This window comes from Centruroides sculpturatus, unplaced genomic scaffold, assembly GCF_000671375.1.
Source record: "Centruroides sculpturatus isolate CEXI.00-Female unplaced genomic scaffold, Cexi_2.0 scaffold68, whole genome shotgun sequence".
Classification (NCBI taxonomy): domain Eukaryota; kingdom Metazoa; phylum Arthropoda; class Arachnida; order Scorpiones; family Buthidae; genus Centruroides; species Centruroides sculpturatus.
The window spans coordinates 77,074-361,702 of NW_019384331.1; the positions used below are offsets into that span (position 1 = coordinate 77,074).

General features: G+C 29.6%; 3 protein-coding genes and 1 long non-coding RNA gene across 11 annotated transcripts in view; 1 reads left to right on the plus strand and 3 right to left on the minus strand.

Annotated features, from left to right (window-relative positions):
• The window catches only part of LOC111629781 (alpha-1,3-mannosyl-glycoprotein 4-beta-N-acetylglucosaminyltransferase B-like), a 64,921-nt gene extending 55,642 nt beyond the window's left edge, over window positions 1-9,279 (plus strand). Inside the window, exon 11 of the mRNA XM_023373694.1 lies at window positions 7,609-9,279. Coding sequence (XP_023229462.1) covers window positions 7,609-7,656 — 48 coding nt within the window. The 3' untranslated portion in view covers window positions 7,657-9,279. The remainder of the gene's footprint in view (window positions 1-7,608) is intronic.
• A 59,129-nt stretch (window positions 9,280-68,408) lies between these two features.
• LOC111629896 (teneurin-m-like) lies at window positions 68,409-242,564 on the minus strand. 8 transcript variants are annotated; one of them, XM_023373845.1, is made up of 29 exons: window positions 242,306-242,564; window positions 162,360-162,421; window positions 140,075-140,274; window positions 128,394-128,831; window positions 121,843-122,028; window positions 121,521-121,632; window positions 120,390-120,799; window positions 120,193-120,306; window positions 119,838-120,124; window positions 117,604-117,715; window positions 115,825-115,929; window positions 111,980-112,174; window positions 110,383-110,592; window positions 108,462-108,647; window positions 89,019-89,165; window positions 84,623-84,830; window positions 83,581-83,607; window positions 81,909-82,028; window positions 80,304-80,592; window positions 79,659-79,926; window positions 79,122-79,262; window positions 78,792-79,041; window positions 78,481-78,716; window positions 77,720-77,877; window positions 76,242-77,289; window positions 75,896-76,170; window positions 74,087-74,389; window positions 72,412-74,008; window positions 68,409-70,327 (listed from the first exon to the last, which is right to left on the minus strand). In XM_023373845.1, the coding sequence occupies exons 3-29, from the start codon at window positions 140,268-140,270 to the stop codon at window positions 69,459-69,461; spliced, it is 8,487 nt and encodes a 2,828-aa protein (XP_023229613.1). In that variant the 5' UTR covers window positions 140,271-140,274; window positions 162,360-162,421; window positions 242,306-242,564; the 3' UTR covers window positions 68,409-69,458. The 8 variants fall into 8 exon arrangements, with proteins under 8 accessions (XP_023229613.1, XP_023229596.1, XP_023229631.1 ...); XM_023373828.1 differs by having other exon boundaries at window positions 242,302-242,564; XM_023373863.1 differs by having other exon boundaries at window positions 242,514-242,532.
• LOC111629944 lies at window positions 91,158-96,939 on the minus strand. Its single transcript, XR_002757426.1, has 3 exons — window positions 96,801-96,939; window positions 95,022-95,126; window positions 91,158-91,372 (listed from the first exon to the last, which is right to left on the minus strand). It is a non-coding gene; the product is annotated as an uncharacterized LOC111629944 (long non-coding RNA).
• LOC111629935 (teneurin-3-like) lies at window positions 97,247-104,853 on the minus strand. Its single transcript, XM_023373897.1, has 8 exons — window positions 104,638-104,853; window positions 104,332-104,517; window positions 104,010-104,121; window positions 102,879-103,288; window positions 102,682-102,795; window positions 102,327-102,613; window positions 100,093-100,204; window positions 97,247-98,418 (listed from the first exon to the last, which is right to left on the minus strand). Exons 1-8 carry the CDS (start codon window positions 104,639-104,641, stop codon window positions 98,300-98,302), a joined length of 1,344 nt encoding a protein of 447 aa, XP_023229665.1. The 5' UTR covers window positions 104,642-104,853; the 3' UTR covers window positions 97,247-98,299.
• Window positions 242,565-284,629: the final 42,065 nt, after the last annotated feature.

Sequence of the window (284,629 nt, forward strand, 5' to 3'; positions counted from 1 at the left end):
ACATTAATTACAATTACCACCCCCTCCCATCAGTTTGCCCCTGACATTTACTTCGAAGATCCAGTTGATCATCCCATGTTTAGGATTTACACTGATGGTTCCAAGATGGGTGATGATGTGGGTGCTGCTTTTGTAGTTTACTCTGACTTAGGCCGCAAGCTTCACAATGCTTGCTTCCATCTAGGTACACACTGCTCAATAACACAGATGGTAACTTAAGCTTAAGGATATGAGTTTAATTCATATTAGGTGTAGGGAGGATAAAAGACACTACTTACGCTATCGCATTTATTCTGACAGTAGGATAGCTTTACACAGGATTGAACCGCTTAAAACTCATCCATCTCATACACCACATTCTCAGATGCTTAGGAAATCTATTCTAATATTGTTGTCTATGGGTCCCATGCAGGGTTTCTCGGCAACAAGACCGCTGATTTTTTGCCAAACAAGCTGCAAAGTCTTCAGTCACTAGTACTTTCAGTTACATTCCTACCTTGTACATCAACAATCATGTCGAGAAGCAAATCTTCATTCTCTGGCAAGACAGCTGGGTCCAGACACCATTGATAGGCTCACTTACACTTTCATCCCAAGGTTGACACTACTGCAATTCTTTGCCACTTTTATCCTAGGTACACCCTCACTCAGCTACTTACAGGACATGGCAACTTTAAGCAAAATTTGCATAGATTTAACCTTGGGAACAATCCACAATGTGATTGTGGAGGACCAAACACCACTTCACTTAGTATTTTGCTGCATTAGGGATAGTTTAATGAGAGCTGCTATTCTTGAAGGGTACAACATACAACTGGATATACCAACATACAACTGGAACCCATACCAACTCATTCACTTGCATTCATATCCCTTAGCGGGGTTCTTGAGAGCACTCACTTTGAGGGCACAGATGGCAATTAGCTTTTCCTTGCTTTGTTTCAACTGTCAGTATATAGCTGCCTTTCAACTTTGTATTTTAATTCTTATTTTTCATTTTCTTTTCAGTCTAAATTTGGTTAGTTTAAGTTAGTCCTAGTTGTAAGTTAGATTAGAGACTCTTTGCTTGGTTTCCAGTAAGGTAAATGAAACTAGGGTTAGCTTTAGTGGTCAGATTAGATTTGTCCTAGGTTATGGTAGGTTAGTTTAGTTACAGAGTAGGTTAATATTTAAAAATAATAATAAAAAAAGAAAAAAATGGGCTCGTTTGTCTTCTGTTGGTCTGTTCATTTTGTCTAATTTGTTGTTGTGTTCATACTGTCTGTCTATCTGTCAGTACTAATAAAACTGAACACAAGCACAAATCTCAATACTATTAAGTAGATATATGTCTTCCTACTAACAGCTACTTGGCACTAACTTCTTCACTTAGCTATTCGTGGCTGCACTCAATTATTGGTGTTCACTACACTCAAGCTTTCTTTTAGACCCTTCAAGAGACTATGGCCTTGCAGCTAAAAACTGCATGCCAACAACAAACATAGAGGGTACAGTAGCCATATGTATGCCAATCCTATCATTCTACTGTCTATCTCCTCTCTGTCCTTTCCCCTTTTCCCTACCCTCTTTTCTGCTGGCTAAACACCTTGTGTATGGCCGATGTCTTTCATGTATGTATGTATATACATACATACATACATATGTGTATATGTGAGCCATATACACATACATATGTATATGGCTCATTTAAAAGGCATGGTCAGAAGTCATTCAATGACAGTTGAATTCTGCTTGGCAAAAGCTGTCCCCTCCTGCATTCAGGGAGATGATGACCCTGAAATTTTGGATGTAATTGTGACTTGTAAATGTAATTGCTAGCAATCTGAAATTGGAGGGGAATTATGTTGACATTGAAGAGCTCATAATGGAAACTGATCTGATGACAGAACTTCAAGAACTCTTAAAGAGCACAAAGAAACTCAGTGAGATGTGTTTTCTTCTGAAAAAAGGAAGATGAAAGAGGATCAATGCCGACATCTGCTATTAAAGATCTTTTAAAGAAGTTGGAAGATGTCAGAACAATGGTCTTAGAATGGCAGCCTATTAACCTCAACATGGTTTGGATATCACTACAATGTCAATGCTATTAATTACCTCCAAAAAATCCTGAAGAAGAGCAAAAAGTAATTGACATTGGACAGATTCTTTAACATCCCACAAACAGAAAAACAATATGACAATAAAAATACATATATATATACACACAGTCTTGCATTTTTATTTATATGTAATTGATAACATAAATAAAAAATTACAGTAGATTCCCTATAAAACGGGTTCATATAATGCGGATTCATATATAATGGTGAAAAAATTGCAACTGTATTCGTATAAACACGCTAAAAGAAACTCGTAAAATATGGTAAAATGTCATCACCGACTTGTGTCGTGACAGGATTGGTTGAATCTAGACCAATAGCAGATATTGCACAAACTGTTGAGTTTAAACAAGCAGCGGACCTACTAAAAACCATTTATTATTTAACGGCCATAAAAATTATATTTATATTAATGATGTCTCCAAAGTTCAGCAAATTTTTCTCAGAAAAATAATTTATCAGGAAACACGCACCCGCCCTTTGATGTGCCGCTCAACAATGAAAACAAGCTTAAGCAAGGGCATCATCGAACAGTGCACACTCGATAAGTAATCCTACAATTTTTTGTTTATAGCAAAGTTTATATGGATTATTCCCAAAAAATTATACGTTTTGGAAATGTTGAGTCAAATTAGTCTAGAATCGATTAATTTTATGAAAGAAAACCTTTCAAACAGCAATAGTCCATAAACTGCATACATGCCGGGCTGTGATTGGCTCATGTATTTAAGGACTCGTACAACATGAATTTCATAAAAAAGGGAACATATCTACCGTGTTATAGGGGGTCAACTGTATATACTTTCTTACTATTTTTGGGGTCTCCAGAATGATTAATCGAATTCTTATAAAAATCTAGGTAAATCAATAATCAGCTAACAAACACACTCTTGGAATGGATTATGTTCATTAACTGATCACCCACTGTACTTAATGATTTACATTATGAGTATGGTACATTCATTACTTAATAAACATCAAACTTCAGAATGGAAAACAATTGGGAAATCCAGAATCAATCTTTCATAAGAAACATGAAAATTTTCCATTTATATTTGGATACTCGTGCATTTATTGTGTACTACAAAATAAATTTGTAATGTTAATATTGCAACTCTACCCCAAAAAACTACAGTTTATTTCCTTTTACTTAATAAACTATCCCATCATGTCATCTAGGGTCGCCATCTTTGGAAACTGCTTCGTTGACTGATGCAATGACTGGGGGAGGGAAAGGTAAATGAGAAAATGCATTTTTTCATGCTTCTCAGAACAGGCATGTCTTGTAAATGATTTAACTCTATCATATTTAACACTAAATGAGATTTGGCAAATGATGCAGTGAGCCAAACAAATATCATTGTCGTGAGTTAACCATTTTTGAATTCATTTGCTTGAGCCACAAATGTCTAGACCAGGGTTGTCCAACCTTTTTTCTTAATGAGCCAAATTAGAAATTTAGGTATATTCAGTGAGCTACAATGGTACTTTATAAAAATATATGCTTCTAAAAAGTTAAAAATTTGAATATCAAATTTTAATAACAAATATTATATCATTACAAAAAATACTGTATTATTGACAATAAAAAAATTATACTCATACAAAATAAAAATAAATTCAATGCAATATTATAAAAGAAAGGCAATGTCAAAAATTGTCAATATCTGCTTATATGGTACTAGTCTTAAATCTAAGAATGTTAGTTAAATGGAAATCATTCAACCTATTTCTTTCAGCAGTTTTGATGTTTTTCATGGACGAAAAAAATTGTTCACAACGGTATGTACTATGCATAACAGTTTTCTAGATAAATTGACAATTTCATCAAATTCATTGAAAGAATGAACTTCTTTATAAAATTCAAGAAGAGAATGTTCTCTATGATAAGTTTTCAAAGATTCTCTGCTTTGAAGTTCAGTGAGTTCCAGCTGGTATTTGGCTGGTGTTTCCACATAATTAAATGAAAATGGATCACTAAACAATTTTAATTCAGTTTCTATTTTTCTGAAGTCAGAAAATCTGCTTGTTAAATCTTTTAACAAAACTTCACATAATTTACTATATCTTTCAAAATTCACAAAAAATTCTTCTTTTTAGTAAACTCTGAAAGTGCACAATTTCACCAGCTTTTAATTGCATTATCAAAAGTTGTAACTTCTTAGTAAAACCTATTATTTGCTCAAACATTGTGCAACATAATTTGCATTTACAAAGGAAAGACCAGTTAAGTTTAGACAACATTTCAGTGAAATCTACTAAAAAGGCAAGATCATTCAACCACTCTGTTTTCTAAAAAATCTACATTTTACTTCTTGCTTTGCATGAACTCTCATATTTCACATAACAATAATTGAAATCTTTTCAAAGTTGCTGCTTTACTGAGCCATCTGACTTTTGAGAAATAAATAACGTCTTCATATTCACTGCCAACTTCTTCCAAGTATGCTTTGAACTCTCAATGGTTTGAGCTCAGAGATCTTATGAAGTGCACAACTTTCACAAGATCTGTCATCAACTGATTCATATTTAACTTTTGAGCACATAATTGCTGTTGATATATTCAACTACCATTGCTTGATTCATCATGATCAACCAATTCTTTGAATAAAGTAATAAATCCATTATTTTTACCAATTAATGCAGGAGCATTATTGATTATAATCAAATAAATTTTATTTCTATCAATATTGAACTTTTCAATGGCTAAATTAAAGTGTTCAAGTATGCCCTTGCCAGTTGTTGTACCCTTCATATGGCATAAGTTCAACATTTTTTCAATTATATTACAATGGCAGCAATTCCTCTGATGAAAATTCCTCTGATTGGACAAAAGTACCGATCAAAGTGACACTGCACAATTGATTATTTAATTGTGCAGTGTCACTTTGATTGGTACTTTTGTCCAATGCTAAACTGTAATGAACACATTTAGAGAATTGGTCCACAATGTACCTGTAACATCATCAGCTGTGTCATCAATTCTTCTATCAATTGTCTGATGTGAGAGACTCGTTTCATTGAATAAGTTAACTTTCTTGGGACAATATTCATTAAGAGCAATTACAATACATTCTTTTATTAATTCTCCATCTACCAGTGCTTACCCTTCTGAGCCAACTTACACATGACAATTTTATCATGACAAATAAGGCAGATAATATTATTGCATGTTTCAATTACAAAATATTTTTCTGTCCAAAAGATAACAGAAGAGAAAGTTCAATATTTTTAAAGTTGATGAAATAATTATGAATATACAGTAAGACTTTGCTTAATTCTATTTCAGTATTATGCAGAGATTTGCTTTATTCTGATTCCAATTAATTGTCCCATCACTAGTAATGAGGGCCAGATATATATGCATTTAAAATCACAATATATGCACTGCTGTATTCACATTAAAATGCCTGAAATATGCATTATACATGTTAAAAGTGCCAGAAATCTACACTAAAATATGTAGGTTGAAATGCATATGTATTTTACTTCTTTCTGTGAGCAAATCTTACTAATTTCTATTACACCACACTTTTTTGGTGGGAAGGCATAAACGTGATCATAAGTAACACAAAGGATTTGAAAATTATGACATCACAAAAATGTATTTGATTAAATAGAAATAAATTCAATAATGATAGCATAAAACATTATTATATGTGTATGTATGTATATATATATAAGGGCTGCGGAGTTGGTAAAAAACACTCGATTCCGACTCCTGATAATTTTAGTAGGCCAACTCTGACTCAGGCAAAATGAAAATACCGAGTTATTTTATGGGGGGTAGAGGCACTCATAGGGGGTACCCTACTCTGAACTCTGAAAGGAGCCTGGAGCATTTTAAAAATACTAACTATAAAAGTATTTGGGTTTATTTAACTTACATTAATATTTATTTGTATAAAAAAAATTAATTTAACAAATATTTAATAAGAAGAGAAAGGGGGTGATAAAATTCTACATCTACATTTATTTGACAGCATTTGCACTTCAATTTCACCCTTTCAGAAGAGTTAGTCCAACTAAAAAGTGTGCAATCTAGCTACTTCAGTCCCTTATTCAGAAAAGAAAAATATGTACTCTGATCAATTAGTCTGGCTCATTCAGAAANGATAACTGACTTTCGGATAAACGACGCTCTACTGTACATAGTTGTTTAGGATTAATGAACATGCTTATTATACTCCCAACAAATTTAATCAACCTCTCCAAAATGCATTTTGGCCTTATGGTCCTTTTCAATTGGATAACACACAAAAAAGTGTCTGTGATGATAATTGCCAACACTACAATATACCTTAGTAGCAGGGCTATGGAGTTGGAGTCAGAAGGAATTTCTGGCCAGAGGAGTTGGAGTTGGGAAAAATGTGTCGACTCTGACTGGCATTTTAAATTTAGTTTAGTTTTTTTTCTATTTAAGTGAAAGAAAATTTAACTAAATTTAAAATGTCAGAAAAATGTGTCATAGTTGATGCATTTTTTCCGACTCCAACTCCTCTGGCCAGAAATTCCTCCCAGCTCAGACTCCGCAGCCTTGATATATATACCATATTTTCTTGCATATAAGACAATCTCACATATAGGATGAGGTGTGACTTTAAAGATCAAAATAAAGAAAGTTAGATTTATCAATACAATTCTAATTTTATTTTGTTTAATCACAAATAAAATATCAACTGCACGTAATTTGTTCATGTAAAGATGTACAATCAGGAACCTTTTTTGCCAATTCTTAACAGTCGAATTCACTCTCCTTCGATTGCACTTGTGAGTTTCTCTGAATTCTGATTTCATGTGGGAATGGATTAAAACATATATCAGGCTCCCATGTGATTTTGAAATTTCAATTTAAAATTCAATTCAAAAGCTTTGCTTTTGCTTTTCCTATTGCTATTCATCTTTACTTCTGACAATACACAAGAATGATTCAAACAACTCAGATAAAATATTTTGTTTTTAAACACCAGGTGAGCATTCAGTAAAAAAATGCAAATACACGATTCACAAAAATTATTGCAAAAGTGCAAAGAATTCTTTGCTTGTGCATTATATATACAATTATTTACAAGATGTTTGGAAATAACTTAATTAACTTTAAGAATTTTTAAAAATTATATATGGAGAGATTTTAATACTTTTATATTTCAATAATAAAAATAATAGCTTATATTATCATAAAATATAACAAACAAAAAGTAGGCAATGAAAACAATTTGTAGCATGAATGCCCTGGGGTGTACACTTATCATGCCATGGTTATGTGTAATAACTAATTAATTCATAAGTAAGTATATATGTATATAATTTGTATATTTATTTTTCTAGTTATAAATATGTTAATGATTTTTATGGAAGTTGCATATTGTATAATTTCACATTCTTCCTTGTTATTTTGCAGAATAGCTTAGTTTGATATGAAAGTAAATCATATATATATGATTTATAAATTAAGAAAATCTAAAATCTGAAATTTTCTCTTTTTAATGAATTATTGTTAATTTTTCAGATTTTGATAAAGCCATTTGGAAACACATCTGAAACAACAAGCAGATGATAATTATTTGTTATCTAAGAATTTACCTGTTGAAACATTTCAAAATCTTATGTAAAGTTCCTTCCTAGTGCCTTATCTGTAACATAAATATTCACTAATTAACAAGTGAATAATTACATCTTGCATTTTTAAAGGTGCTTCAGGTCTTTCATGTTTTTGTGCAAATCAACAAAACTAGAGTTGAGAAATTTGAAAAATTTATGAAAGTTGTACATTATAAATATGAAAAGTTTCTATTGTTTTTATGTCAACAACATGATTTTCTTTAAAAATATAATAATGAAATTATATGAAATTTTTTGCTCCTGGTGCCAAAATGAATTCTAGCTCAGTATCAATAACATCTGTTTATTGTTTTTATTTATTTAATACATTTAAATGAAATGAAAATTGTTAAAATATTTCTATTTTATAGGAAATATTTGAATAATTTTTAAACTAAAACGTATAATTGCAATATATCATATATTGCAAAGAATGCTCTTTCTTTTCCTAATACAGCGATTTTTATTAAATTTATCTTCCACATTATGTAATACTTATATAATTCTATAATTTAAATATGATCTTCCATTAATATAATATAGATCCATTTAATGAATGTGTGAATTTTGTGAAAAGATTTTAATTTTCATTATCTTTATTTACTGATATAACAAAATAATGGCTTTTGTTACACTGGTATAACATGCTTCCCAAACTTTAAATATAATCACAAATCATGAATTTTCTATTATTATTTTCATTCTGTGAGAAATGTTCTCAAGAAATATAAACTTATAGAACTATAAATGTTTATTGCATTATTCTCATTCATTCATATATTAATTTGTATCCATAATCACCTAACATATAAAAATTGCAACCATTTTTTTTGTCTTAAAAGACCTTAAATTTTGGTTCCATCCTAAATTAATCAAAAATAAGTGACTCATATTTTTAAATATAAAAATTATTTGTTTTAATACAGAATTATGTATTCCATACAGGTAAAGAAAGTTCACTTTGCTTATGCATAAGATCTAATATCAAAAAATAGTATTCATAAAAAAAATAAGTTTTATATATAAATTTTAATTGATGTGTTCAAAGTTAGATATCATAGGATAAATTATTTTATTTTAATATATTCAAAATGACCAACTCTAATTTTGCAAACACTTCCAAGTTGTTTTACACTGTCCAATTTTGTATTTATGATGTTTTGAGACATATATAAGTGTTTCTTTTATAATATTATGACATTCTGATTCTTAAATTATCAATGTTTCTTGCGTATTTCTGATACACAATAGATTATATATGATTCCAAAGGAAAAAATTGTATGGAAAATGACTGAAAAATATAACTTAAAATTGAGAAATCTTGCAACAAACAGAAATAATTATTTTGTAATAAATTATTCCATGATATATGAGTTTTGATTTATTGCATATAGTTAATGATTACTAACATTTATTTTAAATAAATTTAACTTAATTACCTATGAATCATTATTGATTTTATTTATAAGATAATAAATATCAGTTCTAGTAATAAATAGCAATTCTAGTCTGCAGTTCTAAAATTTGACAATTTTAATGTTGATGGAATTTATTAATTGGTATGGTATAATAATTTTATAGGAGAGAAATTATTTAAATTTTAATTTAAATAAATGTACTTTACAATTAAATATTGTATTTTTAATATCAGTAGATTTATATGATGCATTTATTTTAGAAAAATAATAGTATTTACATCAAAATATATACTTTCTTAAAAGAATAATAGAAAAATATTTAGATAGAAAGTAAAAATATCATTTCTTCTAACATTTTTAAGTTTTACTATATTATCAGCAGGAATGACTGAAGTTCAACATTTATTACATTTCAAACAATATTTTATAAAAATAATTTTGATCTATTTAACTTAAGTTTAAAGATTTTATCAAAATAAGTAAAATTAAGTTGAAATGAAAACAAATTTATAAATATGAAATGATATAACTTTTAGATTAATATTTAGAGTTGATTAAATAATTAATCATATAAATATCCAATAATTTGAATATTCAATAGACAGTAGTCCTCATTCTTAAAAACTTCTTTTAATAAGAATATATGTTTATGATTGGATAAATACTTTTGCTCTTATTCAAATATTTGTTTCATTCTCAATTAAATACTTGAATAAGAGCAAAAGTATTTATCCAATCATAAACATGTATTCTTATTAAATCTGAATCAGTGTCATTCTCAAAATTTGAACAGAGCTGAACATTGGACTTCAATTAATTAATCCTCCTATTGATTTCCTTGATTATAATATAGCTTCTAAAATAATAATAAATATTCTAATCTTGTATAATGAAGAATAAATTTTTTTATTAAATTCAAAATGCGTATAAATATAAAATAACATTTTTAATATATTTAAAAGCAATTTGTAATTTTAAAATAGGTTTATTTTTATTAAGAAATAATAAAAAATTAAAGTGTTTATATTTTTGTAACAAAATTTGTTTTTGTTATTCCAGGATTTAAAATATACAGGCATATCTTACTTTAAGACACTTCATTTTATAGTAGTTTGCTGACATGATGGTTTTTGATTATATTTATGTTTCAGCGCTTACTCCTAAGTGAGTTTTTGGGGTTTCTTTTTACAGGAAGTCCTCATTAGTTTGAAATTCAAGGGACAAAATAATCACAACTTCAAAATTATCCAATATTTACAGTATATGTTGCTATACAATATGCCAAATGCCATGTAACTGATATAATTTATTAAGCAAATAGAATACAGCTATGTATACAAAATGCTACATTCGTTAATTAATAATAATATAAATAAAGTACAGGTAAACAGTATGTGTCCAGTGAGAATCTGATAGGTTGCTAGATAGATTTTCCAAAAAAGTAAAGCAGAATTCTCCAAATGTAATCCAAATTATTTTTTAGATTAAAGTAACCCAAAAAGTGATAAGTTTCCCAAATCTAGTAGTGTAAAGCCCTACAAATATCTCAATCTGCTACTTGTAGCCCAATCTTTAACTGTGAAACCCAACTATATTTTATGAGATAAGTGACACACCCAAAAGTATGTTACTGTAAAACCAAAGACACATTGACCAGATTAGTGTTGGTGGTCAATTATTTTCTTATAATAGGGAGGTATGTAAACATGAGTTAACATACACATTGCAGTTTGGACAGAATTTTCACTTTGAATTTCAAAGTACAGTTGCCTTATTTTGAACTAATCAAATTCCTTAACATATAAACTTTATATCCCCAGCCAGGACAAATAGTACAGTTAGATATTTAAAACTTCAAACTAGTGGGATTTTGAACTAACAAGGATTTCCTGTATTTTTTTTACTTTTTTGTTATTCTTTTTAGGATGAGCATTATTACATACTTAATAAATGACAGTGAAAATATGTTTTTAGCATTTTATACAAGTGCATGAAGGCTTGTTTCACATTAAGACGAGATTTGCTTTACAGTGTATGGAATCTAACTCCATATTAGTGAGGTATGCTTGTATATGCAAATATTTTAAGCTTTTACATTTTCTTTTATTTTCAGATTATATTGAACTCTGAAACCTAACATTATCATTAAAAAAAACTAGAAATTATTATTATTATTGATTGACTATGATGATTAATAAGAAAACAAAATGTGCCAAGTAAATTATTTTTTGTTTGTATACAATTTAATATAAAAGGATATTCTTAACTTACTAACTGAATGAAATATAAATAAAATTTATATTAGAATAAGATAGTGTCTTTATGGTACATTTACTAACTTTATCTAACATCTGTATTCACAACCAAAGATCAAGCATTAGGAACTAACTATATAAGCATTCATGTACGTAACAGTAAAGTTAAAGGTAATTGGAATGGTTATAAATATGGCCTTAAATAACCAGCATAAAAAAGATTATTTTTTCTATTTATATATAATATTGATAAAATATTTATAGTGCATATAGGTAATAATAACAAACAAAATACAGTATACAAAAATCTCTTCCAGTGATTGGAATGTTTGACCTGTTTATATATAAAATTCTTTTTGCAAATTATTTCTTCTTTCTTTATGTAATTCATGAAATCTAATTGCTATTCCTATTGTTAAGGTATGTTTTCAATATATTGTCGGTGCATAAGAATAGTGACACAACTCAAAAAAATAGTTCTTCCAGAACAGCCACTTAAAAGTTTTTTGTTTCCTGCAAGGCTTTGTCATGATCTTGGATTTTTAAAATTTTCAAATTTATTTTGGAAATAAATATTAGTGTTCATTCTTTCACATAAAAAATGAGGAGTTTGCTATATATTTCTACTATAAACTCAAAATTGGAAATTTTTGAGTTGTGTCACTATATTTACTTAATCAATATTTACTTAATCTTTTACCAACAATATTTACTTAATCTTTTACAATATTTTAACAGTCAATTTGATGTACAACCATAAAATATAGTATTTTAGTGTTACTGTTTACTTCTATGTGGGATTTTCAAAATTAGTTAACTTCACAACTTAACCCTTGAAAATGGTATGTTTATCTGAATTTTCATTAGACTCATTAGATAATTTTTGTGATCTCTATTAAAATATTTCTTAGCTAATTTCATAATATTCAAATATAAATAATTATATATATAAAATTAGTTTTTTGTATAAATATTTGCTATGAAATACACTTTAGGTAATTTCTTGATATGAAAATAGCAGTTAATTGTTAATAAGATTAACATTTTTCTTTTGAATATGATAATTAGTATTTACTAATTAGTCATATATTTGTATTGGTTTAATTTTTTTAAATACAGAAATGCTTAAAATAATTAATTTAGTTAACACAAAACACTAACTTTTCTTAATTATATTTATTATATTTAACTGAAATTTGGAATTTAAATTGTGAATAATAGCAAAAATATAATTCTTATATAAAAACAAGTATTGAATCAATTAATTAAATTGTTTCATCTTTATTAAAAAAATGATAAGTAAGAATTGGCATAGTATTTACAGTATCTCATATTATTACAAAGTTTATAAATATTTGTGTAGATATATATTTTTCTATTGAGTACTGAAGCATTGGATTTGTCTGAACTTCAAAAAATTAAATAAAATTCTAAAATATTTGCTGACTTTATTGAAATTTAAATGAATAATATATTTTAAAAGTAATTTACTTGATACAAATCTTTAAATAATGCAATTATATAAATTCTCTCCTACTATTGCATTTATGAAGAATTTCTTAACAAGGGATAATTGGAAGATTTCTCTTTTTTACAATTGCTTTTAAATATTTTTAGATTATAATTTTGAAATTTTGTGATTTTTTAATTTAAATTAAATAAAATTTTGAATGGTGATGATAGATCTAACTTTGCTAGACTTTAATGATTAATTATTAATTAATTAATGATCAAGCTAAAAAATAATGTTAATTTTTTAACAGAATTTATTAAAATCAAAATATTTTAATAGTGAAATGTAAAGATAAATGTAAAGTTTATTTAGTTACATATACAAAATTTTAATATTCTTTTAGAAATTTCTCTTTTTCTCTCTCTCTCTAATGAATATTTAAAATGTTAATATAAATCTATAAAGGTAAAGGTTTAAAAAGAATTTTTTTTTATAGATAAAATGATATGAAAAGTGTTTTTAAGTAAATATGTTATAGTTCATATATAAATACATTAACATGTGTTTTCCATGGTAAAAAAATTAAATATTGAAAATATTTCAATTTAAGCAATTTAATGTAAAAAAAATTTATAACATCCCAACTTATTTTTTAAACCAAAATAATAGGAAAAAAATGATTTGTGATTATAGACAAAGTTGTATTTCTGTGATATCAAATTTTTATATGCTTGCTTATTCAAAAAAAGAGAAAAACAAAACAATTAAAAGCACTTAGAAATATTTAGATAAATTATCCAGGAAAATATTTAAACAGGTTTTAAATTAATATATTTTTATGGAGGGGAAAAAATTTTTTTAAAAAATAAATGTCCAATTGAAAAAGTTCTTTCTTAGTTATAGGAGTCCAATCATTTGATTAATTTAGAATATTAATCTAGTCCAAAAATTTGTTTAGACAATTCAGCTAATAATAATCTGGTATGTTAAATGAACTAACAAACTACCAGTAAAAACTGTGCTGATTCCATGATCAAAATTTATTCCCATCTCACTATAGAAATGATTTATTTTTGAAATTGTTCAATACTTAATGAGTGTTAATAATTGAAGATTAAATATTGTATTGTTTAATATTGTAAATATATCAATTCCTAACAGAGAATATACCTTCATATTTTTTAAAGTATTTAGATTGAATGCTTAATTGGAAATTATGTAATCTAAAGATATTTTACTTGAATTTTTTAGTGGATAGTTTTTTGTTTTCATTCCAAAAATTAGCTTTTTTTCTCTTTTATATATTTATTTTTTGAATGACACCATAAATTTATTGCTGTTTTATCTTACAAAAATAATAGTTTCCATTTTGTTGTACATGTATTAAAATTAGGATAAATATAATTTAAATATTTTTGAAGCCTTTTTAGCTTTACTTTTATTGTGGTGCTGGAAAATTTCTTGTATTATATAATGTGCCATGAAAAGAATAACATTTGGGAAAACAATTAAAAATTTATTCGAGAAAAATTTATTGTAAATATTTTTGATTGTGTACTTTATATGTTTATGTAATTGTGTTTCCGTGAAATTTTGTTGTCATATTAGGGTGAAAAAATTTTTTATAAATCACCAAAATACACATGGTGAAGGGAAAACGTGACTATATGTAAAAATCAAATGTATTTATTCATGTTGATGTGATGACGATTGTCATTAAAATTGTTACTAAAACAATGTGTTTTTCTCCGTTTTATTTATGTTAAATAAACATAAATACGTTTTAATTTCATTGCTATCATTTTATTTTATCTTTCTACAAAACATACAAATTTATTATTCTTTTAATATTAAATCAACTGGAATTAAATAGCTGGTTTAATATTAAAATAATGTAATTTGGTTTATAATTTTTTTCTAACATAAAGTTATGATTAAAAGTTCTAAAAATAATATACATTTATATAAAATTTATGAAGAAAAAATTATTGTTTCTCATATTACGTGAAGGAAGTCTTCACTAATTCTTATACTAAATTTTTCAAATATTCCAACGAATTCTGTAAAGAAATCTAATTTTTATTTTGGAAAATAATTTAGAGTTTATTAAGTATTACAGACTGATAATTGGAAAATTGCACAAGAAATGTTTTGGAATGAAATAATAAATATAAAATCTAAAGAACGTCTTTGTTATAAGAAAGTTTATAATATTCTTACGAGAGATATCATCATGTTACATAATACTTATAGTAATATAAAGTAAAAAAATGGGTCAGACATGTGTCATCGTATATATTTTTGGCTGACAAATTTTACTTATCATTAATCTTTGCTTGACACGATTGCTTCTCCCTTCAGTAAATTAATGCGAACTTAATCACATTAAATAAATGAAGATTGATCCCTTCCTAGAGTGTCCGTTGAGATAATTAACTCACGGAAATTCTAAATATTTAAAGTTTGAAGTGATTGTGTATCGAGTATAGCAGAATAAACTGTGACTGGTAATGACAGGATTATATTATGTCAAAATCACAACTGCCGTAATTAATTAATTCTGTTTAGGTAGTAATACATAGTTTGCAAGCAACTGTCATATCCACAGCCTTAAATTCTCTGCAGCTACTAAAATGTGCGTATTTTTGTTCTGTGTCACGTTCATAATTATTCGCTTTTTTTCCAGAAGAAAAAACTAAGTCCAACTAAAATCTACGTAAAGATTATTTCCCAGTGCTTGATTGTGTTTTTTTACAGAATTTTAAATTAGTTTATAATTTGTTTTATGGAAAATATGTCTGCATTTCAGTGTATAACAGGTGATTGGTGCGTCATTTTCACCAGCGAGACGAACAAAACGAGAAGAAAAATATTGCCAACAATGACTTTTTTAGCTATCAAATTACCGGATGCTGGAGATTGACCTTATTTATTGCCATCTAATGATTACGAAGGTGTATTTCCTCCTCGTTATTGACCGAATCCACTAAACAGTACGTAACCTGTTAGAGCAATATCACTTATTGACTCGGAAAAGAAAACGATAGCTGGCATTTTGTTTACATTAATATTTTTTATACAATTTCATATCTATTTAAATAAATCGTAATCAACTAATGATAAAATTTATATTTGATTTCCGACTCATTAAGTTAGATAAAGGGATTGATGCCATTTATTAAAATGACTCCATTACATTATCTGTAAGATATGATAATTCCTGGACAATCACATTGAGGAGTTTCAATTCGCATAAACTTTGCCTAGAAACTTTTTCAGATATAGCTTAATTCTCTTGTAAGTTATAAAATGATATTTCAATTAGTAAAATTTCATTACATCGAAATCTTTAAATTCTCGATTATCATCTTCCGAATGAGCAAACATTTATAAAAACAAAAACTGGTCTGTTTTATGCTAATGTAATGCATTAAAAAGATATTTCAAAATAACATTAAAAACGTTTGCTGATAATTAGATAGGGCAGTTATAAAATGAGAAAATTCAAACGGAAGGTTTGTATATTTATGTAGGTTATATTATTATACAGCTTAAAAACTTTATAATAAGTCGACATTTATATGAGAAAGTATACCTTTCACTCTTATTGTAAATAAATAAAATAGTAATGACATTTGTAATCTAAATTCGTTACAATTTTCCTAAATTTTTAAATAACTTTTATAATATAATCGAGTTAAATGAAACGTATAACTTAAATTTAAGTTTGGCACAAAGGGCGCGTTGCTTGGTAAAGTGTCCAAAGTAACAACTTTTCAAATTATTACAATAAAAAATTCCCGAAATGTCATTGAAAAAATTTTTATCCGACTAATCCTAATCATTTCAAACCTACAAAGTCAAGAACTACACAGACAATATCCAAGAGACATCCCTGTATATTTTCTTCGTAATTCTTAATTTAACGTCCCTCACGAATTTCAGCGAAAATACGCAGATTACGTCCTCTGAAGTCTTATGACCCTCCGTAGGCACTGATCAGTTTTTGTTGGCCATTTCTTTTAATGGGGCTCTCTGTAATTGATGTCACACTAAATCCCTTCCCATGTCATTCATTGTCACATTTTGACAAAGGGGGTATTCAAAATTTCACATCAACTAGCAAGATGTTGTCGGAAGTGACTCAACTGCTGGTGTTTTCTAGAGAACAAACGCTGACTGCCTGGGAATTTCGGGAGAGAAAAACAATAAAAATGGCGAATGATGTGGATTTCCATGTTACGTTAGATTTATTTTTGAACTTATTTAATGAGAACAGCTTAATGAAAAATGAATATTTCATAAAATGAAATAGGATAAAGATTTTTCAAATTTTCATAGGAATTTTAAATAATTAAATCAATCCTAATATTAATCAATTTAACAAAAAAAAAATTATGTGATGTTTTACGTAAATCTACTAGTATATTAAATATTCTATTAATGTACAGTACTAACCGAATATTACTTTATTCAGGGTTTATTCATCAACAAATAAATTCAAAATTGTAAATGAAAAACAGAGCTCTTACGAGCCTCGTGGTGGCTGCCAAATTATGTGATGTTTTACGTAAATCTACTAGTATATTAAATATTCTATTAATGTACAGTACTAACCGAATATTACTTTATTGAGGGTTTATTCATCAACAAATAAATTCAAAATTGTAAATGAAAAACAGAGCTCTTACGAGCCTCGTGGTGGCTGCCATCTTGTTTGCTGGTGTATCGAGCACCGAAAAAGACTTGCAGTTTGCTGGAAGCACACTGGCAGCAACCGGAAGTCATCTGAGATTTTGAACAGAGGTACAGACTGCACGCTGAGATTTTGAATACGCCAAAACCCTCACAAATGATACCTCAGTTGTCATCCTCTGAAAGTCTTTGAATTATTATGATGTAAATACATCGCGTCAATTATGTAATAGATATTAACATAAAATGATTGCTGGCGTGTTATTTCACTCTCAGTAAGGTGTTCTTCAATTGACACAATGGGAATGCTGGAAGTACTGTACGTGTGTTCCTAGGAATACCTCCTCTTGTCATGTCTTTCATCAACATGCATGCATGTATCCATCCACCCCCGCATTACATTACCACTTTCGGTATAATATTATTGTATCTACCTTTTGAAATCATAGTATTTCACTTAAAATTATAGTATTGATACATTCACCTCGATCCGTTACACTTAAGCCCTATAACCGTAGAAATATAACTAGGTTTTCCCTACGTCAGAATATCAAACTTTTTCCGTACGTTTCTATATTCAACGGTTGACTTAACAGTGAATTTTCTGTTGAGTCCCTCCGTTGAACGATCTGACGTCACGTTTTGCAGAAAAAAGAAACGCTTTCGTTGAGAAGTCGTTTTTCAAGATGGCTGACTTAAGTGACGAGGTGGCGATTGTGTCTGTTTTGCTAAATAATTAAAGTAACCATTATTCGAATAAATCCTTTTATTCAAATGAACCCATATCCGCATCATTTTCTTGTATACTGGGTCTTTCTTTAATAATTTTAATTAATTTCTTGAATATATATCATTAGAAAGACTTAGAGGGCCAAATATCGGTCGTAATCAATTTTGGACAAATGAAAAAATCTTAATATTTCAATATTGACCAAATCGTGCAACATAATCGTGCAATCACGTTTTATCATATACTATACTGTACATGTCGTTCATTAATCTGTCCTCTATTACAGCATCCACAGCAGCGAATGGAGAGTTTCTATAAGCGAAATTTACTTTTTCATGGAAGCCGCCATCTCAGTTTGTTGAATACTCAACGGTCTTTCAGGTCGTCGAGAACGTTGAGCTCAACGGTGAAACAACGATGACGTCACTAGTCTCAACGGAGAACTCAACGGTCCATTTAGAAACGTTGTTCTCTCACCGTTGAGTCAACCGTTGAATATAGAAACGTACGGTTTATCTCTGACTCTACAACAAAAAGGTTTTTAGACCCCATTTTACAATGACGTTTTTACGACTGCCCCTTATAATATATGGTAAAAAACAGGCCTTATTCTAAGGTTTCTTCCTACTGCACAAATATCAGTTTTGTTTTGACCAAGTCGTTAAAGCTTAGCGTTAATAAGCTGTTCTAAAAGACATAAATGGAAAATAAGGACAATAACACAAATGTTACATCTGCATAATTATTTATTCATTTCAATCATCGTTCAATCTTAATTGTTAGACATGCTCAGTGTGCACTATGCGCCTACATGTGATATAATTTACTATGCGATAAGTGCGCTTTGGTTGTGGATTATAGTTCAAATGATAATGTTGCGGCTGCTTAAAAAATATCTATTGTATATATTCGATACAACTGGAAGATCTATCAACATTCCTTCCATTGTTTTTTTCTCCTATACTGAATAAAATATACAGGAATCGCGTGGTACCGAATATTTTTCCGGTTTGCCACATTTCCGTTTTGAACAGATTCCTTTTTAGCATAGAAAATCGTTGCGTTCCGAAGAATTTTTTTTTCGTTTAGGCTTCCTGACTTTTTATTCAGGTTCCGTTTTAGACAGGTTTTACCGTAGACTGTGTAATTTAGAAACTTAACTTTAACATAACCAGAAGAATACTTATAAAGTATAGAATCGAACAATTACCTCACAAATATGGAATTCCCTCTGTACAGTTCGAATTTCCATTACACATTTTATGTACAGTTGCACGTTAGAATATGCTCTGGTGCAAAACATACTCTCAATTGGCATAATATAAAATCTGTTTCTTCATACAATTTCAACATATCAAACAAATATGTAACACATTCTTTACAAACCGTACTTGTTTATATGCTTTAAACCTCAGTTTTTCCAAATTTTTTCCACTGTCTAAAATTTTTGGTCCACTCCTCGAATTGTGGAGACCCCTAATTTAAGAAACGCTGCTCTGTGTGAAAAAAGTCTCGGTTCTAGATAGCTCACTAGATGGAAACTACTCTGTAATAAATACATTAATTAATACAGTACTTATATTTTGTACAAGTAGAAGCATGATGGCATTTCGGAAGAATGTTTATTTGTACAAATTCTCATCGCACATCAATTTGAGCGTTTATCAATCGGTCTAAAAGTACAATATAGCAGTTAACAGTCTCGAAAAATATGAAAACAGTTTGCCTTATAATCGAGATTATACAGTAGTAGCAATTGTAAGTAAAAACTTCCGAAAATTTAGTAGCTCACTAACGGAGAAAAAAGACGAAATATCAACGAGAAAGAGATGAGTATAAAAACGGCAATTGCGAATTGGATTTTTTTCAATAATTAACGGTTGTTTCGAGAGTAAGGCGTATTTCTGAAATTATCGTACAGGCATTATCGTACATCGTACGGCGCATGAAATAATCGTACCGATACAATAATTATCATATAGATTGCAATCCTGAATTACTGAATAAAGCATTCAAAAAATGTTGCCAACCTTCTGTCGTGAAAAAAACCCATAAATAGTTTTGCTGTAGGTTCAATGAATATCCAAAAACATATTAGTCTTGACAATTCAGAGAAACAACTTTTCGGAAACTTAAGAGACGGGTGACGTGGGCACAGTTGAGCAAATGCAATCGTGTGATGAAGCAACTTGCACCCGATCTCGCGGAGAGATTCTCGCGCGAAAACAGTCATGAGTCATGTGACTTTTAGAACCATTCGTCGTTGAAACTCCACTAACCAATGTGGGGAGACTTTACATTGTCCTAAATTTTCCCTTAAGTTTAGGGGAACTCCTAAGTTGGCATCACTGCATTTAATGTAATATCAATTGTAATTTTTAATTACTGGGCCATTTTTTCAATTTATACGTAAGCGATTCAAAAATTTTCAAACCCAAGATTTTTAAAGCTGCTAATTTTAATTTTTTTTTACGATAATTTAATATATTTATGAAAACCAGGATTCAATTAATTTAATTATTTTACATTGGTTAATTAACTACGTGTCTACATTGCTAAAATAAATGCTGTAATAATTTAAATTGCAAAGTAATAATTAAAAATCAGTGATGATGGAACAATTAGCAGTGTTAGCAGCCAGAATAGCAGTTTTACACTATTCCTCATTTTCATAAATTAGATTTTCCATTATGGTGAAAGGATACACGGATGTAAAGGTTGGGAATCGCTGATCTAGAACTTGTAGAAATCACTTCTCATTAGCATCATGACAATGCTAGACCACACATTGTCATACAAGCTGCATAATATTGGCAATTTGAGCTGGAGTTCTGCCACGTCTCTCATATTCACGAGATTCGCAGGATTTGTTACTATTTCGCCATCGACGAAAGCTCCGTAAGACAAAGATCAGAATGAACCAAATCGATTGTTTCGTATCCGAGAGAAGGAACATGGAAATGCAACGGCAACCTTGGAATCTGTCCAAAAATGGAGAATATACGATGCGTAGACGTGTCTTGGGGTTTTCGAAATATCATATTGCTGGAATTCATTGAACACGGCTCGATCATTAATCTCCGACCACACAAACACTGTGCAACACATCACTGTTTCTGAGTGGTCAGAGGGGATGCTTATGATGCTGCAGCACCATAAACAGGGTTTATGGTGCTGCAGCATCATAAGCATCCCCTCTGACAACTCACTGACCAAAACTGACTGCTTTGGTATCAAGATACCAATGCAGCCAGTTTTGTTACTTTAAAACAAAAATAAATATAACAACTTATATCACACTACTTCGATGGTAGAAAGTGATCTTACATTGTACAGATAAAAAAGCAGAACAATTTAAACTGCTATTTCTTGGAAACAAATGTCAAAAAGTACGGAACAGATTAAAGAAAATTACACATGAATTCAATACAGAAAATCCTCGTTAGTTCGAAATTCAAGGGACGAAATAATCGCGTCTTTGAATTATCGAGTTTCGAATTATCCGAAATTGGCATATTTCTGTACAATATGCCAAATGCCATGTAACTGATGTAATTTATTAAGGAAACGGACTATGGCTACATATACAAAATGCTATTTTTGTTAATTAATAATAATATAAATAAACTGCAGATAAATAGCACATGTCCAGTGAGAACCTCACAGGTTGCCAGATAAGTTTTATAAAACGTAGGCTAAAGCAGAATTCCTGGAACATAGCTCAAATTATTCTTAAAGTGGCCCAAAAAGTAGTAAGTCGCCCAAATCTGGTAGTCTATAGCCCAAAAATATCTCCGTCTGCTACTCGTAGCCCAATCTTGCAATTCCAAAAAGCAGTCGTATTGTATGAGATAAGAGAAAAAAAGGATAGTCCATGTGTAAGGTGACACCCGGAAATGTGTTACTGTAGAAACAAGGCCAGATTAGGATTGTTGTTGGTCTATTGTTCTCTTAAAGCATGCAGACACTTCAATCTAAACGTACGAGTTATGATACGCATATCACAGTTCGGACAGAATTTTCACTTCGAATTTCGAAGTAGCTGTATTTCGAACTAACCGAATTCCTTAACATGTAAATCTCTATATCCTCGCCCAGGAGAAAAAAGTACAGTTACGAACTAACGGGATTTCGAACTAACGAGAATTTCCTGTATTTCGATAACTTTCAGTGCAAATAAGAAATTTAATAATTTTATACGTTTTCTATTCCTTCTTTCTATTCTCAAGTATAAATCATACTGTAATTTGTATAATTTATAATAAATTCATCAATACAAAATTATTAATTATCCATTTCCATTTAACAATTTTTAAAAGCTAACGTGCAATTATTTTATTGTGACATTGTCACAATGCCCGCTGCAGTTTTTAATCATATTTTTTAATTTATTTAATTTAAAATATATTCTCTCCACCTTCAAATTAGCAGTGTCTTGCCCCTGTACACCATACTTTTCTTTTAGCAATCGAGTCGTTCCTGTCATCTAACTCCTTTCAAGGGTAAATTTTTGAATTGAAATAATGTGATTTCCGGTTTCCATTCGGAAGTTATATAGTTAATCGGTGCCTCCTGCCCCTAAGGTTTCCATATCTGGGTATTCTTAATCTCCGTTCTCGAGATTAAGGAAAGACAAACGGACGGAAGGACGGACGACAGTGGGAATTTATAGGTCTACAATTTTTGCAAATTGCGTCCCAATGAAAAAAAATAATCTAAATTTTTTAGGTAATCCAAAGATAACAATCTCTTAAATCAAAAAAGGGAAATCTGCCTTAGTTCCCCTAATCTACCTCGAGTAGCACCCATGTTCTCAAAATCCGGGCTACGTCTGTGTGGTCATGTGCAGAAAGAAACTTGGACATCTTTCCAAGTTTCTTTCTGCGAAGTGGTTTCGCATTGTTGTGTCGCGTACAGCTGAACAAACGAACGCCTTATGCAGAACCTCGGATGATAAAGTGTGCGGATCATCCATCTTGTATGCCTAGACTCGATGCTAAAGCCAGCCGAAAGCCGGGCCAAAGCGGAGCTAGTTGACTTTCCCATGTTAAGCCGATTTTTGAAAGTGCACTATCTTGCATATTGTGATATTTAAATTATTTCTCTGCTGCAGTATTGAAATGGCAGAGTTTTCAGGTTTTCTCCATATCTAGGGCGTTAATAGTACTTCAAAACCCCAGATGCAGAATTTTCTTCAAGAAATAAGTATATGATAAAGGATGCTGTAAACTGTTACATTTGGCGAGTGCAATAAAATTTGTCGGCGAACATATGGGATTTTCGTTATACAGTACCAAATATGTGTTCGCATCGCTATACAAATGGAAATGAACAGCAACGCGCCACAGAAGTTTCCAGGGCTCTGCATCATCAATCATCATCCGAGCTAAAAATGTCATAGTTGTTATATCACCAGAAACCAATTTTTGACTGGATATGAATAAAATTGCATGATATTTTTACAGAATTTCCACATTATCGTGCATGTCTAGTGGTCTGATATTACACATGCACTACTGCTGAAATGAGAATTTTCCATTCCAACGCGAGTGGACATTTTAGTTGATAACTGCATAGATGATGATGAGCAACATTACCATCAATGATAGTCATTAATTCTGGATTCCAAATTTCATAAAGCATGTTCACTACATTCATCAACTATATGTTTCACCCACTTGTTCCTGCCGTGAAGATGCGCTTTCTGACGTTGCGAAATTATGAACTATATTCTAGACCAGTCACAAGCAACTCGCGACCCGCGGAACGTTTCAGGCCCTCAAAATCCTATTTTATGATTTCCTGGGCTTTGTGAATGTAGTTTTATCTTCCCGTTTTCTGTCTCGTGTCATTAGACAACCCTAATTAATCCGATATCAACGGCAAACAACATTCAAACTAAACTCATCAGTGAAAAAAATAAGAATAAATTATATTATTATTATGCTGTATTTTGTTTAGCCAAAGAATACACCTCACCGGAACACATGACGTTACTCCGAAAGATTCTCATTGCTACTAGATCCCGTCCACCCTATTCGCCAAACAAAACATTTCCGCCTATTTTAACTTTTTAAAAGTTATCTGTAGTTTACAGTATGTTGATAACACCATTAATAAGACATGAAATTTCTTAAAGGCAATGGAAAAGGAATAGATTTGGGAATTCGGATACGAAAAATCCGGAACAATTATCACGCATGCGCAAACTGGATCGCATTGTAAAATAAATTATTGTATTTTAAAAAAATATAAACTTTTGGTAGATACAATGCGTAATAATTGCTACCTATCATTTACAATTACAGGTTTTTTTACAACTGTTTTTGCCTAGTGAGCACTAAGAGGATCTTTTCTTAACAAACCCATTATAGGTTGGCCAGGCCCGCGATGGGGAGACCGGTTGCTGAAGAATAAGGCCCGACATATCCGAACGGACCACCCCCCGAAAAATTCCTGGAGATTTTTCGACCCGTTCGGATTCGAGCCCGGGTCCCCCAGGGCGGTAGGCTGCCACCTTGGCCGCTCGGCCATCCGGCCACCTCCCTGTCGTCTACAATTACTTTTGGTACTTTTGAAAAATTCCTTCCCCTTATCTGTATGTTCCTATATAAAGCTTCAATCGTTGTAATTGTTCATGGACTTCACATCAAGCACAAGACACTAGAAAATTCTATTCTATTCTATTCTAAAAAAAGAATAAACATTCACCAAATACAATTCCAATAACAAACGCGTTAATTTTATTCTTCGGATCGGGCGAAAAAGTTGACGTTGCATATTCGTCACGGTGCGGAAGAAATTGACATTAATGCTCGCCCAGGATCTAGTCTAGACATTTGTATAGAGCACGCTCTTTAGCATAAAAGTTATCCCTGGTGATTAGTGTAAGTTTTAAAATATTTTTGTATGAAAATTTAAAAGTATTTTAATATTTTGCATATTTTTGTATACACAAAAACAATAATTTAATATATATCATACTTTCGAATGTATTTTCGAACGAAATTTTGACGATTATTTTAATATTCGAGTTAAAAGGTTCGAATGCAAAGCTGTTTTAATGCAAGTTATAAATTTAAATTTAAAATATATTTTTCATATAAAAGAATACAGTTATTATGATTTAATTTAAATGAGCGTAATATGTAGGATTATTATAGTAATTAATGGATACATTTAAATATAATTAACACGTAAAAATATATTTTCATGTCTTCTTCGAAGTTCCAAAGTATGAGTAATAAAAAGAAATAAGTTTTGAAATCATAATTAACACGAAGTGGTGTTTTGTAGTCTATTAATAGGCTACGTTATCTACACTTTAGGATGATAAAAGAACCGAAAAATATAAATTCGAATAATAGAATGGAATTCATTTTAAATGTCATTCGAATCTGCCTTTCTGACGGAAGCAAATAATTGATACAGAGATATTAACGATTATCTTAATAATAACTAATAACTTAAATTTTACAAAGTAAAATTTAAAGTTTGTATAACAGATTTATAATTTTATGTAATCTATATACTGTATATATAATCGAGATGGGTTGATAATAATAATAATAATAACTCTCCCGTGGTCACCACCTGGTCGTGGTGGGAGAGCCCAGTAATTTTACCGAACCATAGAGCAATGCAGGCTGGAGCACAAGCTCTTGGTAGGGACACCCATGCCAGTAAGGTCTATGGGGAGAAATGAAGCTAAGAGTACCACACACCCACATTCTGTGGAGATAATTATTATGGTAGTAACCAGATCAAAGTGTGATACCGGCTCGGACGTCGCCCGGGTTAACAAGGTCCGCGTTCGTGGGTTAGGCAGAGGCTCACGTTCGAAAAATAGGCTCCAGTCTTCCTTGGTTACCGGTGGCGAAAGCAGCATCGGCCCAAGCATGGCTACTGCAATGCCCTCAATAGATGTGAGGAATCAATCTAGCCTTGGTGTTTCTGTGGCAATACATCCACAGACCACAAAGGCTGGAAAACCACGCCAACGGATGAAATGGACAACAGAAATGAACGAGTTTATCATCCGTACTTACTATACCATTACAAGACTCGAAACAAACATGACAGCATACAGACAACAACTACACCATAGATTCACACAACAATATCCGCACCTCACTGTCACCGAACAAAGGGTTGTTGATCAAAAGAGAACAATTATACACAACAACCTTATCCCACAAACAACATTTGAACTTATCAAACAACAGGTTGCTGATCAAATACATCAACAGACAGAAACATTTAACATTAATGAAGATCACATAACCTGTCAAGATAATCCAGCAACAAGCATTGATAATAGTACACATACAACAACTACCATTAATGATACTACAGACTCTTCCTCATCCATCACTAATAACGTAGATATAGATTTAGTTAATACACTCTCACTTATGTAAGGTTTGCCGACGTTGAGGGGGAAAAAGTCTATCTCACGTTAGAATGAGCCTAAGGGAAACCGCGTATGTGGGCGGTGGCGAAGGAGGCAAATGATGTACAAGTGTTTTACAAAATAAAACCCGTTTATTTGTTCGAATTCATGCTTACATCGATAATGGACAATTCCAAAATCTCGGTGCTCCTGGGAACGGCGAAAGTTCGTGTGATCGGTCGCAGTTCGGGCGGACGAGAAGNCTTATTGTACCTGTTGTTCTCTCCTGTACAGGTGTGATACCACACACACTACACAAAAGCCTGGGAACATTACAATTGAATAGAAATACCATACATCATACAGAAGGCCACTATATTGAATACATGCCATATTGTTCGGAAATTCCTGAATACAGACACTGACACTTATTTTAGTTTTGTTTTGGTTGCTATGCCTTGACTCTGGTCCGGTATAGTACACAGCCACCGGTGTGTACCGAGTATAAGCCACTAAACCCAACATAATAGTGGCCGGATGGCCGAGCGGTCAAGGTGGCAGTCTACCGCTCTGGGGGACCCGGGTTCGAATTTGAACGGGTGGAAAAATCCCCAAAAAACTGGGTCCGTTTGGATATGTCGGGCCCCGTCCCTCACCACCCGGCAGCCCATTGTGGGCCTGGCCGAACCCATAATGGGCTTGCAAAAAGAGGCCCTCTTAGTGCTCACAGGGCGGAAAGAGTTAAAATTAAAAAGAAACCCCAACATAATAATAATAAGCGCAGAATCCAAACGGCTAGGAGTTGAAAGTTGGTACACGGGATACGCCTTGAGAATGCACACTAAGAAGGAATTTTTGGAAATTCCACCTCCCCGAGGGTAGAGGGGGAGAGTTAGTTTTAGTCAGTACTGTATTCGCATTTTCCACCGGATGCTCGCCCTCTGGTGTTTAAAAAGAAAACCATTCTATCTGGGTCGTTTGATTCATTCAGCAGTGAAGACGAAAAGCGATAGAAAAAGCAACGCTTACTGTTGGTTCCAAATTGCAATTTCAAAGCCTTACGAGAGCCTGATATAAATTTTCGTCTATTCCCACACGGAAAACGGGAAAAACAGATGATTATTCGGAAATTGATCAGAGCTCATAAATTGATATTTATGAGCTCTGAATTCTGAAAGAGTGGATTAGACTATTAAGAATTGACAGTTTCTCGATTGTCCAGCTTTACACGAACAAGTTATACTGTCAATTTTAAAACATATCTTGTTAAAGTTAAAAATGCCAGTAATATTGTGTAGGACACAGGGTCGGATTTAAGCATTTCGAAACCCTAAGCTGAACTCTGTAAGGCCCTTACCAACCCTTCACAATTTTAGAAGTCAATCATAAAATGATAAGAATTAAATCAGACTACGATTCTGATTTAATACGGATATTGGAAGAAAAAGACGTGAGGTTTCACTAGTCTTCTGTTTTATAACTAAATTTAATTAAATTTTTATACCCATTCCATTAAAAATCTTTTTTTAAAATTGGTTTTATCAATTTTTTTAAAAAGATCTTATGTTAATTCTTAGAAAAAAAATTAATGAAATACTACACAAAATAAACAGTAAAGTATATTTTGTTGGTTTGTAAAAAAATGTTTATTACATAATTTGACTTCAATTTTCTTTTTTGTACAAATTTTGAGGCCCTAAGCAACAACTTACATAGCTTTTTGTAAATCTGGCCCTGATAGGATAGATGTCAAAGCTGATGTTTTTTAACACAAAGGGCACAAATATGCATAGAACAATCTCGCTCGTTTGTTTCCATACCACATAATGATGTGTCCCGCTAGCAATAATTGTTCTATAAAATCTCTCGATCAGCTACGAGCAGCATATATCATTTATCGGACAGTAATATATGATTAATTTTACATTACTAGTTACAGGCGACCCAGATAAGATAGCCATTTTGTAAAAATGCAGTGCCCTCTATAGTTCATGAAAAACACGAATATGAGGAGGTATTCCATCTTGCATGAAAGTTATGATGTTTAAAAGTATGATGTCTCTTTTGCAAAGCTAGGATAATGTTGCGAAGAATATTTGTATTACGTTCGCCATTCAGTGTCCAAAGCATGGAGCCTTGTGGCATTACACCTCTTCAATTATGATGTTTGCAGTGAACCCACACCAAACAGTAATATAATCGAAGTGCAAGGTAACTTGGTGCATAGAATGTGGATATGCAAATACTCATAATTGGCAGTTCAACATATTCACAGCTCCAAAGTGAGCCTCATCAGTCCATAAGACATCTGAAGGCCACATATAGTCTAGCTGAATCCTCACTACAAAGTGAAGTCATAGGTTTTTTCTGGGTTACATGGTTCTAACTGTTGCAATCTCTGAATCTGCTACCATTTCAGGATAAATTTTAGGATTTTTCTAATAGTTGCCACTGGAAGTTGCAAATTTTGGGATACATGCCAGACACTGAATAGCTCAGATTACACCTGGGCCTCCACAACAGCTAACTGGAACCACAGCTAACTTACTAGTTTCCTCAAATTTTTGAATCATATTNTCAATTTTTTTTTGTACAAAGGGCACAAATATGTATAGAACTTCAATTTTTTTTTGTACAAAGGGCACAAATATGTATAGAACTTCAATTTTTTTTGTACAAAGGGCACAAATATGTATAGAACTTCAATTTTTTTTTGTACAATTTTTTTTTGTTTTTTGAGGTCCCTTGAAAGTCGAGGCTTTTTACTTTTAAATCCGGCCCTGATGCGACAATGTCAAAGCTGATGTTTTTTAACACAAAGGGCACAAATATGTATAGAACGATCTTACTCATTTGTTTCGATACCACATAATGACGTGTCCCGCTAATAATAATTGTTCTCCTTCTATAAAATTCCTCGATAAACAGCTACAGGCAGCATATGTCATTATATCGGACAGTAATATATGATTAATTTTGCATTACTAGTTACAAGTGACCCAGATAAAGTAGCCATTTTGTAAAAATGCGGCCTCCTCTATAGTTCATAAAATAAATAATAAAGAAGGAAAATAAATAGTGGTACATATAGTATACATTTTGGCAATTAATAGAAATTTTAATCATTTCCACCTTTCAGGTAGCCTAAAAACAATAAATCCAAAATAAATGAATTTGAACGAATATTTGAATTCGTTTTAAATTAGAAATACTGTATAATGTTTCAAACAAGTTTCTTTTTAGATTTTAGAATTTAAAATTAATCATTTTATTCAAGTAAGCTTATCATCAAGTAAGTTAATTATCCATTATAATGAAAAATTGATAAAATAGTCCCTTTAGATAGTTCCTATGGCGGCATTTCCGGTCGCCATCTTGTTTGTCAACGCGACTTCCACAAACAAGATGGCGATCGGAGCAGCTATTTACTATACCAGCATTTAAAGATAAAAATTTTACTCACCTCGACATATTTCTAATTTCTTTTCTCCGATTTCTTCGGTAATTAACATGGTTCAGATGATTCTTTCGTACTTCATCCTTTTCCACCGTAGAAACTTTCATCATTCTTAACACACATGTCTACATTCTTTCTCTTACGATTTTCGGATTTATTGGTACAATATCTGGCTCTATCCAAACAAAAACACGTCCTGCACCTGGATAAAACTTACTCGAAAGGTCGAACCGTTCTCCTAGTTTTTTCCTTTTGCTCACAACAATCTCGTCGAATTCGACAATCTTTCCAGGTCGATCCAAATTTCATTCCGGTAAAATTAGACTATGAAACAATCATAATGTGTCGTGTGAAATGCGCCCAGTCAACAGCTGTTCGACTACTCACGCCCACAGCGAAACGGGTGACGCTCAATGTACCGTACATTCAATGCAAATTAGATGTCAAATAGACGAAAAAGTAGTTCACCAAGAAATTTTCACCAAATCCACGTTTAACAATTACTTCAAATGACGAACTGTTCATCTTGCATTTGTGACATCTAAAAGAAACAGAATCACGATCCTTTCGATAATATAATTTACAAAAACCATCACATTTCGAACAATCTGCATCCGAGGGTTGCATTCCAAACGTATCAACAGATGAAATTCTCTTGAGAAAATTACGTTCAGGATATTCCGATACTAAAAATTGAGAAAAGATCCTTTGAAGTACACTTGCCAAGAAAATTGTCGATGTTTTCAAACGCCGCCATTACAACAATAAACGATAAAATAACAAATGTAAACTACAAAAAAAATTGTTTCACGCAACAATATATAACTTTTTGAACCAGAATAATTAAATTACTCTTAAGAAAGTTATAAAATATTAAGAAATTAATCTAGAATTTGATAGAAATGACGTTAGAAATCATGTAAACAAAAGACCGACACCTAGATTAACTTTCAAAGCATGCATATTATCGAGATTCCAGAAGTGTCTCCATAAGGACTATCTAAATCAGGCCTGATCTAAATAAACTTCTACCGAAATTTAGCATTATTAATTTTTATTTTGTTTGTTTTACGGGCTACTTAAATAAAAAATCTTTATAAATACTAAAGATTTACTCAGTTAAAATTCAATAATGATTTTAATCATTTTTTCTATTAGATATCCGATAAATACAATAGTGAAAACGAAATTTCTCATAAATTTGAACCTAATCTTATAATCGAGATGGGTTGACAATAATAATAATAAGTGCAGAGCCCAATCTGTTACGAGTTGAAAATTGAAATTTAGTACACAGTTAGGATACGTTATGAAAATGCACACTAAGAAGGGATTTTTGGAAATTTCCGCCCCCGCGGAAGAGAGAGAAAGGGTTAAAATTCTAATGTAGGGTAAGATTGCAGATGTAAATAACTCTGTTGTAACCTTAACAGAGATGTTAAACATATTCATAGGAGCAAAAATGTCAAAGGAACCATACTTCTAAATGTAATACATTCGTTTTCCTCTCCCAAACGATAAAATACAAATCTTAGAACGATAGAAAATAGCAAAACTATAGGCAAAAGTATTGTAATATCTAAAAAACTGTTCTGGAACTTAAAAATTAGTAAGTTCTATTAGGTAAGTTGAAAAAATATATCGAATGTTAATAAATGGTCTTGTAAAAAAAAACTTGTAACTTACTTGTTAGTTTTATAAAAACATTTGTAACTACAGTAAATAGTTTTGTAAAAGCTGAACTTATGAGCAAAATATAAAGCGTTGAAAACAAACCATAAAAGTTTTTGCCACATTGAGTCTGAGTAAAATATTTTTATTTTTTATATACCTCCATGTGTAGAATTCTCTGTAACTTAAACTGGCTATATTTTTCGTCCCTTCAAATTCAAATTTGAGATTTACAGGGTTTTAAGAGATATTCTAACACATTAGAATATCTCTTAATTTTTATTAACAATTACAGAACAAGCTTACGGGTAACGATTTCAATTTTATTAATCTATTCAATGCAAATGCCATTTTGTTGGCTTATTTTACTGATTTATTTTACGTTTGACTGATTACACGTATTTTACGATGGTTTCTTCGGAAAATGAAAACAAAAAATTGATTATAAAAAATAACGGATCAAAAAATATGTACAGTATGCTGTGTCCACAAACGAATATGGAGAAAAATACTTTTTAACACATTCTATTTTTATCTCTATTTGTAATTTCTTATTCAGACTTTAATGTCAAACACACAAATTTTTACTTCCCCTCCCCCATTGTCCTAGTTTGTCCAAATTTCCATAACCACCTCCCCTCTTCGTACATCCAAGAAAATGCTCCCTGAACATCTTTATCACTTTATGAATAATAAAATGTATAAACTGTGTAAAATTTAATGAAATAAAATGAACGTCCATTGAAGTTCAACTCCTCCCCTTCCCTTATCCGACTTTGTCCGACTTGTCATAACACACCTCTTTGCCTTTCAGTGTGGACATCATTTATAAATAGCCCCTAATGAAAGTCTTAAATTTAATTTAAAATAATAAATAGTTAATTTATTAAATTAAATTGCTAAATATTATGTTGAATCACTGCTATACAGATGCATAGTGTAAGTTCGCTGACCTGGTGGAGATTGGGGACTTAAAATCCCACTTCTCGGACACCAGTGTAAGTTCGCCGACTTCCAGGAGAATCGTTAATCCCGCGTCAGGATGATCTAGGCCAGTGTTTTTCAACCTTCTTGAATACGCGATCTCTTTATAAGTTAAAAAATTCCGGCGACCCCCCCAGGGCCATGTTAAAACTATATCAGTGATTTTAAAAAGTACATATTTAATTTTCTTTCTTTAAATATCGATCGAAAAACCAATTGTACTGTAAAATAAGCAGGCACAGCCTTCTCACTGAAATTCTAGATTTTTTTATTGTAGTGTAGGATCTACAAACATTTGTCTTTTTCTTTTACCCGCGACCCCCCGTGTAAGGCTTTGCGATCCCCCTGGGGGTCGCGACCCACAGGTTGAAAAACACTGATCTAGGCCTTCTAGGATCGTTCGCGTGTGAGTGTGGCGGAGGAGACACAGATGACAAGAATCTCACAAAAACCCGTTTATTTCAAACATAAAAGTAAACTTACACTAAGGAACAAATATTGTCTAGATATAATCGACTGTTTGGAAGTCGATAGAGTCGATGCTCCTGTAGCTGTTTATTGTATAGGTGGCCCCGGGGCAGTGTTGTTACACGGTTCGTGAGACTCCGTTGGTCGGCGACGGCACTGTTTCGGTATCGGCACCAAGACGAAAAAGATTCGTATCCAATTTTTTTGACACAGCACTTCTGATTTTCACACACTTTTGTCTTGACTCGCCGAGTGTCGTGTCAAGTGCTTCTTGCCGAGTCCCTCGTGTCCTTCCAGATCGGAGATTATATCAATCTCCGTTCTTTGTTTTGTTTTCTTCTGATTGGCTCCACGTTCCTTTTATTTCTTGCTTCCCGATTGGTCCCTCGTCTGTCTCTAAGCGAAAGACGATTCCTGTTCGAGTCACCAGAAAGATCCGCTTCGAAGAATCTACTTGACACCATCCGTTAACTCTGGATGCAAAATGTTGATGGAACTTTGAAACTTGCGCTCATATTTTCCACCATTGTTGTCTAGTCTGTGACGTTTTTGAAATTTAATGACACGACGCGATGTCCCTTTTCATCATTAACCTTTCCCCTTTTCAAAATTTTTATGTTCTAATTACAGTAGAGCATCGATTATCCGACTCAATCGGGGACTCAGGTTGGTCGGATAACTGAAAAAATCGGATAACCGAAAAGAATGAAAAAATACATTATTAGTATTGTATATTAGTATATCGCCATTATCCAACTTCGCGTTGAATTTTCATCGGTGTTAAGCCTAACAAATATTTTTTAAAATAATAATCGTCGTTATTGTATGGTTAAAAATTATTTTTAAATTATGTTATTGCTCACGAAACAAACAACCACTCATAATTAGAAAATTAAGTCTCGTTTAAATACTGGCCTCCTTTCTATGATCGAGCTGTGTTGCCAGCTAAAACACGCAAAAATTTAACAAAAATAATATTAAAGTAGCCAAGACATAGCCAAATATTGTAGCACCACATCACTAGCGGACATTTGAAATTTGCCGACTAGAATGATCGATTAACCGATGTGACGGTTAATCGGGGGTCGGATAATCGATGCTCTACTGTATTTGTATACGAGCGACTTGTCAAAGGTCCATTTCTACTGGAGGTCATTCGTTTACAATTATTAATCATTTATAATTATTGCGTTCTGTTTATATCAATAGCTTTTTTTTTCCTCTCGTCGCAGTTTCATATGACTAGCACAACTAATCCGATCTTTGATCGGTTTTTAACAATGGACGATTTTTTTAGTTTTCGTTTTACCAAATTACTATAATAAATGTTTAATTTCAACCCATTTTTGGAACATCACACAAAGCAAAAATCCAGACATAAAGAGATTGAAAATATTATAATCAATTCGAGATGCAAATCGTTAGAAAAATATTGAAGAATAGAAATTCTCCCGTCAAGCATGACGGAATATATTTTATGAGAAAGTAGAGATTGAGGAATTGAGATCTTCAAGTCGAACTTGACGTTGCGATGCTGTTTCTGCAGCCTTTGACAAAGCCATTCTTACTCGATGTCAATCGGACTTCACGGACCGCAAAGTCCGTGAAGTCCGATTTGGGGGTCTCGGTTGTTCTTATACTTTTAGATCTAGAATTTACCTGATCAATTTTAATCTTACGCTTTCCCCTAGGGATTTTTCGAAAAAAATAGTTTGTCTTTTTAATTCCAAAGTTCATAAAACAAAACTGTATGGGCGTTAGATAGATTAGAGCTAATATTAAATAACGGACTCGTTACATCGTTACTTCGGATTGCATAATAGAACGTCACGTCGTCACCATGGAAAGATTTTTTAAAAAAAATTTGATATAGAAGTGACACGATGAGGCTATATTTTTTAAAATTTAAATTTTAAATTTAATGAAGTAAATTTAAAATACGCTATTTGCCAAAATATTTAAAAATGCAACTTAAGGGAAAGTCATTGTATAACGTCACACACCAATGGTCACTGACGTCACTCCAATGTAAGTGCGATCACTGATCAGAAATCGATAAAACGTTTATTCTATAGCTAATATTTCTGCAAAATAATATATACTTTCCGTGAGAACATAAAACTAGCATAACCAAAATTTTATCTGGATTGGACAAAAATTCCAGGAATTATAAGGAATTCACACACACAGAACACGGCTTTTATATACTAAAGATAAGTTGAGTTTAATAATGCAGGTACAGTACATTAAGTATTAATCATTGGAAGAGAGATGATGAATACAACTGCTAGGAGAAGATTGAACTATTAGTAAATGTACGTGTACTTTAATGTCAGAGCCTCAATGATTGCTATCGCAGGACAAAACACAGGAATGTAAATGTAATAGGCGCCCCTCTCTATCATATTTACTTTCCTTACTCTTGTTTTTTACAGTATAAAGTACAACGGCTTTTAAGATATTGTTTTCCCGTTATTATCTAATTCCTTTCTATCAATATTAAAAATCTTCAACCAAATCCGGTAATGGTACGAGTATTTGTTGGTTTGGCGTGCGGATGGGATACGACTTGAGCGACATGCAAAGAGGGAGGTGCCTCCCGGGAGGACTTCCTATGGGAAACTGGCTCCTATTTAGGTGTTAGACATATGAAGATAACCAGAAATCTCCCACGTGGCAACCCGTTGGGGAATTTTCCCACGACCGATTACCAGTGTTTAGTGATTTTATCCACTAGGCTATTGTGGGCTCATGTTTCTTTATATGACTCATATCTGTAAGATCCTTCTTATATAGATCGCAATAAACTACAACTTTGTTATCGTAATATAATTCTCGGCGTTATCAAAACACAAATTCCGCCGTCACATCAACAAGATATCATTTGCAAAAGATAAGTTTTAATTAATATTTAAATTGTACTTCTTTAAAAACTAAAAGTAAAACATAGACTTTATCACGAGAAATGTAAAAATTTATCGTTTACCTCCTCTGCTTTTTAATATTTTGTTTTTTACTTAGTTAGTTAAATTAATAATAAATTCACAATACAAACTCTCGATTACAAAAGTAAACTGTTTTTTGTTTTGTTCTTTTAACAACCAAGTATTATAGAAGATTAAATGTGACCAAAATTTATTATTATATATTATTCTGCTATCAGTGGCATTCATATTTTAAATAAAGTTAAATTTGATTGACTGATTTTAATTTTTTAATACAATTTTATTAGAATAATTGTAGTTTAAAAGGCAAACCAAATTTATTTTATTTACATGTTAACAATAAATCAATAATATTCAATTTTATATATTTTGATATTTAAACTGTTTATTTAAGTTAGTACTTTAGAAATAAATAACATTATAAAGATTCCATTTTATTATACTCATCTTAAACGTATAAAAGTGTTTTGTCGCAATCTTTAAATTTAAGAATTGAAAATAAAGTGTTACCAGTTATAACAATAAACAATTTTGAAGATTTGAAAATTGAATATTGTATATAAAACAGACGATTGAGTTTAACTATTTTTTTGGACATTTATTCTAAGATCAATTTTAGTGGTCACGTCGTATTTCTTACGTGACTCTATCCAACAGACTCGTCAAACGTTCGATATTTGCTCTTTTGTTTAAAATTTTTTCAATAATATTTTAGAAATTAATTGCAAAATAATTTAATTAAATCAAAAATAGTTTTATATTTAATTCTATACAAAATATTATTTGATTGGCAGCGTGAAAGAGCTTGAGAAATGCTTACATCACATTTGATTTCTTATTGGAAGGAATCCTCCTTACTCCTGGATGATCTCTCAATCGTCCTAAGAATGGATATTCGTTAGCAGTTTTTAATGAAAAATATAGGTGTTCAGAATTCAAGTTTGAAAGAAATATTTTAAATAAAATTTAGTGAGGTTTATTTCGTAGGCTTACATTAATTTTAAAGGGATAAATTAATTTTTGCAGTGTAAATAAAGTAGCATCAGAATTAAATTGTTGCATTTAAAGCTAGTAGACAATCGATATCTTGCCGAAAATATATATAAAAAGTATCTCTTGTCAATAAACGTCACTAATAATGAATGTTTCGAATATATTTTCCAGATTCAATATACGACTGAGAATGTAGAAAGACTGGAAGCCAGCTAATTTCGGATCCATGATTGAAAGGTTTTGTAGAGTCGTCTAGTAGTGCTTTCGAGATTATAGTAATAATTTTAGCAGACGGACGATCACAATTATTTAAGGATTACTTCTTACATAAAGAGCATAAGTTCTTTATTAAGAAGCCGAGTTCCAATTTATTTTTATGGATGGTGATCGTTTGTATAGGTTAAAGAGGCGGTACCTTTAGGTAGGCTATAGAATATCAATGATTTCTTTAAGAATGGGGATATTCGAATATTGGATTAGCCAAGTCAGGATTTGTCGGAACTTATTTGGAAGTCTTGAATAACATAGTATGACAGCATTATAGCTCGTCGGCTTTTTTCAGAATTGTGCACGAACTAAATCTCATTCTCGCTAAGTACTAGAATTATATGCCTGCAGAATTAATCAACTGACTCGTCGGTGTAAGAGTAGTTTTGGCAGAGTGTAGTAATTATATTTTCTTTTGAATCTGCACTCAATAACATTTGGCATCCCAGTTTGAAAACCGCTTTCGGGGTTTATCAAAATTTGTACTTATTTTGTTATTTCTTAGCTTTATGATTGTGTATATAATCACCAAATTCCAATATATTTTGTTAAGTGTATTTTATTTACTTTTTAAAAATGACTTTCGGACACCAGGTGCATTTGATAGAAATTATTCGAATATTTGATTGATTGATTAATCGATCGGTCGATGCCAAGCACCAGGACATTAAGACTAAATGACCGATCCTATAATTGTTATAGAAGCGGCCGATCCAGAATGGGGTCAGCTAACATATGTAAGGGAAGAGAACGGCGCTGTCTCGTACTATTTAGGATATATCTTAGGGATCTGGATGAATTCGTATTTAGTTCATATGAGGATGGGCTAACATCACACAGCATAGCATCTGACCGGCTGTTTATTTGATAATTATTGTATTATTATAAACATTCCGTAATAACTTTGTATTTTATTTAGGGGAGACCGGGGCAAGATCGGCATGTTAAGCTTTACTTAAATTTTGTGTAATAAATACTGCTGTAAACTGAAAAAAAAGCTTTGCATATTGTCTATTGGAATGTTACCTTACTATAGAACTGGTTAAAATCAGTTTGGAAATAAAAATAATTAAAATAATTACAACTTTACAAGAAGAGAGAAATTGACGAAGTTGCCCCGGGTATAGGGGCAAGATCGGCAACTTCTCTCTTTTTGTAAAGTTGTAATTATTTTAATTATTTTTATTAAAGTTGCCCCTGGTATAGGGGCAACAGTAATGGGGCAAGATAGGCACGTATATAAAATTATGTTATTAACAATGTATAAGTTGGAATTCACTATTAAAACAAAGAAATACAAATCCAACACCCATTTAATATTATTACAACGAAATGCAAGTTCAAAGACATATATACATGAATAACAAATGCAAACATGTTTTCATTTATCATCTGTTTGATTTTTATCCTTTGCTTCTAATGTGGCTTTATGTTGCCGATCTTACCCCGCTAGTCATGATTTCGAAACATTAAGTACAACCCTGAGAACAGAATGCCAAGCCACGATCTGGCCACGTGAATAAGTTGAAGTTACATCCTTCTAACAGGAAAAGTAACTTTCGTTATCATGGAATTATAACAAAACCTGCCAATTCAATATAAATGGAAAAAAAATATTATATGGAATTGAACGAAAATGAAAATTTGCTTGATAATTCAACTACGCTTGTTGGAGAACAATAAAAACACTACACTCAACAAGCCACCAATAAAACTCAACTGCCTAACCTATAACCAAAGTCTCCTTTTAATTTGTTTTAAAAAAAAAGCTTGACAAACTTGCCCCGTATGCCGAAGTTGCCCCGGTCTCCCCTATGCCAAAAATTAATAGAATATCCACATCTGAGCATAACCAAAAAATTAATCAAAAGAGTAAAGCTTAGTTCACACTGAACGCGATTCGCTAGCGAAAGCGAAAAACAGAGCGAATAACACGTCAGACACGACGTCGTTTCCGGCGAATTCTACCATTTCGCGAATCGCTTCGAAGTTCGGTACTGTCGAGCTTTTTCGCTAACGAAAAAATTTCGCACCAATCGTATTCCCGCTAGTTGTCACGTGGTTCTTGTTGTTTTCAAGATGGCTACAGAAACTTTCTCACGCAATAGATTACATGTTGTAATTACGGATTTTAATATTTCTCTCACCCAGCATCGTTTTCTTTTCGACTTATTTTTCTTTCTCAATAAATAAACAAATGTGGTTAACGACCGAATATCAGAAGCGCCCATTTTGTTTTTCGAGATGACGTTTTCACTTGCTTGCAAATGATTGGCTGCTTAAAATTCGCAATCGCTTTTCGTTTTTGGTTGTAGGGTCAATTTCGCTATGCGAATAAAAATCGCTTTTCGCTTTTCACATTCGCTTTCGCTATTCTCTCAGTGTGAACTAAGCTTAAGATGTATATTGCAATTCTGAGATCGTGAGTAATTTAAAGAGGAATGCAAATGTTTAAATTATGGAAAAAAGAAATCTCATCTTTTATTAACTTAAATTATACAATTTTTACGTTGTTTTATTTTATATGTAGATAAAAGATGTGAAGTAATGATAAAACTAAATGACTATATTTTATAACTCAACTATAAACCCAATAAGTACTTAGATTCGTAGAGACCGTGCAAATTTATTTATCATTTCAAGAAGTTGCTCTATTGCAAAGATACGACGTGGCGAAAAACGACCCGTTTAGAACAATAAATGTAATTAAAAAGATAATAATGAAGTACAAATGGCATTCACAATTTCAATTATTCCTTAAATTATTTAATTGTTCATTTTTACAAAATTTATTTTGTAAAAATTTGTTGTAAAAAGCTGTTTCATTCTCGTGTATTCAATATTTCAACAAATTAAAAACTACTTCCGCTATATTGTGTGTTTTATAGATGTAGAATTGAAATCCATATATATTAAGCATATACAGGATAAACCTATTAGTTTAATTATAACATACTTTATCTGAATTTATGGAATATTAATTCGAATTTTACCAATAAAGTCTCCAAAAATACCATTGAGATCCAATCAAAATCCTGACAAATCAATATTTGAACATATACGATACAGTCCATAACAAATTTTCAATGCTGTTTTGGTAACTTCTTTCTATTTATTATCGATTTACATTGTTGAAATTTGATATTATTCAATATTTGCATATAATAGAATATACATGTTTTGATAAATTGAATTTTCGATATATTATGATTCATAACTTATAAAAGAAAATACCTCTTACAAATGTAACATCATTTTGAAAAATATATAAAAAAATACTTTATATCATTGTAGAAAAAGAATGAATATGAATGTATAAAATACATCATTAATAATTTATTAAAATTCCTTTTTTAATGCTTAAACTCTTAATTTTGTTTTTGTAATTGATTATAAAGAGCTTTATATTAATAAGACATAATAAAATTAGTTGATTGTCGTAAGTAAAGGACATTAAAACAACGATGTTACTTTATCCCATTTTATTGAAAAATATACATCGAACATCCTTAAGTTACGAAAATATGAAATTTAATATTTCATACAAAGCTTTAAAAAATAGAAATTCAGCGATAAAATATCTTAAACTTTTCTCTTACAAAACATTGATTTATTCTTATAAAAATTCATCTCCTTCGGGATTTACACGTTGGATGTATCAATCTTAAAAAGTAATAATAAATAATGAACGTTCCTCAACAGATGAAAATTTATATCTGACAACTAACTAAATTTAATTAATTAAAATTAGACAATTTAAATAACTTTATCATTCATTTATAATAAATACGTCAGTCACTTATTATTTACAAATGTTTACGTATCAAAAATTTCGTACCAGGAAAATATCAGAATTTCGATCTGTTGGAAATTTGTATCGTATAAGGATATCGATTTACATGATTTTGAACCTGGCCTAACGCGAGTTTATAAATTCGAAAATAATTTTTTATCCATAAAATATGATTTATATAACTTCTCTTATTACTAAATGCTGGTAGGCAAAGTTATCTTTATGGAGATATTCCTCACACTTTGTTACAAAAACACCAATTTGAAAGGATCTACTTTGTATCTTTTACATTATTTTCCAATTTCTTACATCAATATAGAGCTAACCTAATTGAAGAAAACTTTAATTAAATAATAAGTTTTACAGTACAATTGAAAATGCAAAATATTTATGCATTAAGGATTTTCCAAACTAAGCAGCTGTATGAATTGAAGTATATTAAAATTATTAATATAAACATTTTAGATTTGAAAAATAACCTAAGGCTTTATTAACTTTCTAGTTTACGTTTTCTGGATTATAAAGTAAAACGAAGCAATTATTCTAAAGTCGAAATAACTCGATACGTATTACGTTGAAGTTCAACATTAAGAGATTTGGATGGAACCATTTGCATTTTCAAAGGTAGCTTTGGCTATTAGCAAACAGTGAAAAGTTGCAAGTGATTATTCGTTATGACAGTGAAACTAATCTCACCTTAAAATCTGCAGTCAGATTATTTTACTTAAAATTGTAATATATTCAAAAATATTTCATCTCATACAGAAAACAATCGCTATAATAGATCATCTCAATGTTACTTTTCCGGCTGTTATGTATACATAACAAGAGAAAGTATTGGAATCGTGTCAAATTTGACTCCGAGGTTTTTGCAAATCTCCACGTTTTGGGACCTTCTGAACCCAAAAAAGTCAAAAAAGAAGGGGAAAATTCCGTGTGTTTGTGTTGGCGTCTATTTAATTTAATATCTCATGATGGGATGAAGAAACGAAATTTGGCATGGTAGTTTTTGTAAGGGGCATTGATGCTATTAAATTTTTGTGATTAAAGGTAGAGGGGATGAGGAGATAAAGTGGTGTCATGTGTCATATCTCGAGAGGGGTCGGACTTAATGCAGATGTTATTCGTTATTAGCATTTACAAATTTTTTAATGAAACTCATCACTACTCTCAAAATGAAGACTTTTGCCATTTTATAATAATTAAAAATATAAATAGTTTTTATAACAAAATCTCATAACATATGGCGCCATACACAATTTTATTTATTATAATTAAAAATATACTGTAAAACTTATTTTTTTAACAGCCGGGAAAGTTACACAACTGGTTGCTGGATTTTCTGTTGATGATGATGATAATTACATTGAAACGCAGCGCAAGTATTTTGGCTACGAAAATTTTAATTTGGACTGTTGAATCTTTGCTTTTGGTTTTATTAATGATGCTTTTTAGTGATGAATTTTCGTAAAACATTAAATATTTCTTATTATTTAACGAGACTTTTCCTGTTGCATAGAGTACTTCATACTCTTAAATACATTTAAGGATAATATGCAACAGCAAAAGAAAAATATTTTATTTCGTTACGATACTTTCGGTATCATAAAACGAAAGAGATTTTGGAAAGTGGTTTCGGCATTAATCAAATTTTTAAAGTTACTATTAATTTTTAAATAAATATTAAGGAGTTTTAGAGTATATTCGCTGTTTTTTTGAATTTTTTAAATATCAACAATCGATAAAAAGCTATCGTCCGACTTTTGCCGAGTTCAAATTTGATTTTGAGTATTACTAGTCTATATCTATAAATTCTATATAAGTTCAATCGGTTTGACAGGAAAAGCTGAATAGTAAGTGATAAGATATACCTTCCTTCTTCGCGGATGGAAAGAAATTCTTTAAATCTGTTTATACCACGTCTATCCTATGAATTTTATCTTTCTAGCGATGATAATCTTCTCAAAATACGTATTTACGTGTCGAATATATAAATCCAGAATAATAAGTATTTTGTATTAGAATTTTTCAGTCTTCTTGTTAAATAGAGCATTTTATAGAAATATTTTTTCATGTTTTATAAAAAGGAATAATCGATTATTCAATAAAAAATAAGCAATTTTAAATTATTGACGATCTTATTATTTTTGTATAATCGAAGTTAGTTAAAGACTATTTTAAATAAAGACACAAATTTCTGGTTAAATTATAAGACAATATATAAATTACATTTTTCTTGAACAGAATTTAAAAATTTTAATTCAAAATTTAAAAAACGAATGTAAAATATTTATTTATAGAAATAAGTTATGAAAAAATCTAAATAATATCATATCAGATTAACGAGAAAGTATTTTTATTAATCATAAGTAAAACGTACCATAACAACGCCATAAATTCCATAAAATATAATTACGAATACTAAACATGTAGAGCGGCGCTAATAACAATAACAAACAGTTAAATTTGACGTAAATGCAGAAAAAAAAATCGATCGGAAAGTAAAATTGATTTGAAAATCGTGACAGAGAGCAAATTACTGGGTAAAGTATCAAAGTTGGAGAGTTTTTACCATATTCGTTATTGCTTGCAGTATATCATGTTTTCCCATGTGCCGGGATTATCGCTTAACATTGACAAATTTTCAATCATTATGGAGAGAGTAATGGAAAACAGTCCGAACAAAACTCCATTCGCGCATTACTATAGCCGAGAAGTACTTTATTCGGCTTTTCTACACATTCCATTGAATGATGATGCAAATATACATTTCTAATTGTATTATTTTTCATCCGCGTTGTTAAATAAAATGTCGATTTTACTTAAAATATATTACTATTATTTTACTTAATTTATTACGAAATAAAATTAAGATTTAGAGCTTAAAGAGTAATCGAATTTGAAACCTCGTTACTTACTTTTGTTACTACGAAAAGAATAATTTTAATCGTTAGGTAAAGCCATAGATAATTTGCAATTCAAATAATTATAATTGTTAACTATTAAGTCGAATTCCAATGGACATTCCAATGGTTAATGCATGATCGAAAGCCGCATGAATGAGCCAGTGGACTGATTTAATGAAATGGTTTCATTTATAGATCTCATCTCTACTAAAAGCCATACAAAATATGTGCATTCAGCCAGATCGCTTGTAATTTACGAGTTCCTTCTTCCCTACATAAAAATCTCACATACTCCACGGTGAATAAATTAATTAAAATCGAATATTTTTGCTAAATTAGGCATTTAAAAACTTAAATTTTGTAATTTTCGTAGAAAACTACAATATTATACACCAGTAATTTAATTAACATATTTTTAACTTTCTTAATATAAATAATGGAAAAAAATAAGTGAAAAATGCTGATGATAATAATGTACAAAAACGATACACGCAGCTTACGTATGACGATTTTATTAATTTAAAAACATTTGAAATATTAAAAAAATAATAAATTTAATAATATTTAAAATTCTTTATAAATGATAATTAAATTTCGAGGCAGTTCTACATTTATTATTAATCTTTTTCCCCTCTTTTTTTTTATGAGTGTAGAGTAGCTTATATGAAAAGACTTATTCTTTTGTTGCTAAACCTTCTCTGATTAATCTCTTCTTTTTTTGCTATTAGAATCGATATTTTCGTTATTAATAACGTAGAAAATGTTGTTATTAAATATCCGAAAATTAATTAATTATCAAATAATATACTCCAGCCTAGTTCATCTGTCTATTTTAAGCTTTACTCCGATAAAAATTACTTTTTAATCCCTTGAAATCATTTTTCTAGTTTCGTCATATGTCCAAAAAACAAAAAAAAGAAGGAAGGAAGGACGAAAAAATATAAAAATAAGTTGGCTACGCTTATTTTATGCGATTGAATCAAAGACCATCCTTTGATTCTTTGTTCTCGCGACGGTATGGAAATTGTGACGCTAATATTTACAACCCATTCGCGTGAGTAATACCGTATGAGTAATATCTATCAATGGATCACCGAATAGGTGACGTCATAAATTTAAATACATAATTTTCTCGCGCGTGAATCATCTTATTAGAGTTTTGATTCGAGATAATTTATTTCAATGCCGAATTAACCGAATTAAAGTAAATTATTTATCGGTTGTTTCGTCAGATTTTTCTCGAAAACTTAAATAAGCAATGTGTATTGTCTATGTTACGAGTATGAAGTTTCTGGCGGCGTTACACGATTCAAATAAAGGAGAGTGGAATGAGATGCGCTACATTCCTAGCAAATGAAGCGGAGTATAAAAAAAAGAAGGTGAAAAGATTGACGCAGATGGCATTTACACCTTGTACCTTTGATGTATTTGGAGTTTTGTGAAGACATTTGCCAAGTAAACGATCTTCCGTATTGAAAGTGAAGGTTTTTTCGAACATCCAAAAGTTTGCTCGGTTTGACATCGTTTCCATTTGCGGACAAATTACCAAAAATTCGAAAATCTTACGAAGTACGAAATGCGCCGGTTCACAGTCTTTCGTCTACAAATTTAGTCATTTCTTGAACGAATTATTTAGATAGTTTTTAAAAAATTATATTAAAATAAAGTTTATTTTAATTAATAATAAAATTTTGTGACGTGTTAATTTTAATTATTTTAATTAAATGATTATTTCAGTAAATTAACGAGAGAGAAAAATTAAAATTTTAAATATGAAAGAAGAATTACACGTTTGTACGATTTTTTTCTTTTTTTCGTTTCTATTTCGTGATGTCATTCGTCAAGAAAAAATCAGGGAAAAATACACGTAATGCATTTTTTAAAAAATATTTCCAGCAAAAATAATGCACAAATGTGGAAAAACTTTTGCGTATTAAGCTACTTAATTGGCTTAAATTATGCAACCGGAGATCTGCTGATATCAGCTCTCTGCCATCAGAAGATAATTGAATTAATTCTTGCAGAAACAAGTTTTTTCGATTGTTTTTTTTCGGAATTCCGAATGTCTGATTAAGATCTGGAGCTTCCAAAAAAAGGAGGGAAAAAGGATATAAAGAAGAGACAGAGAAACGCGAATTTGTTTCTGGTTTTTAATTTTCTAGGACGTTCACGATTAGAGAGGAACGTGATGCGGGAAACTAATTCCTGCAGGAAAAATGCGTGGAGCGAAGGAAAGGGTTTCGTCGGTATCTGGTCGTGTCCACTTACAATGTCACGGTAATTATTACAGCGTGTCATTTGGACACAAAGGTAATTAGTGAACTATGCAAATAGGAGAGTGTTGCAGATAGGAGGTGTGTCTTTCAAAGCCAGTCATTTGTTATTCGAGCCGAGTCGAGAGTAGTCGACGTAATGAAACCTTATTTCTGTCCCACACGCTGTTATTAAAATAGAATTACGAGCGACTAAAACGGATTCCAGATAGTATTATTGTAGTATCTTTCATTTTCTCGGAACAAAATGCATTAAATTGTCTTCTTTTTGAACGAATCTACATACGGTCCCATTTTCAACCACTACGTTGGCAGTTAATAAAATAATCTTTTATGGCCCAACGTCGAACGTGTACGCATCTTCATCCCGTTCGCAAATGATTCTAAAGCAATCGATGAACAGCGCGATAAGGTAATTTTATTTGCTGCGCTAATTGCCATACAATAATGCTGTCCAGATTTTTGATTTTTCAATTTTTTTTTCAGATGAGGAGATAACTTCTTAATTCATTTTTGAGACGTTGCCCATTGTTTCCGTTTGGATCGATTTTTTTTTAAACGTCGCTGTTTTATATTTTCTTTCGGTTACGCGATTTTTATGCAATTGTTCTATTTTATCGATCCATTTAATAGGGAATAAGTAAACGAAACTCGTCACATTTTTTGAAAAATTGAAGAAAAAACGAGTAAAAATAAATACCCGGAAACATTTAATTTTCGAATATGTCGAAGCTCGAGTAAGAAAGGAATCGGTTCGATGAATCAATAGTTTATATGGGCTACAATGTATACTTTCTCCCACTGTACTCTTCGATCGGTTATTGTAATTTAACAATATTTCCAGTATTTCTTTGTTATTCTATTTTTGCAGCAATTGGAAATCGCTAAAATAACTTAGATCGTTGTAATATTTTTTAAATTAGAAAAAATATAAAAGGATGTAGAATTATATTTTGTAATAATGTTATTAATAAATACAAAGATCGAAAATAATACTATAATTTTAGAAATTTTGATTTATTGAGGTTGTTGACCAGAATACTTTCTATTTTTTTTTTCTTTGATAAATTTCCAGAGAAGCCATTTTTGTAACAAATTTTATTTAACAAAAAGTTAAAAAATAAAATTGTTTATCGCATTAAGAACGTACTTCGAAATGTTTCTATCCGGAAACTTTGCTGTTTTTGTCGACTTTTTTTTACAAGAAATTTGAAATTTCAATTTTAAGGAGTGTTTATAAATCGAGTTAATGTCTGTCCACTTAGCGAAAAAATTTTCTTTTTTATATTTGATACATGCTCGGCGATATCGCGAACGTTCTATTATTTGTTAAATCTTCTCTTAGTTTGGCAGTTAGGAGGCCAGCATCGTATCATCTACGTCATCAAAAAGCTCACCGACAAAAATGCTTCCCCGGAGTGAAACATCTAAAGTATCTACGTGAGATGGAAATTGAAGTCGGATTTTTTCGCGTTTTGAAAATATCGAGTGTAACAGTTTTTGTTTTAATGGATCAGAATGAAGTTTGTCTCTCCTGCTGGAGTTCTTTAAAAAGATCTTTTGTAAAGGAGACAAAAGCACTTCGAGCCATATCAAGGACTTTGTTGTACTCGATAAAAAAATACAAATAAAAAATAAATAAAATTAGAAGTAGGAAAGAATAAATTACATCTAGATCAATATTCATGAATGAAAACGTTCGGTAATTCTAAAAAATTCATTATGTTTATCTCCGAAGATCTCCGATAATCGAGTCACGTGTCGGGCCCAAAATTACGAGACTAAATGAATTTTAAAGTTTTCGATTTATGGAGATTATTCGGAGCGTGAGGAATTATCAAATATTAACAGAAAGCTTCCTTCGATTTTAATAAAATAATTAATATTGATACAGTTTAATAAAGTTTATAGGACGGGAGGGAGAAATGCGGTGGGTGTGTAAATCTCTAATCGAGGCGGAGAGTCTTTGCCAGCAATAAGTATGCTAATGCCGTTTTCTAACGGAACTCCTAAAGAAGACGATGGGTTTCTTTACTAAATTGAGGTTTTACGTCATTAGTAGGCCATGCCATTGGAAGAGGCAGAAAGTCAGCGGTGGAAATTAAAAGTCGTCCTTACTCCGGAGGTTAACTCGGGCAATTGGGCACAACTCGTAAATTTAAATACCCAACGAAGCAATCGGCCTTCTCGTCCGGTCTCATGCATTATACAAGTTACAATCGAGAAGGCCGATGCCGTAGTCGGTGAGTAATGGGAAGCGCCAGCCAATAGCGAAAAGTGTAAAATTGCCGAATTTCCGAAAGTATAAAAAAAGGCGATGGAAGAAGCAAAGAAGCGTGGAAGAAAGCAGAAAAAATATCCGAAATGACGGCAAAGCATCGTTTGTTATCGGCTTGCCAGCTGCCTAGAGACAGGAAGGCAATACGTCTTGTCCCGAGGTATTTACTCGGTCATTCTCGCCATCTGCTCGGCTCTGCCAACGCCGGCCGATTGGTCCTTCTAGTCCACTTGCTGATTATGTAATGAGGAGCGGACGGGTGGAAGAAGAAGCTCGGATAAGACTGCAAAGCGTTGGACTCGCGGTGCAACACCCGACGTTACCCACACGCTTAGGTTTTTGCCATCCGTCGGAAGATGGAAGAGACGTTTTACATCCTCTCGACACCCGATACGCGTAAAGATCGAGGATTGTACAGAAGAGTTGTTAACCGGATCACCAATCGTCTCCTTTTACACAATCGTTTGGAAGTTTGTAAATCGGATGTTTAGCTTTGCTCAGATTATTTCGATGAAAAATGAGATTTCTGCCGAGAGAAATAAATGATCTTTATTTCGCCCGGCCATAAGACATATTTCTATCTTCGCTTATAAAATTACAACAGAAGTGCGAATTTTACAGAAAAATGAACGTCGAGATTAAAGTAAAGATATAGAAAATTTCTCAATATTAATACCAGATGGCGGCACTTTACCAAATGATTTTGAATAACCTTTAGAAATTAAACTTTCATAATCGGAAAATCTTTTATTAATGAAACTTTTCATTAATCTATAATATTCGGAATTAAGTAATGAGTCGGCAAGGAAAAATTTCACACCGTAGCACTGTCAATATTTTGATAACGTTTTATAAATTATAATTAAATTAGACATCATCGAATATTAATTATTATTAATATTATCCCGAGGTTTAAGCTCGGTATTTATTAATTATTAACCGTGCAATTCATTTCTAATCAATTCGATACACGAGCGACGAGGTCAAACTAACAAGTGAGAAGAGTTTTGGGGCATTTTCACTCTTTTGTATTAAAATTAATTAAGTTAGGAAAGACGTTTCCCAGTCCACCTTTACCTAAATGATTGTTATACTTTAAACAGCGCGTTATAGTCGCGTGGAGTGAGTATAAACAAAGTGGCAAATATGTTGATTTAATGGGGAACGGGACGATTTGTAATCAACAACTTTAATAGAGCCATAACGCTCCTTTTACAGACAACCAGATAAACATAAAGCAAAATTTTGACGACCGCATTGTAGCAAAACGTAGTTTAACTGTCAACCTACGATACTTTTGGGAGCTTTTATAATGTTCTACATTAAACGATAAATCCACAAGCACCTGTTTACTGTAGTCGCGGCTCGACTGGAAATTACAACCCGAAACTCGAATTTAAATTAGACTTTAACTTTTTACCGTCTTCCGACGCATAAATATAAAAGATATCGTTCAAATTCCGAACTGTAAGAAAAGTTTATCAACTTTCGACATAATATAAGCCAGCCTTAATATAGATTTACGCTCTCCCATCGTAAAACGTAGGGAATTGCCGAAGATACTTCTCCTGTTTTACTATGAATTAATGCCCCGTCTCGAACGGGAAGCGATTAGAGAGAAGTTAAAATAATTATACAAAAGCCGAAAGAAGGAAAAAAATGCTGAAAACATTATTTAACAAAAACGACTAAAAACATGAATAGAAAGACTTAACTGAAATAATTGGATTAGTTCAAGATTTCGCATGGCTAGACATAGAGCCTGGAGGGAATTTCTTTCGATCTTGTAACTAGAAGTGATTAGCCAGCGATACAAAAAAACGAAGCTGCTATTGTCTCTTGAGAACATAGTTCAGTCTGTTGTATGCACTGCAACCATTATTCACCTTCTTGTCTATTGAACTTTACGTTTGTCTAAGACTATCCGATTCCTAAAGCTTTCTCCACAATGAATCTTCTAACTCTCTCCCACAGGTCGGCTTCTTAACGTTTTCTTCTTTATCCTCGGATTAAAATCATAAAATAGCATCTTCCCTTATATTTTCCGACAAAAAAAAAGCCTCGAATCTAGACATACCGCTTCTGAAAACTTTTCTAATCTCTAACGACATCATTAAACCAAGACGTAATTAAGTCGAGTGGAATTCTAAAATCATATCTTTAGAGAGATTTTTTAAAAAAATAGAATTATTTTATTCTTATAGCTAAGTGTATTGTTATTTTCGGAGTACAGTTTATGAACTAAACAGCCCGAAGGAGGTATTGTTGAATATCTGTGTACACTATACCCGTTGCTAAGGCAACGGCATTGAATTGTTTGGATGCATCGGGAAGACAATCGACCGACTCAAATCATCTACATTAGTAAACAATAGAAGTAGAGTGCGATTTATTCGACGTAAGATGTATCGGTTTTATGTGTCTTAGACGAAATAGGAGAGCCAACAATAATTATTGACGAACGGAATTAATGTTATCTAATGCATCAATCAAATGTTAGTCATTCGTGCAATAATGCAATAATAGTAATTATTATGCGAATGGGGATTATTGTTTAATATTGTATGCTAGTAATTGAATAAGTAAAAGCACTTACTACTAATCAGAAACCGAATGGGGACTACTGCATTGTATTAAGAGGAAGCCATACTCTCCACTTAATATTGCATCCATAAAATAATTGCTTTTAATAGGGATAATTTTTTTATTTTTATCCTTAAATAAAATATATAAAGTATGTACTGTACATTTCTATATTTAGATCTGCCAAATTATTTATGAAAATTATGAATAATGGAGCGATGACACGCCGAATATTTGCACTTTAAATGATAGTTAGGGATGACTCTCTTATAGTTATTGATAGATGCTGTTAATTTCATCATCGTCTAACGTACTGTACAAGCTAGACGCGTGAAAAATGATGTGAAATTATCTCCGCTTGTAAATGTGACAAATAAAACAATAAAACCAGGAAATATTTGTGAATTTATTGTTACTTCCTCACTATTTTTGATTATGCTAAGTGCTCGAGAGAACAATTTCTATACATAGTCTTCAAACTTGACAATTTTTATCGTAAAATATAACAATCTACAATATTGTATACCTTGTTATTTAAAGAAATTGTACGTTTTGAACGTAAAGACACGAGAGAAACTCGTAATTAATTAAATTTTTTTCTATTCGAATCTGGTTTAAAAGATACTTCAACTGGTTAAATTTGAAATAATATTCAATATTGATAAATTAAATACACGTATTTTCTTTTTTTATATATTTCATCCAAATCGGTAAACACTAGTGGCTTTCATTCTGCTCTATAGGCCTATATAGACTTATAATATTATTTTATAAGGTACAAAAGACAGTATATCACTATTTTTAATGGAGTATACTGTATACCGAAAGACTTCATATATGTAGCCCGTTTCACGTACAGACTTTAGAAATAAGTATTCTCGAAACATCTCGTTACACGAGTTTACTGTACTGGTTTCAATTAGAAAGTGTACGCATCTTTATAAATATACAAATCTTTTATAAATGCAACGGCATACCGATGTATAAATTATTTGTACAGCAGAAGTTTATGATTATATTGATGAGAAGATTATGTTTGTTGTCTGTAAGGAAGTGGAGACCTATTGAAAAAGAATAACATGTATAATAAACCGTTTTACTTTAAAATTTATTGTTAATTTATTGGTTAAATATTGCACTTACATCATTTGGAACGATATTTGTTTTTGTGGAAAGCAGTCTGGAATGATTCCCGAACACGTTTATTTGTTTGTTTTCGTGCACACTACCGATAATATAACATATTTGCTTTATAAAAAAAAAAAAATGTCGGACGATGCTAAGAGTCAACCGAAGCAGGCGGCGATAAGCAATTTAAATAAAAAGTTGGGGGAGTCGACGTTCTGTCTCATTTCACCTCACCCAGGTGCACTACTCTTAACAAATATTTTCGATTAATGAATATTTTCTCGATGGATAAACATCCAACAATGATAAAGTAAGAATTTAAGCCTCATTTAAAATTGAAGAAATTTGATTAAAAGTAAAAATCGAGAATATTTAGTTATAAAAATTGAATAAAAGATCAAATTAATTAAAAGTAGTCCAGGATTTTTTTAATAAAATTATTGGAATTTGTTATGCAGAAAATGATTTCCTTTAGTGTGTGAGAATTATTTAAAATGAAACAAATAATTGAATAAAGTCGGATGGAGATAACTTCATCATATTTCTAAGATGTGCAGAGAAAATCAATTCCTTCATCCAACTTGATACTCTAAAGAAATGAATGCAGATAAAAGGAAAGTTAGAATGTTGTGTCTTCTTAAAGGAGACGTGAATTGCTTCCAGACACATTACAACTGAGAAAATACCGTGAAATTCCATTAACAAAATCAAATGTGCAGATACTTTCCATATGTCTGTAGTCCATAAAGATTTTTATTCCAACTTGACATCGTTTCTTCCGAGATATTTTGACGTACGGAATTAAAATTTATTATAGAAACGAAACTAATCAACGTGTTTCTTTCTAATTTACTTTCTGTCATTCGCTGGGTAATGAAGAAATCAAAATAGGATATGCTCTAAAATAAAACGTGTCTATGCTAATTTCGTGTTTGGTTAGTGACTTATCTGACGAGGAATTGTCAAACAGTTGTAAATAGTAGTTAAAAGGAGAAGTCGATAAGAAATCCCTTACAATTAAACGCTTGGAAATGTCGTATTTTTTGACATAATCGGCTTCTAAAAATAGCTGGCGTTAAAATGAAGCCGGACGGAGCTTAATAAAGATTGCTATTTCTAGCAGAAGATAATATTTTCTGGATAAATTTCCGGGCAAGTTGCTTCAAACTGTGTGTGTAATTCAGTCGTGTTGTAGCGATTCTATATAGCTAAAGAAACCGAATTATCCGGCTAATAGAAAATCATTGAATGACCTATATTCTAAACCTTGCGTGGATCGACTATAACCCGCAGCCCGACTTTTTTAAATTATAAATCATCTAAATACCCGTTTGTGTCACTATAAATTTTTCACGAACTCAAAACGGTGAATACATGTAACGTTCATAAATTATATATATTAAAATTATAGATTCGTTACAAATATTTAACAAAATTTAAAACGGTTAAAAATTGATAACAAACAAATAACGAAGTTTAAATGTGTGAAACGAACATCATTCGACAATCTAAATAAACCGAAATCATAACATTGATTATTTCCAGGATGTAAAGCGAAAAGAATTGCAAATGCAGTAAAATACATTGGAGTGAATGGTTAAAGGGGGATATGCAGAGAGTTTACAGAAAGTAAGAGTTTAATAATTTTGGAAAATTACTTGGCGAAGAAAAGCCAACTCGGGATAAAAAGAAAGGATTGAGAAATCTAGTGGAGATAAGACGAGAGAATGAGAGGAAAAGTTTAGTGTAGATAAGAAGGAAGGACTTATCAAGATCTAAAGGATCATTTTCCTGATTGCTGTTTTCTCCTTGCTTTTCCGCAACTATCTAGTACGAGCTTCATTGATTACGAGCCGAGCATTGTAGCTTGGCGCTTTTGCCATTTTCCAGATAAACACAGTCCGCCTTAAGTTTATTATGCTCATTAACACTAATACCGAATCATGTGTTTGCGGTAAGATTATTTTCAATCGAAAATAAAGTTTGTAATTAGCCTGGCAAGGACCCGCGCGTTATGCTCGCAACGGCATAATTATTCCGTTTTGGATCAATTTTCAACCATCGAACATTTATTACAACGTTCATTAATTATTATTAGGTGTAAAAGGCATGTTAAAACCCGGTCGAATAAATGGTTGAAGAATTATCGCTATTGATATTCTTCTGGGTGAGCGCCGAATCCATTTTGCACTTTCTATATTCCGATGGTAGGAAACGATTTCGATATATATATATATTTTCCTAGTGTATCCCTTTCCAGATAAATGTGACATGCATTATTCCATATTTTGTTAAATAGAGCAAGAAAAGATAGTAAATATTCATTGTATATTTAAAGATGTCCTCATTTTGATGTATAATACATGTAAAACACGAAAGGACGTACGCTAACATTTTGTTACTCTAAGGTGCGAATCTTGTAAACCATAAATTTAAAATGACTTTAAATATAAAATCAATACAGAATTTCGAAATATATTTGAATTTTGCGTGGATTTATAACGTCGAACAAATTACCTACAGTATTTAAAAATAGTTCTCTCTTTACAGAAAAACATTCAATAGCAGAAATCAATTAATTTAAATTTTTAATGTGTCATATCCATCTTGAAATATTTACACATCGGCAAAAGAATACACATTAAAGAAACTTTTGCAGTTTAATTATTTGGAATATAAAATTTATTTTAAACTCAAGAGAAATAGAGGAAAAGCATTTGTTTGCATTTCAAATTTTGTTAAAGTGGAAAAATATCCTCAGAAATGTTTTTGGAAAGTTTAAAGTTTTAAAAGTTCTACGTTACAACCGGGTGTAGCCTATATTTGTTCTTTCTGTTCTGAATTAAATAGGTGAAGAGTGCTAGAGAAGAAGAAATCTGGCAGTTATAATGCAGGCATCTATTTTGTTAGTTCACAGCTGTCTTTGTGCAAAAAATTTGAAGGGATAGCTGACACGTGCATTTAAGAACCGAAGAGAAAGAGAAAAAATTCTACTACACGCTATTCATTCCGAATGTTCTTTTGTTACTTACGTAGAAAAGCTTTCTCGAGAAGTACATCTTGTAGTAATTTTTGACTTTGCAGCAGTTGTTGAATGTATCCCATTGTTGGTCAAGCTAAGATTCTTTTCACCGCCTGAAACGGTAAGAGTGGAATTCTCTCATCTGAAAGAATAATTCTTTGGCAACCTCCTCTCCTTTTTCCTGCCCGACTTAATTAATCCGAATGGAGATGGTCCGGATCAATACCATTTTGAATAACGTAAACGAAGTTTGTAGAGCCGATTAGCTACATTAAGTCCGACTATTTTAAACAGAATTAATGGAATGCGTGCTTAAAGAACACAGATTTGCTACCGACATCTAAAAACCACAGAAAATAAATTTTTAAAAAGAAAAAAAAAAACAGTAAATACATCCAAGTTATTATTTTCTATATTTTATTATAACTTTGGATTTTATTTGTCAAAATTTATACCTTTCCTCAATCTTTTATTTGAAAGTTAATAATATAGAAAAAATAAAATAAAATAAAAGAAGTGAAGAAAGCATCTGAACGAACGGAGATTTTCTTTATGTAAAATATCGGGACAAGAAATTGAAAGACGAGAAGTTCTGTAACAAATAACTTATCGAAGTGGACGTGCAGATTTCTAAAATGGAACCATATGAAAAGCGTCATCTCTCACAAAAAATAGAAGAAAAAAAAAGGAAAAAACTGGCTGCAGCTAGAGTTCTTGGATATATTTATATGGGTAATATCCTCCAAGAAGGCGTTTCGAGTGTTAGCTTTCGTTTTCACTCAAGAGTTATCGCTGGAACTGGTTGTATTTTTATTGAGCGATAAGTTTCTCGCTACTACGAAGGAATAGAAGTAAGGTCGGTAAAGTGAAATTCTTTGGTGCAATACATCGTTACATCCGGCAGAAGGGAGTTAGTACGCAGACTCACGTTCGGATGTCGCGTGAATACAACGAATTCTCATCATTGTGTATTACACGAATAGTTGTACAAAACGAACGGCCGAGCTCCATGTATAGAAAACGTCAATTGTGTTACATTTTCCGTATTCCATCCAAAAATGCTTCATCTATCATTCCTAGCCGGTGCTTTATAGTCTGACCTCGCAATGTGCCAGAAACGGCCGAGAAAAAAAAGAAAAGAAAAGGGGAAAAAAAGGAATAAGAAAAGAGCTGTAAAGTCAGTCAGGACCCGGATGTAGAAAGAGTATTGAAGATGGCCAGCGTTTCTAAAAACCAATCACTTTTCCAGCCGGAAAGCAAAACGGTGCCGAAGATTGGACTGTTTTTCGATGCAGAAGGAAAAAACCAGCGGGTCGTTTCGAGCGTACGAAAACTGTCGATTGAAAAGACTCCATTGCTGTTTTGTGCACACTTCTATCCCCTTCTCTATTTCTCGCCAAGTAAGCTGGTTGAAAGAAGGAAACTCGAGCAAAAAATCATCAGACTACGTGTGAAAAAAGATTGTTTGTAAAGGAGATTATTATTATTTGTTAACAATTATAAACAGGCGATGATTTTTTAATAACATTATACTTAAAAATTATTTAATTATCGAATTAATTAAAAAATTATCTTTTTAGCTTCTCGATTATTAAGTATAATTTACAAACAACTTTTAAAATATGTTTTATATCATATAAAGAAAATATAAATTCCAGCCGATGTCTTTCTGGCAAATATAAATCATTGGAATAACTGTTTTACAAATTTCGAATGATTTATGTTAATTGTTGTATTTAAAAATGCAAGAAAAAAAATTTCGACAAGAAACAGTTTGACTTTTTAAATATTCAAAGTTATATTTTTATTTTGATTAGTCGAAAGGAATTTCCCTTTGTCCGGGATTACAAGACGTGGGAATGTTTTGGGTTTTAGTTGATGTCGAATGCATGCATGATTAGATCGAATGTTCCACTTCATAAATATTTGTAGAATTTGAGTTAAAAACGTAACCTGGATCATGTCCAACTTATTTTTGCTTTTTTCTACCCTCGGCTCTGATGCCAACGCTGTCAAGATGTGTTATCTCCGAGTGAAAAACTTTGTTTACTTTGCAAATTTTTTATTCTTTCTCCCAAACTTTATTTTGTATCTTATAATTTCTTCTCCGGAATTTTTTTATACTTTTTCAAATAAACTGAGATAACTTTAAAAGAAATTTTAATCAAATTCTAAACTTTTATGAAAATTTTTATGTCTAATTAAATTTATATAAGTATATTTTTTCTTTTTCTTATTCGGGAAAAAAGTATTTCTATTTTTCAATTTTAAAACCTATAAATTTTAGATTTTTATTACACTTAAATAACTAAAAACAAAGATAATCATTTGGAATTTAATTTTATTTCTTGCGCAAAATTGATTTTTAAAATAAAAAAAAAAAGATTTAGAGTAAATGCAATTAAAGTTATTTCGCGAAGAGAATGTGAAAGCGCTTTCTTTAAAAATGCGACTACCTGTAGAGGAGCGATCAATAAAACGAAACAAAGTCGAATGATGCAAGCGTTGGATGCGATGTGGTTAAATTCCATTAATTTCTAGATAGTTTCGGACACCAATAATATTAAATTGACGTTTGATTACATTATTGTAAAGGCCACACAGTAATTATCCCAGTAATCTGTTATATGAAATTGTGATGAGATATACGATACATAAGTTGGATGATGCGACCGGCTAACTAAGTTAGAACGGGATAACAGTTCATAATCATCCTCTTAATGATTTCTCTTTAATCCAATTTCTCGGTTAAAAGAAAGAAAGGTCAAAATAGTGAAGCTACTTTCGCCTAAATGGTAATTTTATTTGTTAACTTTAGAAAACAATAAGTAATTCGTCAAATCCGTTCAATCAACTATCAACTTTATTCTTGCTACGGGGACAATCGGATTAAAGTCTGTCTTCGTCCTACAAATACGTCCGATAGAATCTTGAAAGGTAAATGTGTCGCTTATACGGCGATAACGAACGGTTTGACAATCTGTGACATCTCACTACACTCTCCGCATCCTCCCTAAATGTGCTTTTAATTGGGTATGTCACAAATCGTTATCTCTTATTTTATACATTATATATGAGTGTCACAGCGCTTTTTGGATTACGACTAACGTCTGTACGCGCAGTACGTACAGCAAATAATATCGAAAATTTCAAACGATAAAGATCCCACGATTCTCTGTAGGGAATCGGCGTCGTTTCTTCAGATTGAGAAGGAAGGAAAACAGAATCGGGAAACCCCAAATGCGAAATTTCTACTTGTTTCTACTCGATGTTCTAGAATAAAGATAGTTGAGATGACAGTTAACTCCCAGGATAGTGATTGCCGCCACCAGTGACGTCATAATCGAGTTACGTCTCACGTTTCGTGTGCCATATAATGAGATCATTAGGACGTCGAAGCCGTGCCATTTTTTACTGTAAAAATCGAGACGAGACAGAGCTGAAAGTTGTTCTTCTTCGAATCAATGTTACTCGCTCGTAAGTGATGTAATATTGTAATAGCTGCGACTTACAAATATATTTCCGTCATTAAAATGGTCGCTCGCCCATTCCATGCTAACTTCGAAATTAGTTCTTGCCTGGCATCTTTATTTATGTTACGAATAACATCGCGTGAAATAATAATTTTATATTAATAGCACGTGATTTGTTACGTGTGATCGTTATGCAAAATAATATAGATCCGAGGCAGAAATTATAAATAATGCATTATTTATTTTTCTAAGTAAAAAATTTAAATATATTTTATAAANGAAAAAAAAACAGTAAATACATCCAAGTTATTATTTTCTATATTTTATTATAACTTTGGATTTTATTTGTCAAAATTTATACCTTTCCTCAATCTTTTATTTGAAAGTTAATAATATAGAAAAAATAAAATAAAATAAAAGAAGTGAAGAAAGCATCTGAACGAACGGAGATTTTCTTTATGTAAAATATCGGGACAAGAAATTGAAAGACGAGAAGTTCTGTAACAAATAACTTATCGAAGTGGACGTGCAGATTTCTAAAATGGAACCATATGAAAAGCGTCATCTCTCACAAAAAATAGAAGAAAAAAAAAGGAAAAAACTGGCTGTAGCTAGAGTTCTTGGATATATTTATATGGGTAATATCCTCCAAGAAGGCGTTTCGAGTGTTAGCTTTCGTTTTCACTCAAGAGTTATCGCTGGAACTGGTTGTATTTTTATTGAGCGATAAGTTTCTCGCTACTACGAAGGAATAGAAGTAAGGTCGGTAAAGTGAAATTCTTTGGTGCAATACATCGTTACATCCGGCAGAAGGGAGTTAGTACGCAGACTCACGTTCGGATGTCGCGTGAATACAACGAATTCTCATCATTGTGTATTACACGAATAGTTGTACAAAACGAACGGCCGAGCTCCATGTATAGAAAACGTCAATTGTGTTACATTTTCCGTATTCCATCCAAAAATGCTTCATCTATCATTCCTAGCCGGTGCTTTATAGTCTGACCTCGCAATGTGCCAGAAACGGCCGAGAAAAAAAAGAAAAGAAAAGGGGAAAAAAAGGAATAAGAAAAGAGCTGTAAAGTCAGTCAGGACCCGGGTGTAGAAAGAGTATTGAAGATGGCCAGCGTTTCTAAAAACCAATCACTTTTCCAGCCGGAAAGCAAAACGGTGCCGAAGATTGGACTGTTTTTCGATGCAGAAGGAAAAAACCAGCGGGTCGTTTCGAGCGTACGAAAACTGTCGATTGAAAAGACTCCATTGCTGTTTTGTGCACACTTCTATCCCCTTCTCTATTTCTCGCCAAGTAAGCTGGTTGAAAGAAGGAAACTCGAGCAAAAAATCATCAGACTACGTGTGAAAAAAGATTGTTTGTAAAGGAGATTATTATTATTTGTTAACAATTATAAACAGGCGATGATTTTTTAATAACATTATACTTAAAAATTATTTAATTATCGAATTAATTAAAAAATTATCTTTTTAGCTTCTCGATTATTAAGTATAATTTACAAACAACTTTTAAAATATGTTTTATATCATATAAAGAAAATATAAATTCCAGCCGATGTCTTTCTGGCAAATATAAATCATTGGAATAACTGTTTTACAAATTTCGAATGATTTATGTTAATTGTTGTATTTAAAAATGCAAGAAAAAAAATTTCGACAAGAAACAGTTTGACTTTTTAAATATTCAAAGTTATATTTTTATTTTGATTAGTCGAAAGGAATTTCCCTTTGTCCGGGATTACAAGACGTGGGAATGTTTTGGGTTTTAGTTGATGTCGAATGCATGCATGATTAGATCGAATGTTCCACTTCATAAATATTTGTAGAATTTGAGTTAAAAACGTAACCTGGATCATGTCCAACTTATTTTTGCTTTTTTCTACCCTCGGCTCTGATGCCAACGCTGTCAAGATGTGTTATCTCCGAGTGAAAAACTTTGTTTACTTTGCAAATTTTTTATTCTTTCTCCCAAACTTTATTTTGTATCTTATAATTTCTTCTCCGGAATTTTTTTATACTTTTTCAAATAAACTGAGATAACTTTAAAAGAAATTTTAATCAAATTCTAAACTTTTATGAAAATTTTTATGTCTAATTAAATTTATATAAGTATATTTTTTCTTTTTCTTATTCGGGAAAAAAGTATTTCTATTTTTCAATTTTAAAACCTATAAATTTTAGATTTTTATTACACTTAAATAACTAAAAACAAAGATAATCATTTGGAATTTAATTTTATTTCTTGCGCAAAATTGATTTTTAAAATAAAAAAAAAAAGATTTAGAGTAAATGCAATTAAAGTTATTTCGCGAAGAGAATGTGAAAGCGCTTTCTTTAAAAATGCGACTACCTGTAGAGGAGCGATCAATAAAACGAAACAAAGTCGAATGATGCAAGCGTTGGATGCGATGTGGTTAAATTCCATTAATTTCTAGATAGTTTCGGACACCAATAATATTAAATTGACGTTTGATTACATTATTGTAAAGGCCACACAGTAATTATCCCAGTAATCTGTTATATGAAATTGTGATGAGATATACGATACATAAGTTGGATGATGCGACCGGCTAACTAAGTTAGAACGGGATAACAGTTCATAATCATCCTCTTAATGATTTCTCTTTAATCCAATTTCTCGGTTAAAAGAAAGAAAGGTCAAAATAGTGAAGCTACTTTCGCCTAAATGGTAATTTTATTTGTTAACTTTAGAAAACAATAAGTAATTCGTCAAATCCGTTCAATCAACTATCAACTTTATTCTTGCTACGGGGACAATCGGATTAAAGTCTGTCTTCGTCCTACAAATACGTCCGATAGAATCTTGAAAGGTAAATGTGTCGCTTATACGGCGATAACGAACGGTTTGACAATCTGTGACATCTCACTACACTCTCCGCATCCTCCCTAAATGTGCTTTTAATTGGGTATGTCACAAATCGTTATCTCTTATTTTATACATTATATATGAGTGTCACAGCGCTTTTTGGATTACGACTAACGTCTGTACGCGCAGTACGTACAGCAAATAATATCGAAAATTTCAAACGATAAAGATCCCACGATTCTCTGTAGGGAATCGGCGTCGTTTCTTCAGATTGAGAAGGAAGGAAAACAGAATCGGGAAACCCCAAATGCGAAATTTCTACTTGTTTCTACTCGATGTTCTAGAATAAAGATAGTTGAGATGACAGTTAACTCCCAGGATAGTGATTGCCGCCACCAGTGACGTCATAATCGAGTTACGTCTCACGTTTCGTGTGCCATATAATGAGATCATTAGGACGTCGAAGCCGTGCCATTTTTTACTGTAAAAATCGAGACGAGACAGAGCTGAAAGTTGTTCTTCTTCGAATCAATGTTACTCGCTCGTAAGTGATGTAATATTGTAATAGCTGCGACTTACAAATATATTTCCGTCATTAAAATGGTCGCTCGCCCATTCCATGCTAACTTCGAAATTAGTTCTTGCCTGGCATCTTTATTTATGTTACGAATAACATCGCGTGAAATAATAATTTTATATTAATAGCACGTGATTTGTTACGTGTGATCGTTATGCAAAATAATATAGATCCGAGGCAGAAATTATAAATAATGCATTATTTATTTTTCTAAGTAAAAAATTTAAATATATTTTATAAATTATCGTAATTTTCGTGTTGTATTTACAAAATATATTTTTATTTTTATTTCATAAAAAAGAATTGTTTATATATTTAAGTTGGAATTCAAAAGTATGTTTTATAAAATGCATATTCGATACAGAAATTTGTTATTCATTAAATTATATATTTTCCTCGTATACTTTTCAAAATATGAAAGTTAGATTTAAGTAGTATTTTTGAGTAATGCCAAGATGATGTTGAAATTTTAAATATTCTTGTTTACACTTTTATAAAATAAAAATATTATGTTTATATTTTTAGAGTACAATTCTTTTGTTTATAGTTTAAATTACAAGTTTTATTTTATATTTTTAAAATGCAAGAAATCTTCATTTATACCCGACTATATAGAATTTTGTTTATTCATTTACGGAAAATTTCTTAAGCTTATATTTTTTATTAAGTACATTTAAAATAGCATAGAAATATTTTATTTCCTTAAAATATAAAATGTTTGCTTAAATCTGAAAAATATTTAAAAATTCTTTTTATTCTCTTCGCATTTTTTCTAATCATTCTGACAGCCAATTTAAAACATAAAAATCTTACTTCTGTTTTAAAATACGAGGGATTATTTGTTTTCTAGAAGATGTATTGTTAATATTTTCATACGAAACACTACATTCGTTCGAATTTTTGCCGTTATTCTCGAAAGCATAAATGATACATTATTGGCATAAAAAACATAAAGTTATGCGATAGAATATTCATATTTACTAGGGGTTTTAATTGAAATACTTTAGAGAATTGTGTTCGTGTCTTCTGGGTAAATTATTACATCGTAAGCTGTGTCTTGAGATTTCGTACCAATTACATGGCATTACACGGAATGAGCTACGGGAGCTTATGTTTCCAATTATCTGTATTCTGTCTATTGAACTGACAACAAATGCCTTATTGGCAATGACAAGAAGGAGTTGGACCGGAAAAACACTTTAATTAACGAAACGAATTTCCGTGGAACAATGACATCCGACCACATAAAACACGTGCTACTTTTTTCCTTCCCTCTCTCTACTTTCTTAATTTCTTATTTTGTTTACCGCCTAAAAATTTCATTAAAATCTTTAGTTTTTTCCGCCAACAATCTACTAATGCTTTCTTTTCGTCTAACTAAATAAATTCGTGCCAGTCGACTATATATACTGTATATATATTGCTTTAACCTGTTTTTTTTTTTACATTATTAAATTAAACGATAGAAGCAAATTTTGAAGTAACAGAACTCGATCGAAATCGAATTTAAATTTTTAACCGACCCTCTTTATATAAAATATTAGTACTTAAATTTATGAAAATTATATTATCCGTAACTCGATAATATATATTTGGTTTCCAATAACTCTAACGTGATTAAAATTTTTCAAAAAATAAAAAAAATAATAGCAATTTCGTCTTTGTTTTTGAGTAGAATAACAAATTATAAGATAAAGTTACTCACTTGGATAGGCAGCGCTATCTAAATAGACCATTCATTATCTTCGCTTCTGTAGTCGGTGGAATTACCACTTATAAAAGAATATGATGGTCATTTTTATGTTTAAATTTTTAAAGAAAAAACAAGAATATTATGCGAAAGAATCGTTATTCGTCTTAAATTTTTGCATATCTTAATTATAGAAGAATATTAATGTTAAATATAGATGCATTTTAACCGCAGACTAACTTTCTTGTGTCTGTTATCGATCCAAAAAACAAGGTTTATGTTGTTGTCGTGGTATGGGAATTGAAACTAATCCTTTCAGAGAAAAGTTACGATTGATATAATGTTGACCAACTTGGTTAGCAATCGATGCAATGATAAACAAGACCAAGTAAAATAAACATACGCCTATATCTTCTTTTAAAAATTAAAATTCCAATTTAAAATTTATAAATATTAGTTTAAAAGTTAGAAGGAAATTTAATGAATATTGCATTCTTTCATGTTATAACTCTGTTTAAATGTAGAATTTTTTATTTTAGATTTTGTTTACACGATATTTTTTTATTTTATTTTTTGTTTTAAAGAAATCAAACGTGATTCATATGGTTTATAATAATAAATAATTTAAATGTATTATAATTAAAGTAGCTTGTCATCAAAAGATTTTCGAAACCTTTTAATTTATAATTCGAAATATTTTATAAATTGATAGGAAAGATTTGAAATAAAATTTTCAAAAACATATTTCAAGAAAAATTTCAATTGATGGATGCAGCTCGAATGTAAATAATTCAAAGGAAAACTCGGAATGTGACATATTTTCGAGTTTTAAATTGATTTTTTCTTCCTTTTCATTTCTTTTTTCCCCTTCATCAATGTAATTTTACTACAATACTTTAATTAATGCATTATATTAAAATCGGAATAGCTCTAAAAAGCGTTTCTGCCGTCGACTCGACCATCTGTCAATCGAAAGCAGAAACAAAACTATTATTAATTCATATATTTTTTCGTTTTTCTTCTGTCATTTTTAGCTTCAGACTTTTATAATCTTCTTACGCATTCACTTATTGTTCGTTAATCTCCGCACTGATTTTTGTAGAGAATTAAAAATTTGTGTAGGACCAAATCTTGGGCTTATATCGATTGAAACATTTTTGACGTCGGAAAAGAAAGGGATTAAATAAATAAATAGGAAAAAAACATGCTGTATAAGCATAAACGTAGTAGAATTTTGTACAATTATCGAACAAAAGCATTCATTTAAAAGTTTGCGAGATTCGTGACTTATTGCCAAAACACTTGCGTAAGTTTCTCTAAAGATTTCACGTTCTTAAAATTTTCCGGTTTCCTAATTTGTGTTGTTCATTCTTTTATAATTCAGAACCTTCCCCGTGAAAATTACTGGAATTGAAGAGTGGAGATATTCATCTTCATTCCTACCAATTAGTAGCTCACAGTAAACTAGTGCATTTAATAAAAAAAAAAATGTATAAAGTTTGTTTAAAATTTATTTTACATTCTAATGGCATACACTCTTTAAAAGTGAATTACTTCAAATGTATAATTTTCATAGGAGATTCGACGTCATAAAAATTTGTTTTGTATTGTACTTTAAATAATAATTACAATATAATCAAACGTTCGAAAGTGTATTGTAATTAATTTCGAAGAGTTTATGCTCATTTTTAAAAGATATATTCTCTTTCTATCAGTTTTATAACATTTGCAAGCTGCTTTCGGTAACCCGGGAAACAAATAATAACAACGGATAACCTTTAAAACTCGGCAATAATAAATTCTTGATGAGAATTTACTGTTCCTTCCAATTTACTAGCCACATTCTTCAAGAAGCAAATGAATTGAAAAATTTTTAAATGTATGTATATATATATATATATAACGATATTTTCTTCTCGAGCTTACATAAATTAAAATATTTACTACCGATATAAAATATTTTATGACAAATTTCAAATATTTTCAATTCTTTCCGCAAATTGACATATTTATCGCGTGCCATTTAAGGTAAAATGCGTTTTTCATTTTGTCGAAATAAACTAAATTTCAAAGCAAGAAACTATTCGTGCATTCAAATTCTTATTCTAGAATATATATTTCACAGCAGTGTGCAAATAACAAGCAGATTTATTCTCAATATTCCAGGAATCTTGTTCTTGTAGGAATTGTTGTCATAGAAGCGGACAGACTTATATGTCTTCTCTGGATGACTCTTGCTATATTGTATTTATAAAGATTCCTACGGGGTGTATGGGCACATATTTATTATGAAGATATTCAATTTGGCCTCGCCACTGTAACGCATTTGATGTTAGATAATGCAGACAGACGTTGACAAATATTACACACTTGATATTGGATAAAGTTACTAAACTCATTATAGCTAACGTAATATAAGACATAAATAGCATTGGTATCTAAAAGTTGTATAAGTTTCCATTTTGAAAGCCATTAACGATTTTCATTTATAACAGATTCGTGATACAGAGTTGTAATACAACTTCGCGGAGATATACACTAATTACACATTACGTAAAATTTATTATTTTCAAAATAATAAACTAATAATCTACACAATATGCTAAAATTATTTACTTTCTTATAATATTGATGGACGTATATAAAAATTAATAATTAGTTATAAATTACAAGTACTTTGTCTTATACAGAACTTATAACGATTTTTTAAAAATTATTTCAGTATTAATTATGGAATTTGTTTCATATCTTAAGATTTTCTTGATATAATTATCTCTATTATCCAATTTTTATCTAAATAAAAGTTATAATCATATAGGAAATGATATATACTTAAGCTATATTCTTCTTTGATGACTGTCACACCTAGTACAAATATGGATGAATATACATAATGTATTGTATCGCAGTTTTTCCGAAAGGAAAATGATAATTTTTTCTTCTAAAAAAATTGTAATTTTTTTTAGTATAAAGAAATTTTATTTATAAATATTTTCCAGAATAAATAAATTCATAATTTTAAACATTTTAATGAAATATTACATAATTTTTGCACAAAACTGGAATACTAATTTTTTTTCCTTAAAAATTATATATATATATTCGTTTATTATTTTTTTTTAAAAATAATTGATTATAAACAATATTGTCTGGAGGATTAGGACTTTATTTCGTTCTGTTTTTTATTGTCAGTTTCAAAAGAAGATAGACATCTTTCCATTAAAGTTTTCTTATTTGCCGTTTGGAATCTTGCCACATAAAAAAAAGAAAAAATTGTTGCGATGTTTGGAGAGTCTTTAAGAAAAAAGGAAAAAAGAGGCAGATGTTTCAGTGACTCTTAATGCTGAAATTTCAAACAGAATCGACACCAATTGTGGGTTGCACCGTGGTCAGTTTTAACGATCAAGAACTGGGTTTTACATATGGTAACAGCTTGCAATAGTAATTAACTAGCTACCACCTGTCGAGAGATTTGTAGACCTATAGAAATCACGAAGAAACAATGAACTTTGTCCGCAATGTTAATCATTGTTTAATTTTGAGAAGTCCAGTCCCAATGACGTATTAAATACTATTTAAGGTCCGGAACATAAATTACAGATGTTGCGACATTAAACAAACATCTGGCTTTTCAAACGACATTGTTCAGCTTTATCCAGCTTCCTTTATCTGTAAAATTAAACTGTATTTAGAAAATATCTTAACTTGTACTAAGTATGATTTTGTACGTCTTCTTTTAATAATAACTTATATAAAAAAGTATTTCGTATTAAATTTATAAAAGAATTATATTTTTTTACGGTTAAGACATATACGTATATAATCAATTTTGGCATTGGAAATGATGACGTTCGTGCTAATTACTTTACGGTAAAAATAAAATTGATATTCATATCCATTAACATTTTTTTTATCGTCGAGAGTAATTAAATAAGCAAATGAGACTTTTTATCAAAATATACAGTTAATAACAATTAGCATTTTTCGTGTCTTTACAGAATACTGATTTTTATGTCATTCTGAATGCTAATATGTTACGCTTCATGCCGAAATGCAGAACTGTTGGGTGGAGTAAGAAGAAAAATCGGAAGGAAGCATGTTAGCAGATTGGCTCGTTAATATCCAACAATTAAGCCGTAAAGAATGATCCGAGTCTTGGCAAGAAACATAATAATTCGGATATCCAGAAATTTAAATTTTTATTAGCGTAAAAAGGGAGAAAAGATTTACGGGATTAACGATAATAGAGGCAATTTTTCACTAGAGATTTTACTTTTTTAACATCTAATCTTTAGCTTCTAATGATACTACCAGCAAAGAATTAAAGTTAAAAATGTGCAAACAGTTTTTCTTGTTTAAACTACGTTAAATTGATAATGATTAACGATATTTACTCGATTTATTTAACTATAAATAACTGGCATGAACAGTGGAAGCAACGTCATCATTTGTCCTTTATTTCATGAACATTTACATACAGCACCAGCGAATGTTCCATGATGATGATAATCATATAATAATAATAATAGTAATAAATGGTAATAATTAATAATAATAAACAGTTTCTAATATTTTTCTTTTTATCGGATTTCAATATTAGATCTTTTTTTTTGTTCCAGTTAATTGACGAACTACGAATCCATACAGTTTTATGTACACTTATGACATTTCTCAATTGTGTATACAAAAAAACAATGTCCAGGACAGAGGGAACAGAGCCCATACAGATTGTATGTATACTGTATATATATATTTATATATTTATATATATACGGCAGGATATAGTGGACAACAGGTTGAAACGGTATATCTGTCCGCTTGTAGAAATACCTTCACGAGACATTTGTCGATAATTTGGTGATCAACACCATTTTTTTTTTCTTTTTAAATTCTCACAGACGTCGGAAATCACAAACAGTTACGCCGATAACGTAACGTGTTGCTCACAACTGGAGCGAAACAGTATGCTATACGTAGGTCACGTACAATTTACACATTCACAAGAGACATCGCGGATAGCCGTCATGCTGGAAATACGAAAAGGAGATGTTTTCACGGAGGACGTGTATATAAATGATTGTAACGAATGGGTTATTCTGACAGTTTTTCTGCTGTCTCGAGGTACATCTGAAACAGTACTCACGGCGAAAAGACTTCACTAGATAGAGTAAGGCTGACGCATGCGTAGAACCACTGCCAGACGAAAAGCAGCCACAGCTAAGGCAAAGTAGTGTTGGCAAGAAACATCAGAGGAGTATGTATATGTGTATATGTTTAAATAAGTTTCCGAACCAGTTGGAAGAGTTGAATATCATCTCTTCCCATATAACTCTTCTTTCGAGTGATTATCGGAAGCTTGTTTGTTTGTTTGTTTGTTTTTCTCGGAAAACTATTGGTTGATTGAAGGCTTCAACATTTACATTGACGTAAATGCAATTTTGATAATGCCACCACGGATTCAGGGGTGTCACCTACGATGTTTTTGAGACGATTTATGAAACAACACGTTAGCAGGGTCGTCCGCTAATTCGGGATACAGTTCCACCGAGTGGTAGTAATCACTACGATATCCTGGCACCGAACTCGAACTTAAAATATGTTCTTTTTCTTTCTCTGTCCATTCTCGCGAACCTCTTTGATTAGTTAATATCATCTCGCGCTCTTGAGCCCATCTCTGACCCACTGCGTGTTTTTTGGCGTGTCTCAATAACCTCTGCCTTTCTTTTTGTAAAGTACTTCCGTAACGAATATTCAGGATCGAGTGATCGGCGTGCACTCTGATATCGACATGTTGATGCCCCGATCGTTGATCTTCTACTTTACTTTCGTGAACCGTAGTATTAATGGCAGTGCCTAATCTCTGTAGTTGATTAAGATCGTCGTTTACTCTCCAAGTGCTATCTTTAACAAAATAAAACACGTCTTGTCCGTGCATCACCAGATGAAGATCTAAAATATATGAATTATTAAAAACTGAAGTAAAAACATCTCGGCGGATAATTTCTGCTTCGTTCGAAGATCTAACTATAGCTCTATTTCCTAATCTAGATACTGTTATGCCAGCTCCGAAAGGAACACTTTGTGTGCTGAGCTTAGGAAGCACAGTTTCGAATAATTGTTCACGTTTGACTTTTGGACGTTCGACACTAGATATTGTGGCAAAGTTCTTCAGTTTCTGTTGAACGGCACAGGCAAAACCGGATACTAAAGGTACCGAAGGCATATCGATAAACAATGGCGGTGGCTTTTTGGGATTGTTTTCTCCAAAGATGCTAGATGCTGCTAAATCTAAGACGCCCATTTCAATTCCCTGACTGCTTATCCATTCGGAAAGATCTGAAATGGAGAAAAATATCTTTCATTAAGTTTACCCGAGTTATAATTATTTATTTTCTTAGAAATTTTAGCTTTAAAACAGAAAGTATTATACTAAGTTTTATGTCTTTAGAAGAATAATATTGAATATGCACTGTAAAATGATAAATCACAAAACAAAACAATAAAGTATGGGCTAAAATGAATTGTTCGGAATGGAGACGAGTTATCCAGTAGATCCAAGCATAAATCACATTTTATAAAGAGAAGTGATGATCCGGAGAAGATAGAGCAGCGACAGATGGAAGAAGATAGACATCTAAATGGAAACCGAATTGCTTTCCAGCCAGACGATGTGTCGGTATAGTACTATTTTAGTACGAATAAGAAACCTTTATTGTTATTAAATTATACAAGTCATTGATTTCGTGCGCTATTCTGTTTATTCAACAGATGTTAAGTCTCACACTTGAGCACTATCCCGTACAAAGCGGTTCTTAATGGGGCACAAACACGCATCTCACTTATCTCTTACCGAGAATTCGTATTTTTATGATAGCTTTACCGAAACACAATCGATTATATTAATCGTTATTGGTATCATCTGGGAGCACATTGAGTTACTTTATCTTTTATCTAAAGTATGCATATATTGAAAGAAACATGTTTATGCCTACACAACACGAACGTATTTGTATCTGTACAGTACATGCTACGTATTTTCCAAGCATAAAATTAAAAGAGAAAAATATGCATTAAATCCTTACATGAAAGACAAATTGAGTGAAAAAATGTTAGAAATCACGCAAATGTCACCATACCATAGCAATTTGTCATCGCATATTAGTTAATGCAGCCAATTTGAACTCGCATTTATATACATAAAATTCCAGTTCACAAAAATTTATTGCAAACACAAGCAATAATTTAATTTTCATTAAACGATGCTTCTTCTACCGTTAAAAAACCCATTAAAATAATTCTATGCTGACTAATAAAGTATTTTGATCTCTTCTAATCGTAAAATTTAATGATATTAGGCCTATATGGAAAAGAAATGGAAGTTTTTTTATTCTTGTCATTGCATTTTAAGCACTGAAAGGCGTGGAAAGTAGAAATTTAGAGAAAGTTAAGAAGATTAAGAACTTCAAAATGAATCACGCTCCTATCGTTCTCTTCTTGCAAGTACTCTTAAATTATATGTGTAAAGCATTGTTAGAGCACAATATTTTCTTGATACTTTGAAGAAATTGAATTACAAACAATAAAAATTTTGAGTTCTAAGACTGTCACAAATTGAATTTTTCATCTTTTCAATCTCTATTAGACGTTATTCAAGTGGAAAAACAGTATTTCCTGTCAATTTTTATTTTTCCAATTACTCGCGAATTGTTCATTACATGATATATAGGTATAATATTAAACTTAGTCATAAAATGGACATATTCTTGTATCTAAGTCTTCCTCTCTCAGAAGCTAAATTTAATTTTTTTACTATAATCCCGACGAGAAGAATTGTAGAAATAAGAAACTGTAACAATGACTTCAATGTCAATGAGATGTGGAATTCATTTTACCCCCTGCGAAGAACTGGCTTGGCAAACCCAACTAACCGCCAGACATAACAATTCAACCAATACCAAGAGAATGTCGAGTTTTACGAGGCTGTTTTCTTCATTTATAGTTGGCTTCAGTTCGCCTTTCTGAGCAGCTGCAAAGCGAAGTCACTTCTCTCGGCAGAAAATAGTTTTTGCTATTTTACGAGTACTGACATATTATCGACATGGAAATTAATGATTTAATTATACTTACGCAATATTAATAGAAAATGGCTATTATTTTCGCCAAATAGCATATATAACACTTTCATTTCGAGATATTTTTGTTTTTGAAATGTTGTTAAAAACATTTCCTTATTAATCAAGTTAACACTGTTTAAATATTTGAACGAGAAAGGAAGAAAGATAAACACGTCCTAATGAAAGTATTAAAATAATTATGCAAACATTTCAATTTCTGAAACCCTTAAATAATGACAGTAAAAAGTTATTTACATTTAAAGGAATCTAATAATTAGTTTGCAGACAAAAGTACGTTGAACCCACCTAGCTTATTATGGAGTTTTCTATCGACGTTGACGGGATCGTTTCTGCTGAATCGATAAAGGTGCAAGTTTCTCGGATCCATTACTTTATAAAGAACGTCATCCCACCTGGGTGTCAGCCATTGTCCCACCAGAGAATCGTAAATTTTGTCTCCAAAATGTACCATGGTGGTTAACGGATCGAAAATTCCTTTTTGGAAATCTACAGGTAAATAAAAACTGGATCTGGAATCGAACAAAACGTGACCGTAAGGACCTCTTTGAATTTCTTTAACCACTTCTCCCGCCTTATCGAATATAAACAGAGGGCTGCCATTGTGATCCGACGCAACATAGTAGCTATCTTTGTTGACGGTGAGATAAATTGGTGCGTCCGTGTCATCGTAAACTATACTCAAAATCCTACCGTCGGCGTTATTATACACGTGTGTTACTAGTTGAGGACGATCGGGAATTGCGTAGAAAAATTGGGTGACGTTGCCGAAATGATCCTTTCTGACAGACAATCGACCTTTAGCGTCGTAATAATACAAAACTTCGTACTTTCCGTTCCTCGAAGCTCTTACTAATTCTCCTCGTGTATTATAGGAGAATCCCTCTTCGCCTCTTTGAATGACGAAACCTTTTCCATCGACGACGTAAGGCGTGTCTCCGAAGCTTACGATTCTGTCTCCGATATCGTGTAAAATGTCTATTCGATTTCCCATGTATTGCATCGTAACCAAGTTGCCGTTTTCGTCGTAGGTGAATTTCCAATGGTCTCCTCCTACCATTTCGATTAGCTGCCCGTCTTCGTCGTAGGAAAAATTCTGAACGGTAGATTTGGTGGGAGCGTGTGAAGTGTACATTTTTGACTGGGTGACCGAGTTCCTGCTGTCATATTGTATTTCCATTCTGAATACTTCCTTATCTCCAATGACAAGGGATGTCTGTCTCAGACGATGAAGTGCGTCTACTTGTTTAGAAATGGAAGCTTTTCCATCTGACAGTACTGTTTCGTTTTGAGTTCTGTCGAACAATTTAAAGTCGCCTATCTGTTCTATTCTACCTGTTTTCGGATTGTGACGGAATTCGATCGATTGCAACTGTAAAGTACCGATTCTCGGCGTGAACATTTTTACTCGAAACATTCGGTCGTATTGATAATGAAAAGCAGCACTGGTCATGTGAAACGGAGAAAAATACTCCTGTTTCCAGCTTGTTAGCAATGCTCCATCGTAAGCGTAATCTGTTTTAACGGTGACGTCGTTTCCGGAACAGAATTCCGATGCCACAAATCCAGAGGATGTGTAATTTCTTTCGACCTTTCCGCCTCCATAAATAATGGCACTGACATAGCTTTGATTGCTGTATCGATATAAGATTCTTCCCTGATCACCGGGAAATATCTTCATGGTGGGTAGTCTGTGATCGTTAAAGTGAACAACGTATGGTCCACTATTACCTGGTGGTATATAAAAAAGTTTGTAAAAACCAATAGATATCAACGATAAAAACGAATGGCGTGTTCCTTTGGGTGTAGTGATGTATTTTAAGCCTCCGTTATCGTCGTAATGAAAGGTATATCTTCTTCCACTGGGCAGCACCACTTTACTCGGCTGAAAAAAAGGAGATTATTATAGCGAAACTATTTATATGATAAAATTAAACGTATGTTTTTCTATCAACAGAATTACCATGGTTTTTCCATCGTAGCTATATCTCATGGCTGCATTATCCGGGTACTTAATCTCGGATAAATGTCCCATTCTGTCGTAACCAAACGTTTCTGCAAGTGGGCCTTGTTGCCATCCCGATAGTCTCCCCAGTCTATCATACATGACGTTCAGAGGGAGTCTGGTGTCAGTAGGTAGCCACTGGATAGGTCGACTAGAGCTATCGTATTGGACCACCAGGAACGGTCTTCTGGAGCTATTGTAGAAGATCTCTCTGGATGCAACCCAATCGTATTCCACTGTTAGAAACTGGAAATCATTCACCTATACAGAGCGAAATGAGGAAATAAACGGTCTCATAAATATTACATGTTTTGAAATCTTGACGTGTTGTATAAATGTCTATTTTATAGATAGATAGGGAATATATACGTATCTGAAAGCTCGCGGCTTCTACCGTTCCTAAAAATTGCACATTTACGGTTTCCAAATTTATACCAGCTTATAAATCAAAAGTTATTGTTAAAATTATGGATTTTAGATTCAAATTACCAATTTAACGATTTCAAAGGCTGTAATTTAACCATATAAAGCCGAATTTTAAAAAGAAAATTGAAATAAAAACTTTGGCTGATTTGAAAGGTAATAAAAAAATTACGCACATCATAACTGTTTCGTTTTTTATAGTTACAAAATTTTTTATTTGCAAATCGTTAAATAAATTCAACTGATAGCTCTTTTCGAAAATTATATCAAAAGTATTTGACGACAAAACTATTATTTTATTATGTGTCTATTCGTTTGGTTCGGATAGTGTACATTTTTACCTCAAATTCTCGTAATTACTTCAGTTTTGTAATGAGAAATTCTAAAGAATGGCGTCAAATTCATGTAAAAATGCGCACTATCCAACCAATCGAATACATTGTGAGCAATTCTGTAATACATATGTATGTATATTGGCTTAAATTTAAAATTAAAATTTTTTGGAATTTGCATTATATATAATTGAACTTATGAGATGACTATTATTGCTATATTTGAAATTTATACATCTGATTTATTCACTTTGTTTGAAAGGAAAGTTACATTTTATGTAGAAAGATATTTTGAGTTAAAACATAAGATTGATTACCTTTAAAAGTATCAAGATATTAATTTAAAAACTATATGATTGATCAAATACTTTCTCTAATAAAATTTTTATATTTGTGGTGTAGTAAACACTAGTATTGTGTTTTATTCCAAAGACACATGGCAAATTTTCCATCAAATTCCTTTATTAGTTGAGCCGATACNATTAAAATTTTTATTAGCTGAATAATTTTATTTATAAATGAGTTTTATTAAACAAAACTACTAATTTTAATAATGTAAAATATTTTAAAATGCTTTAGTATTAGCACATAATATATTTAAAAACAATTGATCACATGGCTAGCTCTCTTATAACAGTTATCATTAGAAAATATAAAGATTATACAGTATACAAATACTATACAGACTGTATAGCATATAAATACATAGAAGTATATATTATCTGTGCAACCTGCATGCAGATTGATAAATAAATACAGTATAAATTTATATATTCGTTTTATTACGAGCTTTTTCTCCTCGTTAATAAATTTACTTTAAATTAATTTTTAAAAAAGTTCAATTATTTAAGTATTACTTTCAAACTCTAAATAAAAAAAGAGTCATGAATAATCGTTCTATTATATTTTTTAACTTTTAAAAAATAAAGTTAAAATCAGAATTTAATGTACAGTACTTGTATTTTAGCCTTTTAACTAAACAATCGAAAACAGTTAGAAGAAAGTTTCTTACAGATAAAACTCTTTCGACAGCCGATATTCCTCGATCTTCCTTATCTTTATCACGTTTGCTGTACTTTAAATCGTAGTTCCATTCAACAACATTAGTTGGCTCTACACCCAAAAATGTAGTTTGTTTAACAGGAAGTGGAAACATTCCCGCTTGGACCGGAAGCATTTCTTGCAGAACGAAATGTGAAGCGGGCTCCCAAACGACTCCCTGCTGCCACGGCGTTTCTATTTCTATGGCCCCATCTTGATGAAGTTTAGCTTCAATCGGAATGCCTCCTGTAGAAACAGAAATCATTTAAATGCTAAAAATGAGAATTTTATCATAAATAAAGAAAAATAGTTCTAACCTTCCCGCGTGATGACACTCGTTCCTTTTACGGTCACCATCAATTGACTGCCTTGTTCTTGATCGACTGATAAAACCGAAGCACCGACGGGGCTAAGATCAAAGGTCAACGAGGTCACCCTTCCACTAGCTCTTACAATGTCGGTGACTCGACCGTTTTCATCGAACAGATAAAAGAACGATCTCCCGGTAGCATCTGATCTACTGACTAATAGTCCCAGGCTATCGTACTCGAACTTTGTCTCTAGATTATCGGGATCGACTATTGTTTCGAGTAGTCCTTGTTTGGTGACTTGGACGCGACATTTCTGTCCTCTAGCAGTTTCTATGGTGTGAAGACTATTTCCCGAATCTCTCAAAAAGGACACTTTATTGCCAGAAGCATCCGTCACTGCGGAAAGCTTTCCAAAACTAGTATTTACATTGTAAAGAAAGGTATAGATTGTCTTACCGGTTAAAATACTTTTAGTACTGGTATGTTGACCGTATTTATTAAAAACATAAATTTCGTGATTTTCGGGATACGCTATCTGAAATTCGAGTTGATCGTCTGGCTGAGGGAGATAAGGAATAGCAGATAAGATTCTGAGGCTGCCTTGATCGGCGAGATGAACTACTCCGTCGCTAGTGACCGTGAGCGAAGATATCGAATAAAGTTTAGTGTCTTTGGCTAAGGCTCCTTCTTCGTCCGCTGCACACGTGCAGTTCTGTTTTTCGCATTCGCAACCACCTTCTTTTCCTGCAAAATGTAGCAGCTCTCCTTCCGGTGTCATCTTGCGTATTCTATGTACATTGTTCTTGTCTACTTCGGCGATGTACAATTCTCCCGTTGGACCGAACGTAAAACTAATTAATGAGCCGAGAGCAGCTTCTCCGATCATTCGCGTCTTTAATGTCTGATTGTGGTTGAGTTTACAATACACGGGTTGTCCCGCCACTACCATAACACGTTTATCCTTCGTTAACTTTAAGACCATGTGATCGTCGATAAAATAAAGGGAACCATCCAAAGGGTTGATTGCCAGATCTGTCGGCCATCGCAGTTTCACCTAGTTAAAAAAATATATACACATATATATAATTTAAATAAAAAATTACATACTTAATTAGAGCAGAAAATCAAAATATTAATGCATATGAATTTTCACGTGTTCCTCGCGAATGGCGGGTGCATAAAATGTGTAGCATTGAATCCGGAAGAAAAATAATTTGTTTTTTGTGTAAATTTATTTAATCGATCATAATAGGAAGTTAAATCTTAATAACCTCCGAGCCACTTTTTCATGATAGAGGCTGTTAGCAACGTCTGCAGAAAATTCGGTTGGCTAAGCGATTGATTTCCTTATTTTTTATTATATTAAAATAAATGGCCGAGCCATTACATAACTCTCGAAAACCTAATGGGGATTTATCTGACAGTAATAACTCGGCAAATAAATCACGTCGCACTCGTTTCTTGAAAAGAAAAAGGGCACAAACCTCCTCCACTTTCAACGTTCCCGAACATGGGATCGGTCTCCATTGCCTTTTGTGATGATGATCTCCTATCAGAGTATGGATGATCCCTCGATTGTCCACCATCCGGATGTTAGCACCGTCGGCGAAGTACAGAGTATTATCGACTGCAACTGCCATGCCTGTGGAATAAATAATATTTAAGTAAAAATTGTATTTTTTTAAAAATTTTTTCCTTAATTATTTAAAAAAATCGCTGATGAATAAGGATTCTTCAATTTAGTAAGTTAATAAATAATTACGTTTGACGTGGAATTACTAGTTCACAATGTAAACTTATTTTCCTCTTTATAAATACAACTTTGAAAGTAAATTAAATGGGTATTAACTCCATCAAATCTCATTTAATTGAAAAGTTTGAGAGTGGGAAGACTGAATCTGTTGCTCCTATATATGGGATTATACTAAATGTTCCCGAAAAGATGTTGGTCTTGTGTGTTCTAATGGAAAAAAAGTTTAAAATATCCAAGACAAACACTTTAGGGCACATTTAGACAACGAATTTGTTTTGTCAAGCTTATTGATAATAGACGAGCATTAGAGAGACGGAGAGTAAACTGGATGGATGAAAGTTCTTCCATACTTTCCCATGTTCTATCAACAAATATTTGAACAGAATTTGGAAAACAGCTTTCAATGACGTTTAAAATTTTCAACAGAACGAAAAAGATGTAAGAGAATAATATCTAAACTGCAATCGTCAAAGGAAAAAAAGTACAGTTTACCTTTGGGATAAGAGAGGCGAGCTTCTAGCGCGGGTCGACCATCTCCGCAGTTATCTTTGTCTCGAGGAAGACACCTTTCTCCACTACCCACAACAACATCGAAATTCGAATCGGGATCTTCCACTTTATCCAAAGAGTGCACTCGAAGGATTTTGTGTCTTTCGGGATCCGAGATATACAGGTGACCATCAGTGGGACTTAGTGTTAAATGATATTGATTCGAAACCTCGCTAGTTCTGTAAATTATTAACGGTTACACCAATAAATATATTTATTATCGCGTCGATTTAAAATTACATTATTATAGTAACCTCATTCGAAATACGGTGTACACTTGTCCGTTGCTGGTTATGCGTCTAACTAGGTTATAGTCTCCAACATACACGCTGCCGTCGGGTCCGCTAGTTAGAGCTACTGGAGCTAGGAGTTTATTATCTCGAGCTAAACCATTACATTCTGGACAGAGGAGAGGACGTTGTTGGCCATTTCCCATTAAAACAGAAATGACTCGAGGTTGTTGACGAAAGTATATGGTGGCACCATCACCCTTTTGAAGAACTCCTGCGAAACGAGAGGAATATTTTACAAAGAGATTAAAATATTTATTGATTTACGAAGACGGATAATTAAATTACACCTACCCTCGTGGAAGTTATATCGGTGATGCACATCCAAATTCCAAGCTCCTAATTCGGATATATCCATGTCAAACCCTCGGAGACTGGTTGCCCTGACTGTCCACACAACCTTTTGACAGCTGATGTACTCGTATCCAACGTACACTGGAACATTAATTAGAAAAGGTCATTGGCATCTATCGATTGGGTTCCGCGTCATGATGAATGATGCAGGTTAAAGTGCAACAAGACGCTCTATGAATATGACTTTAGAACAATAATTTTTATCGCTTCAGTCACGTGCAGGGAATGTCACGTCGACTCTCGACATCATTCATTGTATACCAATTTCCCGTCCAATAAACAGATAATATCGTCTTCTTTTGTGCAGCTCGCTGGTGCATAATAATAACGTTTTAAAATAAGGAGATAAATGTTAGTAATTTGGGGAAATAATTAATTAATTATTAATCATATGCTTCTCTAATTATTAGGTGGTGCGATAACGCGACGCGAAAAATTCTGAAATTGATTAAAAATACAAAATGTTAATCGACTCACCTCTGGCTACGGTTAAACCGTAAACTTTCTGTTTGTAGATATTCCTTTTGTTCCAAGCAAACGTGTACTTTATGTCGGGATCGGCTTCGAATGTTTTTTCTAATAAAATACCTTCCACTACTACTTTAAGATGGACTAATCGAAGTGTTTCGGGAATTACCGAAGGTGTTAATTGAAGATGGATGGTGGATAAATAGCCTTGAGCGTGACTACTTTGATATATTAAATGTAAATCGGAACCGGGAATAGAAATACTTTCTTGAAGAACCTGAAGGCAAAAGAAAAAATTTGCACTTTTACAAGAAAGAAAAAGAAAATTATCGTCTTAAAGAATAGCAAACGGTACAAAAATAACATAAAACCAAATTTTGGCAAATTATTAATTTTCAAGAAGTCCACGATTAACGTCATTAATCGTATCGTTTCTCGTGACATTTAATTATCTCCAATAAATTTCAGAAATGCAGTTAAAGAACCATGACGAAAATGTAGTCAGCGCCGATAGTATCATTTATTTTTTTAATCCGACTTTTTTCTCCCTTGTCTGCAAATAAATTCTGCAGATTTTCCGCCCAATTTCCTCCCTCCTTTTCATAATGACATTCCGTCACCTTCGCTTACTAATTCCGGCAAAATCGATCGTACCTGTGTCTCCACCACCACAGAGCTGGTAGTGGTGCAACCCCCTTGAGATCCTGGCCTCCAAGTTTGGTAGACTATTGGCTTCATCTGATCGTAATCATGATCTATGCAAGGTTCTTGTTCTTCACCAATCTCTCCTTGTTGCTCTTGCTCGATTGTGGCCGACATTGTTACTGGAGACATTACAATGATGGCGTTCCATGGCACCATAACTGTTCTTTTGATTGGGTGGAAAGGGTTCCTTTGGAACTGAAGGGTAATAGCACCACCACCATTAACTAATATGTCAAACCTGCGAAAAATTCAATTTAACATTTTTATTCTTTGCCGAAAAAATTTTATGACGAAATTATAATAAATTAAAATGAATTTTTTTTTTCAATTTAATCATCGAATATTTTTTAAAATATTAACTAGAATATAGCTTAGCTGCGAGTAAAAAGTTTCTAGTTAAATTTGACAATGTAACCATTATAATTGAGTAGATAGAGAGTGGAAGTATTAAAAAATCTCTCAATTCGCTTACAACAGAATGAAAGAAGACTCTATACTCGTATAAAAACAAACTTGTTACGCCGAACTGATGTAATTAGCGCCTTTCTGTAGCCACGGAGGTGAATTACAATGGCAGTAATTAATGAGAAGCAGGAAGAAATTCAAAAAAACCCTTACAATATTTGTTAGAGAAAAGCAAAAGAATGAAAAATTAATTGCGAAAGCGCATGAAAAATTACTCAACAGATGACGATTTGGTCAAGAACCAATTAGAATACCTCGGTTTAATTATTAGTACAGTTTTTTTTAAGACGGTAACAGATTATATACTCTAGGTGTTAAGAATGGTTATTTTTTTTTAAAAGAATGGCAATGTTTTACGAATAATTTTTTCTCTCATAGATAGACCTATCTATAAAAAGTGCTGACGAATAAGTCACATCAATAACAAGATAAAAACCTATAGCCTTTAGAAAATCCTACCTTTCGGCTTACGATAATTTTATCAAATACAATAAGAATTTGTACAAGAAAGAAAAAAATACGTCTAATCCAATAAAAAATTCATTCTTAACTTTTAGATTTGGAGTAAATTTTAAAATTACATAAGAGGAAGAGAAAACGATTGCAAATTTTAATCGATTCGAATGAGTTATCATTAAAATACTTTAGGAGTACTTGTATGGAGAATAATTTGTGTCGGTCTGCAGTCTAGTGATAAAACAGGCATTGTAGGATATCGCTTCAGACAAAGTAGTGAGATATTAGTTCAGTAAGCCATGTTTAGAAGTTTGTGCCGAATTTACAAGGCAGTAATTACAACGATGTGCTCGTGATAAAGTACAGACTGTAACAAGCGTGTGACTGTAATGAAAATGCGTTAGGTAATAAATTAACTTTCACTCGTTTTGCTTCACATACTAAATATTTCAGTACATTTTTACTAAAAAAAGGTGCTAACAATCGCGCCATGTAATATTCCTAAACAATAAATCAAGTGAGTTTTATCTGATGGATGAACAATAATCACTTGTGATTTTTGTTATTTCTAGTTTAATTGTAGCGGATGGAAGTTATTTAGTGTAATATATGTATAAGAAGAGTGCTACTTACCATCCATCGCTCCTGGTTAGAGTGAAGCCGAATTGAGGGTCTGTGGCAACACTGACCCTAAGGCCGGTGAGACCATTGCCCTCACGACTTATAACCCGTCCCCTTACAACGGCTACCCGGCTGAGAAATAGAAGTTTAGGTGAGCAAAAATACAAAAAAATATTCCTTTAAAGAATTAAAATGTAAAAATAAAGTAGTAAAAAGTTGTTAATTTTAAGAAGATAATCGTTAAGAATTTATTTTTAAAAAGATTTGAAAAATAAATAAAAATGAAGTTTAGAAGTACATTTAAAGAAAGGCAGCTGAGTAAAGAAAAGAGGTAACTAAAGATAATTTAAAAGTTGTCGCCTTTAAAAGATTTCGAGATACATATAACAATCCTACCTAGCAGCATGCAGGCAAATACTTTATAGGAAAGTATTCTTTTGAATATGGAAAATCTTTCAAAGGCTTTCCACAAAATTAATATTTTCTAATTTAATTTGATTACATTTAAATTCTTTTATTATTAAACTGTTTATTAAGAATTTTTTAAAACTTCTTAAATCTAGGTTAAAAACTGGAATGAAAGTAAGAGAACAGAATGACGTGCACAGAGCAGGGGTGGTTATGTACAATTGAATATATGATCAGTCCCTGCTTGCAATCCATGCTGCGCCATATCCAGCTAAAACGTGAACGAAAATACCTCTGACGACAGCATGACATGCAGTTTTTGGCAACAAGCCATTTCCTTTCATCAACAACTGTCGGAATGAGGTCAGCATGCCCTTGGAAAAGAGGTTGGGAAAATAAAAGAGTAAGAATTTTAGCTTGGCTTGGCTTTAGTTGACAAGTACAGCTTATTTAGCTTCGCAACAGCTTGTTGGAATAGATAGCAGGTGTAAATAATAGAAACAGTTTGCTCGTACTGAAGGAAAAAAAATCTATCATCACCATCATCATACGACGACTAATGGAGCATGCATCACTCGTAGTTCTATTAAAAAAATCATCTAGTACGATTTAAAAACTTTTATCAAACTCCTACATCAGTCAATAAAGCTTTGATGTGCCAGGAAACTTGTTTGAGCAGACTATAACTGCATGGGATTAATAGGATATCAACCATTCCATTTCTTCTCTATTCTAGGTCATAGGCGAGCATGCATGCTGCTAGAGGTTTTGGTGGTATTATAGCTTTCATACACAAGAGGAAACTGGGATATGGGGTGTTGGTACATACAGGAAACACAGAAACACATCAACACATTTCGTCCCTAAACGGAGCGGGTTAAATATACGCACAGATGCTGGCCCTGCATGTCACCACAGACAACAAACAAGCAACAGCTCGCACACGAGCCTTCGTTACTGAAGATATTTTCACATAGGACCAAAAACACATAAAGGCTATAAGGCATAACCAACACAAAATTGTGTGTCACACGGAGCATATGTAACACCAGGGTACTACCGGGATAATTTGAGGACACAAAGGTGCTCTATATAAATATAGGAGCGGTTGGCTAGGTGAATATCTGGTATCGAAAGCACAGAGTGGGTATCGGAATTAAGAAATTGAGAAAGAGACGAAGAAAGAGATAGAATATGTGTGAAATAGGTTATTAGCAAGCAGCAGTTGCAAGCGTAATAGCAGGATAAGAAAGGTTGGTGGGCCAGTGTTACTCACCTTTTGACGAAGGCACTCCAGAACTGGCTGCGTGGAGGACACGCGGACATAGCAAAGCAGGGACACGGAATATATACAGTCAGCTCTAATGACAGGTTGATAGAAAATCCAATTTCACATACAATCACGCACACATTCATACAACGTCGTTCCATCTTAATTCCGCATATAATGTATATATTCCTCTAATATCCAACGGGGAGATTCGAAAGAAATCGATTAAATTTTAACGAAATGAAGACGGATCGACGCCAACTTTCGAAAAAATGATTCATCTCATACCATATCAAGTAATGTTACAAATGACATTTTCAAACTGACATGTAAATAAATATACATTAATTATAGAAATGTATATAATAATTTAATATTAGATTTGTATTTTAAAAAATCATTTAGGTGCTTAGAATTCCATTAACACAGAACATATAAGGACACATAGGAAGGTATTTCGGCTGCGCTCGAGGCGAGCCACATAGAATTAACAATAATAAACCAAAGAGATACGTCTTATAAATAACACAAACATATAATACATAAAACCCAGAAATACATGTAAGGACTAGACAAACTCCGTGTGATCACTACGAGACAAAAAGACACAGACGAACACATACACATATAGACAACTACGAAAAATGACTTTTCCGTAGATGCCAAACACATAGATGGACGGAAACATGAAACAAAGAGCGAAACACAAACATTAGGGTATGACGTTTCGACAAACATATATAAATTCCCTCTATAATCAATATACATATATAATTATTTAATTTTATCCAAAAATGACATACATATATATATGATTGTTAATGAAAAAATATTGTCATTTCCCCATTAATTATATTTACGTATCTCATTTGGCAATAAAATTAATGTCTTTACTTTTAAAATTATTTAATAAAAATGTAATATTTACTTATTTTTTAAGTAAAAAAGTCTAATAAAATTACGTTAAATAATATTTTTGAAATTTCAATTTAACAAGAATTATTTTTTATAAGACACGATTCATTTAATCGAAAACAAGTGAACGTACCTTTCGGAATATTCATCTCTGTGTGCATAACTCTGCACACTTTGTTCCTCGATGAGGAACTTCATTTTTTGATAAAACGAAGCAGTGACAGCTGGTGGCTGCTTTCTTAATAATATATCTAAAGGATCGGGCGAAGAAAGGCACATGAGACTGTCCTGACATTCTTCTCTGGCACAACACTCGCTGTCTGCACAATCAGTTAAACCGTCTGAAAATAAAAAGCAAACAATCGCCATTTGCCTTCATAACCTATCATCATTTCAATATTTATACTTTAAAGCCTTTTATATAAATAAGCCAATGCTTTTCTCTTCACAAAATGTGCTTACAATTCAATTTAAAGAATTTAATATTTCGAAATTTTATTTTACATGACGTTTCACGTTCTTTTTTTATCATTATATACCAGAGATAGTGCTAGAATAATAATAGAAAAATTATAAATAATCTATTCCTCCAATCATTGTAATCGACTTTTCAAAGATGACACGTATTGAAAATAGTTCGATTATTAACTTCATAAAAACGTCTATCCTTTAAAATTCATCGAATTCTTTAAAACTATTTAATGCTAAACATCAAATATTCATTAAATTATCTCAAATTTGTAATAAAATTTTATGGAATAATTTTTAAATTGGCAAAATCTTTGGTATGTCTCCAATATTTCTCTCTGCATCCATAAACTTAACTTTCATCATCAACTAGAGTTATTTATTTAAAAAAATTCTTTTTAAACAATCTTATAAAAATATGTGTAACATACATTTTAAACAGTTTTTCATTTAATTTTATAAAAAGCAATATTAGAAAAACTTCATTTAATATTACAGGAGCAAACGGTGTCTAGGATACGATTATTGGAAAATTTATCAGCGATTTTCATTCTTAATTAATAAACAACAAAAGCTGGCGATATCAAAACTTCAAGATTATCGAGATATTTATAACTGCTCTCAGATATTCGTTAAAATTTAATCAATTTAGCAAAAAAAAGGAAAAAAAATCTTTATTTTCAAATTAATTTTTGAATAAAATATAACCTCTATAATTTATAATCACAATAAAAAATTTATTTTACTCTTATATAAAACGATAAAAATTGTCTAGTTAAAGTAACGAGCGATTGAATATGATTTTTCTGAACTTATCATTATTCTAAAAATATACTTTAATGATACCCAATCTCGATTTATTGCCCAATTGTATACTTTAAAGACGATTGAATACGGAGATACAAAATTTAACTGTATTTTATGCATCGATAGGAGGTCTTATTAAAGTTTTCTTGCATTCACAAAATATCGTAATTTTAAAAAATGACTACAGACAGGAGAACAGCATTTCAGCTTGTATTCTTGTCAACGATGTTAAAAAAACCGTGTTTTTTCATTAAGAATCTTGTAGCAGATGTTGAACATGCTTAATATGCCGTTACCGGATATTGGGACAGTTTCGGATAACTAATGGACTCTCTTCAGTTACCGATCTATATCAGTCTGAAACTGAAGCATCGCTTAATATGATATCTCTATCATACAAATGCAAGATAATATTATAAGTAAGAAAACCGTGTTAAAACTTCTATAACAAATGTTAAAAACACTACTTTATTTGACTTTTTAACATTATATTTTCTTCTCTAACTTTTACGCCGTTTTAATAATCTCACAAAACAACAAGAAAAAAATGTTTATACCAGATAATTAGGTGCTTTGTTTAAGTAAATTAATTTAAAGAATTTATTTTTCAACGTCTCGTTTGTGTAAAAGGGAAAACGGTATTTTAATTCTAAACTGATTTAACTCGATAAATTAACTTTCCACATTTATAAATTATTAATGTATTTCATCAATCTTTTTATCTTGAAAACTGTTGTAGTGAGTAAAATTAAAAACAGTTTTATCTCAAAGTTAACATGACATCGTTGGTTTTACGATCACGTAAATCCTTTTTACCAATTAAAACGAAACTAACAAAAGGCCATTAATGTTTAACAAAGAGGCATCTATTAAGTTTTTGAATGACACATACTTTAAAAACTCTTTATGGCCTAATCTGATAAGTAAAAGAAAAACCTTATCCTAACATTCTCCTTTATTTTATAACATATACATTAAAGAGAAGTTAAGGAGAAAAAAGGTTATGCTTAACAGCCTTAATAGTTATTAAATTTAATGTAATTAATGCATTTGTTAAGTAAATACAATTTGGATATCGGACCATTAGGGTAAGGATGGTCTAAGCCGTTGCATTTATAACAGCTTATATACTTTGTAATTCAATACGAGGATGGTGTGATGTCGGTTTAACTGCCCGGAATCTTAACAGCCATTTCCAATATTAAGCCAGATTCCAATATATTTTAAGCAGTTAAAGCTGCAACAGTTTAAATTTAATCTAACACAAATTATTATCCTTTTAAGAAGTTAACTATCCGCAGCTATTTTTAACGTGGATCCGGTAGTAGTAATGGTACGTTGTAAAGAAGTATTTATCTAGAGAGCGTTTCGTGCTAGGTGAGTGTCTTTATTAGCATATATTTCGAGTGAAAACCACGTGGGAAATTAAACAACAAAGTTGCTTTTGTATGTTTGTTGCCGTTGAGATAAAAGAGTTGTCAACGCAATCACCGCTTTGCGTGGTGAGATACCGCAAGTACACATTATACAGATTCCTTTAAATAAGTAATGCTCTTAAATTTAAGTTATGTTGGATGAACATGCTAACTTCCACTCGACCACTTCGGAATATTGTAATTTAATAAATCAACGGACGAAATGCGATTATGTGCCGAAATGTTAAGGTTAAATATTCGCTGTAACTCTTTAAACTGTTTATTTATTATATGTAAATGAAGAGAATAGAGTTGTAAAAGTGACGTTTATATATCCAGGACCCATATTTAGTCGCTTATATAAAATTTTAAATGAAGTTACCAGCATCAATTCCATTTTGTTCTTAGCGCTTTCATTTCAATGCGACGTTTCCTTCTACTTTTGCACTAAAACGAAAATCTTGTATCCGATAATTACAGACAATTTTGGGCTTATTCAGCAAACATTGGGCAATGCGCCGTCACTGTCAAAGTACTTCAAAATAAACATTCCATCCGCGACACGGTCATTCGGAAACATGGAAAAATTTCAATTTGTTAAGAACACTTTTAATTTCAAACACAGAGATAGAAACACATTTCCAAAAGTACTTTTGTAATTATAATGTCACATAATTAAATATTACTGATGAGATTTAATGAGCGAGTAATTATATAGCGGACAATCTTTCGTACTCGCACAATAATAAGCTTTGCAAATTAACGTCCGTCTACATTTTTATAGTTTCGAAAATAGTCTCGATCGGGTCCCCGCTTATAACTTTATTAATTAAAATTATCTAAAGCGAAAAAATCTCATTAAATATTGCTTTTATCGGCAAAAAATAGAGTCGAACGAGGTCTTTACCCGAAAAACTTCGATCGAAATTGATCTGTTTAGAAAGCAAACGTTTCTAAAGGTGGATGTGTGTCGGCGAGTAATCACAATATTTCAGAAATGAGCGTCGTGTGTATTGCCTAGCACTTAATACCTTTAGTGCAGTCGATATTGAAAGGAATGATAAAGAAAGACGATGGATCAACCTAGAAAGTATTTATAGTTACGGCATCCAAACGGAGTTATTTCGTGGACATTTATATATTGCCTCTCTTCCGACAGTTCTCGTATCATCGAACCGAGTGATGGATGTATGTGCAGTCTCGGAACTAATACAGCTGCATCGAGAGCCAGTCGAATTTCACCCAGCAAAGTAGATAGAAACCTCCAGAAAATATTTCGCTTTCAAATTCAATTATAAACCTTGATATAATTATATAGAAGCCTTATATAAACGACGAATAGCTTCTGCTTTTGATTTTAAGAAAAGCTACAACGTTTTACTACCGATCCTTGAACAAATAAAATGCATTTGTCATTTGGGCACGTGTTATCTCGTTTTCTAAGGTACCATCATCATCATTTTTATGCTGTTTATTTCACTATAAATCTATTTTGTAGAAAGTTTATAATACGACTTTTATGTTGTCTTATCTGGCATGGTTGCAGTAAAGATGGCAATAAAAATCCTATGTAAAATAGTAAAACTTACGTGGATTTACTACGACGGTGTCTCCCCGTAAGTGGATAATAAATATCAAAAAAGTTCCTGCAAATCTTTACTGTTGTATCGAATTCGATTTTTCGCTTATATCATATTTTAATTTTATTTTAAATAGCGGCACGACCATGTGAGGTTTTTTTATGCTTTTAAAGTAATTCGCAAACTGCGCCAATAAGTAGAACTACCGAAAAATAGAATTTAGAAAAACGATAGTGACGTTTATGTTGGAATAACTTACCTTCGTCGTCGTCCACCTCGTCGTCGCAGTTGGCTTCTTGAGGCACATTGCACTCTCTCCCTCCCCATCCTTCAGCGCAGTGACACGTCCAGGTATCGCCTTCTCTGATGCAATGGCCATGACTATTGCAGCCCTTAGGACATCCATCTGTAAAATATAAACGCTTTCATCACGAAGAAATTTCTGATTTCCCGACTTAGAGACGTTATTGTCCGTGATTTTTCGCGTTCAATCCATGTAAGAAAAGAAGATATAGAGATTGATGCGCTTGCCAAATCGATTAGAGATGGAATAAAAATTTATATTCATCGACATGGAGAGAATGGTAATAAATGCCGAATCAATAGTTAATATTTAGATGGTATCTACAATGGGTATTTTTAATGCTGTTGAACAACAAAAGAGAAAAGAGATATGTGTGTGGGTTTTAGAGATTTATTTGTTAGCAGACTAGTCTATTGTGTTGTTTAATTTGTCGCTGCAGTAGCAGAGGCAAAGTTCCCAGGCGACGATAGCAAGTTAAGTGACGGATAGAAAGTCGATAGGGAGGACAGTGAACTCTGAACGACAATAGACGATGCTTACAGTTTTCCTACTTGCTGTTAAATGTATTTAATCCAAAACTTAAGTTTACCTGAACGTTAAAATTATTCTTGCGTTTGTGAGGATTACTCTTCTCAGTTTGGGGAATTGTTTAAGATGAGTTGTCTTGATAATCCAATTGAGCCATTGTTTATTCTCCTTGCGTTCGATTCACATATTTTGTTACAGTTTTGAACTTTGCATTAGCTTAATCAAAATTTATTATCTTTAGTTTATCGTATTATTTAATAAAGCTATAATCCTCATAAATTGTTTAACACATTTGCACGTATCTGTTTAGTGCAGCTGACAGTTTTAACTTAAAAATTCTTTGGGTCGATACTTCTCCTCCTAAACCTTCAGTAACTTTCATATATTAACGTATTACTTAATGTTTTATTTCTAAATTTTCTGAAATTTAAAAATAAATGTTTTTCGTAAAATGGATTTAATTCATTCATTTTTTATTACTTAAAGATTTTATTTCTTTAGCTATAAACAATTAAAAAATCCAAAAGTAACAAAAAAAAAAACAAAGTCTATCATTAAAAAATATATATTTTTTATTTAAAAAATAANTCGTCGTAAAGTGCTTTATTGCTAGCGTGCGAGGCAGTAACTCAGCACCACAGACAAGTTGGACTGATGCGTGGTTAGCAATAATATTGCCTGGGAGAGTAGAACTTCTTCGTGTCTTCTCGAACGTCTGCGGTGGAAGCCTTTCTGCTTATTACCCATTCGCTCTTGTGAAAAAGATCTCGTCCTTTTATATTACAGGCCATAGCCCAACCACATTCAATCTACACAAACTTATAGAAATAAAACATTTAATTTAAAACAATGGATTTTACGGCAAGAAAAGCTGTTGACCTATTTCCTTTTCTTTTCAAATTTTTTACATTGACTTTGTTGTAATCATTTCAGATGCAAAAGGTTTCCACTAAAAGATTTCCAGTGTATTGTAGCACGGAAACAAATAAATAAAACTACACAGTTCCATTGAAACGTCTACAAAAATATATAAAATAAAAGAAAATTGTTATGCTTCGTGATATGGAAGATAATATATAAATAAAGAATATTGAAAGGCTTCTTCTGCTTTTTTTTATATTATATGGGCCTAAAAATATTTTGAATAATAACAATAATGTTGAATCTAGATGCACATATCCACAGAAATACATATATTTATATAATACATTAAAAATAGGAAAGTAGAAAATATAAAATAATAAATGCTTAATGATGATAAATTTTTTTAAATATACAGGTTAATAAATAATAATTACTGTCGTGTTACCTCGCATGTCAAGCATTTATTTTAAAGAAAATATTCTACTTCATTAATATTATAGTCGAAAATTATTATTAACATTAATATTATAAGAAAAATGAGTATGTATTAATTTAATCATTATAATTTTGACCACCGAAAATTTCACAAAATAATATATAATTTATATATAACAGTAGAACTTATTGTGTAATATTTCATAACTAAGGTAAAAACAACTTTATAGAACACATAACCATTTATTTCTACTATAATTCGGAAAAAAAGCAGTACAAATACTTACCCTCTTCGCAGTGCAATCCTCTGTAACCAGAATTACATTGGCAAGTACCATCCACACATCTTCCCTGACCGTTACAATCAGCAATTTCGCACTCATCAGCCTGGACACTACATTCTGCACCTTTCCAACCGGGTTCACATCTACATCTACCATGAACATACCTACCGTGACCACTACATAAAACCGGACAAACACCTAAAATAAACGATACAAATGGGTTCAATATTTACATTTGTTTAAAAAAGATAAATTTCAAAGGATGAACAATTTTTCATCTAGACAAATGAGTAATGGAACATTTAGAAGATTGGAATCGATTACGGTTTACAACAAATATATATTATATATACATTTATATATATATATATATATAAATGTAATGAAGTTAATATGGAATCAATAAATGACCTAATTTATTATAATAATTTCCATTACTCTTATTAACAAACGTAGTCACTCGAGTCTAATGACAATTTCCGATATGCGACTGATTTGAAGTTCCCTCGAGATAGCGCAACTCCCATATTCTCGATGGTTTATTTACTAGATGTCTAAACTATCTGATTGAAGCTGAAATAGCAATTAAAGCAGAATGCCTTCACCTAAACTGGTATCACTCCCATGGAAGCAGTTACCACTAATTACTCTGACGGTTTGTACTGCCTTTGAACCCGAATGGCCTACATAAAATTAGTGTAGATAAAAGGATAGTTTGTTTTACTAGAGAATTTAACACCGACGAAAAATCAATTGTTAAGAGTTGCCAACATATTTTGGATATTTTTACACGAATACTGATGCTGATTCCGTGTCTGCACCAGCTTCTTATTGGCTATAGCTATCAAATAATGTTTATTCACACCTCTATCCTTTGATCACATCTGCTTTGCACACGACTCTAGTGTTTAGAATGAGTCAACAAACATTGATGGGATAGTCTCAGATAGTCTTTACAGCATCAAGACAAACTCGGATAAATGAGATTCTCGTTTACAGAAACACTATTCAATCGAAAATCTCGATTTCGACTGTCGTTTCACTAAACATCGACTCATTGCACAGACATTACTCATTGAGATATAAATATATTAAAGAATTAACCAGGAATCTGCTTCATTTTTTATATTAAAAATTCCAGAGAAAATTAGATTTATTAAAGGATCACTCTTTGAACTCTTCGGCCACAACATATTAAATTATATATAATTACGGACAATTATTTAATTTATATACAATTATAATAAACTACATGCGAAATTATTACAAGTGTTTTTGATAAATTATATATTTTTAAATCGTGAGTTATATTTCGTACAATGTTATCACGTATTTTTCTTTCGATAATTCCTGGAAAATAAAATTGATACTCTAACAATAAATCATCCTTACAGGATTAGATAACAAGTGATGGGTCACAGAAATATGAGGAATGTACAATAAATTATATATATTTATGGTTTCTTAATTCAAATTAAAGAAAATATCTTTCTTTCATTTATTTCCTTTTTAAATAAATGAATTTCGGTAAACGGTTTTTTGCCTCCCGGTCTCAGTTTGTCATCTTTAAATTCAATACTTTTATAAACTATTTAAGTCTTTTTTTTTTCATTGTTCTCGAGTGGGTTGAAAGTATTTTTTCTCTTTAAATCTACAGACATGTAGACAGTAAAAATCAAATTGGAAATGTCATTTCACATAATACTGAAATGGCAAATTTAAAAACACTCGTTTTTCGAAGGGTTAGATTGATTTCGCAGAGAAACTGATCGAAATTTCCATCGTAATTTCCCGTTTAAATAACTTAAATTGGTAACGATCGTTGAATATTTTAATTATAATTAAATAGTATAAGTGAAAAAAATTATAAATTAGTCGTTTAAATTTTTATAATTTATAATTTTTTTCATGCTGTTTAAATTAGAAACGTAATGATAATGAAATATTTTAAAATTATAATTACGAAATGATTAATGATAAGTTTGTGATAGTAAACTAAATATAATTTAATAGGCTTTAAATATAATCGAGTTTTAAAAACTTGTAAATAGCTTAAAATATCCTGTAAATTTCATATTTCTTACAAAAATTTTTCTATATGTAATGTTTTTTAAAATAAATTTTACTTTAGTTAAATTAATAATGAAAAGAAAAATTCGTAAAACGAAGAAAATAAATGATTTCTCTTTATTTCAATCTCGAAGGACCAATTAATTATTGTTTGTCGTTTCATTTGTAAAATTCAAATTATATAATTCTTTGTTTGAATGAATAATTATTATTTAGCTTTTTAAAAAACTATAGACATAAGTATACCTGCTTTTTTATTTTTTATTTTAAAGAAACTACAATTTATGAATTTTTTTAGAAATTTTAGGAGAAGTTTCAAGAAAGAAATTATCTGTTATGACTTTTCCTCATTTCCTCCAAAAAATATGTAAATTTTACATATAAAAAGGAAAAAACCGACACGCAGCATTAAAATTAATGATAATATTTTTCAATTATAAAACTGAGGTGTCACATAAAAAATATTAAGGAAAAAATCAGAACTTTTATATAAATTTATTATCGAATTTATCAAAATTATCACTTTCCAAATTTAGCTAAAATATTAATAATATATATTACATCATTTCGATTTTTATAACCTACTTTCTATAGGACTAATTTTCTAAACTATAGATTACGACTCCTTATTATTGTATTAATAATTTAACATACTTTATGCATATTTTTATCAATTGTAATCTCTACTGAGATTTCAAAAGGTTGCTTGAGTGTGAAATTTTCGAATTTATTTCCTGTAAAATCTTTCCTGTATCGTTATTTAAGATATTATCCACAAGAAGATTATGTTAATAATGAAATTTTAAACGAGATAAAATATCTCCACTTTTATTTAGAGTAATTCTATATTACACAAAATTAATCATACATTCGAATACTTTAACTATTTAGAGTATAACGTAGCCATTTGCTATTTAGAATGGGTTAATCGACTTTTAGATAGCTTAAGCTAAAGTTTCTAGCGACTGATTCTCAGATGAGCTCGTTCATCAAATGCGATGAAAGATGACTATTTCAAAACTGAACATATGCAACATTTCACATGAATTCAAATTAATTTAACAGTTTCTAAGTCACTGTAAAATGATGATATATCTCCATCCTTTTAATTTTCATACTAATAATTTGCTTTAAAATCGTTTTTCTTCCTCTTTTCTCTACTGGATTTTTAAAACTTTATCGTTAACATTCATTAATTTGCATTATAATAATGACTATTATTAATGCTCATCTTTAATGTATAGATTCTTCTCATAAACATTAATAAAGGAATAATATAATTAGGAATAAAGGTATATTCGTAATTATATTATAGATACTATTAATGCGTTATGCTTGACAGATAATCATACGGGGACCTTCATAAACCATTTATTTATGGTGCATTCGAGCATATTCGTGTATATTTTAGATGTTTGATGAAGCGAGCACTTATCGAAGTAATGTTATTCATTTCACACTCGATGATTATAAATATATAACTTCATTTTCTGCAATTTCCGTTCAAACAAAACTTTTAAACAGGTTTGAAAATTTTATAACATCGCTATTATCGTCTTTTGGGATGGGAACAAATGTTATTAACGGGAATAAATTTCTTTTAAAATTATTATAAATAACTTTGTTTTAATTATAAAATTGTTAGGTAAAATTAAATTTTAAATGAAACTTGGAGTAATTAATTTTTTAAGTTTAGTTACGAAGCGAATATTGCGTGGCTACTTGATTAAGTTGGATGAATTGCACACGAATGAAATGAGATGTTACAAATACTTACTGTCTGCACAATCGGGACCAATGTAGCCTGGGAAACAATGACATTTTCCTAGGTGACAGTTACCGTGTTCATGACAATCATTGGGACACGTCGTTGGAATGTCACCTGCAAATCGAAAACAATAAAAACAATCTCGGATGAGATGTCTTATTATGTATTTACATATTATTATTATTATTAAAAGTGCATCGCTCGTAAAATTACAATTTTCGAAAGTACGTTATCAAGCCGCTGGAAACTGGAGTAATGAAGTTATGATTCGTTTCACATGAAAACATACCAATTTAAGTAGATTCGCATTTATGGTATTTCTAGATTGTAAAGAGAGTTTATTAGACGAATAATAGCCAAGTTTATTGCATTTATTTCATTTTTTCTTGCAGTTTTGCCGTAACGTTCGACCAAAGGATTTCGCTTTTATAGTTTAGATTAACTAACCATTTTTATCTTTTTAAGATTATGGATCCGAGCAAGGTTTATAGCTATATTTCTTTGTATAAAACTTATAAAAGTTCTCAGCTATTTTTTACATTAAAGTTTTAATATTTTTCAAAATAAATTTCGATTTAAAATAAATTTAAATGGCTGTTTAAGGTTTATTTAAACTTTTTGAGATTAAACTCGGACAAAATGTGGTTAGTTATTATAAAAAGCCAGAAGTAAATATAACTCATTTCGAGAAATAAATTTGTTTTGGAGTTAAAAATAAAAATTTATTTTTTAAAGTTACAACTAATTTAAATTCAGCAGATCGATATCACGTAACATCTAAAAGTATTATTTTAGTTACACAATAAGAGCTAGAGTAACAGTAAATTTTCTTATCGTGTTTAAATTTAGTAGAGATAGGAGCATTTCTCCTTCATTTATTTAAGACAATTGATACCCTCATGCTGTCCGAGATACCACATTTCTTGCTTAATTGAAAACTAACCAATTATCTCCAAAAGTTATTTTCTTCAACAAAAACATTAAAGAACACAAGTCAAACCAATAATCATTAATTAGTCTAAGATAACAATAAAAGAATTGATCGAAAAATATATATAAAATTCTTTTTGATATTTTTATCGATTTACTTGGCATTTTTCATTGAGATAGCGACTTTAATAAGTAGGAGACAAATGGATTGGTCTACTTATTAAAGAAGAGAGTTTAGTAAATTACAGTTAAGATGAAAAAAAACATTAATTTTCTCTTCTGGCGATTAATTAAAAATATTAACGAAGGAGGAAAAAAATAAAAAGTATAATCGTTTCTTCACACCAACTTTATTATGTTTGGAAACTTCTTTACTAACAAGAGAATAAAAAAGTTATATTTTTCTCGAGAGGTTTAACTCTAGATTACTTGTACTGATTATTAATTAATATGTTAGACTGCTGATAATTAATTTACACAATTTCTATGCCTTCATAATTAACCAGCCATAAAAGTAATTTGTTCTTTTATCTCCGTGATTGTTTTGACTTGTATTTATCTTGCTATGCTAAGAACATGTTGAATTAGTTCAGTAAATTGTCTCTTCCCGAAATAATTTATTCATTTGCCACTAAGTTTTCGAATGAGACTCTTAAGAGATTAAGTCTCCTATGATTCCCTATTGTTTATTTATTAATGCAATTAACGCCATATTCAAAGCTCGATTCGCCGTGTTTTTTTCATTAATCAAGGTTATTTTAAATTGCTAATTATAATTATTTTGAGAAATAAATTGAATAAAATCCTTTTAATTAAAATTGAAATTTTAATTCTATCAGCTAAATAGAAAATACTTACGAGCAGCTGTTGGGTGAAAATTTACAATAACGGCTTTACTATCGTCATTTATAATGGATATGTACCAAGTACCGGGGTCCAGATGATGTAAAAATTTAACTTCATCGTGTTGCTGAAAGGTTAATCAATTTTGTAAGTTCTTTTTTACTTTCTCTAATCAAAATTCTACAGAAAAATAATTTTCTTATCAAATTCTATTCTTAAACTCTAAAAAAGTATAATAAATGAATAGTTAAAATCCTAATTTACAATTCAAAATTCATTTACAGTATATAAAGGCTTATAAATATTAATTACATCATTTCGATTTTTATAACCTACTTTCTATAGGACTAATTTTCTAAACTATAGATTACGACTCCTTATTATTGTATTAATAATTTAACATACTTTATGCATATTTTTATCAATTGTAATCTCTACTGAGATTTCAAAAGGTTGCTTGAGTGTGAAATTTTCGAATTTATTTCCTGTAAAATCTTTCCTGTATCGTTATTTAAGATATTATCCACAAGAAGATTATGTTAATAATGAAATTTTAAACGAGATAAAATATCTCCACTTTTATTTAGAGTAATTCTATATTACACAAAATTAATCATACATTCGAATACTTTAACTATTTAGAGTATAACGTAGCCATTTGCTATTTAGAATGGGTTAATCGACTTTTAGATAGCTTAAGCTAAAGTTTCTAGCGACTGATTCTCAGATGAGCTCGTTCATCAAATGCGATGAAAGATGACTATTTCAAAACTGAACATATGCAACATTTCACATGAATTCAAATTAATTTAACAGTTTCTAAGTCACTGTAAAATGATGATATATCTCCATCCTTTTAATTTTCATACTAATAATTTGCTTTAAAATCGTTTTTCTTCCTCTTTTCTCTACTGGATTTTTAAAACTTTATCGTTAACATTCATTAATTTGCATTATAATAATGACTATTATTAATGCTCATCTTTAATGTATAGATTCTTCTCATAAACATTAATAAAGGAATAATATAATTAGGAATAAAGGTATATTCGTAATTATATTATAGATACTATTAATGCGTTATGCTTGACAGATAATCATACGGGGACCTTCATAAACCATTTATTTATGGTGCATTCGAGCATATTCGTGTATATTTTAGATGTTTGATGAAGCGAGCACTTATCGAAGTAATGTTATTCATTTCACACTCGATGATTATAAATATATAACTTCATTTTCTGCAATTTCCGTTCAAACAAAACTTTTAAACAGGTTTGAAAATTTTATAACATCGCTATTATCGTCTTTTGGGATGGGAACAAATGTTATTAACGGGAATAAATTTCTTTTAAAATTATTATAAATAACTTTGTTTTAATTATAAAATTGTTAGGTAAAATTAAATTTTAAATGAAACTTGGAGTAATTAATTTTTTAAGTTTAGTTACGAAGCGAATATTGCGTGGCTACTTGATTAAGTTGGATGAATTGCACACGAATGAAATGAGATGTTACAAATACTTACTGTCTGCACAATCGGGACCAATGTAGCCTGGGAAACAATGACATTTTCCTAGGTGACAGTTACCGTGTTCATGACAATCATTGGGACACGTCGTTGGAATGTCACCTGCAAATCGAAAACAATAAAAACAATCTCGGATGAGATGTCTTATTATGTATTTACATATTATTATTATTATTAAAAGTGCATCGCTCGTAAAATTACAATTTTCGAAAGTACGTTATCAAGCCGCTGGAAACTGGAGTAATGAAGTTATGATTCGTTTCACATGAAAACATACCAATTTAAGTAGATTCGCATTTATGGTATTTCTAGATTGTAAAGAGAGTTTATTAGACGAATAATAGCCAAGTTTATTGCATTTATTTCATTTTTTCTTGCAGTTTTGCCGTAACGTTCGACCAAAGGATTTCGCTTTTATAGTTTAGATTAACTAACCATTTTTATCTTTTTAAGATTATGGATCCGAGCAAGGTTTATAGCTATATTTCTTTGTATAAAACTTATAAAAGTTCTCAGCTATTTTTTACATTAAAGTTTTAATATTTTTCAAAATAAATTTCGATTTAAAATAAATTTAAATGGCTGTTTAAGGTTTATTTAAACTTTTTGAGATTAAACTCGGACAAAATGTGGTTAGTTATTATAAAAAGCCAGAAGTAAATATAACTCATTTCGAGAAATAAATTTGTTTTGGAGTTAAAAATAAAAATTTATTTTTTAAAGTTACAACTAATTTAAATTCAGCAGATCGATATCACGTAACATCTAAAAGTATTATTTTAGTTACACAATAAGAGCTAGAGTAACAGTAAATTTTCTTATCGTGTTTAAATTTAGTAGAGATAGGAGCATTTCTCCTTCATTTATTTAAGACAATTGATACCCTCATGCTGTCCGAGATACCACATTTCTTGCTTAATTGAAAACTAACCAATTATCTCCAAAAGTTATTTTCTTCAACAAAAACATTAAAGAACACAAGTCAAACCAATAATCATTAATTAGTCTAAGATAACAATAAAAGAATTGATCGAAAAATATATATAAAATTCTTTTTGATATTTTTATCGATTTACTTGGCATTTTTCATTGAGATAGCGACTTTAATAAGTAGGAGACAAATGGATTGGTCTACTTATTAAAGAAGAGAGTTTAGTAAATTACAGTTAAGATGAAAAAAAACATTAATTTTCTCTTCTGGCGATTAATTAAAAATATTAACGAAGGAGGAAAAAAATAAAAAGTATAATCGTTTCTTCACACCAACTTTATTATGTTTGGAAACTTCTTTACTAACAAGAGAATAAAAAAGTTATATTTTTCTCGAGAGGTTTAACTCTAGATTACTTGTACTGATTATTAATTAATATGTTAGACTGCTGATAATTAATTTACACAATTTCTATGCCTTCATAATTAACCAGCCATAAAAGTAATTTGTTCTTTTATCTCCGTGATTGTTTTGACTTGTATTTATCTTGCTATGCTAAGAACATGTTGAATTAGTTCAGTAAATTGTCTCTTCCCGAAATAATTTATTCATTTGCCACTAAGTTTTCGAATGAGACTCTTAAGAGATTAAGTCTCCTATGATTCCCTATTGTTTATTTATTAATGCAATTAACGCCATATTCAAAGCTCGATTCGCCGTGTTTTTTTCATTAATCAAGGTTATTTTAAATTGCTAATTATAATTATTTTGAGAAATAAATTGAATAAAATCCTTTTAATTAAAATTGAAATTTTAATTCTATCAGCTAAATAGAAAATACTTACGAGCAGCTGTTGGGTGAAAATTTACAATAACGGCTTTACTATCGTCATTTATAATGGATATGTACCAAGTACCGGGGTCCAGATGATGTAAAAATTTAACTTCATCGTGTTGCTGAAAGGTTAATCAATTTTGTAAGTTCTTTTTTACTTTCTCTAATCAAAATTCTACAGAAAAATAATTTTCTTATCAAATTCTATTCTTAAACTCTAAAAAAGTATAATAAATGAATAGTTAAAATCCTAATTTACAATTCAAAATTCATTTACAGTATATAAAGGCTTATAAATATTAATTTCTAATATGATATTTATACTTGTAAAAATAATCAAAATGAACGGAAAATTAAAACAGAGATAATTTTATTTAATTGGAGTTAATTGTGATATCAATGGGTAAATTGAATAATGCATATGATGCAACTATCGTATAATTTAATTATGCTTATGATACGTTAAATAAAAGGCAAATTAAATTTTCATATGTTGACCTATTTTATTAGTTTTCTGCAAATTGGATATGACTGAAGTCAGCATAACAAATACATTAGCTGTGAATTTAAAAGGATCATAATTCTTGATTATAGCAACAAAGTCCGCTTTACTTGTTCAATATATTTGCTACTATACGTCAGAAATGAGCGAAATTTTCAAAGATTCTGTCCATTGACTTTAATTCCTACACCTATCAGACTTCAACAGTTATATTTTCTAACAAATAGCTCTATCTATCAGGATGAAGTAGGAAATTTACTATTGCACTTATAGTTTAAATCAAAAACTGCAGCAACGTATCCGACGTCCGAAACACTTACACACTTTGTAATTGCCTCGATTTTCTTGGATTAACTTATTGATTTTATATTTTTAACTACCATATTCAGAGATCGGCAATTTATCATGCTTTTTTCTCAGTTAAACTGTGTTATTAGAGAATCCTTTTGCAGAAATTATTAAATTAATTCTTTCGATTCATACTCAATCTCAGCTGTCATGCGATATTAAAAATTACTGTTATAAAAGTGAAAGAGAAGTGTCAATGGAATCTCTCAACGAAAAAGAAGAAAAGAATTGCTAAAACCACAGATCTCCCGCCGAACTAATGTTACAACTTCAATTTCTGAAGAAAAAAAACTAACACATCTTTAAAAAAATCTCAAGTAGATATGAAAGAAGTTCAATAATAGATAATAAGTTGGACAAGGTAAAGATTTTTTAAGTTTTGGATGAGATAATTCTTTAGACCGACCGTCGTGGACCTATCAAGTAAGTCGAAATTAGATCAATAATTTAGAAAGAGTTTTGCCTGACTGCTTTTTATCACAACAATCAATACTGGAAGATTTTAACCAAGAATTCTTTGCCTGGCTTGTAGAATGAAGATCTTATGGAAGCTAGACACAAGAACAAGTTTTTTCTTCCATAACTTTTCTAACGACAAAGGAGCAAGATTATTTGATTCGACTTTTCCGATAGTGAAAAAAGAAGTCATAGAAAAGCACCTTTGTATTGACCCAATGGGTAATTTCACCAGATGTAAGGATGCCGAAGAAAATCTTGATTGTTCGTTTTCGCTCCTGTTAACTGTCCTAGCACACATTTATGGTTTCTGCAGGGAACATGTTTCTTAAATAAAAGTTAGCGGAAACAATTGAATTTAATGACTCAATCTTCTCTACTGAAATTAGACATTGCTTACTTTCTTTCGTCAATAGTTTGGTTGAAAAAAAAATCTAAAATGCCAAATAGCAATTTTAATTCGGATATTCGCTATATTAATTAAAACTAGTGATGAACAATTTCTTTTAAAAAGCTACTTCTTAAATTATTTATATAATTTTAATATTTCAAATTCAGTTGATCAAATCTTAAATTAATTTTAAGACGCATTTAATAAAAGTTCAATTTTCTTCTTATCTGAGTTAAATTTACTTATTAAAACTAAAATTTTTCTTATAAGTAATTAAACTCAAATGAAATATTTTGATGTAATTAATATTAGTTAAGTAATGTTTCTCCACATCTAAACATTTCAATATTTTTTAAAACATTTTTAAAACTCTCCCTTTTTTCTATTTTTCAAAATTTTTAATTAACGAAAAATTTGATAACGATTTAATTAATATTTCAATCGTAATTCATGTTTAAATGATGATAAATTGTTAATCATTTCAACGTCTGTGAAGGGATCATTTCTAATCATAAAATTATAACTAAAATATTTAGAAAATACTCACTATCGTGGCTCTTTTGTACAATCGGTGCTCATCGGCTATCACCTCCATAATATCATAAGCAGTAATTGAAGGTGGTTCGTTCTTCCTTGCTAAAAAAGCTAGTCGAGTACCGTGAGAAACCGAAAAGTTGAAACGAACAAAAGTAGATTCTAGTTGACTAAACCAAACATTCCACGATTCGTGTGCTGGCAGAGTTTTCGTTAGAACTGTGCCCAATATAATCTTTTTGTAAATAGCCGTGTCCGTTAACCCCACTAAACAAGCAGATTGGGCTGGAAGTCCTATTCCTGATTTTAAAATATATTTTATACATAAAGATATCCTTAAATAGTATAAAATAAATAAAATTTATAACCTTTAATGTTCGTTGGAAGCTCTGTAGGACCTGTAGTACTTCTAGTGTTTTCTCTATCTGAAACAACAATGCACGGTTTGTTGCTTTCTGGATAAACGCTAAGAGAACTCATAGCTGTAAGAGATAAGTGTACATTTTTATATTAATATAAAGTTATGAATTGCAGATTATGTAATTAATAAGAACTTAATTACAACCTGCAAAATAAGTCATTGTTGCCGTTAGAATGGTAGTTACAAATATAAGAACAATGGTAGACATCTTCCAAGAACATCTATGGCTACAAGACTTCTGGAAATGAAACCTCGATGAAGAGATGGCTGTAGATGAAAATGCCGAAGCTGGAGAGAAAGGTTGCCTGACTCTAGCAGGAGCCGTGGCTGGTTGGATAAGTTGAGGATTCACGCAGTTAGGAACAGGTACCATAGGGCCCGTTGTTGAACTAGGCGTGCTACAGAATACTGGTAAAGGATTGCTGTAAGTAGGCCCTCCCGTATTTGGACTACTTGTAGGAGGCGCACTAGGAGTGGCTGTGGTGGCTGTGCTGGTTGCCGAGGTCGCTCCCTCAGTTTTAGGAATTAAAACCTGTTGCGGTTGACTATATATCCTGCAAGAAAAGATATGGATGAAAATAACCTGCGAAGCTAATTTTGAAATTAAACATACTTTGGCAGAAAGGAATCAAGAATTCAAGTATAAATGACAATAATTCAAATGCAAAGATTAGCTAGCAACAATTAATAAATTGAAATAAAGGGTTTTGTAACTTTATGCAATAAGATTTTATATTAAGTCTTCATTCATATTATTTTGCTTAAAAATTTTTTCAAGAGTTTGCTTTCATAATATGAATATAGAACATGGTTGATTCCTGCCAATAAAATTATTTCTAGGAAATAAATTACAATGGACAAGAATTTAATTAAGAAAATAATAACGTAATTAAATAAAAACCAAAAATAATGTATTCTACATAAATGATAATTTGATTTTAATTTTACCGGTTTTGAAAATGCGACTTGTTATTATGATGAATTTGTAAAAATGTCAAATGGAGCGAGAATTCTGAATATGCAAATATGCCAAGAGGAATAAAGAAATAAAAGGAAACGGTCGAATACCAAATCAAGAGAGAACACGACCAATATATCCCGAACAACAGATTGACTTGGGACAACAAAACACAAAGCGCATTTTCGATGTCTGGTGTCATTCAACCCGCATGCCAATCTTTTATCCATTCTTTTTGTTCGCATCACTTCGTTCTCTAGCTCTTAATACCTTTCCGTCGTCCAAGACATAATTCCGAATTCGCCATCATCTCCTACCTTTCGTTATCCGTCTTATTTAATTTGTTGATATTCGTTCTTCCATCTTCACCGGTGCAAGATGGCGCCGTTGCATCAGGAACCGTCTGAGTTGGATTTAATGTGGAAATGTCTGCCAAAGAAATCCCAAAGTTAGGATTGAATCGATCGAGGCACAAATAATTTTTTCAAAGTGCATATATAATCCAATACGGAAAGTAATTTATTCAAAATGTCCTATGGGTGATCGATTCGATCGAGAATATAAGGTATTTAAAATTTATTCAAATCTCCCTAGAGATGAAGCACACTTGTGCATTCGATTATCCGCTTAAGCTCTTACCTTGTGATTCAAACGAAGATAATCCTCCTGACAGCATGTTAGGTAAATAAGGTGGTTCTGATTCGCATTCGCTTTCTAAATATCCCAATCTGGGCCTTCTTCCCAGTGCTTCGATATGGTAAACTGGAGGAGTGGTTCTAGAAGGGAGTGTACCGGGAGCGGGTTCGGGAGGACTATCACCAAACACTATAAATAAATATAATAAATGTTAAACTTCGACAAAAATAACCCAGAATCACTTTTATTCGACGCAGTTAAGTAATATACGAGTATATAATTTAATTTATTATTTCAGAAAAGGCCTACTCATTTTCAGAGAGATCTGAGAAATACCATATCCAATGACTACTGAGAGAGAATTTACTAATCGTGTTACACATTTATTTAAACAACTCAAATAACGAATAATTATTCCCCAAGGAAAAGAAAACACAACTCCATTTAGCAGCCATTTATCCTATTAAAACGAATGAAACAAAAATAAATTTCTAACTAATTATCATCGTACCATCACTTGGTGAAATGTTGATACTTTCCATTTTCTAAATCATGATATTTATTAAATTATCTTTCGTCTGGAAGAAAAATTTTCATTTCGAATTTTCATTGTCACAAAAAAACATAAAAATTAAATTCGAAAATTTAGTCAAGAAATAAAAAAATCTAAAATAATTTGCCTTAATTGATGCAATATTTTTATTAATATACGAACTTTTATTTCTTTTTTATTAATAAATTTCACTATTAAAAAATTGATATGAATTTTTTAAAGTTAAATAATTTATGTTTCCTTTGTGCTTATGTTCTTTTATTTAATATTCTACAAAACTTTCTCGAGCCAGAACTATTAGCAAAGCTTTCTACTCGGACGGAAGTTTAGCATTTCAGTTCATATTAAGTGAAACAACTTTTTTTTGTAGTCTTTTGGCCGGGACAATATCGACTATCGGTTACTTTTGTCAGATGGACATGACGGATTGCTCTCGAGTGGAAACGTCACTTTAATTGACACTAGAAGGCGTTGACTTTATCCTTGATTTTTTAAGAAAAATATATAACCGTTAATAGTTTATATATATATATATTTACAAACGCGCAGCTATTTAATCCACTAATTACTAAAAGTTAATGTCGAAAGCATTAACTTTTAGTGCTTAATATTCTCAAGAGAATATTTAAGATAAGTATTCAATATTTATCATCGAAATATTCTCTGTAATACTTTTTAAAAATCGAGTGTTATACTTTTGAGCCTGTTTACGTGTGTAGACTTCTGCTAATATCTAGATGAAAATGATAACAATAATTGTATTTCTTTATCTTGGTTTAATTTCCGAACATAAATCCAGCATCTTTTATCAGTTAATGTTCTCTACTTAACGCTTAAGTTACGTCAAATTTAATTTTGTTAAATAATAGTTTATCAAAAAAAGAAAAAAATCTTGTTTAAATGGTTATTTCGTTGCAATTTTTGATGCTATTTTAATTTATTCTTGTTTAGATTTAAATTCAATTTTAAAAGGTTAATGACATCTGTAAACGAAAGAAGAAAAAGAATTAAAAATGAATGATGTGGGATTTAGAACTGTAACAATTTAAAAATTTTAAATCTGCGATACGTTCACACATAAAAATATAGGAAGGGAATTAGTTGCACAAATTTCATCTTAACACCTGCCTAGCTTCTGACTGAGGAAAAATATATTATCTTTTATCTGCGAAAAGAGGAAAAAAAATCGGGTAGGGTTGAGATGGGAAGAGAAAGATGTAGCAGAATAGAGCATCTGAACATTCCCAGACCGTTAGTTTGGTTGCAGGTGCTTCTTCTCAGCCTACTTCGTCAGTTGTGTTTTTATTCTATTGATCCACCTAAGGGGATTCACAGTCTTTCTCCATAAGCATATATCTGACTATTGATCATAACATAATTATTCCACTCTCTTGGTCTCCTTGATCTGCGCTGCTTTCAATGACTATATTAAGATCTGTGTGAAATCTCTTACTAAAAATTTATTGATTCTACGCCTCATTCACCTACATCAATGATTAACATTACCATCTTTTTCGAGTTTAAAAATCTATAATTCAATATACATCATTAATTATTATTAACAGGGAAAGCAGTAAGTTAAGCAATTAATCCTCTTAATGTATTTAATTGTTATTAATTATTTTTATGATGCCAAACAAGGAAAGAAGACTCTAACATTACTTACGACAAGAAAATGACACAAACAAGAATTTTTTCCTTCTGTCTTTGAACATAAAAATATTTCCAGAAAAATGAATTTTTTTTACTTTTTTTCAATTTTATTTTAGAAAGCGTGTACACTTTATTACCAAAATTCTTTATCGCAATGTTCTATTAAGATAATTAAAATGTCACAAAAATGTTAACATCTAGAATTCTTTTTGTTTCAGCTAAAAAAATTTTATAATGTTGAATAAATATGAAAAATACGAATATAACTTTTAGAATTTTGCAGTCAAATTTACTAAATACATGCGATATATATACATATTTTTTTATTGTGTTAATATATGCATTTATATATATATATAAATGCATATATTAACATAATAAAAAATATTTAAATATCTAATTTGTTTTGCGTTATTATGAAGAGCCAAGAGAATTGGCACAAAACTTTAAGTTAGAAAATAAAATAAAACCAGACGAAATTTTTTATAATATTAAAATAAAAACAAAATTATAAAAAAAATTATTAAGAACAAACTACATAGAATACTTAAATTTTTAAAATAATTTATACGAAACATGCTTTGCATGAATATATGAATCTATAAAAATTTCATCACTGAAGGGAGAGAGAGATTCGCATAATCATAATCTTTAGTAAAAAAAAAAAAAAAAGAAGGTAGGAAGCAAAGTTGCTGCTTTCCACTGTAACTGATATTGCTATCCTTTGATATTTATAAAAATGCGAAAGGACTGTTAAAATTTGTGTAAAGATTGCAGAATAAGAAACGAATAAGATGAAATCAATTCATCAATGAAAGAACTTTTATGGAATTTTAAAATATTTCAGTAACTCCTGAACAAAATTTAATATATAATTTCAATTGAGAGGAAACCTTATTAGCGGTTATTCTTATCCAGATCAGGCATTTTATTCAGAAGAAATTTCATCCGTTTCCCGTCTTTTATGCGATTATATCACATATTTTATCATGTCTTATTCTTCCGAACGATATAATAATTGATAGCATTGAGATTAAAATTCGAGTAAAAACATTTCCGACATTATTTTTAAAACATAAAATAATGAAAATTTTATAAACTTTTACATTTAATACTAGGATATATTCAGATGAAGGTATCATTTTTCAGGAGAATGGAGTTTACAGTATTTGGAAATCAATCTTGTATAAGAAGTCTAGCAAAATGCCCAATCGATTTGGATAGCGATCCAACACCATCTACAGTAAAAGTAACAAGAAAATAAAATGAAATTCGAATTTTAACAGAGAATTAAGTATTTTTAATGGGAATTGATATAATACGGTTTGGTTGTTTCATTTATTTTAAATAAGTGCTATTGTAAATATTACAGGTGTAGATGCAAGAAGTCTGTATAATTTTCACACTTTTTAATGTTTAAAGTCTATATATANTAAAAGTTTAATTTTTTTTATAAAAGCACTCTCAGTTAAAAGAATGGATATTAATTTAATTGACAGTTAGATAATGAAATTGGATTGAGATTCAGGTTTAAGTAATTTTACTAATCAATTTTATGTATTATTTACAAATTTTCTGTAATAAAAAGTTTTGATTATTAAGATGATTATATGTAATTCATTTCTGTAGAGTTATAATTAACTGAATACTTTTTCTCATTGATTTTTTCACTAATCAAACATTTTAGTTGATTAAGAAACAATTTTATAAAAGGAAAAAAAATGTCACTTTATTTTGCCAGGCATTTAACAATCAACTAAAGACTTGCCATCGATTTCCTTCATAGAATGAAGCTGTAAAAGGGTTAATAATAATCTGTAATGTCTAAAGTGCATTTCTTTGAACGAAAGTGATTGCTAATTATAACAAAATCTGTATTTAAAAACGAGAAAAATCTTTTCGTTTAGACCCATATTTGAGAACTTACCCAAAGTGCAATGCCTTCCCATCCATCCTTGGATACAGATGCAAGTTCCGTTATTGCACTGGCCATGTTCCAAACATCTAGGATCACATATCCTTTGATCGCATCTCTCTCCCGTCCACCCGTCTTCGCAGTGGCAACGACCTTCCTCGCACTGTCCATATTGACCACAGTCTAGTGTACATTTGGCTAAAGAAGAAATTCCAACTGCTGTAACGACATTCGACTTATAACGTAAAGATCTATAATTTATTCTTATTATATTCCGACAAATAACCGGCTTATCTAATAATTTGAGTTTTAATCTCCAAAATTATAAAATATTTCGGGAGAGTTTTTAAAGAAAAGAATTACAAGATGCGAAATTAATACAAATAAAGTTTGTGAGAAACAATGTATCAAAGTGGAAGTACTGATTAATTTACCTGTGCGTAAACCGAACGAGATTGCATCGAAGGCTAAAATTTTCATTTCTCTTTCCTTAATGAAGTTTCATTAGTCATTTGAATGTCAGTGTTAGCTCACATATCATGCGTAGATAATGTCTTAATAAATTCACGTTGACGTAACGTAAACACAGACTAGGTAGGGACTTCAGTCAAATGCAAAAACCTGGACGTCAATGGTTATTATTCAGCATCCGTGAGTAATGCGTTTCACGGGTGACTGTGGCAAATTCTAATTAATGACGGACTAAGAATGAGTTAGTCTATCGAGTATCTTTTTGTTCCTTCTTTTATCTGACTATTCATCTAGTTAGAAAGGAAAAACTAAACAATTCTTATCTCCGCAAGTGGAGAGTGTAAAAATAATGTACTCGGCGAGATGCTATCTTCGACATATAGTTTGCTGTTTTCACAAACAAACAATACACTCGCTTATTTTCTTATCTTCCTTGCTTACCGATTTAATTTTAAAGTGGCTTTGTCCACACCAAAATAAATTTGCTGAGATATGCTCTCAAACGAAAACTTTAAGACTCGATTCTTTCGTAATCGTAAAATTTATGGCTTTGAGCAGATATTATAAAATAAGAAATTCATTTCGTTATCCGTTTTTCTTATCGATCTAAAAATGCTAGAGATGTTTACAGGAATTAAGTAATTTATAAAATATTAAATAACCAGTTGCGAGAATTAAAATTAAGTAGACTAAAAGATAAGCCCGAAAACAGTATAAATCTAATAAGCAAATTTATGCAGAAATTTCGATATAAATTGAATTATATTAGTGTTTGTTTATGATTAACTAATATGTTTTAGCACTTAAAGCAAATTAATACGGTTAAGTTATTGATAAATGCTTTTTTGATATAATTTATTTATCATTTTTGATAAATAAATTATATTAAAAAGTGTAATCAGAACTTTCGAGAAAATACAATAAAGTTCTGAGCTTTTAAGCTTTAAAAATAGCTTTATTAAATTCTCTGTTCTTAGTATAGAAATTTTATTCTGTAATTTAGTGTTACCAACTCGAATATTTTTCTTTGAAGTTAAGAAAAATGTTTTATTATTATTTTTTTCATTTTCCAGAGAAAAACTAACAGCCTAGAAGTGCTCCGAGTAATATTTTCCATATTCTACAATTCATACGGTCGAGCAGGTACGAAAGAATTTTAGATTTGATTAATTAACTTTGTTGAAGGAAGATTAATCATCCAACTTCGCTCCGGATTAGATGCATAAAAAACTGTGAAGCAACTGTTAAGTACTGGATGCAAAACATTTAGTAGTTAGATTCGAAAAATGAAAATATAAATTCCAAAGGAAAGTATTTTAAAATTTTTCGAAGCGAATTTACATGTAAATTATTTATTAACTTATTCATTTTTTGCCAGATTTTTCAGACATTGTTTCTTAGTAGAAAATAATAAAATTAGATAAGCTTTCGATGGTGTATAAAGAGAGTATAATGAACTAACCTTTAGAACAGTCTTCGCCCGTCCAATGTTCGAAACAAACACATCTTTCTGTTTCTAGATCATATACACCATGCGAGGAACAATCAGGGAAGCACCTGCTCAGGCGACCATCCGCTTCGCTACAGTTGGCTCCTTTCCAACCAATTTTACACCAACATTGACCAACGATACAGGCACCGTGCCCGGAACATACGGGATCCAAACAATCCACTAAAGAAATATAATAAGAATCTTTACAACTCCGAAAAATTATCAATTTATAAAAAACTGAACTGCTCCAAAGCGAGGGTTCATTTTGAAATAGCTTTTACATTGGAAGTATAAGAGCAATTTTAGTAAACGACGTAAAAACTAGTAAATTGGATTAATTTTGTTTTCTTTTTTTGGTAGTAATTGGAAGTCACACTGATCCGCGGCTTACGACAAACTAATCAAAGCAGCGGAGAATTTATCTCCGAGACCATAAAGTACAGGGCAAATTTTCTAAAGATTCCTTTCTGCTCGGTCCATGTTTAAAGTATTCCTGGAAGTTCTATAAGAATGGCCGAAAGTTGTTTTTATAGGACATTGATTCACGCGCATGGAATGGCTTCCACTTTTCGTCGTAAAGTGCTTTATTGCTAGCGTGCGAGGCAGTAACTCAGCACCACAGACAAGTTGGACTGATGCGTGGTTAGCAATAATATTGCCTGGGAGAGTAGAACTTCTTCGTGTCTTCTCGAACGTCTGCGGTGGAAGCCTTTCTGCTTATTACCCATTCGCTCTTGTGAAAAAGATCTCGTCCTTTTATATTACAGGCCATAGCCCAACCACATTCAATCTACACAAACTTATAGAAATAAAACATTTAATTTAAAACAATGGATTTTACGGCAAGAAAAGCTGTTGACCTATTTCCTTTTCTTTTCAAATTTTTTACATTGACTTTGTTGTAATCATTTCAGATGCAAAAGGTTTCCACTAAAAGATTTCCAGTGTATTGTAGCACGGAAACAAATAAATAAAACTACACAGTTCCATTGAAACGTCTACAAAAATATATAAAATAAAAGAAAATTGTTATGCTTCGTGATATGGAAGATAATATATAAATAAAGAATATTGAAAGGCTTCTTCTGCTTTTTTTTATATTATATGGGCCTAAAAATATTTTGAATAATAACAATAATGTTGAATCTAGATGCACATATCCACAGAAATACATATATTTATATAATACATTAAAAATAGGAAAGTAGAAAATATAAAATAATAAATGCTTAATGATGATAAATTTTTTTAAATATACAGGTTAATAAATAATAATTACTGTCGTGTTACCTCGCATGTCAAGCATTTATTTTAAAGAAAATATTCTACTTCATTAATATTATAGTCGAAAATTATTATTAACATTAATATTATAAGAAAAATGAGTATGTATTAATTTAATCATTATAATTTTGACCACCGAAAATTTCACAAAATAATATATAATTTATATATAACAGTAGAACTTATTGTGTAATATTTCATAACTAAGGTAAAAACAACTTTATAGAACACATAACCATTTATTTCTACTATAATTCGGAAAAAAAGCAGTACAAATACTTACCCTCTTCGCAGTGCAATCCTCTGTAACCAGAATTACATTGGCAAGTACCATCCACACATCTTCCCTGACCGTTACAATCAGCAATTTCGCACTCATCAGCCTGGACACTACATTCTGCACCTTTCCAACCGGGTTCACATCTACATCTACCATGAACATACCTACCGTGACCACTACATAAAACCGGACAAACACCTAAAATAAACGATACAAATGGGTTCAATATTTACATTTGTTTAAAAAAGATAAATTTCAAAGGATGAACAATTTTTCATCTAGACAAATGAGTAATGGAACATTTAGAAGATTGGAATCGATTACGGTTTACAACAAATATATATTATATATACATTTATATATATATATATATATATATAAATGTAATGAAGTTAATATGGAATCAATAAATGACCTAATTTATTATAATAATTTCCATTACTCTTATTAACAAACGTAGTCACTCGAGTCTAATGACAATTTCCGATATGCGACTGATTTGAAGTTCCCTCGAGATAGCGCAACTCCCATATTCTCGATGGTTTATTTACTAGATGTCTAAACTATCTGATTGAAGCTGAAATAGCAATTAAAGCAGAATGCCTTCACCTAAACTGGTATCACTCCCATGGAAGCAGTTACCACTAATTACTCTGACGGTTTGTACTGCCTTTGAACCCGAATGGCCTACATAAAATTAGTGTAGATAAAAGGATAGTTTGTTTTACTAGAGAATTTAACACCGACGAAAAATCAATTGTTAAGAGTTGCCAACATATTTTGGATATTTTTACACGAATACTGATGCTGATTCCGTGTCTGCACCAGCTTCTTATTGGCTATAGCTATCAAATAATGTTTATTCACACCTCTATCCTTTGATCACATCTGCTTTGCACACGACTCTAGTGTTTAGAATGAGTCAACAAACATTGATGGGATAGTCTCAGATAGTCTTTACAGCATCAAGACAAACTCGGATAAATGAGATTCTCGTTTACAGAAACACTATTCAATCGAAAATCTCGATTTCGACTGTCGTTTCACTAAACATCGACTCATTGCACAGACATTACTCATTGAGATATAAATATATTAAAGAATTAACCAGGAATCTGCTTCATTTTTTATATTAAAAATTCCAGAGAAAATTAGATTTATTAAAGGATCACTCTTTGAACTCTTCGGCCACAACATATTAAATTATATATAATTACGGACAATTATTTAATTTATATACAATTATAATAAACTACATGCGAAATTATTACAAGTGTTTTTGATAAATTATATATTTTTAAATCGTGAGTTATATTTCGTACAATGTTATCACGTATTTTTCTTTCGATAATTCCTGGAAAATAAAATTGATACTCTAACAATAAATCATCCTTACAGGATTAGATAACAAGTGATGGGTCACAGAAATATGAGGAATGTACAATAAATTATATATATTTATGGTTTCTTAATTCAAATTAAAGAAAATATCTTTCTTTCATTTATTTCCTTTTTAAATAAATGAATTTCGGTAAACGGTTTTTTGCCTCCCGGTCTCAGTTTGTCATCTTTAAATTCAATACTTTTATAAACTATTTAAGTCTTTTTTTTTTCATTGTTCTCGAGTGGGTTGAAAGTATTTTTTCTCTTTAAATCTACAGACATGTAGACAGTAAAAATCAAATTGGAAATGTCATTTCACATAATACTGAAATGGCAAATTTAAAAACACTCGTTTTTCGAAGGGTTAGATTGATTTCGCAGAGAAACTGATCGAAATTTCCATCGTAATTTCCCGTTTAAATAACTTAAATTGGTAACGATCGTTGAATATTTTAATTATAATTAAATAGTATAAGTGAAAAAAATTATAAATTAGTCGTTTAAATTTTTATAATTTATAATTTTTTTCATGCTGTTTAAATTAGAAACGTAATGATAATGAAATATTTTAAAATTATAATTACGAAATGATTAATGATAAGTTTGTGATAGTAAACTAAATATAATTTAATAGGCTTTAAATATAATCGAGTTTTAAAAACTTGTAAATAGCTTAAAATATCCTGTAAATTTCATATTTCTTACAAAAATTTTTCTATATGTAATGTTTTTTAAAATAAATTTTACTTTAGTTAAATTAATAATGAAAAGAAAAATTCGTAAAACGAAGAAAATAAATGATTTCTCTTTATTTCAATCTCGAAGGACCAATTAATTATTGTTTGTCGTTTCATTTGTAAAATTCAAATTATATAATTCTTTGTTTGAATGAATAATTATTATTTAGCTTTTTAAAAAACTATAGACATAAGTATACCTGCTTTTTTATTTTTTATTTTAAAGAAACTACAATTTATGAATTTTTTAAGAAATTTTAGAAGTTTCAAGAAAGAAATTATCTGTTATGACTTTTCCTCATTTCCTCCAAAAAATATGTAAATTTTACATATAAAAAGGAAAAAACCGACACGCAGCATTAAAATTAATGATAATATTTTTCAATTATAAAACTGAGGTGTCACATAAAAAATATTAAGGAAAAAATCAGAACTTTTATATAAATTTATTATCGAATTTATCAAAATTATCACTTTCCAAATTTAGCTAAAATATTAATAATATATATTACATCATTTCGATTTTTATAACCTACTTTCTATAGGACTAATTTTCTAAACTATAGATTACGACTCCTTATTATTGTATTAATAATTTAACATACTTTATGCATATTTTTATCAATTGTAATCTCTACTGAGATTTCAAAAGGTTGCTTGAGTGTGAAATTTTCGAATTTATTTCCTGTAAAATCTTTCCTGTATCGTTATTTAAGATATTATCCACAAGAAGATTATGTTAATAATGAAATTTTAAACGAGATAAAATATCTCCACTTTTATTTAGAGTAATTCTATATTACACAAAATTAATCATACATTCGAATACTTTAACTATTTAGAGTATAACGTAGCCATTTGCTATTTAGAATGGGTTAATCGACTTTTAGATAGCTTAAGCTAAAGTTTCTAGCGACTGATTCTCAGATGAGCTCGTTCATCAAATGCGATGAAAGATGACTATTTCAAAACTGAACATATGCAACATTTCACATGAATTCAAATTAATTTAACAGTTTCTAAGTCACTGTAAAATGATGATATATCTCCATCCTTTTAATTTTCATACTAATAATTTGCTTTAAAATCGTTTTTCTTCCTCTTTTCTCTACTGGATTTTTAAAACTTTATCGTTAACATTCATTAATTTGCATTATAATAATGACTATTATTAATGCTCATCTTTAATGTATAGATTCTTCTCATAAACATTAATAAAGGAATAATATAATTAGGAATAAAGGTATATTCGTAATTATATTATAGATACTATTAATGCGTTATGCTTGACAGATAATCATACGGGGACCTTCATAAACCATTTATTTATGGTGCATTCGAGCATATTCGTGTATATTTTAGATGTTTGATGAAGCGAGCACTTATCGAAGTAATGTTATTCATTTCACACTCGATGATTATAAATATATAACTTCATTTTCTGCAATTTCCGTTCAAACAAAACTTTTAAACAGGTTTGAAAATTTTATAACATCGCTATTATCGTCTTTTGGGATGGGAACAAATGTTATTAACGGGAATAAATTTCTTTTAAAATTATTATAAATAACTTTGTTTTAATTATAAAATTGTTAGGTAAAATTAAATTTTAAATGAAACTTGGAGTAATTAATTTTTTAAGTTTAGTTACGAAGCGAATATTGCGTGGCTACTTGATTAAGTTGGATGAATTGCACACGAATGAAATGAGATGTTACAAATACTTACTGTCTGCACAATCGGGACCAATGTAGCCTGGGAAACAATGACATTTTCCTAGGTGACAGTTACCGTGTTCATGACAATCATTGGGACACGTCGTTGGAATGTCACCTGCAAATCGAAAACAATAAAAACAATCTCGGATGAGATGTCTTATTATGTATTTACATATTATTATTATTATTAAAAGTGCATCGCTCGTAAAATTACAATTTTCGAAAGTACGTTATCAAGCCGCTGGAAACTGGAGTAATGAAGTTATGATTCGTTTCACATGAAAACATACCAATTTAAGTAGATTCGCATTTATGGTATTTCTAGATTGTAAAGAGAGTTTATTAGACGAATAATAGCCAAGTTTATTGCATTTATTTCATTTTTTCTTGCAGTTTTGCCGTAACGTTCGACCAAAGGATTTCGCTTTTATAGTTTAGATTAACTAACCATTTTTATCTTTTTAAGATTATGGATCCGAGCAAGGTTTATAGCTATATTTCTTTGTATAAAACTTATAAAAGTTCTCAGCTATTTTTTACATTAAAGTTTTAATATTTTTCAAAATAAATTTCGATTTAAAATAAATTTAAATGGCTGTTTAAGGTTTATTTAAACTTTTTGAGATTAAACTCGGACAAAATGTGGTTAGTTATTATAAAAAGCCAGAAGTAAATATAACTCATTTCGAGAAATAAATTTGTTTTGGAGTTAAAAATAAAAATTTATTTTTTAAAGTTACAACTAATTTAAATTCAGCAGATCGATATCACGTAACATCTAAAAGTATTATTTTAGTTACACAATAAGAGCTAGAGTAACAGTAAATTTTCTTATCGTGTTTAAATTTAGTAGAGATAGGAGCATTTCTCCTTCATTTATTTAAGACAATTGATACCCTCATGCTGTCCGAGATACCACATTTCTTGCTTAATTGAAAACTAACCAATTATCTCCAAAAGTTATTTTCTTCAACAAAAACATTAAAGAACACAAGTCAAACCAATAATCATTAATTAGTCTAAGATAACAATAAAAGAATTGATCGAAAAATATATATAAAATTCTTTTTGATATTTTTATCGATTTACTTGGCATTTTTCATTGAGATAGCGACTTTAATAAGTAGGAGACAAATGGATTGGTCTACTTATTAAAGAAGAGAGTTTAGTAAATTACAGTTAAGATGAAAAAAAACATTAATTTTCTCTTCTGGCGATTAATTAAAAATATTAACGAAGGAGGAAAAAAATAAAAAGTATAATCGTTTCTTCACACCAACTTTATTATGTTTGGAAACTTCTTTACTAACAAGAGAATAAAAAAGTTATATTTTTCTCGAGAGGTTTAACTCTAGATTACTTGTACTGATTATTAATTAATATGTTAGACTGCTGATAATTAATTTACACAATTTCTATGCCTTCATAATTAACCAGCCATAAAAGTAATTTGTTCTTTTATCTCCGTGATTGTTTTGACTTGTATTTATCTTGCTATGCTAAGAACATGTTGAATTAGTTCAGTAAATTGTCTCTTCCCGAAATAATTTATTCATTTGCCACTAAGTTTTCGAATGAGACTCTTAAGAGATTAAGTCTCCTATGATTCCCTATTGTTTATTTATTAATGCAATTAACGCCATATTCAAAGCTCGATTCGCCGTGTTTTTTTCATTAATCAAGGTTATTTTAAATTGCTAATTATAATTATTTTGAGAAATAAATTGAATAAAATCCTTTTAATTAAAATTGAAATTTTAATTCTATCAGCTAAATAGAAAATACTTACGAGCAGCTGTTGGGTGAAAATTTACAATAACGGCTTTACTATCGTCATTTATAATGGATATGTACCAAGTACCGGGGTCCAGATGATGTAAAAATTTAACTTCATCGTGTTGCTGAAAGGTTAATCAATTTTGTAAGTTCTTTTTTACTTTCTCTAATCAAAATTCTACAGAAAAATAATTTTCTTATCAAATTCTATTCTTAAACTCTAAAAAAGTATAATAAATGAATAGTTAAAATCCTAATTTACAATTCAAAATTCATTTACAGTATATAAAGGCTTATAAATATTAATTTCTAATATGATATTTATACTTGTAAAAATAATCAAAATGAACGGAAAATTAAAACAGAGATAATTTTATTTAATTGGAGTTAATTGTGATATCAATGGGTAAATTGAATAATGCATATGATGCAACTATCGTATAATTTAATTATGCTTATGATACGTTAAATAAAAGGCAAATTAAATTTTCATATGTTGACCTATTTTATTAGTTTTCTGCAAATTGGATATGACTGAAGTCAGCATAACAAATACATTAGCTGTGAATTTAAAAGGATCATAATTCTTGATTATAGCAACAAAGTCCGCTTTACTTGTTCAATATATTTGCTACTATACGTCAGAAATGAGCGAAATTTTCAAAGATTCTGTCCATTGACTTTAATTCCTACACCTATCAGACTTCAACAGTTATATTTTCTAACAAATAGCTCTATCTATCAGGATGAAGTAGGAAATTTACTATTGCACTTATAGTTTAAATCAAAAACTGCAGCAACGTATCCGACGTCCGAAACACTTACACACTTTGTAATTGCCTCGATTTTCTTGGATTAACTTATTGATTTTATATTTTTAACTACCATATTCAGAGATCGGCAATTTATCATGCTTTTTTCTCAGTTAAACTGTGTTATTAGAGAATCCTTTTGCAGAAATTATTAAATTAATTCTTTCGATTCATACTCAATCTCAGCTGTCATGCGATATTAAAAATTACTGTTATAAAAGTGAAAGAGAAGTGTCAATGGAATCTCTCAACGAAAAAGAAGAAAAGAATTGCTAAAACCACAGATCTCCCGCCGAACTAATGTTACAACTTCAATTTCTGAAGAAAAAAAACTAACACATCTTTAAAAAAATCTCAAGTAGATATGAAAGAAGTTCAATAATAGATAATAAGTTGGACAAGGTAAAGATTTTTTAAGTTTTGGATGAGATAATTCTTTAGACCGACCGTCGTGGACCTATCAAGTAAGTCGAAATTAGATCAATAATTTAGAAAGAGTTTTGCCTGACTGCTTTTTATCACAACAATCAATACTGGAAGATTTTAACCAAGAATTCTTTGCCTGGCTTGTAGAATGAAGATCTTATGGAAGCTAGACACAAGAACAAGTTTTTTCTTCCATAACTTTTCTAACGACAAAGGAGCAAGATTATTTGATTCGACTTTTCCGATAGTGAAAAAAGAAGTCATAGAAAAGCACCTTTGTATTGACCCAATGGGTAATTTCACCAGATGTAAGGATGCCGAAGAAAATCTTGATTGTTCGTTTTCGCTCCTGTTAACTGTCCTAGCACACATTTATGGTTTCTGCAGGGAACATGTTTCTTAAATAAAAGTTAGCGGAAACAATTGAATTTAATGACTCAATCTTCTCTACTGAAATTAGACATTGCTTACTTTCTTTCGTCAATAGTTTGGTTGAAAAAAAAATCTAAAATGCCAAATAGCAATTTTAATTCGGATATTCGCTATATTAATTAAAACTAGTGATGAACAATTTCTTTTAAAAAGCTACTTCTTAAATTATTTATATAATTTTAATATTTCAAATTCAGTTGATCAAATCTTAAATTAATTTTAAGACGCATTTAATAAAAGTTCAATTTTCTTCTTATCTGAGTTAAATTTACTTATTAAAACTAAAATTTTTCTTATAAGTAATTAAACTCAAATGAAATATTTTGATGTAATTAATATTAGTTAAGTAATGTTTCTCCACATCTAAACATTTCAATATTTTTTAAAACATTTTTAAAACTCTCCCTTTTTTCTATTTTTCAAAATTTTTAATTAACGAAAAATTTGATAACGATTTAATTAATATTTCAATCGTAATTCATGTTTAAATGATGATAAATTGTTAATCATTTCAACGTCTGTGAAGGGATCATTTCTAATCATAAAATTATAACTAAAATATTTAGAAAATACTCACTATCGTGGCTCTTTTGTACAATCGGTGCTCATCGGCTATCACCTCCATAATATCATAAGCAGTAATTGAAGGTGGTTCGTTCTTCCTTGCTAAAAAAGCTAGTCGAGTACCGTGAGAAACCGAAAAGTTGAAACGAACAAAAGTAGATTCTAGTTGACTAAACCAAACATTCCACGATTCGTGTGCTGGCAGAGTTTTCGTTAGAACTGTGCCCAATATAATCTTTTTGTAAATAGCCGTGTCCGTTAACCCCACTAAACAAGCAGATTGGGCTGGAAGTCCTATTCCTGATTTTAAAATATATTTTATACATAAAGATATCCTTAAATAGTATAAAATAAATAAAATTTATAACCTTTAATGTTCGTTGGAAGCTCTGTAGGACCTGTAGTACTTCTAGTGTTTTCTCTATCTGAAACAACAATGCACGGTTTGTTGCTTTCTGGATAAACGCTAAGAGAACTCATAGCTGTAAGAGATAAGTGTACATTTTTATATTAATATAAAGTTATGAATTGCAGATTATGTAATTAATAAGAACTTAATTACAACCTGCAAAATAAGTCATTGTTGCCGTTAGAATGGTAGTTACAAATATAAGAACAATGGTAGACATCTTCCAAGAACATCTATGGCTACAAGACTTCTGGAAATGAAACCTCGATGAAGAGATGGCTGTAGATGAAAATGCCGAAGCTGGAGAGAAAGGTTGCCTGACTCTAGCAGGAGCCGTGGCTGGTTGGATAAGTTGAGGATTCACGCAGTTAGGAACAGGTACCATAGGGCCCGTTGTTGAACTAGGCGTGCTACAGAATACTGGTAAAGGATTGCTGTAAGTAGGCCCTCCCGTATTTGGACTACTTGTAGGAGGCGCACTAGGAGTGGCTGTGGTGGCTGTGCTGGTTGCCGAGGTCGCTCCCTCAGTTTTAGGAATTAAAACCTGTTGCGGTTGACTATATATCCTGCAAGAAAAGATATGGATGAAAATAACCTGCGAAGCTAATTTTGAAATTAAACATACTTTGGCAGAAAGGAATCAAGAATTCAAGTATAAATGACAATAATTCAAATGCAAAGATTAGCTAGCAACAATTAATAAATTGAAATAAAGGGTTTTGTAACTTTATGCAATAAGATTTTATATTAAGTCTTCATTCATATTATTTTGCTTAAAAATTTTTTCAAGAGTTTGCTTTCATAATATGAATATAGAACATGGTTGATTCCTGCCAATAAAATTATTTCTAGGAAATAAATTACAATGGACAAGAATTTAATTAAGAAAATAATAACGTAATTAAATAAAAACCAAAAATAATGTATTCTACATAAATGATAATTTGATTTTAATTTTACCGGTTTTGAAAATGCGACTTGTTATTATGATGAATTTGTAAAAATGTCAAATGGAGCGAGAATTCTGAATATGCAAATATGCCAAGAGGAATAAAGAAATAAAAGGAAACGGTCGAATACCAAATCAAGAGAGAACACGACCAATATATCCCGAACAACAGATTGACTTGGGACAACAAAACACAAAGCGCATTTTCGATGTCTGGTGTCATTCAACCCGCATGCCAATCTTTTATCCATTCTTTTTGTTCGCATCACTTCGTTCTCTAGCTCTTAATACCTTTCCGTCGTCCAAGACATAATTCCGAATTCGCCATCATCTCCTACCTTTCGTTATCCGTCTTATTTAATTTGTTGATATTCGTTCTTCCATCTTCACCGGTGCAAGATGGCGCCGTTGCATCAGGAACCGTCTGAGTTGGATTTAATGTGGAAATGTCTGCCAAAGAAATCCCAAAGTTAGGATTGAATCGATCGAGGCACAAATAATTTTTTCAAAGTGCATATATAATCCAATACGGAAAGTAATTTATTCAAAATGTCCTATGGGTGATCGATTCGATCGAGAATATAAGGTATTTAAAATTTATTCAAATCTCCCTAGAGATGAAGCACACTTGTGCATTCGATTATCCGCTTAAGCTCTTACCTTGTGATTCAAACGAAGATAATCCTCCTGACAGCATGTTAGGTAAATAAGGTGGTTCTGATTCGCATTCGCTTTCTAAATATCCCAATCTGGGCCTTCTTCCCAGTGCTTCGATATGGTAAACTGGAGGAGTGGTTCTAGAAGGGAGTGTACCGGGAGCGGGTTCGGGAGGACTATCACCAAACACTATAAATAAATATAATAAATGTTAAACTTCGACAAAAATAACCCAGAATCACTTTTATTCGACGCAGTTAAGTAATATACGAGTATATAATTTAATTTATTATTTCAGAAAAGGCCTACTCATTTTCAGAGAGATCTGAGAAATACCATATCCAATGACTACTGAGAGAGAATTTACTAATCGTGTTACACATTTATTTAAACAACTCAAATAACGAATAATTATTCCCCAAGGAAAAGAAAACACAACTCCATTTAGCAGCCATTTATCCTATTAAAACGAATGAAACAAAAATAAATTTCTAACTAATTATCATCGTACCATCACTTGGTGAAATGTTGATACTTTCCATTTTCTAAATCATGATATTTATTAAATTATCTTTCGTCTGGAAGAAAAATTTTCATTTCGAATTTTCATTGTCACAAAAAAAAATAAAAATTAAATTCGAAAATTTAGTCAAGAAATAAAAAAATCTAAAATAATTTGCCTTAATTGATGCAATATTTTTATTAATATACGAACTTTTATTTCTTTTTTATTAATAAATTTCACTATTAAAAAATTGATATGAATTTTTTAAAGTTAAATAATTTATGTTTCCTTTGTGCTTATGTTCTTTTATTTAATATTCTACAAAACTTTCTCGAGCCAGAACTATTAGCAAAGCTTTCTACTCGGACGGAAGTTTAGCATTTCAGTTCATATTAAGTGAAACAACTTTTTTTTGTAGTCTTTTGGCCGGGACAATATCGACTATCGGTTACTTTTGTCAGATGGACATGACGGATTGCTCTCGAGTGGAAACGTCACTTTAATTGACACTAGAAGGCGTTGACTTTATCCTTGATTTTTTAAGAAAAATATATAACCGTTAATCGTTTATATATATATATTTACAAACGCGCAGCTATTTAATCCACTAATTACTAAAAGTTAATGTCGAAAGCATTAACTTTTAGTGCTTAATATTCTCAAGAGAATATTTAAGATAAGTATTCAATATTTATCATCGAAATATTCTCTGTAATACTTTTTAAAAATCGAGTGTTATACTTTTGAGCCTGTTTACGTGTGTAGACTTCTGCTAATATCTAGATGAAAATGATAACAATAATTGTATTTCTTTATCTTGGTTTAATTTCCGAACATAAATCCAGCATCTTTTATCAGTTAATGTTCTCTACTTAACGCTTAAGTTACGTCAAATTTAATTTTGTTAAATAATAGTTTATCAAAAAAAGAAAAAAATCTTGTTTAAATGGTTATTTCGTTGCAATTTTTGATGCTATTTTAATTTATTCTTGTTTAGATTTAAATTCAATTTTAAAAGGTTAATGACATCTGTAAACGAAAGAAGAAAAAGAATTAAAAATGAATGATGTGGGATTTAGAACTGTAACAATTTAAAAATTTTAAATCTGCGATACGTTCACACATAAAAATATAGGAAGGGAATTAGTTGCACAAATTTCATCTTAACACCTGCCTAGCTTCTGACTGAGGAAAAATATATTATCTTTTATCTGCGAAAAGAGGAAAAAAAATCGGGTAGGGTTGAGATGGGAAGAGAAAGATGTAGCAGAATAGAGCATCTGAACATTCCCAGACCGTTAGTTTGGTTGCAGGTGCTTCTTCTCAGCCTACTTCGTCAGTTGTGTTTTTATTCTATTGATCCACCTAAGGGGATTCACAGTCTTTCTCCATAAGCATATATCTGACTATTGATCATAACATAATTATTCCACTCTCTTGGTCTCCTTGATCTGCGCTGCTTTCAATGACTATATTAAGATCTGTGTGAAATCTCTTACTAAAAATTTATTGATTCTACGCCTCATTCACCTACATCAATGATTAACATTACCATCTTTTTCGAGTTTAAAAATCTATAATTCAATATACATCATTAATTATTATTAACAGGGAAAGCAGTAAGTTAAGCAATTAATCCTCTTAATGTATTTAATTGTTATTAATTATTTTTATGATGCCAAACAAGGAAAGAAGACTCTAACATTACTTACGACAAGAAAATGACACAAACAAGAATTTTTTCCTTCTGTCTTTGAACATAAAAATATTTCCAGAAAAATGAATTTTTTTTTACTTTTTTTCAATTTTATTTTAGAAAGCGTGTACACTTTATTACCAAAATTCTTTATCGCAATGTTCTATTAAGATAATTAAAATGTCACAAAAATGTTAACATCTAGAATTCTTTTTGTTTCAGCTAAAAAAATTTTATAATGTTGAATAAATATGAAAAATACGAATATAACTTTTAGAATTTTGCAGTCAAATTTACTAAATACATGCGATATATATACATATTTTTTTATTGTGTTAATATATGCATTTATATATATATATAAATGCATATATTAACATAATAAAAAATATTTAAATATCTAATTTGTTTTGCGTTATTATGAAGAGCCAAGAGAATTGGCACAAAACTTTAAGTTAGAAAATAAAATAAAACCAGACGAAATTTTTTATAATATTAAAATAAAAACAAAATTATAAAAAAAATTATTAAGAACAAACTACATAGAATACTTAAATTTTTAAAATAATTTATACGAAACATGCTTTGCATGAATATATGAATCTATAAAAATTTCATCACTGAAGGGAGAGAGAGATTCGCATAATCATAATCTTTAGTAAAAAAAAAAAAAAAAGAAGGTAGGAAGCAAAGTTGCTGCTTTCCACTGTAACTGATATTGCTATCCTTTGATATTTATAAAAATGCGAAAGGACTGTTAAAATTTGTGTAAAGATTGCAGAATAAGAAACGAATAAGATGAAATCAATTCATCAATGAAAGAACTTTTATGGAATTTTAAAATATTTCAGTAACTCCTGAACAAAATTTAATATATAATTTCAATTGAGAGGAAACCTTATTAGCGGTTATTCTTATCCAGATCAGGCATTTTATTCAGAAGAAATTTCATCCGTTTCCCGTCTTTTATGCGATTATATCACATATTTTATCATGTCTTATTCTTCCGAACGATATAATAATTGATAGCATTGAGATTAAAATTCGAGTAAAAACATTTCCGACATTATTTTTAAAACATAAAATAATGAAAATTTTATAAACTTTTACATTTAATACTAGGATATATTCAGATGAAGGTATCATTTTTCAGGAGAATGGAGTTTACAGTATTTGGAAATCAATCTTGTATAAGAAGTCTAGCAAAATGCCCAATCGATTTGGATAGCGATCCAACACCATCTACAGTAAAAGTAACAAGAAAATAAAATGAAATTCGAATTTTAACAGAGAATTAAGTATTTTTAATGGGAATTGATATAATACGGTTTGGTTGTTTCATTTATTTTAAATAAATAATTAATTAAAAATATAAGAATTTAATTAAGTTAAGTAAATTGAAAAAAATTAATTTCAGATTATTATTTTATTAAAGAAATAGATATTTTTCATAATAAAATTCCCATATTTTCTTTAATTATTTATGAACTTGTTTAAAATTAAATATGCTCGAGATACGTGTAGAAAATAAATATTAACAAATATCTTTCATTTAAAATTTTTCTACGTGAATCAAATAAGTATATTTTTAAATATTTAATATAATAAATATTTTATTATTTCTGATCGTTAAATTGAACTTTTCATTAAGATTGAATTAAATTTAGTAAAAGGAAACAAGATTCAAACTTAGTAAAAGTAATTAAAGTTTTACATATTTTATTTGTATACGTTAAAAATTGAAATTAAATAAATGTCACTAACAGAACTTACTGAAAAATACGATATATCCGGGATGAAATATTATAACATTTGCATAATGACGCATGTTTCGCGATATTCGTTAAGTAGTCTAGTTAAAATCCAGTCGACTTTTTCACTTTTTATGAGACTGTTTTTTTAGTACTTAAGTAGTATATTCTTAATATAAGTTATCCGGACAACTAATGAACGGCGTAAGAAACGTCGATCAAACAATACAAAATTAAATTGAACAAGAACTTAACAGTGTTTGAGAGAAGGCGTTACTGACATCAGTTACTTTGTCCATCGATCTATGGCTTGTGTTTTCTCCCGGTGCTAACTCCATCGAGCTGTGAAAGGGATGCGCTCGAAAATCTATCTCGTGTTTTCTCTTCTCTTCTGTGGGATCGAATACTAAAACCTTCGCTACATTTTCCAATTATGAAAGCGAAGGAAAATTTAGACCCACACCCGTAATGTCAATATTGACCTTAGGGGTCGCTAATCAAAACACACGCGTTACTCTAAGGTTTCCTTACGAAGGACGTATACCTTCTGACAACAAGAGTGCTGAAATGAGATACTTCTCTTTACAAGTTCGTTAGAAACATTTTTGCCTCCTTTTTTCATCTTTTCTTATAGATGCGTCTATGCAGCTCTTGCGATGAGTCGATTTTTTTTTGACTTGAAAATTGTTTTAATGCGAGTAATATTGAAATCCGAACATCATCCAGAATTTATGTATACGTTTATGCATTTATAAATCATATTTATCTATCATTTTTCTTTTTTTGAAAAGGTAAGAAGTAGAGTTGTGGTGGCCTAAACGATAAAAAATTGCAATAAAAGAAGCTTTATCAGCAAAAAGTAAGAAAATGAAACAGTAGTTTGAAAGATCTGAGGATTCTGAAACTCTGATAATGATTATCGGTGTCCTATAGATTTCAATTAGAGTGAAAAGTGAAAATGTAAGGGTTATATTTTAAACACGATACTTAAAATTAACAGAAACTATGGAAACTTTAGTTTTTCTGTTACGCTGCATCGATTACCATTGCATTACACTAGATTCTAATATTATGTATTCTATAATCATTACGATATTTTTACCCAAAATTAATTAAAGTAGAAATTACTTATAAATGATTATCCCGAAATCTCTTCGGATTTATATCAATTAAATAAGAAGCTTTTGTCTATCAACGAGAATAAAAACAGAAAGAAATCTTTTTAGTAAAAACTGAAAAGAGACCGTTTTAATTCTTTTAATTCTCTGAGGTGGATTACTTATGAAATATTGAAATACGTGTGCAAAATGGAGATAATGTATCGTGTGCGTCGAATGAATATTTGTTTGAACGGATGATAATATCTAAGGATAACAGCTTAATGCAGAAGAGATCTAGCTAGAAGCAATAACATTTCTGTTACGTAAACTGGCTTAGAGAAAACGATATCGATCAAAGTGCTGAAGACAAAATCGGCTTAAGAGCGTAAAAAATAAAATACAATCTGAAATATTATATTTTGATATATTTTGTGAGGTAATCTGTAAATAGCATCGAAAATGATGGAATGATAAAAATGCCAGACAAAGTACCTAGTGGTTTGGATGTAACATAAAAGTAAATATAAATAAATCTGATTTACTAATATTTCGATGCATCACTCAACCATAATGGAGTACGAGGTTAGATTTCTCTATTTATCAGAAGGAATTATCGTATGATGTTTACTGCCTGAAATGAATGGAGTGTGGTCAGATTGTACCAAACAACATTCACGCTTAGATTCTGAGCAAACAGTCATTTCCAAGTTGGCTATCTGTGAATGGAACTGCTGTGTCAATAGTTCTGCTGCAATATGAAATTTCATTTTCTATTCTCAGACCCTTCATTCCCCGACATCACAGTCGTGTCAACAAGAATTGAAATTATCGGATTACGTCACTGCACTCGCTTGTATAAGAGTGACGCTACCAATACTTTCTCTTCGAATATATTTATGCAAAATTATAAACCCGTTTAATGTTTTATTTGCAAATTTCTGAAAGATTTTAAACCGTAATTACTTTTCGTCCATGCAACACTTAGGCAAATAGTGTATAATAGCTAATTTTGTGACGTTCATGGTCAGACAAGTAGACTACTTAATGTTACATTTACGTTCGGTAGATAATAGAGTAAATGCCATTATTTTGCAATTTAAAACATTTTTATGAAAGAATTATTTTGAATCTCCAGACAAAAATTGACTCATTTTAATTAGTATTTAGTAATTGAAAGCATCTGCCACGCTCCGGTATAAATTTAATTTAATTAATTTTGAAGACAAATAAGAATTAAATGTAGATGAGGGTTTTGTGAAGTGGATATTAAATTTTCTTACGTATCGGCAATTAATTTGATTTTATAGCGTTTAATTTTAATTAGAATCGAGATGTTTATTGGAATTATTATTATTATTTATTAAATTTTAACACAAGATGATTAATATTAAACGACAAAAGGACAATATTGCTACTGTTCGAATAGGTCAAACGTGCAATTATATTTACGCTGGATCTAGTAATTTGATTAAAGAATGGCTAAAAATAAAGAATAAAATCACCATTTTGACCATCTAAGGCTCTTCTTCTGGCGAACGGTTCCGAATCGGTATAAGTAGCATCGGAATTGTTATCCGACGTGGAAGATGAAGAAGGTCCTCTCCTTAAAGAAAGATAAAGGCGTCCCCTGGAGTTATTATTAATATTGGCAATGTTTCTTTGACTATCCCTGTTTACTTCTTGTTCTCTGGTTTGTTGATTGTGGCTCTGGCGAGGGAGAGAAGCGTACGATGGATACTGCATTTGCTTTCCCGTTAATATTACATTTCCATCTCTCTGTGTTTGCCCGTAACAGTTTTCGGTTTCCATATCATTATCAGCTTCTCTGTATCCTTGAAAATTTCTGGCAGGAAGAAGCTCTACACTACTGTGACTGAATGATCTACCACTACTATTGCTTCCGTTGGCTTTATTTCCGTTACCTCTGCCTTTTCCTCTATCTGAAAAATCAATATTAACAAATGCATGATTTCACATTATAGAATATATTGAAAAATTTTATTTTTTTATTTTTATACCATACATAACATATTTTTATATCAATAGAAGTAAATTTAAATTTGGAAATGTAATAGAAAATATTGGTTGACGGTTATCGAAAAGATGGATATTTCAATGAATATCGATTTTTAGTAATTTCGCTAGTTTAAAGTTAACATTTAGGGAATTGAAGAAGTTTTTATCGTTTAAGAATCGACCGAGATATCGATAGAAAGCTAGTAAAGAACGAGTGGCTACCAAGTCTTATTGAGGGATAACTAAATCTTAAATCGTTATTAGTTTCTGCTACATTACTCCAAGCGTTTTATTGATATTGCCTTCGAAATTCACTTCTTATTACAGTTTACACTCGCTTCTTATGCTAGAATATCATAAATTGATATTTCTATATGAGTAATAATTTTTCTATAAATTGTTCTCAATGAAGAAAGTGCTTTAATAAAAATGAAGGCTTTTTTCGACTAGTGCAATCTTTCATGTATGGCTATTTATTTTTTTATATAGCTCTCAAATCATTTGAGCAAATACAAATGTTTCGTTCCAAATAAAATAGGTCAGCTGAGTAGGAAATTTATAGCAAAATACGTTAGAAACAACGAATTATTTGAAAATGCCATTATCAAATTTTTATCAATCTACAATAGAAAATATCTACTCGCTGTCAGCCGATATATTCTATCAATTCCATCAAAAAAAAATTTGAACGTGACCAAAAAATAAAAATTCTTGTATCAAATCAGATAACAATTTTGAGACTGACATAAGGAAAGATTGAGTAGAAGTATCTCAAATCATTTCTTTTAAATTTAAAACCAATGTTGTCGAGAACTATAAGCATTTGGTATATTGGGCAAAGTTTGAAAATCGATCGAAACAGACCAGAATGATGAGCGTGTCAATGATTTGATTGATTCGATCATCCGAAATACTTTACGTTTCAAAAAGAATAGTACATCTGGCTTGGACTACGATAGACAGGTGAGATATAAAGGTGTTTTATATCAACATGTCTCAGTTTGACAGCTTTCTAACGCGCAACTTGAAAGTAAGCAAAATATATGTGTTTTTCATCGATTCTTGTCGAAACTGTCAGACTTACAGTTTCAACCAAATCGTTATAATATATGCTCAAAATGGCTGGCCGACGTAAAGCAAAAGTATTTAACAAATTTCCAAGCATTGATCCGACAAAAATTACATTTTGCATCACGAATTTCTGTTTGACTATATTTACGACCTAATTTGACTAATCAATTATCAATTAAGCTAAAATTTTCACAAATAATGAATTGAACAAAATTGCCGAAGTAATGATTATAAGTGTTGCCATGACATATAGGCAAACATTAATTAAAAATGGTTGCGAGGCAACTAATACACACAACAATAAGCGAATAAAGCTTAGAAAACATTTACACGAGCCGAAAATTTTCGAGTGTTCGGTTTAAAAATATTTTTCCATTTTATTTGGCGTTTTTAATACAGTATTTTAATAGATTTAAATCGTTCTGGTTATTTTTAATGTAAGAAAAACTCGCAGAATATTTAAAATTCGTCTTTAAGTCATCTCTTTTTAAGGAACGGGTTCGATGGTAAGAAGAAAAGAGCGAGGACTTTTACATTCCTCACTACTCCTTATGACTGCTGTTGCGTGATGCCGTTCACGAGAAACATGAATTAACGAACTTGTCAGAGAGAAAATATTCCATCGTCACGCCTGAAGTATTTACCTTAAGCGTATCCGTAAATGTTTCATTTTGATGCTTAGGAACATTTATAATGAAAGCGGTGTGTGACATTGCATAAAAGACCAAACATCAATTAACGAACTTAATAACTTCATAAAAGAATTTTTAATCCCGAACTTATAATTTAATATTGATTACGTTTAAAACTTATTTTAAAATATTAAGACGTACAAAAGTTTAGTCTTGGCTATTTATCTAAGTAAATATTTTAAAATAATACTTCTTGAGATTAGTTGTAGCCGGCGCAATTGTCGTGTGCCCGATAGAATCTAGATTGAATGAATGCTTTTGGTCTCGGCAGCATTTATTGAATGTCAATTGAATGTCATGCTCAACCAGATGTATAGTGAAATATTGCTGTCTGTGCACGAAACTTTTTCTTAGGTTTACGTTTGTGCCGATGACTTTCCGGTTGGAAAATCTTAAGAGACATTGTAGATGGTTACGATTCCAACTTTCTGGAAAAGTCTTTCATATATCATTGTGGTATCACAACCGTTCTCGGTCGGAAATGCTATTTTGAACAAGAACACGTTTTCTTCCTAGATTTGAATAGTTAATAAATCCGGTTTTTCTTCCGAAAATTTTATTTTCCTGCTTATAAATTATTAAGGAGGTTTTATTTAGTAGCTTAATACAGATGAATGGAAATAAATGAGTATAGCTGCAGCTTGAATGCAATAAGTATTTAGGTCCTAGAAGAAGAATATCTCCGTCACTCGCTAAGTCAAACAGATGAGAATTGGAGACTCTTGGGTGTGAGATATCTCAACTAAAATTGTTAATCCTACTAGTTTCCTATATTTTGCTTTTCATTTCTTTCTTGAAGGTCGATCAATTCTAATATGAAGAGTTTGTATATATGTTACAACTGTAGAAAAAACGACATAAAATACAAATTGGTAATACAATGTGTACCAAATTTGAATAACCTTTTCTTCTAAAACTTAATATTATAAATAAATGACAAAAATTATGTTATACATATTATTTAATAATAATTTCAGCGAAATTTTTTAAAGTTTTCAATAAACTAAGTAATAAATAATTGCAATAAATTATATTTACATTAAAAAAATTATTCATTTAATAATATACGTGACAAATATTTAATGATAAAACTTGAAATCTATGTAATAAATTAGCAGTAAATATATTTAAAAAATTAAAAAAAACCACTTTCTTAATCGAATTTAATTAAATTTCATACATTAAGTTAAATATAGAAGTAATAGCCTATCGCCGAATACATTACTTACTATTAGCAAAATTTTTATTTCATAATGTCAAGATATATTCGATTTTTAAATTATAAATCATGGAATAAAAAAATGTAAATAAAATATTTATAAAAATAACAGTGTTTAATATTTTTATAAAGTTTAAAATTTCAAATATTGAAGAAAATAGCAACATATTCAAAGAAGGAATAGCACATTAATACATACTACGAACAAACTGGTTTCTACAATATGTTGACAGTAATATGACATGTGGTAGGATTACTGACATGAAGCACGCAATGCCCATGTACCTGCCAATTACTTGCTGAAAGACGATGATAGAATTTGGATCCAGCTTAAATCTGACAAACATGAACCATTCTTTGTCTAGAGAACGATGTAACCATAGTAACTTATTGATGCATCAAAATGTCAACTTCGACCTGAATGTCGAAGAATAATGCTCTAGGAACTAAATGCTAAATGACAAATTTTGTTATCTAATGTTATTGATCTTTTTGTTTTCTAATCACGTGTACAGTACAATTAAACGTACAGTTTTGTTTGAATTCGTGATGGCCAAACAAATTCAAAAATAATTGTTATTCTAATGATATTCAAAAATTATAAAAAGTATTTTGTTTTTTTTGTTCATGTAGGCCTAAAGAAGATATAATGGCATTTATTTTTTTATGAATAAATAGAAGAGACCAGTTGTTTTTCTGAAGAGAATTCGTTAATTGACTGTTAGCGTGATTCAAAAAGACTAAAGGAAGATCGACCAATAAATGAGACATCACAAGAAAAAGCAGATATCGGAAAAGAACATGTGGAAGACGGATTGCAAAGGGAAAATAGTCACGTGGATTAAGCATTGATTGTGAATTGATATAGAAATCGAATTGTCTAGAAAACGTACGCTACAGATTACAGTAATTATGATAATTCAAACATTAAAAGCAACAAAGACTATCGAATATCCATTTTGAGAGATGCAATGACATCGGATATTAATCCATAAGAATCTAAAAGATTAGATAAGGGGAAGTTCTTTTATGTATTCTCTATGGTTTCAATTCTTCAATAGTCTAAGAATGATATTAAGCCTATAAAAAGTCTTCGATTCCATGCAATTGAAGCTTTAAATATATGAACATTTTATCGTTTTATTTAAATTATGAAATTTTTCAAATTAACGTGCAATAAAATTCTGATTTAACAGTTTTAAATAATGACATTTAAAAGATATAATCAGTCTTAAAAGATGTTCTTTCTATGAGAAAATGTTCAAAGAATATTTGTTAAAACGAATTCAGATAATTCACATAATTCATTAAGAACGCTATACATATACGCCTTAAACGGAATACGGATTATATATAAGAGAATTAAAGGCATTAGTCACAATTAGACATTTATATCTATATTTTTTCTTCGTAATTATAGGAGAGTAATAATTATCACGTGGCAAAGACAAAGATCATTATTGTCCATATGTATATAAATTTAAAAATAATACATTCATTATCAAATAACTGTAATTATACTCTAATAACAAGAATCGTGTAGGCAAGATTAGCATCATTACTGCTTAAGTGCTAAAGTTAAAAATGAGCTTAGTGATCTGTACCGAATGTCAGCTTTTATAATTATATCTATTTATCACGTAATTTATCGGTAATACAATATTAGTCGAATGGAAAGATTAACATTGTAATAAAAGTACTAAAAATCAGAATATATCATTCTTCGTAATGTAGATGATTACTGCGCTTTTTCCTTCATTTTCCGTCACATTGTAAAACAGAAACGTATACCTGTACTTCGCGGAATCATTACAAAGGATCAAGTTGGAATCATGTAAAGAAACATCGTGTTTTCCTATTCATTTTCTATTTTCTTAAAGCACAAAAGTTATCATAATAATATGAAAGATTATTTTAAAAAAAACTTTAGTGTAATATGGAGATCAAAAGGTAAAAAGTAATTACTTTGCTTTCGACATACAGAATTGCAAGCAAGAGAGATACCACGTTAGATAAGTGTATGGTTGGTTGATCATCTTCATGTCTTACAAGTTACTTCATCGTATCAGAAAGATTACGGAACGAATTACCAGACACCAAATTCTCAAGTGACACATCGTGCGAAGGAAGGAATACTCGAAGCGAAAGAGAAATCAAATCAGTTTGTAATCAGTGGAACGACGCTGTGGTGCCAAACTGCATGACCAGCTTGCACTTTCGTGACTTGTTTACGAAGTATGTTAGGTGAGATTAAACCAGTTATCAAGCATATACACGTGTAAGGTACCGTATTACGAGATAAGAGGAAATTGGCTTTTGGATTGATCGGAATTGGGGTAAAGACGAATTTACCTCCTCTGGGTTTCCTTTCTTTACTAATCTCTAACCACTTCTTCTGCTGATATAAGTCGATAGCCGTTCTCTTCCGATGACTAACAAAACTGTTCATAATTTTTATTAGCAATTATTCATTAATTGCTACATAGTCAAATACGCTTCATTTTGTATAGAAGAAATACATTAAATATATATACTTACAAAAATTATAAGAACATTTTTTTCATTTAAATCTAAAGTTTCTTTACGATCCCTCCTATGTCTCTGGAGATATGAAATTTAACATTATCTTTCCCTGAAGGGAGAATTATCGGAAGTTGAGAAATCGATTCCATATTTTGTCCAGTTAAAACCTTTTTTTCCTGTCTCTTAACCCCTGGAGAATTTTACGCACACATACACATAAAAAAATTTATGGAAGTAATTTAAAGAATAATTCAACCAATTTCCACTCGGAAAATCTGAGAAATGAGAATTCGCAATGCTCTTTAGCACTTTAGATTTTTAGCCGAACTATTTTTGACATAAAAATATAAAAGATGTCAGATAAATCAATAATTGATCAGCCAAGTGTTCACTTGTCTTTTTATGTCGAATTCTTAATCTGCCTAATCGAGGGGGGACATTCTGCGAACATTTTTTGCATAAAATAATCACGAATGCTTTTTTTTATTGCCATGTTTAAAATGGTTATAAACCAAATGGTTTGTAACAATTTACAAGTTTGACAGAAAGTATGACAGGAATCGGCTCCAAAAGAACATCTTAATAAATTATTTATTTGCAGTCAGGCAAAACTCTTCCATTTTTAACAAATGTCATTGTCACACGAAATAAAACGTAAAGTTCGTTTCTAATCGACTCCATTAATATTTTTTTCTGTTTTTACCTAAGTGTATAATTGTGCCTTCATGTAATATTTTTTATTTAAAAATATTCTTTAGAATTATTTGAATAATTTACAAGTTCAATAGTAATTTCAACTAGCTAAAAAAATCTATCAGATTCTTCCTTGTTCTTTATCCTGAAACATATTCAAAATATAGATTAATTCTTTTGTTACCAAATTTTATTTTAAAATTTCGCATCAAAATAAATTTTTGTGAATCTTTACTTTTATGATTCTTTACCTCTACGCGGATCTTACTATTACAATTATTAACTTATTTAATTTTATGAATGTTTTACATTTCATTTCTTAATTCTACAGTAATAATATAGAAAATTTAATCTTTCTTCATTTAAATTTTATATTAATAATAAAATCGAAATAAAAAAGCTACATTTACAAAGTTTATGATGTTAAAGCTGTACGTAAATAGATTAAAATGAAAATTTAAAAAAATGCAAATATTGCATTAAAACTTTATACTGTGCAGTTTTACTTTTTTTCTTCTTTATCTTTTATGCTGGATGTCTTGAATTTTATTTAGTGAAGACGTGATTGCGCAATGCCTTCTATTAACTCGATCGCTTCTTAAAGGGGTGTGCTTTAGCGTCACGGCTTCTTGCGTGATCGTATTCTGTCGTGAGCCAACGGTTGTTAACCACACCTTAGTAAGAACATGGCACATTTGCAATCATCTCGTCTCTTCGCCTATGCTAAAAGTTTTTAAAGACAGTTGTTCCTCTTCTAGAATTTTAATAACAATTGAAATATATTTCGTCATGTAAATACCTTAAGCGTTGTAAATCGATATACATGATGTAAATATGCAGAAAATATACTTAAATAATTAAATAAAATTTTGGAAACTTGTTTGGAACGTGACCGACAGTTTGTCACGTCTGTATTCCCAAAAAGTATTAGCCCTCTAGGTATATTAATCTAAAATATTTTTTGAAATATATATTATTTTATAAAATATATTATAGCGGGAGTTATCGATTAGAGAAATTTAGGTAGAAGCACGTAAACAATAATTTAAACTCGAATAATATTTATGTCTGAAGAATGTTCTGTAATTTAAAATGAGTTTTTATAAAAGATACTTTATTTTAATTGAAAATATTTCTTTTTTAAAAAAAATCTCCCTGTATAAGAAGAATAAAAAGAAGAAGGGAAAATATTTAAAAATTGGAAGAATTGTGCCCTTGTCGAACTCGTAACAAAAGGATCTGGGGTTTTTCCTTGTCTAACTCTTCTCTGTCCACAGAACTGCAGCCTCAGGCATTCATCAGATCCCTAGACATTTTAGACGATGAATGGGATCACTAACAAGCTACACGAACATCCCGGCTCGGAACTCTAATTAGAGACTATACATATAACAGACCAAACATTGATGTAAGTCTGTCTTTGGCAAAGCCAAAGTCCACTCAATAAAACTATTTGATATAGTGTTACAGTTGAGCTTCGGACAATGCCAGCCATCTAACATTTAATCTCTCCATTATTCATCACAAGTTTATTTTTAGTCATTCTTTTTCCCAAATCAAAAACCTATTTACCAAGCTTTTCGTCTGTTTTGAATAAAAATAATTGTCCGAAATTGTTAAAAATCGACATTAATAGCTGTATTAGCGCCTATTTTTGTATAATTTTTGAAATTATCTATTATTGTAATTTGTCATTTCCTTCAAGAAACTCGAAACCGCAGACGTATGTTTTCGAAAATCTATGGCTCGAAAACATTAAATGATTAAGTGTAATAAAGTCGACAAGGCTCTAGAATTAATAACACTGATGCATAATCATTTCAGTTTTTAATATCTATAATGATGAGAGATAATTTACATACATAATACTGTGTAGCCTATGCTAATAAAGTAACTTTTGTTTATAAATGTATCAAATAACTTACAATTTTATCAATATATTTCCTGCCCTTTTTTATTTAAAAAAAGACATAAATTGTAAAATAAATGAAATTTGAAAATAAATTATAGTAAATAATATCAGTTTGTAGCAGAAAAACGTGAAAATTTATAAACTGTTTTGAATTTTGATGAAGCAGAAAAAATTAAAGAAATTTTAATTTATTCTCAAGCTTTATTTTAACATTTTCATAAAAAAAATTTTTTAAAAAAATTTTTGTTCGAGCAGAAAAACTAAAAATGTATTCATACAAATTATAATGTCAGAATAGAAATATTGTCTTATGTTAGTGTTTTATATATTTTTAATATACCGAAGTACCTTCGTTCAAAATATTGGCAAAGGTTTTGATGTTAAACATAAAGAAAAGCCAACAACAAAAACTTTTATAATATAAATGCGGTTGCAGTTTCTTCAACATTTATATTAAATTGATATTGTTTGTTTGTCTTTTTACTTAAGTTATTTTAAAAATTAGATACTCGATATTCATAAAATTACTCTGTTATTTACATATGAAGTTTGATTCATCCATTTTGTAAAATTTTAATTATGTAAATTACATTTTTACGATATAATTTTAATTACTTTCGACTACATTTTTATGAACTTATTATACTTAAAACGCAAAACATTTAAATAAATGAATGAAAAACAATTGCTAAATACATTAATTAATTAAAAATAAATTCTATAACTTAAATATATAAATAAATAAGATTTAATTTTATTATTTTATATGGTTAAAAATTATTAGTCAGAATCTATTGCTTACGGTTCAATGCAATTTAATTATTACTAATATTATTTTACATATTTTTAATTAAAGGTCAAAATCGAGAGCTCTTTTAATAAATGTTTGTAGAAAAATATTTTTTTGGATGTCTAAAAAGGACGATTTAGGTTAACACTTGACACTGCAAGGAATCGGAGGACAAGTCTGTGATTTGTGGAGGGGAGAGACATCCTGTATCCCAGTCTGGTTTATTGGGTGTACCGGATTAATCTCTCACCGACACCACTAGGAGGTATCGTGTCATGGGGGATCGAATTTGTCTTCATTTCCTCCAATCTCCGTTCCCGTGCCTGTATCGAAGCAGTTAATATAAGGTTGTGTCGACTCGTAGGTCGCTTGGGATGTGTCAACGCTGTGGGAGACGATTTACATAGCGTTGTTTTCTGTCTAGACGTTAATTCCCTTTACATTCTTTCCTCGTTTAAGTTATCTCTGTTATGGCAAATTTACATCCATTACTACAAAACGGTACTAATATCAATTCACTTTTTAACCATTTTATTTATACTACTTTTGTTTTGTTTTCTAACTTTATAAATTGAGAGAATGCGTGGTTTCAGTAGACTTGCTACCAATAATTTCCGGATAAAATTGCTGTATTAAAGGAATACTTAAACATTTGCTGAATTTACACAAAAACGAATCTCTATAAAAACACTTCTTCATCTGTCTAGTTTTGTTCCGGTACCAAATTGATTGGAACAGATGAGTTAACTTCAGACATTGGCAGACGAAAGGTTAAGTAAATTTTTCTGCCAGAGGGAAACTCAATTGGACAGAAAAGAATTGAATTTATCTTCACTAACTTTACAGTCAAAATGGCCGAGGCTTTTATTATTGAACGATATTTTTATCTTCTAGATTTTTATTTCGATTTATCCTTTTTTTTTGAAATTTTCTATTATTACCTTCTCCGAATTTCTATTACTTTTCGGAATCTCTCTACAAAACTTTTCTGGTGAAACTTCAGATTAGTTAGAAGGGTTCAGTGAAACGAATTATTTAATTTGACAAAAACTTATTATATTTAATAATATTATAAAACATCATTTTTCAGTGCTTTAATAAATTCTTCACTTAATTCCAATTATTTCTTTTTTTTAACTCTTGGAGCATGTCTTTTTCTAACCACACCCCAAAGTAGAAATATTTGTAGAAATTTATGAGAAGTTCATGTTTTAATGATTTTCTCCTCCGAAAAAATCTAAGATAAATGCGTTTTTCATTTGATTTTAGGTATTGATCAGATTACAATATTTAAACGCTCATTAATTTTTTAAATATTTGTTTTGGATCACCCATGATTTTTAAAAACTGCAGTTCTTGATGTAAGCTGGAATAAATAATTTTTTGTTTTAAGCCAAAATAAATATTTTGAGAATACTGAAATTCGTCAAAATATCTGTATGAAGCTTAGCAAAATTGAGAACTTTAACTACGTAGGTACACAGTCTTAATTTATTATGTTGTGCTGATGCAGCTAACTAATCAACTACTATGAATTTGGCTGGAAGCAATAGTCAACAAATAAACCTTTATTGCAAGACAATCCCTGCGGCAGACTATCTTTATTTTAGCAATGCCAGGAGAGTAATAGAGAGAGAGAGAGAGAGAGAGAGAGAGAGACTCGTTGTAACATTTCTGTAAACGTACAAAGTTGTAGCATTCTGTTGGATAGAATGTTAAGCAGCCCTCCTGATAGTACTCAAACCCGATACAAAGGTTTCCTAGCCATCATTCGATTTCCTGGCTGTAGAGAATAGGATTTCTCAACTTCCTTACAACAGTCTCTTACACCAGTAAAGGTAGAGTATTGTCAATTGGAAACTCTTCTCAGATTTTAGTTTTTCGGAAGTACTAGGGTACTAACATAATTTCGACACGGGTTAACACAGAATTTCAACTATATACCGGCTCGGAATACTGATTATTTTATTTCTGTTTAGAAATTCGAAAGAAAATTGAATTTTTTTGCGACATTGGAAATCGTTAATGAGAATTTATGAAAGGAAATTACGCTTAAATTGAATCAATGTAAGTAAAACTACTGTCGAGCACTTGGAGAAAACAAGACTATCAAAACAGAAGTTACTGGATATCTTAAAGTAAAAGGAATAAGTATAAATGCAGGAAGCGATGCGAATAATTCTAAGAGTTAAAGAAACATGTTTACTCCCAGTGGGATCTCGTTATAATTCGACTGCGGAAGTCGTGCAGCAAATAGGATACCGTACCTCCATCATGTTTCCTGCTGTCAACAACCACTCTGGGATCTTCATATTGATGTCCGTGATCTTCTGAATAGCGATATCCCTGGCGTTCGAGATCTTCGTCGTTATCTGACGAACTATAATCTTGCCATTCTTGGCTTCTTTGTCTTCTTAGCCTAGAACCCGGACGATTCATCCTACCACCTCGTGAAACATCCATAAATCTGTAAAAAGAATTGGAGAAAATAAAAATTTAGCAGAAGAATTAAATAGTTTATTTACTCGTTTAAAAAATTCTCTGCGTTGCGATGTACGGTGACATTTTCAAGAATATGTTATAATTTTTCAAAGGACAATTGTCCAGGAGGGATATAATGTCGGTGGCGGTGTAATTTGTTCTGTAATCTAATACATCGAGACTAATAAATCCGCGTAGGTGTAATTAAAGTCACTTTGCAGCAAATTAGATTTGTGACTCTCTGCGTTGTCTCAGTAAATAATATTATTATCTGCAGAAGAGAGAAACGTGAACAAAAGTAAATGCTGTATTGGTATGGAAGACAAAAATGTAATCGTGGTAGAAAAACCGCTGGGAAATTTTGATACTGATAGAAATAGAAATATAGAAAATACGTGAATTCTTTCTAAATAAGTTGATTTTGACGTCACTAGAAAAACCGACAGATCGCACTTTCCATGATCTATACTGGGTATTTACTTTCATTTTTATGCAACGGCTGATTTTAATGCAGCAGTTAGGATTCTACTCGGATAGAATTATATATTTTTTTGAATAAATAATGCAACAGGACGAAAGGAGAGTAAATTCATACAAAAAAGGCGATTAGATCTATACAGCTAGAGGTATTCGAAAGGAAAAGAAGAACACTGCGTTAGCAATTATATAATACAGTGCGAAACACCAATAAGCAAATAGCCGCTTAAATGAATGGAGAATGCTAAAAATAATAATAAAAAAACATCATTGTTATCTCTGCGAAAGGTCTAGATTCGATGTCACTTATCTAATTTGTTGGCGATTGAGAGCGAACTAAACAAAAAAAGAAAAAAATATAGCTGTTTGGAAATTACATCGATTTGATTTTTTTCATACTCATGAGCATCCCTTACTAGAAATAAAATTATCTGCAGCGATTTTATTGGCTAAAGCTCGCAATCAAGCTTTTTTCCCCCTTTTTATCCGTTTTCAGCCAGCTGTAATTTGTAGGAATATTAGTCTGCCTTTAGGCGGATATTCTCTTCCACTATCGAAACGTTCAGTGGAAAGACCACAAAAAATCTTATTTTTTCCTTACTAAATGTCTCTTCCCCAAAATTGACGAAGTTTTCTCATTTTAACTGATGGGTTTATTTATTGTAATAGCTCGAAGAATGATTCAAAGTTTTATCAAAAATTTGAATTAAGGCAAAAATATATTTATATGAAAAAAAACAGAGTTTAATTTTCTACAGTGTCTTTTGGGTGTCTTTTTGCATAAATGTAATTTAAAGTAAATAAACTTAGCAGAACGAAATTAAAAAGGTAGCTACTAATTTGAAATTTCCATAGAATTTCAGATTAAGGAATCGAGTAGAAATACTTAAAAATATTTATTATTTTGAATTGTTTTGAGAAGATTTTTATATAAAATTCTTAAATATGAATTTAAAAAGATTTATTTTAATAATTTTAAAAGTTAATTCTATTAATGATTGGAAAGTGCAGATGGAGGAAGAAGATATCTGGATAATGTAACTAGAAAAACAATAAAATTATCGAAATGAAGTTCGTGTGAAGCTGGAGTTTAGTCCATTTTAATCATAATTATCTTATTTGGTAGTGACTTAAGACGCTTTAAAAAAGTATCTTTCCTGTACTGCGTTGGAAGAATACTTTTAAATTCTGTTTAACGTCTCATAGTAAAATTCCAAGTTATCTTTTGTTTCCCGAAAGGGGAGGGAAATAGAAAAGTTCTCTTTGCAAAAATCGCTTCGATGGAATGTTTTATTGCTCTAGTTTAATGGTCTTCGGTTGCAGAAAGCAGAATGCTACTTAAGATGTGGAACTAGTCCTCGGATCAGACAGAAGAATGCTAAAAAGAAAATTTTAACACCGGAAAACATAAATTTGCAGTAATTTGACTGGTGATATTTATATCTCGTATTTCTGTATATAACATTTACGGAATGGAATCTTACCTTGAGATATTTATGTAATTTTATAATTAGTCGTAACATAGATTACTTCGTCTGATAAAAAAAAAAGATATACAAAGCAGTGAATTTAATTTAGCAAATGAATAAAATTTTGGATTTTTTTGACGTTAGCGAAACTGTGATTAGAATAAAAAGAATTCAATCGATATTAACCAAAGTATGAACAGGGAATTTAGCAGGAGACTCGAAAGAACGGAAAATATTAGTCTGCATCCTATCATTAAAGCAATTACTAAGGAGTCTAAATCGATTGGGAAATCTCCTAGACAACAGAATCAGATCAAGACCATTTGCATTATTTGTCTATAAAAAGGTAAGAGATAATGAAAGTGGCAAGTAAAATGTTGCAAAAACCTCTTTACAAAAGAGCCTTTTAAGAAACATAACTATGGCCGTTGGTATAATTCTAAGAGTTATTAAATCCTCCAAACCGTTACAAATCGTCGGAGTCCTTTTTAGGTGGTAGAGGCGAAATTTTTCTCACCATTGAAACACTATTGGAAATTCGCGACAGGAGCTACTCGAGTGTGTCTTCTTCATAATATAAAAGCTTTAGGAACCCCGCATTCATTCAGTTGGAACCATTGGTTATACGAGAAAGCCGATATGGCATTTATACACTCTTTCTTCTCCGAGGATTTAAAGTTTAAATTGGTGGAAAGAATTGAAAAGACTTTTCTTTGGTAGTCTTTTCAGACACTGTATTTTTATAAAGAAAGAAAAAATTCGATCGTCTCGGATTTAGAATTTATTTCGCACTAAGGACGATAATGTTAAAATAAGAAAATGAAAATTAGTAAAGAGCTTATTATATATTATTCTACATAAATATAGGTCTATCGTGTGAAACTATCATTTTTACATTTATCGTGCACGTATGTCTGTGAATTTTTCAACTTTACAAATGACGATGATGTGACAGTTACACGACAGCCACAGTTACGGAATGTCAATAGGTTAGATTTTTAAAGATTAATTGATGCTTGGATAATGTCGAATTGATGGAAATTGTTCGAGAAATAATAATACAAAATTAATTCCAAATTACTCTCGGTGATAATTAAAGCGTGCAAAATGATTTTATTGAATTTTTACCAATTAATATTTGTGGTATTAAAATCTCTTTAATAAGTTTCACCATTAATTAATGATTTTAGATCAATTTTTAATTAAAGAAATTCGAATAACTAATTACATATGTTTAATTAAGGAAAATTTAAAAATAAAAGTTGAATTTTAAAAAGTAACCAGTATAAAATCGTATATAAAATTGAAATTTTTCCAATCGATAATTAGCTGTGGAATAAATTATTATTCGAAAAAACTAAAACAGGATAGCAAAGATCTTATCTGGGAATATAAACGCGGGTCATTAAGTTAATTTCTGTTTACCGTGCTCCAACGCGATATAATTGTATAAATTTACTATATCATAATTAATTTATAGTCAAATTACATATATATTATAGAAATTAAAACATTCCTTTACGCACTTAAAACGAAACTTGCACTTTTCAGAAAGTATGCTTTTTTTTATTAATAGAATACAGAAAAGGTTCGGTACACAAGTCTTGATGCAGACTCCCTACACATCATTAATCACACAATCGGCACCCCAGCGGGATTGAAGCTGTTCAATTTAGCCCCAAAGATAAGAAAAAAGGATTCTATTCGTCCCTATACTACAGGAATTTTTGGGAAGTTTTTTAGGGTTTGCTATCATTCTTCTCGTCAGTTCCATCTGGCTGACGTCAAACATCAAGGTTTGGTGACAACTTGATTACTGGCTGAGAAGAAGACATGTAGATTTATGGCTAGTCATGTGACTATGTAAGTACGGAAAGTTTTCCATTTTTGACATCTCTGCAAACATATTCCGGATTTCAATCATTAGCTCTGATTCCCGCTAATGTACTCGCAGCTTTGGTTGTTCCGTGTGAATAGAAAAGGAAACAAAAAATAAAACGCGAAAAACATTCTAAGCATGTGTACTTCACAACATTTCTTTCTCTACATTTTTGAGTGCACAGAGTGAAACTCCTGCAGCTTTTTTCTTATTTATTCTGTCTAAAATCTCTTTAATCAAATTACCTTACAATCAAAGATTTTGTAATAGAAATAAAACTTCTAACTCGTGCGATACAAAACTATTTTCTCCTCATAACTATTAAATAATTATGAAGATCATCGAAGTCTTAATTTCAACTAACGTTGCTATCTTTAGAGTAAACATCATTAATTAGATAGATGATCATCAGCAAAGCAATAAAATATTAATTTAGGAAAAAACTTTCCAAATGGAAATTACTAATTACCAATGATGAAATATTAGCAAAACACATAAAAATCGAGTTATATCATTAATTTTATTAAAAACATTCCTTCACTGTATTAATACAGCCACTAAAAATTTGTCCGAGTAACATTAAGTCTAAATTCCTTCCTTCATCTAATTATTTGGATTATCACCGGATATTCTCAATTAATTTTGCCAAATTAAAACTTCAGCAAAAACTATTTTATATATTTAAGATACGCCATTGAAGTTATTAAAAGATTTTTTTAAACAGAATTAATTATAAAAATAACTGATCATTTAACTGATTACNGACGGTAAATTTACAGTGCATGTATAATTACCATTATCGTTTATTTCAGCCGTTTCGATAACCAGCATGGATGCTGCTGCGTAATTTAATATTTGAATTCTTTTATCTGAATCAATTTCCTTACCGTCCTTATACCATTTATACACTAAATCATCGCCACTATTTGTGGCACAAATCGTAGTAACTCTTTCTCCTAAAGTCACCGTTTTTGGAAAGTTGAATGGTCTTATTTTTTGCCCTATTTGAAAAATCGATTTTATTAAAATATTATAGCAAGCTCATTAAGTTCAAAATTAATTTTATTTAAACTTAAATGATCGGTTATATATGTTTATAGTTAGGTAGACAGATTCTATAATTAAATACAGTATTATATTAGCCTATATAAATTTGATTATTTGGTCATTTAAAGATTAAATGTCGATTTTCAGAAAATATTATAGAGTTAACCAATAAAGAATAAAAAATTCGATCGTCTCATGTAGTTTCAGAAGTGTATAATCCCAGATAGAAGCTACATGTATCTGTGGTTTTAGTTAATCTTATTGATTGATCGAATATCATAAACGTTTCGACTTCACAGAATCTAATCTCAGCCAATCAAACAAAGGAAAGGATTTGTTTTATTTCGGTTTTTAAGTCGAATTAATTATTAATATAACAATTTATAATCGATTGTCTCTCTTAAAAGCTTCATTAGTTTAATTATCATTTTCACATTTATATAGAATCGATATTTAAGATTTCAATCCTTAAAATTATAATTGCAAATTTGGAACTAACTTGATAAGTATCAAAATTATTTACAAATTATCGCGATTAATTTAAGATTTTGCATTGTTTTCGTTTGCAATATTTTAGTTAATATCTGTAATTGGGAAGAGACAAATTCATTTCGGGTAACAGAACGAAAATGTTCAAGTTTTAAAATCCAGATTAGTTTGCATTTTCATTTAATAAGTCAAAATGGCAAGAAATCACAAGTCTTTAATCAACAAGACATTAAATATTAATCTTTCTTTTGGTAAGGTTTTGTCTGGGGACAAAATTTTGCCTGAATTTAAGACAATAATTAATTGCTCCAGATGATTATACATCCCGCTGTGCGAACGAATTACTGCAACATGGAAACAGAAATAAATGAGCTGTCTCGTAGCGACAACGCCCATCTAGACTTCCAACACTTTAATGAATAAGTCAAAGATTATATTTTTTCTGATTACAAATTTGTATTAAGCAAAAATAACGCATTTTATACGATAAAAATAGCTTTATATATTTTAAAAAAATTAATATTTCTCATTCTATTTACAGAGTGAATGTACGGAGGAAAGAAGTTATTTCAAATGTTTATAATTTCACTTTATTGTCACTGTAATATAAAATTTTCGGCAAAAGAAAAAAATTTATGTCAAATTATATAAACGAAACGGTAATTATCCATGAATGGCATCAATTTGAATAATTATATTTCAGTCTATCATGTAAATTGACTTATTTAAAACTTTCTTCCAAGAATGGTTAATAGGATCGATCAATCGAACTCTACGCTTATACTAGATAATTTTTTTTCAAATATATATAAAATAATCGCTTTTTTCTAAGAAATAATCTGCTTTTAAAACGACAATTGCACGTAATGGCTGTCAAACATAATCAGAAGTGTACTGTACTGTACGTACGAATCGGATACAAATTCAAGAATCAGTGTTTTCATTTCTCACAAAACAAATACAAAATTTCGGCAACATACAATTTTCTAGACGGCAAACATTAAGTTAATGATGCTATTAAATGCACAGATCGTGAGAAAATTAGTAAACACTATCAAAACTATAACTTCTGTCGAGCTGCATACTAACTACTGAATATACAAACCGGGTTCCATTTTTGTCCATTCCTCTGTTATCTATCAGTGTCCTAAATTTAGCCAAGTGAAACGAATGTGACTATTACTATAGGGAATAAATGGCTCGAGTCTCTAGTACACGATATGCGATTGTCTATCGAAAAGAAATGTCTCCTTGATAAAAAGATGCTTTACACATCGAACCGCTTTTATAATACTCGAATATAAAATAAATTTGTATTTAAACCATAAATTAAGTGGAAACTTAAACCCCTTACATAATTTTGACATAACTAAATAAAGTAATAATAATTAATTATAAATAAAAGTATTAAAGAGCGGTATTCTTTACTTAATGCTTTTATTTAATCTATCATTATCTAATTCTGCTTAAGAGCCCAAACATCCTGGTTCTCTTGGGAGGAATTTGGAGAATGTATTCGCAACCATGGGATTTTCTCGCCACCAGCAATTATATATAAGAGTATTAAGGACATTATGGTAATGGCACGTCTCTCGTTTTAGACTCCATCAAAAACTATTATATTCAACACCATTTTATAAATTTTGACTTTTAAAATATTTTCCATTTAACATAGATGCAAAAGCTAGTAAACTTATAAGTTTAAGTTTCTCTATAATATTAAAAAATCGTAACTTTATAATCCGAGTTTCTCTATTGAGTTTAGGATGAAATGCAGATGCAGAAATACTCTAAAGAAGATCAGAAATCTTTTTAACTTTCTGCAACCTTACTGGAGGATTTTCCAACGGTACAGTAGGCCTACTCGAATTTGACTTACATATTCCTTTTTCTGAAATATACCTTAGATATATTTTTGGATAAAAGTATGTTTCCGATAAAAGGAAATGTCTTCCTTCGTTAATATGTTAGAATTAAAGGTAAATTGGTTGATTTTTAGAATTTTAAAATGCTAAATTTAAATAAAACTAATCCAGGAACAAAACAGTGAGAAACATTAGCATAATGTGGATAATATTTTGAATGGCTACACCAATTTAAGCAGAAGTAGAAGGTAGATACATTCTCATCTTTTATTTAGAATAACGTCACGTATTCCATTCAAGATAGTTCTTTCCACTTTTAAAGTATGAAATAAAATTCTTTATGATAAATTCACGATAAGATGCAAAGCAAAGAGAGGTATAAAATAGCATCAGGATTAAAATTCTACTGGATTATTTCAACGTTTGAACGGAAAATAATCTTCTTTAGAAAAGATTGTTGTAATCCTCTTTTTTAAGGCCCGAAATTTAGTCTTGTGGATTATACATGTTTAGAGTAGTTCGGGTGGTATAGAATGAATTGATCGCCCGCAAACACTATAGTCGACAGATAAAATATCATGGAAGAGCGCAGTAAGTGAAGCAAGGAAATTATATTTTCCTTCTTTTGTTCTTTTCTTAATATCATCTGTAGAACTTTTTTGACAGGTAATATTACAGCACTTTGTTCAACTAATTTATGAATGTAATATTGTATTAACTATCTCGTTTTTCCCAATTTATCAGTTTATGAATTCGTTCCTCATTCTACTGTAGAAAACCCCACCGCAGAACATTATGAAGCAATTTGGCAAGCCGGACGGAAAATATTTTTTTGACATATTTGAATAATTGAGATATTAAGTCCTCGTTATATATTAAATAAAGATAATATTTCTGGAAAAAAATATATATTTTACAACTAAAATACTTTTAAAAATTTTTAAATTATTATATTCCCATAAAAATTCTATAAAATTTATTTAATATTACTTTTAAAATCATCAGACTTGGGTAATTTATATTAGTTTTTTCTTTAATATTTTATATCGATTCTCCTGAAAGTCACCTCGATACCCTCTACTCTTTTTTTAAATATCATATAGGTAACTTATATATAAATATAACTTAGCAGTCACTTCCTAGAAACTGTTTGGCGCCCAATTCTTCAAAGCTTTTTGGCGCCAGTCAAATTTTGTTTTAACAACTTGTTGACTGCGGAAGTCTGTCATCGATGACAAGCGAAAAGGTCTTCGGAACTTTTCATTCAGCAACGGCTCATGTATGTCGAGAATATCTGGGACAATAAAGTGGACAATTATTTCCTCTTTCTGCTGTCTGGTGGCAGATTGGACATGCTGCACTTCTGCAAGATGTGAAATATGGACATCATTGGATCAGTGTTGGCGCCGATTGCAGACAGACGAGACGTCTCCTAACCCAGGAGACAGGTGTCTTGACTGCTTCTCTCTTTATTAGCCATGATTTACAGTACTTGTTGCTGTACGTTTCTTTGCAACTTGTAGATTTTGGTCTTCACCCAACTTAAATCTCAAATTACAATCTTATCGCCTTTTTTTTGAATTAGAAATACTATTTTGGATCATTTTTATATTTTTTACCTATATATATATATTTACTGTACAATACATATATGTTATCTTTCGCTGCATATTGTATATAAATAGTAAACTTTGAAAGAAATAGATATTATAGAGATGATTTTCTATAGAAAAGTTTAGTTTGAATATCCCCTTTAAAAAATTTATTTTTCTGGAAAAAACCAAGATTTTTTTGAAAAATATATTCAGAAATCATTTTTAAAATTTACTTTAAATATAAAATTTTGTATTTATTATATACATTGCAAATATATTTACCAAATCAAAGAATAAGCAATGATATAAATATCTCTATTTGATTTGATTCGTATTCATTTATTATAAAATTTCGTATTTTCAGATATTTTATAACTTTCTCTCTTCAGAAACAAGAACATTATAAACTTTAAATTAAAATTCTTAATTTATTTATATTTTCACTTTAAAAGTTATTTATTTATATATTTATATTATTAAAAAATATAAATTAAACATTCAAAAAAAATTTTTTTTCAACATTTTAAAAAGAAATAGTGGATCGAACGTAAAAAGTGAAGTGGAATTTCTACAAAACTCCAATATTTATAGTTAAAGAAAAAATATCTTATACTGAATTCCATAAATATTTACAAGCATTTTTATGAGCGTTACCTTGTCTTAGACATGTTTATCATCCATGCATCAAATTAAATAGTAGTATATAAATTTATATGATTAATTCGGCATTTTAAGAAGGAAACAAGATTTAAAGGCATTAATAGAGCATCTTCGAGGATTTCGTAACATAAATTTCATAAGAATTTCGAAATTCTTTAGAAAATATAAAATATGAATTTAATATATTACAATTTTATTCAATAGTAAATTTTTTGCGATCTAACGAAGCTTTTGTCGTAAAAATTAGTTAATAATGAAATAAATAAAGACAAATTTAAAGTGAAAAATCGATAGGGAAATAATTTTTAGTAAAAATAACACAAAAGGAAAAAGTTTTATCAATGCAAGAACAGCTGTGTACACTACTATAAATTCTATTTGGTTCTCTCACATTAGCCTTCAAATCGAAGCCAAGGATTTCCTATTTTCCTTTTCGAACTAAGAAAACTTCGGACATGGTGACTGAAATTCTGATTCTGCTCGACTGAAATAAATAAAAACTAAAGTATACAAAAATCATTCCGAACTTATAAATATTTTCAAACTAGTCTTAATTTAAAAATTTTTTTTTTTTTAATTTTAGAAGATTTTAACCGCTGCATTATTAATAAGTACACGTTTCTTTCATTAAATTAATTAAAAAATTAAGTAATTAATTAAGTATTTTTATGTCAAAAACTAAGAAAGAAATATAAAAAAATAAAGATGACTTTAATTCTATAAAATTTAATTTTAAATAACTGTTATTTTTCTGTTTGTTTTTTTTAATCTAGAACGTCCAATCATATTTTCGTTTCTACGTTGAGACTTCTATGTTTTATATGTTATAAAAAATAATAAACATTTTCTAAAGAGAAGAAAGATCCAAAATTTGATCATGTCAAACAGGATTAGTTCTTTTGTGGGCTGCACCTGACCACAGATAATCCTTAGGTTCGGAAAAAAAGGTAATAGTCTGATGTGCAGAAGGAACAAAGATTATTTTGAATCGAAACTCCAACATCGTCTTCAATCACTTACTTAACGTTAAGATTTGTACCATTTGCTGTCATCTATCAATGACAATGTATATAATCTCTTTATTTCTTTCTTTTTGCATTGCCAACATTTTCTCTTGTCAAAAACAACAAACGGGGATGTAAATAATTTTGTTACTTTACGATACGTATCACATATTAAGTACATTTTAGAAGTTAACAGGGTCGAAACCTCCCTAAATTGACTTTAATGAACCTAATTTACTTCACTCGCAATGGGGAAAGACAAAAGGTAATTAACTGCAGTTAATTTTCCAATAAGGTATAAATCTTATCTGTATGTTGCCGGATTACATTATCTTGCTCAATGTAAATTTATGTAGCGGTATTTTTCTCTTCTCTACAGTTGAAGATTAGCTTATCTAAATCTTAAATAATGAGTCCAGTTACGTTCGAACGACGATAAGCGACACATTATAGTGATATAACTGTTAACACAATAAATATTCAGTTGTTATAATACTTTTTAAGCGTTGGAATAGATTGCATAAGTTGCGGAATGTCGAAGAATTATGGATAGAAAATTGAGCATTTTTATGCAATAACTGCCATTAAGATTTAGTATAAGTAACCGAAAGCCAGTAGCCAATAATAAAATGCATTGATGCGAGAATAACGACGAATATAAACCCTAGTGTCACAGTAGCGGAGGGTTTAGTCGGGACTACCAGGACGTGACTAGATTAAGCAAATAAGTATCCCATTTAATGACCATCGTCCAGAATAATTAAAAGTTCACAGTCCAAATCAGGAATTTTTATCATCAACGTTTTATTCTAGAAAGTATCTACGATAAATATGCACGCACATAATTAAATTAACTACTTATATGAATGATGGTGAGTGTGTACAGGTACAAATTGCTATAACAAATATGAAAGTGGCTCGGCTACCTAACACGTAAGAAGCGTAGGAATTTCAAAATTGCTCTCTGAGGAATGAGGGCAAATAGGAAAAGGAAGAAAAAATGATCAAGAAGAGAGAGGCAAGGAAAAAGAGACTACATGAAAGATTTTAATTTTGCTTTACCATTTCCGCTACGTGGTTATTTTAATAATTTTCTCTTCTGCAGCAAGCAATGCCAATTATTTCGGTTAACCCCCCTATAACGTGACGGTTAAAAATAAGATTCGTTTACTCGTAATAATCTTCAGCTATATTAAAATTGCAAAAGTTGCGATGGTTTGGAAATTCGCCTTTAAATATACTTTCTTTTAAAATATACACTTTTATGTTCTTCAAAACAATGGCTTTAAAAAGAATCTAGATGAATTCGGGGAATTCGGGAATAGGCGGTTTACTTTCTGGTCAAGCCATAAAGTAAAGAAGATTTTATAAATAAATAAATATCAACTAATGTGTTTTTTTCCTAAATTTAAAAAGATGTTTATTTTAAAATATAATACATTTTAATAAAGCGGAAATAACGTCGCCCTTCCACTTCAAATACCTACGTTTATATGATTTAAAACTGCAAATTATATCAATTATTATATAATTTTGAAAAAAAACAACTAAAAATTATAGGTCTATGTTTGTTGCATAATTCGTTTAATCGATTTACTGCAAATAATCACGATGTTTTGCGAGAGGAGAAATCCGCAGGATAGTAATTTTTTCTTACAGCTATAAAATTGTAAGTATCTTCCAATAAAAAACTAAAATTTTTTCTTTTCCAATAAGCACCTTAGCATTTCCAAGAACACAAGAGACCTCGTCAACACTTCAATCGATAACAGTTTTCAGTAAAAGTGTGTAGACGACAAATCCTAGAATTGTCTCTTCTCTTCCAAGATCATTTACATAAACTCTCAAATGCACAGATTACCAAGATAGATTGATTCACATAAAATTATATAGTTAAACACCGTTTTTACAAGAAACAGAATTTGTAAGGAATAAATTGAGTGATAAAATGCAACTATCCAGCAATTCAAGAATTGATATTTTAAATATAAAATTTTATATCTTATAATAATAATATAAAGTTTATATTTTTTCCTGTTTTAATTCATGAAATAAAATTTAAAATATCGATAAGAATTATACCTTAATAGGTCCGTATATTTATATATACGTTATTTATTAATAAATAAATAATTTTGTAATACTATTATATTATAAATATGTAAAAATATATGAGGAAAAAATAGAAAATCGATAAGTAATGATATTCATTTGTTCCGTGATTATTTATAAATGACAACAAAACTAAACATGCCATATTGTTGTATAAACATTTACCGTTAATCGTGCCATTTTTCCTGTCCTACTTGCCGTATTTGTACTTTCAAATCGAGACGAATCGATGACATCTCCCTTTCAAATCCTTTATATCACCTGTACGTGCATGCTCTATCGTTCTGCCCACTCGATGTCTACCTGCCTAGTTCTAATAACAAATAACTGTACGCTTGTCTGTTGATCTCGGTTCTCTTATTTACAATGTCTTTAAGAATAAATGTTATTCACGAATTAAAAAAAAAATCCGGAGAAAGTGCCGCCTTTCACTGTTTTCAATAAGTGCTACAGGAAAAAACAATCTTAAAATCGATACAAAGAAGTTTCCAATTTTTTAATTTTGTGAAAATTATAATTATTTTTATTGAGCGCATTTTAATATTGATAATTTAAACATAGACTTTTGATTTCTAATAGCAATAAGCATTAATATTTTACAAATTTAAATATATATTTCTTCTGTAATCTTACATTTTCATTCTAAAGTTTTCAAAGTTATTAAGATTAATTTTCGAACGTATAAAATTTTACATTTATAATCGTAAATAGGAAAAATTATAATTAAAATGAAAAATGCCGACATGATTTTTTCCAGCAGGTTATAAAAAATTTACATTTTATTTTACTTTTCAAATTTACTTAAAAATATATAATGATTAAATTTTATATATTTTGGAATATATAAATCATATGAAATGATTAAAATTTCTAGCAAGAAAACAAAAAGAAATGTTATAAAATTCGACATTTTATTTCTTCTATAAATTTTATTTTTGTTTAAAAAAATTTAAAAACTCGAAAATAAAAGTTTAACTTGTGGTAAGAATTTTAATAGTTACAGACATTAAAATTAGTTTTTCAATTATTTATTAGTTTAAAATTAAAAGTAAACTTAAAGAAAATTCGCTTGGAAATAATGAAATAAACTAAATAGCATGCTTATTACATTAGTTTCGTTTTATTTATAGAATATTTATTTAACTTCGCAGTATTTTTCAATTTTGATAAACAAAAATTTATAAGACTTTAAATAAAATAATCGTATTCTAAATGAAAAAAACACGGAATTTTCAACTTGTGACGCAGATGCAAATTTAATTTCTTAACTTGAATATTCTTAGGGAATTTGTGAATCGAGTTTGCATAGATTAAACTTATAAAAGCGGTATGGTAGATTTCTTTTTATATTTTTTATATCTATGTAGCTTATTTTATTTATTCTATGTAACTTAAGATATAAATATTAATATTCTTTTATTTTAATAAAAAAAATTTTTCTATTACCTTCTTATTAGCATAAAAAGAGATGCAAAATTATTTGACAGACATAATCCTCGAAAATACTCCCGAGGCTATTCTTGTCACTTAAAACATTCTTTTTGATCTCCAGAGGCGAGTAAAATATCGTTTAGCATATTTCTTTGTTTGTGAGATAAACTTTATACGGTTTTATTCTTTTTATATTTAAAAAAACAAAGCAAATTTTATTTTTCTCATCCTTCACAAGAGTTTAGATGTTTTGTGCCTTTTATCCTTGTAAACAAAAGAATATACAATTTGTCGTCCTTCTTGTGTTTTACTTTATTTTTTTTATATATATATTTTTTTTCGTTTTCTACACCGAACCAATTCCAGGATGTTATCAAGCCAACAATGCTCCCAAGAGACATCCTTATTCCTTAGAGATTCAGTCCATTCTCTTTTCACAGCAAAGTATTTGTGACTTTTTCTTCCAACTTCTTTAATTCTTTATGATAGTCTCTCAGAATCTTTGTGACAATATTTTCTAGAAAAGTTCCATCCGTTATTAATACTTTTTATTCCACGATATAATAATAAAGATCAATAATATATTTCTTTTGGATTATATTCCATTTCTGTTCTCAATCGAATTGTATAAAGAAGAAAATTAACTTATACATCCTGTTTTGGTATGTTTAATAATTCACTTTTAAATGATTTCATTAATAAAGAATTGGGAGGTTAATTAATTGTTTTAATCAAGCCAGTCCTTAATTTTCTTTGTCCCGTAAATGTTTAAGAATTTAAGTATCGGGACTTAATCTCAAGAGCTTCTGCAGACTTTTATTGGATTGTGATACATCTGACGCTGTTTTAATTTTGTGCGGAAAATCTTGTTTTCTCACATACTAAAAGCAAAGGGGAAAAATGCTGTGAATGAATTTTCTAGTAATTAAGATTTGCTGAAGTAGATAAAGAAGAAACTTGTGCTCTTAAGAAAGAGAATATTTCTTTCTGTCTGCCTCGGAAACATTAAGAACTACTACAAGTGCCAGTTAGATATCCAATAATATTATCTCTCCATTTTCACTTTAATTCCGACCTCTATTTGTTAACAATAGTTGATTGTGGTAGTTGTAATGGAAGCTTTGTACTTTGTATGTCCGATTATTTTCCTACTAATCTGTACCTCTTTCTCTCTTTGATTGGATTTTCTGAGCTTTCATTAACGAAGTTGGCAGCCTAACAGTTTTCTTGGTTTCTAATTATCATTCGATCGAATTGAAGTTTCACAAAGATTTTTTGTCTTTAATTTACAAAGCTCTTTTCTGCGTTATTATCGCCTAAGGATCCACTCTTCTGCAATTTTCATTTTGCTTCTATTCAAATAAAACTATCGATATACACTTTCATTTAGTTCAAACAGAATATTGGAAAGACGGAAAATTCTCTTAAAAGTTAAAGTAATCAAAAATTTTTATTTTATATTTCCGTTCAATGAATTAATTTTCTATTAGTTGAATATTACAAAAATACAATTTTCTAAAAAAAAAATTATATAAAGTATTTAATTTTAAAGGTTAAACTATCAAAACGACGATTTTCGCAAACAACTTTACAAACTTGGAAATTATTTAGATTAGTAATAATTTATGTCTTCATGATAAAATTTTATTGCAGATACTTAAACGGTTTATAACGTTTTATATCCATACACCAGTAATATCTCAATCTCAATTATTTCATAAATTATACAACATAAATAAGACAGAGTTTACAGTTAAATGACAAAAGTAGCAGAAATTTCAAATAAATCCTAGTTTTAAAAACATTAAATAATTCGATGTAATAGTTCTATTGCTGTAATAATCACGAATAATGAGCGCGTGTTGAAATAAATTCATTAAAAGTTAAAGTCTATATTATTAAATTTAATGTTATTTTATGAGAAAATTTATATCAGTTTTATTTTTTACGCTCAAAAAATAGTTCAAAGAAATTGTTTTTTGCGAACGTTTAAAATCTTGACTTATAAAAGAAGTTAAATTTCCATTTTAATAATTTTAAATTTAAATTTCCATTTTAATAATTTTAATAGGAAAAAACATTGACATAAAGAAATTTTAACGTTCTTAGATGACAATATATAAAAACAGTGCCGAATTAAAAGAATTTAGGATATAGACAGAAACAAAAGAATATTTTCGAATAAGAACCAAATACGAGAAAATCATAATCTATATTCTATATATTCTTAATCTATAATTTAAGTTAGCGTTCTTAGATGACAATATATAAAAACAGTGCCGAATTAAAAGAATTTAGGATATAGACAGAAACAAAAGAATATTTTCGAATAAGAACCAAATACGAGAAAATCAGACAAAAATAATATAATAAATTTTAAATTTTATTCATTTATATAACATATCTTCATTGAAATTGTAAAAACACTAATAGTTCTATCAGAAAACAGCTATTGCACGATTTTTTTCGGCATTCGTACTTCAGATTAAAAGGACCAACCAGTAAAAGCCATAAAATTGAAAATTATAATTTAAAGTTAGAAAAAAGGTCCCTTTTTTCTAACTTAAATTATAGATTAAGAATATATAGAATATAGATTAAGATAGATAGATTAAGGTCAAAAGCCTTATTTTTTGGAGTAGGGGTAAATGTTTTTAAATTCTTAAATGCAAATAACGAGTAAAATAAATAAAATAAAATAAAATAATAAAGTCTGACCCCATTCGAGATATAACACTGTGCCCCCTCTATCTCCCTCCTTGACTTATAATCTTGAAAATGTAATACTCATATATAGAAATATTCCTGACAAATTTCAAAAGTTTTGGTCCGTAGGGTCTTGAAATATAAAGTTCTACTTTATACCTCAAGATACAGGCCATTACATACATACAGACATACATACATATAGAATCTTGTTTCCATTTCTTTTTTTAAATCAAGGAACCTTAAAAATAACAAGATGTGCAAATAACCAGCAGGTCAAAATTTGACGATTACAATACTTTACCTCTGTTCCATAACATCCAGGAAAGTAAAACTATTAACAAAATAATATAATTTTATATTTTTTACATTTCTTAAGCGTCATTTAAACAGGCACAGTGATGCGCACTAAACATTGAATTATCTCTTTAAATATCCATTAAATAGTTTCCAGTTTTAACCTTTCGAGTGTCATCTACAGAAATTTGAATAAATGCTCATTATTTATTAAGTATCTTTTTATTATTTAGCGAAATAGATTTATTAATTAGTATAAATTGCTACGCAAAACCGAAGAAGTATAAAACTTTAATAAAATAATTATATATTTTTTTATTTTATGAGAAAGTAGTAATAATTTTAAACTTTATTCTGTCGAAATAACAGTTTGATAAATATTTTCTTTTAGCAGCAACACGTAACAATGTCTGTGAATGCCACGTAGGATTTTTAAGAAACCATTACTTGGCACTCTACTTGTAATTGGAGGCTGCAAAATGTCAAGCAAAGCGCAGTTACGGCTTCAATATTTCGATAATGATATTGCAAGACTTAAAAAATAGTGAAAACGTCTGAAATATTTTGTAAAATTTATTTTATATTTTATGTAACAAATGCTAATTTAAGATAGAAATTTTCCAATTTAGTAAAGTTTTATTTTAACGTAGAAAATTTTAATTTCTGTTTAGTCGAATATGTTTCAAGAAATTAAGGAATTAAATTCTAAAACTTAAATTTATTTTTATTGTTTGGTAATTTAATGATATTCATTAAAATTATTGTCGATTTTAATGCTGCAATAGGAAAATATTTTTCTTTATAAATTGAATTGAAAAATTAATTAAATAATATAAATTAATCCTTTCTACGAATGATAAAATAAATAATTTCGATTAAATTTTACTGTTTTCTTTAGAAAATAGATGAAATTTCTAAAGAAAAATAAGTCATTTAACTGCTATTTGGTTAATTATTGAGGCCTTAATAACAATTCGAAGCTTAACGAGATTATTATTTCCGAGATTTGAAAGTAATTTTGAAGTGAAAAATAATAAAGACATTTTCCATCAAAAGATTAAAATATTGTTATCGGGAATAAAGCGATTAATATGAAAAATTGTTGGATGACTTTGGGAAGATCTTTCGGAGGAACAAGTTTGCGATTAATATCGATTTGTTTATCAACGCGGACCAATTGCTTGTCGATAGATTAATTAGAGGTATTTTATGTGATCAACAAGAGCTTACGATATTTAGAAGCATTGAAAGACCCAATCGATTTATATACTGAACATGCAATCTGAGAAAGATAGAAGAGAGAAGGATTTCTGAAGATTAATGATAATTGATTGCAATTTAAAAACAAAGTAAAATGAAATCGTAATTTAAAAATAAAGTATTATGTAAATCACTAAGATATTAGATGTCTTTTGTAGAAATATGATTGAACAGTTATTCTTCAATTTGTAATTATTTTCTTGGACTTTTTTTTATAAAAGTATATTTAATTTTATAAAGAATTATTGAAAGCTAATGCGTGAAAGTAATTATTAACGATTCGAAAATTAATATTAATTTTCTGACATGTAATCTTTTTTTAAATGAGTTAGGGAATTGAATAAGCTAATATAAACAAGTTGGAGCCATAAAAAATAGTTATACTTATTCGTTTTCTCTTATTTTTTACGTTATATATAAAGATTTATATAACTTCTAAGGGAAGAAAATTAATCTAAGCTAACTACAGGAAATTTTCTATAAAAATGAATAAAAAGTATATCACTATTGATCGTCTATGTTATGATTTATTGCGTTATAACAAATTTTCTGATTTAAGTTTTTATGTATTTAATTTTATAGAAACTTGATTATTTTTATCACTTATCTCCTTATAAATATTTATTAAAGGTCAAAAGAAAAGGGATGTTTTAATCAATCTTTCGTTAATTTAAACTCAGTGATTTTAAATCTTATCGTGTGTAAGCTGTTAAATTTTAAATAAATTAATTAAACAATCTTCGACGGAACTCAAACAGTGTAGGGAAGTAAGTGTTATCTGGTGTTAGATAATAGCGATTTAATAGAAGAACCTCGATGAAATTAAAATGTAGCATTACGTTTACCAGAATTGAGCGAATAATACAAGTTTAGATAGATTAACAGTTAAAAGTTAACGATGTCCTAATGGGAATTTTGCATAAACTTTATTTTGGCCATTAAGTATTACGGAAGAATAATACTTTAATAACTTATATTTTTTAATATAGTACCAGTAAAAATCGCTTCTAAACTTTATAACAACAGTTCTCAGATGAGACTAAGTCACGTGTCACGAGTACCCGGTGGAATTCGTGTAATCTTTGCCTGAGGTCGCAGAAAGCAAAGAGAAAGAGAAAAGAGGCTTAGAGATTAGAGACTACGTTCTTTCCCACCCAACTGTTCCATTAATGGATGGAAGGCAGATCTCTGTGGGACAACCCCCAAATGGAAGAAACACAGGCGGCAAGGGAGGGTTAAGTATCCAGGCAGTTACGAAAGAGGTCAGTGACATGTCTCCAGTTGATAAAGTCTCACGTTGGTGCTAGCAACTTTCATTCCTTCGCTAAGAATAACAGGTTGATGCTCCAATCTAAACTTCGATTTAAATTTCTTTTTCAACTTCTTTTTCAATTCAGTTAGAAAAAGTTTTCGTTCTAAACGTTTGAAGCACCGCCAGTTTCTGGTTTGTAGAAATAAAATCACTCGATAAAACGAGTTATATTAATAGTAGAAGGAAGAAATTTTTCGAACAAATTTATAGCACAAATGTTATTTCAATTAAGTTAAGTTCATAGTGTTTCAATATTCGGTGATATATTTGCGAATTCGTTCTAGAGGTGTCAAATACACAACTGAGTCTATGTTTGTTCTCGGGGTGGAGTGTGTGAGTTGGTCAGAGGAAATGATGATCGAGTAGTTCGGTCATCGATCCAAGTACCATCGGTTTACAGAGCCATGAAAAAATATCTTTTTATGGACATGTTTGCTCTTAGAAGCCATTAACTTGATGAAATGCATGATGCGACTTAGTTTTACAGATTGACACGCGACTTCTTTTAAGGGCTAGTTGCCATATAAAGGTAATTCAACTTTCTAGATTGTTCTTGTTCTAATGGCTAAAGTTTAAATTCTGGTTTACGCTATTTATGGATATGGATTTATTTGAAAAAGTGAGAATTGCGAGTTTGAAGTTTTTATGGATTTTGCTAATATATACAGCGAGTGTCGAAAAAGTTTTTCCTTTTTTTTCTGTTTTACTGATACTGTTATCAGCGGAGTAATAATAATTTTATGTTTTTAATCTGCAAGTCAATGGAGTGATTGTAAATCACGCATTTTTTGACGAAAATTTAATCTAAAGTGTAACTATGCTATTTTTGATTTATATGATTAATTTAATAGATAAAATGAATTTTAAAACAAGCATTATCTTTAGTGCCAGCTATCATTTTCCTAGAAAAATTACACAAAAGTTTCCTACGAATTCGAGATCGATAATGGAAATGTCTAATCGAAGATTGAAATTAGATTTTGCCATTTTTTGATCAATTATATAATTTTATTATTATAAATAAATCATAAAATCGATAAAGATTTAACAAATACAAACAAAAATAATAAGAAATTTGTCAGTTTTTAAATAAAAATTTGTTATTATTTGAGTTAATTGTAGCACAGATATGCATTGGATAATAGTTGTAAACATTTTTAAATATCATTAGAAAATTTACTTATTCAAGTTGCTGATATGGCTTAATCGATGTTTCAATTAAATGTGAAAGGAAAACATTATTAGATATTGTAGTCGACGACAAAACATGGCGATAGTTTAAATAATTAATTCGCATCGTTTCGTTAACTGACAATAATTGTTTTCTGTTATAAATTGATTCGTATACATTGATTCGGTTGTGACACGTCAATAAATTGTTTTGTGGGTCTAATATCTTTGGCCATTACCAATTGGTCATTACATTCAAACATCGTTATTCCAATATCTAGTTAATTAGTTAGTTAAACAGAATTGAAAACTTAATGGTTGCTTTACAATTAATTGAAGGGAACTTCCAAATGATGACAAGATATTTTAAATTTTGAAACTTTGCCGATTAATCATAATATAAGCGGTTTATTTAGATGCTGAAATTTAATGAAATTTTTCGAATTTTTATCTTTTTTAACAGTTAAATTTATCTATTATTAAATCTTCTTGTTTATCATTTTATTCATGTAAGCGTAGAAATATTTATATTAGCTCAAGTCGCATGTTAAATGTGATAAAATTAATTTTATTTTCTAATTTTTCACTTTACAAAAATGCTTTTTACTCCGTTTATTGTGATAAATATTAATGATTAAGCTTAATGGTTGTGTTTACTGTAATAATGTACTCGTATAATTACAATGGCATTTAAACAAATAAAGCATCTATTGTCATTTGTGATTGCTATAAATGGCGATTTATTGACACGATATCGAAAATGACACTAAAAGTATAGAATTTATTAGTGGAAACAAAACTTATCCAACTGCATTGTATAAATCCAGTGTTCATAAGAGAACGGTGAAAATATATAAGGCCATTAAAGTAATGCTATAATAACATCATTTGACAAAGACGTTAGTTTTAACCAAACTCCACTAAGTTCCTACTTAATCTACCATAAATTTAAACTTGTTGAAATTACACATAAATTCAGCAGGATTTATATAAACAGAACTTGGCAATCTTTCATAAATAAAAATTATTAAAGGACTATGTGGTGAGATTGATCTTTCCAAGAGGGAACTGTTGTTTATATTCCATCAGATCTTGTCAACACGAATGTTTGCCAGCGGTGAAGAATCCCCTCTTCATACTTCGTATTTCTGTTTACTCAATGTCTACAGACTTCTCCAATATCGGGACAATGTTGTTCAAAAGGAATTTTACTGGTTACTATATATTTTCTTGTAACCATATTGAAAATGAGATTTCCTTAAATTATTTTAAACATAATTAATAAAATAAGTACTTACGAAGAACAGAATTCTTCTAGAATCAAATTAGGTAAAACGTTCTAACTTGCAGACATCGTAATCTAAATTTTAAAAAAATAAATACGTTTTACATATTTTATAGAATGCATTAAAATTAATGAATTAAATATTTATCTTAAAATAATAATAAAAATGCAATGAATTATATACATAAGACGTTTCTTCTTAAGCCGAATTTAATAGATAATTTACAGTTGAAACTTAATAAATCTAGTTGTTAATGTGGAAGAACGGAAGTCTTATCTTTGTTATGTGTAAGTTACTAGAAATAGCTGATAAAACAGTTTTTCGTATCTTTTAACTAACAATATACGATTCTCTTAGCTACACAAATGTGATTACCTGCATGAGAACAAGGGATTTGCAACCAAAACATTCTTTGTATTTTCATTTAATGGAAATTGCGAGAAATAGCGATTAAGTCACTTCTAGATTTTGCTCAAATTGCTTTTATTTTTAATTCCACTTTTTATTTACAATTTTTGTTTTAAACAAACTCGAAACTATTATTCTTTTGAATTAAATTGCCGAGAATTTAATTCAATTTTTTTTAAAAATATTTTAATGTCTAGAACGAAGCAATTTTATTTTAGAAATGATTATTCTTCTTTACTAAAATGAATCATTTAATGTCTATATTAATTTTTTCACCTTTATTACCTGCGAAGTACTTAAACAATTTAACTGGAGAAAATATGCAACAATAAAGAAATAAAATCAAATTATTATTTTATTTACTAAAATACTTTTCCAGTAAAATTACCGTAAAGTTTATTTTTAATTATTATTTTTTCTAGAGAGAAAACTTATTTTTTTTTAATATAACAAAATTATAAATATGATTCAGAGTTATACTTTCCACGATAACGATTCTCTATTAGGAAAATTAATGATTAATATTTAATATTGTTGTCCTTTATAAATAACTAATACAACGTATGTAGGAGCAATAATTTGAACCGAAGCATAACTGACCCTATTATCGAAAAAAGAAACTTTGCTAACGAGTAGCCGTAATAATATTTCTTGGCTACTAATAAGGACAGATGATGTTTATTGCAGCCCTTAATCGATTGAATGCTTCTCTATCCATTGATAATAAACGACTCAAAATTTTCTTAGCAAACATAAATACTATTAAAATGTTAATATTTGAATTCAAATTTAAATAAAATTGTTTTCGAAACTTCGAAACTAATGCAATTCAACTCAGGAAATTGAATTACTTTCGTGCATTTCTGTCCACTAGTTTCTCTTTTTTCTCTTATAGATAGCGGCAAAAAACAATAATAGCTATATATATATATAAAGAAAAATTCTAACTCGGTTGTTTATAAAAATGTAGAAATTCGAGAATTCCTTAGAGTCAAAATAAACTCGAGCTAAGAACAGTTGACCGCTCCAGGGAATTTGGATATAAAATCCAACACTCGAAACTATACCATAAAAAATATATATCCTTCGGAGATTAAGCCGTAACGAAGTTGGTATTAATAGTTGATATTTACATATTCATTATTTTAAACATTTAATAAATTATATAATATTTCTTGACGTTTATAACAGTAATATTGATTATCGAAATGCGTGAGAAGTATAACAACTTATGGTAAGAATTATCTAACATTTACGTAGGTGCCAAAAATTGATTGAACACTACGTGTATTTGGTAATTGCGTTAAATAAATTGATTTTAGTATAATGATAATGATAGACGAAAAAAAAAAATGCGGTAATCGCGGTGTTAGATCGATAAAATAATTTTTGGCAAGATAGCAAATAAAAATTTTTGTTTTTCACCAAAGAATATTGATAATTCGCCCATTTTCTTTAATTTTATGCAATGAGTAATTATGAAATATTGTTGAATATTTAAGTTTTGTATATTTTTGTATATCAATTCTTCTCATTACAACGCAATGATGGTAGTAAATGTTTTACAAATAATAAATGATTCGACTCCTCAAAATCATTCAGTTTTTTTTTTATTCGAATTAAAATAAATTGAATTCGAAATACGAAATACAAAATATTTAAACCGAGGATAAAAAAAAAACAGGTTCAATCAACTTTTGTTATGTTTCTAAGCTTCTGAGGGAGAAAAGAGAAAATGGACAAACTAGAAGCGTGGCTGGCATAAGCTTTCGAGGACTCTTGAGGATCATATTCTTCGCCAACGGAGCCAAAACAATCAATCTGCACAACACGAGTACTATAAAACGAATGGAAAGCATCAACTTCTGTGTCAGTAACTTCGTCGTCGATTGTACAGAATAGGAATTGAAACAAGAATTCTCTGGAAGAAACAATTGTTAACTATTACTGAAAACTAAGCGAAATAACCGAAAGAACACAAAAATTGGACAAGTTAAAACGATAAAACGCAATATTTTCGGGCGAAAACGTATTACTTTCGCCATGGCAATGAGCCAGAATTAAAAAGAAAAAAATATCTGGCCACCATCACGAAACATTATACTTTTTTTCATGATTTGACAGCTTTGCGATAGACAACAGTTTGAAGAATTCTACTTTATGAATAGAAGACGAATCTTAATTTAACATTGAGATTAAATAATATTTTTCTATTTTCATTTTTGTTTTATTTTATTAAAAATCTGTAATATTAAAATTCTATACAGAATGTTATAAACAAACAAACAATTACTTACAAGCACTACATTGTCACAATACAGGTCTGTAATTTTTAATCATATTCTTAATTTATTCAACTTAGGGCTCATTTTCTTTTCACCTAGATAAATTGTTTTTAAAATATAAATTTCAACTGTCTAATTTAAAAAGCTTGTGGTTAGAATGAAGCAGTCTTCTATTAAGTCAAACTTTCGATTGTTCGATTCCTTGATACGTTCAAGTTTGGGATTTATGTTTCCTATTTGGGGATCATCTCTTGTTGATAAACTAGAGAAGATGCAACTGAGATTTATCAGATCGATATTCCATATTAATCGTGCCTGGACCTGTTTTAAGACTTGAATTGGGAAGGGGCCGTCCGCCAATGGTTATACGTTTATATTGACCATTTTTAGATACTGGATTAAAATTTTAGAGTTACCAGAATTTGATCTTAGAAAGCTGGTTTATAATAAATTGAAATTAATAGGTAAAAATTCTTTGGTTGTAACTTGGTTTTCTTCAGTCGAACGTTTATTGTCTGACTTAGGTTATTCTATTGCCTATTATACTCAAATCCCTAATAAAAAAAAAAACTTTTCCTAGCTGAACTTTTTCAGTCATTAAAAGATAAATATTGGGCCCAAGATATTCATTATATTGAGCAAAAGTGTAGTTTTTTTGAAACTTTTTTATCCTCCCCATGGACGCCCCGAAATTATTTGTTATTAAACTTAAGTTACAATATTAAATCTTTAATAATACAACTACGACTTAATGACTATACTATTGTATTAAATGGGCGTATAATGAATGTATCGGCTCATTCAAATTGTCTACTATGTAATAGATTTTGTGAAAACGTTAAGAACCACTTATTTGTATCTTGTGAATTTACCGAGCACTTAAAGGACCTTTTTTGACAACTGATTTTGATATGTTTTGTTTATACGATGATAATTTAAGTTCTGTTATGTTGTATAAAGTTTATAAATTTTTCTGTTATTCATTAAACATGTTAACTTAATTAGTAATGTTATGTAATATTACTATTTTTGTAATTATGTATAACATTGTTTGTATTTGTTAATGTCATTACGATTTTGTAACCCCCTTTGTAAAGGCGAAAGCCATAAGAAATAAATGTTGATTGATTGATTGAATTTATTCAATTTAAAATTTATGTTCTCCATCTCTAATTTGTAGAGATGCCCCTGTATATCACACTTTTCCTGATAACAACAAAGTCATGCCAGTTATATATGTAATGCCATTCAGGAGAAATATTTAATTGCTCATCTAACTTTTCTGTCTATTTCAGACGTTTGTATATAATAAATTGGGACCTTCTGTCTCTATGGTTTATGAATCTGGTCTCAACTTTCATCTGATTAACACCATCCTCGAGATTTAGGAAGGACAGACAGACTGATGGCGGCCACCATGAGAATTTATAGGTCTGTAATTTTTTCGAATTGCAGCCCAATAATTTTAACCTAAAATACATTCTTGATTAACACTGAAATATATTTTTAGAATCAATTTTTAAAATTGATCGCTAATTATTTTCTTATTTTCTATAAATAATAAAATATTGCAAAATTTATTTATTGCATTCAACACGTTAATAACGTTCAATACAAATATTGTTGTGTCCAAGTTCGATTCCCGATTGAATCATATACTTTTATCTCACTATTCAGCATTCCTACGCGGATTAATCGAGAATCCTCCTGCCATTGGTTGTCAATGAAACCAACAATGATTTAGTTTGATAGGCTACACTTACAGGAAATATAATCCCAAATCAAAGACGAATTAAAGGATGCTTCGATAACAATTTTGCATTACATGTTAGACTTTCTCGTCTTTCTAATACTTAAATTTCACAATTTTAAAAATAAATTACGGCGTAATAAAACATTAATTTTGCTTTACACACAATAACAGCATAATCATAAAAACTTTACTAGGACGTTAATGTTTCGTCCACATTTAGGACCACTGCTTGCTCACTAACGTTTCTTTGTAAGCTTTTATTTTCATTGATAATAAATAAGATTTTGAAATGGAGGAAGCCATAACTTTATACTTTATATTACCGTATAAAACATGTTTAAGCATGAAAACGAACGAAACTTAAGAAAAACAATGTTCATATTTCTTTCTTTTTTGTTTTTAAGGAAAGAAACAACCAAGAATAAGGGGATCTTCACAGTTCAAAAGCTAAGAAGAATATCTGAAGTACTAATTTAATAGAATTTTGAAAGACTTTTCAAAATCAATTCCGAAACATTGTTTTTTGTTTTAAAAAATGATCAATAGAACACGAATGAACACAAAAAATAATAATAAAAAAACTTCTTTAAGATATTAAAAAAGAGTTTAAAGATTTCTAGAAATTCCAAATAAAAGCTCAGTTCATTAATTCTGTAATAAAAATATACATTTAATCACAATGTTAAACAGTTTATGAGAATATTTGAAAATTTACTAATAATTTTCAATAAAGCATAGAAACCTTAATCTCATTTAATCATTTTTAATCGGTGTTAATCATTATAATCCTTTAAAACTTTAAATATTAGAGAATTATAATGCTGTGTTTGTGTTCATTAAATATAAAAATATGTAATAAATGGTTGTACACAAGGAAAGTTTAGAGAGGAAAATAAATGTCCGTTATTGAAAATGTAACAATGATTGCATTAATGTATTATATTAGTTGAAAGAGACTAATTTCATTAACAAATATAATTAATTAAGTTAGATCACTTGAATTAAATCATATTCGTTGTACAATAATGCGCACATTTCTCACTTTGTCTAACCTTTAATCATTTTATCGAGTTATTAAATTCCCGGCTTTAATTCAATACAAACAGTTATTAAATTTTTAAAACAAAGTAATTTAATTTAATTATCGCAAAGAATTATTTTATGCGAATTAATATTGAAATAAATTACGTTAACTGCGTGTTAATTTTATTTTGATATTAATATTGGGAAATTTTTTATTATATTGTTAACAGATGGCGCTACAGGTAAAGGTTACTATGACGTCAGAATGCGATAGTACTGTTACGTCATAGCACTTATTTTTTTAACTGGCATAAAAATTATTGTACAAGTCGATCCCCCTATAACACTGTTGATAAATCCGTTTTATATGAATTCCATGTTGTACGAGTCACTTAGATTTTACAAATACGTGTGCCGAGCTGTAAAATCTAAGTGACTCGTACAACATGGAATTCATATAAAACGGATTTATCAACAGTGTTATAGGGGGGGTCGACTGTATTTTTTTATAAGTACGAAGCGAAAGAAATACGTATAAAATTACATTCAACAAATCTTTTCTCCGCTTATTTAAAAATTATAATATTAATTTCCAAGTAAATTCTGTAAAAATGAATTCAAAATAAATTTTTTTTTTATAGTCTAAATGCGAATATGTTAAACGTTTAGAAATTAAGAATAAAATTGGCGTTATTTTCCTATCTAGATCTATATTATCATATAGATCGATTTGGGAAGTGCATCAAGGAGAAGACATAAACAAAATTCTTGGATCCTATTGCATGCCATCTAATACCTGAGTGAAAAGATACACGAATCGCATGCTCGGATATTCCGGAATATAGAAGGGAGAAAATTATTCATATTCTCCCCGAAAGTAGCAGGGGTGAATATGCGAGAGGAAAAATCCGTGAAGATGCGAAATTCGGTAGAAGTCTATCTGTCAGATCTTCTTAGGCAGTAGCTCGAGAGATGTCTTTTGATAGATCGCCTATCATCCATCATCTAAAATGTCACAACATATCTTAGTGTTTCCCCAAAACTGATTCCCTCTAGTCTGGTAAGATTTTACATCCGAGCCATGAATCTTTCATTGGATCACATGACACACATCTTCCAACGAATGAAGAACTATTTTCCAAGTAGTACTTTCATCCAACGTGGTTGCCCATACAAATGTCTTCATTTCAATCAGATCAATGCATGGCGATGTTTTTATGTGCATTCAAAAATCTGTGATAATGGACGTCCGTTTGCTATCAGAATTTATTCTTAGCGGTCAGGTGCCTCTGGTGAATATATATTATACAACAAACGACGCCTGAAAGTATCTACTTTCATGCATAACTTAATCATCTGGAGGAAAAACGTATTTACAAGAGAAATTGTTCGCCGTGTGATAGATGGATCTCAATGGTTTATTTGTAAAGTGTATTGCCTTATGATGAAATTATGGCGTCGGTACGTAGTTGAATGATGACTGTGCAGATCTTATTCTTTATTTTTAATACCTTTCTATTCAAAATTTTTCGCTGATCGGAATACAAAGAGAGTTCTTAATGTTATAAGACAGCTATACGAGAATATTCTCCTGAAATATTGCCACGTTACCCGAGAAATAGAAACTATTGTATAATCTAATTTCACTGGCTAAAATCGAATAGTTAAAAAAATAAATAAAAAAGAAGGAAAGAACTTTCTAAACATAATTTTCTGCGGAAACAATTCGAAATATAAGTTGAACGGGCATGAGAATAACAACAGATGCTATATTTGCCAGAAAGTTATATTCTAAGTAAACTATTTGATGTTTAAGACATTAGATAGAAAGTTAAAAATTAATCTCATAAAATTTTCTTTTTCTCTCCTTTAATAACTGAAAATAGCTGTTTAGATTTAATTCAATTCGGCTTTTTTCAATATAATTCTACTTTTAACATCGTAAAAAGTTTTTCTTGCTTTCTACCTTCCAAATCTGACATTTAATAACTTATTTCTTCGATAAAAATTTGCTTTTAACGATATTTTTATTTGTTTATAAGAAGTGTGAACTCGGAAGAAATCTAAGAGATTTTCGCGAAACAAGTTTTAAAATTACAACTCGATAAATAAGATTAAAATAATTGCATCCGGAATAAAATTAAATTTCATTGCAATGTCGTTAAATATTTATAAATACTTTAGTGAAGGATAAAAGAAAATTTTCTTTACAAAAATTCAGTAAAATTTCCATTGGAATAGACAAACCACACCCAAACAACTAATAAACTGACAGTGCCGCACCCGCCCAAATCCAGTTAAAGCATCAAAATTTGGAGAACACAATGACAATGGCGGAAAAAATTGAAGATGTGTTTTCTTTATTTTATTATTACTCAGATATTCTCGTGGTTTTCGATCGAAAAATTTCTCAGAAGATTCTATGTTTTTTGTAATATTTATAAAAGACGTGATATTTGTCACGCGTCGTACGGGACGAACGTGACATACACAAGATTTTTTTCCTATTCTCTGGACACCTTCTCGTTTTAAAAATTTTTCAACCGGAATAAAAAAAAGCACGAAAAACTTTTAAATTTTGCATAATAATTTTTAGTAATATTTTTTAATACAGACTAAAATTTAAAACATCGTCTAAAATGGAAGATATGTAAAGCGTGTAATGACTTAAAAATAATTATAATCAATGGTAGTTGGTATGCGGAATTTAGCATCGAATAATGGAATATTTTAATAATGGTGAAGTAAAATAAAGACGGATATTGGCTTTGTTTGGCTAGGGAAAAAATTCTTAAACGACAAACTCCCTAAAGTCACTGTTAGTATGCCACGTGATCTCGAAGTGAACAATGGAATTCTTCTACCATATGACGACTGTGAAAGAACTAGATTGGACCGGGGTGTTTTTCTAGCACGTTGTCGACAAAGGAAAAACTTGTCTTTTGTGTGTCTGGTCTCTCTTAACGAGTGATTCACTCTCCTTTTGTTGAGTGGGATTTTTGTTTGTGTTGTTAGTATTTCTTGAGGTAATTTTCGATGTTGCTAGGTTCAATCAGAAATTGGAAGTTTAATGAATACTACGAGCCTTCACTCGACGACTAACGAATTGCAAAAAAGTTACATCAATCTTCCGACTATTAAGCGAGTTTTCTGAAAAATTTCTGAAAATGTTTCAACCGAACATTGAACTTGTTTTCTAGTCACCGATCTTTAAATCCCCTCTGGACGTGGAGAGATGCTTGCATTTAAAATAAAAAGAAATCTAACCGACGTTTCTAATCTATAAACTGAAAACATTTTCATTAAATTGAAAGATAAATTAAAAGTTGGAGGATATTTACAGAGCAGAAACAGTCCGGAGAGATAAAAATACAATTATTGTTGTCTGGCAAGTAAAGGTGGATTACCAAAGCTTTGAGAAACGGGAGATTACATAGGTTGAAGGCGTCAATATAAACGAGATACCTAAGTGTTTGCAGTAGGTGGACCAAGATGCACGCCTTAGGGGTTGTCTCGATAGAAACCCATCATGCGTTATGCAACAGGTCTGTGATCCTGTCACGAGGAGCTTCAAACCGCAACTTTGTCGTCTTTATTGAGTTTCACCGTTTTCGGCTCCACTCATAATACATCACCACCGAAAAATCGGTCATTTCATCGATTTTTGCAAAGAGAAGAAACTTTATACCATATTTACGGTGATGTATATGAAAGTTTAGAGGTATCACGAATGCAACTTTCGCTTGTCGAGTTAGATTTATCCGGTCGCATGAAATGTTGACCTGATAGTGAACGTAGGTAGGTAAAAATACTGAACGATAAATTTATGGCAAAACTATTCCTGGTCTCCTTTATTTTTTCTATGTTTTTTTCCCTCTTTCTAAGCAGAAAGAATTCGTACAAATTTCTATACAATAAAAGAAAAATACATTTTAGATTTTATTCGTAAAATTCTTTTTTGGAATATATATTGTTTCCTTAAACAAATATCATTCCAACATCTGAATAAATTATGCTATTTTTTTATTCACATAATATATTTCAAATTTCATCTCAGATACATAAATTATCCAAATGCGAAAGAACACGTTACTTATTCTTCGGAAAAATAAGCATAACAATTTACAAAAACCATATTATTCGTGAATAACAGTGAATAACGGCATCAAATTATCTAATTAGTAACAATTAATGAAAGTGTAAATAATATTTTATTTCGATAGATATATAAATATATTCGCCTTTATTTACATAAAACACGCGTTTACGTTTTTTAACATTTTTTTTAGCCTTTAAAACTTTAAATATTTATAAGAAAAGTTTAAAAAAAATAAAATTATAACCATTATAAATATAAATTTTTAAAGGAATAATAGGTTTAACAATAAAGCATTTTTCTGATTTAAAAAAAAGTACAAAAGGCAAAGTACAATAGAAACTTTTTCTACTTAATTATTTACAACGTAATAACTAGCTTATTTATTTTTAGAAAGAGTAATAATATTTTATTTATAACGATTTGTTCTTCATAAATGATTATTCATTACAGACCTTAGTAATATTTGTTCTCTTGACTATTTATAAATATAGAGGAATCAAAAAAGAATTAATATAATTTACTGCCACTTCGGGTTGTTACAGTTATTCTTCTAGAAATAAATTATTATTTTTCTACTCATATTCGAAATTCAATATTTATTATTCATTTTCTTTCATAAAAATTAATGAATATCGAAAGAAATAATCAATTAGAAGAACATTTCTCGAGTTTAAAAATCAAATTTAGAAAATAATTTCATCAAATAAAACTAGAAAAGTTATATTATTATTAAGATATATTTACGTTTACATTTTATTCCATTTAATCTAGATATAACTTATCCGAGTTATTTTTCATTTAACTAAGAGGCTTAATTAAATAAAATATTAATTAAATTAATTAATATTATCTTAATTAAATCCGTTAAAATAAATTAAATTGTATAAAATTAGATCGAAAGTAATTCGAAATTATTTATTATACGAATAACATTAAATATGAATTAAATATATTTTTCAAAATCGAAATTATTTGATTTAATTATATTAATGTGATCGATCGAGAATCAAAAGGATTAAATTTAATAGAAGAGAATTCAGCGATTAATTGAAAACATTCTCATAAATTATTCGCCATTTCTAATTTGATCCCCGTTCGATAGAATCGTTAAACATTTAAAAATGAGCATAATTAAAAGTTTTAATTACGGGCTTATCGGATGGAATTTGAATACTTAATGATAACAACGGTTTTATACGGTACGTGTATACATATAAGTAAAGTTAGATGAGAATGGTGAGGATAGAGTAAAGAAAAAGGTAAGGAAGGCATTGATCTTCTAATACCCGCTATATCTTTATGTTGTAGATCACGCTATCCGAACAAGCACCAAGTCGTTTTCATCAGTTTGCGGATCTGAGAAGTGCGTTAATGGCTTTTAACGTTATGGCCGGGACGAAGCAATAAAATGGTATGACTGTCAGGGGACACTCCCTAGTCACTATAATGGTCCAGCCTCTATACTTAAAATCGGTGAAGGTTATCCTTATCTAAATTTTGACCCCTTCCTTACGGGACCCTAACTATCTATCATATAAGAATAAAACCATTTTTACTACTATACCTATTTATCTATGTTGAAAATTCTTAATTATAACGGAATCAAATAATTTTAAACTATTGAAAAAAATTAACGTATAAAAGATTTTTGTGTAGAAATAATCAATTTTTATTTATAATTTTCGTATATTTTAGAAGTTTTAATGGTGTTACGCGAAGTGTGTAATATTTTTTTAACACGATGATAATAATAATAATAATAATAATGCGTTTGTATTTTTTATATATATTTTTTAAAGCAAAGTTTTCATCTTTTCTAAAAAGATAAAATGTAATTTAAAACGCCGGGTTTTTAAATTCATGGCAGGGGAAACTATTCTATTCACGAATATGGGAGGAGGAAAAAAATTTCTAATCGTCTTTAACGTTTAATACCTTTTCGGTAATACAGTCTATCAACATTCCCCAGAAAAGCATTAATCGCCAAACAGAAAATAAGAGAACTATCAGAAATATTTTTTAGTTTATACAATTTCGAATTTGTTTCTTTCTACCTTTTTTCTCCTCTTCTATTTCTTCCTAACTTTGTTGTTTTAATTTCTAGCAGCGAAGCGAAAGACTTTCGTAGCACGAAAGAGAAATTGATTCGGGCTTTAGCAAAGGCACGAACAGAGAAATTCATTACAGACGCAAAGAAAAATACTTTTTTTTCCTCTCAGCAAAAGATCCAGTAAGGCTTGCCAAAAAAGAAAAAAAATGCATTGGCTAAGAATTCTTTTATATAAGGATCGCTTAATCAAACGAAATTGTTAGTTTCTCTAAACTAATTTCAAATTAATACTTATTCTAATTAAAGGAATATTTTAAATATTCTTCCGTAATCTTAAAATGAATAATGAATTTGTTATTATTTATTTATTTTCACCTAAAAGACCTAATTACGGGAAATAAGTCAAAAATGATATAACAATATATAAACGAACCAATAAAAAGGAAAGTAATGTATATTTCCTATATTTCCAGTAATTGTAAGAGCAGACAATAAGAACTCGATTATTGCTATAGGGACATTCGGTTACGACCGTTAGAGTTTTATTTTTCATGCTTCGATTGTAATAATTTAGGGAAAATGGCACAATTGGCTGCGATATATCTACGATTCAGGTCATTGACAGTAAATGTAACTAATTTAGTGGGAGAGATGATGACAGAAAGAAACTAGGAAACCAAACATTTTATAATTCTAAAAAATTTTATAAATCGCTACAGAAAATTAATTTATTTTTTAAAATTTATAAACATATACATTTTTAAAACTTTTGCTATTAACAATTTAATGCATTATAATTTATTATTAAACAATTTCTTTTAAAGTAGTTTCTATAAAAAATAAATTTACTTTATAAAATAAGAATGAAAGAATTCTTTAAAATCCCATTAGAATTCAGTTCGTGTTAGGCCCAGATTATTTTTAATATATATTTTCAGAACCTTGAAAGAAGTTAGACCCTCGCATTTAAAGTTAAATTGATAAATAAAGAATTCTTTAATAAGACTTTCTTTAGAAAATTATAACATGGACTTTCGAACTATCTACTTCCACATTAATTTACATATATATAGAAATCTTCTGTCACGTTAATGAGCAATTTTCGAACGATACAAAACAGTTATTAGTAGAACGTGTTAGCATTGATACAGTTTCAATGTTCTTTTTTCGTTGTCGTGGTAACGGTTCCCCTGTTTATTCTCCTCTCTAAATAGAAGCATTTCAATTTGTACATTCTGATCAAGTACGAGAGATAACGACTTGCTTATCGGTACATTTTTCTCTATCGATGATGTGTACCGTACCTCAGGTGTTTAGAGTCTGCTATAAAGGAATTATTTTGCAAAGAAAATCCAAATATAATTTTCACCTAACAAATGTTTGCGTGATAATAGGATCTAAGAAAGCATCCGATAAGATAATGTAAAAAATATACTTTTCTTATCAGAATTTAAAAAGATAGATTGGTTCTTATTTATTTTTAATAACGCGCCTGTAAATGTGTCTTTCCTGTCAGCCTTTCAGAACTGTAATAAAGCATCAGATATCGCGTCAGTGATATTTAAAAAATTCTTTCTTAGATGACATTTATTCTAATTGAGTTCTCATAATAATCAATTATTTTTCCAGACATTTTTCCAATATCTAATAACAAAATTTTCAATAGAAAGTCAGTTAATGCTACATTTTTCTTTTATTTTTTATTGATATATTTTAGAAGTCACCGAAGACAAGTTTAAAAATTCTACATAAAAATTTATATATGAATTTTGTATGAAATTGTTTAAATTCGTATAATTTTATATGAAATTTATGCTTACAAAACAAGCAACGAAAAATATGATAAAAATATTTTTAAAAAAGAATAAAGAATTTCATTTAGTAGATTTTTATCGCAGAATGCTCATCTTGCTTGCTTAATTACTCTCACCTGGTGGTACATTATTGGTTATACATATCTCACAAGCTAGCGTGTTTCGACCACATTACAACCTCTTACATTATACATCAGCTATGATAGGTTTTTCTCCTACATCCTGCACCTGGCAGACAAAACATTCTTTCAATTGAAACATTAAAACTAAAGAAACCTACAAAATAGTTTTGCCATTTTTTCGAAATATGCAATACGCGGAAGAATATATTTATATATATGCAATGCACTGTATTTTTAGAATGTGCTTTTAGGTTATTAAAACTATTTTTCTACGAAAGGTCATTTTATAATATAAACTCTGTTAAGCGTAACACGTAGAGATTTACTTGATTAGCTTACAATTTGATATTTTCCACATGCGCTTTACAATTTCCATAACCTATACCAACTGATTATTATTATGGAGCATCCTGAGTATAGAGAAAAGCTAACTTCTCCGGGTTGTAAAACGTAATAAACCAGTATACTTGATATATTCCATTCAGCTGTTGGCAATATTAATCTTCAGACTCGTATGATAGAATATGAAGAGAGAAAATTGAATATTAATACATGTAACTCATTATGCAAAACGCAATAAAATTTTCGTTATATTCCGATTTATTTTAACACTTTGACAATTGCGGAAACTTTGCGTGAAAGCCTTAATTCTTCATTAAAATCTCTTAACATTTAATTAAATTATGTTCATTATCAGAAGAAATACTCAAAATTACAATTACTTTAAATAATAATTAATAAAAATTTAATTTAATTTGCATTACGTTAATATGTATTATTCATAAAATAAATTATTTAATGCACATTAGCATAATAATATTAAATAAAAATTAAAACATTTGATATATTCAATTATATATTTAAAATTTAAATTTTTACTTCTATTATCCGAAAAAAAGAAGCATTATTTTTTATTTTTATAAAAATATTGATCCTTATAATATGTTGAAAAGCTGTTATTCAAATATAAACAGTGGAAACGAAGATGAATATAAATTTCTCTAATTTCAATATAAACTGAAATATAGATTTATGTGGGTAGGGAAAAAAAGAAAAGATTGAATTGAAGAATAAAAATAGATGAACATGGTAGGAATATAATCAGTAGAAATTCACTCGATTTATCTAAGAAAAGGAACCTGAACAAGTAAAGATTTTCATTTGATGACGCACAAGACGATAAATTACCAAGTTTAATCAAACCTTACAATATTAAATTCCTTGTTTGAAAGATTTCTACAGACTTCCTTGAAGATAATTACCAATAAAAGGAAATTCTTAAGCTATCTTACTTGAGTGATTGGCCTGTAAAGATTTGTTTTCGAACATACCATTCCTTACCTTTGTTCATTTGTAGCCACTACTTTATAATAGCATCATTTCTTTTCTATTTATATTCATTCCATATGAGAATTTCTACTTCAAAGATTATATTAAGATTGTGTTTTTTGTACAAAGCTACAAAATTAGTTTCACTTATTTTTATTGGTCATTTAAATATTTAAAAAATATATATAGGCTTATGTACGTTAAAAATTTATAAAATCCTGTTTAAATACGAAAATGAAAATCATACAATGCACTTATTACTCGAATAAATGCCCCGAAATTAATTTAACCAAGGAATAAAGACGGTAATTCATTCAGTTTTTGATATGTCTAAAGTTGTCGAAATATTATTGAATTTTATTGGAGCATGCGACATCAATATGGTGATCTGTTCGTGTTCATAGCATGAGAAAATTTCCAACATGCTGTTTAACGTACGTTGTTGACAGTATGGTTGATTGAAGATATAGAATCTATAGAATATCTTCGTATTGAGAATCTCGCATACAGATCTAAATTCATTTCAGATCGAAGGAATTTTAAATGCAATATTTTATTTATATTCGAGAAAAATTTGTTCATTAAAAATATAATTTTGATATCTATCACAAACGGAATAATACAATTAAAAGCAATTGCACATATTTAATGATAATTAAAATATTTATATATAATAATCCGAAATTTTTAAAATCTCCAAAAAGTAAGTGATTTCTTTCTGATACTTTTTATTTATTTATATCATTAGAAAAATCCTTAAGTAGATGAAAATTTTAAATTTAATAAGAGAGGATTTTAAAAAAAATTATGAAATATTTGCTTTAATTTTAGAAAATATTTTTTTACTCTAAATAAAATTTTCATACTAATCATTATCTTGTTTAAAGAGGTTAAGAACTTTCTTTCTAATTAAAAATGCAACTGATAAAAAAATAAACTTTTATAAGTTTCTACATGTAATAAGAAGGATAAGCTAAGTTTATCTAAGTTTATTAATGCCAAAATTATTTTTGATAATTTCTATGTTCGAAGACATCCTGTCACTGGTAAAAGCGGTTGTGCCAATATAATCAACTCTTAACTGTACAGTTACTTTAATTATTCAAGTATCTCGAAGCACTTGCGCTCTTTGATATATTATTAAGAATGTCACGATGTTAGGTTCAAGTACAAACTTTAATCCATATAAACACATACTCGAAATCCTCAAAAATTGATAATTATATTTTACGACGTTAATATTTCATTTTTAATTATCGATTTCAAAGTATTTCCCCCAGAAAAATAAGTTAAAACTAAATTTAAGTATTGTTAAAGAATTGTAATAATGTTTACAATGATGCGTACTTTGTATAAAATAATGGCACGTATTTAAATGCATTTATTATTTATATATTACAACGAATTGTCTTTCTGTATCGCTATCAACATAGTTTAGTTATGAGAGCTGCGTGATTTTATTTATAAATGGGCTGTCATCGATACAGCGTACGGCTGAGAAATATCTTCCAATTATTTATCATAAAACTTAGAACTATATAAAAAATATAAAGATTTATGTACACAAGCATTTTTCCGTGATAAAAATACATAAAAATGGCACCATCTTGTTTTATGAAATGCTTACAGAATTTTTTTTTTCTAACTATTAATCAATGAACCCATAGAATATAATAAAAATAGATATAATATAAAACTTTTCTGTCAATCAAAATTATACGTGGCAGATTACAAATTCAGTAATTATTTTATGGACCTAATAATATCGTCGTTTCGGGCTATTAATTAAGCGGAATAAGAGTTTGATCTATATATCAGCCAACCGTACGAATTCGTGGATGAAATCATTGGAATTGGGCCAAAACTCTAGCTTTTAATTAATAGATGAATTTACTACTTGATTTCTGCTAGAGAATTACTCCTTTTAAGAAAAAAATAGAAATTAAAATAAAGGAGCGCGTGCAGAAAAAGGAGGATGCTGTTTGTCATCGGCAATAAATACTTTGGAAGAAAGTATTGATATTATTTAAGTCGAAGTTTATTTGTACAATGCATTATGCTTGGACGCGACACCAAAAACTTTCTCTTTTAAGACACAAGTGTCATCTTTCCTTAACAATAGATACGTGAAGAGAATACCGTCTCCAACCAATTGGATTTCATGGATGGGATGGAATGGGAGTACGGAAGTGAAAAGATAGACACCCGGATGTTCGCTACAACGCTATTCACTTCCGGTCTATTTCCGCATTTCCTCGTTTTATTGGACGATACCGCGTTTTAAATAATATTCCCGGTCTTTTTTCGTTGCTTAATTATCATCAAAATTAAATTAGAATTAGGAGGAGTAAATCGGCAAATTTAAATATATAAAAAGTGAAAGAAACAAAGGAGGTGGATCCATTGATTTTTACTAGTAATTACTTGGGGGATAGGAAATAGAAGGTCGATTGGAGTCGTGGAAACCATTGGATGGCCGGCTGCCAATTAGCGAATCGTTTAAAGTGATGGTTAGCAATAAACAGTTAAGTATTATTTAAACTTCAATCGAAGAGGAATTGTTGTACGCGTTGCCAATTAAGACGAACGTAAATTTTGCAAATAGTCAGACATTGAAAGTATAGAAGCCAACAAGCTAATTATTTAAGGAGTCGTTTCTATTCCAAAAGCATTTGCCGAAGAGATGAAGTGTAAATGCATTCTAATCTACGGCACAGTTTGCGATTTGCACGTCGAAAATAATTATGTTTAATTAAAGTGAGTGTTTCGTGAGAGACGTTGTACAGCATCGAAACAAAGCGTATGAAAGCGCATGCTCTAAGCACAGATAGCGTAATTAAATGTTTACGTGACTAAGTATTAACTGTAAAATTGATTTGATGTTGGTCTATTTCCTGAATTACTGCAAGAAGTGGCAAAGTTTTACTAAGCAGTAGCGGCTAATAACATTCTTTATTTAAATTATCCCTAGCATTAACGTTCGAGTGTTATTGTGTCTGGTTTGTACACAAATTCACGATTCTTCGCAACCAGACACGGTAATACTTGTCGCACGGAAAATAACCAGACAATTAATTAATAAAAACTGATGATTATGCGAGCCACTTTAACTACGAGTAAACAAATACGTACAACACAAAATGATTAATAAACCTCGGAGAGCAATTATCCTCGTGTCTTCTGCCGGACGTCAGCCATGTTATTTGCCCATAGATACGCTTTGACTTAAAATAATTCTGATGTATCGTGCCTCGACGCGATAATAAATATAAAAATACAACTTTAAATACAAATAGTCGCTTTAAAGAGAGACAATTTGTCATTATGCTTCTATTCACGCTCGGGTTATCTTTCAGTCGTTTAGATGTAAGATAGCGCTGTTAATAGTTAATTACGCCACGTGGCATTTGGGCCATGCTTTTATATAATTTTTTTTTTAAATTAACGAATTTATCGACACGGAAAATGCAGCAAATTGTATGCAATTTATGCAGTATCTGTTAGTTCGAATCAGATAATTTTCGTAGAGATAACTCTATCTTGCTTACATATTTAATCAGGTTGATATATAGAAGAGAATCTATCCTAATGTGACAGTTATTACCATGTTGAGAGATAAGAGAATTGTCCTACTTGTTTATATGGGAGAACGTCCAATAATCAGAGACTGCTTTGCATTAGCCAATGGCACACTTGTCCTTCGTGGCAAATCTCATTTTTATATCTTTTATATCAGACACGAGATAGAACCGTTTATTTAATAAGCACTTAAATGAAACTATAGCCTTAAAAGAATTAAATTATCGGCTTGGAAACTTTCAAATTGCATTTTTTTCGTCTTCTTCTTATAATAAGTGAATTACTTTCACTTTTAATTCCGTCCTTGTAAAAGCTTAAGTATATATTTTACAGATAAGTTATATAAATTTTTATCACTTACAGATAAGATTTAATGCCTGAAGCCGAAGAGAATGTACTTATAGTTTTAATAAATTTATTATATCTCTAGAATCTGAAGAGCTTTAAAAAGATTTTATTCAATAGCTGTAATGTCAAGAACACAAAAACGAAAACTGATATAAATGAAAGGAAATAGTTTGAAAAAAATATCTGAAAGGAGTTATGCTAGAAGCAATCTTTATATAAAAATTACTAGAGTGAAAAATTTTAATTAATTTTTATTGTTTAAAATTATACTTTTTAAAATGAAAATCCTCAATTACTTTTAAAAATTGCAATTTTGTGTTAGATAAACATGTCTTCTAAGTTTAGTTTATTAAATAAATTATAGCAACTTCTTCTCAATTTAAATTTATAATATTTTACCGCAAAAGAAGGCGTACATTTACATATAAAAATTTCATAATATATACGTAGCGTTTGAATAAAATATTATTTATTATGAATAAATGTAATAAAATATTTGTATAACATTTTCACTAAATGTAGAAAGAAGTAATAAAAATCTAACATTTATGAATACTAAAATAGAAGGAAAATATTTATAATTTTTACAATATCCAAAAATTTGCAACTATTAATGAAAGAACCGTTTGAACATTAAAATTACATTTTGTTTCAAATCATTAAACTAATTTAATATTTTCCCATTCTGTTTCTATTTAGTGACGGCAGTAGTTTAAAATTGTATTGTGCTCCCAACTATTAAACTAATTTTAATATTTTCTATTTTTAGACGAATATGGTCTATAAAAGAAGAACTATTAAAAAATTACGCGTGTAAAGTGGAAAAAATTGAACAAAAGATGGTAGAAATCCAAGAGAAACTGAAACATTGGAAGTTAACAAAACAAAGATAATGTTGCGCTTTTCAAAAATCTTTTATAAAGAAATGAAAAGAAAAAGTTGAAGAGAGGATGATATGAAATTTAATTAACTTAACAATGAAGAAAATAACGTAAAAATAATGTCTGCGGTTTACTAATTAATGCGTCTAGAGAGACAAGTTGTCTTTAAAGAAAAGAAGCGAAGACCGACTGACGTGATCTGGATAAATGATGAAATTTAGAATTAAAGTTATTATGATAATGAAAAATACTAAATGAATTATCGAAATAGTTTTATTTAGAAAAAGCCAAGTTTACTTCCTCACTGATCTCAATTAGCTTCGTCATAACTTTTGATGTGTGTGAATAGAATAGCAATGTTCGTGAGTGCGTGAATACAGAAACGAAACGAGGAGAAACGGTGACGTGTTTAAACAGAATTAATCCGTGTTGATATTTTTAAATAAAACATGAATTATTTTTTATCATCTTTACGAGTAATTATTTTAAGTAGCGGTTATCTCTTCTAGGTTAAGCCTTTTAAATAAACTACCCCAAACGATGTTTTCAAACGAGAATTATAATTAAAATAAGTTAAATAGAAATAGCTTATAGTCTGTAATATTTCATTTATTTAATTCGTTAACCTAATAATCCCCGAGCTCATTTATAAGTTGAAAAGGGACGATGAGTTTAGTACATTCATTCAAACCGTAAGGTTAATTATTAAATATCAAAATAATTAATTCGAAGAAGTCGAATACGAGGAATGCTCATTGGAGGAGTTGGAAAATTTATATTGAGAATTAAAAAGGAGAAAACGTTCAAATGTAGGCAATAGTTTTCGATCCGCGTAAAGGAAAAGCGCATTACAAGAAAACAAAATATTTTATATTTAAATTTATATTGAATACCACGTGGGTGTTTCTATTGAGAAAGTTTATATTAGAATAGATGTATCCATCTCCAAAACTCAATTCGGAGGTTTGCATATTGTATGATTTCATTTTCTTCCGTCTCGGTTGTATACCCGATATTGTGAAAAAAGTTGTTTTACTTTCTTTCGAATAGTAAGCAAATTCGTTTAGGTGAGAAGAGACATCGAAACTTCTCAACACAAAATTAAGTTAAACCTTACCCTACTCATTCGTGATGAGTTTTGACGTACAATTCAGACGACTGCCTGTATTAAAATATAACGACTCACTACTTTTCTACCTTGTAAATGTTTTATAATGAAGGAAAGAAGCTAAAGTGCTATTTCGATAGTTGTGAACACGCTTGATTTGTGGTTATAATATGTTAGCAACGGACGTTCGTGTTTTAGGATGCATTCGCTTTAATTAAACACAGGTAACTAATAGTTTTTCAGATTCTCCAGACTAACAAAGCACTATTGAAGATGCCTCACTTTTCCCCGAGGAGTAATTACCACACATCACACTTAACAAATTAATTACAGAAGGAGTTATATTGGATATTCCAAGATACGAAAGAAACCATTCGATGGTGAGAAAGTTAATAGAGTATCCAGGAAATTCTTCATTTGTATCATCCTTAATGCGAACATTTTTTCGCTTGTAAAAATTTAGCAATAAACAATATTTTCTACATGGAAAATCATTTGATCGATTCGGTGAATAGATGCAAAAGATAGAAGTAAGCGTGCGCGCGCACATACGCGTATATATAACATATGTGATTTGAGAATAGAAAATAATACACAATTTTACATACACAGGCAATTCTTGTTCATTTATTCTGTTAAAGGAACGTAACTCAAATTGCAGCTAATCAAATTTTCAAATATAGCAGCTGTATCCGTTCCTATATTTCGAGCATCTCGAATAGAATTGTTGCTCTCGATTGAAAGACTTTATTTATTACAATGCTTAACTTTCCGTCCTCGATACAACGATATCGTAATTGTCTACATATTTATTAAAAGAAACTTTATGTCCAAATAAAATGCGCCTTATATTTATATATACCTTATCTTAAAGATTAGGCGTTCTTTCCTCATCAGCATTTATTTTATCGAAAAACATCATACGGAGGAGATATCGTATCCCTTATAAAAAGTTCAAAGATAGGTTATCATATTGATAGAGACATACCACAAACCGTGTCAGAATATTACGTAGAGTAGTTTGTTCGATGCATGAAGAAAGGTTTTGGAAACTGAAAGAAACTAGGTTAAGTGAAATGGTTTTGTGCCTCAGATGTCTGTGAGATGGAGAACCGTTACGAATTCGATCAATAAAGCAACTGCAGCAACAGTCCCAGTATATACTACACCATACTATTGCTTGATTGGGATCGAAAAAAACACATTTGTAAAAGAAAGTATTAGTAAGCTATATTTGTTATTGATAACTTAAGATAATTATCCCGTCAGGAAGCTTACAAAAAGTACAATCCAATAACAATATCTATAAAAAATTGGTGACGGAACATTCGTGTTTACCCGCATCGAATATTATTAAAATGTACTTTAGGACATAAAATCAAAAATTCATTCGATAATACACGAATGTTATTTAAATATTAATTTAATAAAATTTTTTAAAAATGAAAAATTCTTTAATCATAGTTATTAAATTAGAAACAGAATATTGAAAGCAGATTATTATGACTATCGAGCATAATTATGTATTACAATCTTCTGACTGGTTTGGTTCATTTATTTCCATTTGTTTTAATGACACGAATCGAAAACAGGTGTCGAGAGAAATATAACAAATAGCAGCGTCTCATTTGCATTCAGACTCAGTTGTATTGTCACATCTGTCACATTTATTAACAAGACGAGAGATGAACTGTATTCCAAAAAGAATAGATAACTCCAGTTTAAAATTCTTCGCAGCTGGATATGAAACTTGGGGTAAATATTCTTGGCAGAGCTACCGAAAGAAATGCAGCTTTAGGGGGAAAAATTATTTTTTTTCTCTGTTTCTTGCATATTTTTCTGATTAAAAACTCGAAAAAATTTTTTTCCTCCGTCTGAAAATTGGTCGGCTCAAATCCTATTTTTTAAGGCATTTTATTGTTACTTTGTATTATAATACTCTTTTTAACTATTGTAATAGAAAAAATCCTTTCAAAAGACGTCAGTTTTTGACGAAACAAACGCATGAAGTATAATCCTTTTGTGCTAAGCGTAAAATCAATATTTTTAACTTTTATAATTATATTAAAAATTGAAATATGCAAAAACAAAATTTCGCTTTTATATTTGGCTATTTTTCATCCTGACGTTTTTATCACATGGTAATAAAATTTTCAGATATATTTTCAAAAGTGAAAAATTGAACTGTAATTCCAACAAATGTCGGAATAGAATATATTAAAGAACAATCTTTCCATTACGTACACACACATACACATATATATAGGTTTGTGTATTTTAGGTGTGTGTATTTTAGGTGTGTGCGAGTGTGTTTATACATAAAAATTCGTTACAAAATCGCGTGATTTGGCTGCGGAAGTCACTTTACACCTTTATGACATTTCCATTCTCTTGAAAAATAGGAGCCATCACTCATTTTATTTGATAAATTACACCAAAAAAAAGGCATATACGCAACTCTATTAAATATACAGACAAATAAAATAAAGCCGATTCTTTCCACCAGCGATGCAAATGTTTCCGTTTGCTTCATTTGCGTCATTTTCTGTATCAATAATTTTATTTAAATCTGTATGTAATCCAATATTAAGTTTCAATTTTCTCAATAAATATTCATCTATTCTCGCGTGTAATTTAAAAACAGTTTTTAAAATAATAATATCCGTCTTATATGGTCGTAGCTCCTTATCAAATATATTAAAGATGTTTTAACAACGTGTTATCAGATTTGCCTGTAATAAAAGATAATTTGAGGCTAAATTATAATAGGAGATAGCAATGATTGAGATATTGCTTGGGTCTATGGTTTATTATATTTCTAAATTGCTTTCATATTTCTCGAAAACGTCTTATTTCAACAATAGAAAAAGTGCAATTTATGCTTCATCTTGTACCGACTGGATGATGATGCAAAGAATTTAATATAGAGTTCCCTTTCCAGAGAAATATTTGTCCAGTTCTCAGATACTATAGAGAATTACTCTTCCATTCTAAGAGCGATTCTTCATCAATATGTCGGAATTTCCTATTCTTTTCCGTCCATGTTCTGTGATAAACCGTCCTATTATACAGCAAAGCGATACGTATCCGCAATGTCTCATGTTTCGACGTTCAGTTTGGGAACAGGTGCGGAAAAGATCTGATATATTATATCCAGTAGCTTATAAGATGTCTTCTGCAAAGTACAGAAAATTGCTTTTTATATCTATCTTGTTTTCTCCGCTTGTGACGGCTGATCTGAATGTTCAATCTGCTGAGCAGCGGGATAAAAATTCCGGATAAAGAATTCCCCCAAAAGAGAAACTTGGCAAAAATTTTGCTTTCATGCTACTCATATAATATTTGAAGTGCTTGAAAGATATATTACTCTTTTTAAAATGAAATTTTATTATATTTTCCAAAAAAAATAATATTAGAAATGAATAAACTGTTTCTTATACGAACCAGACTATATATACTACGAGAAAATAAAGCATCATCATCATCATCGATGATGATTTATTCACCAGAAGCGGAGTGTAGTGGAGAATTTTCTAAATAAATTTTTAATGGATTTTTAAAAAATAATTTTCCTATCAAAACTTTGCAACAATGCTTAGTTTTTACGGCTCTCAACCGGTCTATTCTCGGTTAATGTAAACAAAACAAGCTTAATCCAGTAGCGATTTATCCATAATAACGTGTATTTTTGTTTATTTTTACAGCTGTTAACATCCTTTAAATATCGATCTGATCAGTATCATTTGATTTCTATTATGGAGTAGTTCAGTTGGAGAAAATCTTTATGTTGTTCTTCAGAAGCAAAGTCTCCCACATGACAAGTAAATGGAAAACAAACGAATCAGTTTACCAGCCGACTAAGCCGATTTTCTCGACTTAGCCAATAACCGAACACAGTCAGTATCGAAAACTATTCCCGTTAGGACTAAGTGAATGTAGTAAACAAACAACCTTGTAATAAACCTAAAACTTTTGGGGTCATTCGAGATGTCCTTTAGAACAGAAACTATTGAGTTCTTTCTCTCCTCTGCACTCGGATAATCGATCATTTTTCTTTTAGTTTGTTGTGCTGCAACTCTTTTACTTTTCTATCCACTTACAAATTTTGACCTAATTAGAAATATGTCGTTTTTAAGGAAAATGTATCACGCTCAAGTAAATATTAATTTAATATCGAAACGATCGAGTAAACAAAATAAAACGTCATTAAAAATCTTCCTCGCATTTTGATTTTACTCAAAGAAAATATTCAACTTTTTTTATTTGTTTAAGTTCGTTTATATAAATAAAAATGAATAATAATCGAAATTATTTATTACAATAATAAATATCCGTATAAAAAATAAGCAAAAAAATAAATTTATTAATTATTTTCTGATGAAATAGAGTTTATCTTCTTTTTTTACAAGTCTTTTTAATCATTACTAAAAATTTCTAATTATATTTTTATAAAAATCAAGTAATGAAAGAAAGAAATTAAGATTTTAATTTTATATTTAAACAATAAGTTTTTACGTAAACAAAAAATTAATATTTTACATGATTAATATTAAATCTTATTTCATTAAGAACCGAATAGAAATTTGTATTATGTTCAAACTGCAAAAGAACTTTAAAATCATTAATTACTTATAGAAGAACAAATCTAAATGATTATTTTTAGCTCTAATATATTATAAACATGAAAAGATCACTTCATTACGCATCTCTCCAAAGGAATAATTGTAGATTATTTATGACTCCGTAAAGAAAAATTTCCAAAAAATTTCAAATTTTAATTAAAATTTATAAATAATCAGTAATAAGATAAAATTTTTTCTCCCTACTTTAAATTCTTCGTTAAAAATTTGAATAATAATTTTTATATGTATAGTGGACAGTATTGATTTTCAGTATAAAAATTAAAATGATACACTTATTTCTACTTAAAGTTAACATTAAAATTTGAAACAGAAATCAATAGGTAGACGGTTTTCAGAGTGAAAATTTAACTTGCGTGTGACCCAATATCCAATCTCCTCTTATGACAAAAGGTTACACGTGTGACCGTGTAATTTGGCAATTTGCCCTCCGGATTGAAATACGTGATTTTAATTAAGAGCTTGAAAAATACGGCATCCAAGAGATAAAACGAGGAAATTATATTATCTATTCGGATTTTTTTCTGTCCTTTATCTTTAGAAAGTCGATTTAGAAGAATATAAGGAGAGAAATGGAGAGAAAATTTAACACCATAGTTTCGATACACATAAATCTGTTAATTAGAGCAAAATGTTAATTAAATTGACCGTCGAAACTTAATATAGAAGTTTCGATTACTTGTCGTCCCACGAATAATTTAATGTCAAACTATTTAATATTATTAACAAGCATTAAGCTTCAGTACAAATTTAACGAAAACATCAGAATTATCCTAAGAAATAGCTTTTATATAAATTAAAATCTTTATTCGCCAAGTTTTTTTTATAATTTAGAAAGTATTATTCCTTTGTTTGCTTTGTTTAATCCGGAAAGCTTTATTTTTGCTTTGGGTCAAAGTTAAATAAAGAATCATGCAAAATTGAAGCAATTTAGAACCCATCTTCTTTATCTGCAGAAGGTTGACAAACCTTCTCGGAATACCGAAACTATAAGCAATGCATAGCAATGAGCTTTGGCAATCCAATAAATGTTTGGAAAAGAAAGAAATTTCTTTCTTTGTTTCTCTATGACTTTTTTTTAGTAATTCGACATCTTCAATTTAAATCAGTTTTCGTGATGTTTTATCAAAGATACCATTACTATTAAATCGGTAAAAAAGTGATCATGGTCACGTATGGCAGTCATTGAGAGTGCAGATTCCTTGGACATTTAGGTAATACGTGCGTGAACTTGACGTGAGTAGTTTAACAAAGCAATCAGTTCGATCTTCTAAATGAATAAAATAATCTACTCTTTTTATTAGCCATGATAAATATCAGTACATAAGGAGACGGAGCATCTATACTCTTTATCAAATAACCAAATAACTCCGCTTTCCATTTCTAAATATAATTTACTTAATTAAAAACACATTTCATATATACGTAACTTCCCCGAATTATTAAAATAACATTTTCCGCTTGCACAAAAAGCGAAGAAAATATAACTTTTATAAAAATTATGAAAGTTTATTTTTACCGAAAATGATAATAAGATAATTAAAAAATCATTAATAGATAATTTGCGGTTTTAATCGTAACTTTCGAATAGAAATTAACTGGTTACTTTTTCATCGGCAAAAAAATATAATGGACTGTTGAATGTGTAGAAAGCACAATGCGGTGAAGCAACATAACTCTTCACTGAAAAGCCAAACAAAAATACAAGCTTACCTGTCACAGTCAACAACAGTCCTCTCTAAAGTATCGGCGCTGTGCAACATAGACAGGTCCTGTAAATGTCGCTTTCCTGCTGAGCTCTGGAGTTCTGAGGACAAACTACCTTTCACTTCTGTCACAATGCTTTCCTTCAATGCGACTGAGTTTATCTAAACTACTGCGGACAGTCCACCAGAGTTAAAGTCACCGCTTTGACACACGGCTGGCTTTCTCTGTCCGTACGAACTCCCTATCCCTCTCCAGATACACTGAACGCAAAGGATCATGGGAGAACGGGACTGCTCCAATGACGCGAAAGGGGGTGCAATCGATTCTCTTTTAGTGTGGAAGTGCAGCAAAGGGATACGTAAATCACTATAAAAAAATCAATGATACCTTGTCGAAATGTGGAAAAGTTGTACCAAATATCATTCATTATGTCGCTGATGAAAGGAGACTGCTTCGGCAACAAATTTTATTCCCGTAATTAATTGGAATAAATTCGACTACAAACGAAAAGGTCCACTCTTAATATTACTTAATTCTGATTAAAATATTTATGATATATTAAAGATAATATCGATTAGGCCAATGCAAATCTTGTTTACGTAGTTTACAGATTTTCCACAGAGTTTTAAAACCCGAAAAATTAATTTAAAAGGGAATTCAAATAATAAAATAACTATTAAAAATTTATTTCAAAATTAAATATACCAGAAAATTATTCTACTATATTTAAATATATATAATATCTTTANTGTACGATATCTAAAGATTTATTAATTTAAAGAAAAATATATAAAAAATATAATTATATTATAACTTAGATATTCTGCAATTTCGTATTATAGCATATAAATATGAATGACTACAATAAAAATTTAATTATTTTTATAAATATTAAAAGAAAGCGTTATAAATATAGAGAAAGTTATCTCGTTTATCAAATAAAACAAAGCATCAGCAATAACGAATGCAGACTGTCATTAAATACCAATTGTAGTACTCTCTTCATTCTTATGTAGAAGCTATAGGATTTAATTAGAGAAGAAGATTAAGAAAGAGGATGCTGGATAGAATTTTTGCTTTTATGCCTGATAAAATACATGTTTATAAGTTTTTAAAAATACAAATTTTAGTTCTTACGCACTTAAGAAAAACTCGGATATCGTTAAACGATTTCCCATAATCTATTTTTCGCTTGTGAAAATAGTTGAATATTAAAATTTAATAAGGAATTTGGAAAATTCGAATATTTCAAATTCAATTATAAAATATTTGACTCCTGAAATGGAGCTTAAGCTAAATATCAATTATAATATTTTTTACGATAAGAGATTTTATTGTTTGACAACCATACCCAAAAGTAATTAATTAATGCTCATTAAAATATATAAATCTTGCTAACGTAAAGTCTTAAATAATTAAATGTAGAGAAGAGAGTGTGTAATTATTATTAAATGCCATTAATTGAATAGACGGAAAACTTTCTAAACTGTAATATTGTTATTATTAAAGTCTGGTGTAATAAAACTTTTGTATAATACTAAACGATTAATATTTGTCTAGTTGTAGAGGAAGGAAAAATAAAAAACTTCGTTTCTACTTTGGCAATAAATTGAAACGTTTTTAAACTTTATAAGTACGTATTCATTTTAATTTTCGATTCTTAAACTTTTGGATAGTCTATAATTGCGCCGAATGAGTTATATAAATAAACAAAATGTCGTTAAGCGTATTGATAACTTTGTATAGATTTAAAAGATGTTTATTAGCTCTGTAAAGATAAGTTAGATTGCGACCGAAGTGGCAAATATGTTTATCGTCATCCGCAGCCATTTTCTTGAAAGGTCCAATTGAAGAAGGCCCCAGCAGGCATCGTTTACAGTTGAAACATGACAGATGGGTAATGGGCGGCTGCGGGCTTCTTTCTAACGATCACTATTGTTGAAATCTAAGAAAAAATATCTGAGCGAAATTTAGCAATATCTCTGTTTCCAGATACAAAATTTCTATTTGAATTTTTTTTCTTATTGCCTGTTTTCGAATAATCTACTCTTTTGGCCCGAGGAGAGAGGAAAAAAAGCAAGTGGCTAAGGTTAAAGATTGGCGTTATTTTTCTAAAAAAATCAACTCGAATTTAACTTTAAAGTATTATTTTCGCTTTTAAAAAGCCAAATGACATTTCAAAACCGGGTCAAATAATTTAAAAACGAAAATAATTCTATGGTTACACGGATCCAATAAAACCATTACATTATTTAGAAATCTTTTTCTTTCTCTTGAGTTTTGAAAAATTACTTTCGCTATTTAAATTTTACAAGAATAAATAATATAATTCGTAATTTTTTATAATAAAAATTGATTTTTTTAAATTAAGTTTTTTTATTACTAAACGATCTACTTAAGCATAAAAATTATATAAAATTAAGGTTCAATGATAATTAATTTTTTAAAAAATTGATGTAACATAAACATATTATATTTATTAATTTACTGGACTGCAACGTCAGTGTGTGTTTGACATGGTAATAATATTAAATAATAAATTTAATAATGGCTAAATTTATTACGTACATTTTACGATAATAGTATCATATTTTCTATTTTAAATAAACGTAACTAATTTTATTATCGATCTCATTGATGACTATTGTTCAGATAAATAATATGTAGTTATCTACTCGCTCATCCAATGTTTTAAACATGTTGGCGTGACAAATTTCAATAATTCACGCGGTATCTGTGACTGTATCGTTTGGAGTTGACTCCATTCTATGTACTTCCTGTTAGACAAGGACTTTTTGGGTACCAAAATTAATAGTAATAACATAAATTTTAATTGCGTGGCTTGTTATTATCGACGTTTTGTATATGGCAAAAAATTGAATAACTGGACGAATGCAATTTTATCGAGTTTGGACATCTTCTCCCTTGTTAATTATGTTGTCAGTCATAACATTACAAATAGATGTTTCTATAGCAAAGCTAACTTTAGCGAGGAATATTCTGGAGTCTTATGCTTGCGAATAGGAAAACCTAATATTGACATTCTGTTAATGATTGCTTCCGAAGTGTGATGGCGAACAATCGACCAATCCGAAATGACCCGAGGAGACAGTATTATTGACAATCATCTGCATTATTAGAAGTTGACAAGTGATTGTCATTTTCTCGGAATAATTAAATGGTTTTTCCAAACTACTAGTTTTCCTAGCTTACATTTATCTTTTAGAAATCTCAGAATATCAGTTTCTGAAGCTACTGTTTTCGACAAATAAAATAATAAAAAAAAACTCTTACTATTCTTTTAAAATAAAATAACGAATAGCTTTTAAAATATGATATTATTCGAGAGAAATGATATAAAAAAAGATTTTTTACAGAACACCTCTTAAATGATGTAGTTTTTAAGCCATTAAAATCCAACACTAGCATTACGAACTCACGAAAACATCGACGAAGTGAATAGAGAGAACCTTCTTCAAAATTACCTTTCATAATCTAATCGTTGATTGTGTTTCCTAAATTTCCTAGCAAGTCTTATTTGCACGGCGGTCATTTCGTCAAAACGCATCATCTCTATCTGCACATCTCGCTCGCTTCATTAAGTGTCAATGTAAACTTAGTAATGTTCCTTTCGGCATATCTAAACTCCATCTCTACATCCAACTGCAAAGTTTCGTGACAATTCCATTTAGTTTTTCTGCTTGCGTGATATTCGTTTCTTGTTTTCGTTACGAGTGAACAGACATTAGAATACGTTTTATCAATATAGCCTACAATTGCATACAATTTAATTAACGTCATTTTAGGTTTATAAACCAGGATTTTTTGTGTTTATGCGCGTGTGTGACAGGATGTGAAAAGGAGCGAAATAATCGGATTCTTTCTTGCAGGAAATAATGTATCGATGAAAGAAGCAGTACGAGAACTGACTGAATGTCATCTCATCTCTGTAGGTCATTGACACATTCGTCTTCAGGTGAACACTTTAAGTAGAGCGCATCGCTTATCCATTAGTCCATCAGTTTTTCCGTAATTTCGTATCCGCACTAAAGATTATTTCAGCCTACAGATTTTATATATGGTTTACAAACAAGTAAAATTTATTAAGTAAATGTTTAAATACGAAATTATACGATTTGGATTTTGAAAGATAAACCGCGCCGTATTTTCGGAAATATGCTTCCGAGAACATCTGCTATACTAAGGACTCCATTTTAAATGGCTCATAAATAGATGTATAATTCTGTGTTCTATCTGATTGCACATCATGATTGCTGAACATGATTGCTACATTTCTAGTCCTTTTCAACAACAGAAGTTGATTCACTAATAACCCGTACTTAAATAAATGGTGGTAAATGGTGCTCTGCGGATTGGCGAACAGAACGTGCGATTAACTTAATGATGAAGGACGGAAAAATGAACCGTTCGTTCTATAAACAGTTGGATTGAAGTTTAAAATCCGAATTTTCAAACAAAGCTACAGCCAAAGCATCTTTTAAAAACTTGAACACTTTCCTCTCTTATCAGATTTATTCTTTATTTATTTTAATGACTATTTTATAAGATTCCGTCCTGTTTTTATTAGATATTTAAGCGATTTTTTCTTTAATATAAAGATATTTCCTGGAAAAAAGTTTATTCAAGAGTATAAAATTGAAGTTTTTATTAATAAATAAAAAACTCTTATCAAATTTTAAAAACTTTAAAATAGAGATTAAATCTAGAAAGAAGGAAATTTTACGATTAAAGGCAAGGAAATTAGTTGTATCCATCGCATTATTATTCTGTTTTATTAGAAATGAGTTTATGGAAATAAAATGCAAATAAAATATGAATCACATTAATATATTGTATAAGAAATAATGCAAACCATCGGAGATTGGAAAAACAATAGTTAGGAAATGGCAAGGATAAGCGTGTTGTATCAAGAGTGGAGAAGAGAAAAAATAGAGTTAGAAAGATAATAAAATGTGGTCATTTCGAAGCAAAATAGAACCGAAAGAAAAATATTGACAGAGGTAGAGGCTGGTCGAAAAATACTGGCTACAGAAGTGTTATTGGCGATAGACGAAATGGTCTGATCCACTTTCTCGAAAGTAGCCATTTGAAGAAGGACATCAGCCTCCTTTCCTGTGACTTATGAAAGGCAATGTAGTTTATTACCGGTTTTACATTAAGAATTATATCGTTTTTATTGACTTTGTTTATGTTAAATTACTCTGCGTGATGATTATAATATAGTTTTACTCTTCAATTAGTAGATGTAAAGCCATGATAAATGTCAAAATAATTAATTGTTTTCACTATTATAATGATGCTGGGGCGTACTTTTAATATAGCGATATTCAAAAAATGTAATATCTCAAATCTAAATTGTCCGAAATGTGATGAATTTTTTTTCAAGTTTTGCAGATATTTTCTTGTTGCTTTCTCTTTTAATCGTTCATTAATTTACTCTTCTTAATTCATTTCGGATGCAAGGATAATTTAACTTAATTGGTTAAAAGAGTTGTTTGGATAAAAGATTCTGTATTTTTAATGGTGTACATTAACTAAATTTTCACTGTTGCAAATCTCGGTAGTCTTAATGATCATAATTAAATTTAGATGTTTGAATTCGGAAAAGGAAATTCGAGAAGAGACATTTTTGAACTTTTTGATGTAAACGCGAAAATTCCAATTATACATATTTATATTTTGAATTATTTATTTCTGTTTTAAAATATTAACAACTCTCTCTTGTCTAAATAAAGATGCGTTCGACTCGACTAGCTTGAATTTTAATAATTATCGCAAAGGAATTTTTTCGGCTAGAAGTCGGCTTAGTGACTGACCCTTTCGGTTTTTTGTCCTCGTCAAAATATTTGTTTTGTAGGATCCGAGTGGAACTAGAAGGCGGTTATAATGATTGAAGCAGTTTGGGATTGACAAGACTAATTAATAAACGTAACCTCGATAAGGTTTGCTTGGTTGATGTGTGTATATCAGATGTCAACAAACGTACATCCCAAGTGTGGACATCCGGCATAATTAAGTGGGTGTACTGAGAATAGCTTGGAGCCATGTAATTTTGTAGTGTTCTTAAACACCACTGCCAATCGTGTTCATTCATTAAGTAAACAATAGAGGCGAAGACAATTAATTAGGGAACATTCCTCATTTTCTAGAATTCTCCCGAGACTTCTGTCAATAAAGAAATCTATTCTAAAAATAAATATTGATGGATTTTATCTCTAAATTTTGAATGATTTTCCTTCTTTTATCTTTACTTACATGAAACATGGTAGTAAACGATGTAAAGAGAATGATCTAATTTCGAATGGCATTAAACGAGACAGGATGCTACGTATAATATTCTACTTTAAAAAATTAGGGACAATTTACTTTAAAAATGAGTATTTCTTATTCTAAATTAGCAAGTTTTCTACTCGAAGTTGTCGGGATAGAAATTCGTTAAGAGAATTTAACATTAAATGCCTATAATTCGAAAGAAAGTTGCCCGCAACCATCAAAATATGACTAATAATATTTAATCGAGTAGAGGGAAAAAATTTTTATGCAGATATAATCTGAAATTTAATAAAAACCCTTAACTTAAATGAGTTTCGGTAGATAGAAATAAGGTGGAATTACAGAAATGTCCTATTTAAATATTCCGTATCGTTAATGCTATAATAAAAGTAATGATTTTGAATCGAATTAAGAAAAAAAAATGTCAAAATAACCAGCAGATTATATTCAAAAAACGATTAGAACCTTATAATAATATATTCCATAATATGAAATTTTATTCATGCGATTTTTACTATTTTTAAATAGAAGATTTTGAAATTAGAATTCGTTATTCAAACATAAATAAAATATCCATCGAATATTAAATATTTATTTTCAAAAACTAGAATATTTAAATAATAATCTTCCTTCCTAATATATGATAGACGAAAATATTTTGATAAGAAATTTAAATTCCATTTGCTATTTTTGGATAAAATTTAAAGTAACTATAAAAAGAGTTTAGCATAAACTTCAACCAGAGGTTATCACTTTTATAAAAATGTTTCATAAATTTGGTAAAATGGATAATATAATTATAACGACATCATCCTGGTAGACAACACGAATATTCCTCGGCATAACAATGCCCGGACTACAATAATTTCCAATAGTTTCTATGGTAACACTTGATATCAAATTATAGTACGCAATTATTTAATAATAATGATAACAATACGGCGAAATGATAAAGTATGATAGAAAGATAATATATTAATACTGTTTATTGAATTGGCTAAATAATGTTAAAGTTTACAATACATCTAATTGTTTATTGTTGTAACAACTTAATATTGACTTATTATACAATACACAAACGAAACGTAATTAAATAAGCCAGCCCATAAACAATTGCAGACAATAGATATAGTCTTACATTGTGTAATATAGACAGTCGTTTGAAATTCCGAGAGTAGTTTCCGAAAAAAAATATATATATATTTTGTGTGCGCTAACATTCTCGATATTCAAACGACTGCCTATTCTGACAAAGTGCAAAACAGACGAGTTTAGACTGTTCTAGCTGGAAATATTTCCATTTGCAGCTTCTGTGTTCCCTTATATAAGGAGGAGGGACGAGGGAATTGGAAAGTAAAAATTCCTGCAGCACTTTCGGCAAAGTTTACAACTTCAATTCGAGACAATGCGCTATAAGCTGGATTGTGAAGGTGAAAACGAAAAAAAGTAAAAGTAAAAAATGAAACAAGAAAGCAATAGAGCAAAACGGACTATGATACGGTTGCCGTAGTAACCCTTGTGCTGACTGGGCAGAGTTCTAAGACCCGTGCTGAGGTAGTTAAATTTAGCGATTTTTGAGGCACCGACTGCGCTAAGCTATTGCTTTTAACCGAGTGAATCTAGAAAGCACGTTTTCCTAATGATTGCCAAACGACTTTGGCCAAAGCCGTTCTTTTCTTTCGTCCCAATGCCGCTCGCCAGGGTGTGCTATTGATCTGTGAATGATGTGAAAGGAACTCTCGTGGGATGCTTTCTGGTCTGAAACTGGGCTAGATGAAGTGTCGTTTATACTTCATACTTTTTCACAGGCACAAAGAAATCGTTTAAGAGGTGAAAGAAGGTTTCGCAATCGTCACCCTCTGATAGCAACAACACACATTCTATTAACTTCTCCAAACAAAACAATCGACTTATACTCTCCCTTTTCCTCATTCGATAACTTTTAGAAACGATTTTTCTTTTTAAATTAATTTCGATAATCGATTGCTGCTAAAAATAAAAACTATGCTTTAATTTTGATTTATTTTATTTTAAAAAATAACTTCATAAATTCAATTTGAAAGGAAAAAATTGCAAAACTAAAACATCTTTTTATTTTTTGGAGCAACAGACAGCATTCTTTATATTTACAACATTATAAATAATAGATATAATCGAATCCTTCAGTTTGCATATTTTATTTTTAAAATTTAAATATTTTTCGTAAAAATCTACTTTATTCTTTCGAATAATTTAAAATTTCAACTTGTCAATGGTAAATCACAAACGTCTAGATATACCTTATCCCAATACCTGTCTGTTTGATTTGATTAAACAAAAAAGAACACAAACATTTAGAAAAGGGTAAAATTCTCGAGAGAAGAAAAAATTTTATTTAAATATAATTCGCATCTGCAAAATATAAATCCTGGATAAATTAGGATTAAAATTTTAAATTTATAAAAATATTAAATCTATTTTATGACAATTCTCTTACAATTTTATGACAATTCTTGTGTAAAATGTAAAAATATAATTCAACTACTTAACAATACGTATCTTATTTAGCCAAAATAATAGCTGGATAATGTATATATATTTATTTAAATATGTGAGAAATACAATTTTCTCTTCGGGTAGGACACGACTGTCTCTATAATCTATAATGATATACATCAATGCAGATAAAATGCTATTGAATGGCTTCAAATGCGTTGGCAATATTTTATTACATTTTAAAACATGGCTCTATTGACACTAAGCTGGTAACAAAGTAATAATAAATTTATAAAAAAGTATTTCTAATATCAGTTAAATTAAGTGATAAGAATATCAAACGTCATTCCATCTTCTAAAAATAATCTGCGAATAAATTCCTAATTGACAATTTTAGATAAGAATCGAGATCAATAAAATTGATGGACATCCAAATTTAACTGACTAAGAATTTATCAGATATTACTTTCCTATTTTTCGACGAAAAAAAACTCCTAATATTACTGAACCAATATTTGTTTAGATGTATTTTAATCCTTCATTAATAATTTTCCATCATAAATGGATAGGCTTTAACAAAGTATACACATCGGATATTCCGGGCTAATCATCTGTCTGTCTATCAAGATTAAATTGGACAGTCGGGAGTCGGAGAGAAGGGGGAAAATTTTGATCCAGCTCGGCTTATTCCCTTTTAAATAACAAAATCTCAAAAGTACATCTCTGTAGCTGCATAATTATTGATGAATATCTGTCCGATCAAATCCGCGGATGAAGAATGGCCACTTTTGTCCGATGTTTGAGTTAGTTCGGAATTATGGATGCGAATGGACTGTAACATCTGTTAAACACTATAATTTAGTCAAATTGTTCGGTATTTATTTGGTGAGCAAACTGACAAGGATAAATGTGCGGCTTGTAAAACTTCAATACCTCTTGAATCGTTTACCCTTAAATTTTCTTTTTTCTTATTTCCTATATAAGAATTTTACTGAAAATTAATTAATTAACGAATAATTTCGGAAGGTTTATAAAGTAAAAGAAAGAGCTTTGCGGTAGATTTAATACTTAATTTTCTCTGTTATTGATACAAAGTTAATCTTGTTTGGTTGAAGTGTTTGTAACAGCGATGTTGGACGTTGATCCTGAAAAAAAGTAAACATCGAAAAGGTTAAATCTCTGGTTGTCCTGAGGGAAAGAATACCGACTGTGGACACCCGGCGGTGCCATATCTGCGGCTGTCGGAAACATTACTCGCTGTCCACATGGGGTTGCTGCTTTGACAGCTGAATGTGTTAGAGGAAGGAAATAAAATTGTGAGAAGTAGATTAAGACAAAGAAAAGGTGGGGATTTTATCGAGATTGTGGGCGGAGTGATACAGTGCTACATTCACCAATTAATCACATAGACTCGACTCCTTTGATGGCTTTCATTTACTGTCTACAGAGAAAAAGATAATGTATCATTTTTATCCGCTGTAAAGGTAGTGCTTCGCTTACGAATCTGCTAATTAGTCTAACTAGATTCGTCAGCAACGGCAAGCGAATATGTGAAATAAATTTTTCTTTTGCCAGTTGCAAATTGCAAATACCGCAATAATCTTCAGGTATGTTCCAAATGGAAATTGCTGATCCAATAAACTAAGCGAGTGGAAACTGCTGCATTGTCAGCAATGGCACCTATAAACCACTCGAATGTTACAATTTGCTGATAATATATAAAACTATTAGGACCCGTTTCATTTCTTCTCGGTTTCTTATTTAATCTATTTTCTTAAATTAAATTTAATTATCGTAAAATCTCTTTTCTCCTTTCTTCTTTCTTCGGATTCTTTTCTTTTTAACTTTCCGGAATATGTCAGGTTTGTTCTATTAAAGTTGAGTTTGAAATCTAACATGTTCCTATCCAATCAATGCAAATTACTTGATTGCACTAATGACATTGCTCACTTCTTTTATGAATAAATTATTGTAATTGGATCATTAAGAGTGTCATGTGTCTGAAATCTGCCTTCTACACCTGACATAGTAAAGTGAAAAGTCTTTTCTAGTAGCTGAAACCTCTATTACTTGTTAAGTAAATTTTAAAACTTAATTATATTTAAATAATGCAAACTTTTTTGTAAAGTTCAAAATAAATTCTATTTTAATACGAAAATTGTTACTGTAAATAATAAACACGTTTTTATATTAAAATTCGAGAGATAATAACGTCTAAAAATCGATAAGTTCGAACGACTAAACTTAAAAATAATTCTTTATAAATTGTTTTAAAAAGCTGTTGCAGACATCAAAGTAATTTGTCACTTTTTAAAATTCGACGGGCATCAACAAAACTCCAAAGTGAAATTATATTGATTATAATAATCATCCGAACATTTCTTTTATTTATTTACTTATTTCTCAAAGAAGAGAACTGCCTTAGAAGAGGTCGAAGTCTGACACGAGATGTCTAGCTAATAAACGGCACTTGCTCTAAGCGAAAGGTGGAACTATACAACTAAGTTGCTGCAGAATCGATTACTCAAGAGACGTTATTTTCGATCAATGTTGATGCGGTTTGTTTCTTCTATTCACCGATGGCAGGTGTGCCTTTAGTAGAAGCGATCCCGTATAAATAAATTCCATCAGTGCGTGCCAATCAGTCGGACGGTGAACAAGAATCCAGTCTGATACATATTGTCTTAAGTAACTATCTCAACCGGGACCGATATTAATGGAAACAACTCGACTAACGCTTCGAAATTAGCATATAATGTAACGGGATTGTAACGGGTTACGTTAAAGCCGAGTGTGACTTTTGCGAGTGTCGTGACCTCAATCCACCAACGGTAGTTAGCGCTAGAATTGCCGGAAATTGGACTGCTGCAACACATGCAAATGGTTCCCCTCCTGAATATACTTCGTTGACAATAGAAAACGAAATCAATAGCAGCTACGTTTAATGTAAAATTGGTCGTTCGGTCTTCTTCCTGACACGACACACCATCTTAATCCCATCTAATAAATGTTGACCGGGATGATTTACGCTCTTTAAAAAGGAAAAAAACCCACACAAACACACACACAAGTTTAGCTGGTTTGCAAGTTTTCATTAAAAATTAATTGAGTGTTGGAAAAAATTAAAAATAATTTATTAATTATAAACGCGGGTTTTTCTGCGCTTATTTAATTAAAAGTTATTTAAAATGAGATTATAAGTTTATTATCAACAATTGTTATTTCTTAAATTGGTTTAAATGTTAACGGTCTGGCAAATATGTTTAAAATATTATAAAATAGATTTTAATAAAATGCAAAATATATTTATAAAAGGACTATATATAAAATATTCTGCAAACAATATTGGTTTGCTCAGTTTTTTCCATCTGGCATTTTGCTCCAAGCTGAGTGGAAATAGAATGTTTTTTTGGATAAGAAATGGAATAGTATTTTGGGTGTTATGGTATGATGTACGGCGATTTCGGCAAAATCTTCGACTTCTATCCCTGTGTCTGTTCGATCCGCATCATTTCGGAATGGTGGATATACCGCAAGAGCATTCTTCTAGTACATGTCGTACGGATAGTTGATGCCGCTTTCATCAATCATGACAAATAGTTTAATTCAAAGTTTCATTGAAAATATCATTTTGTTATCACTCCAATGAGCGATAACAAAGTGATATTTTATAACACGTAATGAATTCTTTTTTTCTTTCAAACGATCCATCGAACGGATTATTCTTCTAAATTACTTTTTAATCTATAAAATTATTTTTGTTGACAAAAGAAAAAAATACGACCTTTATAATAGAGTGGTTGTGTTATTTATAGGGTTATTTATCATTTCGTGCAAGAATTTCGCACATCTCAAAAATGAAAAGAATGGATGGAACGAACTCGGATAAGCGAAAAACTTGGCAATCTATTATAAAAGTTGTTTGTTTTGCTAAGAAATGTTAGCAGCATGTTTAATGCATCGGCCGTGTATTAATTAGGAAATATATTAATAAAGAGAATTGAATTGTTCTAGAGTTTATTTAGAACTAACTAAGTGAAATTTCAAGAATTCGTAGATTAAAATTTATCTTATCCACATGCAAACTCTGCAATGACGAAGCAAAATTGATAAATGTAAACCCATAAACTTTTGTTTTCTAGACATTCTTATGAAAAGGAATCGATTGGAGGAAGACACGCGCCTTTTCAGCCAGATCACACAGTGTCTTCGGCAGATGTGCTCCTTTGTCGTGTGTAAACTTTACACTACTACGGTAGTTGGTTACAAGCCGTTGGCCGAAAATGAACTAGTTCCTTTTGACTCTATTCCTTCTTCCCCTGCTATATATATACACGATTTTCAGGATAAAGAAATAGCAAATAATTCAAACACGAAAGACATTTCTTTCTTTTGTAAATAAAATTATAAATATTTTAAAATTATGTATTGATCTGTTACGATTCGCTTATGCAATTTTTATAGCNTTCGTTAAAAATTTGAATAATAATTTTTATATGTATAGTGGACAGTATTGATTTTCAGTATAAAAATTAAAATGATACACTTATTTCTACTTAAAGTTAACATTAAAATTTGAAACAGAAATCAATAGGTAGACGGTTTTCAGAGTGAAAATTTAACTTGCGTGTGACCCAATATCCAATCTCCTCTTATGACAAAAGGTTACACGTGTGACCGTGTAATTTGGCAATTTGCCCTCCGGATTGAAATACGTGATTTTAATTAAGAGCTTGAAAAATACGGCATCCAAGAGATAAAACGAGGAAATTATATTATCTATTCGGATTTTTTTCTGTCCTTTATCTTTAGAAAGTCGATTTAGAAGAATATAAGGAGAGAAATGGAGAGAAAATTTAACACCATAGTTTCGATACACATAAATCTGTTAATTAGAGCAAAATGTTAATTAAATTGACCGTCGAAACTTAATATAGAAGTTTCGATTACTTGTCGTCCCACGAATAATTTAATGTCAAACTATTTAATATTATTAACAAGCATTAAGCTTCAGTACAAATTTAACGAAAACATCAGAATTATCCTAAGAAATAGCTTTTATATAAATTAAAATCTTTATTCGCCAAGTTTTTTTTATAATTTAGAAAGTATTATTCCTTTGTTTGCTTTGTTTAATCCGGAAAGCTTTATTTTTGCTTTGGGTCAAAGTTAAATAAAGAATCATGCAAAATTGAAGCAATTTAGAACCCATCTTCTTTATCTGCAGAAGGTTGACAAACCTTCTCGGAATACCGAAACTATAAGCAATGCATAGCAATGAGCTTTGGCAATCCAATAAATGTTTGGAAAAGAAAGAAATTTCTTTCTTTGTTTCTCTATGACTTTTTTTTTTAGTAATTCGACATCTTCAATTTAAATCAGTTTTCGTGATGTTTTATCAAAGATACCATTACTATTAAATCGGTAAAAAAGTGATCATGGTCACGTATGGCAGTCATTGAGAGTGCAGATTTCTTGGACATTTAGGTAATACGTGCGTGAACTTGACGTGAGTAGTTTAACAAAGCAATCAGTTCGATCTTCTAAATGAATAAAATAATCTACTCTTTTTATTAGCCATGATAAATATCAGTACATAAGGAGACGGAGCATCTATACTCTTTATCAAATAACCAAATAACTCCGCTTTCCATTTCTAAATATAATTTACTTAATTAAAAACACATTTCATATATACGTAACTTCCCCGAATTATTAAAATAACATTTTCCGCTTGCACAAAAAGCGAAGAAAATATAACTTTTATAAAAATTATGAAAGTTTATTTTTACCGAAAATGATAATAAGATAATTAAAAAATCATTAATAGATAATTTGCGGTTTTAATCGTAACTTTCGAATAGAAATTAACTGGTTACTTTTTCATCGGCAAAAAAATATAATGGACTGTTGAATGTGTAGAAAGCACAATGCGGTGAAGCAACATAACTCTTCACTGAAAAGCCAAACAAAAATACAAGCTTACCTGTCACAGTCAACAACAGTCCTCTCTAAAGTATCGGCGCTGTGCAACATAGACAGGTCCTGTAAATGTCGCTTTCCTGCTGAGCTCTGGAGTTCTGAGGACAAACTACCTTTCACTTCTGTCACAATGCTTTCCTTCAATGCGACTGAGTTTATCTAAACTACTGCGGACAGTCCACCAGAGTTAAAGTCACCGCTTTGACACACGGCTGGCTTTCTCTGTCCGTACGAACTCCCTATCCCTCTCCAGATACACTGAACGCAAAGGATCATGGGAGAACGGGACTGCTCCAATGACGCGAAAGGGGGTGCAATCGATTCTCTTTTAGTGTGGAAGTGCAGCAAAGGGATACGTAAATCACTATAAAAAAATCAATGATACCTTGTCGAAATGTGGAAAAGTTGTACCAAATATCATTCATTATGTCGCTGATGAAAGGAGACTGCTTCGGCAACAAATTTTATTCCCGTAATTAATTGGAATAAATTCGACTACAAACGAAAAGGTCCACTCTTAATATTACTTAATTCTGATTAAAATATTTATGATATATTAAAGATAATATCGATTAGGCCAATGCAAATCTTGTTTACGTAGTTTACAGATTTTCCACAGAGTTTTAAAACCCGAAAAATTAATTTAAAAGGGAATTCAAATAATAAAATAACTATTAAAAATTTATTTCAAAATTAAATATACCAGAAAATTATTCTACTATATTTAAATATATATAATATCTTTANTCATTCGATAACTTTTAGAAACGATTTTTCTTTTTAAATTAATTTCGATAATCGATTGCTGCTAAAAATAAAAACTATGCTTTAATTTTGATTTATTTTATTTTAAAAAATAACTTCATAAATTCAATTTGAAAGGAAAAAATTGCAAAACTAAAACATCTTTTTATTTTTTGGAGCAACAGACAGCATTCTTTATATTTACAACATTATAAATAATAGATATAATCGAATCCTTCAGTTTGCATATTTTATTTTTAAAATTTAAATATTTTTCGTAAAAATCTACTTTATTCTTTCGAATAATTTAAAATTTCAACTTGTCAATGGTAAATCACAAACGTCTAGATATACCTTATCCCAATACCTGTCTGTTTGATTTGATTAAACAAAAAAGAACACAAACATTTAGAAAAGGGTAAAATTCTCGAGAGAAGAAAAAATTTTATTTAAATATAATTCGCATCTGCAAAATATAAATCCTGGATAAATTAGGATTAAAATTTTAAATTTATAAAAATATTAAATCTATTTTATGACAATTCTCTTACAATTTTATGACAATTCTTGTGTAAAATGTAAAAATATAATTCAACTACTTAACAATACGTATCTTATTTAGCCAAAATAATAGCTGGATAATGTATATATATTTATTTAAATATGTGAGAAATACAATTTTCTCTTCGGGTAGGACACGACTGTCTCTATAATCTGTAATGATATACATCAATGCAGATAAAATGCTATTGAATGGCTTCAAATGCGTTGGCAATATTTTATTACATTTTAAAACATGGCTCTATTGACACTAAGCTGGTAACAAAGTAATAATAAATTTATAAAAAAGTATTTCTAATATCAGTTAAATTAAGTGATAAGAATATCAAACGTCATTCCATCTTCTAAAAATAATCTGCGAATAAATTCCTAATTGACAATTTTAGATAAGAATCGAGATCAATAAAATTGATGGACATCCAAATTTAACTGACTAAGAATTTATCAGATATTACTTTCCTATTTTTCGACGAAAAAAAACTCCTAATATTACTGAACCAATATTTGTTTAGATGTATTTTAATCCTTCATTAATAATTTTCCATCATAAATGGATAGGCTTTAACAAAGTATACACATCGGATATTCCGGGCTAATCATCTGTCTGTCTATCAAGATTAAATTGGACAGTCGGGAGTCGGAGAGAAGGGGGAAAATTTTGATCCAGCTCGGCTTATTCCCTTTTAAATAACAAAATCTCAAAAGTACATCTCTGTAGCTGCATAATTATTGATGAATATCTGTCCGATCAAATCCGCGGATGAAGAATGGCCACTTTTGTCCGATGTTTGAGTTAGTTCGGAATTATGGATGCGAATGGACTGTAACATCTGTTAAACACTATAATTTAGTCAAATTGTTCGGTATTTATTTGGTGAGCAAACTGACAAGGATAAATGTGCGGCTTGTAAAACTTCAATACCTCTTGAATCGTTTACCCTTAAATTTTCTTTTTTCTTATTTCCTATATAAGAATTTTACTGAAAATTAATTAATTAACGAATAATTTCGGAAGGTTTATAAAGTAAAAGAAAGAGCTTTGCGGTAGATTTAATACTTAATTTTCTCTGTTATTGATACAAAGTTAATCTTGTTTGGTTGAAGTGTTTGTAACAGCGATGTTGGACGTTGATCCTGAAAAAAAGTAAACATCGAAAAGGTTAAATCTCTGGTTGTCCTGAGGGAAAGAATACCGACTGTGGACACCCGGCGGTGCCATATCTGCGGCTGTCGGAAACATTACTCGCTGTCCACATGGGGTTGCTGCTTTGACAGCTGAATGTGTTAGAGGAAGGAAATAAAATTGTGAGAAGTAGATTAAGACAAAGAAAAGGTGGGGATTTTATCGAGATTGTGGGCGGAGTGATACAGTGCTACATTCACCAATTAATCACATAGACTCGACTCCTTTGATGGCTTTCATTTACTGTCTACAGAGAAAAAGATAATGTATCATTTTTATCCGCTGTAAAGGTAGTGCTTCGCTTACGAATCTGCTAATTAGTCTAACTAGATTCGTCAGCAACGGCAAGCGAATATGTGAAATAAATTTTTCTTTTGCCAGTTGCAAATTGCAAATACCGCAATAATCTTCAGGTATGTTCCAAATGGAAATTGCTGATCCAATAAACTAAGCGAGTGGAAACTGCTGCATTGTCAGCAATGGCACCTATAAACCACTCGAATGTTACAATTTGCTGATAATATATAAAACTATTAGGACCCGTTTCATTTCTTCTCGGTTTCTTATTTAATCTATTTTCTTAAATTAAATTTAATTATCGTAAAATCTCTTTTCTCCTTTCTTCGGATTCTTTTCTTTTTAACTTTCCGGAATATGTCAGGTTTGTTCTATTAAAGTTGAGTTTGAAATCTAACATGTTCCTATCCAATCAATGCAAATTACTTGATTGCACTAATGACATTGCTCACTTCTTTTATGAATAAATTATTGTAATTGGATCATTAAGAGTGTCATGTGTCTGAAATCTGCCTTCTACACCTGACATAGTAAAGTGAAAAGTCTTTTCTAGTAGCTGAAACCTCTATTACTTGTTAAGTAAATTTTAAAACTTAATTATATTTAAATAATGCAAACTTTTTTGTAAAGTTCAAAATAAATTCTATTTTAATACAAAAATTGTTACTGTAAATAATAAACACGTTTTTATATTAAAATTCGAGAGATAATAACGTCTAAAAATCGATAAGTTCGAACGACTAAACTTAAAAATAATTCTTTATAAATTGTTTTAAAAAGCTGTTGCAGACATCAAAGTAATTTGTCACTTTTTAAAATTCGACGGGCATCAACAAAACTCCAAAGTGAAATTATATTGATTATAATAATCATCCGAACATTTCTTTTATTTATTTACTTATTTCTCAAAGAAGAGAACTGCCTTAGAAGAGGTCGAAGTCTGACACGAGATGTCTAGCTAATAAACGGCACTTGCTCTAAGCGAAAGGTGGAACTATACAACTAAGTTGCTGCAGAATCGATTACTCAAGAGACGTTATTTTCGATCAATGTTGATGCGGTTTGTTTCTTCTATTCACCGATGGCAGGTGTGCCTTTAGTAGAAGCGATCCCGTATAAATAAATTCCATCAGTGCGTGCCAATCAGTCGGACGGTGAACAAGAATCCAGTCTGATACATATTGTCTTAAGTAACTATCTCAACCGGGACCGATATTAATGGAAACAACTCGACTAACGCTTCGAAATTAGCATATAATGTAACGGGATTGTAACGGGTTACGTTAAAGCCGAGTGTGACTTTTGCGAGTGTCGTGACCTCAATCCACCAACGGTAGTTAGCGCTAGAATTGCCGGAAATTGGACTGCAGCAACACATGCAAATGGTTCCCCTCCTGAATATACTTCGTTGACAATAGAAAACGAAATCAATAGCAGCTACGTTTAATGTAAAATTGGTCGTTCGGTCTTCTTCCTGACACGACACACCATCTTAATCCCATCTAATAAATGTTGACCGGGATGATTTACGCTCTTTAAAAAGGAAAAAAACCCACACAAACACACACACAAGTTTAGCTGGTTTGCAAGTTTTCATTAAAAATTAATTGAGTGTTGGAAAAAATTAAAAATAATTTATTAATTATAAACGCGGGTTTTTCTGCGCTTATTTAATTAAAAGTTATTTAAAATGAGATTATAAGTTTATTATCAACAATTGTTATTTCTTAAATTGGTTTAAATGTTAACGGTCTGGCAAATATGTTTAAAATATTATAAAATAGATTTTAATAAAATGCAAAATATATTTATAAAAGGACTATATATAAAATATTCTGCAAACAATATTGGTTTGCTCAGTTTTTTCCATCTGGCATTTTGCTCCAAGCTGAGTGGAAATAGAATGTTTTTTTGGATAAGAAATGGAATAGTATTTTGGGTGTTATGGTATGATGTACGGCGATTTCGGCAAAATCTTCGACTTCTATCCCTGTGTCTGTTCGATCCGAAACATTTCGGAATGGTGGATACACCGCAAGAGCATTCTTCTAGTACATGTCGTACGGATAGTTGATGCCGCTTTCATCAATCATGACAAATAGTTTAATTCAAAGTTTCATTGAAAATATCATTTTGTTATCACTCCAATGAGCGATAACAAAGTGATATTTTATAACACGTAATGAATTCTTTTTTTCTTTCAAACGATCCATCGAACGGATCATTCTTCTAAATTACTTTTTAATCTATAAAATTATTTTTGTTGACAAAAGAAAAAAATACGACCTTTATAATAGAGTGGTTGTGTTATTTATAGGGTTATTTATCATTTCGTGCAAGAATTTCGCACATCTCAAAAATGAAAAGAATGGATGGAACGAACTCGGATAAGCGAAAAACTTGGCAATCTATTATAAAAGTTGTTTGTTTTGCTAAGAAATGTTAGCAGCATGTTTAATGCATCGGCCGTGTATTAATTAGGAAATATATTAATAAAGAGAATTGAATTGTTCTAGAGTTTATTTAGAACTAACTAAGTGAAATTTCAAGAATTCGTAGATTAAAATTTATCTTATCCACATGCAAACTCTGCAATGACGAAGCAAAATTGATAAATGTAAACCCATAAACTTTTGTTTTCTAGACATTCTTATGAAAAGGAATCGATTGGAGGAAGACACGCGCCTTTTCAGCCAGATCACACAGTGTCTTCGGCAGATGTGCTCCTTTGTCGTGTGTAAACTTTACACTACTACGGTAGTTGGTTACAAGCCGTTGGCCGAAAATGAACTAGTTCCTTTTGACTCTATTCCTTCTTCCCCTGCTATATATATACACGATTTTCAGGATAAAGAAATAGCAAATAATTCAAACACGAAAGACATTTCTTTCTTTTGTAAATAAAATTATAAATATTTTAAAATTATGTATTGATCTGTTACGATTCGCTTATGCAATTTTTATAGCTTATATATATATAGATAGATTAATAACAATTTTCAATTATCGACTACGGCAGATCCGGCAACTATACACAGGAAATTCTATCGAGTACACATCGTAGAAAATTAATCAGGTGCAATCCAATTCGATTAAATTCAAAGACCAAATTGTCCTGGCACTAATTTTAATGATTGACGAACATGAATAAGTTATAAGGTCATAAATGATGAAGCGTTCTCTATTCGTCAATACTTGTCAGAGAGGGTCAAACTTTCGCGCCTCAAAGTTCGCTAATTTGATGAGTAATCGTGTCAAGACTTCCTTATATCTAATTCAATCACCCTCGCGGAACGAATTCTATCATTTTAGGATATCTGTTATTAATTTTAACACGTTAAAATTTACTATTTAATTATAATAAAAAATTATAAAAGCATAAAATATGTGTTTATTTATTATTTCATTCTTGGCGATGTTATTCTGTATAGGAATTCTCGGTCAAAAATTTTAGAATATGCAAATTTATTAGAACCAGTTTAGTTTCCTAAATAATCTAGTCGGCTCTTTATATAAATTGAATGAATATTTTATGAAGCGAATTAAAAAAAGTACGATGGAGAATTTATACGAAACGTGGTGAAAAAATCTTTATTGATAAATAATGGGCGAAATGGTTAGATTTCTAGGGAATCCCCAGAGAAAAGTCTTGTTCATGTGTGGCATTGGTCATGTAATGCATTAAAGTATTGGTCGAAGGAGTTCTTGTTCTGAGTGAATGCATCACTTGCGAAATACTATCAGAGTTTCTTGTCCATTCTCCGTATGGTACAGCTCTTAACGGGAAAAGTAAATGTTTATTTTGGAAATGTTGCGGTAACATTCAATGTTATAGTACATAGAAAACATATCTATCGGAAAAATATTCCGAAAATAGAAACGATAAATAAGATTTAAATGCCGAATTTTATCTTTAACGTCACAACATTCTACTCGGAAAGACGACTGGAAAACAATTTTCTGACAAAATATTAAATTAGAAAAACTCTTACTTTCGTAATATTTTCAGACTTAATTAAGAAAAATATTCGTTTCTAGTTAGGTTGCCGCTGAATTGTGACAAAAGTCGTGTCTAAAATCACGAATTCGTCACGATTTCATCATATCAGGGAGACAACTAAGTGTATTTCCAAACGACGTCTTCTCGTGACCGCTTCCAAAGAGAAAATGTCTTTCGTGTCACACCTGCGCATTATATTATAACTTCACGGTTTATAGGAATGCCAAAAGATATTCAGTTTATATCTTACAAATAAATATTTTTTCCGGGTAGTGATTTGAATCGAGTTATCGCGTTTAAACCGATTTAACTTCCTATATTAAACAGTAAATGGTAACCGAATTTCCAAATACGACGTCACGTCACAATTTTATAACAATTAAAACAACATGTTTCTCCCGCAATCAAATTTTATTAGGAATATAATAAATAGAGCTATCGATGCCGAATCAAACAATTTGCCTCGTAAATTAAGTATTAAAACTGGCAAAAGTACGAATAACGAGAGTAGTAAAACAACTATTCCTAACTATTAAAATATAAAGTCGACCATAAAATATTTCGGATTCACCTGAAATTTATATTAAAGCGCTATAAGCTCGACTATAAAACGTCTCTAAGGTTTCTATTTTCTATCCAAATTTGAATACGTTACCGGGAGGTATGATTCATCTCATGTAAATTTACGCGACGACGATATTATTATCATCCCAACGTTATTGTATAAGTCACGTTATAGTAATCCAGGCCTCTTTAATAGTATCGAATAAAATATTAATAAGTTGCATCGAAACGTATAATTGCACAACAGGTAGAATATCGGCGTAACAATAACGAAGTTTGGCTAGTTACTGTAACGACAATCAGTACTCGTATGTGCCTGGCGATACTTAATTTTATCTGTTTAATAACCCGTCCTAATTTAGTCTAATCCGGACAAAACTGCTTTCGTTAATTATATTAAAAGAATTCTAGACACAATCTAATTCTTAATTCTGGAAATAAAAATTTGGAAAATTTCTTGGTGGTTATCTTGTTACTAAAATGACTTCTGACGTCGATTGTATTGTTAATAACCCACCAAAAGATAGAAAAATGGCTATGCGAAAAGATTTCTATGCTGCCCTCTGTTGGTAAAGTTTGCAACTAATTGGTAATACTTTAGAAATTTTTATATATTAATTCGATAATTTAGGAAATAATAAAGACAGAAGAATTGGTTAATGTAGAGGGAATAAACAGTAAAATCTTTAAAGCCACTTTTCAGTTCATAATAACGTTTCATCTCTAGAGATATAAAGAAAGATAGAATGACAGTAGTTATTGATCAAACGGTAACTCTCGAACTTTCTTAATCACTGACCAATCTCCAATAATCTGCTCATTTCTGTTTTTCCGCATCCTCAGAAATTGTTGGTGAAACGTCAAAGATCCTTTGATGATGAAGTCTCGTGATTAATGTTGACTTTAGTCACTTAAGATTATTTTACGGATTTTTTTTCCTCCTTTAAAAATCCCTCTTTGGTACTGATCAGACAAACCGAAGAGTGAGAAAAAATATTTCCATAAATGCTTAAAATATTCACATTTCAATTAGTAAATAAGCATATTGTTTGTTCACTCGGTAACGAGGAATATTATACATATAGTAATAATTGTTTAAAGCCCCATCTGGTACTTTACCAATAGGGATGTCCACTTACGCATTTGATGAACTGCCTTGTAATTCGACGACAATAGAAAGTGCAAATCAGGACAAAAGACATAACATTAATTCGCGTAATAATGAATGGAGACGAAGGACGCATTACACAGATGAGATCCTAGTTGAGCAATGGAAACCACACTAATTGTATAATGTATTAATGGCACTGAAGAATGCTACCGAATCTAACAGGGAATTTTGCCAAAATTCTAAATCCTAGAATATTATAAATGATCTACTCGGTTAAAACTATACAAGTGACAAAAATATGTCTCGGAATTACAGCAGTTTGAATAATTTCAAAACATTAATTTGCCTTATGCTTCGAGTAGAGAAAATATACCATTTTACATGTTTTAAGAATGTAATTCTATCGATTTTGTGTAAGTTTAACAGAGTCTGTTGGATACAATAGCTTAAAATATTCGAACGGAGGAATTACTTTTGTATAAAATGATTAAGCGCAGCATTACGGGGGGGAGGGTTTAGAGAAGTTTGTATAATACAGTAATTTAGAAATACGAAAAACATTAAAAGTAAAAGGGAAAAAATTATCATTTTTATAAACTGGTTAAGCAGTAATTCGAGAGTGAAACATTTTGTGTGTAAGTCCCGCGTCTTGTAGCGCCATGACGACATCTGGGCGGAGTTGCAGTGACAAACCTAAGCAGGACTAAACGGCTGTCATCGGGCCTTTAGTGTTTTATTAATCCGTCCTGGCTGTTGTGTTATCGATCAAATGACGTCATTCCGGAACAGGTGTGACCAATAAGATGTTACGTTTCAATCCTCGTGTGCAACTTTTTTTTAATACTGTCGTGGCTATTTCTTTCTCGCAAGATATACATTATATAACTTTAAGCAAATAAGCAATTTATAACTTCCTCTAATTAATATTTTTCAATGTATCTTCTTTGTTCTTCCAATTTTACAATAATGGGAAGTAGATATTTTAGCATATTCTCAAAGTAAAATAATTACATAACATAGGAATAAACTGGTCCAAGTACTTGAGTGTAGGGTACATGAGTGAGTGTTCCTCTTAGAACAAGTACATATTTATAGCAAAATACATTATCATCATTAACAAAAATTATGCATTAGAGTTCAATAACAGCTAGAAAATAGTGTCAGATGAAATAAACCTAGAGCTAAAAGAAGACAAAACGAATCAGAATAGAATCAGTATATTGACTGTATGTATAAAATCTATTTTAGAAAGGGCTTAGATTTATATCACACAATTAAGTTGTATTAAGCTAAAAATTTAGTACAGTAGACCTCCCTATAAAACAGGTTCATATAATATGGATTTGTATATAATGGCAAAAAAATTGCAATCATATTTGTATAAACATGCTAAAAGAGACTCATATGATACAGTAAAACATCATGTTGTAACAGGATTGGTCAAATCTAGACCAATAGCGGATATTGCACAAACCGTTGAGTTTAAACAAGAAGCGGACCTACTAAACCATTTATTATTTAACAGCCATAAAAATTATATTTATATTAATGATGTCTCCAAAGTTCAGCAAATTTTTCGCAAAAAAATAATTTATCAGGAAACATATGCCCGCCATTCGATGTGCCACTCCGCAATGAAAACAAGCTTAAGCAATGGCATCGTCAAATGGTGCACACTCAGTAAGTAATCCTACAATTTTTTGTTTATAGCATAGTTTATATGGATTATTCCCAAAAAATTATACATGTTTTGGAAATGTTGAGTCAAATTAGTCTAGAATCGATTAATTTTATGGAAGAAAACCTTTCAAACAGCCGTAGTCCCTAAACTGCATATGTGCCAGACTGTGATTGGCTCATGTATTTAAGGACTCGTACAACATGAATTTCATAAAACACGGAACATATCTACCGTGTTATATGGGTGTCTACTGTATATAATATGTTTGTTGGTAAAATTTTAAAATTGGATCTTATAATAATTTAAAATTTGAGAATAATTCAGTTTGTAAAACAATGAATTAAAATGTTAAAAATTTTATTTTAATATCATCATAACTATTTTAAAGTTAAAAAATGTTATTTTAAAACCAAATATTCTAAAATCTTTGGGAACCTAATCCTATGTTTTGTACTAGTCCTTTGCTTTGTATAGCAACGATTTGCATAAAACGGCATTTTTTCAGAACCTAACTACCGTGTTATACAGAAGATATCTATATTAGCTTTCAAAATATATTTTTATTATTAATCCAAAATTAAAAGATTCAAACATGTTTCAATATCTTTTTTTATTTTGGTCAAATATGGACTAGATAAAATTATATTGATAACTATATTTAATCTTAAATTAAGTTGCCATTCTTTGTATTTAAGGATATTTATTACCTCTGAAAAATTTATTGAAACATTTACATATTTAAAATATGAAGTAATTATATCATTTCAATCTTCTCTTAATATANTTCTATAGGTAAATTTCATAAATTTAATTCCCACATACTTATCTTAGGTCACGGTTTTGTCATTTATCCAAAGTAACAGAGCTTCGGGCATAAACGACAGAATCTTGTGAAACTCAACCACACAACGACATTTTCTGTGAATGACTATTGGTTAATAAAACAAATATAACGAACTGCTGTACATTATAAGTACTGTTCACGATGTTAACACTCGAAATTTTGTAGAATACGTGACATATAAAGTCTAGTTCCTTGGCAATTTTTATCAACTCTTAAGTATTTTTGCAGTCATTAATAAAAAACTGAATATATTTTCAATTAGTAATTGCATTTCCTATTATCTCCTTCGATCCTTACGAAGAATTTAATATTTCAATTTGCAACTTTCTACTTTAACTTTTTAAACTTCTATAGAATTATCTTAATTTATTTCAATTCAACTTATTTTATCTACTGATTCGTCTCTTTTTTTTCATATAATTTTTACATTTTAAACTAGAGTAATGGGAAAAAACTGTTTATAAAAATATATCAAAACTCCAAAATTCATGGTTAAGACTTAATTCAACTAAGAATATATTATGATTTGAAATATATTTAGATCACAACCAAAAAATATAAAGGAACTTTAAATAAATACTAGAAAGATCATTACATCTTGAATATTCAGAAAAGGATCAGGATAGAAAATCATTTTCTCGATCAATTTCTTGAATATTTTAAACTTTTCTCAAAACTTTAAAAAAAATTTTCCATTAAAAATACTTTTAAAAAATATTACAATAGCATAAACTACTTTCAGCACTGGTATAAAGTTTAATGCATATATTTCGTAAATGCATATTTTTCAGATCTACCACAAAAATTTTCTCGAAAAAGATTCCAACGGAAAGTATTGTTGAGATAATCGACAACAGTTTTTAGCTTAGTAAAATCGGTCGAGTAGTTTCAGATCCTTTAAAATGGATGGATGATAGAAAAGGTTCAAAAATGCATTGCGTTAATAATTTTTCTAGAACTTTTTCTCTGTACTTAAATTCCCCAAAAGGAAAAAAAACTTTTAATTTTCTTTTCAAAAGTGCCACTGCTAAAAATATAACAAAGGCGCTTATTAAAACAAATTTATCAATTCATTGCTCGTTAAGGATAGCGAGATAACAAGGAGTTTTCCAAGGTCTTCTCAATTTTAAACCAAATATATTTCTTTAAAGAAGTATTATTTCTTATGCAAGTGGAAGTAAGTTAAAACTAAATAATAAATCGTAAATATAATTAATTCGCTACTATTTTCGTATTCGAAACTCTGTACGGAATTTATTTTAACATTTTCGCAACTTTTAAAGGCGAGTGTTTTCTCTGAACAGTCGAAGGAATAGTAATGTTATGTCATTACCAGTAACGCATTACTCATTAATAATATAATTATCTAATAGAGAAAAACGGAGAGATAATCGAACGACGAAATAAATAAGCCTTACTATAATTTGCTAGTTGTAGAGAATTGTAATGTTATTTTGGAGGATTTTTCCATTCTTCTAATTCGAAACCTCTTTATCGGCATCAAAGTGAGTATTGCCATCTAGAAAGGACAAATCTCATTACAATGCGTGACGTAAATTGTTGTTTATGGCCCGCTCGTAATACCTAACTAGCCAGTGGATCCAGCAAGAGTAATCCGATGATTCTTTCGACATTCAGAATACCCGGTTAACTCCCCCCAAAATAATCTCGTAAATGTTTAAAAGAGTTAAAAATTCAAATTAGTTATTATTTGATCTAATTAAAGCTACCTTGGTCCCAGAACATTTTCTTTGCTTAATTCTATAAATTAATTGATGGAGAATGTAAATAAAAGATGGTGTCCGGGTGATGAATGAAGCTCTCAAAAAATTCATAAAAAATTTATACGCGCGATCGGGAAATTTCATTTTAATATTTATAAGAGAGTTCTATAAATATGAAGATATTCGGAAGATGTAACAACGACAATAAGGCGTATTTAACTATGCAGGTCGTACGATAAGATGTAATTCTTACGTCGATTAAAATTTGCTTTCCCTTCTACTTAAAATGCGACAAGTCTTTACTGTAATGTCAGAATGTATTCAATCTGTTTGCTTCTTTGGGTATTAATATTCAACCAGGATTGAAAGGAGGAGCACGATAATCACCAAGCCATCGGATTTTTCCGGAACCAATTGGATTGCAAATGAATTACCTCCAATAGATGCAGCAGCGCAGCAAGAAATTTACTGCGCAAGAACAGCATCAACTCGCGTACGCTTTATAGAAATATTCTTTAGAGAGTTTCTCGCCGTCATCCCGCTACCGACTGAATATGCAAAAGTCAAGTTAATACGTAAGATCCGGGGCAAAAAATTTGCATTAATTTAATTTATTTTTTTCCGTTCGAATGATCATGCAAATTGATATGTTCTATCTAAAGACTACTCGATATCTACTCGGCTCGGCGATAGTCTAATAGGAAAATTATACAATTGCGATTTGATATCATAATTGATACAGAAGTAGAAGCGGATTGAATTCCTCGGAGAATAATATGGAAGAAAATAGTCGAATTTAGTTGTAGTGTGGTGGGCTATCGCATGACTGGTTAATAATTTAACGACTTTCTGGAGATTTACAAAAAATCAACTTTCAAAATTATTGGTAATTATGTAAATACGATAGCGTTAAATTATTGTTTTTCGGTTTGCATAATATGGGAAAAAAGTTGCTTAGCTCGGGATCCATCGATCCGTTTAAGTGAGAATTTTAAAAACTGCGATTTTAAATTCTCCGGAAGATCCAAAACTGTCAAGGAAATCACCGAGGGAGGAAAAAATAAATCAAGTCGCATATTTCTCTTTAAAAACCGTCTTGATAGATTTCATTTTTTCAATGCTATTTCATTCAAATTATTTGATACTCGAAAATCCGAAACGCAAATTTTCGAGCAAAAATCGTAAGAGACGTTTGTGTTGACTGAGAGTTAGAAAAGTAGGGATTGTGCTACTCTGGATGGCGTTTCTCTTCTAGAATCGTATTTCCCCGGCGACTTCCAAAGATTAAAGAGAGACGGGGAAAAGCATTGCACAACGGAAAGACAAGTCCCCCACTGGACAAGACCAGAGGACAGATGAACATATCACATTACCAAAGCGTTCTTCGTTCGGATTGACCTCAGTCCCTTTGCGACTACGTGTCTGATTGCCTGCCCTCTTCTTTTCTGCCTGTTTGTCTATTGGGGCAAAAGGAACAGTCTCATATCGATAACTTCTCATCTCGATTCGCGCTGCCCAGAAAAGCTAAAGTTTGTTCTCTGCCTCAATCTTCTCCAGGAAATTCCTATCGTGCTCTCGCGAGAATTCTACGCTCTTAATACTCGATAATTAGGATATACATTGAAAAAAAAAACTTTAAACTAAACATAAATGAGAAGATTTATTTATTTAAGAAGATATAAAAGATCATTTTCTACTTTAAATCTATCGACGACACGAAAAATAAATATAGAATTTTAAATCGATTGTCATTAAAAAACGTCGCAAATATTTTAAAATAAATTGAATTAATTTACAGTTCTTTAAATTAAAACAAAATGCTTCCAATTACGATAAAGATGGTAATAACAATTAAAAATAATAAGGATTAAACGAGCGTCTTACCAAAGAATAAAGGTCAACGAGAGGAGTTACAGTCGATAAGGTCCCGTGACGTCAGATGCCAGATTAGAGAGTTAGAACTTAGATTATCTTGACAAATTAACTGTATATAGTGGGTATTGGCATCCAAAGACATGTCATCGTTCTACGAGGACAACGTTAACAACTGGATAGTGAGTGTCCAACAACTCCCAGACCAGCAATAGTTAGGAACTAACGACTCTTACGCTGCGTATAGTACAGAGTAGATGATTGCTTCCTTCACCGAATTAGTTCAATAAACAGGCTGTCTAATGTGACTGGTCTGGGTCACCACTCTTTTATTTCACTCCATCCTTCGAAAATATTAACGCCAATTGAAAGGAATTATTCATTCGGTCATTCATTTATTTTAAATTTATCTTAAGTATTTACAGACTTTTTAAAAATTGTTTTAACTACTTTAATGCGATTTAAAATTTAAGATTATTTTATTATTAGGTTTTACGCTTCCGAATCTAAACAATTACAGAGCGAGATAAACACACTCTTAACTATTAATTTTTATATTTATTTTGAAGAATTAAAAGATTAAATATGCTGGAAAAGTTCGTGTTACTTCAATTATATATTTTTAATTTAAAAGAAGAATATTTTTCCAAGTAAAAATTCGATGCTAATAAAGTAACCGAGTGAAGTAGAATACAAGTTCATAAGAAGCTTTTCTGTGCTCGTACGAACCGACGTTATTCGTTTAGTAGAGAACGGATCAAATATTTATCTCAAATTTTTTCACTCGATCAAACGAAGCGGAACTCATTTAATTAAGTGTTTCGTTTAAGACTTAAGTTTACTTATTATATTCATTTTCTTTTAAAAAGACAGGAGATGGGATTTTTTGTTATTGACTTCAACATTCAACCTTTGGTTAACATATAAATCATTTTGGAATGCCGATGACCCTAACAGCTCGGTAGACTTCTCAGTACTAAAACTGGTTAACTTGTCAACAATAATAAAGTTCAAGACAGCTATCTTCTCATTAAATGACACCACAGCAATTAACCGAGTAAACTTGTCGTATTTTTTTATTTCTAGATAAACTAAATTCATAATTTATCTTTGGTATTCAGCTTTTAATAAACTGACTCATGGATGCAATTATGTTGTCAGGATTGAAAATTTATGCTAGACTAATTAAAATGACAATTGTTATAATAATTAATATTACTAAGTTGAAAAATTTCGTCCAAATTCTTATCATAAATTCATTTATGAAAAAGTTTTAAAGTTGAAAATATTCATTTTTTTTTTTTTTGAAATATCGTTGAAAAGAAATATAATTTATAATTCAGAAGAGTCAAGTTTTGAATTTGTTTTTCAAGATTTCATTTTAGTCTAAAAGGACATTCAAGTGCTTTTATTTTTGCATATCAATATATTCAATGGAAACTATACCGAATGCAAAGTATCTCTTTCAATATTATCTTTTCTAGAAAAAAAATAAACAATATTCTGGAAATTTTCGCAGGAAATTTAAAAAATAAAACGTCTTTTTCATATCTTGAAAACTCATACTCGAGAATAAATTATTAATATTTTTTTTAAATTGCTATATTTTGCATTTTAATTATTTCGAGGTTTTCTTTAGAAAGCGCCTAATTCTCCGGTTTGTCGAGTCAATTATCAATGTACATGGCACTGTAAGCCAACTTCATTTATCTCCAAATCATATATTCTTGTCTTCACTATAGTATGCAGAATAAATCATTGGGTTGAGTGCTTCAGACTTTCATAATCTCGCCACTCACCATAATTAGGTTAGGTATCCTCGGTTATGAGAGCAATGGATTCCTGAACACAACTCTTGACAGAATTATGCTGGAAATATATAGAAGTTTAAATAAACTATAATTTCGGCAAAATATTCCATTTTACGACGACCCGGTACTATGTTTATATAATTTCGATCTGTCTGGTTGGTTAAACAAAGTACAAAGCCAAATAAATTATGTTTCGTCGCCTTATTTTTTTATCTTTTAAATAAGTTTAAATCACTCGGAAAGAAAGAGTCAATATATAAAAAAGAAATTATGGAGATAAGTTAAAGAAAAATTACGTTAACGTTGTGTTGCTCGCATCGATTCATCACTCCGAGAAATTTGTTTTTGGGGAAAAGAAAGAAATCTGATTGNCGCTTTGTTGAATTTTATTGAAAGAAAAACTAAAAAAAGTTTTCCATTTGTTTATCGAATTTGATTCCTTTGTTTCCCAAAAAAGGAACAAAAAGGACGTAATAAAAAATCATAGTCATTAAAATAAAATATTGTAAAATAACAGAAATAATACCCTTGCCTGCAATTTTTATTTTGTTTCCTTTGGCTTTATTCCAAAAATATATAAAATGTGTAAACAGAAATTTATTAAAACGTAGGTTAATAAATAATTCCTATAGAGAGAATATATATATATATAAGTTATATTCCTTATATAATTCAACATTCAAATGATGTTTATTGAAATTTCTCTTTAAAATTTATTATTGTTTGAGTTAAAAATAAATTTCTTATTCTAAATAAAATGAAAAATATATAAGCCTTATATATTGAAAATTTTTAAAATTACTTTTTTTTTAACTTTTATGTCTTAATTGTTATTAGCCTATTGTCTGAATACAATTCTTTCCAAGAATCTTCTGTCTTCTCGTATCTCTGTTTAGCAGACTGAATGAAAATCAACAAACAAAAACTAGTCTAGTCGCTGCTGTATTGTTAAAATGGAATTTTCTGAAATCTTTTTTTTTTCTCTCTTTTTCTTTTTTGTCTATTGCATCTTCTATATTTTTACTGGAATGTTATATAAATAATTTTACAAAATAGACGAGACATAATAATATCAAATTACCTGAAAAACGAAACTTGATAAGAGAAAATAAATTAAATTAATAAAACGATTACTATTTCATTTTTCTTACAAATTGTTATAGAAAAAGCTTGTTAATTTATAATTGGAAAAATTACATATAAAACTATATCTAATGTAATTATATATAATTTGTTTTGAACATTTTTGTTACTATATCAAAATTGAATTGGATTGGTGGGTTGGATTGGAGCGCAACACATGAGCCATCTGCCGAGGAGGGATGCCTCCCGAGAGGACTTTCTATGGGAAAGTAGCTCTTATTTAGGTTTTAGATACGCGAGGAAAACCCAGAAAACTTAAAATGGTTGGTCAGGAGCCAACCCGCCATCAGTGTTTGGCGGTTTTGTCCACTCAATCACTGGTGAACCCTATATCAAAAATGTAGGAGAAATTATATTTAAGCTAAAGAAATATTTATAAGTATATTACAAACCCATTCCACAAAATAGGAATGCAATCCACGACTAAGTTAAATCGCGGGTTCTGTTCTTAGGCCAACTCTGAGGGCGAGAAAAGTCTCAACCTCAGAGTTGGCCTAAGAATATGAAATTGAGATGAGACTTTTCGTTTGTTTTTAATAAAAATATGTTTTTGAAAAAACAGATTCACCGCAGGGTTTTGATATAAAATTAATATAGCTTAATGAATTTGCAATTTGAAAAAAATAATGATAAAATATTATTACAATAATAATATGTAACGTATAAAAAAATAAATTATCAGATAAAATCATAAATTAATTTCATAATCAGAATAGTAGTTATTATAGCAATTATGTTTTTTAATTAATAACAGATCACGATACGTGGCTATTGTTGTAGGAGAGCCGGATTCGAACCTCGTCAGGAAGCTCATAATATTCGAGTAGAATTTAAAATAGTTCGAGTGATATTTTTTCTATTTATCATCCACGCTTCCGACCCTATCACGAGTTAGGTCAAGCGGTAATGAAACAAATTAAGGCCAGTCAAAATCCGTGTGAAGTTACGCAAAGTACGATTCGTTCATATATTTTCATTACACTTAATTTTTCTAGAATATTTAATTTGAAAAATAAGAAAATTAAATTTAAAAAATGGGGCTTGGAGAATAATAATTTAGAAAAAAATTTCGTTTAAGAAATGCTAATAATTAAACTCGATACGGTTTTAGTAACACTGGAAAGTATTTAAGAGGTGGATACGAGCCAAATAGAAGACATCTTGTTTGTATTGAAATCGAAGTTCATTTTCTACTCTTCATATAAGCATCCTGATACGTGGGTAATAGCAAAGATAGATAATATTTCAATCCTTTTTATGGGTAACAAATAGAGAGATGATAAAGGATAATAACGAGATTGAATCATTGTATCGTTTCTCATTCCATTAGCGAAAGAGATGAATTTTTGATCTTTATCATGTAGAGAATATTGAAATGAAACATATTAGGATAAACTAATTTGAATACAATTATTTCTAATGCATTCTACACTGACTAGAATTAAATTAAATTTTCAACAGAAATGATCATTTTGAATATAACAAACCCAACGAAAATTAATATTTTTGAAATAAAAATATTTAATTTCTTTTCTTCTTTTGTGGATAAAAAAATTATTTTGAATTCGACGGCATTTATTTAGAGATGAGATAGATTTCACTTCCTGTAAAAGTGGTATTGTGTATTGAGCGGACATTGAGATAAGTAAAAGTAAAAATGGATTAAGAATATTTTGTAACGTAACAGTTATTTATAATAAGCATTAATTAGATTTAAACTTATATTTGTTTTTAATAACTATTCTAATTTTAAAATAAGGGAAAAGATTATTTATTTGCAAGGGACAAACACGTAGAATTTCAGTTACTGGAAAAATGTGATAGGCTTCACTCGACCCAAAAGAAAGATTACTTCACCATCCACGGGTCCATTACTATCCGAGATCCGATATTCTGTTTGTCTAATATTCAAGGCATGGGAGACTTGATATTCCAAATCAGTTCGGATCCATCAGAGTGGCATTCAATCCCACGCCACGATCATGATGCCGGGCACGTTCTATTTATAAGTGATATACTTCCCCTTTCAAGAATTATTTCTTGGCTACTTTATGAATATTTTTATAATTTTAAAATATTTATATCTAATCCATTTCTTTTCTCCTCGAGAGAATTCAAATAAAGATAAATACTACGAAAACTTAGAACTGCTTTTTTTTCATTTTGAATGATTTAGTTTAACGTAGCACTTATTTTAATATATCTTTTCTTTTTCTGTATGTAATTTTAATTAAATTGTTCGACTTCATTTAACAATTATTTAATTTGAAAACAATAACCAAACTATTTGGTTTTTAATACAATTCTGACTGAATTTTTTACAATTCTAGGAAAGATCTAGTGAAGCAAAAGAAAATATTCTATCTTTCGAAACATTTCTAAGAATGTTTCGGTGTCATATTGTCTTTTTTCCTAGGGGCATGAAAATAAATCCACGTAAATAACAGTACTCTTTGACTCTTAGACAATTCTTTTTTCTCTATTTAGCTTAAATTTCTATAGGTAAATTTCATAAATTTAATTCCCACATACTTATCTTAGGTCACGGTTTTGTCATTTATCCAAAGTAACAGAGCTTCGGGCATAAACGACAGAATCTTGTGAAACTCAACCACACAACGACATTTTCTGTGAATGACTATTGGTTAATAAAACAAATATAACGAACTGCTGTACATTATAAGTACTGTTCACGATGTTAACACTCGAAATTTTGTAGAATACGTGACATATAAAGTCTAGTTCCTTGGCAATTTTTATCAACTCTTAAGTATTTTTGCAGTCATTAATAAAAAACTGAATATATTTTCAATTAGTAATTGCATTTCCTATTATCTCCTTCGATCCTTACGAAGAATTTAATATTTCAATTTGCAACTTTCTACTTTAACTTTTTAAACTTCTATAGAATTATCTTAATTTATTTCAATTCAACTTATTTTATCTACTGATTCGTCTCTTTTTTTCATATAATTTTTACATTTTAAACTAGAGTAATGGGAAAAAACTGTTTATAAAAATATATCAAAACTCCAAAATTCATGGTTAAGACTTAATTCAACTAAGAATATATTATGATTTGAAATATATTTAGATCACAACCAAAAAATATAAAGGAACTTTAAATAAATACTAGAAAGATCATTACATCTTGAATATTCAGAAAAGGATCAGGATAGAAAATCATTTTCTCGATCAATTTCTTGAATATTTTAAACTTTTCTCAAAACTTTAAAAAAAATTTTCCATTAAAAATACTTTTAAAAAATATTACAATAGCATAAACTACTTTCAGCACTGGTATAAAGTTTAATGCATATATTTCGTAAATGCATATTTTTCAGATCTACCACAAAAATTTTCTCGAAAAAGATTCCAACGGAAAGTATTGTTGAGATAATCGACAACAGTTTTTAGCTTAGTAAAATCGGTCGAGTAGTTTCAGATCCTTTAAAATGGATGGATGATAGAAAAGGTTCAAAAATGCATTGCGTTAATAATTTTTCTAGAACTTTTTCTCTGTACTTAAATTCCCCAAAAGGAAAAAAAACTTTTAATTTTCTTTTCAAAAGTGCCACTGCTAAAAATATAACAAAGGCGCTTATTAAAACAAATTTATCAATTCATTGCTCGTTAAGGATAGCGAGATAACAAGGAGTTTTCCAAGGTCTTCTCAATTTTAAACCAAATATATTTCTTTAAAGAAGTATTATTTCTTATGCAAGTGGAAGTAAGTTAAAACTAAATAATAAATCGTAAATATAATTAATTCGCTACTATTTTCGTATTCGAAACTCTGTACGGAATTTATTTTAACATTTTCGCAACTTTTAAAGGCGAGTGTTTTCTCTGAACAGTCGAAGGAATAGTAATGTTATGTCATTACCAGTAACGCATTACTCATTAATAATATAATTATCTAATAGAGAAAAACGGAGAGATAATCGAACGACGAAATAAATAAGCCTTACTATAATTTGCTAGTTGTAGAGAATTGTAATGTTATTTTGGAGGATTTTTCCATTCTTCTAATTCGAAACCTCTTTATCGGCATCAAAGTGAGTATTGCCATCTAGAAAGGACAAATCTCATTACAATGCGTGACGTAAATTGTTGTTTATGGCCCGCTCGTAATACCTAACTAGCCAGTGGATCCAGCAAGAGTAATCCGATGATTCTTTCGACATTCAGAATACCCGGTTAACTCCCCCCAAAATAATCTCGTAAATGTTTAAAAGAGTTAAAAATTCAAATTAGTTATTATTTGATCTAATTAAAGCTACCTTGGTCCCAGAACATTTTCTTTGCTTAATTCTATAAATTAATTGATGGAGAATGTAAATAAAAGATGGTGTCCGGGTGATGAATGAAGCTCTCAAAAAATTCATCAAAAATTTATACGCGCGATCGGGAAATTTCATTTTAATATTTATAAGAGAGTTCTATAAATATGAAGATATTCGGAAGATGTAACAACGACAATAAGGCGTATTTAACTATGCAGGTCGTACGATAAGATGTAATTCTTACGTCGATTAAAATTTGCTTTCCCTTCTACTTAAAATGCGACAAGTCTTTACTGTAATGTCAGAATGTATTCAATCTGTTTGCTTCTTTGGGTATTAATATTCAACCAGGATTGAAAGGAGGAGCACGATAATCACCAAGCCATCGGATTTTTCCGGAACCAATTGGATTGCAAATGAATTACCTCCAATAGATGCAGCAGCGCAGCAAGAAATTTACTGCGCAAGAACAGCATCAACTCGCGTACGCTTTATAGAAATATTCTTTAGAGAGTTTCTCGCCGTCATCCCGCTACCGACTGAATATGCAAAAGTCAAGTTAATACGTAAGATCCGGGGCAAAAAATTTGCATTAATTTAATTTATTTTTTTCCGTTCGAATGATCATGCAAATTGATATGTTCTATCTAAAGACTACTCGATATCTACTCGGCTCGGCGATAGTCTAATAGGAAAATTATACAATTGCGATTTGATATCATAATTGATACAGAAGTAGAAGCGGATTGAATTCCTCGGAGAATAATATGGAAGAAAATAGTCGAATTTAGTTGTAGTGTGGTGGGCTATCGCATGACTGGTTAATAATTTAACGACTTTCTGGAGATTTACAAAAAATCAACTTTCAAAATTATTGGTAATTATGTAAATACGATAGCGTTAAATTATTGTTTTTCGGTTTGCATAATATGGGAAAAAAGTTGCTTAGCTCGGGATCCATCGATCCGTTTAAGTGAGAATTTTAAAAACTGCGATTTTAAATTCTCCGGAAGATCCAAAACTGTCAAGGAAATCACCGAGGGAGGAAAAAATAAATCAAGTCGCATATTTCTCTTTAAAAACCGTCTTGATAGATTTCATTTTTTCAATGCTATTTCATTCAAATTATTTGATACTCGAAAATCCGAAACGCAAATTTTCGAGCAAAAATCGTAAGAGACGTTTGTGTTGACTGAGAGTTAGAAAAGTAGGGATTGTGCTACTCTGGATGGCGTTTCTCTTCTAGAATCGTATTTCCCCGGCGACTTCCAAAGATTAAAGAGAGACGGGGAAAAGCATTGCACAACGGAAAGACAAGTCCCCCACTGGACAAGACCAGAGGACAGATGAACATATCACATTACCAAAGCGTTCTTCGTTCGGATTGACCTCAGTCCCTTTGCGACTACGTGTCTGATTGCTTGCCCTCTTCTTTTCTGCCTGTTTGTCTATTGGGGCAAAAGGAACAGTCTCATATCGATAACTTCTCATCTCGATTCGCGCTGCCCAGAAAAGCTAAAGTTTGTTCTCTGCCTCAATCTTCTCCAGGAAATTCCTATCGTGCTCTCGCGAGAATTCTACGCTCTTAATACTCGATAATTAGGATATACATTGAAAAAAAAACTTTAAACTAAACATAAATGAGAAGATTTATTTATTTAAGAAGATATAAAAGATCATTTTCTACTTTAAATCTATCGACGACACGAAAAATAAATATAGAATTTTAAATCGATTGTCATTAAAAAACGTCGCAAATATTTTAAAATAAATTGAATTAATTTACAGTTCTTTAAATTAAAACAAAATGCTTCCAATTACGATAAAGATGGTAATAACAATTAAAAATAATAAGGATTAAACGAGCGTCTTACCAAAGAATAAAGGTCAACGAGAGGAGTTACAGTCGATAAGGTCCCGTGACGTCAGATGCCAGATTAGAGAGTTAGAACTTAGATTATCTTGACAAATTAACTGTATATAGTGGGTATTGGCATCCAAAGACATGTCATCGTTCTACGAGGACAACGTTAACAACTGGATAGTGAGTGTCCAACAACTCCCAGACCAGCAATAGTTAGGAACTAACGACTCTTACGCTGCGTATAGTACAGAGTAGATGATTGCTTCCTTCACCGAATTAGTTCAATAAACAGGCTGTCTAATGTGACTGGTCTGGGTCACCACTCTTTTATTTCACTCCATCCTTCGAAAATATTAACGCCAATTGAAAGGAATTATTCATTCGGTCATTCATTTATTTTAAATTTATCTTAAGTATTTACAGACTTTTTAAAAATTGTTTTAACTACTTTAATGCGATTTAAAATTTAAGATTATTTTATTATTAGGTTTTACGCTTCCGAATCTAAACAATTACAGAGCGAGATAAACACACTCTTAACTATTAATTTTTATATTTATTTTGAAGAATTAAAAGATTAAATATGCTGGAAAAGTTCGTGTTACTTCAATTATATATTTTTAATTTAAAAGAAGAATATTTTTCCAAGTAAAAATTCGATGCTAATAAAGTAACCGAGTGAAGTAGAATACAAGTTCATAAGAAGCTTTTCTGTGCTCGTACGAACCGACGTTATTCGTTTAGTAGAGAACGGATCAAATATTTATCTCAAATTTTTTCACTCGATCAAACGAAGCGGAACTCATTTAATTAAGTGTTTCGTTTAAGACTTAAGTTTACTTATTATATTCATTTTCTTTTAAAAAGACAGGAGATGGGATTTTTTGTTATTGACTTCAACATTCAACCTTTGGTTAACATATAAATCATTTTGGAATGCCGATGACCCTAACAGCTCGGTAGACTTCTCAGTACTAAAACTGGTTAACTTGTCAACAATAATAAAGTTCAAGACAGCTATCTTCTCATTAAATGACACCACAGCAATTAACCGAGTAAACTTGTCGTATTTTTTTATTTCTAGATAAACTAAATTCATAATTTATCTTTGGTATTCAGCTTTTAATAAACTGACTCATGGATGCAATTATGTTGTCAGGATTGAAAATTTATGCTAGACTAATTAAAATGACAATTGTTATAATAATTAATATTACTAAGTTGAAAAATTTCGTCCAAATTCTTATCATAAATTCATTTATGAAAAAGTTTTAAAGTTGAAAATATTCATTTTTTTTTTTTTTGAAATATCGTTGAAAAGAAATATAATTTATAATTCAGAAGAGTCAAGTTTTGAATTTGTTTTTCAAGATTTCATTTTAGTCTAAAAGGACATTCAAGTGCTTTTATTTTTGCATATCAATATATTCAATGGAAACTATACCGAATGCAAAGTATCTCTTTCAATATTATCTTTTTTGAAAAAAAATAAACAATATTCTGGAAATTTTCGCAGGAAATTTAAAAAATAAAACGTCTTTTTCATATCTTGAAAACTCATACTCGAGAATAAATTATTAATATTTTTTTTAAATTGCTATATTTTGCATTTTAATTATTTCGAGGTTTTCTTTAGAAAGCGCCTAATTCTCCGGTTTGTCGAGTCAATTATCAATGTACATGGCACTGTAAGCCAACTTCATTTATCTCCAAATCATATATTCTTGTCTTCACTATAGTATGCAGAATAAATCATTGGGTTGAGTGCTTCAGACTTTCATAATCTCGCCACTCACCATAATTAGGTTAGGTATCCTCGGTTATGAGAGCAATGGATTCCTGAACACAACTCTTGACAGAATTATGCTGGAAATATATAGAAGTTTAAATAAACTATAATTTCGGCAAAATATTCCATTTTACGACGACCCGGTACTATGTTTATATAATTTCGATCTGTCTGGTTGGTTAAACAAAGTACAAAGCCAAATAAATTATGTTTCGTCGCCTTATTTTTTTATCTTTTAAATAAGTTTAAATCACTCGGAAAGAAAGAGTCAATATATAAAAAAGAAATTATGGAGATAAGTTAAAGAAAAATTACGTTAACGTTGTGTTGCTCGCATCGATTCATCACTCCGAGAAATTTGTTTTTGGGGAAAAGAAAGAAATCTGATTGAAAACTCGACCTCACCATCTATCGAAGAACTGTTTACGTAGCTGAGACATTCGGGTCATGCTGACACCTTGATATACCCGAGATGATAGATGAGGCCATTTGCAGTCTCCAGTACAGAACGGTTTAGTAAAAGACCGAATGGTGTCCGGGAGTCCGAGTTGCAGATACATCGATGCAAGATAGAAAATCCTCCTTTCTTTGTCTTTATGCGTCTGCCAGAGGACACATGTTGATATCGCAGGTGGTTTTTTTCCTATTTCTTTTCAATTCACCAATTTTACTCCACTTTTTCTTTAGACAACAAATATCGAAAAGGAACCATTCACAAAATGCATCCTGCTACCGATCGATGCGACGCGAGAGTAAATTTTTTCAGCGTTGTAAATTCTTTCCTTTACTACGGATTCATATGGAACATTAAAGGATTTAGAATTTTTATCAGCGGAACGATTTTTTTCTTTGCATCTACTCTAAAAAGAGGAGCAGATTATAAATCGGCGTTTAGAAAAACACATATTTTGATCGTTTCTTATATCGATATCAATTTTTCTTTGGCTAATTAAACTTATCATAGGAAGGAAAATTAATAACGTCTAACTTATTTTCTCCGATTACTAAAATTTGACACGTTAATACTTTCGAGCTCCGTCTTTAGCTCGAAGACATCATTACAACTTATCGGTGACACCGAGGACACGGCAATAAGAAAGCACGCAAGAACGGCAAAAAGAAGTAATATATCTCAGAGGAGTCAACGATAACACCTTTTCTAGTTGTCATTAAGAGACATTTCTAAGGAACGTGTCACTTAAATGAAATTTCCACACGTTCTCTTAAGAAAAAGAACATTCAAAGTAAATCACCATAAAAATGGATTGTTAGTTGATATATATTAATAATTTACCAAAAAAATTATCAATAAAAATGATAATATTTTATTATTACTATATATCTTATAGTTTCTTACATGAAATCTTCTATATTGATTTGATTTTTTTTTATCTTAAAAATTGCAACGACGATATTATATAAACTTCATGGAATTTTAGACTAGAAAGTCAATAGTTTTTTACTATTTTTGATTGAAAGACAAGGATTATAATTGTTATTGTAAAATTGGATGTTGGCGATCTTTACATTAGTTTTGTCTTTCGTGAAATTCTATAGTTAATAACAGATTATGAAACGTTATACTTTAGTTTATGAGAGAAAGGATCAACTTAGTTTCTGTAATAATTGCACTCGAGAGAGATGCAATCTCTATCTCCAAATAAACGTTTTTGGTTATTTTGTTCACCAGTTATTTTAATATTTTAAATTGAAAACTACAAAATTAGTTCGACCGCAATTTTTAAGTAAAAGAATTCATCAAACCCACCGTTAAATTAAAAACAACTCGATGAAGATACCTTTTATTAATAATTTAATAGGAGTTATTCTTTAACTAATCAATATAATGATAATCAAGTTAAAGAAGTATTTTTATTTTGTCTTTCTCGCCTCCTAAGTCGTTTTTTACCTTATAAAATGATGAAAACTGTTGGTGATTGCACTTTAGATTCAATCTCTTTAGATAAGAACACGAGTGGATATTTTTTGACAGTAAATCGACGCAGCAAAATCAGCCAGAAGCACCCTACGACATTTTCGTTTTGATGGACAGCGGTTTGATTTCTTTATGTTTTATTTTATTTCGAAAGAAAAAACTTCGATCGATGCAAAAAGTTATGACTAAATTATAATATCCAAGACCAGTTTAAATATAATCGAGTTAATTTTATTAATTCCTATGAATATAAATGAATAGATTAGGAATATAAATAACATTAAAATTATAGATTTTAGCTTAACATTTTAAAATATTATTTCATTTACAGACTAAATTTCATCGATTAAATTTTTTTGTAAAGCGTTGAAGTTTCTTATAAATCGAAATATTTTATAAATCAACAAATTTTAAATAATCTCCTTCAGTACAATTTATCATAGCCGCAAACGAGTTATCCTTAAGAAAAATGTAAATTCGCTTCAGGTTGGAAAAAAGTGAAATAAACTTCTGATCTCCTTAGCTTATTTAATTTTATAATGTCTGTAAGCAAATTTATTCCCTAGAAGAGACTAATATTTTTTATCATCTACATAAAGTTTAAAATCCATTAGTCTTTTTTTTAAGTTGGGTACAGCCACCGAAACGCGGTAATTGGTTTGTAATTTTATTTTATTTTTTCCCCCTTCAAATCCTTCGGTCGAAAAAAGAATTAACGGTCGTTTTTTCATTGAAAACAGGAGACATTTCGAAATTTAAAAAAAAATTAATAATCAAGGATTATGATTTAAAAAAAAAATGTTTCGACCGAGTCGTTGCCTACTGTCTTAAGCATTAAAAATCGTTGCAAATCATAAAAATTAATAAAAATTTGTTAAACTTCTGAAAAGGTCTCGAGCGTTCTTAATTCATTTATTTATTTTTTAATTAAGTACGCGTTAGAAGAGGAAAATTCCATTCGATTTAAGGGAATGAACGAAAGAGGAAATTTACACAAGTGGTACATCATTCGTCATTTCCAGCAATACCCATTTCCTGCAGTGTAAACGGAAGCAACGATATCCTCGAGCACATCTGGCACAAGCGGACTGAGAGGCAGCTGGTCATCATTCCATCAATTATCTTATATTCCAAAATAGGTGATTGATTCTCTTCGACGACTCAGAAATCGCCTGATTGACAAATAAGACAATTGGCTCCAAATAGGACAGACACAAAAAGAGACGAGACATTGAGAAGGCGGTCTGAACTAAGGTGGCAATCGGAGAGGAAATGCAATCAGAGGTAATGAAAAACTAGTTCAGTCAGCACTTGCTGCTTAATGGAGAGACATTGTTAGTCTTGCTCGTTCAGCACTCTCTTGTTGATCGGGTGACACTTTGGTTTCTGATTAAGAGAATACGTGCATCGACTGCTGATTTCATTTCGCTACCATTCGTGTTGTGTTGCTACTAGAACATTCCCGATGCTAATTCTACAACAATAGAGAACTAAAAATAATGTATGCATTATCAGAAAATTTAATCGATCGAGTCGCAGCGTTCGAGATGATTAAATTGACCCCGGTGCCTACGTTGACGTATTTTTCATTAATCACTAGCTACACCCTAAATCTAGTCGGATTTGTTTCACTCCTCGGATTTATATATAATAAAGTAGTGTTAATTTTAATCAAAGTTTCTTAATTTTATTTTATCCGTGTTTCTGTACGGTATTTTTAAATCTATGGGCTAGTTTTTTTTATTCATCGTGCAAACCGGAAATTTTACATTTATTTAAAGCCAAATTACATAGAATGGAATAAAATATTTACAATATTTTTCTCGGTACTTTTAAATTATTGATTTATTCAAAAAAAACCGCGCCGAATGTATTTTATTTGCATTTTTAGCCATGCGTTCAGCTGATGCAAAGCTTTTTCTCGTAGGAATAGTCCATAGATAAATTTTGTCAACTATCTTATCTCTCTGATTAATTATCAACAGTGTGTTGAATGTTAATTAAATAAATTTAAATCTAACAGTGTTTGAACTCGGACATAAATATTATCGATTAAGCGAGTCTGAGAGAAAAATCTACAATAGCCAAGGTAGCATTTGCTTTTAATGTAACAATACGCGTGATAATATAATTTCAAAAGATCCGATGATTATAATTGAAATGAATCTAATTGAATTAAGATAAATGACAATGCACTTAAATTCAAAGAAAAATGAATGAAACTAATATCGTTAGATTTCAGAAGCAATCAACACTTGCAAAGAAAAATCTGTAGCTCTGTCTTTTTTCCAATCCAATTATGGCGTGTATTCCATTTATTACTTTTAACACTTGAACTCTATCTTAAAAATTTTCAAAAATGTTTATCCTGTATATTGTATAGATGTATACTTTCGTGTTTTTATCTAAAAATTTAGTTAATTTTTATATGATTATATTTACTATGGGTAGGCCTATATATATTAAAATACTAAATGCAAATATTTATGTACTTTACGCATACGTACACAGCAATGTATATATAAGGTTGCAAAATATTTATGTTAGTAGATAAACTTTCAATTCTCCGTCTTTATCTCATTTTATTTATAGAAAATGTTGTATTGATTAAAGAAAATCCAGTTACTCGAATTCAACTATTGACAAAAGAATCAATTAAACAGTGTTCAACTATCATTAAAGGAAGAAAGAGTTATAGTTACGTGATCTATTTTTAATGCAACAGTAACAACTGTTTCGATTGATTTCAAAAACGGATTTTAAGAAACACTGTTATTACAGAAACCTAACACGTCGCCATTTTGATCATCACTTCTTTAATTTAACAAACGACAGTTCGAATATATCAACAATATTAAGTATTTTATAGTTAAATTTATATTAACAGAACAGACAAATTTATGAAAATAATAAATGATTTTCAATTAATCGATATTTTATTACTTGTATTAGCATAAATATTTCCTTTCTTTCTAAATATTATTTTTCGAGAATGTTATTCTGATTCAAAAAATAGCAACATATGTTTTCATTTTATAGAATATAATGTTTACGAAAAAAATGTAATGGCTTCACATGTTTCCTGTGTGATGCCATTTCCTATACAAGCTTATGAACTATAAATAAACAACAGTGCTTTATGTTGTTTACAATGACGTGAAGATAAATTTTAAGACGAGGTTAATATTATTTATATGTGATAGAATAAAATCAGCAAGAAATTCGACAATATTTCCGTAAATAACTGTATATGTTATTCAAATTTCGGAGAAATTCTAGGAATCTTACTATTGGAAGAAAAATAGGAAAAAAATATATACATTCTTTCAATTTTCTTATTTTATAAAAACAATAACGGGTCAGAATATTCGAAAAAAAAAAATATCAAGCTGAGTAAGAGAGAATAGAAAGCCATTGGCCTTCCATTAGAAAATGCATTATCCCCGAGTGCCCCCAGGAGTTGGCCAACTGTAATGTGGAGACAGTCCCCATAGACAGAGTATAAAACACTGTTAGCTCGTTACTGTCTAATGTTACATGTGTAAAGGATCGAAAAGACCACAATTAGGTCTAACGGGGGGACAGATGGAATAAGGGGAGTCACTATTTCCTCATAATACTCTTTAGTCTCCCAGGATTAGAGATGTGACCTACGTGAATGGCCAAGAAGAGTTGTTTTAAAAAATATTGGTCGATAGCGCGTTCTCTGAGTGATTTATCGGATACAACTTCGGGTTAATTAGGATCTTAATTAGGTTTTCTACCAAACAGACAAGTTCGATATTTTCGTCTTTATACGGAAGGGTAATTTTAAAAGGTGTTAGTTATTCAGCGCCGAATTTATAAAGACGTATTTTATCGACTTATTAATAGCTATTGTTACGTATAATAAATAGATCAAATAAACCCGTAATAATCTGTCATCACAATGAATTTGGTAAAATACAGCTTATCGTCTTAAAGACTATCATAACATTCTCTAACATCTATCAGTTCATTACATTCATTATTATAATCTCACTTAGCAACTCAATCGCCTTTTAGAAGAAATTGTGCCATTATCTCTGTTATCTTCACATTGGTTTTTGTTGTCTCTAGGGTTGTGCCTTTTATATAGTGATTGTTAATTGAAGAGTACTCCCCTTCTTTCCCCTCGGGGAATATATTCCTGATTGAGTTCACTGTAATTACATCAGTTATTAAAGAAAGAAAAAAAAACATGTTTTTCACTCCAAAGCATTCTCGAAACATTATTTGTTAGTTGCTTGTATTAACCGCAATTTCGCATCTCTGTTCAGACCTATTATAAACAACAATACTAGTTGGATGGAAGAAGGAGCTGTCATAGTGAGTGATTGATGCTAGGTCGACATTAAGTAATATACTGCGGAGGGGAGTTGTTCGTATTTGAAGCGCAAAAATTGGCTGGCTGCTCACAGGGCTAAATCAACCAGAATGCTAGAAATTTTTTTATTTTTTTTAAATAACTCAACGACAATTTCGCTTTCTATCAAAATATTGAGTAATACAGTCAAGATATAAGAAATTTTATGATTTCTAGTTATATATTTATAGACAAACTCAAACACTTCACTTTTATACAGACCTTATTTTGTAGTCATTCCTTTTTATATGTTTCGTCCCACAGCAAATTTTTATATGCAATAACATGGGTTTAAAAGCTATAAAAATTGAAAAAAAACTTTAAACTAAACATAAATGAGAAGATTTATTTATTTAAGAAGATATAAAAGATCATTTTCTACTTTAAATCTATCGACGACACGAAAAATAAATATAGAATTTTAAATCGATTGTCATTAAAAAACGTCGCAAATATTTTAAAATAAATTGAATTAATTTACAGTTCTTTAAATTAAAACAAAATGCTTCCAATTACGATAAAGATGGTAATAACAATTAAAAATAATAAGGATTAAACGAGCGTCTTACCAAAGAATAAAGGTCAACGAGAGGAGTTACAGTCGATAAGGTCCCGTGACGTCAGATGCCAGATTAGAGAGTTAGAACTTAGATTATCTTGACAAATTAACTGTATATAGTGGGTATTGGCATCCAAAGACATGTCATCGTTCTACGAGGACAACGTTAACAACTGGATAGTGAGTGTCCAACAACTCCCAGACCAGCAATAGTTAGGAACTAACGACTCTTACGCTGCGTATAGTACAGAGTAGATGATTGCTTCCTTCACCGAATTAGTTCAATAAACAGGCTGTCTAATGTGACTGGTCTGGGTCACCACTCTTTTATTTCACTCCATCCTTCGAAAATATTAACGCCAATTGAAAGGAATTATTCATTCGGTCATTCATTTATTTTAAATTTATCTTAAGTATTTACAGACTTTTTAAAAATTGTTTTAACTACTTTAATGCGATTTAAAATTTAAGATTATTTTATTATTAGGTTTTACGCTTCCGAATCTAAACAATTACAGAGCGAGATAAACACACTCTTAACTATTAATTTTTATATTTATTTTGAAGAATTAAAAGATTAAATATGCTGGAAAAGTTCGTGTTACTTCAATTATATATTTTTAATTTAAAAGAAGAATATTTTTCCAAGTAAAAATTCGATGCTAATAAAGTAACCGAGTGAAGTAGAATACAAGTTCATAAGAAGCTTTTCTGTGCTCGTACGAACCGACGTTATTCGTTTAGTAGAGAACGGATCAAATATTTATCTCAAATTTTTTCACTCGATCAAACGAAGCGGAACTCATTTAATTAAGTGTTTCGTTTAAGACTTAAGTTTACTTATTATATTCATTTTCTTTTAAAAAGACAGGAGATGGGATTTTTTGTTATTGACTTCAACATTCAACCTTTGGTTAACATATAAATCATTTTGGAATGCCGATGACCCTAACAGCTCGGTAGACTNAAATTCAAATTCCATCAATTTTTTAAGCGTTAAAAGAAAGTTGTGAGAATTTATTCATATTTTAATGCGTGTAAAAATCAAAGAAAATCAAAGAAGAACAATAAGAACGATCGATGGATTTTCCTTATACAATCTTTGATACGATTATAATCATTCTTTAAAATAACGAAAGTATTTCGGCAAGAAAAAGGAGTTTAGAACTGGATATGTTCAATAAACTATTTTGTGCTTTGAAGTGGTCAAAGGAGAAAAGCAGTATAGAAAGGCCGAGGTGTAGTGGTCGGTCTTTCTATACTGCTAGGCTTTCAAGCACTGGCGAGGATGTATTCTTCGCCGACTGATCCAAAACAATCGATCTGCAACATGACAAAATGCTAGAAAATGAATGGAAAGCATTAACTTCTGTGTCAGCAAATGCTCACACAATTCGGTTTCGATTGTTTGGAATAGAAAGTGAAACAAAAATGTTTTTTTTTTCAAATATCTATATCATCTTCGAAAATAAAAAAGTTTAAAAGAACAAGTATAAAAAAGAATTAAATGCGATTAAATATAAATTTATGCATTTTTTACGTAAAATATAGAAGACCATTAGCTAAGAAAATGTAAAATAGGCTTTAATACAGTGAAAAAATAAATTCTATCTGTTTGGTTCTAAATACACTTCTTTAAACAGAAAATCTAATATAAAAATATTTTGTATTTCATTATGTTTGGAAAAAACATCTTGTTTTTGTTATTTTTAACAGTTTAAATATATACGGGAATGAAAATCTCTATTTTGTGAATAGGATTGTGAATTCGAACCAATATGCAAAGATGCTGACGAAAAACAGGCAAATGTTTTTGGCTATTTTCTAGATAAGCTTTAGATTTTTAAATCCTTTGATCTGGCATCATGCCACATTTCAAAAATGTTATGTCGTGCACACAATATATCAATACTATCACAGACAGGAAATTTCATCAGAAACCAATCCGATTTAGAATGTCTAACTGAAAGTGAAATCTGAAATCAAAATGAAGATAATGGAAGTTTTAATAATCATTTTGATCGAAAATTTTATCTGAATTTCTATTATATATATATATATAATTTATTGAGTTAAAATGTATAAAAATAATTAATAAGAACCATTGTCATATAAATGTTTATTTCACTTCGTTGTGTCCTTAAATATAATTGTCTATAATTTTACATTTTTAGATTTCATTAGGCAAAAAATATCTCAATTTTTCATATAATAAAATGTAAACATCCACAAAATAACATACATAATTTTTACTAAAGAAATTTACCCTTATCTACGGTACTAATTTTTAAAATAAATTGATAAATATCACAAATATCCCAAGTTTCATTCGAGTAGGTTGAATGTAGAAGGCAATTACTTTACAGTAATACCTAAAAGTTTAAAATTGTCTATTATTATGTGTACTTGTAACATATCATCTGTACATTTTCGTTTCTTTAATTAAGATATTTAAAGATTTCCCAAAAAATTTAATAAATATAATTTTCCATGTTTTAAATAGCGCTGTTGAATGTTGTCTGTTGAATATGTATACGAGTCTACTGTATTGTAGCAACTAGCTAGCGATATCTTTAAACGTAGGAATGTATTTAGAACGTGTATAATTTGTAAATTTTAAATGATGATATCATTTAAAATTTTGAATATTTTAACATATTTTTTAAAGGGTGCGTGATGGGTCGTATACAGCAAGTAACTTACACGACGGAGAGACACAAAGACAGTTTGTACGGTCCACTCCATAATGCTTATCACGAAGATTACTCTTCGAGGATCTCGAAAACTGCTCCCAACCTAAATTAATGACCAGGTTAGAGACAAAGATGTATTAGTTAAGCTCGGCAGTGACGTCATGGCAGCGTATAATAGTGGGAGGGGTTGATCATGAGCTATACCTTCCCCCAGTTTGTATTCCGCACGCCTTCGCAGCGTAGATAACATTCGGTGATTTATGTTCTTCCTTCCCCAATGGAATACCAAACTTCTCTTGAGTATTCGTGTTTGGCACGTGTCTACAAACCTCTCTGGTTCACCATTGGTCTCCAAAAAGTACATGTCAACGGCTTTTATTCTATTTTTGAAATTCATTCTGTATCAGTATTTTTGAGATAGGAAGGTTACTTTGATATTTTTATCAACGTAATATATATATTTTTACTATCAAAGATATAAAAATAGTGTATAAAAGATACATTTGTATTCCGAAAACACTTGCATAATTCAGGATCTATTCCTGTTCCTGATGTGAAGATAAAAGTTCTTGTCACCTTTATCTTTAGTTTCCTATTTTAAATAACTCATTACAAAATAGTCACAATGCTAACTATTTTTGAATATCTAATTATAAAACATATTTTTAAAATAGCTGCGTAATAACGATTTTTGCTTTCGTCTATTAACATAAATTAAGAATAACTTGCTGTATTTTAAAGATTAAAAAAGTAATTATTAAAATTTGATGCAATTTTTGAAGTATTAAAATGATATTTGTATGAATGAATGATTAAAATTTGTATTTTTATATCGAAACTTTTTGAAAAGCAATCAAAATTCTCTTATGAAACGAATGCAAAATGTGCAGATTTATGTACTCAATAAAAAACACTAAGAAAAATATAATTTTATCATATATATTAAATACATTAAGATAATGCTGCCTTAATATCTGCACGTTTTTAATAATTACGGTATATTACATTAAAATAAATATAATAAAAGAATTATCTCCATTAAAGAAGCATCCGGTAGTGATTTATGTCTTTGAGCTATAATTACACATTGTAAATTATCTCTGTCTCCCAAAGATTATCCTTTAAGAAATATTTCAAGCGAAATGAAATTTTGATCTTGCAAAGTTTAAAAATTTCTCTAAATTGGTGCTTACGTTGCGAATATATTTTAATGCCCAAAAAAGGAGGAAAATTAGCGTAAATTTGACTGATTTAAACTCGACTTTGCCGTCGGAGTGACTTTTAACAAATTGAATCTTTCCCATTGGCGGCAACACTGATGAAGCGAAAAGCATATTAAATATTCACCTAGACAGGAGTGCGCGCGCTATATACAGGTATCCACCCAACCGTCAGTCGAGTTAACAAAGTGTATCGAACTCCGTACCAACTGACGAATGAAATTATATAATCATTCCCATTACTTGCTGATTTACTGTTCATGTAGGAAATAATAACTTGTAAAATTGTTCACTTCAAAATTGATCAATAGAATTTGCAGGGAGAAATTCCCAATCATTGCCTGTTCTAACGACTTTTAGAAATCCGACTTGTTTCAAATAAGTATTGAATTCTCTTGATTTGTGTAAACAAGAGATAATTAACCATGCATTTATTTATTATTAATTCCGTTGATACGTTTCTACAAAAATTATACAAGGATTAGCGTAGGATATAAATTATAAAAATTAATCTTCCTATATTAAAACAATTAAACGTGACTAGAAATGTTTATACGCGATTTAAATTCCTCTCTAATTTGTCACTAAATAAATAATATTTATGATTGTGGCCTAAAAAGGTTTCGCTTAATGGGTATTTCCGTTTAAAAGAAAGCTCGGTTTCCTGCACGACTACCGTGTTCGGCGAGGAAGATACCTTTACAGGTGCTTCGTATGTTTTTCTACCGCCCTAAGTTTAAAATGTTTCAAGAAAATAAATATTATAACTTATTAAACTGTATAATATATTTTAAAGTTATATATAAACGTTAATTTTGATTGAAATATTTAAAAAAGATAATTAAACACACAGTTCTAAATAATAAATATGGAGGGCGCAAGAAACAAAACAACTTTAATGAAAAATAAGTTATTTTGACGATAAAAGAAAAATTTATTTTCGAAATCTGTTATATAGCGCTAGACTGTAGAATGTCTAAGGATGTAGAATTCGACTATAAGACGCTGAAGCTCTTGTCTACAGAGAAATATCGCTTATGAAGTAGCCTCGTTAGAGGGAAGATTTCTTCTTCGATGATGTCAAAAAGCTGAGATAATGACGTCACATAGGTGATGTTTATGACTTTTTTCTCTCGTTTATTCAGAGATTTCTGTTCAATAGATGACGAAAAGTCATTGTTCGATAATATAAAAAGCTCTTTTATTGTCTCATTAAAATTTTCTGTAGATATCATTGAACGTAACCATGTCCGTCTTCTTTCAAACTTATATATATTTTTAATAGGACAGTTTCAATCGCAAACAAAGCTTCATTTTTACAGAAATTTTAAATAATCAAGAACTAAACTATAAAATATTGTATAGCATATAAACATAATAAATGACAAATTACCACAATCATAAAATTTATATGTATTTTATGATGTCGAAACAAGTAAAAAGTTTATCCTCCTATCTACATTACATAATTTCTATATTTAACGCAGACTCGCTAATTTATAAGAAACGTTTTTAGAAATTCTAGTCGATAATCCGATAAGGATCGCGACAATCAATTTTAGATCAAAGACGTGTTTTGTTTTAAATAATACATTTAAAATTAAATTACTATTATGTCTACACATAAAATTCTCACGAATATGCCGAAATACCTCTCACTTATTCCATAAAAATAGGATAAGAAAGAAAGAAATTCTCTTTACTGTAATAATATTTTCTCTACTAAAGCAAATAATTTATTCTCATATGCGGGAAAAATAATAGACGAAAATAGTATAAACATCAACTTACACACCAGAATTATCTTCCAAATCCTCGAAATAATTTAGGCAGACGTAAATTCTAGTAATCGTCATAAATAAACAAGATAAATAAACATGCAAACTCACAGCTTCTACATGGTATCTACAAATGGTATCACATGTACGTCTAAATAACGTATCTGAGGAGATTAGCAAAGAAAGCCAACATGCATGTGGTTTGAATGGCAATGGTCAGCTTACAACTGCGTTTCTTGCACGAGTGTCCGAGTGAACCTTCCAAGGTTCGATCGATTCGCGATTCCACCTTCTTTGCTATCATCTACGCGCATGCTCCGTAAAGTCGTGTCTGACGGACCCAGAGGTCTCTTCCATTTCCTAAACGGGTGAAGCGGGAAGAAGGAAGAGATGCCCGTCACCATTTTGTTTTTCTCTACCTATCACTCGTCTGTTCGCTTAATTTTTGCAAATTATATTTTGTCAAATACCGTCACCGAACGCAATTTAACCACTATTATTAGCCGTTCCTTTCGAGCGAAACTAATCTGATACAATCTGTTTACCCCCCTATGCGGTACATCACTTTCCGATGATTTATATATAATATTAAATAAATAAATAAAATCGCAAAAAACGGTTGTTTCTAACTGGTATTTTCGTTACCGGCTGTCTTTTCTTTAATATTTTTAAAGGAAAAAAAGAATTTTCGAATCGTTTAAATAAAAACCAATAACTGATTTCGCTTGGTCGAAGAAGATTGAAAAAAATATTATTATTATTTTTCCAACCAAAATTGCCCGGGGCCGGGGTTTATTTTTTTTTTGGTTGTTCCCAACGGGGGCCATTTTCTTTTTTTTTCTTCTTTTTTTTTATCCAATTACATTTTGTGGTAACATTTTTGCTTCTCCATTTCTTTTTTCCGGATACAGTTTAAATTTTTTTTCCATCTTTTTCTCAAAAACGAAATCAAATTGCAGAAGTCGACGTGTATTCCTTACAAAATTTCCTGTTTCGCACTATGGCCTCTATTGTTAAAGGTAACAACTTTTTGAATAAAAATTTTTATAAGATCAATGTATAATGTTTAACATCAATTTTTCTTTCAAGTTTGCTTGTAATTTAAAGTAAAATTTTCCAATTAATTGTGTTACGGAATCTTTAATCGAGCGAATCGAGTCAAAACTCTTCCAGGTCAATCGCACGACGTTCTCATTCTAAAATTATCCCTTATCTGTTATATTTATCGTCGATGTCTTAAAGCGACGGTTTCTAACAGAAAATCGCGTGATTTTATCTCCAAATTTATTCTAATATAAAAATAACTCTCTACTACAAACAGTTGTAACTTAATGATTTTTTCGTATATGCCTTAAATAATTTATGACCGTAACATCGGTTTCTTTTCTTATACATTTAATATTTTTTTTCGTTACATAGATAATTTTTTCGTGATGATCTACTTAGAATCTCCGCGGCTTAACTTTATAATCTTGGCGGTGGCGTGATTAATACATTTACTTTGGCTAAATCATTAAGCCAAAAAATCATTAGCGAAGAGATCTCCGAACAAGAATTTTAAAGGAAGGGGTCAATTTTTTCGCAGGAAATAGCTTAATGGACACCGAATTACAGATAAGACAAGGTCAAAATGTGCTGCAAAGAGGAAGTAGCCGTATCCACCCACAATTACCACGAAATATCCCGTGTTAGAAGTTCCATTAAAACTATATGTATAGCCAGGAGTGGTTCGTAGTCGTGTGACAAATAGAGCAAAGTATTATGATGTCAGAATAGGCGACGTGGGAACCCCGAGTGGGATGGGCAGCCTCGTACACTGCCTAACATACTCGTTATGCGCTCGCAGTATTTGATTAAGTACGTCTCACACCATTGATATCAACGATTTGTATCATCGAATTGATCTTTTAAATAAAATGTATTGTTTGCGTGAAATATTTAATCATTTCATAAAATAGATCTTTATCTTTCATTGGTAAAAAATAAAATAAAATATTAGTCTTTTCAGATTAAATTAATGTATTTTATTGTAATCGTCCTGTTCCTTGCTTTTCCTCTTGACATTTTCGCTTGGAATCATTTGTTCGAGATGCTGCTCTTTGGTATTCTATTCAAATCAAACAATTTCCGTTTTGTAATGGGAAATTTTTGCTTTCGGATAATAATATAAAATATTCACATGAAAATATTATCAACCTTATAATATTTTAACAAAACGTATTAATTATTTTAAAGTATTTTCTTTCCGAACTAAAATAAAAACAGGAGGAAAAATATATAAGTCTATATTTGTTCTAGATAAGATCAATATTTGGAAATATAAAATTTAGTTACTACTGAACTTCTTTTTATGAAAAACTAACTTCAATAAAGCAGGGCTACTAAACTTCTACATGGAAAAAAAATGATATTTTAAGAAAGAAGTAAGTTTATATTCGATATTTTGCAGCAAATTCAAATGGAAAACATAAATAAATGAGGGTGTCGGAGACATTTATTAAAATAGTTCCGTATTTTCGAGAGAAAAAATGATCAAAAACTTTGATATTAAATTGTGTAAATGTTCTATTTGCTGTGGAACGAAATAAATTTGAAATCTTTAAGATAAAAATAATTAATAAATATTTTATAAAATGCAACAAACATTAAAAATTATTATTTATTAATACATTTTAAAATTCTTTATTATTAATTAACTTTTAAGGTCGTCTAATTATACAAATATCTTTTTAGATACAAAAATTAAGTATAAAAATTTTTAATTAAACATTTTAAAAATGAAGCATTTCCTCGATTGTTTTGCTTTATCTAAAGGTTTTACAACGAAAAAACAGAAAAACAAAAATTTCTGACGAAAAATTTAATTGTTGCATTTTTATTCACTCCCGAAATCTTTTTCTCCCCTGATAATTCTCTTGAAAAAATTCAAGACAAACAACTAAAAGCAAAATCATTGAGAGGATTAAAGATCTGAGATAATAAGAAACCAAGCAGCCAAGCAAATATTACAGTTTGCTTAAAGTCCCATTAGAATAACCACAGCTTATGTAGAAACTAAAGCAAACAGAATTTTTCGAAAACAGCCCTATTATAAAATTCGAGCATGTCAAAACGTAAGAGGATAGCTTCAGAATTTCTTGTTTATCTCTCTTTGGTTTTTGGATTTAATGAGAAATTCCTTTCGTCCTTAAAATATAGCATTCATCGTTATAATCAGCTGTAATTTTTTCCAGTTTTTATAACCTAAATTATGCAAATTTACCAAAATCTATTAAATAAATATTGGAGGATAGTAATATATTCAATGCTAATGTTTTTCAGGCCATCTTACAAATAAGAGACTAGGTAACGTTAAAAGTTTTTGAATTTTTTAGCATGAAAAATTATAAAATATATTCCGAGTAGAATATAAAATAAATTTATAGGTTTTTGAGTATTTTAGAATTTCATATGACCGAAAATTTTAGCATAAAAGTGTTAGGAGGGAGTCGAAAAGAATACCAATAAATGTATTTATTTACAAATGATAATATAGAATAGTATAAAATACGAAGGAAAAGTTTTAACTCGTTTAAAGTATGTTCAAAGCGATTTTGTAAAAAATACATATTCTAAATTTACGAGTAAAATATTGAACAACAATCAGAAAATAGCCAGTAACGCAATTGTCAATCAGCAAAGGCAATCGGAGAGGAACTTATTTGATTTAAAATTGAACATCGCTTTAGAAAGGAGGACATTCACACTTCGTATCGAAGGCACAAAATCAAAATTACAGCATTTCGATACTTCTTTCATTCTCCATAATGGATCTATTATCACCTTTGTTTATTTCTAGTTGAAGATCTTTCGAATATCAATACAATTTAGGCCGGATGATAAATGTCATGTTGTTGTTTCTGGTCCAAAAATCTAAGTACGATATTTTTGAATTCACAATTTACGGTATAATTGAATTTTTGATTTATTAAATAAATGATTTAAAATATTAAAAAAGCAGAATATTTCATTTTTATGTTTATTCGAAATTCCTCAAAAGTTATTTTTTAATAATGCAGGAAAATGCATTTTCTGCTCCTTTACCCAGAAGTGGTGTTAATGTTCAATCTAATTTTTCACTAGAAACATTGAAATTTCGGCTAGAATTCTATTATATTTCTTTATCACCATGGAACAAAATTGATTGCCTGGCGAGAGTGGTTGATGCAGTTGCCATTGTTCTTTGCTAACATTACTCATTCGCTGTTTTTAACTGCATTCTGTTATTTATTTTTAGTTTTGATAATGCAAACTTTAAGAGTATTTTTGTTCCTTTTTATCTTTATCATTTTACAATAACGTTGTTTTAGTTTATCACAAAGGAATAGAATAGGTAAATATTATTTTTGTGCTTATTTTTTCAAAATATTTATTTTAGATTAAAGAAAATAATTCGTCTAGAAATAACTAAATTACGACTTTAAAATGAATTACGTGAAATTATTGTGTTTAGCAGTTGAGATCTTACAATGTGTTGCACTTTTCTGCAAGACAGTGATCTAAATTGAAACGATTTTACGGCAAAACATTAATTATTGGTGTTAAAGATCGCAATGTATTCTGGCATTAAAATGTTGATGTTAATGCGGTAAAAAGCGAACATAATTGTAAAATTCTCTCATAAATATGATAGCGACAGCAAATTTCGACAACATTTTTGATTTTATCATTGGTCTGACAAGATACGATCCCGATAATGAGAGAGAGGAGCTAATTAATGAGACATAAAACATAATCCCGTGTTCTAACTTAATATAAATTATATGAGCGGAATACCAATATTCTAATTAATGCTACATAAAACAGGCCGAGTAAAACTATTTGCTAATGTTGGCTTAATTGAACTAATCGAGACGACATCAAATTCCAATCTGGAAATCTGGGTGCAATTTTTATATTCTTTATTCGAGGATCCTGCATTACTTCAATTACTTTTAGGTTACGAGCTAATTGATCTTATTCCTTGATTGTAATTAATTACTATCGCCTAGAGATTAGTCTTTCCGCTTTCTGATTACACTAGTTTAACAAGGCCGATTAACAATAAACATTAATCCTTCATTAGTTTACGACGAATAGAAAAATTGTAAATAATTACCCCACGTTTATATTAAAAATTTATCAAAGCTTATTATAAATTTAAGCTTTTATCTTTCCAAACACCTTCTTAATCTCTTTTTCTCTCGCTTTTTTGAAGGACGTTTCTGACTGCTTTTGTAAGATGTTTATTAAATTTAACTTAATGGTTTATTAGATAATTAATTCTTTAAGCGATAATAATTTATTCAAGATGAAAACTTTGCATTCTACAAATGATAATATAATATAATGGTTCTATATTGTTTCCCAGTCGGTGAACCTTTATTAGTTTAACGCGTTTGTCATCATCTGGCATTCAAGTCAGTCTGCATCTGTAAAGCAGACAGTGGATTGAGTAGACTAAAGCTGCTGTCTCAACTCTTTCTTTAGAATTCCAGTCAGATCGACTTACGTTAAAGGTAGTCGACAAAATTTTTCGCTTTGCCACCTGATCGAATCCTCTATTAGGAATAAGCTAACTTGATTGCCAAATTCAAATTCTGCAGCTTTAACCAAATATCGGATGAATTCACTAACCTTGTTTTGAATTCGACCATTTTGTGCAGTCGTTTCTATATTTATATATAAAATTCAATCAGCTTCGGCTTTAAATGTTTGCTTTTGAATTAGTTTAGCTACAACTATATGTTCCGTAATGGCTTAAGTATATTTAAAAAAAGAATTATTATATTGTTTATTATATTAAATTTTGTCAACGTTTCGTAAGATATACATATTGTAGATAAATTCTATCAAAATTTAATGCCAAAGAATAAAATTTGCCGTAAGGTCTATACATTTTTTCAAACGAATCTTTAGTTTTTGATATTCTCAATCTTTAGATAAATTTTACGTAAGAAAGTGTGGACATTTTTCCAATTGTAGAGAGTAGTATGTCTTTCTTGAAAGATTAACAATCACCATCTCCCACGGTGGTCGTAGATATTACGCTATAAATCATTCTGTCGCTCGCAAATCATCTGTTTCCGCTTATATACGTCAGGTTTTGATGGTCAGAATTTACAGTTGTGACGTGATAATGACGTATTTCCTGTACCGTGGAAATCTCGGCCGTGTACAACTCAATGGTGAAGTGTGTGAAATCGCTGGTTATGACGTCAATTGATTTTCAAGTGACTATTCTTAGTGGATTTATTGCTAAGCCAAAGAACATTATCTCCGTCAACTATATATGATTAGTGTCAAGTTCATTCTTCGAATTTCAGAGTCACGGCAATATATTTACAAGAGGAAAATTAAACAAACTATTTTTGTAAGTTTCAATATGATCCTTTACTAATCCACAAAGCTTTAGAATTCTTCACAAACTGTTAAGCGCTTTTATAACCAAAGCTTAACATTTTTAAGAGCGTAATATTTTATTTAAAACTTACATAACAGCACTAAAATATATCATCATTTCTCTTTCAGGTTCCACCTTTTAAACAGAATTTATTTCATACCCGAAATCAAATTCCACAAAAGCTTTAAAAATATATTTAATTTGATTTAGAGTTTATACAATTTATTCTAATACACAAACTATTATTATTCATAAGTGAAATAGGGTCTATATTTAACTGCAAACGTCATTAAAATCGCTTTGCATACATTGTAGATTCTTAAATTATGTGCGGTATGTAATTTAGTTTACGAACCAAGTTCGCTTAGGAAAATATTTCTTTGAAAAGCAGACAGCATAAATTTGACTTAGTAAACAGCTCCGAACTTCAGAAATGAATATATATGAGGGAATTCTCCTACTCAATAAAAACATCCCTATATCGATTAGATAGGATGGGTAGTATGAGTGATCGTGTTTGGCTCTAGTTGTTTGCTCACAGATGACAGTATTAAGAAAAAAATACAAAATTAAGTCTACTAAAAAGAAATATTGATCACCCTGACTAAATATTATAAAAATTTAAAATCTTCTCCCTTATTTAAATTAATTTTTTTTTTAATTTTATTAATTACATTAAACCATGTTAAGGTTTATTCAGAATCATAAATAGATTGAATGATAAGTGAATAAACCTAATCAAGTTTAAAAATAATTTAATTATAATCTAAATGCTTTAATTTTTCATATTTTACAGAAGATAGACATAACTTTTAATTAAACGCTTAATTAAATTAGTTTTGTTAATGAATTTTTTGTACGTAAATACTATTGGCTTCTTCTTAGCTGTCTGTATTCACACGATAGCTTTGTTGTTAATTACGAATGACGCTCACAGATGGCGCTTATCTATATATATATAATATATATATACTGTATATATATTAGATACTATAGTATTTATTTTATATATTTTGTATCGGAATTAAAAAACATTCATTCTTCCATTTACATACTTTGTTATTATTAATTTCGAAAATATTCTCAGTTAATAAATTAGTTTTGTTTAATATCAAAATAATTATACTAATTAAATGTCATAATAATCTAAGGAATGGCAGATACAATATGAAAATGTCATAAAAATGTATGTTTACGATAATAATTTAGTGAAATTTTTCCATATTTCTGAATCTAAGTTATACAAAACTTTCAAAGTAATGACAATTGGTAGATTACATAAAAATGATACGAATTCTCAATTGAATATATAAGATCAAATTTTCATAGTTGTCAACATGTGACATTTAATTTATATTTGAATGGCGGTTCTCCTAAGCTCTTTTGTCCCAGGAGTTTCTGGTTATATAACTAATCAATTCACATCACTAGTTTGTACTTCTCTTTTAATTATTTTGAAGTTAAATATTATCTTTTAATTTTAATTTTAAAGAAAAAATTGCTACGAATTTAAATTGAAAAACTTTTCCAACTTTTCTAACATTTAGTTACATTTTCCATTGTGGAAGCTACTATATTCAATTGGATTCTATTACATTGTACTAATTTTACTATACACAAGTGAGGATTTAGTTGTAAATTCAAGAAATAAATCTGTTTCTAGCCAACTAAACTCTTATTTATAGTGAAAATACTAAAATAAACAACAATTTACATTAGGATTTAAATCAATAAATTATAGTTTCTCATTTATTGCGTGTATTGCAGAAAGAATTTTATTCAATAAAATTAAATAATAGTAAATAATAAAAAATATATNATGGATGATGAATGAGAGTATGATGATGAAATGGATGAATGGATGATGACATTTTTAATATTAATAAAATATAAAAGATTTTTTTAACAAACTTCATTTGTCATTGGACGGTTTACTCATAGAATAGTCTCATTTCTTTTCAAATGAACTTAATCTTGATTAAAGAAGAAATAATTGCTTTTCTATCGACAAGACCAAACAATATATTTACAAGAGCTTTTATTTAATTGGTTTTCTCATAAATTAATCTTACAAAACAATTTAGTTAATATTGATCAATGTTATTAATATCAATTAATTTTCAATCATGTTAGGAAATTTAAAAATTACCAGGAAATTAGTTAGATGTCGAAATTAGGAAAATCCAATAAACGAATTTCTGAATTCTCGAGAACAACTAAATTGAAATCTTGATAGTTTTCTGTCAGTAAGGCAAGCAATTCATTACATAAAAGTGACATATGCTGGAAACAAGGGGATAGCAACGCAAACTGTAGCTGACAGTTACTTATTAAGAACCTTCCGTAGAATGACTGTTTCAATCTCTAATTACTGTTACTGTTTCCACTATGCCCGATATTATAAAATGTGTTGGATACTTTATTAGCTTAGAAACTGTTCCTTTGTGTCCACCTGAGGTGTTCATCCATCATATTCCCCTGTTTGTCATATCCATTGTCCAACATGGGACACAAGTTCGACATAATGCTTGACAAATTGCTTCTACTACCAGGAATATCTTTTCCAGTTTGTTGGACTCGAAGTAAACAGATCGTTCTTTCTTTCAAAATTTTATCCTTCATCTGGCCATCTCATTCAAACTTTATACGCATTCTAATCCATAAAACATATTTCAAATACTTCGGCAAAAATAAATTTGCAAATTTTATAAGAAAATAATGAGCAGTCTGTTGGTGTAGATATTGTTATTGTTTATACCGTATGCAGATTTGTCTTAATATTTTTAGAATATCAATAATTAATTTTGTAAGAAATTATTTACTTTTACATTAATTTAAAAACGTTTCTTGATATCAATTTAAATTCAAAATGACTATTTTTTAAAGTCTAGTAAACAAAATTTTACGTAATTGAATATTTTTTTTCACTTGAAAAAGCTTTTGAGTGTAGTGGAGATTTGAAAAAAGCTGGGAAATTTATTTTCGAAGTAATGTAGAGTGTAAAAAGATCTTAAGTTTCGAAGGGAACTAACAGTACTGTAGCCTTTAGATGGATGACCCGACGTCGAGTTGTATCTCATTTCTGTGCAAACAAACAATGCGCCAACGTTAATAGCCGTTAACTGAAGAACTAACGTAATTACAAGAGTGATGTAACTTGACAAACTGATGAATGATAAGCGAGTTTTCAGCATACGCTGCATAAATGGGGCACATTAACGTCAAATGTGTGCAACTATCTTGTTTTAGAACTTGGTAATACACCGCAACACTAAATGTATGACAATTCTATCGTTTTCTTCGGATAGCTGTTGACATCCATCTTTAATATTAAATACAGTCACCCTTTAATATAATTATTAAAACTTGCGCTTAGATTGAAAAATATGCGTGTAAAAATTCAAAAGTGAAGTCTGTAATTTTATATACAATGTGACATTTTCTTCTTATCTCAAAAGTAGTAAAAAATTCATGAAAAATATAATAAATTTAGTTATAAATGCCAATAAGATTTAAGTAAATAAGTAAAAACGATCGTAGATTTAATAATAACATTTTTATGATAAATTTTGAAAGTAAACAAACTAAGAAAAATTATTTTTATGATTTTTAAACCCTGACAAATTTTTGTTTTTATTTTTGCAAATGTTTTCTTTTAGTGGTAAAAGTAATATTGAATTTTGAAGATGATCCAATTATATATCAGTTCTAAATACAACCGGACTATGTCACCTGTTGGCAGGTAAGATGACACTGATATATCGTTGTAATCTCAGACATCAGGCCACAACGATAAAGATTTCATGAAATGAAAGTAAAAAATATCTGCTGTCCACTGTGACAGGACGTTTGTCAGCCTAAAAGGAGATGTATGACTCCTGTCTACTTCTCAACTTCCCATTTCTTCGTTCATATAACTACTTATGGTGACATATAGCCTTCCATTAAATGATTCTTGAGTCAAATCGGTTAAAATTCTTGATTCTTGAGTCAAATCGGTCAAATAATACTTAAATATCTTAAGGTAAAAATTACCAAATTAAAAATTCGTGACCTTTCCACATCACGAAATTTACAATATTAAATCGGATTAACTTCTTTCGAGCATAGTAAGCTCCTGCATGAAATTTCTTTTACGCTTTATTATACATGTCTGTCTACGGAATTGGATTTTGTCTAGAAAACAAACTCTCTTGAGAAATTTTGTGATGCAGTCGACAATTTTTACTACTTCCATATACGTCTTTTAACAGTAATCCTTATTTTAATATTATCTTTAATGTGATTTGTATCTAAAAATAATTTCAAAAGCTAATTCGATTTATAGTCGAGGTATTTACTAGTTTAAAGTGTTAAAGTATATAACGTGTTAAATATTTCTGTAATAGCAAAATGTGTTCAAATTTGCCAAGCCAAAAAAAAGTCAAATAGAAAATGCACTTCTTGTAAAAATTGACAATGAAATGTAAACAATATTCTTAATACATTTAAAAAAATACAAAATTCGCGAATCATGAGATTGAATGTATCAGGAGAGGGAGGGATCGATGTGCAATGAGCTACAAAGTCTGCTATAATTTTTGTCCGAGTAAATTTGTCTACAGTTTTCACTAAAGAAAAATTATAAGTCTTCGGGCGGAATTTAATATAAAATTTTACGGTAATACACAAGTTTATACTGAGTAATCGGTTCTAAAGCCTAAAACATGAATTTTTCTATTGTCGAAAAAAATCCAACTTCAAATTCCATTCTCACGAATACTCGTGATTTCTCATAAGTTGGTCGAGTTGGAAATCCATTCTCATTCCGCATCCATATTTATGATGTTAGTATGGGCAAACTCATCCATACAGGGCAAAAACTGTGAGCTGTCTGGCATTTATGACGCTATACACTGGCTCACAAATCTAATACAATGCTTTTGCAAAGAATCGAATTCGAATCACAGAATTTTAATTTTAATTTTCACGACGTATACAAATTATAGTTGTAATGGAAGAAGAAAATTTTATTGAAAAAATAATTTCTAGTAAATTATGAAAATGTTTTTTCAATAAAATAAATGTTTCGGGCGATTTATACACAAGTAAAGAAGATAGTACTGTTTGAAAGACTTATTTAAATCTTGAGTTAAGGTTGGTATTACTTCTAATTAAGTACGAGTAAAGTTCTTATTAAATAAATAAATAAAAAGCGAGAGAAGGATCAACTGCATCAAGCTTTTCTTCTTGTAGTTTCCGCTGCATCTAAAACAATCCTTTCTTCTCTGCTTCGCATTTCTTATATTATCACATCGCTACCTAGGGAGCTCTATTTCCTGTGGAATGGTGGAAACACTTTTCTATTGCCAAACCGTTTCGTCTCACACCCTTTCGTCTGATGTGTGGACGTTACTATTCGTCTCAGCGGAAATCGAGTGAGTAAGAAAGCGGAAAAGAAAATGGAATCACAACAATACCTTAATCGAACGAGGAAACCGGAGCTGTGGGAGATCCACCTGTCTTAGATGAAGAGAAATAAATCCCCTAAGAGAGTTGCTTTCCTGTCTACCCAACTTTCACTTAAAACAGCCCTTGAGGAACATATAAGACTTTTTCACATAACCAGTAATCCCGGTAGGAACTAATATTAAAAGTTACTTTTAAATTGACTTTTTGAATGAAATACCCAAAGCGCATATAATTTACTATAATCGAAATTGATTTTTTTTCAGTCAAGGAGAAATAGTTATTTCTTATCCATAATCTTGTTGCAAATAAATCAATTTTTCGTTATTTTACACAAAAAGTTAATTTAATAATTTAACCAGCAAGGGCATTTGTAAAATATAAAAATTTGCTATCGAGTGAAACTTAATTATTTTACTTCTTTACCAATCTGTCAAAGAAGTAATTATTATACTTTCTAGTTATTAGGCCAGCATGAAAGAAAAGTGTTAGTCCTTTCGGCTAGTTATTGCGGCAATGTACATTATTGCTTAGTAGCTACCCCGTCACCTGCGGTTTTACCGAAGAAGCAATCGATAAGGTAACCGCTACAAGTCTCCAATTTGTGTTGAGGAAAGGAAAGGTTACGTGATATTCCATTAAAATTCCATTCTAGTTCACTCTACTTCATCATTCTGATAAATTGTACGTCCAAGGTGACAGACGTTAAAAGCCTAGCTAGGAAAACACGACATCGACAGGATATGAACAGATCTGCAACCGACTGCTTCCAGCACTTGTCCCTTCATTCCTGAAGCATTTGGGTACAAAATTGAAGAACATAAGCCTACCTATCCAATGTATCATATTCATCCAAATTTCGCCGTGTTACTAACTGAAATGCTGTATTTAACTCGCTACGTGTTTCTATTATCGATTTTTTAAAAAATCAAAACTTCTTATTAATGCTAAAAATGAGAAGTTTAAGTCAAAGATGGAGCAAAGTCGTAAAAGATGTTATTTATTTCTGAATTTAAATTCAACTTGGAATTAATTTCATATATTTTGAAGTAGTTTCTTCTCATATAAATTGGTTCTTATATCAGTTTGAATGCATTAACTGAGAATGTCAGCAAAGCGCATATCTTCGCATCACGGGAATTTAAAACCTCCAGATTCGACTTCAACAACATAAAATAATAAACAGGGTGCTTAAATCGACTATACTTCTTCAACTTTAGAATAACTGAATTTCAGACTACACGACCATCATAAATTGTTATCTTAAAATACTTTCATGCATAATTCATATTGTACTGAACTCCATGTGCGAATTATACAATTTAAATTTAAAAATAAACAGAAAATTGTTTCCTACTTTAAATTATTTCAAAATACTTCAATTGGAAATTATATTAACGTTATTAAGCAAATGAATGGCTGCGTAGAGATGGATAATTATTCTTTACCTCTTTAACTTTACATATCTAATAAATTCTGCCAACTTGACCTCTTATATTATGCATGCAATTTCATGGTTTGCTTAAATATGAGTTAAAATGCTTAACAAAATATTACTGATTATTTCGGAACAATGAATTACACGTCTTTATTTCTCACATTCACTTTCGAATAATGATGAAAAATTGAAATAACTTTCAAGTTAATCCGATAAAATGCAATTGCTTTATTATAGATTAATTAAGAGGTTCGTGCTAAATCATTTTCCTTAAAAATTATTTAAACGACACCAGTTCTTTATTTACTGAAGACATTCTATTGTTTTCCAAAAATAACTTTATATCGACGTTATTTCGTTTAAAAATAAAAACGCATTTTAAGTCTTTTTAATGATCAATTAAAATTTTAAATTATTTATTTTTGTTTAGATTAAAAAATTTTGTACATATTTGACTAATATTTAAAATTTCAACGTACAATACAGCCTATAAATTTTCAAATTAAATTTAATTGGCGGTTGGGTTTTCTACGTAAATAAAATAATGAAATAGATATTATCTTTCTGATAATATTATTTAAAATTTGTTTTATATAATTAAGTTTCTTTCAGGAAACTTTAAAATTATAAATAGAAATCGTATTATTGACCTAAAAAGTTATATCATATCTTCTCTAATAATTTTAAATTAAGTTTTCTCCTATTTAAGCAGATTTTAATCATTTTATAAAATTTAAATTACATTTCTCTTTGTTTCTTTCCATTCAATAACACAAACGAATGCTACGAATGTTTTAAAAAATTAAAACTACATAAGAGTTTCACTAAAAAATAATAAATACAACTAATGATAATTTCAATATTGGAAAATAAGAAAATATTTAGGAAATATTTAATAAAAAAAATAATGTTTTAATGACAAGCATATTTCAAACTACCATCCATATTAGTCCAGGTATGTACTGTATATATTTTCAATACTACTAGGATGCAATATGTTTGATTAAAATTGATTAATTTGCTTTTCTTCATTAATATTACAATTTAATTAAAAACTTTGGAGACTTAAAATATAACAAAATAAATTATGAAACGTTTCCTTCATTTAATTATCTGTTCCGTTAAAAATTAAACAGATCTTAAACAAATAATTTGCATCTAAATAACATATTTTTTGTATCAATTTTTTTATTATTAAAAAAATATTTTAAATTCATATAAATAAAATTCAATACATAAGAAGCAAATATTTATAAAGAAAGAAATATTTTTTTATTCTGGAAAATTCTCCAGTTGATTATAATGCTGAATACATGGAAATTTAAATTTGTATTTATTATGGATGCATTTCAAATAAATACTGTATCAATAAACATGTGGCATGTTTAAATACCTTATTTTGTTAAACATTCTTATTTAAATTATATAATAAATAATATAATATTTGCTTAATAAATAAAAAAATTATAAACATATATAAATATTATAACTATTTGTAAATCATTTTATAAATCGACTCGCATAAATTCATAAAATTATATTAAAAAACACTCTGGCTATATTTTAAAATAAATTTATTTAAATTAATTTAGATATTGTTACAAAAACCTGAAATTTGTATTTACGATAAAACCTGTTTAAAACGGAACCTTAATAAAATGGAAACCTGCCTAAACAGGAAAAGTCCTTCTGAACGTAGCGATTTTCTGTATTAAAAAAAAAAATACCTGTCTAAAACGGAAACATGACAAAACGGAAATATTTGTTACCATGCGAGTCCGGTTTACACAGATTTCACTTCATTTTCAAAACATAATAAAGTCGAACTTGCAATAACGACCACCTTTAAACAGCGACCATTTTTTCAGAAACTTATTTTAATGCATATAAAAAATAACCTGCAAACAACGGTCATTTTTTTCTGTTTCCTTCAGTGGTTGTTGTTCAGATGTTTGGTTGTATTTATGTTTTTAAACGAATAATAATGCGGAAATAAATATAAATTGTTATGTTTTAGTAAACAACGAAAAAATTCTTTTCTTGTTATTTTCAAAAATTGCAACTGTCCAAATTAAGTTGAATAAGAGGAATTTTCTATTTTCAGAGCTGTTAAAGATTAAAGAAGATTACTGTTTTTACTAAAAATAATAATTTTTTTTTTAATATATTTCTAAACTCTCAAAAATTGTCTTCTAAATTATTGTTTTTGAAAAGATTTCTATAAGCTAAAAGAAAAATGTCTATTATTAATCAATAAATATATTACAAACTCAATGCTGAAATATTTATAATTATTCTTGCTATATCAATTATTTATTTTCTAATTATTCTTAGTTTTTTAAAGCTTTCTTCTTGTTAAATATTGTAAGAAGAATTTTATTTTATTATTAATTTTTAAATATTTTTACATTGAAACTAGATACTAAAGTAAGAATTTTGTGTAAAATTTGATTCATATAACATACGAGAAGATTCGAATTCTTTTAAAAAATTAGTCTTTAACTAATAAAAAAAATATTAATAACTATTTTTTGATTATTTAATTTCTCTAATTTGTCTAATAATAATTCAAAGATGATAAATTCTTTCTTCTACAAAAATTTCTCCAAATAAATTCAATGAATTAATTCAATTTTTTTTTACTTGAATCAATTGTTTTCGTAATTGGAAAAATCTGAATCTTTTTTTTATATTTATTTGCTGTTCTTTGATAAAAGTAATTTATATTTTAATTTCTATTTGCTTTAGATTCTAAGATTTTGATATAGATTCCTTGAATGAAATTTACCATAACTTTTATACGATTCTCTACTAAAGAATAGAGTTTTATCTCTATTTTAATGTAAAATTCTAAGTAAGTACATACATTTTTTAAGGAAATTTCTTTTTAAACTGAAAATTATTTAATTTTCCAAAGTAAATCATTGTTTTACTCGCTATAATCAGTCAATTTTAATATTGTAAATTGAGTGGTATTGCAAATAAGATCGACAATAGATTCGACTCAGACGATTAATAAAGCTTTTGAATTGTAAATTAATCTGTTCTAGAACATTTCATTGTTCTTTATTGAAGAAATAATTTCAAATAATATAATTTAAAACTGTTTATTATGCAGATTTTTTTTAGTTAAAACGAAATGTTATTGATTAACTGTATCGTCATATAATTAATTTTCTATAACAAAAAATATAAACTAGCATTTGATGGATTCTACATAAATGTATATTGATTCTATTATATTTGAATCTATAAATATTCGGTGTAGTTTAAAACACGAAATAATAAATAATTTCCGTAAATTACCTTATATTAATTTTAGAATTTTTGAATATTTATTTAATTTTTCGATAAGTGATATATTTTAATATTGAATTATAAAGGCAGTTTGTTGTTTTTAATTATCTTTATAGATAAATATTTCAGCAAATTTATCTTAAAAATAATAATGTTTATTTATGTAAGTATACCGACAAATAAATTCAGAATAGAACTTTCAAAGTATGATTCGAAAATGGATAATGAATGAGAGTATGATGATGAAATGGATGAATGGATGATGACATTTTTAATATTAATAAAATATAAAAGATTTTTTTAACAAACTTCATTTGTCATTGGACGGTTTACTCATAGAATAGTCTCATTTCTTTTCAAATGAACTTAATCTTGATTAAAGAAGAAATAATTGCTTTTCTATCGACAAGACCAAACAATATATTTACAAGAGCTTTTATTTAATTGGTTTTCTCATAAATTAATCTTACAAAACAATTTAGTTAATATTGATCAATGTTATTAATATCAATTAATTTTCAATCATGTTAGGAAATTTAAAAATTACCAGGAAATTAGTTAGATGTCGAAATTAGGAAAATCCAATAAACGAATTTCTGAATTCTCGAGAACAACTAAATTGAAATCTTGATAGTTTTCTGTCAGTAAGGCAAGCAATTCATTACATAAAAGTGACATATGCTGGAAACAAGGGGATAGCAACGCAAACTGTAGCTGACAGTTACTTATTAAGAACCTTCCGTAGAATGACTGTTTCAATCTCTAATTACTGTTACTGTTTCCACTATGCCCGATATTATAAAATGTGTTGGATACTTTATTAGCTTAGAAACTGTTCCTTTGTGTCCACCTGAGGTGTTCATCCATCATATTCCCCTGTTTGTCATATCCATTGTCCAACATGGGACACAAGTTCGACATAATGCTTGACAAATTGCTTCTACTACCAGGAATATCTTTTCCAGTTTGTTGGACTCGAAGTAAACAGATCGTTCTTTCTTTCAAAATTTTATCCTTCATCTGGCCATCTCATTCAAACTTTATACGCATTCTAATCCATAAAACATATTTCAAATACTTCGGCAAAAATAAATTTGCAAATTTTATAAGAAAATAATGAGTACAACAATTGAATTTAGATAAGCATCTTTATTTTTAAACAATAATATTTATGGAAACGTTTTAAAGCGTAATTCAAATTGATGAACCCATTAAAAGATAAAGTAAGTTTTTTTTTTCAAAAAATAATAATAATTCAGTTAAATCTTTAAAGAAATAAGATTTATATGATAAATGCAGTAAGTTCATTTATGAGAAAATAAGATTTCTCATTGAAAAATGCTAAACATTGCGATTGCTACATTGTTTCAGGGATGAATGAATTTTGTTACTGAATAAATCCTGATCGATTGCTGGATAAAGTACCATAGAAGTACTGCAAAGCTTTCTCAATATAAGGTCATTACTTAGTTATTGCGTTGTTTCTGCATTACGAAAATGATTATATACATCAAAATAAAATATTCACTTTATCTAAATATTTTATTATGACATTCCCTCTGAAAATGTAACTTTAGAACACAATTCAAATAATAATTATTGAACTAATTATAACATACGGTAATAAATATCTTGTTAAATTCCTGATTTTTTCGAAAAAATAAAATATAAGAACTATAAATTTATCTCAAAGCTTATACATTTTTAAATTTCAACAAACAATATATTATTCTTTTTTTTCGCTAGATAGGAAGTTATTTAAAGGAAAAATGTATAACAAAACAGATAGGAAATCTCAACATGAACAAACGGCAGTGCCAAAAGATTTATTATATTTGTGACTAGATATGACAACTTAGATCGAAAATTATCAACCAAGAAAATACTTCAGTTAATTCTTTAGAATTTAGTATTCTTTTTTAATAAATCAATGTTCAAACTGTCTAATAACTGTCATTGCAACTGATTAACAAAAACGTTCCGTAATGAAGCTAACAACTTCTTTATTTCAATTAATTTTAACTTTATATAAACCCGATAATTTCTAATAGCTAAAATGTAACTTAAAGTTTATCGATAATAAATTAATATTCATTATAGATGATATAATATAAAATTTTCCACTTTGATTTAAAGGCAAATTAAAAGCAAAAATTAATCAGTAAAGCACTTTAGGAATCTGTGTTTTGAAAATGATAGTTACAGTGGCTTTTAAATTAAGAAAGATTGTCAAAAATTCTATTTCCTCAATATCGTAGAGCTTTTATTCTTTTTCATTTTTATTGGCATTTTTTACAGATGAAATGGGCGATTCTTATAACAATGTTTTAATGTGTGTACTGCCTTTAGTGGGCATTATAAATGATTTATCGTTAAAAGTAAAATGATTAGATCATTATTCTTAACTTAGTATAGAAGAAAAAATAACTTAGTTAATATATATTTAGTTATAACACCTTATAAAAAATAAATAGAAATAAAATTCAGGTAAGAGATTTATGATAATTTTCGTAATCACACAGTGTTTTTTAAGAAAAGAAAATATTTATTTTCGAACATTTTTCATTTTAATTATTTTTTCTTTGTTCTTTTCCGCTCAAAACAAAGAATTTCTTAAAAAAATAGATTTTTATAAATTTTAGTAATCCAATTAATTAATTTAACAATACTTAAAAGCGAGCTCTACTTCCAAACTAAGTTAATTAGAAGAAATATTTTTAAATATCCGGAATGCTTATTGTTTCGATAATAAAAAACACCTTTATTTATTCTATTACTTTTTATTGTTACATTCAGCTAATGAAAATTTTTTCTAGTTTTAAAAATAAAATTTTATTAAAGTTTCATACTTCCATAAATTGAGCAGTTTATTTTTATTTATTAAATGAAAAAATATATTTATCATGATTTTAAATTAATAGAAACATAATAAACTTAATAAAAAATTAAGTGAAATTATTATTAATATAATACAATTAAACGAATTTACTCAGTTGATTTTTAATTTGTTTGATAGCAATTAAAGATGAACTTGATATGTGGTAAATAATATATTTTCCCGTCACTTCATTTCAGCTACTTGAAGTATAAAATGAATTTTTAAATTTCGACAAAACTTCAAGTTTCATCAAAATTCTTTGAGCAGAATAGAATTTATTAAGAAAGACAGACTTTCGAACTAATAGAAATTGCACTTTAAGAAATAAAAACTAAAAAAACCCCGTTATATTTATGTATAATAAATGTAAATATTTACTTTCTATTTTAACAAAATATTTCTCGATGAGGAAAATAAATTTAATATAACAACAGAATAATTAAAATTTTTGGCCTAAAAAAACAATTAAATTAGTAAAATTAGGTTTAAAAATACAGAAAGGCCAATATTTAGTGAATTACAAATATTATATAAAATGTTTTTTAGTCGTTTTTTAAAAATTCGTTTCATTAAATTTAAATAATGTTTATTTATATTTTTCATATTTTTGCAGCACTTTGAATTTTTAATTGTGTATATATTAACACTTTCTTCATAAAAATCTTTCTAATCATTAAATAAAATGTTATTTGATTTTATTATTTACGTATTTAAAATATTTTACTTTATTAACATTTAATTTGAGTAGCTAAAAAAAAAAAATTTATTTGTCTAACAACTCTTCGGGTAACTTAATTTAAAGTACGAAACTAACTTCTTTTTTTTTAAATTTATTACATACCTTTCTAATAAATTCTACATAAATTATTTCTGTCTTCATGTGTTTTTCCACGAGGAATTTATATGTTTATCCACCACGCCTCTCATGATAAACATCTTATGTTATTTCTCTAACGTGAAGTAACATGAACATGGTACCTGCTGTTTACAGAAAGTAATATTTCATCAAGAAGGATGAGAAATTATTTTTTATTTCTTCTATAGAAATCGATGTATATTATTAACGCTTCTTGTAAATCAAAAACTGAAAATTAAAACTCTAGCCAAGCTCGACATTTGATACTTTTCAAAGTTCTTTTTTAATGAAACGAGCTCGTATACAGTAAATCTATACATGTGTATGTCTATAATAAGCGAGGGTTTTCTTTTCATTTCAATCATTAATATTGTGTAGTGCGATATTAATGAATATTTTATGATTGAACGATAAAAATAATCATTTATTTTTAAATATTATTTATGAAATAAATATTGATATAAATTTATAAATTAATTTTTTAAAATAAAATTTTGGTTTTCTTTTCATACTTGGAGAAAACTTGGGCCCTTTAATTTACATTATTTATTTTAACAATAAGAATTTAAAACATGTATTGAATAAAAGAATTCTCCAATTGTTATATTACGTGAAAATGTTGAAGAGAATCGTATTTAGTTTCGTTGATTTATTTTATTTATTATTATTATACATGGAAATTACGAAGCATATTTGTTTCATTTATTTTATTCAACAATTAGGCAGAAAATATGAATTATTTGATTAAATGTTCGTGAATATTAATTATTTATTTATTTATTCGAATGAATTATTTATAATGCCGCTTAATTGAAAAAGGAAAATGCAAATAATTAATAACATTGATATTTATTTATATCTTTTATTTAAAAATCGGTTATTGTTTTTTAATCTGATTCAATTGAAAAAATGGCAATAACAGGAAATCAAATATAGAATTTTATAAAATACATATTGAAATATTGATACTAGCTTTGCTGCATGCAATATTTCGTGCTTTCTTGCTCGATAATTTTAACATCATAAGAAATGTTTGGATTAAGAGCGCTATTTTTTGAAAAAATATAATTACATATTTCTCTAATCAAAGTTTTGCCTATTAAATATGCAATTTTATTTCAATTTTCATTGTTATCGCTACCCATTTAAGATATTTATTATAAACAGGAAAAGTTTCGTTGTTTTTCCAATTGTTTTTACATAAATAATGAAGCTCTAATAATTTGCATACATTCAACATGTACAAATGCATACAACAGATGAGGAGAACGAGATTTTGCAGTTGGAAGCTGGAAAAGAAGTTCACGATTGAGAAATAAACTACATTTGACAATACTGGCGTTATTGTAGACCTTGTCTATAGAAGTGAAAATTAAATTATATAAAAAGTAAACATTAATTATCATCTAAATTTATGTTTTCAAAATAAATTTAATGTAAATTAGCGTATTCTCAAACAAAATCAATTAAAAGTAACAAAATTTTAAATAAAGGGAAAATTCCAATACAGAATTGCATTTATTTAACAATTCCGAAGGGGAGAGAAACTATCTTAGAAATATTTAACAATCGGCTTTAATTTAATATGATTCCGTAGTGAATACAAATTCAAATCGTAAACATTATAGCAAACTTATCTCTTGAGAATGGTAATCGCAGTTAAAGTTCGAGAACAAAGTTTATAGAGTCCTACCCGGATATTTCCGATAGCAAATTCTCGAATAAGTACGAAATGAAAGAAAATTTAATTTAAAATTATTTAACTAAAATAAATAGGATCTTTAATTTTGAGACATTGTAATACATTATAGTAAATACAATGCTGAGATATTGATATGAATGAAAAGAGAATTAAAAGGTGTACAACTAAAATTAACAATTAAACATACTGTACATTAAAAAAACTGTAAATTTTATAAATAAATATTGTTTTAATTATAGTTAATATTGTTATTAAGAATTTAAAAATTCTTATTAACAATATTTTATTGAATTATTGTTTTTTTAGCAATACTAAGGAACTACAACTTACATTATTATGTTTATTACATTACTGTCGAAGAAATTAATGAAAAAATACTATGTAAAAATATTTAAAATAATTTATAGAATTCAATACGACTATTTATTTATCAGATGAATTTATATCATTTTATATTTTCAAATAATCTACATCTACGTAAATACAATTTTCAATGAAAATTGAATAATTGTTATTGTAACTTTTAGAACATACAAACTTTCGAGATTGTAAGAAACTTTAATGAAATTTCGGAATTCCGAAAAACGGACCTTATTTTAATTAGTGCAGAGCGACGGTTCTCATGCTTTTTATCTCCACATTCCATCAAACGTTGATACCAACGTAAATATTTGTCAAATTCCAAAGCTCTGTTGNAATTTTTTTTTACTTGAATCAATTGTTTTCGTAATTGGAAAAATCTGAATCTTTTTTTTATATTTATTTGCTGTTCTTTGATAAAAGTAATTTATATTTTAATTTCTATTTGCTTTAGATTCTAAGATTTTGATATAGATTCCTTGAATGAAATTTACCATAACTTTTATACGATTCTCTACTAAAGAATAGAGTTTTATCTCTATTTTAATGTAAAATTCTAAGTAAGTACATACATTTTTTAAGGAAATTTCTTTTTAAACTGAAAATTATTTAATTTTCCAAAGTAAATCATTGTTTTACTCGCTATAATCAGTCAATTTTAATATTGTAAATTGAGTGGTATTGCAAATAAGATCGACAATAGATTCGACTCAGACGATTAATAAAGCTTTTGAATTGTAAATTAATCTGTTCTAGAACATTTCATTGTTCTTTATTGAAGAAATAATTTCAAATAATATAATTTAAAACTGTTTATTATGCAGATTTTTTTTAGTTAAAACGAAATGTTATTGATTAACTGTATCGTCATATAATTAATTTTCTATAACAAAAAATATAAACTAGCATTTGATGGATTCTACATAAATGTATATTGATTCTATTATATTTGAATCTATAAATATTCGGTGTAGTTTAAAANATTAAAAAAAAAAAATACCTGTCTAAAACGGAAACATGACAAAACGGAAATATTTGTTACCATGCGAGTCCGGTTTACACAGATTTCACTTCATTTTCAAAACATAATAAAGTCGAACTTGCAATAACGACCACCTTTAAACAGCGACCATTTTTTCAGAAACTTATTTTAATGCATATAAAAAATAACCTGCAAACAACGGTCATTTTTTTCTGTTTCCTTCAGTGGTTGTTGTTCAGATGTTTGGTTGTATTTATGTTTTTAAACGAATAATAATGCGGAAATAAATATAAATTGTTATGTTTTAGTAAACAACGAAAAAATTCTTTTCTTGTTATTTTCAAAAATTGCAACTGTCCAAATTAAGTTGAATAAGAGGAATTTTCTATTTTCAGAGCTGTTAAAGATTAAAGAAGATTACTGTTTTTACTAAAAATAATAATTTTTTTTTTAATATATTTCTAAACTCTCAAAAATTGTCTTCTAAATTATTGTTTTTGAAAAGATTTCTATAAGCTAAAAGAAAAATGTCTATTATTAATCAATAAATATATTACAAACTCAATGCTGAAATATTTATAATTATTCTTGCTATATCAATTATTTATTTTCTAATTATTCTTAGTTTTTTAAAGCTTTCTTCTTGTTAAATATTGTAAGAAGAATTTTATTTTATTATTAATTTTTAAATATTTTTACATTGAAACTAGATACTAAAGTAAGAATTTTGTGTAAAATTTGATTCATATAACATACGAGAAGATTCGAATTCTTTTAAAAAATTAGTCTTTAACTAATAAAAAAAATATTAATAACTATTTTTTGATTATTTAATTTCTCTAATTTGTCTAATAATAATTCAAAGATGATAAATTCTTTCTTCTACAAAAATTTCTCCAAATAAATTCAATGAATTAATTCAATTTTTTTTTACTTGAATCAATTGTTTTCGTAATTGGAAAAATCTGAATCTTTTTTTTATATTTATTTGCTGTTCTTTGATAAAAGTAATTTATATTTTAATTTCTATTTGCTTTAGATTCTAAGATTTTGATATAGATTCCTTGAATGAAATTTACCATAACTTTTATACGATTCTCTACTAAAGAATAGAGTTTTATCTCTATTTTAATGTAAAATTCTAAGTAAGTACATACATTTTTTAAGGAAATTTCTTTTTAAACTGAAAATTATTTAATTTTCCAAAGTAAATCATTGTTTTACTCGCTATAATCAGTCAATTTTAATATTGTAAATTGAGTGGTATTGCAAATAAGATCGACAATAGATTCGACTCAGACGATTAATAAAGCTTTTGAATTGTAAATTAATCTGTTCTAGAACATTTCATTGTTCTTTATTGAAGAAATAATTTCAAATAATATAATTTAAAACTGTTTATTATGCAGATTTTTTTTAGTTAAAACGAAATGTTATTGATTAACTGTATCGTCATATAATTAATTTTCTATAACAAAAAATATAAACTAGCATTTGATGGATTCTACATAAATGTATATTGATTCTATTATATTTGAATCTATAAATATTCGGTGTAGTTTAAAACACGAAATAATAAATAATTTCCGTAAATTACCTTATATTAATTTTAGAATTTTTGAATATTTATTTAATTTTTCGATAAGTGATATATTTTAATATTGAATTATAAAGGCAGTTTGTTGTTTTTAATTATCTTTATAGATAAATATTTCAGCAAATTTATCTTAAAAATAATAATGTTTATTTATGTAAGTATACCGACAAATAAATTCAGAATAGAACCTTCAAAGTATGATTCGAAAATGGATGATGAATGAGAGTATGATGATGAAATGGATGAATGGATGATGACATTTTTAATATTAATAAAATATAAAAGATTTTTTTAACAAACTTCATTTGTCATTGGACGGTTTACTCATAGAATAGTCTCATTTCTTTTCAAATGAACTTAATCTTGATTAAAGAAGAAATAATTGCTTTTCTATCGACAAGACCAAACAATATATTTACAAGAGCTTTTATTTAATTGGTTTTCTCATAAATTAATCTTACAAAACAATTTAGTTAATATTGATCAATGTTATTAATATCAATTAATTTTCAATCATGTTAGGAAATTTAAAAATTACCAGGAAATTAGTTAGATGTCGAAATTAGGAAAATCCAATAAACGAATTTCTGAATTCTCGAGAACAACTAAATTGAAATCTTGATAGTTTTCTGTCAGTAAGGCAAGCAATTCATTACATAAAAGTGACATATGCTGGAAACAAGGGGATAGCAACGCAAACTGTAGCTGACAGTTACTTATTAAGAACCTTCCGTAGAATGACTGTTTCAATCTCTAATTACTGTTACTGTTTCCACTATGCCCGATATTATAAAATGTGTTGGATACTTTATTAGCTTAGAAACTGTTCCTTTGTGTCCACCTGAGGTGTTCATCCATCATATTCCCCTGTTTGTCATATCCATTGTCCAACATGGGACACAAGTTCGACATAATGCTTGACAAATTGCTTCTACTACCAGGAATATCTTTTCCAGTTTGTTGGACTCGAAGTAAACAGATCGTTCTTTCTTTCAAAATTTTATCCTTCATCTGGCCATCTCATTCAAACTTTATACGCATTCTAATCCATAAAACATATTTCAAATACTTCGGCAAAAATAAATTTGCAAATTTTATAAGAAAATAATGAGTACAACAATTGAATTTAGATAAGCATCTTTATTTTTAAACAATAATATTTATGGAAACGTTTTAAAGCGTAATTCAAATTGATGAACCCATTAAAAGATAAAGTAAGTTTTTTTTTTCAAAAAATAATAATAATTCAGTTAAATCTTTAAAGAAATAAGATTTATATGATAAATGCAGTAAGTTCATTTATGAGAAAATAAGATTTCTCATTGAAAAATGCTAAACATTGCGATTGCTACATTGTTTCAGGGATGAATGAATTTTGTTACTGAATAAATCCTGATCGATTGCTGGATAAAGTACCATAGAAGTACTGCAAAGCTTTCTCAATATAAGGTCATTACTTAGTTATTGCGTTGTTTCTGCATTACGAAAATGATTATATACATCAAAATAAAATATTCACTTTATCTAAATATTTTATTATGACATTCCCTCTGAAAATGTAACTTTAGAACACAATTCAAATAATAATTATTGAACTAATTATAACATACGGTAATAAATATCTTGTTAAATTCCTGATTTTTTCGAAAAAATAAAATATAAGAACTATAAATTTATCTCAAAGCTTATACATTTTTAAATTTCAACAAACAATATATTATTCTTTTTTTTCGCTAGATAGGAAGTTATTTAAAGGAAAAATGTATAACAAAACAGATAGGAAATCTCAACATGAACAAACGGCAGTGCCAAAAGATTTATTATATTTGTGACTAGATATGACAACTTAGATCGAAAATTATCAACCAAGAAAATACTTCAGTTAATTCTTTAGAATTTAGTATTCTTTTTTAATAAATCAATGTTCAAACTGTCTAATAACTGTCATTGCAACTGATTAACAAAAACGTTCCGTAATGAAGCTAACAACTTCTTTATTTCAATTAATTTTAACTTTATATAAACCCGATAATTTCTAATAGCTAAAATGTAACTTAAAGTTTATCGATAATAAATTAATATTCATTATAGATGATATAATATAAAATTTTCCACTTTGATTTAAAGGCAAATTAAAAGCAAAAATTAATCAGTAAAGCACTTTAGGAATCTGTGTTTTGAAAATGATAGTTACAGTGGCTTTTAAATTAAGAAAGATTGTCAAAAATTCTATTTCCTCAATATCGTAGAGCTTTTATTCTTTTTCATTTTTATTGGCATTTTTTACAGATGAAATGGGCGATTCTTATAACAATGTTTTAATGTGTGTACTGCCTTTAGTGGGCATTATAAATGATTTATCGTTAAAAGTAAAATGATTAGATCATTATTCTTAACTTAGTATAGAAGAAAAAATAACTTAGTTAATATATATTTAGTTATAACACCTTATAAAAAATAAATAGAAATAAAATTCAGGTAAGAGATTTATGATAATTTTCGTAATCACACAGTGTTTTTTAAGAAAAGAAAATATTTATTTTCGAACATTTTTCATTTTAATTATTTTTTCTTTGTTCTTTTCCGCTCAAAACAAAGAATTTCTTAAAAAAATAGATTTTTATAAATTTTAGTAATCCAATTAATTAATTTAACAATACTTAAAAGCGAGCTCTACTTCCAAACTAAGTTAATTAGAAGAAATATTTTTAAATATCCGGAATGCTTATTGTTTCGATAATAAAAAACACCTTTATTTATTCTATTACTTTTTATTGTTACATTCAGCTAATGAAAATTTTTTCTAGTTTTAAAAATAAAATTTTATTAAAGTTTCATACTTCCATAAATTGAGCAGTTTATTTTTATTTATTAAATGAAAAAATATATTTATCATGATTTTAAATTAATAGAAACATAATAAACTTAATAAAAAATTAAGTGAAATTATTATTAATATAATACAATTAAACGAATTTACTCAGTTGATTTTTAATTTGTTTGATAGCAATTAAAGATGAACTTGATATGTGGTAAATAATATATTTTCCCGTCACTTCATTTCAGCTACTTGAAGTATAAAATGAATTTTTAAATTTCGACAAAACTTCAAGTTTCATCAAAATTCTTTGAGCAGAATAGAATTTATTAAGAAAGACAGACTTTCGAACTAATAGAAATTGCACTTTAAGAAATAAAAACTAAAAAAACCCCGTTATATTTATGTATAATAAATGTAAATATTTACTTTCTATTTTAACAAAATATTTCTCGATGAGGAAAATAAATTTAATATAACAACAGAATAATTAAAATTTTTGGCCTAAAAAAACAATTAAATTAGTAAAATTAGGTTTAAAAATACAGAAAGGCCAATATTTAGTGAATTACAAATATTATATAAAATGTTTTTTAGTCGTTTTTTAAAAATTCGTTTCATTAAATTTAAATAATGTTTATTTATATTTTTCATATTTTTGCAGCACTTTGAATTTTTAATTGTGTATATATTAACACTTTCTTCATAAAAATCTTTCTAATCATTAAATAAAATGTTATTTGATTTTATTATTTACGTATTTAAAATATTTTACTTTATTAACATTTAATTTGAGTAGCTAAAAAAAAAAAAATTTATTTGTCTAACAACTCTTCGGGTAACTTAATTTAAAGTACGAAACTAACTTCTTTTTTTTTAAATTTATTACATACCTTTCTAATAAATTCTACATAAATTATTTCTGTCTTCATGTGTTTTTCCACGAGGAATTTATATGTNTGCAGGATCTCAACACCCACCCATGACTAATGCCCGAGAGGACACACACATTGTGAGATCGGCCGTGCAAAACCGTACAACCACATCACGGACCATTAGTCAGGAAATTAGCTTGTTTGCAGCACGTCCAGTATCTGCTCGTACGGTGCGACGACGTTTGCAGCAGCGTGGACTGTCAGCATGGTGACCATTACTTCGGCTTCCCTTGACAATGCAGCATAGAGAGAGATGGCAACTCTGGTGCACCCAACGACAAAGCTAGATACAAGAGTGGGACAATGTCGTCTTTACAGACGAGTCCCGGTTCTGCGTGCAGCATTCTGATGGCCGTATACATGTTTGAAGGCTCCGATCAGACCTGATGTGCTGCTCGGAGACTTTGATATTGGCTTAGGGGCCCTGCACCTGGTGTGATGATATGGTCAGCCATTGGGTACACGACACGCAAATCTCTAGTTTGGATTGATGGTAATTTGAATGAAGATCGGTATATTTCTGACATCTTACATCCAATGGTTGTGACCTATCTTCGAGGCCTGCAAAATGCCATCTTCCAACAAGATAATGCAAGACCTCATGTTGCACGTCATGTTCTGACCTTCCTTGATACAGAGGATATTCAATTGTTGCCCTGGCCTGCATGGTCTCCAGATCTCTCACCAATTGAAAACATCTGGTCATGGGTTGCTGAGAGACTGGCCCGCCACCCCTCTCCTGCTAATACAGTTGATGAAATATGGCATAGACTTGAAGCAGCATGGAATGACTTGCCCGTTTCTGTCATCCAAGCCCAGTTCGACTCCATGCTTAAAGGGATAAAGGCCGTTTTAGCCCCCGGGGTGGCAATTGTATCCACTAATTTCGCGCCCCTGTAAATCTCCCAAACTGCTTACAAATTTAATCATTTTGTCTTTATGCCATACTGTTTATGTACAATAAATATCTTTTTTTTTTATTTGCTTTCCTTCTTGCTGTTGCAATTTTAATGGCTAGCAGTGTAAAAAAAGTGAACAAAATTAACTGTTATTAAAAGAAACATTTACACTAATCAACAAACAACCAGTAAAAACCAACATACTTAGCCAAACAAAAATTCTATACATCAATAGAAAATATGTCTATTTGCTGACATCTTTCTTACTACTTTAAAAAAAAATGGATTTGTAGAAAAAGAATAAAAAAAAATTTGTCTTCCTTTTTATAAATCTTAATATTTTTACCTTCTTAATACGTATTATAAAGAATTTTAGCAAACGTTTACATGACCAATTTTCTAATTTTCTTCAATTTTATACACGTATCCAAGACATTTAATATCAATTAATTGAGAAATTAAAATTTTACCCGAGAAAGTTTAAGAAAGATTCATAACTTTCCGTCACTCTCATTCTAAATATTCTTTTGTTTTCTCTTTCTTCCAACATAGCACTAAATATTTCACTTTTTCCGCAAATTTCAGATTTGGAAATTTCTATTTCTTCTCCATCACTGGTTACGATCTTTATAATTGGATTCTCACTAAATAAAAATAAACTAATGTAACTAAGAAAGCATAAAAAGGATTTAACAAAAATTTTAAGGAATGTAATAAAAAGCTTAATACTTCCTACTTCAAATTTTAGAGTATTATTAATTACAAAATTAAATTTTTAATAATAAAATTTGGAAAAATTAAGAATTACAATGTGTCAAAAACCATTTGTCTCTTCTTTCTTTTTTCAAATTTAAACGTTTATTCGTAAACATTAATGATAAATTAATAAAATTATTTCGTAACTAAAAAATAAAATACTTACAGTACATCCATTCCTATTAAATCAAGGATAGATAATAGAAAATATCAATTTGTCTCTTCAAATTTGCTGACGTAAATTTACAAATAATAATAAAAATTGTTAAATCACGATATTTTTGTTTTAAGCCTACTAATCCAGAGTTTAGACATATTTGCATAAAATATCGAAGTAAAATGTAATAAAATCATCTATAATTTTTTATATTTAAAAAAATTATTGATTATTATTTCACTTTATTATTTTTGTATATTTTTCTATGATGGTAACCACTCGTTCTTCAAGTAAAATGACAAGTTTTTAAATAAATTATCTCTAAAATTTAAATATCTTTTTAAATTATTTAAATTATTTTTTTCATATTTAAATTCTCATCATATTGTTGATATAATATATAAAGGCCATAGAATCTCTATGCAGAAAGTTGCGCCATTGGGTCTAAGATACACATATCCAAGATGAAAAATGTCCCTATTTTTTACTTAAAAAAATGTCCTCTTTCTACAAAACATTCAAAAATTACTGTTAAAATTAACTCTGAAAAATACAGTAATTAAAAAATGGTTCCTCCGTAGAGACACGTGGGCAATTCCATTGTGAAGCGAGAACCCACGACCAGCCTTGCGATTTTATTTACTCGGACACTGGTAAGATAGCATTTTAGCGAATTTGTTTTACATAAGTTATAAGATTGAAACGAGGCCTCGATTAAACTAATCAGTACATTGGGACTATATGATCGGCAATAATTTCCCCCATTAAGGGTTTATTTTTTAACTCTTTCCGCCCTGTGGGTATTAATAGGGCCTTTTTCGTAAGCCCATTATTGGTTTGGCCACCCCGTAATGAGGCGACCGGGTGGTGAGGGACGGATCCAACATATCCGGACAGATCACCCCGAAAAATTATTGAGATTTTTCGATCTCATCTCCCAGAGTTGTGGGCTGCCACCTTTACCGCTCCGCCATCCGGCCTTCTCCCATTGGGTAAGCATGACCTTCAGTGAAAGCGGCTGGTTTAAATGAGAGTTGATGACAACAAAAATTAAGTCTAGATCTAAATCGTAAATGAGAATGAATACAAGTAAAACATAAAATACAAAATTAAATACTGTATTTTCATCTTTCTGCAGTGGAAAAGTCTTCAAAGTTTTAAAAGTATGAAAATTCAATGAAACTGAACAAGTTAGGATACTTTATTTTTTCAAATTCGTATAAGAAGTTCAATTTCTAATAATACAAGATCATAATTAAAGTATGCCTATTCAACACTATATATATATATATATATATATATATTTTAAAACATTCAATTATTTATTTTTCAATAATACACACAGCGTATATCTGCGTCTGAAATAGCTTCGTAGTCATTCATATTTTAGAAATATTGAGTATTAGTAAATATTTTTGTAGCAAACATCCGCTTCAAGTGATACTAGCTGTATCTACAACAATTTATTTTCTTAATTCATACATTTTCGATACTAAAATCTTACAATTTGATGCGGTTTTTATAATTATTATACTCGTAATTTATTTTTTACATTTGTTATTTCAATATCTAAAATCATTGAAAAACATTTATATAAAATTTCCCTATCAAGATTTTATTAAATAATTACAAAATCATTAATAAATTATTTTTAATAACCTCTTGTTGGTTTCAATTAAGACGGAAGCTAGGGAATCGCAAAATGTAAACAACGGTTTCCAGTCAATTTTCCTTTTGAATTTTGTTCAAGTCCGATATTATTAACTTAAAAGGTAAATTTGGTAGGCACGTAAGCATCTTTTCCATCATCTGGTCCCAATAAGAAACATAAGTATATTGTATTACTCGTATGCATTTTTTAAAAAATAATTTGTCATTATTAATAATCCCATTCTATTTGATTTTCTTTACAAATTACGTTGAAGAATCTCTTGATTTTTCAATTTTGATATCATTAATTTCAAATCCATAATCGGATTTTTTCTGAGGAATAGGAATGTAATGATCTCCAAGTACCACTTCTAATATCTGCTTGTACTTTATCGAAACGAAGAAACATGTTCTGTACAATAATAACATCTTTGCATATAATGACCTTCATTTCCAGTAATTTTTCTTTTGGTAAAATGATTATTTGGTGTCGTTCTGGTTTATGATTTCAAAAAGACTTATATTGATGCTGTAAAAATGTAATTATTGATTTATTTAAATTTCAAAAACAAATATTTTTATTAGAAACATATAAATTTTAGCAAACAAATTAAACTTTAACACATATTTATACGCTTTATTGTTTTATTAAAATATAATGTTTTCTGTTTAGTAATTTCTAAAGTTCTTGCCTAATAAAAACTTTAATACAGTATATAAGTTATATTTATTCAATGAAACCTCTGAACAGCAGCCATTGATAAAAACAAAGAGAAATAGCCGTTGTTCGAAGGTGGCCACTGTTTGGAGGTTATTTTGTATGGATTTCAAAAAGAAATGTTCCTGAAACAGTAGCTGCAGTTTAAAGGTGGCCATTATTGAGGATTGGACTATCTTAATATAACAGCTGGATTAAATACGTTATTTTTAAATAGTTATTAAATCGTCTTATGTTATTGATTAAACGACAGATTTTAAACTAAGTATTTATGTAGAGTATAAGAATCTGTATCTATGAATTAATTGATAAGAAATGAACTCAGTATTTAGTGTATTTACATGTAACCAGAATAAAAAAAATCTAAATACAATATTTTTTTTCTTTAGACAATATTTGTACTTCTTTGTAGTTCTTATATTTCGCTGATTTATGAGATTTTGTTTGGAAGAAAAATTTCGAACTTACGAAAACGCACGTTGAATATTCATGAAGAATATCAAATAAAACAAAATATCAAACCGAAATATTTGCTGGCTTTAAATTTTGAAGAATTTCGAGCGTCGAGAGTCTCCCAACACAATTAAAAAAGTATTGGCTAGATGTGAATAAATGGCATTTAAATAGCATCAAATTTTGCAAAATGGCACCAACATGTACTTTTCAGATAAATGATATAAAATGTGATTTGAGTTGCGAGGGTGACGTTCCGAATAAGAAAGTGATATTTATGAGTAGAGAAAAGATAAATCTTCGATGATATTAATGATGCAAAATGTACTACAAGAAATTTCTAAAAATGCATGAATGATATTCACGTCAATTACTATAAATGATAGATCCTAGCAAGAGCTTATAATGCTTTAAATAATCATAAAATATATTTTACTATTTATATTTCAAGAAAAACAAATAACTGAGAGTTGCTATTCGAAAATTAAACAAGAAATAACGATTAAATTAATATTTAATATTATTTGTAAAATTTCTAATTTGTTTTTCAAGATATTTAAATTGCACGAAAATAAAGTTAAATATTATTTATTTAAAAATTTTTTATTTAAATATTTATATTATTTTTCGAATGTTTATCAAGGCGAAAATTTCATCAAAAACGAATGAAATATTTGCGAGTCCCTCAGAGATATACTTTATATAATATTCTTCTCGAAATGCGTACAAATATTTTGAGTTTTATACTTTATCACTATATACATGACATTGAAAATATTTCCTCTGCCAGAAAAGAACTATGTTGATATTTGTCCAAAGTCTTCCGACAGTTTTTGTGTAAATTCTTACATAAAAAGAATATTTTAAGGAAGAAGAATTTTGTTCTCAAAAAATCTTGACTCCTTATCGAAAGAAAATATTATTATATCAAACATTGTACGTTATTATAAAAATACGTCAAGACTTTTTTGAGAATTTAATTACTAATTATCTATTACTCTTCAATTTCCATTGTGTGCATCTAATAATTGGAAGTGAATGCTTTGATAAAACCTGAAGATGTACAGTACGTTAAATAACGAACAGATCACATTTGGAAAGTAAAAACTTTCAAATTCACCTGTCAACAAACAAAGTAATCTCTTCTGTTAAATTGATTATTTCGACTTTTTTTATTTTTTAAAAGAAAAATAAGATTTTTCCTAATTAAAATAGAATATTTTTTCTTGTTAAACTTCAATAATTTCTTTGATATACTTGAAATTAAACTTGTTTCTTATACAAACCGAATTATTATAAAAAGAATTAAAATTTTATTTTTATAATACTTAAATTAATTTAATCGTTATTTATATTATTATAAATAGATTGGTGATCTCATATAATTTTTTTATTTTTTAATTAAAAATGTTTCATTTTTTAAATTAAATTACTTTGTTGGTTTAAATATATAAAAAATTAAAACGTACTTTAATTTATTTATTTTTATTTGGATTTTCAGAATAAAATTTAGTTTATAAGAATTATTCTCAAAAGAATAAAAAATCAATAGACAGTAATAAGTCTTTGAATAAAAAAATGATGTTTTTATAACCTTTAGGAATTTATTTATAAATAGCATACAAGTTTCTGATTTTTTAAAAAATTCTTTTAAAAACTATTGTTTGCGTCAAAAATAGGGATTTTAAATTAGAATTAAGAGAAAATTATCTCAATATTTCATCTCCTAAATAAATTTCTGAGCGTATTCTTTGACCAATTACTTGGACTTACAAAATGGCAGACCATCTTGAGTATCTCACGAATCAATGAATTGGGCTGCTCTAGATAATAATATCTGTTATTATATCTACTTAAAACTCGTTTATATCGAACAATAAATAGTTTATTTTTCAAATAAATAGATTTTTCTGTAATGTCTTTCGAAAATCTGCATTATCGATATTATAGTAATGACGTTATTATACGTTATGATGCATATATTTATATAAGATTTCGTCTACAGCAGTGTCATTTTTAGAAAATTCTTGTTTATCACACTATTCTTGTTTTCCTTTAGACTTAATCTAATATAAATAACTTTTGTATGTACAGTACAGTACTATATACATATGCAATGATTAATAGACTGAGAATAAACTGAGTATAGATACAGTAAATGTCTTTGCTTCTACGTGTTTTAATGTCTTTTTGTTTTATATATTTTTTTATGATAATCCATAAAAATGTATTATTATATGTTTTAGTATTTAATATACAATATTTAGTATGCATACATTAGTATTAATATATATTATTGAAAACAAAAATTACTATCCAAAAAGAGTATAGATATATTATTTTATAATAATTTTCTATAGATATTTCTAAATTATTATTTTTTTATTTAAGAATAACATTATTTTTACATAACAATTGTTTATTTTATCACTTATATATAAGATAAAAAATAATATATATGAAATATTCTAAAAGAAACTTATATTTTTTATATATATTTTCTTTCAAAAGTTTTTTATTAAGTTTAGCTTGAAGTATTAAAAAAACATAAAGAATTGAAGTTTATATATTTTGATAAAATATTCCAATTATTTTTGAAACAAACTGTATATAAAATCAGATATTAAAATTATTTTATATAACCTTATATTTAATCCCAAGTGATTATTAAAAAAAATAAAGATTAAAATTTAATTCAATTATTTTATTCTATATTTTATAATTTTGATTTAAGAAACTTATTAAATTTAAAGTATTAATAATCTTATTTTCTCTGTAATTATATTAGTAAAAGACAACTTTAATTATAAATTTTAAAAATAATATTGCCTTTATCTGAATATTTATATTAAAATGGATGGAAATGAGTTCATAAAGAAATAAAACTTTTTAAAAATTTTATTACAAATTTTTTAATGATTTTGATAATGTTATTAAAATAGTTTGCTAGTAATCATCTTTAATAATTTCATCATAAAATGCAAGAAAAAGTAGCTTTGGCTTGCGATGGCATTTCTTGTTAAAAAGAAAAACTCTATGTTTACATATATTTTTGATGCTACTTACGTTAGTTGCTGTTAATCTAAATTAAAAAGTCTTTGTATATTTGTAAGAAAGTTTGAAGACGAGCAATAGAAAACTGAATTAACATATAAGTGTTGTAAAAAGAATTAATTTCCGTGCGTGGTGATAAAATATATCAAAGAGAAGGAAAGTAAAGGCAATAAAAAATAGAGAAGAGACTGTCATATTGTGTTGGAAAGCTGCCTATTGTTTGCTATATAGCTGAGTGTGGTAATCAAGGGAATAGTTGAAGCAGACTAGCAATCAGGTGTACTCTATATCTCTTTTGTCATTACCGTGAGAGGGCCTAGGGGCCCTTTGGGATGGCGCTACATCTCTCGGGATACACATCTTGTAAAAGTTGATGATGGGAGCATTCCAGTATTTGTAGAGATGTGCTTACTTCAGCTGTTAATTTACTTTCGCCAGCATTTGATCCATATAGACTGAATAGAAACTTTGGTGACTGAACAGCTTCGAATGGTATTGAAGAAGACATATCGATAAAAAAAAATATTCAATCGTATCAATATCTCATTTTGTAAAGTTTTACGTTTTAAATTTGTTCTTACTTCGGTAGAGTTCGACTAAATTTATATTGTTACAAGAAACAAAATTTGTAAGGCACAATGAAATATATTCAACTAACGACATTTCCGATGAAATTTTAACGTCATTAGGATGATAGATTGTTGTTGTCTCGTAGTGACACTCCTCTATCAGAATCTCATCGCCCTGACTCTCTCCCTTCCAACAGAAATTTCATCTTGGAAATAACTTCTCCAGCGTATGACTAACAACATTAATAAAATAATACTTCAAAAGGATTCTCTATTGAAAAGTAATTTAGAAATTTACGTGATTGAATAACTTGTTTGTTTATCTAACTTTAATATTCTGCAATCGCTTTTCTTAATTTAAAAATATTCATTAAACAAGATGAAGGAAAGAGATTTGCAAGATATATTCAAACCCGTACTCGGAGAAACATTTAGTTTATGATTCTCACGGATTGAAGTAAATATCAAATTTCAACCATCCATGCACAGGTGCAGATTTAAGTTTTCACTCGACGTGTTCGGAAAGTTAATTTCGAATTTTTAGAATTTCTTCCATAAAATACCAAATTTCTATTTTCAATGAAAGAGAAGTTTCGGGAGAGTTATTGGCTAAAATTGATCAAATTTTAGACGACGAAACCTAAATAAACACATTGGTTCACAAATGAGCTTAGAGACGGGAATAAACATCGGTTTAAAAATGATTATATTTTATTAAATATAAATTTTCGATACAGGAAATCTTAAATCGCTTCAATATTTGCTGCTGCACAGATTAAATTCATATTTAAAATACCAATAGACATAAGTGTTTACATATAAATTTCATAACGTTCGATCCAGAAGTATTTGCTCAAAAACTTGCGATTTTTATGCCATGTACAGACTGTAGCATGTATTAAAACGATTATTCTATATGTATATAATTATTTTCAGTAACTACTTAGTTTCTGATTTTCTTATGTGACTTAATTTTCAATTAATTATTTAAGTACTTAAAGAGTAATTAACATGTTAGCAACACTTATTTAAAAACAAAATGACTTGTTTATGTTAGAATTCGTGGAAGGACTGTATCAAATGATTGATGTTGTACTCCAGAACATGGTACTACACATAGACGACTTTAGTAAACACAAATTCGATCTTATGTTGTACTGTAGCCTACTGTACATCATGAAGTTATGATCGTAAGAAACGATGTTTTATTTTTTATTTTTTTCCTTCTCGTTCTCTGAATCTTTATAGGGGAAATTTACCCTTTTCTTATACAAACGAATTAAACAAAATTGGTGTAACTGACGACAAATACCGGGACACAATATAAATTGGAGTAAAAATCTAATTGCAATTGTGGTGATAATAACTTAGATAAGCATTTAAGCACTTCAGGAAATGGAATATTATATTTATGTTAAGGAAGATAAAAACTGAAAGCAAAAAGCGGACTTTTTCATGCATGTGATGCGGTTGCTCATCTTTTCGACTTACTTCATTACAATGTTATTGTAAGAAAAAAGCAAGAGAATTGTTCGGAATCCAACCTGCTGGGAAAGATGAATGACAACGAGAGGAGAGATTTGGGAAGGAAAAACGCTATTTAAGACGTTCCTTCCTGACTCCCTATACCAGACACATCGGAGGCGATTAATCAAGGTGATGGATGGAGCTCCAGCAGTGGCGACGTGTACTCTACTAACACAAGCGAAGCTTCTTCTCGTTACTGCGCCGATTATGACGCTCTCCTTACACAAATTATGTCCTCGGCTCTCACAATTTCTAATCTTTTTGTTTCTCTTTGCTTCTTTTCTGCTTCTTTTCTCGTAACACTACACCTCCTAATCGCATTTTCACAGCTTTGTTTATGTTTTACCGAGTTTAAAGTTCTAAATCAGTTTTAGAAGCTTTTAAGACCGTTAAGTTTATTCTATGCTTCTCTTCGATCAGTATTCTGAATGATGCCATTAGACAATGAAATGCGATACTTTCTCTTATAAATGTTGTCCTTCGTATTGCCATTAACTACTAGGATCTCGGTATGTGCAATGAACGTCATTTAAAGCTCCGGAACTAAATCTATAACTTTTTTCATATTGAACACTTTGTTTTCTTTTCTAGATTCTCTTCTACTTTTTTTTCCTCTTTTCAACCTGTAATGGAGGGAGTATGGTCATTTATCACCCTTTTTTATTGTTGCTCCCGATCTAAACCACCTTCACTCTTGTCACCTCTACTTTTGCTTGATATCTATTACACCATTAATGACGTAAATCTCTTTAATGCATTATGATATACCATAATCTACCATGCGGTCTGTAGAAGCTATTTCTATAAATAAACTTTTAGCTTTTGTCCTTTAAAATTAATTATAAATAAGTGTAAATTAAAATGAATTATTTATAAAGAATACATAGAAAAAAGAAAAACTCTTTCGACCTCAATATTCTGCACGAAGTGGGAGATTTTAAAGAGGAAGCCATTAGAGCTGTTTAAATTCTAAAATTTAATAAAGTTTGTACCATTAAACAACCACTAATACACAAATTTCTTAAGTTTTGCGTTTAATATTATCATCAGAAAATCTATCACACTCAATAACTTTCGCTCCATGTGGTCTGTTCCTAAATTAATCTTCTCCTAACCAATCTGCAGCAACTTGCAAAATCCTTCGCCTTCATCGCATACCAATGAAGCTGTGAAGTATACACCTATCATTTGATGTAAGGGAAGTGGCTTTAACGATGCCGTTAAATAATTATACTTTACAGAATTTAAATTCCTGGCTTAAAGCGTTGCTCATTGACTTTATTCTGAAAGGCGATTTTGGCTCCCATCCAGCTTGATGTTTGAAAGTCCCTTTGGTGATATTAGAGAATCTTTATTTAGATTGAAAATGCAAAATGGGCTTTGTTTCTGATAAAATCGATTCTCTTGTACTTCAATATTAGAAAATAAAATTACTTATTAGGCACTTCTACAAGAAAAGTTTTCAATTCTTTACAGCTCCTAATGTTATGAAACTTTTACACAATTCAAACAAAAAATAATTACTCTAGAAAATAAGTATTAAATTCAAATCCTAGTTAATAACTCTAAATAATAATCATTTGTAACTCTAAAGCATTCATTTAAGAGATACGTAACAAAATTCTGAAGAGTGCTTTGTAGAGTTTATTACAGATATAGATTTTACATTAACATAATTACAAGTATTTTTTAATTGTAAAGCATCACCACGTTACATTTTCTCAGGTATATTTTTATGAGCTTCTTGAAAAATTTACCATAAATCAGTTAAATTTAGTGAAGGAGAAAAAATTGTTTTGAAAAGAAAACAAAAAACTTCAATATACATTTTATTCTAACTGGATGTTGCAAATGTTTACCTTTTACCTTTACAGCAGGAAACTCCTGTTCTTCAAAGGAAGTTTCTAAAGTTGAGAAAATCCCAATACTTTGATCCGAACGTGACTAGAAGAACGAGATGGAGCTAATAGTGACTGAGATTTCAGATGAAGCGTGACCAAGACAGTCCATTCTCACACAATGTTTACTGATTTTACGTTTTATTCGGATACGTGGATCCATTACCAGGATTTGCCTTAATTCTATTCAATCACTGAATGAATACACCTTCTTATTAATACGTTTATGCTTAAAGACAATGACATTTCCTGTAAGAATTGATAACCTTAATTAATTAACAAATTTTAATTTTAATTTAACAAATATACAGTGTTATGGGAAATTAAAAGTATGAAAAAGACATATATTTAGATAAATTAAGAACTAAATTTATATTTTAGACAAATATACGTTGAATTATTCATTTATTTAACAAGGCCAATAGTTCTGTAGCATATGTTAAACATGATATTTTTAAATTCCTTCGCTTGAAAAAATATATTTCAAAGGTAATTCTAAAAGACTTAACAAAACGTTTTTGTTTTTAATCCACTTCGTCTTTTTTTATTTTTAACAAGTAAGTATATAAGCTTTAAATTATGTAAAAATACAGTTAAAGTTGAAAAAAATAAAAGCAAAATGTAACCGCTACATCAACCACCCTATCACTGGTTAAACTTTGTCCTTAGTAGAGATAACAACATTATAAAAAAAAAACCGGAAAAGATATTTACAGTTTAAGAATTCGCTTTTATATCATTTATTTTTTTATTTTTTAATATATCTAACAACAAATGTATTTTATATAAATGCTATATTTACATTTAAACACTTCTAGAAAGTATAGAAAGGCTCATTCATTCCTAAATAATAATACTGTTATACTTTACAGTGTAGTGGTATGTCTACACCCAAATTTTTTTCACAGGAGGGGTGCTATAAAATGACTCATTTGAACATTTTTTATATAAAATAATAAAGAAAATACTTAAAAATAATCAATTTTATATTTAAAATGGATTTAAATATATGTTAACTGTCAAATATTCATGTGGATTTTTAGTAATTTGCGGCTCATGATCTTTATTCCCTTATGATTCATCCTATTGTCATTTATTATCACTTAACTGTTTAAATTATCAATATATAATTTAACAGCTTGATTCATCAATTGAAGGGGGATAAATCTTTAGATAAAATACTTTATAGAGAGCAAGAAAATAAAGGGGAAGGAAGAGGAAAAAAAAAGAAACAATAATAATGGAACAAGGCAATGCAATGGTCTAGTAAAATAAAAGAAAGGAATTAATTCAAGGATATCTTCAGGAATTTTATACAATAATTCATTTTTTTCCTCTCTCTCTCTCTCTCTCTCTGAAGCTTTTAATATGTATAATTTCATATATATATGGCTATACCCATATTTTTTTTTTTCTCAGGAGAGGTGCTACAAAATGAATTTCTTAATACTTTTCTCCATAATTTATATAAAATTATGTGTAAAAATGTACATTTTTATAATATTCTTCCATAAAATATATTTTAATTAGTTGAAATAAGTTTAAATACTTATTATTTATATGCATTTTTTGTATTATAAAGTATATTTTTTATAGGAGTATTAATATAAATATTTCAAAATATTCAAAAGTACTGTGTATAAAAAATTATTTTAATATGATAATTAAGATCATGATGATTAATTTTTAATTTTATTTTAAATTAACAGAACAGAAAATATATTAGAAAAGTTTAGGTTTTAATTACTTTTAACATGTTTTAAATATATTGAGGTTATAGTGAGAAGTTATCCTAGTTAAGAATTATCATAAAACTAATTTCTTTATATACGGGAGAGTTTATTATATACAATAAATAAATGTAAAAAAAGAGATTAATATACTTTAAATATACTTTTTTTTTATTAAGTAAAAGCTTATAAATTATT

Bases quoted from the DNA above. Each gene is read 5' to 3' on its own strand.
- LOC111629935 (XM_023373897.1), bottom strand. The intron at 102,614-102,681 runs GTTATAAATTTT...TTTTAAAATCAG, and splicing joins GCTTCCAACGAACATTAAAG to GAATAGGACTTCCAGCCCAA. The intron at 100,205-102,326 runs GTGAGTATTTTC...TTAACCTTTCAG, and splicing joins TGTACAAAAGAGCCACGATA to CAACACGATGAAGTTAAATT.
- LOC111629896 (XM_023373845.1), bottom strand. From the start codon at position 140,270: ATGGATGTTTCACGAGGTGGTAGGATGAATCGTCCGGGTTCTAGGCTA. The intron at 117,716-119,837 runs GTGAGTATTTTC...TTAACCTTTCAG, and splicing joins TGTACAAAAGAGCCACGATA to CAACACGATGAAGTTAAATT. The intron at 70,328-72,411 runs GTGGGTTCAACG...TCTCCATTTCAG, and splicing joins AAAACTCCATAATAAGCTAG to ATCTTTCCGAATGGATAAGC.